Genomic DNA, 288,358 nt, shown 5'->3' with positions numbered 1-288,358 from the left:
AAAAAGTGGCTATCTTAATAGTGCAATACTTCTTCCTCCCAGTTGCTCACAGAGTTTACTACTTTTTTGTGTAGTTTTTGTCTGCCAGAAACTATAATTCACTAGTTTTGTATCATAAAAGAGTCATCGTTTCTCCTCCTAGGGGTTATTCGAGACCTCTTAATCCAAACCGCAAGTAACGAGGCATTGGCTACCTTAAGAGAGTCATAGTTACTCGTCCCAATTGCTCACCCAGTCTGCCACTTTTTCTTACTGCGGCCAGTCTGCCAGAAGCGATATGTCACTCGTTGTGTATCTTAAGAGATTCATCGTTACTCCTTCCATAGGTTACTGGTATTCTCTGAGTCAACACCTCTCGTGACGAAAAAGTGGCTATCTTAATAGTGCAATACTTCTTCCTCCGAGTTGCTCACACAGTTTACTACTTTTTGTGTAGTTTTTGTCTGCCAGAAACTATAATTCACTAGTTGTGTATCATAAAAGAGTCATCGTTTCTCCTCCTAGGGGTTTTCGAGATTTCTTAATCCAAACCGCAAGTAACGAGGCATTGGCTACCTTAAGAGAGTCATAGTTACTCGTCCCCATTGCTCACCCAGTCTGTTACTTTTTCTTACTGTGGCCAGTCTGTCAGAAGCGATATGTCACTCGTTGTGTATCTTAAGAGATTCATCGTTACTCCTTCCATAGGTTACTGGTATTCTCTGAGTCAATACCTCTCTTGACGAAAAAGTGGCTATCTTAATAGTGCAATACTTCTTCCTCCGAGTTGCTCACACAGTTTACTACTTTTTGTGTAGTTTTTGTCTGCCAGAAACTATAATTCACTAGTTGTGTATCATAAAAGAGTCATCGTTTCTCCTCCTAGGGGTTATTCTAGATATCTTAATCCAAACTGCAAGTAACGAGGCATTGGCTACCTTAAGAGAGTCATAGTTACTCGTCCCAATTGCTCACCCAGTCTGCCACTTTTCCTTACTGCGGCCAGTCTGAAAGAAGCGATATGTCACTCGTTGTGTATCTTAAGAGATTCATCGTTACTCTTTCCTTAGGTTACTGGTATTCTCTGATTCAATGCCTCTCGTAACGAAAAAGTGTCTATCTTAATAGTGCAATACTTCTTCCTCCCAGTTGCTCACACAGTTTACTACTTTTTTGTGTAGTTTTTGTCTGCCAGAAACTATAATTCACTAGTTTTGTATCATAAAAGAGTCATCGTTTCTCCTCCTAGGGGTTATTCGAGACCTCTTAATCCAAACCGCAAGTAACGAGGCATTGGCTACCTTAAGAGAGTCATAGTTACTCGTCCCAATTGCTCACCCAGTCTGCCACTTTTTCTTACTGCGGCCAGTCTGCCAGAAGCGATATGTCACTCGTTGTGTATCTTAAGAGATTCATCGTTACTCTTTCCATAGGTTACTGGTATTCTCTGATTCAATGCCTCTCGTAACGAAAAAGTGGCTATCTTAATAGTGCAATACTTCTTCCTCCGAGTTGCTCACACAGTTTACTACTTTTTGTGTAGTTTTTGTCTGCCAGAAACTATAATTCACTAGTTGTGTATCATAAAAGAGTCATCGTTTCTCCTCCTAGGGGTTTTCGAGATTTCTTAATCCAAACCGCAAGTAACGAGGCATTGGCTACCTTAAGAGAGTCATAGTTACTCGTCCCCATTGCTCACCCAGTCTGTTACTTTTTCTTACTGTGGCCAGTCTGTCAGAAGCGATATGTCACTCGTTGTGTATCTTAAGAGATTCATCGTTACTCCTTCCATAGGTTACTGGTATTCTCTGAGTCAATACCTCTCTTGACGAAAAAGTGGCTATCTTAATAGTGCAATACTTCTTCCTCCGAGTTGCTCACACAGTTTACTACTTTTTGTGTAGTTTTTGTCTGCCAGAAACTATAATTCACTAGTTGTGTATCATAAAAGAGTCATCGTTTCTCCTCCTAGAGGTTATTCTAGATATCTTAATCCAAACTGCAAGTAACGAGGCATTGGCTACCTTAAGAGAGTCATAGTTACTCGTCCCAATTGCTCACCCAGTCTGCCACTTTTCCTTACTGCGGCCAGTCTGAAAGAAGCGATATGTCACTCGTTGTGTATCTTAAGAGATTCATCGTTACTCTTTCCTTAGGTTACTGGTATTCTCTGATTCAATGCCTCTCGTAACGAAAAAGTGGCTATCTTAATAGTGCAATACTTCTTCCTCCCAGTTGCTCACACAGTTTACTACTTTTTTGTGTAGTTTTTGTCTGCCAGAAACTATAATTCACTAGTTTTGTATCATAAAAGAGTCATCGTTTCTCCTCCTAGGGGTTATTCGAGACCTCTTAATCCAAACCGCAAGTAACGAGGCATTGGCTACCTTAAGAGAGTCATAGTTACTCGTCCCAATTGCTCACCCAGTCTGCCACTTTCTCTTACTGCGGCCAGTCTGCCAGAAGCGATATGTCACTCGTTGTGTATCTTAAGAGATTCATCGTTACTCCTTCCATAGGTTACTGGTATTCTCTGAGTCAATACCTCTCGTGACGAAAAAGTGGCTATCTTAATAGTGCAATACTTCTTCCTCCGAGTTGCTCACACAGTTTACTACTTTTTGTGTAGTTTTTGTCTGCCAGAAACTATAATTCACTAGTTGTGTATCATAAAAGAGTCATCGTTTCTCCACCTAGGGGTTTTCGAGATTTCTTAACCCAAACCGCAAGTAACGAGGCATTGGCTACCTTAAGAGAGTCATAGATACTCGTCCCCATTGCTCACCCAGTCTGCCACTTTTCCTTACTGCGGCCAGTCTGAAAGAAGCGATATGTCACTCGTTGTGTATCTTAAGAGATTCATCGTTACTCTTTCCTTAGGTTACTGGTATTCTCTGATTCAATGCCTCTCGTAACGAAAAAGTGGCTATCTTAATAGTGCAATACTTCTTCCTCCCAGTTGCTCACACAGTTTACTACTTTTTTGTGTAGTTTTTGTCTGCCAGAAACTATAATTCACTAGTTTTGTATCATAAAAGAGTCATCGTTTCTCCTCCTAGGGGTTATTCGAGACCTCTTAATCCAAACCGCAAGTAACGAGGCATTGGCTACCTTAAGAGAGTCATAGTTACTCGTCCCCATTGCTCACCCAGTCTGCCACTTTTTCTTACTGTGGCCAGTCTGCCAGAAGCGATATGTCACTCGTTGTGTATCTTAAGAGATTCATCGTTACTCCTTCCATAGGTTACATGTATTCTGTGAGTCAATACCTGTCTTGACGAAAAAGTGGCTATCTTAATAGTGCAATACTTCTTCCTCCGAGTTGCTCATACAGTTTACTGCTTTTTGTGTAGTTTTTGTCTGCCAGAAACTATAATTCACTAGTTGTGTATCATAAAAGAGTCATCGTTTCTCCTCCTAGGGGTTATTCGAGATATCTTAATCCAAACCGCAAGTAACGAGGCATTGGCTACCTTAAGAGCGTCATAGTTACTCGTCCCAATTGCTCACCCAGTCTGCCACTTTTCCTTACTGCGGCCAGTCTGCCAGAAGCGACATGTCACTCGTTGTGTATCTTAAGAGATTCATCGTTACTCTTTCCATAGGTTACTGGTATTCTCTGATTCAATGCCTCTCGTAACGAAAAAGTGGCTATCTTAATAGTGCAATACTTCTTCCTCCCAGTTGCTCACACAGTTTACTACTTTTTTGTGTAGTTTTTGTCTGCCAGAAACTATAATTCACTAGTTTTGTATCATAAAAGAGTCATCGTTTCTCCTCCTAGGGGTTATTCGAGACATCTTAATCCAAACCGCAAGTAACGAGGCATTGGCTACCTTAAGAGAGTCATAGTTACTCGTCCCAATTGCTCACCCAGTCTGCCACTTTTTCTTACTGCGGCCAGTCTGCCAGAAGCGATATGTCACTCGTTGTGTATCTTAAGAGATTCATCGTTACTCCTTCCATAGGTTACTGGTATTCTCTGAGTCAATACCTCTCGTGACGAAAAAGTGGCTATCTTAATAGTGCAATACTTCTTCCTCCGAGTTGCTCACACAGTTTACTACTTTTTGTGTAGTTTTTGTCTGCCAGAAACTATAATTCACTAGTTGTGTATCATAAAAGAGTCATCGTTTCTCCACCTAGGGGTTTTCGAGATTTCTTAACCCAAACCGCAAGTAACGAGGCATTGGCTACCTTAAGAGAGTCATAGATACTCGTCCCCATTGCTCACCCAGCCTGCCACTTTTCCTTACTGCGGCCAGTCTGAAAGAAGCGATATGTCACTCGTTGTGTATCTTAAGAGATTCATCGTTACTCTTTCCTTAGGTTACTGGTATTCTCTGATTCAATGCCTCTCGTAACGAAAAAGTGGCTATCTTAATAGTGCAATACTTCTTCCTCCCAGTTGCTCACACAGTTTACTACTTTTTTGGGTAGTTTTTGTCTGCCAGAAACTATAATTCACTAGTTTTGTATCATAAAAGAGTCATCGTTTCTCCTCCTAGGGGTTATTCGAGACCTCTTAATCCAAACCGCAAGTAACGAGGCATCGGCTACCTTAAGAGAGTCATAGTTACTCGTCCCAATTGCTCACCCAGTCTGCCACTTATTCTTACTGCGGCCAGTCTGCCGGAAGCGATATGTCACTCGTTGTGTATCTTAAGAGATTCATCGTTACTCCTTCCATAGGTTACTGGTATTCTCTGAGTCAATACCTCTAGTGACGAAAAAGTGGCTATCTTAATAGTACAATACTTCTTCCTCCGAGTTGCTCACACAGTTTACTACTTTTTGTGTAGTTTTTGTCTGCCAGAAACTATAATTCACTAGTTGTGTATCATAAAAGAGTCATCGTTTCTCCTCCTAGGGGTTATTCGAGATTTCTTAATCCAAACCGCAAGTAACGAGGCATTGGCTACCTTAAGAGAGTCATAGTTACTCGTCCCCATTGCTCACCCAGTCTGCCACTTTTTCTTACTGCGGCCAGTCTGAGAAAAGCGATATGTCACTCGTTGTGTATCTTAAGAGATTCATCGTTACTCTTTCCTTAGGTTACTGGTATTCTCTGATTCAATGCCTCTCGTAACGAAAAAGTGGCTATCTTAATAGTGCAATACTTCTTCCTCCCAGTTGCTCACACAGTTTACTACTTTTTTGTGTAGTTTTTGTCTGCCAGAAACTATAATTCACTAGTTTTGTATCATAAAAGAGTCATCGTTTCTCCTCCTAGGGGTTATTCGAGACCTCTTAATCCAAACCGCAAGTAACGAGGCATTGGCTACCTTAAGAGAGTCATAGTTACTCGTCCCCATTGCTCACCCAGTCTGCCACTTTTTCTTACTGTGGCCAGTCTGCCAGAAGCGATATGTCACTCGTTGTGTATCTTAAGAGATTCATCGTTACTCCTTCCATAGGTTACATGTATTCTGTGAGTCAATACCTGTCTTGACGAAAAAGTGGCTATCTTAATAGTGCAATACTTCTTCCTCCGAGTTGCTCATACAGTTTACTGCTTTTTGTGTAGTTTTTGTCTGCCAGAAACTATAATTCACTAGTTGTGTATCATAAAAGAGTCATCGTTTCTCCTCCTAGGGGTTATTCGAGATATCTTAATCCAAACCGCAAGTAACGAGGCATTGGCTACCTTAAGAGCGTCATAGTTACTCGTCCCAATTGCTCACCCAGTCTGCCACTTTTCCTTACTGCGGCCAGTCTGCCAGAAGCGACATGTCACTCGTTGTGTATCTTAAGAGATTCATCGTTACTCTTTCCATAGGTTACTGGTATTCTCTGATTCAATGCCTCTCGTAACGAAAAAGTGGCTATCTTAATAGTGCAATACTTCTTCCTCCCAGTTGCTCACACAGTTTACTACTTTTTTGTGTAGTTTTTGTCTGCCAGAAACTATAATTCACTAGTTTTGTATCATAAAAGAGTCATCGTTTCTCCTCCTAGGGGTTATTCGAGACATCTTAATCCAAACCGCAAGTAACGAGGCATTGGCTACCTTAAGAGAGTCATAGTTACTCGTCCCAATTGCTCACCCAGTCTGCCACTTTTTCTTACTGCGGCCAGTCTGCCAGAAGCGATATGTCACTCGTTGTGTATCTTAAGAGATTCATCGTTACTCCTTCCATAGGTTACTGGTATTCTCTGAGTCAATACCTCTCGTGACGAAAAAGTGGCTATCTTAATAGTGCAATACTTCTTCCTCCGAGTTGCTCACACAGTTTACTACTTTTTGTGTAGTTTTTGTCTGCCAGAAACTATAATTCACTAGTTGTGTATCATAAAAGAGTCATCGTTTCTCCACCTAGGGGTTTTCGAGATTTCTTAACCCAAACCGCAAGTAACGAGGCATTGGCTACCTTAAGAGAGTCATAGATACTCGTCCCCATTGCTCACCCAGCCTGCCACTTTTCCTTACTGCGGCCAGTCTGAAAGAAGCGATATGTCACTCGTTGTGTATCTTAAGAGATTCATCGTTACTCTTTCCTTAGGTTACTGGTATTCTCTGATTCAATGCCTCTCGTAACGAAAAAGTGGCTATCTTAATAGTGCAATACTTCTTCCTCCCAGTTGCTCACACAGTTTACTACTTTTTTGGGTAGTTTTTGTCTGCCAGAAACTATAATTCACTAGTTTTGTATCATAAAAGAGTCATCGTTTCTCCTCCTAGGGGTTATTCGAGACCTCTTAATCCAAACCGCAAGTAACGAGGCATCGGCTACCTTAAGAGAGTCATAGTTACTCGTCCCAATTGCTCACCCAGTCTGCCACTTATTCTTACTGCGGCCAGTCTGCCGGAAGCGATATGTCACTCGTTGTGTATCTTAAGAGATTCATCGTTACTCCTTCCATAGGTTACTGGTATTCTCTGAGTCAATACCTCTCGTGACGAAAAAGTGGCTATCTTAATAGTACAATACTTCTTCCTCCGAGTTGCTCACACAGTTTACTACTTTTTGTGTAGTTTTTGTCTGCCAGAAACTATAATTCACTAGTTGTGTATCATAAAAGAGTCATCGTTTCTCCTCCTAAGGGTTATTCGAGATTTCTTAATCCAAACCGCAAGTAACGAGGCATTGGCTACCTTAAGAGAGTCATAGTTACTCGTCCCCATTGCTCACCCAGTCTGCCACTTTTTCTTACTGCGGCCAGTCTGAGAAAAGCGATATGTCACTCGTTGTGTATCTTAAGAGATTCATCGTTACTCTTTCCTTAGGTTACTGGTATTCTCTGATTCAATGCCTCTCGTAACGAAAAAGTGGCTATCTTAATAGTGCAATACTTCTTCCTCCCAGTTGCTCACACAGTTTACTACTTTTTTGTGTAGTTTTTGTCTGCCAGAAACTATAATTCACTAGTTTTGTATCATAAAAGAGTCATCGTTTCTCCTCCTAGGGGTTATTCGAGACCTCTTAATCCAAACCGCAAGTAACGAGGCATTGGCTACCTTAAGAGAGTCATAGTTACTCGTCCCAATTGCTCACCCAGTCTGCCACTTTTTCTTACTGCGGCCAGTCTGCCAGAAGCGATATGTCACTCGTTGTGTATCTTAAGAGATTCATCGTTACTCCTTCCATAGGTTACTGGTATTCTCTGAGTCAATACCTCTCGTGACGAAAAAGTGGCTATCTTAATAGTGCAATACTTCTTCCTCCGAGTTGCTCACACAGTTTACTACTTTTTGTGTAGTTTTTGTCTGCCAGAAACTATAATTCACTAGTTGTGTATCATAAAAGAGTCATCGTTTCTCCTCCTAGGGGTTATTCGAGATATCTTAATCCAAACCGCAAGTAACGAGGCATTGGCTACCTTAAGAGAGTCATAGTTACTCGTCCCCATTGCTCACCCAGTCTGCCACTTTTTCTTACTGTGGCCAGTCTGCCAGAAGCGATATGTCACTCGTTGTGTATCTTAAGAGATTCATCGTTACTCCTTCCATAGGTTACTGGTATTCTCTGAGTAAATACCTCTCTTGACGAAAAAGTGGCTATCTTAATAGTGCAATACTTCTTCCTCCGAGTTGCTCACACAGTTTACTGCTTTTTGTGTAGTTTTTGTCTGCCAGAAACTATAATTCACTAGTTGTGTATCATAAAAGAGTCATCGTTTCTCCTCCTAGGGGTTATTCGAGATATCTTAATCCAAACCGCAAGTAACGAGGCATTGGCTACCTTAAGAGCGTCATAGTTACTCGTCCCAATTGCTCACCCAGTCTGCCACTTTTCCTTACTGCGGCCAGTCTGCCAGAAGCGATATGTCACTCGTTGAGTATCTTAAGAGATTCATCGTTACTCTTTCCATAGGTTACTGGTATTCTCTGATTCAATGCCTCTCGTAACGAAAAAGTGGCTATCTTAATAGTGCAATACTTCTTCCTCCCAGTTGCTCACACAGTTTACTACTTCTTTGTGTAGTTTTTGTCTGCCAGAAACTATAATTCACTAGTTGTGTATCATAAAAGAGTCATCGTTTCTCCTTCTAGGGGTTATTCGAGACCTCTTAATCCAAACCGCAAGTAACGAGGCATTGGCTACCTTAAGAGAGTCATAGTTACTCGTCCCAATTGCTCACCCAGTCTGCCACTTTTTCTTACTGCGGCCAGTCTGCCAGAAGCGATATGTCACTCGTTGTGTATCTTAAGAGATTCATCGTTACTCCTTCCATAGGTTACTGGTATTCTCTGAGTCAATACCTCTCGTGACGAAAAAGTGGCTACCTTAATAGTGCAATACTTCTTCCTCCGAGTTGCTCACACAGTTTACTACTTTTTGTGTAGTTTTTGTCTGCCAGAAACTATAATTCACTAGTTGTGTATCATAATAGAGTCATCGTTTCTCCTCCTAGGGGTTTTCGAGATTTCTTAACCCAAACCGCAAGTAACGAGGCATTGGCTACCTTAAGAGAGTCATAGTTACTCGTCCCCATTGCTCACCCAGTCTGCCACTTTTCCTTACTGCGGCCAGTCTGAAAGAAGCGATATGTCACTCGTTGTGTATCTTAAGAGATTCATCGTTACTCTTTCCTTAGGTTACTGGTATTCTCTGATTCAATGCCTCTCGTAACGAAAAAGAGGCTATCTTAATAGTGCAATACTTCTTCCTCCCAGTTGCTCACACAGTTTAATACTTTTTTGTGTAGTTTTTGTCTGCCAGAAACTATAATTCACTAGTTTTGTATCATAAAAGAGTCATCGTTTCTCCTCCTAGGGGTTATTCGAGAGCTCTTAATCCAAACCGCAAGTAACGAGGCATTGGCTACCTTAAGAGAGTCATAGTTACTCGTCCCAATTGCTCACCCAGTCTGCCACTTTTTCTTACTGCGGCCAGTCTGCCAGAAGCGATATGTCACTCGTTGTGTATCTTAAGAGATTCATCGTTACTCCTTCCGTAGGTTACATGTATTCTCTGAGGCAATACCTCTCGTGACGAAAAAGTGGCTATCTTAATAGTGCAATACTTCTTCCTCCGAGTTGCTCACACAGTTTACTACTTTTTGTGTAGTTTTTGTCTGCCAGAAACTATAATTCACTAGTTGTGTATCATAAAAGAGTCATCGTTTCTCCACCTAGGGGTTTTCGAGATTTCTTAACCCAAACCGCAAGTAACGAGGCATTGGCTACCTTAAGAAAGTCATAGATACTCGTCCCCATTGCTCACCCAGTCTGCCACTTTTCCTTACTGCGGCCAGTCTGAAAGAAGCGATATGTCACTCGTTGTGTATCTTAAGAGATTCATCGTTACTCTTTCCTTAGGTTACTGGTATTCTCTGATTCAATGCCTCTCGTAACGAAAAAGTGGCTATCTTAATAGTGCAATACTTCTTCCTCCCAGTTGCTCACACAGTTTACTACTTTTTTGTGTAGTTTTTGTCTGCCAGAAACTATAATTCACTAGTTTTGTACCATAAAAGAGTCATCGTTTCTCCTCCTAGGGGTTATTCGAGACCTCTTAATCCAAACCGCAAGTAACGAGGCATTGGCTACCTTAAGAGAGTCATAGTTACTCGTCCCCATTGCTCACCCAGTCTGCCACTTTTTCTTACTGTGGCCAGTCTGCCAGAAGCGATATGTCACTCGTTGTGTATCTTAAGAGATTCATCGTTACTCCTTCCATAGGTTACATGTATTCTGTGAGTCAATACCTGTCTTGACGAAAAAGTGGCTATCTTAATAGTGCAATACTTCTTCCTCCGAGTTGCTCATACAGTTTACTGCTTTTTGTGTAGTTTTTGTCTGCCAGAAACTATAATTCACTAGTTGTGTATCATAAAAGAGTCATCGTTTCTCCTCCTAGGGGTTATTCGAGATATCTTAATCCAAACCGCAAGTAACGAGGCATTGGCTACCTTAAGAGCGTCATAGTTACTCGTCCCAATTGCTCACCCAGTCTGCCACTTTTCCTTACTGCGGCCAGTCTGCCAGAAGCGACATGTCACTCGTTGTGTATCTTAAGAGATTCATCGTTACTCTTTCCATAGGTTACTGGTATTCTCTGATTCAATGCCTCTCGTAACGAAAAAGTGGCTATCTTAATAGTGCAATACTTCTTCCTCCCAGTTGCTCACACAGTTTACTACTTTTTTGGGTAGTTTTTGTCTGCCAGAAACTATAATTCACTAGTTTTGTATCATAAAAGAGTCATCGTTTCTCCTCCTAGGGGTTATTCGAGACCTCTTAATCCAAACCGCAAGTAACGAGGCATTGGCTACCTTAAGAGAGTCATAGTTACTCGTCCCCATTGCTCACCCAGTCTGCCACTTTTTCTTACTGTGGCCAGTCTGCCAGAAGCGATATGTCACTCGTTGTGTATCTTAAGAGATTCATCGTTACTCCTTCCATAGGTTACATGTATTCTGTGAGTCAATACCTGTCTTGACGAAAAAGTGGCTATCTTAATAGTGCAATACTTCTTCCTCCGAGTTGCTCATACAGTTTACTGCTTTTTGTGTAGTTTTTGTCTGCCAGAAACTATAATTCACTAGTTGTGTATCATAAAAGAGTCATCGTTTCTCCTCCTAGGGGTTATTCGAGATATCTTAATCCAAACCGCAAGTAACGAGGCATTGGCTACCTTAAGAGCGTCATAGTTACTCGTCCCAATTGCTCACCCAGTCTGCCACTTTTCCTTACTGCGGCCAGTCTGCCAGAAGCGACATGTCACTCGTTGTGTATCTTAAGAGATTCATCGTTACTCTTTCCATAGGTTACTGGTATTCTCTGATTCAATGCCTCTCGTAACGAAAAAGTGGCTATCTTAATAGTGCAATACTTCTTCCTCCGAGTTGCTCATACAGTTTACTACTTTTTTGTGTAGTTTTTGTCTGCCAGAAACTATAATTCACTAGTTTTGTATCATAAAAGAGTCATCGTTTCTCCTCCTAGGGGTTATTCGAGACATCTTAATCCAAACCGCAAGTAACGAGGCATTGGCTACCTTAAGAGCGTCATAGTTACTCGTCCCAATTGCTCACCCAGTCTGCCACTTTTCCTTACTGCGGCCAGTCTGCCAGAAGCGACATGTCACTCGTTGTGTATCTTAAGAGATTCATCGTTACTCTTTCCATAGGTTACTGGTATTCTCTGATTCAATGCCTCTCATAACGAAAAAGTGGCTATCTTAATAGTGCAATACTTCTTCCTCCGAGTTGCTCACACAGTTTACTACTTTTTGTGTAGTTTTTGTCTGCCAGAAACTATAATTCACTAGTTGTGTATCATAAAAGAGTCATCGTTTCTCCACCTAGGGGTTTTCGAGATTTCTTAACCCAAACCGCAAGTAACGAGGCATTGGCTACCTTAAGAAAGTCATAGATACTCGTCCCCATTGCTCACCCAGTCTGCCACTTTTCCTTACTGCGGCCAGTCTGAAAGAAGCGATATGTCACTCGTTGTGTATCTTAAGAGATTCATCGTTACTCTTTCCTTAGGTTACTGGTATTCTCTGATTCAATGCCTCTCGTAACGAAAAAGTGGCTATCTTAATAGTGCAATACTTCTTCCTCCCAGTTGCTCACACAGTTTACTACTTTTTTGTGTAGTTTTTGTCTGCCAGAAACTATAATTCACTAGTTTTGTACCATAAAAGAGTCATCGTTTCTCCTCCTAGGGGTTATTCGAGACCTCTTAATCCAAACCGCAAGTAACGAGGCATTGGCTACCTTAAGAGAGTCATAGTTACTCGTCCCCATTGCTCACCCAGTCTGCCACTTTTTCTTACTGTGGCCAGTCTGCCAGAAGCGATATGTCACTCGTTGTGTATCTTAAGAGATTCATCGTTACTCCTTCCATAGGTTACATGTATTCTGTGAGTCAATACCTGTCTTGACGAAAAAGTGGCTATCTTAATAGTGCAATACTTCTTCCTCCGAGTTGCTCATACAGTTTACTGCTTTTTGTGTAGTTTTTGTCTGCCAGAAACTATAATTCACTAGTTGTGTATCATAAAAGAGTCATCGTTTCTCCTCCTAGGGGTTATTCGAGATATCTTAATCCAAACCGCAAGTAACGAGGCATTGGCTACCTTAAGAGCGTCATAGTTACTCGTCCCAATTGCTCACCCAGTCTGCCACTTTTCCTTACTGCGGCCAGTCTGCCAGAAGCGACATGTCACTCGTTGTGTATCTTAAGAGATTCATCGTTACTCTTTCCATAGGTTACTGGTATTCTCTGATTCAATGCCTCTCGTAACGAAAAAGTGGCTATCTTAATAGTGCAATACTTCTTCCTCCCAGTTGCTCACACAGTTTACTACTTTTTTGTGTAGTTTTTGTCTGCCAGAAACTATAATTCACTAGTTTTGTATCATAAAAGAGTCATCGTTTCTCCTCCTAGGGGTTATTCGAGACATCTTAATCCAAACCGCAAGTAACGAGGCATTGGCTACCTTAAGAGAGTCATAGTTACTCGTCCCAATTGCTCACCCAGTCTGCCACTTTTTCTTACTGCGGCCAGTCTGCCAGAAGCGATATGTCACTCGTTGTGTATCTTAAGAGATTCATCGTTACTCCTTCCATAGGTTACTGGTATTCTCTGAGTCAATACCTCTCGTGACGAAAAAGTGGCTATCTTAATAGTGCAATACTTCTTCCTCCGAGTTGCTCACACAGTTTACTACTTTTTGTGTAGTTTTTGTCTGCCAGAAACTATAATTCACTAGTTGTGTATCATAAAAGAGTCATCGTTTCTCCACCTAGGGGTTTTCGAGATTTCTTAACCCAAACCGCAAGTAACGAGGCATTGGCTACCTTAAGAGAGTCATAGATACTCGTCCCCATTGCTCACCCAGCCTGCCACTTTTCCTTACTGCGGCCAGTCTGAAAGAAGCGATATGTCACTCGTTGTGTATCTTAAGAGATTCATCGTTACTCTTTCCTTAGGTTACTGGTATTCTCTGATTCAATGCCTCTCGTAACGAAAAAGTGGCTATCTTAATAGTGCAATACTTCTTCCTCCCAGTTGCTCACACAGTTTACTACTTTTTTGGGTAGTTTTTGTCTGCCAGAAACTATAATTCACTAGTTTTGTATCATAAAAGAGTCATCGTTTCTCCTCCTAGGGGTTATTCGAGACCTCTTAATCCAAACCGCAAGTAACGAGGCATCGGCTACCTTAAGAGAGTCATAGTTACTCGTCCCAATTGCTCACCCAGTCTGCCACTTATTCTTACTGCGGCCAGTCTGCCGGAAGCGATATGTCACTCGTTGTGTATCTTAAGAGATTCATCGTTACTCCTTCCATAGGTTACTGGTATTCTCTGAGTCAATACCTCTCGTGACGAAAAAGTGGCTATCTTAATAGTACAATACTTCTTCCTCCGAGTTGCTCACACAGTTTACTACTTTTTGTGTAGTTTTTGTCTGCCAGAAACTATAATTCACTAGTTGTGTATCATAAAAGAGTCATCGTTTCTCCTCCTAGGGGTTATTCGAGATTTCTTAATCCAAACCGCAAGTAACGAGGCATTGGCTACCTTAAGAGAGTCATAGTTACTCGTCCCCATTGCTCACCCAGTCTGCCACTTTTTCTTACTGCGGCCAGTCTGAGAAAAGCGATATGTCACTCGTTGTGTATCTTAAGAGATTCATCGTTACTCTTTCCTTAGGTTACTGGTATTCTCTGATTCAATGCCTCTCGTAACGAAAAAGTGGCTATCTTAATAGTGCAATACTTCTTCCTCCCAGTTGCTCACACAGTTTACTACTTTTTTGTGTAGTTTTTGTCTGCCAGAAACTATAATTCACTAGTTTTGTATCATAAAAGAGTCATCGTTTCTCCTCCTAGGGGTTATTCGAGACCTCTTAATCCAAACCGCAAGTAACGAGGCATTGGCTACCTTAAGAGAGTCATAGTTACTCGTCCTAATTGCTCACCCAGTCTGCCACTTTTTCTTACTGCGGCCAGTCTGCCAGAAGCGATATGTCACTCGTTGTGTATCTTAAGAGATTCATCGTTACTCCTTCCATAGGTTACTGGTATTCTCTGAGTCAATACCTCTCGTGACGAAAAAGTGGCTATCTTAATAGTGCAATACTTCTTCCTCCGAGTTGCTCACACAGTTTACTACTTTTTGTGTAGTTTTTGTCTGCCAGAAACTATAATTCACTAGTTGTGTATCATAAAAGAGTCATCGTTTCTCCTCCTAGGGGTTATTCGAGATATCTTAATCCAAACCGCAAGTAACGAGGCATTGGCTACCTTAAGAGAGTCATAGTTACTCGTCCCCATTGCTCACCCAGTCTGCCACTTTTTCTTACTGTGGCCAGTCTGCCAGAAGCGATATGTCACTCGTTGTGTATCTTAAGAGATTCATCGTTACTCCTTCCATAGGTTACTGGTATTCTCTGAGTAAATACCTCTCTTGACGAAAAAGTGGCTATCTTAATAGTGCAATACTTCTTCCTCCGAGTTGCTCACACAGTTTACTGCTTTTTGTGTAGTTTTTGTCTGCCAGAAACTATAATTCACTAGTTGTGTATCATAAAAGAGTCATCGTTTCTCCTCCTAGGGGTTATTCGAGATATCTTAATCCAAACCGCAAGTAACGAGGCATTGGCTACCTTAAGAGCGTCATAGTTACTCGTCCCAATTGCTCACCCAGTCTGCCACTTTTCCTTACTGCGGCCAGTCTGCCAGAAGCGATATGTCACTCGTTGAGTATCTTAAGAGATTCATCGTTACTCTTTCCATAGGTTACTGGTATTCTCTGATTCAATGCCTCTCGTAACGAAAAAGTGGCTATCTTAATAGTGTAATACTTCTTCCTCCCAGTTGCTCACACAGTTTACTACTTCTTTGTGTAGTTTTTGTCTGCCAGAAACTATAATTCACTAGTTGTGTATCATAAAAGAGTCATCGTTTCTCCTCCTAGGGGTTATTCGAGACCTCTTAATCCAAACCGCAAGTAACGAGGCATTGGCTACCTTAAGAGAGTCATAGTTACTCGTCCCAATTGCTCACCCAGTCTGCCACTTTTTCTTACTGCGGCCAGTCTGCCAGAAGCGATATGTCACTCGTTGTGTATCTTAAGAGATTCATCGTTACTCCTTCCATAGGTTACTGGTATTCTCTGAGTCAATACCTCTCGTGACGAAAAAGTGGCTACCTTAATAGTGCAATACTTCTTCCTCCGAGTTGCTCACACAGTTTACTACTTTTTGTGTAGTTTTTGTCTGCCAGAAACTATAATTCACTAGTTGTGTATCATAATAGAGTCATCGTTTCTCCTCCTAGGGGTTTTCGAGATTTCTTAACCCAAACCGCAAGTAACGAGGCATTGGCTACCTTAAGAGAGTCATAGTTACTCGTCCCCATTGCTCACCCAGTCTGCCACTTTTCCTTACTGCGGCCAGTCTGAAAGAAGCGATATGTCACTCGTTGTGTATCTTAAGAGATTCATCGTTACTCTTTCCTTAGGTTACTGGTATTCTCTGATTCAATGCCTCTCGTAACGAAAAAGTGGCTATCTTAATAGTGCAATACTTCTTCCTCCGTTGCTCACACAGTTTAATACTTTTTTGTGTAGTTTTTGTCTGCCAGAAACTATAATTCACTAGTTTTGTATCATAAAAGAGTCATCGTTTCTCCTCCTAGGGGTTATTCGAGAGCTCTTAATCCAAACCGCAAGTAACGAGGCATTGGCTACCTTAAGAGAGTCATAGTTACTCGTCCCAATTGCTCACCCAGTCTGCCACTTTTTCTTACTGCGGCCAGTCTGCCAGAAGCGATATGTCACTCGTTGTGTATCTTAAGAGATTCATCGTTACTCCTTCCATAGGTTACATGTATTCTCTGAGTCAATACCTCTCGTGACGAAAAAGTGGCTATCTTAATAGTGCAATACTTCTTCCTCCGAGTTGCTCACACAGTTTACTACTTTTTGTGTAGTTTTTGTCTGCCAGAAACTATAATTCACTAGTTGTGTATCATAAAAGGGTCATCGTTTCTCCTCCTAGGGGTTATTCGAGATTTCTTAATCCAAACCGCAAGTAACGAGGCATTGGCTACCTTAAGAGAGTCATAGTTACTCGTCCCATTTGCTCACCCAGTCTGCCACTTTTCCTTACTGCGGCCAGTCTTCCAGAAGCGATATGTCACTCGTTGTGCATCTTAAGAGATTCATCGTTACTCCTTCCATAGGTTACTGGTATTCTCTGAGTCAATACCTCTCTTGACGAAAAAGTGGCTATCTTAATAGTGCAATACTTCTTCCTCCGAGTTGCTCACACAGTTTACTACTTTTTGTGTAGTTTTTGTCTGCCAGAAACTATAATTCACTAGTTGTGTATCATAAAAACATCATCGTTTCTCCTCCTAGGGGTTATTCGAGATATCTTAATCCAAACCGCAAGTAACGAGGCATTGGCTACCTTAACAGAGTCATAGTTACTCGTCCCAATTGCTCACCCAGTCTGCCACTTTTCCTTACTGCGGCCAGTCTGCCAGAAGCGATATGTCACTCGTTGTGTATCTTAAGAGATTCATCGTTACTCCTTCCATAGGTTACTGGTATTCTCTGAGTCAATACCTCTCGTGACGAAAAAGTGGCTATCTTAATAGTGCAATACTTCTTCCTCCGAGTTGCTCACACAGTTTACTACTTTTTGTGTAGTTTTTGTCTGCCAGAAACTATAATTCACTAGTTGTGTATCATAAAAGAGTCATCGTTTCTCCTCCTAGGGGTTATTCGAGATATCTTAATCCAAACCGCAAGTAACGAGGCATTGGCTACCTTAAGAGAGTCATAGTTACTCGTCCCCATTGCTCACCCAGTCTGCCACTTTTTCTTACTGTGGCCAGTCTGCCAGAAGCGATATGTCACTCGTTGTGTATCTTAAGAGATTCATCGTTACTCCTTCCATAGGTTACTGGTATTCTCTGAGTAAATACCTCTCTTGACGAAAAAGTGGCTATCTTAATAGTGCAATACTTCTTCCTCCGAGTTGCTCACACAGTTTACTGCTTTTTGTGTAGTTTTTGTCTGCCAGAAACTATAATTCACTAGTTGTGTATCATAAATGAGTCATCGTTTCTCCTCCTAGGGGTTATTCGAGATATCTTAATCCAAACCGCAAGTAACGAGGCATTGGCTACCTTAAGAGCGTCATAGTTACTCGTCCCAATTGCTCACCCAGTCTGCCACTTTTCCTTACTGCGGCCAGTCTGCCAGAAGCGATATGTCACTCGTTGAGTATCTTAAGAGATTCATCGTTACTCTTTCCATAGGTTACTGGTATTCTCTGATTCAATGCCTCTCGTAACGAAAAAGTGGCTATCTTAATAGTGCAATACTTCTTCCTCCCAGTTGCTCACACAGTTTACTACTTCTTTGTGTAGTTTTTGTCTGCCAGAAACTATAATTCACTAGTTGTGTATCATAAAAGAGTCATCGTTTCTCCTCCTAGGGGTTATTCGAGACCTCTTAATCCAAACCGCAAGTAACGAGGCATTAGCTACCTTAAGAGAGTCATAGTTACTCGTCCCAATTGCTCACCCAGTCTGCCACTTTTTCTTACTGCGGCCAGTCTGCCAGAAGCGATATGTCACTCGTTGTGTATCTTAAGAGATTCATCGTTACTCCTTCCATAGGTTACTGGTATTCTCTGAGTCAATACCTCTCGTGACGAAAAAGTGGCTATCTTAATAGTGCAATACTTCTTCCTCCGAGTTGCTCACACAGTTTACTACTTTTTGTGTAGTTTTTGTCTGCCAGAAACTATAATTCACTAGTTGTGTATCATAAAAGGGTCATCGTTTCTCCTCCTAGGGGTTATTCGAGATTTCTTAATCCAAACCGCAAGTAACGAGGCATTGTCTACCTTAAGAGAGTCATAGTTACTCGTCCCATTTGCTCACCCAGTCTGCCACTTTTCCTTACTGCGGCCAGTCTTCCAGAAGCGATATGTCACTCGTTGTGCATCTTAAGAGATTCATCGTTACTCCTTCCATAGGTTACTGGTATTCTCTGAGTCAATACCTGTCTTGACGAAAAAGTGGCTATCTTAATAGTGCAATACTTCTTCCTCCGAGTTGCTCACACAGTTTACTACTTTTTGTGTAGTTTTTGTCTGCCAGAAACTATAATTCACTAGTTGTGTATCATAAAAACATCATCGTTTCTCCTCCTAGGGGTTATTCGAGATATCTTAATCCAAACCGCAAGTAACGAGGCATTGGCTACCTTAACAGAGTCATAGTTACTCGTCCCAATTGCTCACCCAGTCTGCCACTTTTCCTTACTGCGGCCAGTCTGAAAGAAGCGATATGTCACTCGTTGTGTATCTTAAGAGATTCATCGTTACTCTTTCCTTAGGTTACTGGTATTCTCTGATTCAATGCCTCTCGTAACGAAAAAGTGGCTATCTTAATAGTGCAATACTTCTTCCTCCCAGTTGCTCACACAGTTTACTACTTTTTTGTGTAGTTTTTGTCTGCCAGAAACTATAATTCACTAGTTTTGTATCATAAAAGAGTCATCGCTTCTCCTCCTAGGGGTTATTCGAGACCTCTTAATCCAAACCGCAAGTAACGAGGCATTGGCTACCTTAAGAGAGTCATAGTTACTCGTCCCAATTGCTCACCCAGTCTGCCACTTTTTCTTACTGCGGCCAGTCTGACAGAAGCGATATGTCACTCGTTGTGTATCTTAAGAGATTCATCGTTACTCCTTCCATAGGTTACTGGTATTCTCTGAGTCAATACCTCTCTTGACGAAAAAGTGGCTATCTTAATAGTGCAATACTTCTTCCTCCGAGTTGCTCACACAGTTTACTGCTTTTTGTGTAGTTTTTGTCTGCCAGAAACTATAATTCACTAGTTGTGTATCATAAAAGAGTCATCGTTTCTCCTCCTAGGGGTTATTCGAGATATCTTAATCCAAACCGCAAGTAACGAGGCATTGGCTACCTTAAGAGAGTCATAGTTACTCGTCCCCATTGCTCACCCAGTCTGCCACTTTTTCTTACTGTGGCCAGTCTGCCAGAAGCGATATGTCACTCGTTGTGTATCTTAAGAGATTCATCGTTACTCCTTCCATAGGTTACATGTATTCACTGAGTCAATACCTCTCTTGACGAAAAAGTGGCTATCTTAATAGTGCAATACTTCTTCCTCCGAGTTGCTCATACAGTTTACTGCTTTTTGTGTAGTTTTTGTCTGCCAGAAACTATAATTCACTAGTTGTGTATCATAAAAGGGTCATCGTTTCTCCTCCTAGGGGTTATTCGAGATATCTTAATCCAAACCGCAAGTAACGAGGCATTGGCTACCTTAAGAGAGTCATAGTTACTCGTCCCAATTGCTCACCCAGTCTGCCACTTTTCCTTACTGCGGCCAGTCTGCCAGAAGCGATATGTCACTCGTTGTGTATCTTAAGAGATTCATCGTTACTCTTTCCATAGGTTACTGGTATTCTCTGATTCAATGCCTCTCGTAACGAAAAAGTGGCTATCTTAATAGTGCAATACTTCTTCCTCCCAGTTGCTCACACAGTTTACTACTTCTTTGTGTAGTTTTTGTCTGCCAGAAACTATAATTCACTAGTTTTGTATCATAAAAGAGTCATCGTTTCTCCTCCTAGGGGTTATTCGAGACCTCTTAATCCAAACCGCAAGTAACGAGGCATTGGCTACCTTAAGAGAGTCATAGTTACTCGTCCCAATTGCTCACCCAGTCTGCCACTTTTTCTTACTGCGGCCAGTCTGCCAGAAGCGATATGTCACTCGTTGTGTATCTTAAGAGATTCATCGTTACTCCTTCCATAGGTTACTGGTATTCTCTGAGTCAATACCTCTCGTGACGAAAAAGTGGCTATCTTAATAGTGCAATACTTCTTCCTCCGAGTTGCTCACACAGTTTACTACTTTTTGTGTAGTTTTTGTCTGCCAGAAACTATAATTCACTAGTTGTGTATCATAAAAGAGTCATCGTTTCTCCTCCTAGGGGTTTTCGAGTTTTCTTAACCCAAACCGCAAGTAACGATCATTGGCTACCTTAAGAGAGTCATAGTTACTCGTCCCCATTGCTCACCCAGTCTGCCACTTTTCCTTACTGCGGCCAGTCTGAAAGAAGCGATATGTCACTCGTTGTGTAGCTTAAGAGATTCATCGTTACTCTTTCCTTAGGTTACTGGTATTCTCTGATTCAATGCCTCTCGTAACGAAAAAGTGGCTATCTTAATAGTGCAATACTTCTTCCTCCCAGTTGCTCACACAGTTTACTACTTTTTTGTGTAGTTTTTGTCTGCCAGAAACTATAATTCACTAGTTTTGTATCATAAAAGAGTCATCGTTTCTCCTCCTAGGGGTTATTCGAGACCTCTTAATCCAAACCGCAAGTAACGAGGCATTGGCTACCTTAAGAGAGTCATAGTTATTCGTCCCAATTGCTCACCCAGTCTGCCACTTTTTCTTACTGCGGCCAGTCTGCCAGAAGCGATATGTCACTCGTTGTGTATCTTAAGAGATTCATCGTTACTCCTTCCATAGGTTACATGTATTCACTGAGTCAATACCTCTCTTGACGAAAAAGTGGCTATCTTAATAGTGCAATACTTCTTCCTCCGAGTTGCTCACACAGTTTACTACTTTTTGTGTAGTTTTTATCTGCCAGAAACTATAATTCACTAGTTGTGTATCATAAAAGAGTCATCGTTTCTCCTCCTAGGGGTTATTCGAGATTTCTTAATCCAAACCGCAAGTAACGAGGCATTGGCTACCTTAAGAGAGTCATAGTTACTCGTACCCATTGCTCACCCAGTCTGTTACTTTTTCTTACTGTGGCCAGTCTGTCAGAAGCGATATGTCACTCGTTGTGTATCTTAAGAGATTCATCGTTACTCCTTCCATAGGTTACTGGTATTCTCTGAGTCAATACCTCTCTTGACGAAAAAGTGGCTATCTTAATAGTGCAATACTTCTTCCTCCGAGTTGCTCACACAGTTTACTACTTTTTGTGTAGTTTTTGTCTGCCAGAAACTATAATTCACTAGTTGTGTATCATAAAAACATCATCGTTTCTCCTCCTAGGGGTTATTCGAGATATCTTAATCCAAACCGCAAGTAACGAGGCATTGGCTACCTTAAGAGAGTCATAGTTATTCGTCCCAATTGCTCACCCAGTCTGCCACTTTTTCTTACTGCGGCCAGTCTGCCAGAAGCGATATGTCACTCGTTGTGTATCTTAAGAGATTCATCGTTACTCCTTCCATAGGTTACTGGTATTCTCTGAGTCAATACCTCTCGTGACGAAAAAGTGGCTATCTTAATAGTGCAATACTTCTTCCTCCGAGTTGCTCACACAGTTTACTACTTTTTGTGTAGTTTTTGTCTGCCAGAAACTATAATTCACTAGTTGTGTATCATAAAAGAGTCATCGTTTCTCCTCCTAGGGGTTATTCGAGATTTCTTAATCCAAACCGCAAGTAACGAGGCATTGGCTACCTTAAGAGAGTCATAGTTACTCGTACCCATTGCTCACCCAGTCTGTTACTTTTTCTTACTGTGGCCAGTCTGTTAGAAGCGATATGTCACTCGTTGTGTATCTTAAGAGATTCATCGTTACTCCTTCCATAGGTTACTGGTATTCTCTGAGTCAATACCTCTCTTGACGAAAAAGTGGCTATCTTAATAGTGCAATACTTCTTCCTCCGAGTTGCTCACACAGTTTACTACTTTTTGTGTAGTTTTTGTCTGCCAGAAACTATAATTCACTAGTTGTGTATCATAAAAGAGTCATCGTTTCTTCTCCTAGGGGTTATTCGAGATATCTTAATCCAAACCGCAAGTAACGAGGCATTGGCTACCTTAACAGAGTCATAGTTACTCGTCCCAATTGCTCACCCAGTCTGCCACTTTTTCTTACTGCGGCCAGTCTGCCAGAAGCGATATGTCACTCGTTGTGTATCTTAAGAGATTCATCGTTACTCCTTCCATAGGTTACTGGTATTCTCTGAGTCAATACCTCTCGTGACGAAAAAGTGGCTATCTTAATAGTGCAATACTTCTTCCTCCGAGTTGCTCACACAGTTTACTACTTTTTGTGTAGTTTTTGTCTGCCAGAAACTATAATTCACTAGTTGTGTATCATAAAAGAGTCATCGTTTCTCCTCCTAGGGGTTATTCGAGATATCTTAATCCAAACCGCAAGTAACGAGGCATTGGCTACCTTAAGAGAGTCATAGTTACTCGTCCCAATTGCTCACCCAGTCTGCCACTTTTCCTTACTGCGGCCAGTCTGCCAGAAGCGATATGTCACTCGTTGTGTATCTTAAGAGATTCATCGTTACTCTTTCCATAGGTTACTGGTATTCTCTGATTCAATGCCTCTCGTAACGAAAAAGTGGCTATCTTAATAGTGCAATACTTCTTCCTCCCAGTTGCTCACACAGTTTACTACTTCTTTGTGTAGTTTTTGTCTGCCAGAAACTATAATTCACTAGTTTTGTATCATAAAAGAGTCATCGTTTCTCCTCCTAGGGGTTATTCGAGACCTCTTAATCCAAACCGCAAGTAACGAGGCATTGGCTACCTTAAGAGAGTCATAGTTACTCGTCCCAATTGCTCACCCAGTCTGCCACTTTTTCTTACTGCGGCCAGTCTGCCAGAAGCGATATGTCACTCGTTGTGTATCTTAAGAGATTCATCGTTACTCCTTCCATAGGTTACTGGTATTCTCTGAGTCAATACCTCTCGTGACGAAAAAGTGGCTATCTTAATAGTGCAATACTTCTTCCTCCGAGTTGCTCACACAGTTTACTACTTTTTGTGTAGTTTTTGTCTGCCAGAAACTATAATTCACTAGTTGTGTATCATAAAAGAGTCATCGTTTCTCCTCCTAGGGGTTTTCGAGTTTTCTTAACCCAAACCGCAAGTAACGATCATTGGCTACCTTAAGAGAGTCATAGTTACTCGTCCCCATTGCTCACCCAGTCTGCCACTTTTCCTTACTGCGGCCAGTCTGAAAGAAGCGATATGTCACTCGTTGTGTAGCTTAAGAGATTCATCGTTACTCTTTCCTTAGGTTACTGGTATTCTCTGATTCAATGCCTCTCGTAACGAAAAAGTGGCTATCTTAATAGTGCAATACTTCTTCCTCCCAGTTGCTCACACAGTTTACTACTTTTTTGTGTAGTTTTTGTCTGCCAGAAACTATAATTCACTAGTTTTGTATCATAAAAGAGTCATCGTTTCTCCTCCTAGGGGTTATTCGAGACCTCTTAATCCAAACCGCAAGTAACGAGGCATTGGCTACCTTAAGAGAGTCATAGTTATTCGTCCCAATTGCTCACCCAGTCTGCCACTTTTTCTTACTGCGGCCAGTCTGCCAGAAGCGATATGTCACTCGTTGTGTATCTTAAGAGATTCATCGTTACTCCTTCCATAGGTTACATGTATTCACTGAGTCAATACCTCTCTTGACGAAAAAGTGGCTATCTTAATAGTGCAATACTTCTTCCTCCGAGTTGCTCACACAGTTTACTACTTTTTGTGTAGTTTTTATCTGCCAGAAACTATAATTCACTAGTTGTGTATCATAAAAGAGTCATCGTTTCTCCTCCTAGGGGTTATTCGAGATTTCTTAATCCAAACCGCAAGTAACGAGGCATTGGCTACCTTAAGAGAGTCATAGTTACTCGTACCCATTGCTCACCCAGTCTGTTACTTTTTCTTACTGTGGCCAGTCTGTCAGAAGCGATATGTCACTCGTTGTGTATCTTAAGAGATTCATCGTTACTCCTTCCATAGGTTACTGGTATTCTCTGAGTCAATACCTCTCTTGACGAAAAAGTGGCTATCTTAATAGTGCAATACTTCTTCCTCCGAGTTGCTCACACAGTTTACTACTTTTTGTGTAGTTTTTGTCTGCCAGAAACTATAATTCACTAGTTGTGTATCATAAAAACATCATCGTTTCTCCTCCTAGGGGTTATTCGAGATATCTTAATCCAAACCGCAAGTAACGAGGCATTGGCTACCTTAAGAGAGTCATAGTTATTCGTCCCAATTGCTCACCCAGTCTGCCACTTTTTCTTACTGCGGCCAGTCTGCCAGAAGCGATATGTCACTCGTTGTGTATCTTAAGAGATTCATCGTTACTCCTTCCATAGGTTACTGGTATTCTCTGAGTCAATACCTCTCGTGACGAAAAAGTGGCTATCTTAATAGTGCAATACTTCTTCCTCCGAGTTGCTCACACAGTTTACTACTTTTTGTGTAGTTTTTGTCTGCCAGAAACTATAATTCACTAGTTGTGTATCATAAAAGAGTCATCGTTTCTCCTCCTAGGGGTTATTCGAGATTTCTTAATCCAAACCGCAAGTAACGAGGCATTGGCTACCTTAAGAGAGTCATAGTTACTCGTACCCATTGCTCACCCAGTCTGTTACTTTTTCTTACTGTGGCCAGTCTGTTAGAAGCGATATGTCACTCGTTGTGTATCTTAAGAGATTCATCGTTACTCCTTCCATAGGTTACTGGTATTCTCTGAGTCAATACCTCTCTTGACGAAAAAGTGGCTATCTTAATAGTGCAATACTTCTTCCTCCGAGTTGCTCACACAGTTTACTACTTTTTGTGTAGTTTTTGTCTGCCAGAAACTATAATTCACTAGTTGTGTATCATAAAAGAGTCATCGTTTCTTCTCCTAGGGGTTATTCGAGATATCTTAATCCAAACCGCAAGTAACGAGGCATTGGCTACCTTAACAGAGTCATAGTTACTCGTCCCAATTGCTCACCCAGTCTGCCACTTTTTCTTACTGCGGCCAGTCTGCCAGAAGCGATATGTCACTCGTTGTGTATCTTAAGAGATTCATCGTTACTCCTTCCATAGGTTACTGGTATTCTCTGAGTCAATACCTCTCGTGACGAAAAAGTGGCTATCTTAATAGTGCAATACTTCTTCCTCCGAGTTGCTCACACAGTTTACTACTTTTTGTGTAGTTTTTGTCTGCCAGAAACTATAATTCACTAGTTGTGTATCATAAAAGAGTCATCGTTTCTCCTCCTAGGGGTTATTCGAGATATCTTAATCCAAACCGCAAGTAACGAGGCATTGGCTACCTTAAGAGAGTCATAGTTACTCGTCCCCATTGCTCACCCAGTCTGCCACTTTTTCTTACTGTGGCCAGTCTGCCAGAAGCGATATGTCACTCGTTGTGTATCTTAAGAGATTCATCGTTACTCCTTCCATAGGTTACTGGTATTCTCTGAGTAAATACCTCTCTTGACGAAAAAGTGGCTATCTTAATAGTGCAATACTTCTTCCTCCGAGTTGCTCACACAGTTTACTGCTTTTTGTGTAGTTTTTGTCTGCCAGAAACTATAATTCACTAGTTGTGTATCATAAATGAGTCATCGTTTCTCCTCCTAGGGGTTATTCGAGATATCTTAATCCAAACCGCAAGTAACGAGGCATTGGCTACCTTAAGAGCGTCATAGTTACTCGTCCCAATTGCTCACCCAGTCTGCCACTTTTCCTTACTGCGGCCAGTCTGCCAGAAGCGATATGTCACTCGTTGAGTATCTTAAGAGATTCATCGTTACTCTTTCCATAGGTTACTGGTATTCTCTGATTCAATGCCTCTCGTAACGAAAAAGTGGCTATCTTAATAGTGCAATACTTCTTCCTCCCAGTTGCTCACACAGTTTACTACTTCTTTGTGTAGTTTTTGTCTGCCAGAAACTATAATTCACTAGTTGTGTATCATAAAAGAGTCATCGTTTCTCCTCCTAGGGGTTATTCGAGACCTCTTAATCCAAACCGCAAGTAACGAGGCATTAGCTACCTTAAGAGAGTCATAGTTACTCGTCCCAATTGCTCACCCAGTCTGCCACTTTTTCTTACTGCGGCCAGTCTGCCAGAAGCGATATGTCACTCGTTGTGTATCTTAAGAGATTCATCGTTACTCCTTCCATAGGTTACTGGTATTCTCTGAGTCAATACCTCTCGTGACGAAAAAGTGGCTATCTTAATAGTGCAATACTTCTTCCTCCGAGTTGCTCACACAGTTTACTACTTTTTGTGTAGTTTTTGTCTGCCAGAAACTATAATTCACTAGTTGTGTATCATAAAAGGGTCATCGTTTCTCCTCCTAGGGGTTATTCGAGATTTCTTAATCCAAACCGCAAGTAACGAGGCATTGTCTACCTTAAGAGAGTCATAGTTACTCGTCCCATTTGCTCACCCAGTCTGCCACTTTTCCTTACTGCGGCCAGTCTTCCAGAAGCGATATGTCACTCGTTGTGCATCTTAAGAGATTCATCGTTACTCCTTCCATAGGTTACTGGTATTCTCTGAGTCAATACCTGTCTTGACGAAAAAGTGGCTATCTTAATAGTGCAATACTTCTTCCTCCGAGTTGCTCACACAGTTTACTACTTTTTGTGTAGTTTTTGTCTGCCAGAAACTATAATTCACTAGTTGTGTATCATAAAAACATCATCGTTTCTCCTCCTAGGGGTTATTCGAGATATCTTAATCCAAACCGCAAGTAACGAGGCATTGGCTACCTTAACAGAGTCATAGTTACTCGTCCCAATTGCTCACCCAGTCTGCCACTTTTCCTTACTGCGGCCAGTCTGAAAGAAGCGATATGTCACTCGTTGTGTATCTTAAGAGATTCATCGTTACTCTTTCCTTAGGTTACTGGTATTCTCTGATTCAATGCCTCTCGTAACGAAAAAGTGGCTATCTTAATAGTGCAATACTTCTTCCTCCCAGTTGCTCACACAGTTTACTACTTTTTTGTGTAGTTTTTGTCTGCCAGAAACTATAATTCACTAGTTTTGTATCATAAAAGAGTCATCGCTTCTCCTCCTAGGGGTTATTCGAGACCTCTTAATCCAAACCGCAAGTAACGAGGCATTGGCTACCTTAAGAGAGTCATAGTTACTCGTCCCAATTGCTCACCCAGTCTGCCACTTTTTCTTACTGCGGCCAGTCTGACAGAAGCGATATGTCACTCGTTGTGTATCTTAAGAGATTCATCGTTACTCCTTCCATAGGTTACTGGTATTCTCTGAGTCAATACCTCTCTTGACGAAAAAGTGGCTATCTTAATAGTGCAATACTTCTTCCTCCGAGTTGCTCACACAGTTTACTGCTTTTTGTGTAGTTTTTGTCTGCCAGAAACTATAATTCACTAGTTGTGTATCATAAAAGAGTCATCGTTTCTCCTCCTAGGGGTTATTCGAGATATCTTAATCCAAACCGCAAGTAACGAGGCATTGGCTACCTTAAGAGAGTCATAGTTACTCGTCCCCATTGCTCACCCAGTCTGCCACTTTTTCTTACTGTGGCCAGTCTGCCAGAAGCGATATGTCACTCGTTGTGTATCTTAAGAGATTCATCGTTACTCCTTCCATAGGTTACATGTATTCACTGAGTCAATACCTCTCTTGACGAAAAAGTGGCTATCTTAATAGTGCAATACTTCTTCCTCCGAGTTGCTCATACAGTTTACTGCTTTTTGTGTAGTTTTTGTCTGCCAGAAACTATAATTCACTAGTTGTGTATCATAAAAGGGTCATCGTTTCTCCTCCTAGGGGTTATTCGAGATATCTTAATCCAAACCGCAAGTAACGAGGCATTGGCTACCTTAAGAGAGTCATAGTTACTCGTCCCAATTGCTCACCCAGTCTGCCACTTTTCCTTACTGCGGCCAGTCTGCCAGAAGCGATATGTCACTCGTTGTGTATCTTAAGAGATTCATCGTTACTCTTTCCATAGGTTACTGGTATTCTCTGATTCAATGCCTCTCGTAACGAAAAAGTGGCTATCTTAATAGTGCAATACTTCTTCCTCCCAGTTGCTCACACAGTTTACTACTTCTTTGTGTAGTTTTTGTCTGCCAGAAACTATAATTCACTAGTTTTGTATCATAAAAGGGTCATCGTTTCTCCTCCTAGGGGTTATTCGAGACCTCTTAATCCAAACCGCAAGTAACGAGGCATTGGCTACCTTAAGAGAGTCATAGTTACTCGTCCCAATTGCTCACCCAGTCTGCCACTTTTTCTTACTGCGGCCAGTCTGTCAGAAGCGATATGTCACTCGTTGTGTATCTTAAGAGATTCATCGTTACTCCTTCCATAGGTTACTGGTATTCTCTGAGTCAATACCTCTCGTGACGAAAAAGTGGCTATCTTAATAGTGCAATACTTCTTCCTCCGAGTTGCTCACACAGTTTACTACTTTTTGTGTAGTTTTTGTCTGCCAGAAACTATAATTCACTAGTTGTGTATCATAAAAGAGTCATCGTTTCTCCTCCTAGGGGTTTTCGAGTTTTCTTAACCCAAACCGCAAGTAACGATCATTGGCTACCTTAAGAGAGTCATAGTTACTCGTCCCCATTGCTCACCCAGTCTGCCACTTTTCCTTACTGCGGCCAGTCTGAAAGAAGCGATATGTCACTCGTTGTGTAGCTTAAGAGATTCATCGTTACTCTTTCCTTAGGTTACTGGTATTCTCTGATTCAATGCCTCTCGTAACGAAAAAGTGGCTATCTTAATAGTGCAATACTTCTTCCTCCCAGTTGCTCACACAGTTTACTACTTTTTTGTGTAGTTTTTGTCTGCCAGAAACTATAATTCACTAGTTTTGTATCATAAAAGAGTCATCGTTTCTCCTCCTAGGGGTTATTCGAGACCTCTTAATCCAAACCGCAAGTAACGAGGCATTGGCTACCTTAAGAGAGTCATAGTTATTCGTCCCAATTGCTCACCCAGTCTGCCACTTTTTCTTACTGCGGCCAGTCTGCCAGAAGCGATATGTCACTCGTTGTGTATCTTAAGAGATTCATCGTTACTCCTTCCATAGGTTACATGTATTCACTGAGTCAATACCTCTCTTGACGAAAAAGTGGCTATCTTAATAGTGCAATACTTCTTCCTCCGAGTTGCTCACACAGTTTACTACTTTTTGTGTAGTTTTTATCTGCCAGAAACTATAATTCACTAGTTGTGTATCATAAAAGAGTCATCGTTTCTCCTCCTAGGGGTTATTCGAGATTTCTTAATCCAAACCGCAAGTAACGAGGCATTGGCTACCTTAAGAGAGTCATAGTTACTCGTACCCATTGCTCACCCAGTCTGTTACTTTTTCTTACTGTGGCCAGTCTGTCAGAAGCGATATGTCACTCGTTGTGTATCTTAAGAGATTCATCGTTACTCCTTCCATAGGTTACTGGTATTCTCTGAGTCAATACCTCTCTTGACGAAAAAGTGGCTATCTTAATAGTGCAATACTTCTTCCTCCGAGTTGCTCACACAGTTTACTACTTTTTGTGTAGTTTTTGTCTGCCAGAAACTATAATTCACTAGTTGTGTATCATAAAAACATCATCGTTTCTCCTCCTAGGGGTTATTCGAGATATCTTAATCCAAACCGCAAGTAACGAGGCATTGGCTACCTTAAGAGAGTCATAGTTATTCGTCCCAATTGCTCACCCAGTCTGCCACTTTTTCTTACTGCGGCCAGTCTGCCAGAAGCGATATGTCACTCGTTGTGTATCTTAAGAGATTCATCGTTACTCCTTCCATAGGTTACTGGTATTCTCTGAGTCAATACCTCTCGTGACGAAAAAGTGGCTATCTTAATAGTGCAATACTTCTTCCTCCGAGTTGCTCACACAGTTTACTACTTTTTGTGTAGTTTTTGTCTGCCAGAAACTATAATTCACTAGTTGTGTATCATAAAAGAGTCATCGTTTCTCCTCCTAGGGGTTATTCGAGATTTCTTAATCCAAACCGCAAGTAACGAGGCATTGGCTACCTTAAGAGAGTCATAGTTACTCGTACCCATTGCTCACCCAGTCTGTTACTTTTTCTTACTGTGGCCAGTCTGTCAGAAGCGATATGTCACTCGTTGTGTATCTTAAGAGATTCATCGTTACTCCTTCCATAGGTTACTGGTATTCTCTGAGTCAATACCTCTCTTGACGAAAAAGTGGCTATCTTAATAGTGCAATACTTCTTCCTCCGAGTTGCTCACACAGTTTACTACTTTTTGTGTAGTTTTTGTCTGCCAGAAACTATAATTCACTAGTTTTGTATCATAAAAGAGTCATCGTTTCTTCTCCTAGGGGTTATTCGAGATATCTTAATCCAAACCGCAAGTAACGAGGCATTGGCTACCTTAACAGAGTCATAGTTACTCGTCCCAATTGCTCACCCAGTCTGCCACTTTTCCTTACTGCGGCCAGTCTGAAAGAAGCGATATGTCACTCGTTGTGTATCTTAAGAGATTCATCGTTACTCTTTCCTTAGGTTACTGGTATTCTCTGATTCAATGCCTCTCGTAACGAAAAAGTGGCTATCTTAATAGTGCAATACTTCTTCCACCCAGTTGCTCACACAGTTTACTACTTTTTTGTGTAGTTTTTGTCTGCCAGAAACTATAATTCACTAGTTTTGTATCATAAAAGAGTCATCGTTTCTCCTCCTAGGGGTTAATCGAGACCTCTTAATCCAAACCGCAAGTAACGAGGCATTGGCTACCTTAAGAGAGTCATAGTTACTCGTCCCAATTGCTCACCCAGTCTGCGACTTTTTTTTACTGCGGCCAGTCTGCCAGAAGCGATATGTCACTCGTTGTGTATCTTAAGAGATTCATCGTTACTCCTTCCATAGGTTACTGGTATTCTCTGAGTCAATACCTCTCGTGACGAAAAAGTGGCTACCTTAATAGTGCAATACTTCTTCCTCCGAGTTGCTCACACAGTTTACTACTTTTTGTGTAGTTTTTGTCTGCCAGAAACTATAATTCACTAGTTGTGTATCATAAAAGAGTCATCGTTTCCCCTCCTAGGGGTTATTCGAGATTTCTTAATCCAAACCGCAAGTAACGAGGCATTGGCTACCTTAAGAGAGTCATAGTTACTCGTCCCCATTGCTCACCCAGTCTGCCACTTTTTCTTACTGTGGCCAGTCTGCCAGAAGCGATATGTCACTCGTTGTGTATCTTAAGAGATTCATCGTTACTCCTTCCATAGGTTACATGTATTCTCTGAGTCAATACCTCTCTTGACGAAAAAGTGGCTATCTTAATAGTGCAATACTTCTTCCTCCGAGTTGCTCACACAGTTTACTGCTTTTTGTGTAGTTTTTGTCTGCCAGATACTATAATTCACTAGTTGTGTATCATAAAAGAGTCATCGTTTCTCCTCCTAGGGGTTATTCGAGATATCTTAATCCAAACCGCAAGTAACGAGGCATTGGCTACCTTAAGAGCGTCATAGTTACTCGTCCCAATTGCTCACCCAGTCTGCCTTTTTTCCTTACTGCGGCCAGTCTGCCAGAAGCGAAATGTCACTCGTTGTGTATCTTAAGAGATTCATCGTTACTCTTTCCATAGGTTACTGGTATTCTCTGATTCAATGCCTCTCGTAACGAAAAAGTGGCTATCTTAATAGTGCAATACTTCTTCCTCCCAGTTGCTCACACAGTTTACTACTTTTTTGTGTAGTTTTTGTCTGCCAGAAACTATAATTCACTAGTTTTGTATCATAAAAGAGTCATCGTTTCTCCTCCTAGGGGATATTCGAGATATCTTAATCCAAACCGCAAGTAACGAGGCATTGGCTACCTTAAGAGAGTCATAGTTACTCGTCCCCATTGCTCACCCAGTCTGCCACTTTTTCTTACTGTGGCCAGTCTGCCAGAAGCGATATGTCACTCGTTGTGTATCTTAAGAGATTCATCGTTACTCCTTCCATAGGTTACATGTATTCTCTGAGTCAATACCTCTCTTGACGAAAAAGTGGCTATCTTAATAGTGCAATACTTCTTCCTCCGAGTTGCTCACACAGTTTACTGCTTTTTGTGTAGTATTTGTCTGCCAGAAACTATAATTCACTAGTTGTGTATCATAAAAGAGTCATCGTTTCTCCTCCTAGGGGTTATTCGAGATATCTTAATCCAAACCGCAAGTAACGAGGCATTGGCTACCTTAAGAGCGTCATAGTTACTTGTCCCAATAGCTCACCCAGTCTGCCACTTTTCCTTACTGCGGCCAGTCTGCCAGAAGCGATATGTCACTCGTTGTGTATCTTAAGAGATTCATCGTTACTCTTTCCATAGGTTACTGGTATTCTCTGATTCAATGCCTCTCATAACGAAAAAGTGGCTATCTTAATAGTGCAATACTTCTTCCTCCCAGTTGCTCACACAGTTTACTACTTTTTTGTGTAGTTTTTGTCTGCCAGAAACTATAATTCACTAGTTTTGTATCATAAAAGAGTCATCGTTTCTCCTCCTAGGGGTTATTCGAGATATCTTAATCCAAACCGCAAGTAACGAGGCATTGGCTACCTTAAGAGAGTCATAGTTACTCGTCCCCATTGCTCACCCAGTCTGCCACTTTTTCTTACTGTGGCCAGTCTGCCAGAAGCGATATGTCACTCGTTGTGTATCTTAAGAGATTCATCGTTACTCCTTCCATAGGTTACATGTATTCTCTGAGTCAATACCTCTCTTGACGAAAAAGTGGCTATCTTAATAGTGCAATACTTCTTCCTCCGAGTTGCTCACACAGTTTACTGCTTTTTGTGTAGTTTTTGTCTGCCAGAAACTATAATTCACTAGTTGTGTATCATAAAAGAGTCATCGTTTCTCCTCCTAGGGGTTATTCGAGATATCTTAATCCAAACCGCAAGTAACGAGGCATTGGCTACCTTAAGAGCGTCATAGTTACTCGTCCCAATTGCTCACCCAGTCTGCCACTTTTCCTTACTGCGGCCAGTCTGCCAGAAGCGATATGTCACTCGTTGTGTATCTTAAGAGATTCATCGTTACTCTTTCCATAGGTTACTGGTATTCTCTGATTCAATGCCTCTCGTAACGAAAAAGTGGCTATCTTTATAGTGCAATACTTCTTCCTCCTAGTTGCTCACACAGTTTACTACTTTTTTGTGTAGTTTTTGTCTGCCAGAAACTATAATTCACTAGTTTTGTATCATAAAAGAGTCATCGTTTCTCCTCCTACGGGTTATTCCAGACCTCTTAATCCAAACCGCAAGTAACGAGGCATTGGCTACCTTAAGAGAGTCATAGTTACTCGTACCCATTGCTCACCCAGTCTGTTACTTTTTCTTACTGTGGCCAGTCTGTCAGAAGCGATATGTCACTCGTTGTGTATCTTAAGAGATTCATCGTTACTCCTTCCATAGGTTACTGGTATTCTCTGAGTCAATACCTCTCTTGACGAAAAAGTGGCTATCTTAATAGTGCAATACTTCTTCCTCCGAGTTGCTCACACAGTTTACTACTTTTTGTGTAGTTTTTGTCTGCCAGAAACTATAATTCACTAGTTGTGTATCATAAAAACATCATCGTTTCTCCTCCTAGGGGTTATTCGAGATATCTTAATCCAAACCGCAAGTAACGAGGCATTGGCTACCTTAAGAGAGTCATAGTTATTCGTCCCAATAGCTCACCCAGTCTGCCACTTTTTCTTACTGCGGCCAGTCTGCCAGAAGCGATATGTCACTCGTTGTGTATCTTAAGAGTTTCATCGTTACTCCTTCCATAGGTTACTGGTATTCTCTGAGTCAATACCTCTCGTGACGAAAAAGTGGCTATCTTAATAGTGCAATACTTCTTCCTCCGAGTTGCTCACACAGTTTACTACTTTTTGTGTAGTTTTTGTCTGCCAGAAACTATAATTCACTAGTTGTGTATCATAAAAACATCATCGTTTCTTCTCCTAGGGGTTATTCGAGATATCTTAATCCAAACCGCAAGTAACGAGGCATTGGCTACCTTAACAGAGTCATAGTTACTCGTCCCAATTGCTCACCCAGTCTGCCACTTTTCCTTACTGCGGCCAGTCTGAAAGAAGCGATATGTCACTCGTTGTGTATCTTAAGAGATTCATCGTTACTCTTTCCTTAGGTTACTGGTATTCTCTGATTCAATGCCTCTCGTAACGAAAAAGTGGCTATCTTAATAGTGCAATACTTCTTCCTCCCAGTTGCTCACACAGTTTACTACTTTTTTGTGTAGTTTTTGTCTGCCAGAAACTATAATTCACTAGTTTTGTATCATAAAAGAGTCATCGTTTCTCCTCCTAGGGGTTAATCGAGACCTCTTAATCCAAACCGCAAGTAACGAGGCATTGGCTACCTTAAGAGAGTCATAGTTACTCGTCCCAATTGCTCACCCAGTCTGCGACTTTTTCTTACTGCGGCCAGTCTGCCAGAAGCGATATGTCACTCGTTGTGTATCTTAAGAGATTCATCGTTACTCCTTCCATAGGTTACTGGTATTCTCTGAGTCAATACCTCTCGTGACGAAAAAGTGGCTACCTTAATAGTGCAATACTTCTTCCTCCGAGTTGCTCACACAGTTTACTACTTTTTGTGTAGTTTTTGTCTGCCAGAAACTATAATTCACTAGTTGTGTATCATAAAAGAGTCATCGTTTCTCCTCCTAGGGGTTATTCGAGATTTCTTAATCCAAACCGCAAGTAACGAGGCATTGGCTACCTTAAGAGAGTCATAGTTACTCGTCCCCATTGCTCACCCAGTCTGCCACTTTTTCTTACTGTGGCCAGTCTGCCAGAAGCGATATGTCACTCGTTGTGTATCTTAAGAGATTCATCGTTACTCTTTCCATAGGTTACTGGTATTCTCTGATTCAATGCCTCTCGTAACGAAAAAGTGGCTATCTTAATAGTGCAATACTTCTTCCTCCCAGTTGCTCACACAGTTTACTACTTTTTTGTGTAGTTTTTGTCTGCCAGAAACTATAATTCACTAGTTTTGTATCATAAAAGAGTCATCGTTTCTCCTCCTAGGGGTTATTCGAGATATCTTAATCCAAACCGCAAGTAACGAGGCATTGGCTACCTTAAGAGAGTCATAGTTACTAGTCCCCATTGCTCACCCAGTCTGCCACTTTTTCTTACTGTGGCCAGTCTGCCAGAAGCGATATGTCACTCGTTGTGTATCTTAAGAGATTCATCGTTACTCCTTCCATAGGTTACATGTATTCTCTGAGTCAATACCTCTCTTGACGAAAAAGTGGCTATCTTAATAGTGCAATACTTCTTCCTCCGAGTTGCTCACACAGTTTACTGCTTTTTGTGTAGTTTTTGTCTGCCAGAAACTATAATTCACTAGTTGTGTATCATAAAAGAGTCATCGTTTCTCCTCCTAGGGGTTATTCGAGATATCTTAATCCAAACCGCAAGTAACGAGGCATTGGCTACCTTAAGAGCGTCATAGTTACTCGTCCCAATTGCTCACCCAGTCTGCCACTTTTCCTTACTGCGGCCAGTCTGCCAGAAGCGATATGTCACTCGTTGTGTATCTTAAGAGATTCATCGTTACTCTTTCCATAGGTTACTGGTATTCTCTGATTCAATGCCTCTCGTAACGAAAAAGTGGCTATCTTAATAGTGCAATACTTCTTCCTCCTAGTTGCTCACACAGTTTACTACTTTTTTGTGTAGTTTGTGTCTGCCAGAAACTATAATTCACTAGTTTTGTATCATAAAAGAGTCATCGTTTCTCCTCCTACGGGTTATTCCAGACCTCTTAATCCAAACCGCAAGTAACGAGGCATTGGCTACCTTAAGAGAGTCATAGTTACTCGTCCCAATTGCTCACCCAGTCTGCCACTTTTTCTTACTGCGGCCAGTCTGCCAGAAGCGATATGTCACTCGTTGTGTATCTTAAGAGATTCATCGTTACTCCTTCCATAGGTTACTGGCATTCTCTGAGTCAATACCTCTCGTGACGAAAAAGTGGCTATCTTAATAGTGCAATACTTCTTCCTCCGAGTTGCTCACACAGTTTACTACTTTTTGTGTAGTTTTTGTCTGCCAGAAACTATAATTCACTAGTTGTGTATCATAAAAGAGTCATCGTTTCTCCTGCTAGGGGTTTTCGAGATTTCTTAATCCAAACCGCAAGTAACGTGGCATTGGCTACCTTAAGAGAGTCATAGTTACTCGTCCCCATTGCTCACCCAGTCTGTTACTTTTTCTTACTGTGGCCAGTCTGTCAGAAGCGATATGTCACTCGTTGTGTATCTTAAGAGATTCATCGTTACTCCTTCCATAGGTTACTGGTATTCTCTTAGTCAATACCTCTCTTGACGAAAAAGTGGCTATCTTAATAGTGCAATACTTCTTCCTCCGAGTTGCTCACACAGTTTACTACTTTTTGTGTAGTTTTTGTCTGCCAGAAACTATAATTCACTAGTTGTGTATCATAAAAGAGTCATCGTTTCTCCTCCTAGGGGTTATTCGAGATATCTTAATCCAAACCGCAAGTAACGAATCATTGGCTACCTTAAGAGAGTCATAGTTACTCGTCCCAATTGCTCACCCAGTCTGCCACTTTTCCTTACTGCGGCCAGTCTGCCAGAAGCGATATGTCACTCGTTGTGTATCTTAAGAGATTCATCGTTACTCCTTCCATAGGTTACTGGTATTCTCTGAGTCAATACCTCTCTTGACGAAAAAGTGGCTATCTTAATAGTGCAATACTTCTTCCTCCGAGTTGCTCACACAGTTTCCTACTTTTTTGTGTAGTTTTTGTCTGCCAGAAACTATAATTCACTAGTTTTGTATCATAAAAGAGTCATCGTTTCTCCTCCTAGGGGTTATTCGAGACCTCTTAATCCAAACTGCAAGTAACGAGGCATTGGCTACCTTAAGAGAGTCATAGTTACTCGTCCCAATTGCTCACCCAGTCTGCCACTTTTCCTTACTGCGGCGCGTCTGCCAGAAGCGATATGTCACTCGTTGTCTATCTTAAGAGATTCATCGTTACTCCATCCATAGGTTACTGGTATTCTCTGAGTCAATACCTCTCGTGACGAAAAAGTGGCTATCTTAATAGTGCAATACTTCTTCCTCCGAGTTGCTCACACAGTTTACTACTTTTTGTGTAGTTTTTGTCTGCCAGAAACTATAATTCACTAGTTGTGTATCATAAAAGAGTCATCGTTTCTCCTCCTAGGGGTTTTCGAGATTTCTTAATCCAAACCTCAAGTAACGAGGCATTGGCTACCTTAAGAGAGTCATAGTTACTCGTCCCCATTGCTCACCCAGTCTGCCACTTTTTCTTACTGTGGCCAGTCTGCCAGAAGCGATATGTCACTCGTTGTGTATCTTAAGAGATTCATCGTTACTCCTTCCATAGGTTACATGTATTCTCTGAGTCAATACCTCTCTTGACAAAAAAGTGGCTATCTTAATAGTGCAATACTTCTTCCTCCGAGTTGCTCACACAGTTTACTGCTTTTTGTGTAGTTTTTGTCTGCCAGAAACTAAAATTCACTAGTCGTGTATCATAAAAGAGTCATCGTTTCTGCTCCTAGGGGTTATTCGAGATATCTTAATCCAAACCGCAAGTAACGAGGCATTGGCTACCTTAAGAGAGTAATAGTTACTCGTCCCAATTGCTCACCCAGTCTGCCACTTTTCCTTACTGCGGCCAGTCTGCCAGAAGCGATATGTCACTCGTTGTGTATCTTAAGAGATTCATCGTTACTCTTTCCATAGGTTACTGGTATTCTCTGATTCAATGCCTCTCGTAACGAAAAAGTGGCTATCTTAATAGTGCAATACTTCTTCCTCCGAGTTGCTCACACAGTTTACTACTTTTTGTGTAGTTTTTGTCTGCCAGACACTATAATTCACTAGTTTTGTATAATAAAAGAGTCATCGATTCTCCTCCTAGGGGTTATTTGAGACCTCTTAATCCAAACCGCAAGTAACGAGGCATTGGCTACCTTAAGAGAGTCATAGTTACTCGTCCCCATTGCTCACCCAGTCTGCCACTTTTTCTTACTGTGGCCAGTCTGCCAGAAGCGATATGTCACTCGTTGTGTATCTTAAGAGATTCATCGTTACTCCTTCCACAGGTTACATGTATTCTCTGAGTCAATACCTCTCTTGACGAAAAAGTGGCTATCTTAATAGTGCAATACTTCTTCCTCCCAGTTGCTCACACAGTTTACTGCTTTTGGTGTAGTTTTTGTCTGCCAGAAACTATAATTCACTAGTTGTGTATCATAAAAGAGTCATCGTTTCTCCTCCTAGGGGTTATTCGAGATATCTTAATCCAATCGCAAGTAACGAGGCATTGGCTACCTTAAGAGCGTCATAGTTACTCGTCCCAATTGCTCACCCAGTCTGCCACTTTTCCTTACTGCGGCCAGTCTGCCAGAAGCGATATGTCACTCGTTGTGTATCTTAAGAGATTCATCGTTACTCTTTCCATAGGTTACTGGTATTCTCTGATTCAATGCCTCTCGTAACGAAAAAGTGGCTATCTTAATAGTGCAATACTTCTTCCTCCTAGTTGCTCACACAGTTTACTACTTTTTTGTGTAGTTTTTGTCTGCCAGAAACTATAATTCACTAGTTTTGTATCATAAAAGAGTCATCGTTTCTCCTCCTACGGGTTATTCCAGACCTCTTAATCCAAACCGCAAGTAACGAGGCATTGGCTACCTTAAGAGAGTCATAGTTACTCGTCCCAATTGCTCACCCAGTCTGCCACTTTTTCTTACTGCGGCCAGTCTGCCAGAAGCGATATGTCACTCGTTGTGTATCTTAAGAGATTCATCGTTACTCCTTCCATAGGTTACTGGCATTCTCTGAGTCAATACCTCTCGTGACGAAAAAGTGGCTATCTTAATAGTGCAATACTTCTTCCTCCGAGTTGCTCACACAGTTTACTACTTTTTGTGTAGTTTTTGTCTGCCAGAAACTATAATTCACTAGTTGTGTATCATAAAAGAGTCATCGTTTCTCCTCCTAGGGGTTTTCGAGATTTCTTAATCCAAACCGCAAGTAACGTGGCATTGGCTACCTTAAGAGAGTCATAGTTACTCGTCCCCATTGCTCACCCAGTCTGTTACTTTTTCTTACTGTGGCCAGTCTGTCAGAAGCGATATGTCACTCGTTGTGTATCTTAAGAGATTCATCGTTACTCCTTCCATAGGTTACTGGTATTCTCTTAGTCAATACCTCTCTTGACGAAAAAGTGGCTATCTTAATAGTGCAATACTTCTTCCTCCGAGTTGCTCACACAGTTTACTACTTTTTGTGTAGTTTTTGTCTGCCAGAAACTATAATTCACTAGTTGTGTATCATAAAAGAGTCATCGTTTCTCCTCCTAGGGGTTATTCGAGATATCTTAATCCAAACCGCAAGTAACGAATCATTGGCTACCTTAAGAGAGTCATAGTTACTCGTCCCAATTGCTCACCCAGTCTGCCACTTTTCCTTACTGCGGCCAGTCTGCCAGAAGCGATATGTCACTCGTTGTGTATCTTAAGAGATTCATCGTTACTCCTTCCATAGGTTACTGGTATTCTCTGAGTCAATACCTCTCTTGACGAAAAAGTGGCTATCTTAATAGTGCAATACTTCTTCCTCCCAGTTGCTCACACAGTTTCCTACTTTTTTGTGTAGTTTTTGTCTGCCAGAAACTATAATTCACTAGTTTTGTATCATAAAAGAGTCATCGTTTCTCCTCCTAGGGGTTATTCGAGACCTCTTAATCCAAACTGCAAGTAACGAGGCATTGGCTACCTTAAGAGAGTCATAGTTACTCGTCCCAATTGCTCACCCAGTCTGCCACTTTTCCTTACTGCGGCGCGTCTGCCAGAAGCGAAATGTCACTCGTTGTCTATCTTAAGAGATTCATCGTTACTCCTTCCATAGGTTACTGGTATTCTCTGAGTCAATACCTCTCGTGACGAAAAAGTGGCTATCTTAATAGTGCAATACTTCTTCCTCCGAGTTGCTCACACAGTTTACTACTTTTTGTGTAGTTTTTGTCTGCCAGAAACTATAATTCACTAGTTGTGTATCATAAAAGAGTCATCGTTTCTCCTCCTAGGGGTTTTCGAGATTTCTTAATCCAAACCTCAAGTAACGAGGCATTGGCTACCTTAAGAGAGTCATAGTTACTCGTCCCCATTGCTCACCCAGTCTGCCACTTTTTCTTACTGTGGCCAGTCTGCCAGAAGCGATATGTCACTCGTTGTGTATCTTAAGAGATTCATCGTTACTCCTTCCATAGGTTACATGTATTCTCTGAGTCAATACCTCTCTTGACAAAAAAGTGGCTATCTTAATAGTGCAATACTTCTTCCTCCGAGTTGCTCACACAGTTTACTGCTTTTTGTGTAGTTTTTGTCTGCCAGAAACTAAAATTCACTAGTCGTGTATCATAAAAGAGTCATCGTTTCTGCTCCTAGGGGTTATTCGAGATATCTTAATCCAAACCGCAAGTAACGAGGCATTGGCTACCTTAAGAGAGTAATAGTTACTCGTCCCAATTGCTCACCCAGTCTGCCACTTTTCCTTACTGCGGCCAGTCTGCCAGAAGCGATATGTCACTCGTTGTGTATCTTAAGAGATTCATCGTTACTCTTTCCATAGGTTACTGGTATTCTCTGATTCAATGCCTCTCGTAACGAAAAAGTGGCTATCTTAATAGTGCAATACTTCTTCCTCCGAGTTGCTCACACAGTTTACTACTTTTTGTGTAGTTTTTGTCTGCCAGACACTATAATTCACTAGTTTTGTATAATAAAAGAGTCATCGATTCTCCTCCTAGGGGTTATTTGAGACCTCTTAATCCAAACCGCAAGTAACGAGGCATTGGCTACCTTAAGAGAGTCATAGTTACTCGTCCCCATTGCTCACCCAGTCTGCCACTTTTTCTTACTGTGGCCAGTCTGCCAGAAGCGATATGTCACTCGTTGTGTATCTTAAGAGATTCATCGTTACTCCTTCCACAGGTTACATGTATTCTCTGAGTCAATACCTCTCTTGACGAAAAAGTGGCTATCTTAATAGTGCAATACTTCTTCCTCCCAGTTGCTCACACAGTTTACTGCTTTTGGTGTAGTTTTTGTCTGCCAGAAACTATAATTCACTAGTTGTGTATCATAAAAGAGTCATCGTTTCTCCTCCTAGGGGTTATTCGAGATATCTTAATCCAAACCGCAAGTTACGAGGCATTGGCTACCTTAAGAGAGTCATAGTTACTCGTCCCAATTGCTCACCCAGTCTGCCACTTTTCCTTAGTGCGGCCAGTCTGCCAGAAGCGATATGTCACTCGTTGTGTATCTTAAGAGATTCATCGTTACTCTTTCCATAGGTTACTGGTATTCTCTGATTCAATGCCTCTCGTGACGAAAAAGTGGCTATCTTAATAGTGCAATACTTCTTCCTCCTAGTTGCTCACACAGTTTACTCCTTTTTTGTGTAGTTTTTGTCTGCCAGAAACTATAATTCACTAGTTTTGTATCATAAAAGAGTCATCGTTTCTCCTCCTAGGGGTTATTCGAGACCTCTTAATCCAAACCGCAAGTAACGAGGCATTGGCTACCTTAAGAGAGTCATAGTTACTCGTCCCAATTGCTCACCCAGTCTGCCACTTTTCCTTACTGCGGCGAGTCTGCCAGAAGCGAAATGTCACTCGTTGTGTATCTTAAGAGATTCATCGTTACTCCTTCCATAGGTTACTGGTATTCTCTGAGTCAATACCTCTCTTGACGAAAAAGTGGCTATCTTAATAGTGCAATACTTCTTCCTCCCAGTTGCTCACACAGTTTACTACTTTTTGTGTAGTTTTTGTCTGCCAGAAACTATAATTCACTAGTTGTGTATCATAAAAGAGTCATCGTTTCTCCTCCTAGGGGTTATTCGAGATATCTTAATCCAAACCGCAAGTTACGAGGCATTGGCTACCTTAAGAGAGTCATAGTTACTCGTCCCAATTGCTCACCCAGTCTGCCACTTTTCCTTACTGCGGCCAGTCTGCCAGAAGCGATATGTCACTCGTTGTGTATCTTAAGAGATTCATCGTTACTCTTTCCATAGGTTACTGGTATTCTCTGATTCAATGCCTCTCGTAACGAAAAAGTGGCTATCTTAATAGTGCAATACTTCTTCCTCCGAGTTGCTCACACAGTTTACTACTTTTTGTGTAGTTTTTGTCTGCCAGAAACTATAATTCACTAGTTGTGTATCATAAAAGAGACATCGTTTCTCCTCCTAGGGGTTTTCGAGATTTCTTAATCCAAACCGCAAGTAACGAGGCATTGGCTACCTTAAGAGAGTCATAGTTACTCGTCCCCATTGCTCACCCAGTCTGCCACTTTTTCTTACTGTGGCCAGTCTGCCAGAAGCGATATGTCACTCGTTGTGTATCTTAAGAGATTCATCGTTACTCCTTCCATAGGTTACATGTATTCTCTGAGTCAATACCTCTCTTGACGAAAAAGTTGCTATCTTAATAGTGCAATACTTCTTCCTCCGAGTTGCTCACACAGTTTACTACTTTTTGTGTACTTGCCAGTCTGCCAGAAGCGATATGTCACTAGTTGTGTATCATAAAAGAGTCATCGTTTCTCCTCCTAGGGGTTATTCGAGATTTCTTAATCCAAACCGCAAGTAACGAGGCGTTGGCTACCTTAAGAGAGTCATAGTTACTCGTCCCCATTGCTCACCCAGTCTGCCACTTTTTCTTACTGTGGCCAGTCTGCCAGAAGCGATATGTCACTCGTTGTGTATCTTAAGAGATTCATCATTACTCCTTCCATAGGTTACTGGTATTCTCTGAGTCAATACCTCTCTTGACGAAAAAGTGGCTATCTTAATAGTGCAATACTTCTTCCTCCGAGTTGCTCACACAGTTTACTACTTTTTGTGTACTTGCCAGTCTGGCAGAAGCGATATGTCACTAGTTGTGTATCATAAAAGAGTCATCGTTTCTCCTCCTAGGGGTTATTCGAGATTTCTTAATCCAAACCGCAAGTAACGAGGCGTTGGCTACCTTAAGAGAGTCATAGTTACTCGTCCCCATTGCTCACCCAGTCTGCCACTTTTTCTTACTGTGGCCAGTCTGCCAGAAGCGATATGTCACTCGTTGTGTATCTTAAGAGATTCATCGTTACTCCTTCCATAGGTTACATGTATTCTCTGAATCAATATCTCTCTTGACGAAAAAGTGGCTGTCTTAATAGTGCAATACTTCTTCCTCCGAGTTGCTCACACAGTTTACTGCTTTTTGTGTAGTTTTTGTCTGCCAGAAACTATAATTCACTAGTTGTGTATCATAAAAGAGTCATCGTTTCTCCTCCTAGGGGTTATTCGAGACTTCTTAATCCAAACCGCAAGTAACGAGGCATTGGCTACCTTAAGAGAGTAATAGTTACTCGTCCCAATTGCTCACCCAGTCTGCCACTTTTCCTTACTGCGGCCAGTCTGCCAGAAGCGATATGTCACACGTTGTGTATCTTAAGAGATTCATCGTTACTCTTTCCATAGGATACTGGTATTCTCTGATTCAATGCCTCTCGTAACGAAAAAGTGGCCATCTTAATAGTGCAATACTTCTTCCTCTCTGTTGCTCACACACTTTACTACTTTTTTGTGTAGTTTTTGTCTGCCAGAAACTATAATTCACTAGTTGTGTATCATAAAAGAGTCATCGTTTCTCCTCCTAGTGGTTATTCGAGACCTCTTAATCCAAACCCGCAAGTAACGAGGCATTGGCTACCTTAAGAGAGTCATAGTTACTCGTCCCAATTGCTCACCCAGTCTGCCACTTTTTCTTACTGCGGCCAGTCTGCCAGAAGCGATATGTCACTCGTTGTGTATCTTAAGAGATTCTTCGTTACTCCTTCCATAGGTTACTGGTATTTTCTGAGTCTATACCTCTCGTGACGAAAAAGTGGCTATCTTAATAGTGCAATACTTCTTCCTCCGAGTTGCTCACACAGTTTACTACTTTTTGTGTAGTTTTTGTCTGCCAGAAACTATAATTCACTAGTTGTGTATCATAAAAGAGTCATCGTTTCTCCTCCTAGGGGTTTTCGAGATTTCTTAATCCAAACCGCAAGTAACGAGGCATTGGCTACCTTAAGAGAGTCATAGTTACTCGTCCCCATTGCTCACCCAGTCTGCCACTTTTTCTTACTGTGGCCAGTCTGCCAGAAGCGATATGTCACTCGTTGTGTATCTTAAGAGATTCATCGTTACTCCTTCCATAGGTTACATGTATTCTCTGAGTCAATACCTCTCTTGACGAAAAAGTTGCTATCTTAATAGTGCAATACTTCTTCCTCCGAGTTGCTCACACAGTTTACTACTTTTTGTGTACTTGCCAGTCTTCCAGAAGCGATATGTCACTAGTTGTGTATCATAAAAGAGTCATCGTTTCTCCTCCTAGGGGTTATTCGAGATTTCTTAATCCAAACCGCAAGTAACGAGGCGTTGGCTACCTTAAGAGAGTCATAGTTACTCGTCCCCATTGCTCACCCAGTCTGCCACTTTTTCTTACTGTGGCCAGTCTGCCAGAAGCGATATGTCACTCGTTGTGTATCTTAAGAGATTCATCATTACTCCTTCCATAGGTTACTGGTATTCTCTGAGTCAATACCTCTCTTGACGAAAAAGTGGCTATCTTAATAGTGCAATACTTCTTCCTCCGAGTTGCTCACACAGTTTACTACTTTTTGTGTACTTGCCAGTCTGGCAGAAGCGATATGTCACTAGTTGTGTATCATAAAAGAGTCATCGTTTCTCCTCCTAGGGGTTATTCGAGATTTCTTAATCCAAACCGCAAGTAACGAGGCGTTGGCTACCTTAAGAGAGTCATAGTTACTCGTCCCCATTGCTCACCCAGTCTGCCACTTTTTCTTACTGTGGCCAGTCTGCCAGAAGCGATATGTCACTCGTTGTGTATCTTAAGAGATTCATCGTTACTCCTTCCATAGGTTACATGTATTCTCTGAATCAATATCTCTCTTGACGAAAAAGTGGCTGTCTTAATAGTGCAATACTTCTTCCTCCGAGTTGCTCACACAGTTTACTGCTTTTTGTGTAGTTTTTGTCTGCCAGAAACTATAATTCACTAGTTGTGTATCATAAAAGAGTCATCGTTTCTCCTCCTAGGGGTTATTCGAGACTTCTTAATCCAAACCGCAAGTAACGAGGCATTGGCTACCTTAAGAGAGTCATAGTTACTCGTCCCAATTGCTCACACAGTCTGCCACTTTTTCTTACTGCGCAAAGTCTGCCAGAAGCGATATGTCACTCGTTGTGTATCTTAAGAGATTCATCGTTACTCCTTCCATAGTTTACTGGTATTCTCAGAGTCAATACATCTCTTGACGAAAAAGTGGCTATCTTAATAGTGCAATACTTCTTCCTCCGAGTTGCTCACACAGTTTACTACTTTTTGTGTACTTGCCAGTCTGCCAGAAGCGATATGTCACTAGTTGTGTATCATAAAAGAGTCATCGTTTCTCCTCCTAGGGTTTATTCGAGATTTCTTAATCCAAACCGCAAGTAACGAGGCATTGGCTACCTTAAGAGAGTCATAGTTACTCGTCCCAATTGCTCACCCAGTCTGCCACTTTTTCTTACTGCGGCCAGTCTGCCAGAAGCGATATGTCACTCGTTGTGTATCTTAAGAGATTCATCGTTACTCCTTCCATAGGTTACTGGTATTTTCTGAGCCAATACCTCTCTTGACGAAAAAGTGGCTATCTTAATAGTGCAATACTTCTTCCTCCGAGTTGCTCACACAGTTTACTACTTTTTGTGTAGTTTTTGTCTGCCAGAAACTATAATTCACTAGTTGTGTATCATAAAAGAGTCATCGTTTCTCCTCCTAGGGGTTATTCGAGATATCTTAATCCAAACCGCAAGTAACGAGGCATTGGCTACCTTAAGAGAGTAATAGTTACTCGTCCCAATTGCTCACCCAGTCTGCCACTTTTCCTTACTGCGGCCAGTCTGCCAGAAGCAATATGTCACTCGTTGTGTATCTTAAGAGATTCATCGTTACTCTTTCCATAGGATACTGGTATTCTCTGATTCAATGCCTCTCGTAACGAAAAAGTGGCCATCTTAATAGTGCAATACTTCTTCCTCTCTGTTGCTCACACACTTTACTACTTTTTTGTGTAGTTTTTGTCTGCCAGAAACTATAATTCACTAGTTGTGTATCATAAAAGAGTCATCGTTTCTCCTCCTAGTGGTTATTCGAGACCTCTTAATCCAAACCCGCAAGTAACGAGGCATTGGCTACCTTAAGAGAGTCATAGTTACTCGTCCCAATTGCTCACCCAGTCTGCCACTTTTTCTTACTGCGGCCAGTCTGCCAGAAGCGATATGTCACTCGTTGTGTATCTTAAGAGATTCATCGTTACTCCTTCCATAGGTTACTGGTATTTTCTGAGTCAATACCTCTCGTGACGAAAAAGTGGCTATCTTAATAGTGCAATACTTCTTCCTCCGAGTTGCTCACACAGTTTACTACTTTTTGTGTAGTTTTTGTCTGCCAGAAACTATAATTCACTAGTTGTGTATCATAAAAGAGTCATCGTTTCTCCTCCTAGGGGTTTTCGAGATTTCTTAATCCAAACCGCAAGTAACGAGGCATTGGCTACCTTAAGAGAGTCATAGTTACTCGTCCCCATATCTCACCCAGTCTGCCACTTTTTCTTACTGTGGCCAGTCTGCCAGAAGCGATATGTCACTCGTTGTGTATCTTAAGAGATTCATCGTTACTCCTTCCATAGGTTACATGTATTCTCTGAGTCAATACCTCTCTTGACGAGAAAGTGGCTATCTTAATAGTGCAATACTTCTTCCTCCGAGTTGCTCACACAGTTTACTGCTTTTTGTGTAGTTTTTGTCTGCCAGAAACTATAATTCACTAGTTGTGTGTCATAAAAGAGTCATCGTTTCTCCTCCTAGGGGTTATTCGAGATATCTTAATCCAAACCGCAAGTAACGAGGCATTGCCTACCTTAAGAGAGTCATAGTTACTCGTCCCCATTGCTCACCCAGTCTGCCACTTTTTGTTACTGTGGCCACTCTGCCAGAAGCGATATGTCACTCGTTGTGTATCTTAAGAGATTCATCGTTACTCCTTCCATAGGTTACATGTATTCTCTGAGTCAATACCTCTCTTGACGAAAAAGTTGCTATCTTAATAGTGCAATACTTCTTCCTCCGAGTTGCTCACACAGTTTACTACTTTTTGTGTACTTGCCAGTCTGCCAGAAGCGATATGTCACTAGTTGTGTATCATAAAAGAGTCATCGTTTCTCCTCCTAGGGGTTATTCGAGATTTCTTAATCCAAACCGCAAGTAACGAGGCGTTGGCTACCTTAAGAGAGTCATAGTTACTCGTCCCCATTGCTCACCCAGTCTGCCACTTTTTCTTACTGTGGCCAGTCTGCCAGAAGCGATATGTCACTCGTTGTGTATCTTAAGAGATTCATCGTTACTCCTTCCATAGGTTACTGGTATTCTCTGAGTCAATACCTCTCTTGACGAAAAAGTGGCTATCTTAATAGTGCAATACTTCTTCCTCCGAGTTGCTCACACAGTTTACTACCTTTTGTGTACTTGCCAGTCTGGCAGAAGCGATATGTCACTAGTTGTGTATCATAAAGGAGTCATCGTTTCTCCTCCTAGGGGTTATTCGAGATTTCTTAATCCAAACCGCAAGTAACGAGGCGTTGGCTACCTTAAGAGAGTCATAGTTACTCGTCCCCATTGCTCACCCAGTCTGCCACTTTTTCTTACTGTGGCCAGTCTGCCAGAAGCGATATGTCACTCGTTGTGTATCTTAAGAGATTCATCGTTACTCCTTCCATAGGTTACTGGTATTTTCTGAGTCAATACCTCTCTTGACGAAAAAGTGGCTATCTTAATAGTGCAATACTTCTTCCTCCGAGTTGCTCACACAGTTTACTATTTTTTGTGTAGTTTTTGTCTGCCAGAAACTATAATTCACTAGTTGTGTATCATAAAAGAGTCATCGTTTCTGCTCCTAGGGGTTATTCGAGATATCTTAATCCAAACCGCAAGTAACGAGGCATTGGCTACCTTAAGAGAGTAATAGTTACTCGTCCCAATTGCTCACCCAGTCTGCCACTTTTCCTTACTGCGGCCAGTCTGCCAGAAGCAATATGTCACTCGTTGTGTATCTTAAGAGATTCATCGTTACTCTTTCCATAGGATACTGGTATTCTCTGATTCAATGCCTCTCGTAACGAAAAAGTGGCCATCTTAATAGTGCAATACTTCTTCCTCTCTGTTGCTCACACACTTTACTACTTTTTTGTGTAGTTTTTGTCTGCCAGAAACTATAATTCACTAGTTGTGTATCATAAAAGAGTCATCGTTTCTCCTCCTAGTGGTTATTCGAGACCTCTTAATCCAAACCCGCAAGTAACGAGGCATTGGCTACCTTAAGAGAGTCATAGTTACTCGTCCCAATTGCTCACCCAGTCTGCCACTTTTTCTTACTGCGGCCAGTCTGCCAGAAGCGATATGTCACTCGTTGTGTATCTTAAGAGATTCATCGTTACTCCTTCCATAGGTTACTGGTATTTTCTGAGTCAATACCTCTCGTGACGAAAAAGTGGCTATCTTAATAATGCAATACTTCTTCCTCCGAGTTGCTCACACAGTTTACTACTTTTTGTGTAGTTTTTGTCTGCCAGAAACTATAATTCACTAGTTGTGTATCATAAAAGAGTCATCGTTTCTCCTCCTAGGGGTTTTCGAGATTTCTTAATCCAAACCGCAAGTAACGAGGCATTGGCTACCTTAAGAGAGTCATAGTTACTCGTCCCCATATCTCACCCAGTCTGCCACTTTTTCTTACTGTGGCCAGTCTGCCAGAAGCGATATGTCACTCGTTGTGTATCTTAAGAGATTCATCGTTACTCCTTCCATAGGTTACATGTATTCTCTGAGTCAATACCTCTCTTGACGAGAAAGTGGCTATCTTAATAGTGCAATACTTCTTCCTCCGAGTTGCTCACACAGTTTACTGCTTTTTGTGTAGTTTTTGTCTGCCAGAAACTATAATTCACTAGTTGTGTGTCATAAAAGAGTCATCGTTTCTCCTCCTAGGGGTTATTCGAGATATCTTAATCCAAACCGCAAGTAACGAGGCATTGCCTACCTTAAGAGAGTCATAGTTACTCGTCCCCATTGCTCACCCAGTCTGCCACTTTTTGTTACTGTGGCCACTCTGCCAGAAGCGATATGTCACTCGTTGTGTATCTTAAGAGATTCATCGTTACTCCTTCCATAGGTTACATGTATTCTCTGAGTCAATACCTCTCTTGACGAAAAAGTTGCTATCTTAATAGTGCAATACTTCTTCCTCCGAGTTGCTCACACAGTTTACTACTTTTTGTGTACTTGCCAGTCTGCCAGAAGCGATATGTCACTAGTTGTGTATCATAAAAGAGTCATCGTTTCTCCTCCTAGGGGTTATTCGAGATTTCCTTATCCAAACCGCAAGTAACGAGGCGTTGGCTACCTTAAGAGAGTCATAGTTACTCGTCCCCATTGCTCACCCAGTCTGCCACTTTTTCTTACTGTGGCCAGTCTGCCAGAAGCGATATGTCACTCGTTGTGTATCTTAAGAGATTCATCGTTACTCCTTCCATAGGTTACTGGTATTCTCTGAGTCAATACCTCTCTTGACGAAAAAGTGGCTATCTTAATAGTGCAATACTTCTTCCTCCGAGTTGCTCACACAGTTTACTACCTTTTGTGTACTTGCCAGTCTGGCAGAAGCGATATGTCACTAGTTGTGTATCATAAAGGAGTCATCGTTTCTCCTCCTAGGGGTTATTCGAGATTTCTTAATCCAAACCGCAAGTAACGAGGCGTTGGCTACCTTAAGAGAGTCATAGTTACTCGTCCCCATTGCTCACCCAGTCTGCCACTTTTTCTTACTGTGGCCAGTCTGCCAGAAGCGATATGTCACTCGTTGTGTATCTTAAGAGATTCATCGTTACTCCTTCCATAGGTTACTGGTATTTTCTGAGTCAATACCTCTCTTGACGAAAAAGTGGCTATCTTAATAGTGCAATACTTCTTCCTCCGAGTTGCTCACACAGTTTACTACTTTTTGTGTAGTTTTTGTCTGCCAGAAACTATAATTCACTAGTTGTGTATCATAAAAGAGTCATCGTTTCTGCTCCTAGGGGTTATTCGAGATATCTTAATCCAAACCGCAAGTAACGAGGCATTGGCTACCTTAAGAGAGTAATAGTTACTCGTCCCAATTGCTCACCCAGTCTGCCACTTTTCCTTACTGCGGCCAGTCTGCCAGAAGCAATATGTCACTCGTTGTGTATCTTAAGAGATTCATCGTTACTCTTTCCATAGGATACTGGTATTCTCTGATTCAATGCCTCTCGTAACGAAAAAGTGGCCATCTTAATAGTGCAATACTTCTTCCTCTCTGTTGCTCACACACTTTACTACTTTTTTGTGTAGTTTTTGTCTGCCAGAAACTATAATTCACTAGTTGTGTATCATAAAAGAGTCATCGTTTCTCCTCCTAGTGGTTATTCGAGACCTCTTAATCCAAACCCGCAAGTAACGAGGCATTGGCTAGCTTAAGAGAGTCATAGTTACTCGTCCCAATTGCTCACCCAGTCTGCCACTTTTTCTTACTGCGGCCAGTCTGCCAGAAGCGATATGTCACTCGTTGTGTATCTTAAGAGATTCATCGTTACTCCTTCCATAGGTTACTGGTATTTTCTGAGTCAATACCTCTCGTGACGAAAAAGTGGCTATCTTAATAATGCAATACTTCTTCCTCCGAGTTGCTCACACAGTTTACTACTTTTTGTGTAGTTTTTGTCTGCCAGAAACTATAATTCACTAGTTGTGTATCATAAAAGAGTCATCGTTTCTCCTCCTAGGGGTTTTCGAGATTTCTTAATCCAAACCGCAAGTAACGAGGCATTGGCTACCTTAAGAGAGTCATAGTTACTCGTCCCCATATCTCACCCAGTCTGCCACTTTTTCTTACTGTGGCCAGTCTGCCAGAAGCGATATGTCACTCGTTGTGTATCTTAAGAGATTCATCGTTACTCCTTCCATAGGTTACACGTATTCTCTGAGTCAATACCTCTCTTGACGAGAAAGTGGCTATCTTAATAGTGCAATACTTCTTCCTCCGAGTTGCTCACACAGTTTACTGCTTTTTGTGTAGTTTTTGTCTGCCAGAAACTATAATTCACTAGTTGTGTATCATAAAAGAGTCATCGTTTCTCCTCCTAGGGGTTATTCGAGATATCTTAATCCAAACCGCAAGTAACGAGGCATTGCCTACCTTAAGAGAGTCATAGTTACTCGTCCCCATTGCTCACCCAGTCTGCCACTTTTTGTTACTGTGGCCACTCTGCCAGAAGCGATATGTCACTCGTTGTGTATCTTAAGAGATTCATCGTTACTCCTTCCATAGGTTACATGTATTCTCTGAGTCAATACCTCTCTTGACGAAAAAGTTGCTATCTTAATAGTGCAATACTTCTTCCTCCGAGTTGCTCACACAGTTTACTACTTTTTGTGTACTTGCCAGTCTGCCAGAAGCGATATGTCACTAGTTGTGTATCATAAAAGAGTCATCGTTTCTCCTCCTAGGGGTTATTCGAGATTTCTTAATCCAAACCGCAAGTAACGAGGCGTTGGCTACCTTAAGAGAGTCATAGTTACTCGTCCCCATTGCTCACCCAGTCTGCCACTTTTTCTTACTGTGGCCAGTCTGCCAGAAGCGATATGTCACTCGTTGTGTATCTTAAGAGATTCATCGTTACTCCTTCCATAGGTTACTGGTATTCTCTGAGTCAATACCTCTCTTGACGAAAAAGTGGCTATCTTAATAGTGCAATACTTCTTCCTCCGAGTTGCTCACACAGTTTACTACCTTTTGTGTACTTGCCAGTCTGGCAGAAGCGATATGTCACTAGTTGTGTATCATAAAGGAGTCATCGTTTCTCCTCCTAGGGGTTATTCGAGATTTCTTAATCCAAACCGCAAGTAACGAGGCGTTGGCTACCTTAAGAGAGTCATAGTTACTCGTCCCCATTGCTCACCCAGTCTGCCACTTTTTCTTACTGTGGCCAGTCTGCCAGAAGCGATATGTCACTCGTTGTGTATCTTAAGAGATTCATCGTTACTCCTTCCATAGGTTACTGGTATTTTCTGAGTCAATACCTCTCTTGACGAAAAAGTGGCCATCTTAATAGTGCAATACTTCTTCCTCTCTGTTGCTCACACACTTTACTACTTTTTTGTGTAGTTTTTGTCTGCCAGAAACTATAATTCACTAGTTGTGTATCATAAAAGAGTCATCGTTTCTCCTCCTAGTGGTTATTCGAGACCTCTTAATCCAAACCCGCAAGTAACGAGGCATTGGCTACCTTAAGAGAGTCATAGTTACTCGTCCCAATTGCTCACCCAGTCTGCCACTTTTTCTTACTGCGGCCAGTCTGCCAGAAGCGATATGTCACTCGTTGTGTATCTTAAGAGATTCATCGTTACTCCTTCCATAGGTTACTGGTATTTTCTGAGTCAATACCTCTCGTGACGAAAAAGTGGCTATCTTAATAATGCAATACTTCTTCCTCCGAGTTGCTCACACAGTTTACTACTTTTTGTGTAGTTTTTGTCTGCCAGAAACTATAATTCACTAGTTGTGTATCATAAAAGAGTCATCGTTTCTCCTCCTAGGGGTTTTCGAGATTTCTTAATCCAAACCGCAAGTAACGAGGCATTGGCTACCTTAAGAGAGTCATAGTTACTCGTCCCCATATCTCACCCAGTCTGCCACTTTTTCTTACTGTGGCCAGTCTGCCAGAAGCGATATGTCACTCGTTGTGTATCTTAAGAGATTCATCGTTACTCCTTCCATAGGTTACATGTATTCTCTGAGTCAATACCTCTCTTGACGAGAAAGTGGCTATCTTAATAGTGCAATACTTCTTCCTCCGAGTTGCTCACACAGTTTACTGCTTTTTGTGTAGTTTTTGTCTGCCAGAAACTATAATTCACTAGTTGTGTATCATAAAAGAGTCATCGTTTCTCCTCCTAGGGGTTATTCGAGATATCTTAATCCAAACCGCAAGTAACGAGGCATTGCCTACCTTAAGAGAGTCATAGTTACTCGTCCCCATTGCTCACCCAGTCTGCCACTTTTTGTTACTGTGGCCACTCTGCCAGAAGCGATATGTCACTCGTTGTGTATCTTAAGAGATTCATCGTTACTCCTTCCATAGGTTACATGTATTCTCTGAGTCAATACCTCTCTTGACGAAAAAGTTGCTATCTTAATAGTGCAATACTTCTTCCTCCGAGTTGCTCACACAGTTTACTACTTTTTGTGTACTTGCCAGTCTGCCAGAAGCGATATGTCACTAGTTGTGTATCATAAAAGAGTCATCGTTTCTCCTCCTAGGGGTTATTCGAGATTTCTTAATCCAAACCGCAAGTAACGAGGCGTTGGCTACCTTAAGAGAGTCATAGTTACTCGTCCCCATTGCTCACCCAGTCTGCCACTTTTTCTTACTGTGGCCAGTCTGCCAGAAGCGATATGTCACTCGTTGTGTATCTTAAGAGATTCATCGTTACTCCTTCCATAGGTTACTGGTATTCTCTGAGTCAATACCTCTCTTGACGAAAAAGTGGCTATCTTAATAGTGCAATACTTCTTCCTCCGAGTTGCTCACACAGTTTACTACATTTTGTGTACTTGCCAGTCTGGCAGAAGCGATATGTCACTAGTTGTGTATCATAAAGGAGTCATCGTTTCTCCTCCTAGGGGTTATTCGAGATTTCTTAATACAAACCGCAAGTAACGAGGCGTTGGCTACCTTAAGAGAGTCATAGTTACTCGTCCCCATTGCTCACCCAGTCTGCCACTTTTTCTTACTGTGGCCAGTCTGCCAGAAACGATATGTCACTCGTTGTGTATCTTAAGAGATTCATCGTTACTCCTTCCATAGGTTACATGTATTCTCTGAATCAATACCTCTCTTGACGAAAAAGTGGCTGTCTTAATAGTGCAATACTTCTTCCTCCGAGTTGCTCACACAGTTTACTGCTTTTTGTGTAGTTTTTGTCTGCCAGAAACTATAATTCACTAGTTGTGTATCATAAAAGAGTCATCGTTTCTCCTCCTAGGGGTTATTCGAGATATCTTAATCCAAACCGCAAGTAACGAGGCATTGGCTACCCTAAGAGAGTAATAGTTACTCGTCCCAATTGCTCACCCAGTCTGCCACTTTTCCTTACTGCGGCCCGTCTGCCAGAAGCGATATGTCACTCGTTGTGTATCTTAAGAGATTCATCGTTACTCCTTCCATAGGTTACATGTATTCTCTGAGTCAATACCTCTCTTGACGAAAAAGTGGCTATCTTAATAGTGCAATACTTCTTCCTCCGAGTTGCTCACACAGTTTACTACTTTTTGTGTAGTTTTTGTCTGCCAGAAACTATAATTCACTAGTTGTGTATCATAAAAGAGTCATCGTTTCTCCTCCTAGGGGTTATTCGAGATATCTTAATCCAAACCGCAAGTAACGAGGCATTGGCTACCTTAAGAGAGTAATAGTTACTCGTCCCAATTGCTCACCCAGTCTGCCACTTTTCCTTACTGCGGCCAGTCTGCCAGAAGCAATATGTCACTCGTTGTGTATCTTAAGAGATTCATCGTTACTGTTTCCATAGGATACTGGTATTCTCTGATTCAATGCCTCTCGTAACGAAAAAGTGGCCATCTTAATAGTGCAATACTTCTTCCTCTCTGTTGCTCAGACAGTTTACTACCTTTTTGTGTAGTTTTTGTCTGCCAGAAACTATAATTCACTAGTTTTGTATCATAAAAGAGTCATCGTTTCTCCTCCTAGTGGTTATTCGAGACCTCTTAATCCAAACCCGCAAGTAACGAGGCATTGGCTACCTTAAGAGAGTCATAGTTACTCGTCCCAATTGCTCACCCAGTCTGCCACTTTTTCTTACTGCGGCCAGTCTGCCAGAAGCGATATGTCACTCGTTGTGTATCTTAAGAGATTCATCGTTACTCCTTCCATAGGTTACATGTATTCTCTGAGTCAATACCTCTCTTGAAGAGAAAGTGGCTATCTTAATAGTGCAATACTTCTTCCTCCGAGTTGCTCACACAGTTTACTGCTTTTTGTGTAGTTTTTGTCTGCCAGAAACTATAATTCACTAGTTGTGTATCATAAAAGAGTCATCGTTTCTCCTCCTAGGGGTTATTCGAGATATCTTAATCCAAACCGCAAGTATCGAGGCATTGCCTACCTTAAGAGAGTCATAGTTACTCGTCCCCATTGCTCACCCAGTCTGCCACTTTTTGTTACTGTGGCCACTCTGCCAGAAGCGATATGTCACTCGTTGTGTATCTTAAGAGATTCATCGTTACTCCTTCCATAGGTTACATGTATTCTCTGAGTCAATACCTCTCTTGACGAAAAAGTTGCTATCTTAATAGTGCAATACTTCTTCCTCCGAGTTGCTCACACAGTTTACTACTTTTTGTGTACTTGCCAGTCTGCCAGAAGCGATATGTCACTAGTTGTGTATCATAAAAGAGTCATCGTTTCTCCTCCTAGGGGTTATTCGAGATTTCTTAATCCAAACCGCAAGTAACGAGGCGTTGGCTACCTTAAGAGAGTCATAGTTACTCGTCCCCATTGCTCACCCAGTCTGCCACTTTTTATTACTGTGGCCAGTCTGCCAGAAGCGATATGTCACTCGTTGTGTATCTTAAGAGATTCATCGTTACTCCTTCCATAGGTTACTGGTATTCTCTGAGTCAATACCTCTCTTGACGAAAAAGTGGCTATCTTAATAGTGCAATACTTCTTCCTCCGAGTTGCTCACACAGTTTACTACTTTTTGTGTACTTGCCAGTCTGGCAGAAGCGATATGTCACTAGTTGTGTATCATAAAGGAGTCATCGTTTCTCCTCCTAGGGGTTATTCGAGATTTCTTAATCCAAACCGCAAGTAACGAGGCGTTGGCTACCTTAAGAGAGTCATAGTTACTCGTCCCCATTGCTCACCCAGTCTGCCACTTTTTCTTACTGTGGCCAGTCTGCCAGAAGCGATATGTCACTCGTTGTGTATCTTAAGAGATTCATCGTTACTCCTTCCATAGGTTACATGTATTCTCTGAATCAATACCTCTCTTGACGAAAAAGTGGCTGTCTTAATAGTGCAATACTTCTTCCTCCGAGTTGCTCACACAGTTTACTGCTTTTTGTGTAGTTTTTGTCTGCCAGAAACTATAATTCACTAGTTGTGTATCATAAAAGAGTCATCGTTTCTCCTCCTAGGGGTTATTCGTGACTTCTTAATCCAAACCGCAAGTAACGAGGCATTGGCTACCTTAAGAGAGTCATAGTTACTCGTCCCAATTGCTCACCCAGTCTGCCACTTTTTCTTACTGCGGCCAGTCTGCCAGAAGCGATATGTCACTCGTTGTGTATCTTAAGAGATTCATCGTTACTCCTTCCATAGTTTACTGGTATTCTCTGAGTCAATACATCTCTTGACGAAAAAGTGGCTATCTTAATAGTGCAATACTTCTTCCTCCGAGTTACTCACACAGTTTACTACTTTTTGTGTACTTGCCAGTCTGCCAGAAGCGATATGTCACTAGTTGTGTATCATAAAAGAGTCATCGTTTCTCCTCCTAGGGTTTATTCGATATTTCTTAATCCAAACCGCAAGTAACGAGGCATTGGCTACCTTAAGAGAGTCATAGTTACTCGTCCCCATATCTCACCCAGTCTGCCACTTTTTCTTACTGTGGCCAGTCTGCCAGAAGCGATATGTCACTCGTTGTGTATCTTAAGAGATTCATCGTTACTCCTTCCATAGGTTACATGTATTCTCTGAGTCAATACCTCTCTTGACGAAAAAGTGGCTATCTTAATAGTGCAATACTTCTTCCTCCGAGTTGCTCACACAGTTTACTGCTTTTTGTGTAGTTTTTGTCTGCCAGAAACTATAATTCACTAGTTGTGTATCATAAAAGAGTCATCGTTTCTCCTCCTAGGGGTTATTCGAGATATCTTAATCCAAACCGCAAGTAACGAGGCATTGGCTACCTTAAGAGCGTCATAGTTACTCGTCCCAATTGCTCACCCAGTCTGCCACTTTTCCTTACTGCGGCCAGTCTGCCAGAAGCGATATGTCACTCGTTGTGTATCTTAAGAGATTCATCGTTACTCCTTCCATAGTTTACTGGTATTCTCTGAGTCAATACATCTCTTGACGAAAAAGTGGCTATCTTAATAGTGCAATACTTCTTCCTCCGAGTTACTCACACAGTTTACTACTTTTTGTGTACTTGCCAGTCTGCCAGAAGCGATATGTCACTAGTTGTGTATCATAAAAGAGTCATCGTTTCTCCTCCTAGGGTTTATTCGATATTTCTTAATCCAAACCGCAAGTAACGAGGCATTGGCTACCTTAAGAGAGTCATAGTTACTCGTCCCAATTGCTCACCCAGTCTGCCACTTTTTCTTACTGCGGCCAGTCTGCCAGAAGCGATATGTCACTCGTTGTGTATCTTAAGAGATTCATCGTTACTCCTTCCATAGGTTACTGGTATTTTCTGAGTCAATACCTCTCTTGACGAAAAAGTGGCTATCTTAATAGTGCAATACTTCTTCCTCCGAGTTGCTCACACAGTTTACTACTTTTTGTGTACTTGCCAGTCTGGCAGAAGCGATATGTCACTAGTTGTGTATCATAAAGGAGTCATCGTTTCTCCTCCTAGGGGTTATTCGAGATTTCTTAATCCAAACCGCAAGTAACGAGGCGTTGGCTACCTTAAGAGAGTCATAGTTACTCGTCCCCATTGCTCACCCAGTCTGCCACTTTTTCTTACTGTGGCCAGTCTGCCAGAAGCGATATGTCACTCGTTGTGTATCTTAAGAGATTCATCGTTACTCCTTCCATAGGTTACATGTATTCTCTGAATCAATACCTCTCTTGACGAAAAAGTGGCTGTCTTAATAGTGCAATACTTCTTCCTCCGAGTTGCTCACACAGTTTACTGCTTTTTGTGTAGTTTTTGTCTGCCAGAAACTATAATTCACTAGTTGTGTATCATAAAAGAGTCATCGTTTCTCCTCCTAGGGGTTATTCGTGACTTCTTAATCCAAACCGCAAGTAACGAGGCATTGGCTACCTTAAGAGAGTCATAGTTACTCGTCCCAATTGCTCACCCAGTCTGCCACTTTTTCTTACTGCGGCCAGTCTGCCAGAAGCGATATGTCACTCGTTGTGTATCTTAAGAGATTCATCGTTACTCCTTCCATAGTTTACTGGTATTCTCTGAGTCAATACATCTCTTGACGAAAAAGTGGCTATCTTAATAGTGCAATACTTCTTCCTCCGAGTTACTCACACAGTTTACTACTTTTTGTGTACTTGCCAGTCTGCCAGAAGCGATATGTCACTAGTTGTGTATCATAAAAGAGTCATCGTTTCTCCTCCTAGGGTTTATTCGATATTTCTTAATCCAAACCGCAAGTAACGAGGCATTGGCTACCTTAAGAGAGTCATAGTTACTCGTCCCCATATCTCACCCAGTCTGCCACTTTTTCTTACTGTGGCCAGTCTGCCAGAAGCGATATGTCACTCGTTGTGTATCTTAAGAGATTCATCGTTACTCCTTCCATAGGTTACATGTATTCTCTGAGTCAATACCTCTCTTGACGAAAAAGTGGCTATCTTAATAGTGCAATACTTCTTCCTCCGAGTTGCTCACACAGTTTACTGCTTTTTGTGTAGTTTTTGTCTGCCAGAAACTATAATTCACTAGTTGTGTATCATAAAAGAGTCATCGTTTCTCCTCCTAGGGGTTATTCGAGATATCTTAATCCAAACCGCAAGTAACGAGGCATTGGCTACCTTAAGAGCGTCATAGTTACTCGTCCCAATTGCTCACCCAGTCTGCCACTTTTCCTTACTGCGGCCAGTCTGCCAGAAGCGATATGTCACTCGTTGTGTATCTTAAGAGATTCATCGTTACTCCTTCCATAGTTTACTGGTATTCTCTGAGTCAATACATCTCTTGACGAAAAAGTGGCTATCTTAATAGTGCAATACTTCTTCCTCCGAGTTACTCACACAGTTTACTACTTTTTGTGTACTTGCCAGTCTGCCAGAAGCGATATGTCACTAGTTGTGTATCATAAAAGAGTCATCGTTTCTCCTCCTAGGGTTTATTCGATATTTCTTAATCCAAACCGCAAGTAACGAGGCATTGGCTACCTTAAGAGAGTCATAGTTACTCGTCCCAATTGCTCACCCAGTCTGCCACTTTTTCTTACTGCGGCCAGTCTGCCAGAAGCGATATGTCACTCGTTGTGTATCTTAAGAGATTCATCGTTACTCCTTCCATAGGTTACTGGTATTTTCTGAGTCAATACCTCTCTTGACGAAAAAGTGGCTATCTTAATAGTGCAATACTTCTTCCTCCGAGTTGCTCACACAGTTTACTACTTTTTGTGTACTTGCCAGTCTGGCAGAAGCGATATGTCACTAGTTGTGTATCATAAAGGAGTCATCGTTTCTCCTCCTAGGGGTTATTCGAGATTTCTTAATCCAAACCGCAAGTAACGAGGCGTTGGCTACCTTAAGAGAGTCATAGTTACTCGTCCCCATTGCTCACCCAGTCTGCCACTTTTTCTTACTGTGGCCAGTCTGCCAGAAGCGATATGTCACTCGTTGTGTATCTTAAGAGATTCATCGTTACTCCTTCCATAGGTTACATGTATTCTCTGAATCAATACCTCTCTTGACGAAAAAGTGGCTGTCTTAATAGTGCAATACTTCTTCCTCCGAGTTGCTCACACAGTTTACTGCTTTTTGTGTAGTTTTTGTCTGCCAGAAACTATAATTCACTAGTTGTGTATCATAAAAGAGTCATCGTTTCTCCTCCTAGGGGTTATTCGTGACTTCTTAATCCAAACCGCAAGTAACGAGGCATTGGCTACCTTAAGAGAGTCATAGTTACTCGTCCCAATTGCTCACCCAGTCTGCCACTTTTTCTTACTGCGGCCAGTCTGCCAGAAGCGATATGTCACTCGTTGTGTATCTTAAGAGATTCATCTTTACTCCTTCCATAGTTTACTGGTATTCTCTGAGTCAATACATCTCTTGACGAAAAAGTGGCTATCTTAATAGTGCAATACTTCTTCCTCCGAGTTACTCACACAGTTTACTACTTTTTGTGTACTTGCCAGTCTGCCAGAAGCGATATGTCACTAGTTGTGTATCATAAAAGAGTCATCGTTTCTCCTCCTAGGGTTTATTCGATATTTCTTAATCCAAACCGCAAGTAACGAGGCATTGGCTACCTTAAGAGAGTCATAGTTACTCGTCCCCATATCTCACCCAGTCTGCCACTTTTTCTTACTGTGGCCAGTCTGCCAGAAGCGATATGTCACTCGTTGTGTATCTTAAGAGATTCATCGTTACTCCTTCCATAGGTTACATGTATTCTCTGAGTCAATACCTCTCTTGACGAAAAAGTGGCTATCTTAATAGTGCAATACTTCTTCCTCCGAGTTGCTCACACAGTTTACTGCTTTTTGTGTAGTTTTTGTCTGCCAGAAACTATAATTCACTAGTTGTGTATCATAAAAGAGTCATCGTTTCTCCTCCTAGGGGTTATTCGAGATATCTTAATCCAAACCGCAAGTAACGAGGCATTGGCTACCTTAAGACCGTCATAGTTACTCGTCCCAATTGCTCACCCAGTCTGCCACTTTTCCTTACTGCGGCCAGTCTGCCAGAAGCGATATGTCACTCGTTGTGTATCTTAAGAGATTCATCGTTACTCCTTCCATAGTTTACTGGTATTCTCTGAGTCAATACATCTCTTGACGAAAAAGTGGCTATCTTAATAGTGCAATACTTCTTCCTCCGAGTTACTCACACAGTTTACTACTTTTTGTGTACTTGCCAGTCTGCCAGAAGCGATATGTCACTAGTTGTGTATCATAAAAGAGTCATCGTTTCTCCTCCTAGGGTTTATTCGATATTTCTTAATCCAAACCGCAAGTAACGAGGCATTGGCTACCTTAAGAGAGTCATAGTTACTCGTCCCAATTGCTCACCCAGTCTGCCACTTTTTCTTACTGCGGCCAGTCTGCCAGAAGCGATATGTCACTCGTTGTGTATCTTAAGAGATTCATCGTTACTCCTTCCATAGGTTACTGGTATTTTCTGAGTCAATACCTCTCGTGACGAAAAAGTGGCTATCTTAATAGTGCAATACTTCTTCCTCCGAGTTGCTCACACAGTTTACTACTTTTTGCGTAGTTTTTGTCTGCCAGAAACTATAATTCACTAGTTGTGTATCATAAAAGAGTCATCGTTTCTCCTCCTAGGGGTTTTCGAGATTTCTTAATCCAAACCGCAAGTAACGAGGCATTGGCTACCTTAAGAGAGTCATAGTTACTCGTCCCCATATCTCACCCAGTCTGCCACTTTTTCTTACTGTGGCCAGTCTGCCAGAAGCGATATGTCACTCGTTGTGTATCTTAAGAGATTCATCGTTACTCCTTCCATAGGTTACATGTGTTCTCTGAGTCAATACCTCTCTTGACGAAAAAGTGGCTATCTTAATAGTGCAATACTTCTTCCTCCGAGTTGCTCACACATTTTACTGCTTTTTGTGTAGTTTTTGTCTGCCAGAAACTATAATTCACTAGTTGTGTATCATAAAAGAGTCATCGTTTCTCCTCCTAGGGGTTATTCGAGATATCTTAATCCAAACCGCAAGTAACGAGGCATTGGCTACCTTAAGAGCGTCATAGTTACTCGTCCCAATTGCTCACCCAGTCTGCCACTTTTCCTTACTGCGGCCAGTCTGCCAGAAGCGATATGTCACTCGTTGTGTATCTTAAGAGATTCATCGTTACTCTTTCCATAGGTTACTGGTATTCTCTGATTCAATGCCTCTCGTGACGAAAAAGTGGCTATCTAAATAGTGCAATACTTCTTCCTCCCAGTTGCTCACAGAGTTTACAACTTTTTTGTGTAGTTTTTGTCTGCCAGAAACTATAATTCACTAGTTGTGTATCATAAAAGAGTCATCGTTTCTCCTCCTAGGGGTTTTCGAGATTTCTTAATCCAAACCGAGAGTAACGAGGCATTGGCTACCTTAAGAGAGTCATAGTTACTCGTCCGAATTGCTCACCCAGTCTGCCACTTTTTCTTACTGTGGCCAGTCTGCCAGAAGCGATATGTCACTCGTTGTGTATCTTAAGAGATTCATCGTTACTCCTTCCATAGGTTACATGTATTCTCTGAGTCAATACCTCTCTTGACGAAAAAGTGGCTATCTTAATAGTGCAATACTTCTTCCTCCGAGTTGCTCACACAGTTTACTGCTTTTTGTGTAGTTTTTGTCTGCCAGAAACTATAATTCACTAGCTGTGTATCATAAAAGAGTCATCGTTTCTCCTCCTAGGGTTTATTCGAGATATCTTAATCCAAACCGCAAGTAACGAGGCATTGGCTACCTTAAGAGCGTCATAGTTACTCGTCCCAATTGCTCACCCAGTCTGCCACTTTTCCTTACTGCGGCCAGTCTGCCAGAAGCGATATGTCACTCGTTGTGTATCTTAAGAGATTCATCGTTACTCTTTCCATAGGTTACTGGTATTCTCTGATTCAATGCCTCTCGTAACGAAAAAGTGGCTATCTTAATAGTGCAATACTTCTTCCTCCCAGTTGCTCACAGAGTTTACTACTTTTTTGTGTAGTTTTTGTCTGCCAGAAACTATAATTCACTAGTTTTGTATCATAAAAGAGTCATCGTTTCTCCTCCTAGGGGTTATTCGAGACCTCTTAATCCAAACCGCAAGTAACGAGGCATTGGCTACCTTAAGAGAGTCATAGTTACTCGTCCGAATTGCTCACCCAGTCTGCCACTTTTTCTTACTGCGGCCAGTCTGCCAGAAGCGATATGTCACTCGTTGTGTATCTTAAGAGATTCATCGTTACTCCTTCCATAGGTTACATGTATTCTCTGAGTCAATACCTCTCTTGACGAAAAAGTTGCTATCTTAATAGTGCAATACTTCTTCCTCCGAGTTGCTCACACAGTTTACTACTTTTTGTGTACTTGCCAGTCTGCCAGAAGCGATATGTCACTAGTTGTGTATCATAAAAGAGTCATCGTTTCTCCTCCTAGGGGTTATTCGAGATTTCTTAATCCGAACCGCAAGTAACGAGGCGTTGGCTACCTTAAGAGAGTCATAGTTACTCGTCCCCATTGCTCACCCAGTCTGCCACTTTTTCTTACTGTGGCCAGTCTGCCAGAAGCGATATGTCACTCGTTGTGTATCTTAAGAGATTCATCGTTACTCCTTCCATAGGTTACATGTATTCTCTGAGTCAATACCTCTCTTGACGAAAAAGTGGCTATCTTAATAGTGCAATACTTCTTCCTCCGAGTTGCTCACACATTTTACTGCTTTTTGTGTAGTTTTTGTCTGCCAGAAACTATAATTCACTAGTTGTGTATCATAAAAGAGTCATCGTTTCTCCTCCTAGGGGTTATTCGAGATATCTTAATCCAAACCGCAAGTAACGAGGCATTGGCTACCTTAAGAGCGTCATAGTTACTCGTCCCAATTGCTCACCCAGTCTGCCACTTTTCCTTACTGCGGCCAGTCTGCCAGAAGCGATATGTCACTCGTTGTGTATCTTAAGAGATTCATCGTTACTCTTTCCATAGGTTACTGGTATTCTCTGATTCAATGCCTCTCGTGACGAAAAAGTGGCTATCTTAATAGTGCAATACTTCTTCCTCCCAGTTGCTCACAGAGTTTACAACTTTTTTGTGTAGTTTTTGTCTGCCAGAAACTATAATTCACTAGTTGTGTATCATAAAAGAGTCATCGTTTCTCCTCCTAGGGGTTTTCGAGATTTCTTAATCCAAACCGCAAGTAACGAGGCATTGGCTACCTTAAGAGCGTCATAGTTACTCGTCCCAATTGCTCACCCAGTCTGCCACTTTTCCTTACTGCGGCCAGTCTGCCAGAAGCGATATGTCACTCGTTGTGTATCTTAAGAGATTCATCGTTACTCTTTCCATAGGTTACTGGTATTCTCTGATTCAATGCCTCTCGTAACGAAAAAGTGGCTATCTTAATAGTGCAATACTTCTTCCTCCCAGTTGCTCACAGAGTTTACTACTTTTTTGTGTAGTTTTTGTCTGCCAGAAACTATAATTCACTAGTTTTGTATCATAAAAGAGTCATCGTTTCTCCTCCTAGGGGTTATTCGAGACCTCTTAATCCAAACCGCAAGTAACGAGGCATTGGCTACCTTAAGAGAGTCATAGTTACTCGTCCGAATTGCTCACCCAGTCTGCCACTTTTTCTTACTGCGGCCAGTCTGCCAGAAGCGATATGTCACTCGTTGTGTATCTTAAGAGATTCATCGTTACTCCTTCCATAGGTTACATGTATTCTCTGAGTCAATACCTCTCTTGACGAAAAAGTTGCTATCTTAATAGTGCAATACTTCTTCCTCCGAGTTGCTCACACAGTTTACTACTTTTTGTGTACTTGCCAGTCTGCCAGAAGCGATATGTCACTAGTTGTGTATCATAAAAGAGTCATCGTTTCTCCTCCTAGGGGTTATTCGAGATTTCTTAATCCGAACCGCAAGTAACGAATCGTTGGCTACCTTAAGAGAGTCATAGTTACTCGTCCCCATTGCTCACCCAGTCTGCCACTTTTTCTTACTGTGGCCAGTCTGCCAGAAGCGATATGTCACTCGTTGTGTATCTTAAGAAATTCATCGTTACTCCTTCCATAGGTTACTGGTATTCTCTGAGTCAATACCTCTCTTGACGAAAAAGCGGCTGTCTTAATAGTGCAATACTTCTTCCTCCGAGTTGCTCACACAGTTTACTGCTTTTTGTGTTGTTTTTGTCTGCCAGAAACTATAATTCACTAGTTGTGTATCATAAAAGAGTCATCGTTTCTCCTCCTAGGGGTTATTCGAGATATCTTAATCCAAACCGCAAGTAACGAGGCATTGGCTACCGTAAGAGAGTAATAGTTACTCGTCCCAATTGCTCACCCAGTCTGCCACTTTTCCTTACTGCGGCCAGTCTGCCAGAAGCGATATGTCACTCGTTGTGTATCTTAAGAGATTCATCGTTACTCTTTCCATAGGTTACTGGTATTCTCTGATTCAATGCCTCTCGTAACGAAAAAGTGGCTATCTTAATAGTGCAATACTTCTTCCTCCCAGATGCTCACAGAGTTTACAACTTTTTTGTGTAGTTTTTGTCTGCCAGAAACTATAATTAACTAGTTTTGTATCATAAAAGAGTCATCGTTTCTCCTCCTAGGGTTTATTCGAGATATCTTAATCCAAACCGCAAGTAACGAGGCATTGGCTACCTTAAGAGCGTCATAGTTACTCGTCCCAATTGCTCACCCAGTCTGCCACTTTTCCTTACTGCGGCCAGTCTGCCAGAAGCGATATGTCACTCGTTGTGTATCTTAAGAGATTCATCGTTACTCTTTCCATAGGTTACTGGTATTCTCTGATTCAATGCCTCTCGTAACGAAAAAGTGGCTATCTTAATAGTGCAATACTTCTTCCTCCCAGTTGCTCACAGAGTTTACTACTTTTTTGTGTAGTTTTTGTCTGCCAGAAACTATAATTCACTAGTTTTGTATCATAAAAGAGTCATCGTTTCTCCTCCTAGGGGTTATTCGAGACCTCTTAATCCAAACCGCAAGTAACGAGGCATTGGCTACCTTAAGAGAGTCATAGTTACTCGTCCGAATTGCTCACCCAGTCTGCCACTTTTTCTTACTGCGGCCAGTCTGCCAGAAGCGATATGTCACTCGTTGTGTATCTTAAGAGATTCATCGTTACTCCTTCCATAGGTTACTGGTATTTTCTGAGTCAATACCTCTCGTGACGAAAAAGTGGCTATCTTAATAGTGCAATACTTCTTCCTCCGAGTTGCTCACACAGTTTACTACTTTTTGCGTAGTTTTTGTCTGCCAGAAACTATAATTCACTAGTTGTGTATCATAAAAGAGTCATCGTTTCTCCTCCTTGGGGTTTTCGAGATTTCTTAATCCAAACCGCAAGTAACGAGGCATTGGCTACCTTAAGAGAGTCATAGTTACTCGTCCCCATATCTCACCCAGTCTGCCACTTTTTCTTACTGTGGCCAGTCTGCCAGAAGCGATATGTCACTCGTTGTGTATCTTAAGAGATTCATCGTTACTCCTTCCATAGGTTACATGTATTCTCTGAGTCAATACCTCTCTTGACGAAAAAGTGGCTATCTTAATAGTGCAATACTTCTTCCTCCGAGTTGCTCACACATTTTACTGCTTTTTGTGTAGTTTTTGTCTGCCAGAAACTATAATTCACTAGTTGTGTATCATAAAAGAGTCATCGTTTCTCCTCCTAGGGGTTATTCGAGATATCTTAATCCAAACCGCAAGTAACGAGGCATTGGCTACCTTAAGAGCGTCATAGTTACTCGTCCCAATTGCTCACCCAGTCTGCCACTTTTCCTTACTGCGGCCAGTCTGCCAGAAGCGATATGTCACTCGTTGTGTATCTTAAGAGATTCATCGTTACTCTTTCCATAGGTTACTGGTATTCTCTGATTCAATGCCTCTCGTGACGAAAAAGTGGCTATCTTAATAGTGCAATACTTCTTCCTCCCAGTTGCTCACAGAGTTTACAACTTTTTTGTGTAGTTTTTGTCTGCCAGAAACTATAATTCACTAGTTGTGTATCATAAAAGAGTCATCGTTTCTCCTCCTAGGGGTTTTCGAGATTTCTTAATCCAAACCGCAAGTAACGAGGCATTGGCTACCTTAAGAGCGTCATAGTTACTCGTCCCAATTGCTCACCCAGTCTGCCACTTTTCCTTACTGCGGCCAGTCTGCCAGAAGCGATATGTCACTCGTTGTGTATCTTAAGAGATTCATCGTTACTCTTTCCATAGGTTACTGGTATTCTCTGATTCAATGCCTCTCGTAACGAAAAAGTGGCTATCTTAATAGTGCAATACTTCTTCCTCCCAGTTGCTCACAGAGTTTACTACTTTTTTGTGTAGTTTTTGTCTGCCAGAAACTATAATTCACTAGTTTTGTATCATAAAAGAGTCATCGTTTCTCCTCCTAGGGGTTATTCGAGACCTCTTAATCCAAACCGCAAGTAACGAGGCATTGGCTACCTTAAGAGAGTCATAGTTACTCGTCCGAATTGCTCACCCAGTCTGCCACTTTTTCTTACTGCGGCCAGTCTGCCAGAAGCGATATGTCACTCGTTGTGTATCTTAAGAGATTCATCGTTACTCCTTCCATAGGTTACATGTATTCTCTGAGTCAATACCTCTCTTGACGAAAAAGTTGCTATCTTAATAGTGCAATACTTCTTCCTCCGAGTTGCTCACACAGTTTACTACTTTTTGTGTACTTGCCAGTCTGCCAGAAGCGATATGTCACTAGTTGTGTATCATAAAAGAGTCATCGTTTCTCCTCCTAGGGGTTATTCGAGATTTCTTAATCCGAACCGCAAGTAACGAGGCGTTGGCTACCTTAAGAGAGTCATAGTTACTCGTCCCCATTGCTCACCCAGTCTGCCACTTTTTCTTACTGTGGCCAGTCTGCCAGAAGCGATATGTCACTCGTTGTGTATCTTAAGAAATTCATCGTTACTCCTTCCATAGGTTACTGGTATTCTCTGAGTCAATACCTCTCTTGACGAAAAAGCGGCTGTCTTAATAGTGCAATACTTCTTCCTCCGAGTTGCTCACACAGTTTACTGCTTATGTGTTGTTTTTGTCTGCCAGAAACTATAATTCACTAGTTGTGTATCATAAAAGAGTCATCGTTTCTCCTCCTAGGGGTTATTCGAGATATCTTAATCCAAACCGCAAGTAACGAGGCATTGGCTACCTTAAGAGAGTAATAGTTACTCGTCCCAATTGCTCACCCAGTCTGCCACTTTTCCTTACTGCGGCCAGTCTGCCAGAAGCGATATGTCACTCGTTGTGTATCTTAAGAGATTCATCGTTACTCTTTCCATAGGTTACTGGTATTCTCTGATTCAATGCCTCTCGTAACGGAAAAGTGGCTATCTTAATAGTGCAATACTTCTTCCTCCCAGTTGCTCACAGAGTTTACAACTTTTTTGTGTAGTTTTTGTCTGCCAGAAACTATAATTAACTAGTTTTGTATCATAAAAGAGTCATCGTTTCTCCTCCTAGGGTTTATTCGAGATATCTTAATCCAAACCGCAAGTAACGAGGCATTGGCTACCTTAAGAGCGTCATAGTTACTCGTCCCAATTGCTCACCCAGTCTGCCACTTTTCCTTACTGCGGCCAGTCTGCCAGAAGCGATATGTCACTCGTTGTGTATCTTAAGAGATTCATCGTTACTCTTTCCATAGGTTACTGGTATTCTCTGATTCAATGCCTCTCGTAACGAAAAAGTGGCTATCTTAATAGTGCAATACTTCTTCCTCCCAGTTGCTCACAGAGTTTACTACTTTTTTGTGTAGTTTTTGTCTGCCAGAAACTATAATTCACTAGTTTTGTATCATAAAAGAGTCATCGTTTCTCCTCCTAGGGGTTATTCGAGACCTCTTAATCCAAACCGCAAGTAACGAGGCATTGGCTACCTTAAGAGAGTCATAGTTACTCGTCCGAATTGCTCACCCAGTCTGCCACTTTTTCTTACTGCGGCCAGTCTGCCAGAAGCGATATGTCACTCGTTGTGTATCTTAAGAGATTCATCGTTACTCCTTCCATAGGTTACATGTATTCTCTGAGTCAATACCTCTCTTGGCGAAAAAGTTGCTATCTTAATAGTGCAATACTTCTTCCTCCGAGTTGCTCACACAGTTTACTACTTTTTGTGTACTTGCCAGTCTGCCAGAAGCGATATGTCACTAGTTGTGTATCATAAAAGAGTCATCGTTTCTCCTCCTAGGGGTTATTCGACATTTCTTAATCCAAACCGCAAGTAACGAGGCGTTGGCTACCTTAAGAGAGTCATAGTTACTCGTCCCCATTGCTCACCCAGTCTGCCACTTTTTCTTACTGTGGCCAGTCTGCCAGAAGCGATATGTCACTCGTTGTGTATCTTAAGAGATTCATCGTTACTCCTTCCATAGGTTACATGTATTCTCTGAGTCAATACCTCTCTTGACGAAAAAGCGGCTGTCTTAATAGTGCAATACTTCTTCCTCCGAGTTGCTCACACAGTTTACTGCTTTTTGTGTAGTTTTTGTCTGCCAGAAACTATAATTCACTAGTTGTGTATCATAAAAGAGTCATCGTTTCTCCTCCTAGGGGTTATTCGAGATATCTTAATCCAAACCGCAAGTAACGAGGCATTGGCTACCTTAAGAGAGTAATAGTTACTCGTCCCAATTGCTCACCCAGTCTGCCACTTTTCCTTACTGCGGCCAGTCTGCCAGAAGCGATATGTCACTCGTTGTGTATCTTAAGAGATTCATCGTTACTCTTTCCATAGGTTACTGGTATTCTCTGATTCAATGCCTCTCGTAACGAAAAAGTGGCTATCTTAATAGTGCAATACTTCTTCCTCTCAGTTGCTCACACAGTTTACTACTTTTTTGTGTAGTTTTTGTCTGCCAGAAACTATAATTCACTAGTTTTGTATCATAAAAGAGTCATCGTTTCTCCTCCTAGTGGTTATTCGAGACCTCTTAATCCAAACCGCAAGTAACGAGGCATTGGCTACCTTAAGAGAGTCATAGTTACTCGTCCCAATTGCTCACCAAGTCTGCCACTTTTTCTTACTGCGGCCAGTCTGCCAGAAGCGATATGTCACTCGTTGTGTATCTTAAGAGATTCATCGTTACTCCTTCCATAGGTTACTGGTATTCTCTGAGTCAATACCTCTCGTGACGAAAAAGTGGCTATCTTAATAGTGCAATACTTCTTCCTCCGAGTTGCTCACACAGTTTACTACTTTTTGTGTAGTTTTTGTCTGCCAGAAACTATAATTCACTAGTTGTGTATCATAAAAGAGTCATCGTTTCTCCTCCTAGGGGTTTCCGAGATTTCTTAATCCAAACCGCAAGTAACGAGGCATTGGCTACCTTAAGAGAGTCATAGTTACTCGTCCCCATTGCTCACCCAGTCTGCCACTTTTTCTTACTGTGGCCAGTCTGCCAGAAGCGATATGTCACTCGTTGTGTATCTTAAGAGATTCATCGTTACTCCTTCCATAGGTTACATGTATTCTCTGAGTCAATACCTCTCTTGACGAAAAAGTGGCTATCTTAATAGTGCAATACTTCTTCCTCCGAGTTGCTCACACAGTTTACTGCTTTTTGTGTAGTTTTTGTCTGCCAGAAACTATAATTCACTAGTTGTGTATCATAAAAGAGTCATCGTTTCTCCTCCTAGGGGTTATTCGAGATATCTTAATCCAAACCGCAAGTAACGAGGCATTGGCTACCTTAAGAGAGTCATAGTTACACGTCCCAATTGCTCACCCAGTCTGCCACTTTTCCTTACTGCGGCCAGTCTGCCAGAAGCGATATGTCACTCGTTGTGTATCTTAAGAGATTCATCGTTACTCTTTCCATAGGTTACTGGTATTCTCTGATTCAATGCCTCTCGTAACGAAAAAGTGGCTATCTTAATAGTGCAATACTTCTTCCTCCCAGTTGCTCACAGAGTTTACAACTTTTTTGTGTAGTTTTTGTCTGCCAGAAACTATAATTCACTAGTTTTGTATCATAAAAGAGTCATCGTTTCTCCTCCTAGGGGTTTTCGAGATTTCTTAATCCAAACCGCAAGTAACGAGGCATTGGCTACCTTAAGAGAGTCATAGTTACTCGTCCCCATTGCTCACCCAGTCTGCCACTTTTTCTTACTGTGGCCAGTCTGCGAGAAGCGATATGTCACTCGTTGTGTATCTTAAGCGATTCATCGTTACTCCTTCCATAGGTTACATGTATTCTCTGAGTCAATACCTCTCTTGACGAAAAAGTGGCTATCTTAATAGTGCAATACTTCTTCCTCCGAGTTGCTCACACAGTTTACTACTTTTTGTGTACTTGCCAGTCTGCCAGAAGCGATATGTCACTAGTTGTGTATCATAAAAGAGTCATCGTTTCTCCTCCTAGGGGTTATTCGAGATTTCTTAATCCAAACCGCAAGTAACGAGGCGTTGGCTACCTTAAGAGAGTCATAGTTACTCGTCCCCATTGCTCACCCAGTCTGCCACTTTTCTTACTGTGGCCAGTCTGCCAGAAGCGATATGTCACTCGTTGTGTATCTTAAGAGATTCATCGTTACTCCTTCCATAGGTTACTGGTATTCTCTGAGTCAATACCTCTCTTGACGAAAAAGCGGCTGTCTTAATAGTGCAATACTTCTTCCTCCGAGTTGCTCACACAGTTTACTGCTTTTTGTGTTGTTTTTGTCTGCCAGAAACTATAATTCACTAGTTGTGTATCATAAAAGAGTCATCGTTTCTCCTCCTAGGGGTTATTCGAGATATCTTAATCCAAACCGCAAGTAACGAGGCATTGGCTACCTTAAGAGAGTAATAGTTACTCGTCCCAATTGCTCACCCAGTCTGCCACTTTTCCTTACTGCGGCCAGTCTGCCAGAAGCGATATGTCACTCGTTGTGTATCTTAAGAGATTCATCGTTACTCTTTCCATAGGTTACTGGTATTCTCTGATTCAATGCCTCTCGTAACGAAAAAGTGGCTATCTTAATAGTGCAATACTTCTTCCTCCCAGTTGCTCACAGAGTTTACAACTTTTTTGTGTAGTTTTTGTCTGCCAGAAACTATAATTAACTAGTTTTGTATCATAAAAGAGTCATCGTTTCTCCTCCTAGGGTTTATTCGAGATATCTTAATCCAAACCGCAAGTAACGAGGCATTGGCTACCTTAAGAGCGTCATAGTTACTCGTCCCAATTGCTCACCCAGTCTGCCACTTTTCCTTACTGCGGCCAGTCTGCCAGAAGCGATATGTCACTCGTTGTGTATCTTAAGAGATTCATCGTTACTCTTTCCATAGGTTACTGGTATTCTCTGATTCAATGCCTCTCGTAACGAAAAAGTGGCTATCTTAATAGTGCAATACTTCTTCCTCCCAGTTGCTTACAGAGTTTACTACTTTTTTGTGTAGTTTTTGTCTGCCAGAAACTATAATTCACTAGTTTTGTATCATAAAAGAGTCATCGTTTCTCCTCCTAGGGGTTATTCGAGACCTCTTAATCCAAACCGCAAGTAACGAGGCATTGGCTACCTTAAGAGAGTCATAGTTACTCGTCCGAATTGCTCACCCAGTCTGCCACTTTTTCTTACTGCGGCCAGTCTGCCAGAAGCGATATGTCACTCGTTGTGTATCTTAAGAGATTCATCGTTACTCCTTCCATAGGTTACATGTATTCTCTGAGTCAATACCTCTCTTGACGAAAAAGTTGCTATCTTAATAGTGCAATACTTCTTCCTCCGAGTTGCTCACACAGTTTACTACTTTTTGTGTACTTGCCAGTCTGCCAGAAGCGATATGTCACTAGTTGTGTATCATAAAAGAGTCATCGTTTCTCCTCCTAGGGGTTATTCGACATTTCTTAATCCAAACCGCAAGTAACGAGGCGTTGGCTACCTTAAGAGAGTCATAGTTACTCGTCCCCATTGCTCACCCAGTCTGCCACTTTTTCTTACTGTGGCCAGTCTGCCAGAAGCGATATGTCACTCGTTGTGTATCTTAAGAGATTCATCGTTACTCCTTCCATAGGTTACTGGTATTCTCTGAGTCAATACCTCTCTTGACGAAAAAGCGGCTGTCTTAATAGTGCAATACTTCTTCCTCCGAGTTGCTCACACAGTTTACTGCTTTTTGTGTAGTTTTTGTCTGCCAGAAACTATAATTCACTAGTTGTGTATCATAAAAGAGTCATCGTTTCTCCTCCTAGGGGTTATTCGAGATATCTTAATCCAAACCGCAAGTAACGAGGCATTGGCTACCTTAAGAGAGTAATAGTTACTCGTCCCAATTGCTCACCCAGTCTGCCACTTTTCCTTACTGCGGCCAGTCTGCCAGAAGCGATATGTCACTCGTTGTGTATCTTAAGAGATTCATCGTTACTCTTTCCATAGGTTACTGGTATTCTCTGATTCAATGCCTCTCGTAACGAAAAAGTGGCTATCTTAATAGTGCAATACTTCTTCCTCTCAGTTGCTCACACAGTTTACTACTTTTTTGTGTAGTTTTTGTCTGCCAGAAACTATAATTCACTAGTTTTGTATCATAAAAGAGTCATCGTTTCTCCTCCTAGTGGTTATTCGAGACCTCTTAATCCAAACCGCAAGTAATGAGGCATTGGCTACCTTAAGAGAGTCATAGTTACTCGTCCCAATTGCTCACCAAGTCTGCCACTTTTTCTTACTGTGGCCAGTCTGCCAGAAGCGATATGTCACTCGTTGTGTATCTTAAGAGATTCATCGTTACTCCTTCCATAGGTTACTGGTATTCTCTGAGTCAATACCTCTCGTGACGAAAAAGTGGCTATCTTAATAGTGCAATACTTCTTCCTCCGAGTTGCTCACACAGTTTACTACTTTTTGTGTAGTTTTTGTCTGCCAGAAACTATAATTCACTAGTTGTGTATCATAAAAGAGTCATCGTTTCTCCTCCTAGGGGTTTTCGAGATTTCTTAATCCAAACCGCAAGTAACGAGGCATTGGCTACCTTAAGAGAGTCATAGTTACTCGTCCCCATTGCTCACCCAGTCTGCCACTTTTTCTTACTGTGGCCAGTCTGCCAGAAGCGATGTGTCACTCATTGTGTATCTTAAGAGATTCATCGTTACTCCTTCCATAGGTTACATGTATTCTCTGAGTCAATACCTCTCTTGACGAAAAAGTGGCTATCTTAATAGTGCAATACTTCTTCCTCCGAGTTGCTCACACAGTTTACTGCTTTTTGTGTAGTTTTTGTCTGCCAGAAACTATAATTCACTAGTTGTGTATCATAAAAGAGTCATCGTTTCTCCTCCTAGGGGTTATTCGAGATATCTTAATCCAAACCGCAAGTAACGAGGCATTGGCTACCTTAAGAGGGTCATAGTTACTCGTCCCAATTGCTCACCCAGTCTGCCACTTTTCCTTACTGCGGCCAGTCTGCCAGAAGCGATATGTCACTCGTTGTGTATCTTAAGAGATTCATCGTTACTCTTTCCATAGGTTACTGGTATTCTCTGATTCAATGCCTCTCGTAACGAAAAAGTGGCTATCTTAATAGTGCAATACTTCTTCCTCCCAGTTGCTCACAGAGTTTACAACTTTTTTGTGTAGTTTTTGTCTGCCAGAAACTATAATTCACTAGTTTTGTATCATAAAAGAGTCATCGTTTCTCCTCCTAGGGGTTTTCGAGATTTCTTAATCCAAACCGCAAGTAACGAGGCATTGGCTACCTTAAGAGAGTCATAGTTACTCGTCCCCATTGCTCACCCAGTCTGCCACTTTTTCTTACTGTGGCCAGTCTGCGAGAAGCGATATGTCACTCGTTGTGTATCTTAAGCGATTCATCGTTACTCCTTCCATAGGTTACATGTATTCTCTGAGTCAATACCTCTCTTGACGAAAAAGTGGCTATCTTAATAGTGCAATACTTCTTCCTCCGAGTTGCTCACACAGTTTACTACTTTTTGTGTACTTGCCAGTCTGCCAGAAGCGATATGTCACTAGTTGTGTATCATAAAAGAGTCATCGTTTCTCCTCCTAGGGGTTATTCGAGATTTCTTAATCCAAACCGCAAGTAACGAGGCGTTGGCTACCTTAAGAGAGTCATAGTTACTCGTCCCCATTGCTCACCCAGTCTGCCACTTTTCTTACTGTGGCCAGTCTGCCAGAAGCGATATGTCACTCGTTGTGTATCTTAAGAGATTCATCGTTACTCCTTCCATAGGTTACTGGTATTCTCTGAGTCAATACCTCTCTTGACGAAAAAGCGGCTGTCTTAATAGTGCAATACTTCTTCCTCCGAGTTGCTCACACAGTTTACTGCTTTTTGTGTAGTTTTTGTCTGCCAGAAACTATAATTCACTAGTTGTGTATCATAAAAGAGTCATCGTTTCTCCTCCTAGGGGTTAATCGAGATATCTTAATCCAAACCGCAAGTAACGAGGCATTGGCTACCTTAAGAGAGTAATAGTTACTCGTCCCAATTGCTCACCCAGTCTGCCACTTTTCCTTACTGCGGCCAGTCTGCCAGAAGCGATATGTCACTCGTTGTGTATCTTAAGAGATTCATCGTTACTCTTTCCATAGGTTACTGGTATTCTCTGATTCAATGCCTCTCGTAACGAAAAAGTGGCTATCTTAATAGTGCAATACTTCTTCCTCTCAGTTGCTCACACAGTTTACTACTTTTTTGTGTAGTTTTTGTCTGCCAGAAACTATAATTCACTAGTTTTGTATCATAAAAGAGTCATCGTTTCTCCTCCTAGTGGTTATTCGAGACCTCTTAATCCAAACCGCAAGTAACGAGGCATTGGCTACCTTAAGAGAGTCATAGTTACTCGTCCCAATTGCTCACCAAGTCTGCCACTTTTTCTTACTGCGGCCAGTCTGCCAGAAGCGATATGTCACTCGTTGTGTATCTTAAGAGATTCATCGTTACTCCTTCCATAGGTTACTGGTATTCTCTGAGTCAATACCTCTCGTGACGAAAAAGTTGCTATCTTAATAGTGCAATACTTCTTCCTCCGAGTTGCTCACACAGTTTACTACTTTTTGTGTACTTGCCAGTCTGCCAGAAGCGATATGTCACTAGTTGTGTATCATAAAAGAGTCATCGTTTCTCCTCCTAGGGGTTATTCGACATTTCTTAATCCAAACCGCAAGTAACGAGGCGTTGGCTACCTTAAGAGAGTCATAGTTACTCGTCCCCATTGCTCACCCAGTCTGCCACTTTTTCTTACTGTGGCCAGTCTGCCAGAAGCGATATGTCACTCGTTGTGTATCTTAAGAGATTCATCGTTACTCCTTCCATAGGTTACTGGTATTCTCTGAGTCAATACCTCTCTTGACGAAAAAGCGGCTGTCTTAATAGTGCAATACTTCTTCCTCCGAGTTGCTCACACAGTTTACTGCTTTTTGTGTAGTTTTTGTCTGCCAGAAACTATAATTCACTAGTTGTGTATCATAAAAGAGTCATCGTTTCTCCTCCTAGGGGTTATTCGAGATATCTTAATCCAAACCGCAAGTAACGAGGCATTGGCTACCTTAAGAGAGTAATAGTTACTCGTCCCAATTGCTCACCCAGTCTGCCACTTTTCCTTACTGCGGCCAGTCTGCCAGAAGCGATATGTCACTCGTTGTGTATCTTAAGAGATTCATCGTTACTCTTTCCATAGGTTACTGGTATTCTCTGATTCAATGCCTCTCGTAACGAAAAAGTGGCTATCTTAATAGTGCAATACTTCTTCCTCTCAGTTGCTCACACAGTTTACTACTTTTTTGTGTAGTTTTTGTCTGCCAGAAACTATAATTCACTAGTTTTGTATCATAAAAGAGTCATCGTTTCTCCTCCTAGTGGTTATTCGAGACCTCTTAATCCAAACCGCAAGTAACGAGGCATTGGCTACCTTAAGAGAGTCATAGTTACTCGTCCCAATTGCTCACCAAGTCTGCCACTTTTTCTTACTGCGGCCAGTCTGCCAGAAGCGATATGTCACTCGTTGTGTATCTTAAGAGATTCATCGTTACTCCTTCCATAGGTTACTGGTATTCTCTGAGTCAATACCTCTCGTGACGAAAAAGTGGCTATCTTAATAGTGCAATACTTCTTCCTCCGAGTTGCTCACACAGTTTACTACTTTTTGTGTAGTTTTTGTCTGCCAGAAACTATAATTCACTAGTTGTGTATCATAAAAGAGTCATCGTTTCTCCTCCTAGGGGTTTTCGAGATTTCTTAATCCAAACCGCAAGTAACGAGGCATTGGCTACCTTAAGAGAGTCATAGTTACTCGTCCCCATTGCTCACCCAGTCTGCCACTTTTTCTTACTGTGGCCAGTCTGCCAGAAGCGATATGTCACTCGTTGTGTATCTTAAGAGATTCATCGTTACTCCTTCCATAGGTTACATGTATTCTCTGAGTCAATACCTCTCTTGACGAAAAAGTGGCTATCTTAATAGTGCAATACTTCTTCCTCCGAGTTGCTCACACAGTTTACTGCTTTTTGTGTAGTTTTTGTCTGCCAGAAACTATAATTCACTAGTTGTGTATCATAAAAGAGTCATCGTTTCTCCTCCTAGGGGTTATTCGAGATATCTTAATCCAAACCGCAAGTAACGAGGCATTGGCTACCTTAAGAGAGTAATAGTTACTCGTCCCAATTGCTCACCCAGTCTGCCACTTTTCCTTACTGCGGCCAGTCTGCCAGAAGCGATATGTCACTCGTTGTGTATCTTAAGAGATTCATCGTTACTCTTTCCATAGGTTACTGGTATTCTCTGATTCAATGCCTCTCGTAACGAAAAAGTGGCTATCTTAATAGTGCAATACTTCTTCCTCCCAGTTGCTCACAGAGTTTACAACTTTTTTGTGTAGTTTTTGTCTGCCAGAAACTATAATTCACTAGTTTTGTATCATAAAAGAGTCATCGTTTCTCCTCCTAGGGGTTTTCGAGATTTCTTAATCCAAACCGCAAGTAACGAGGCATTGGCTACCTTAAGAGAGTCATAGTTACTCGTCCCCATTGCTCACCCAGTCTGCCACTTTTTCTTACTGTGGCCAGTCTGCGAGAAGCGATATGTCACTCGTTGTGTATCTTAAGCGATTCATCGTTACTCCTTCCATAGGTTACATGTATTCTCTGAGTCAATACCTCTCTTGACGAAAAAGTGGCTATCTTAATAGTGCAATACTTCTTCCTCCGAGTTGCTCACACAGTTTACTACTTTTTGTGTACTTGCCAGTCTGCCAGAAGCGATATGTCACTAGTTGTGTATCATAAAAGAGTCATCGTTTCTCCTCCTAGGGGTTATTCGAGATTTCTTAATCCAAACCGCAAGTAACGAGGCGTTGGCTACCTTAAGAGAGTCATAGTTACTCGTCCCCATTGCTCACCCAGTCTGCCACTTTTCTTACTGTGGCCAGTCTGCCAGAAGCGATATGTCACTCGTTGTGTATCTTAAGAGATTCATCGTTACTCCTTCCATAGGTTACTGGTATTCTCTGAGTCAATACCTCTCTTGACGAAAAAGCGGCTGTCTTAATAGTGCAATACTTCTTCCTCCGAGTTGCTCACACAGTTTACTGCTTTTTGTGTAGTTTTTGTCTGCCAGAAACTATAATTCACTAGTTGTGTATCATAAAAGAGTCATCGTTTCTCCTCCTAGGGGTTATTCGAGATATCTTAATCCAAACCGCAAGTAACGAGGCATTGGCTACCTTAAGAGAGTAATAGTTACTCGTCCCAATTGCTCACCCAGTCTGCCACTTTTCCTTACTGCGGCCAGTCTGCCAGAAGCGATATGTCACTCGTTGTGTATCTTAAGAGATTCATCGTTACTCTTTCCATAGGTTACTGGTATTCTTTGATTCAATGCCTCTCGTAACGAAAAAGTGGCTATCTTAATAGTGCAATACTTCTTCCTCTCAGTTGCTCACACAGTTTACTACTTTTTTGTGTAGTTTTTGTCTGCCAGAAACTATAATTCACTAGTTTTGTATCATAAAAGAGTCATCGTTTCTCCTCCTAGTGGTTATTCGAGACCTCTTAATCCAAACCGCAAGTAACGAGGCATTGGCTACCTTAAGAGAGTCATAGTTACTCGTCCCAATTGCTCACCAAGTCTGCCACTTTTTCTTACTGCGGCCAGTCTGCCAGAAGCGATATGTCACTCGTTGTGTATCTTAAGAGATTCATCGTTACTCCTTCCATAGGTTACTGGTATTCTCTGAGTCAATACCTCTCGTGACGAAAAAGTGGCTATCTTAATAGTGCAATACTTCTTCCTCCGAGTTGCTCACACAGTTTACTACTTTTTGCGTAGTTTTTGTCTGCCAGAAACTATAATTCACTAGTTGTGTATCATAAAAGAATCATCGTTTCTCCTCCTAGGGGTTTTCGAGATTTCTTAATCCAAACCGCAAGTAACGAGGCATTGGCTACCTTAAGAGAGTCATAGTTACTCGTCCCCATTGCTCACCCAGTCTGCCACTTTTTCTTACTGTGGCCAGTCTGCCAGAAGCGATATGTCACTCGTTGTGTATCTTAAGAGATTCATCGTTACTCCTTCCATAGGTTACATGTATTCTCTGAGTCAATACCTCTCTTGACGAAAAAGTGGCTATCTTAATAGTGCAATACTTCTTCCTCCGAGTTGCTCACACAGTTTACTGCTTTTTGTGTAGTTTTTGTCTGCCAGAAACTATAATTCATTAGTTGTGTATCATAAAAGAGTCATCGTTTCTCCTCCTAGGGGTTATTCGAGATATCTTAATCCAAACCGCAAGTAACGAGGCATTGGCTACCTTAAGAGCGTCATAGTTACTCGTCCCAATTGCTCACCCAGTCTGCCACTTTTCCTTACTGCGGCCAGTCTGCCAGAAGCGATATGTCACTCGTTGTGTATCTTAAGAGATTCATCGTTACTCTTTCCATAGGTTACTGGTATTCTCTGATTCAATGCCTCTCGTAACGAAAAAGTGGCTATCTTAATAGTGCAATACTTCTTCCTCCCAGTTGCTCACAGAGTTTACAACTTTTTTGTGTAGTTTTTGTCTGCCAGAAACTATAATTCACTAGTTTTGTATCATAAAAGAGTCATCGTTTCTCCTCCTAGGGGTTTTCGAGATTTCTTAATCCAAACCGCAAGTAACGAGGCATTGGCTACCTTAAGAGAGTCATAGTTACTCGTCCCCATTGCTCACCCAGTCTGCCACTTTTTCTAACTGTGGCCAGTCTGCGAGAAGCGATATGTCACTCGTTGTGTATCTTAAGAGATTCATCGTTACTCCTTCCATAGGTTACATGTATTCTCTGAGTCAATACCTCTCTTGACGAAAAAGCGGCTGTCTTAATAGTGCAATACTTCTTCCTCCGAGTTGCTCACACAGTTTACTGCTTTTTGTGTAGTTTTTGTCTGCCAGAAACTATAATTCACTAGTTGTGTATCATAAAAGAGTCATCGTTTCTCCTCCTAGGGGTTATTCGAGATATCTTAATCCAAACCGCAAGTAACGAGGCATTGGCTACCTTAAGAGAGTAATAGTTACTCGTCCCAATTGCTCACCCAGTCTGCCACTTTTCCTTACTGCGGCCAGTCTGCCAGAAGCGATATGTCACTCGTTGTGTATCTTAAGAGATTCATCGTTACTCTTTCCATAGGTTACTGGTATTCTCTGATTCAATGCCTCTCGTAACGAAAAAGTGGCTATCTTAATAGTGCAATACTTCTTCCTCTCAGTTGCTCACACAGTTTACTACTTTTTTGTGTAGTTTTTGTCTGCCAGAAACTATAATTCACTAGTTTTGTATCATAAAAGAGTCATCGTTTCTCCTCCTAGTGGTTATTCGAGACCTCTTAATCCAAACCGCAAGTAACGAGGCATTGGCTACCTTAAGAGAGTCATAGTTACTCGTCCCCATTGCTCACCCAGTCTGCCACTTTTTCTTACTGTGGCCAGTCTGCCAGAAGCGATATGTCACTCGTTGTGTATCTTAAGAGATTCATCGTTACTCCTTCCATAGGTTACATGTATTCTCTGAGTCAATACCTCTCTTGACGAAAAAGTGGCTATCTTAATAGTGCAATACTTCTTCCTCCGAGTTGCTCACACAGTTTACTGCTTTTTGTGTAGTTTTTGTCTGCCAGAAACTATAATTCACTAGTTGTGTATCATAAAAGAGTCATCGTTTCTCCTCCTAGGGGTTATTCGAGATATCTTAATCCAAACCGCAAGTAACGAGGCATTGGCTACCTTAAGAGCGTCATAGTTACTCGTCCCAATTGCTCACCCAGTCTGCCACTTTTCCTTACTGCGGCCAGTCTGCCAGAAGCGATATGTCACTCGTTGTGTATCTTAAGAGATTCATCGTTACTCTTTCCATAGGTTACTGGTATTCTCTGATTCAATGCCTCTCGTAACGAAAAAGTGGCTATCTTGATAGTGCAATACTTCTTCCTCTCAGTTGCTCACACAGTTTACTACTTTTTTGTGTAGTTTTTGTCTGCCAGAAACTATAATTCACTAGTTTTGTATCATAAAAGAGTCATCGTTTCTCCTCCTAGTGGTTATTCGAGACCTCTTAATCCAAACCGCAAGTAACGAGGCATTGGCTACCTTAAGAGAGTCATAGTTACTCGTCCCAATTGCTCACCAAGTCTGCCACTTTTTCTTACTGCGGCCAGTCTGCCAGAAGCGATATGTCACTCGTTGTGTATCTTAAGAGATTCATCGTTACTCCTTCCATAGGTTACTGGTATTCTCTGAGTCAATACCTCTCGTGACGAAAAGGTGGCTATCTTAATAATGCAATACTTCTTCCTCCGAGTTGCTCACACAGTTTACTACTTTTTGTGTAGTTTTTGTCTGCCAGAAACTATAATTCACTAGTTGTGTATCATAAAAGAATCATCGTTTCTCCTCCTAGGGGTTTTCGAGATTTCTTAATCCAAACCGCAAGTAACGAGGCATTGGCTACCTTAAGAGAGTCATAGTTACTCGTCCCCATTGCTCACCCAGTCTGCCACTTTTTCTTACTGTGGCCAGTCTGCCAGAAGCGATATGTCACTCGTTGTGTATCTTAAGAGATTCATCGTTACTCCTTCCATAGGTTACATGTATTCTCTGAGTCAATACCTCTCTTGACGAAAAAGTGGCTATCTTAATAGTGCAATACTTCTTCCTCCGAGTTGCTCACACAGTTTACTGCTTTTTGTGTAGTTTTTGTCTGCCAGAAACTATAATTCACTAGTTGTGTATCATAAAAGAGTCATCGTTTCTCCTCCTAGGGGTTATTCGAGATATCTTAATCCAAACCGCAAGTAACGAGGCATTGGCTACCTTAATAGCGTCATAGTTACTCGTCCCAATTGCTCACCCAGTCTGCCACTTTTCCTTACTGCGGCGAGTCTGCCAGAAGCGAAATGTCACTCGTTGTGTATCTTAAGAGATTCATCGTTACTCCTTCCATAGGTTACTGGTATTCTCTGAGTCAATACCTCTCTTGACGAAAAAGTGGCTATCTTAATAGTGCAATACTTCTTCCTCCGAGTTGCTCACACAGTTTACTACTTTTTGTGTACTTGCCAGTCTGCCAGAAGCGATATGTCACTAGTTGTGTATCATAAAAGAGTCATCGTTTCTCCTCCTAGGGGTTATTCGAGATTTCTTAATCCAAACCGCAAGTAACGAGGCGTTGGCTACCTTAAGAGAGTCATAGTTACTCATCCCCTATTGCTCACCCAGTCTGCCACTTTTTCTTACTGTGGCCAGTCTGCCAGAAGCGATATGTCACTCGTTGTGTATCTTAAGAGATTCATCGTTACTCCTTCCATAGGTTACATGTATTCTCTGAGTCAATACCTCTCTTGACGAAAAAGTGGCTATCTTAATAGTGCAATACTTCTTCCTCCCAGTTGCTCACACAGTTTACTGCTTTTTGTGTAGTTTTTGTCTGCCAGAAACTATAATTCACTAGTTGTGTATCATAAAAGAGTCATCGTTTCTCCTCCTAGGGGTTATTCGAGATATCTTAATCCAAACCGTAGGTTACGAGGCATTGACTACCTTAAGAGCGTCATAGTTACTCGTCCCAATTGCTCACCCAGTCTGCCACTTTTCCTTACTGCGGCCAGTCTGCCAGAAGCGATATGTCACTCGTTGTGTATCTTAAGAGATTCATCGTTACTCTTTCCATAGGTTACTGGTATTCTCTGATTCAATGCCTCTCGTAACGAAAAAGTGGCTATCTTAATAGTGCAATACTTCTTCCTCCCAGTTGCTCACAGAGTTTACAACTTTTTTGTGTAGTTTTTGTCTGCCAGAAACTATAATTCACTAGTTTTGTATCATAAAAGAGTCATCGTTTCTCCTCCTAGGGGTTTTCGAGATTTCTTAATCCAAACCGCAAGTAACGAGGCATTGGCTACCTTAAGAGAGTCATAGTTACTCGTCCCCATTGCTCACCCAGTCTGCCACTTTTTCTAACTGTGGCCAGTCTGCGAGAAGCGATATGTCACTCGTTGTGTATCTTAAGAGATTCATCGTTACTCCTTCCATAGGTTACATGTATTCTCTGAGTCAATACCTCTCTTGACGAAAAAGCGGCTGTCTTAATAGTGCAATACTTCTTCCTCCGAGTTGCTCACACAGTTTACTGCTTTTTGTGTAGTTTTTGTCTGCCAGAAACTATAATTCACTAGTTGTGTATCATAAAAGAGTCATCGTTTCTCCTCCTAGGGGTTATTCGAGATATCTTAATCCAAACCGCAAGTAACGAGGCATTGGCTACCTTAAGAGAGTAATAGTTACTCGTCCCAATTGCTCACCCAGTCTGCCACTTTTCCTTACTGCGGCCAGTCTGCCAGAAGCGATATGTCACTCGTTGTGTATCTTAAGAGATTCATCGTTACTCTTTCCATAGGTTACTGGTATTCTCTGATTCAATGCCTCTCGTAACGAAAAAGTGGCTATCTTAATAGTGCAATACTTCTTCCTCTCAGTTGCTCACACAGTTTACTACTTTTTTGTGTAGTTTTTGTCTGCCAGAAACTATAATTCACTAGTTTTGTATCATAAAAGAGTCATCGTTTCTCCTCCTAGTGGTTATTCGAGACCTCTTAATCCAAACCGCAAGTAACGAGGCATTGGCTACCTTAAGAGAGTCATAGTTACTCGTCCCCATTGCTCACCCAGTCTGCCACTTTTTCTTACTGTGGCCAGTCTGCCAGAAGCGATATGTCACTCGTTGTGTATCTTAAGAGATTCATCGTTACTCCTTCCATAGGTTACATGTATTCTCTGAGTCAATACCTCTCTTGACGAAAAAGTGGCTATCTTAATAGTGCAATACTTCTTCCTCCGAGTTGCTCACACAGTTTACTGCTTTTTGTGTAGTTTTTGTCTGCCAGAAACTATAATTCACTAGTTGTGTATCATAAAAGAGTCATCGTTTCTCCTCCTAGGGGTTATTCGAGATATCTTAATCCAAACCGCAAGTAACGAGGCATTGGCTACCTTAAGAGCGTCATAGTTACTCGTCCCAATTGCTCACCCAGTCTGCCACTTTTCCTTACTGCGGCCAGTCTGCCAGAGGCGATATGTCACTCGTTGTGTATCTTAAGAGATTCATCGTTACTCTTTCCATAGGTTACTGGTATTCTCTGATTCAATGCCTCTCGTAACGAAAAAGTGGCTATCTTGATAGTGCAATACTTCTTCCTCTCAGTTGCTCACACAGTTTACTACTTTTTTGTGTAGTTTTTGTCTGCCAGAAACTATAATTCACTAGTTTTGTATCATAAAAGAGTCATCGTTTCTCCTCCTAGTGGTTATTCGAGACCTCTTAATCCAAACCGCAAGTAACGAGGCATTGGCTACCTTAAGAGAGTCATAGTTACTCGTCCCAATTGCTCACCAAGTCTGCCACTTTTTCTTACTGCGGCCAGTCTGCCAGAAGCGATATGTCACTCGTTGTGTATCTTAAGAGATTCATCGTTACTCCTTCCATAGGTTACTGGTATTCTCTGAGTCAATACCTCTCGTGACGAAAAGGTGGCTATCTTAATAATGCAATACTTCTTCCTCCGAGTTGCTCACACAGTTTACTACTTTTTGTGTAGTTTTTGTCTGCCAGAAACTATAATTCACTAGTTGTGTATCATAAAAGAATCATCGTTTCTCCTCCTAGGGGTTTTCGAGATTTCTTAATCCAAACCGCAAGTAACGAGGCATTGGCTACCTTAAGAGAGTCATAGTTACTCGTCCCCATTGCTCACCCAGTCTGCCACTTTTTCTTACTGTGGCCAGTCTGCCAGAAGCGATATGTCACTCGTTGTGTATCTTAAGAGATTCATCGTTACTCCTTCCATAGGTTACATGTATTCTCTGAGTCAATACCTCTCTTGACGAAAAAGTGGCTATCTTAATAGTGCAATACTTCTTCCTCCGAGTTGCTCACACAGTTTACTGCTTTTTGTGTAGTTTTTGTCTGCCAGAAACTATAATTCACTAGTTGTGTATCATAAAAGAGTCATCGTTTCTCCTCCTAGGGGTTATTCGAGATATCTTAATCCAAACCGCAAGTAACGAGGCATTGGCTACCTTAATAGCGTCATAGTTACTCGTCCCAATTGCTCACCCAGTCTGCCACTTTTCCTTACTGCGGCGAGTCTGCCAGAAGCGAAATGTCACTCGTTGTGTATCTTAAGAGATTCATCGTTACTCCTTCCATAGGTTACTGGTATTCTCTGAGTCAATACCTCTCTTGACGAAAAAGTGGCTATCTTAATAGTGCAATACTTCTTCCTCCGAGTTGCTCACACAGTTTACTACTTTTTGTGTACTTGCCAGTCTGCCAGAAGCGATATGTCACTAGTTGTGTATCATAAAAGAGTCATCGTTTCTCCTCCTAGGGGTTATTCGAGATTTCTTAATCCAAACCGCAAGTAACGAGGCGTTGGCTACCTTAAGAGAGTCATAGTTACTCGTCCCCTATTGCTCACCCAGTCTGCCACTTTTTCTTACTGTGGCCAGTCTGCCAGAAGCGATATGTCACTCGTTGTGTATCTTAAGAGATTCATCGTTACTCCTTCCATAGGTTACATGTATTCTCTGAGTCAATACCTCTCTTGACGAAAAAGTGGCTATCTTAATAGTGCAATACTTCTTCCTCCCAGTTGCTCACACAGTTTACTGCTTTTTGTGTAGTTTTTGTCTGCCAGAAACTATAATTCACTAGTTGTGTATCATAAAAGAGTCATCGTTTCTCCTCCTAGGGGTTATTCGAGATATCTTAATCCAAACCGTAGGTTACGAGGCATTGACTACCTTAAGAGAGTCATAGTTACTCGTCCCAATTGCTCACCCAGTCTGCCACTTTTCCTTACTGCGGCCAGTCTGCCAGAAGCGATATGTCACTCGTTGTGTATCTTAAGAGATTCATCGTTACTCTTTCCATAGGTTACTGGTATTCTCTGATTCAATGCCTCTCGTGACGAAAAAGTGGCTATCTTAATAGTGCAATACTTCTTCCTCCCAGTTGCTCACACAGTTTACTACTTTTTTGTGTAGTTTTTGTCTGCCAGAAACTATAATTCACTAGTTTTGTATCATAAAAGAGTCATCGTTTCTCCTCCTAGGGGTTATTCGAGATTTCTTAATCCAAACCGCAAGTAACGAGGCATTGGCTACCTTAAGAGAGTCATAGTTACTCGTCCCAATTGCTCACCCAGTCTGCCACTTTTTCTTACTGCGGCCAGTCTGCCAGAAGCGATATGTCACTCGTTGTGTATCTTAAGAGATTCATCGTTACTCTTTCCATAGGTTACTGGTATTCTCTGATTCAATGCCTCTCGTAACGAAAAAGTGGCTATCTTAATAGTGCAATACTTCTTCCTCCCAGTTGCTCACAGAGTTTACAACTTTTTTGTGTAGTTTTTGTCTGCCAGAAACTATAATTCACTAGTTTTGTATCATAAAAGAGTCATCGTTTCTCCTCCTAGGGGTTTTCGAGATTTCTTAATCCAAACCGCAAGTAACGAAGCATTGGCTACCTTAAGAGAGTCATAGTTACTCGTCCCCATTGCTCACCCAGTCTGCCACTTTTTCTTACTGTGGCCAGTCTGCGAGAAGCGATATGTCACTCGTTGTGTATCTTAAGAGATTCATCGTTACTCCTTCCATAGGTTACATGTATTCTCTGAGTCAATACCTCTCTTGACGAAAAAGTGGCTATCTTAATAGTGCAATACTTCTTCCTCAGAGTTGCTCACACAGTTTACTGCTTTTTGTGTAGTTTTTGTCTGCCAGAAACTATAATTCACTAGTTGTGTATCATAAAAGAATCATCGTGTCTCCTCCTAGGGGTTATTCGAGATATCTTAATCCAAACCGCAAGTAACGAGGCATTGGCTACCTTAAGAGCGTCATAGTTACTCGTCCCAATTGCTCACCCAGTCTGCCACTTTTCCTTACTGCGGCGAGTCTGCCAGAAGCGAAATGTCACTCGTTGTGTATCTTAAGAGATTCATCGTTACTCCTTCCATAGGTTACTGGTATTCTCTGAGTCAATACCTCTCTTGACGAAAAAGTGGCTATCTTAATAGTGCAATACTTCTTCCTCCGAGTTGCTCTCACAGTTTACTACTTTTTTGTGTAGTTTTTGTCTGCCAGAAGCGATATGTCACTAGTTGTGTATCATAAAAGAGTCATCGTTTCTCCTCCTAGGGGTTATTCGAGACCTCTTAATCCAAACCGCAAGTAACGAGGCATTGGCTACCTTAAGAGAGTCATAGTTACTCGTCCCAATTGCTCACCCAGTCTGCCACTTTTCCTTACTGCGGCGAGTCTGCCAGAAGCGAAATGTCACTCGTTGTGTATCTTAAGAGATTCATCGTTACTCCTTCCATAGGTTACTGGTATTCTCTGAGTCAATACCTCTCTTGACGAAAAAGTGGCTATCTTAATAGTGCAATACTTCTTCCTCCGAGTTGCTCACACAGTTTACTACTTTTTGTGTACTTGCTAGTCTGCCAGAAGCGATATGTCACTAGTTGTGTATCATAAAAGAGTCATCGTTTCTCCTCCTAGGGGTTATTCGAGATTTCTTAATCCAAACCGCAAGTAACGAGGCGTTGGCTACCTTAAGAGAGTCATAGTTACTCGTCCCCATTGCTCACCCAGTCTGCCACTTTTTCTTACTGTGGCCAGTCTGCCAGAAGCGATATGTCACTCGTTGTGTATCTTAAGAGATTCATCGTTACTCCTTCCATAGGTTACATGTATTATCTGAGTCAATACCTCTCTTGACGAAAAAGTGGCTATCTTAATAGTGCAATACTTCTTCCTCCGAGTTGCTCACACAGTTTACTGCTTTTTGTGTAGTTTTTGTCTGCCAGAAACTATAATTCACTAGTTGTGTATCATAAAAGAGTCATCGTTTCTCCTCCTAGGGGTTATTCGAGATATCTTAATCCAAACCGCAAGTAACGAGGCATTGGCTACCTTAAGAGAGTAATAGTTACTCGTCCCAATTGCTCACCCAGTCTGCCACTTTTCCTTACTGCGGCCAGTCTGCCAGAAGCGATATGTCACTCGTTGTGTATCTTAAGAGATTCATCGTTACTCTTTCCATAGGTTACTGGTATTCTCTGATTCAATGCCTCTCGTAACGAAAAAGTTGCTATCTTAATAGTGCAATACTTCTTCCTCCGAGTTGCTCACACAGTTTACTACTTTTTGTGTACTTGCCAGTCTGCCAGAAGCGATATGTCACTAGTTGTGTATCATAAAAGAGTCATCGTTTCTCCTCCTAGGGGTTATTCGAGATTTCTTAATCCAAACAGCAAGTAACGAGGCGTTGGCTACCTTAAGAGAGTCATAGTTACTCGTCCCCATTGCTCACCCAGTCTGCCACTTTTTCTTACTGTGGCCAGTCTGCCAGAAGCGATATGTCACTCGTTGTGTATCTTAAGAGATTCATCGTTACTCCTTCCATAGGTTACTGGTATTCTCTGAGTCAATACCTCTCTTGACGAAAAAGTGGCTATCTTAATAGTGCAATACTTCTTCCTCCGAGTTGCTCACACAGTTTACTGCTTTTTGTGTAGTTTTTGTCTGCCAGAAACTATAATTCACTAGTTGTGTATCATAAAAGAGTCATCGTTTCTCCTCCTAGGGGTTATTCGAGATATCTTAATCCAAACCGCAAGTAACGAGGCATTGGCTACCTTAAGAGCGTCATAGTTACTCGTCCCAATTACTCACCCAGTCTGCCACTTTTCCTTACTGCGGCCAGTCTGCCAGAAGCGATATGTCACTCGTTGTGTATCTTAAGAGATTCATCGTTACTCTTTCCATAGGTTACTGGTATTCTCTGATTCAATGCCTCTCGTAACGAAAAAGTGGCTATCTTAATAGTGCAATACTTCTTCCTCCCAGTTGCTCACAGAGTTTACAACTTTTTTGTGTAGTTTTTGTCTGCCAGAAACTATAATTCACTAGTTTTGTATCATAAAAGAGTCATCGTTTCTCCTCCTAGGGGTTTTCGAGATTTCTTAATCCAAACCGCAAGTAACGAGGCATTGGCTACCTTAAGAGAGTCATAGTTACTCGTCCCCATTGCTCACCCAGTCTGCCACTTTTTCTTACTGTGGCCAGTCTGCGAGAAGCGATATGTCACTCGTTGTGTATCTTAAGAGATTCATCGTTACTCCTTCCATAGGTTACATGTATTCTCTGAGTCAATACCTCTCTTGACGAAAAAGTGGCTATCTTAATAGTGCAATACTTCTTCCTCCGAGTTGCTCACACAGTTTACTGCTTTTTGTGTAGTTTTTGTCTGCCAGAAACTATAATTCACTAGTTGTGTATCATAAAAGAGTCATCGTTTCTCCTCCTAGGGGTTATTCGAGATATCTTAATCAAAACCGCAAGTAACGAGGCATTGGCTACCTTAAGAGCGTCATAGTTACTCGTCCCAATTGCTCACCCAGTCTGCCACTTTTCCTTACTGCGGCGAGTCTGCCAGAAGCGAAATGTCACTCGTTGTGTATCTTAAGAGATTCATCGTTACTCCTTCCATAGGTTACTGGTATTCTCTGAGTCAATACCTCTCTTGACGAAAAAGTGGCTATCTTAATAGTGCAATACTTCTTCCTCCGAGTTGCTCACACAGTTTACTACTTTTTGTGTACTTGCCAGTCTGCCAAAAGCGATATGTCACTAGTTGTGTATCATAAAAGAGTCATCGTTTCTCCTCCTAGGGGTTATTCGAGATTTCTTAATCCAAACCGCAAGTAACGAGGCGTTGGCTACCTTAAGAGAGTCATAGTTACTCGTCCCCATTGCTCACCCAGTCTGCCACTTTTTCTTACTGTGGCCAGTCTGCCAGAAGCGATATGTCACTCGTTGTGTATCTTAAGAGATTCATCGTTACTCCTTCCATAGGTTACATGTATTCTCTGAGTCAATACCTCTCTTGACGAAAAAGTGGCTATCTTAATAGTGCAATACTTCTTCCTCCCAGTTGCTCACACAGTTTACTGCTTTTTGTGTAGTTTTTGTCTGCCAGAAACTATAATTCACTAGTTGTGTATCATAAAAGAGTCATCGTTTCTCCTCCTAGGGGTTATTCGAGATATCTTAATCCAAACCGCAAGTTACGAAGCATTGGCTACCTTAAGAGAGTCATAGTTACTCGTCCCAATTGCTCACCCAGTCTGCCACTTTTCCTTACTGCGGCCAGTCTGCCAGAAGCGATATGTCACTCGTTGTGTATCTTAAGAGATTCATCGTTACTCTTTCCATAGGTTACTGGTATTCTCTGATTCAATGCCTCTCGTGACGAAAAAGTGGCTATCTTAATAGTGCAATACTTCTTCCTCCCAGTTGCTCGCACAGTTTACTACTTTTTTGTGTAGTTTTTGTCTGCCAGAAGCGATATGTCACTAGTTGTGTATCATAAAAGAGTCATCGTTTCTCCTCCTAGTGGTTATTCGAGACCTCTTAATCCAAACCGCAAGTAACGAGGCATTGGCTACCTTAAGAGAGTCATAGTTACTCGTCCCAATTGCTCACCCAGTCTGCCACTTTTCCTTACTGCGGCGAGTCTGCCAGAAGCGAAATGTCACTCGTTGTGTATCTTAAGAGATTCATCGTTACTCCTTCCATAGGTTACTGGTATTCTCTGAGTCAATACCTCTCGTGACGAAAAAGTGGCTATCTTAATAGTGCAATACTTCTTCCTCCGAGTTGCTCACACAGTTTACTACTTTTTGTGTACTTGCCAGTCTGCCAGAGGCGATATGTCACTAGTTGTGTATCATAAAAGAGTCATCGTTTCTCCTCCTAGGGGTTATTCGAGATTTCTTAATCCAAACCGCAAGTAACGAGGCATTGGCTACCTTAAGAGAGTCGTAGTTACTCGTCCCAATTGCTCACCCAGTCTGCCACTTTTTCTTACTGCGGCCAGTCTGCCAGAAGCGATATGTCACTCGTTGTGTATCTTAAGAGATTCATCGTTACTCCTTCCATAGGTTACATGTATTCTCTGAGTCAATACCTCTCTTGACGAAAAAGTGGCTATCTTAATAGTGCAATACTTCTTCCTCCCAGTTGCTCACACAGTTTACTGCTTTTTGTGTAGTTTTTGTCTGCCAGAAACTATAATTCACTAGTTGTGTATCATAAAAGAGTCATCGTTTCTCCTCCTAGGGGTTATTCGAGATATCTTAATCCAAACCGCAAGTTACGAGGCATTGGCTACCTTAAGAGAGTCATAGTTACTCGTCCCAATTGCTCACCCAGTCTGCCACTTTTCCTTACTGCGGCCAGTCTGCCAGAAGCGATATGTCACTCGTTGTGTATCTTAAGAGATTCATCGTTACTCTTTCCATAGGTTACTGGTATTCTCTGATTCAATGCCTCTCGTGACGAAAAAGTGGCTATCTTAATAGTGCAATACTTCTTCCTCCCAGTTGCTCGCACAGTTTACTACTTTTTTGTGTAGTTTTTGTCTGCCAGAAGCGATATGTCACTAGTTGTGTATCATAAAAGAGTCATCGTTTCTCCTCCTAGTGGTTATTCGAGACCTCTTAATCCAAACCGCAAGTAACGAGGCATTGGCTACCTTAAGAGAGTCATAGTTACTCGTCCCAATTGCTCACCCAGTCTGCCACTTTTCCTTACTGCGGCGAGTCTGCCAGAAGCGAAATGTCACTCGTTGTGTATCTTAAGAGATTCATCGTTACTCCTTCCATAGGTTACTGGTATTCTCTGAGTCAATACCTCTCGTGACGAAAAAGTGGCTATCTTAATAGTGCAATACTTCTTCCTCCGAGTTGCTCACACAGTTTACTACTTTTTGTGTACTTGCCAGTCTGCCAGAGGCGATATGTCACTAGTTGTGTATCATAAAAGAGTCATCGTTTCTCCTCCTAGGGGTTATTCGAGATTTCTTAATCCAAACCGCAAGTAACGAGGCATTGGCTACGTTAAGAGAGTCGTAGTTACTCGTCCCAATTGCTCACCCAGTCTGCCACTTTTTCTTACTGCGGCCAGTCTGCCAGAAGCGATATGTCACTCGTTGTGTATCTTAAGAGATTCATCGTTACTCCTTCCATAGGTTACTGGTATTCTCTGAGTCAATACCTCTCGTGACGAAAAAGTGGCTATCTTAATAGTGCAATACTTCTTCCTCCGAGTTGCTCACACAGTTTACTACTTTTTGTGTAGTTTTTGTCTGCCAGAAACTATAATTCACTAGTTGTGTATCATAAAAGAGTCATCGTTTCTCCTCCTAGGGGTTTTCGAGATTTCTTAATCCAAACCGCAAGTAACGAGGCATTGGCTACCTTAAGAGAGTCATAGTTACTCGTCCCCATTGCTCACCCAGTCTGCCACTTTTTCTTACTGTGGACAGTCTGCCAGAAGCGATATGCCACTCGTTGTGTATCTTAGGAGATTCATCGTTACTCCTTCCATAGGTTACATGTATTCTCTGAGTCAATACCTCTCTTGACGAAAAAGTGGCTATCTTAATAGTGCAATACTTCTTCCTCCGAGTTGCTCACACAGTTTACTGCTTTTTGTGTAGTTTTTGTCTGCCAGAAACTATAATTCACTAGTTGTGTATCATAAAAGAGTCATCGTTTCTCCTCCTAGGTGTTATTCGAGATATCTTAATCCAAACCGCAAGTAACGAGGCATTGGCTACCTTAAGAGCGTCATAGTTACTCGTCCCAATTGCTCACCCAGTCTGCCACTTTTCCTTACTGCTGCCAGTCTGCCAGAAGCGATATGTCACTCGTTGTGTATCTTAAGAGATTCATCGTTACTCTTTCCATAGGTTACTGGTATTCTCTGATTCAATGCCTCTCGTAACGAAAAAGTGGCTATCTTAATAGTGCAATACTTCTTCCTCCCAGTTGCTCACAGAGTTTACAACTTTTTTGTGTAGTTTTTGTCTGCCAGAAACTATAATTCACTAGTTTTGTATCATAAAAGAGTCATCGTTTCTCCTCCTAGGGGTTTTCGAGATTTCTTAATCCAAACCGCAAGTAACGAGGCATTGGCTACCTTAAGAGAGTCATAGTTACTCGTCCCCATTGCTCACCCAGTCTGCCACTTTTTCTTACTGTGGCCAGTCTGCGAGAAGCGATATGTCACTCGTTGTGTATCTTAAGAGATTCATCTTTACTCCTTCCATAGGTTACTGGTATTCTCTGAGTCAATACCTCTCTTGACGAAAAAGTGGCTATCTTAATAGTGCAATACTTCTTCCTCAGAGTTGCTCACACAGTTTACTGCTTTTTGTGTAGTTTTTGTCTGCCAGAAACTATAATTCACTAGTTGTGTATCATAAAAGAGTCATCGTTTCTCCTCCTAGGGGTTATTCGAGATATCTTAATCCAAACCGCAAGTAACGAGGCATTGGCTACCTTAAGAGCGTCATAGTTACTCGTCCCAATTGCTCACCCAGTCTGCCACTTTTCCTTACTGCGGCGAGTCTGCCAGAAGCGAAATGTCACTCGTTGTGTATCTTAAGAGATTCATCGTTACTCCTTCCATAGGTTACTGGTATTCTCTGAGTCAATACCTCTCTTGACGAAAAAGTGGCTATCTTAATAGTGCAATACTTCTTCCTCCGAGTTGCTCACACAGTTTACTACTTTTTGTGTACTTGCCAGTCTGCCAGAAGCGATATGTCACTAGTTGTGTATCATAAAAGAGTCATCGTTTCTCCTCCTAGGGGTTATTCGAGATTTCTTAATCCAAACCGCAAGTAACGAGGCGTTGGCTACCTTAAGAGAGTCATAGTTACTCGTCCCCATTGCTCACCCAGTCTGCCACTTTTTCTTACTGTGGCCAGTCTGCCAGAAGCGATATGTCACTCGTTGTGTATCTTAAGAGATTCATCGTTACTCCTTCCATAGGTTACATGTATTCTCTGAGTCAATACCTCTCTTGACGAAAAAGTGTCTATCTTAATAGTGCAATACTTCTTCCTCCGAGTTGCTCACACAGTTTACTGCTTTTTGTGTAGTTTTTGTCTGCCAGAAACTATAATTCACTAGTTGTGTATCATAAAAGAGTCATCGTTTCTCCTCCTAGGGGTTATTCGAGATATCTTAATCCAAACCGCAAGTAACGAGGCATTGGCTACCTTAAGAGAGTAATAGTTACTCGTCCCAATTGCTCACCCAGTCTGCCACTTTTCCTTACTGCGGCCAGTCTGCCAGAAGCGATATGTCACTCGTTGTGTATCTTAAGAGATTCATCGTTACTCTTTCCATAGGTTACTGGTATTCTCTGATTCAATGCCTCTCGTAACGAAAAAGTTGCTATCTTAATAGTGCAATACTTCTTCCTCCGAGTTGCTCACACAGTTTACTACTTTTTGTGTACTTGCCAGTCTGCCAGAAGCGATATGTCACTAGTTGTGTATCATAAAAGAGTCATCGTTTCTCCTCCTAGGGGTTATTCGAGATTTCTTAATCCAAACCGCAAGTAACGAGGCGTTGGCTACCTTAAGAGAGTCATAGTTACTCGTCCCCATTGCTCACCCAGTCTGCCACTTTTTCTTACTGTGGCCAGTCTGCCAGAAGCGATATGTCACTCGTTGTGTATCTTAAGAGATTCATCGTTACTCCTTCCATAGGTTACTGGTATTCTCTGAGTCAATACCTCTCTTGACGAAAAAGTGGCTATCTTAATAGTGCAATACTTCTTCCTCCGAGTTGCTCACACAGTTTACTACTTTTTGTGTACTTGCCAGTCTGGCAGAAGCGATATGTCACTAGTTGTGTATCATAAAAGAGTCATCATTTCTCCTCCTAGGGGTTATTCGAGATTTCTTAATCCAAACCGCAAGTAACGAGGCGCTGGCTACCTTAAGAGAGTCATAGTTACTCGTCCCCATTGCTCACCCAGTCTGCCACTTTTTCTTACTGTGGCCAGTCTGCCAGAAGCGATATGTCACTCGTTGTGTATCTTAAGAGATTCATCGTTACTCCTTCCATAGGTTACATGTATTCTCTGAGTCAATACCTCTCTTGACGAAAAAGTGGCTATCTTAATAGTGCAATACTTCTTCCTCCGAGTTGCTCACACAGTTTACTGCTTTTTGTGTAGTTTTTGTCTGCCAGAAACTATAATTCACTAGTTGTGTATCATAAAAGAGTCATCGTTTCTCCTCCTAGGGGTTATTCGAGATATCTTAATCCAAACCGCAAGTAACGAGGCATTGGCTACCTTAAGAGAGTAATAGTTACTCGTCCCAATTGCTCACCCAGTCTGCCACTTTTCCTTACTGCGGCCAGTCTGCCAGAAGCGATATGTCACTCGTTGTGTATCTTAAGAGATTCATCGTTACTCTTTCCATAGGTTACTGGTATTCTCTGATTCAATGCCTCTCGTAACGAAAAAGTTGCTATCTTAATAGTGCAATACTTCTTCCTCCGAGTTGCTCACACAGTTTACTACTTTTTGTGTACTTGCCAGTCTGCCAGAAGCGATATGTCACTAGTTGTGTATCATAAAAGAGTCATCGTTTCTCCTCCTAGGGGTTATTCGAGATTTCTTAATCCAAACCGCAAGTAACGAGGCGTTGGCTACCTTAAGAGAGTCATAGTTACTCGTCCCCATTGCTCACCCAGTCTTCCACTTTTTCTTACTGTGGCCAGTCTGCCAGAAGCGATATGTCACTCTTTGTGTATCTTAAGAGATTCATCGTTACTCCTTCCATAGGTTACATGTATTCTCTGAGTCAATACCTCTCTTGACGAAAAAGTGGCTATCTTAATAGTGCAATACTTCTTCCTCCGAGTTGCTCACACAGTTTACTGCTTTTTGTGTAGTTTTTGTCTGCCAGAAACTATAATTCACTAGTTGTGTATCATAAAAGAGTCATCGTTTCTCCTCCTAGGGGTTATTCGAGATATCTTAATCCAAACCGCAAGTAACGAGGCATTGGCTACCTTAAGAGAGTAATAGTTACTCGTCCCAATTGCTCACCCAGTCTGCCACTTTTCCTTACTGCGGCCAGTCTGCCAGAAGCGATATGTCACTCGTTGTGTATCTTAAGAGATTCATCGTTACTCTTTCCATAGGTTACTGGTATTCTCTGATTCAATGCCTCTCGTAACGAAAAAGTTGCTATCTTAATAGTGCAATACTTCTTCCTCCGAGTTGCTCACACAGTTTACTACTTTTTGTGTACTTGCCAGTCTGCCAGAAGCGATATGTCACTAGTTGTGTATCATAAAAGAGTCATCGTTTCTCCTCCTAGGGGTTATTCGAGATTTCTTAATCCAAACCGCAAGTAACGAGGCGTTGGCTACCTTAAGAGAGTCATAGTTACTCGTCCCCATTGCTCACCCAGTCTTCCACTTTTTCTTACTGTGGCCAGTCTGCCAGAAGCGATATGTCACTCTTTGTGTATCTTAAGAGATTCATCGTTACTCCTTCCATAGGTTACATGTATTCTCTGAGTCAATACCTCTCTTGACGAAAAAGTGGCTATCTTAATAGTGCAATACTTCTTCCTCCGAGTTGCTCACACAGTTTACTGCTTTTTGTGTAGTTTTTGTCTGCCAGAAACTATAATTCACTAGTTGTGTATCATAAAAGAGTCATCGTTTCTCCTCCTAGGGGTTATTCGAGATATCTTAATCCAAACCGCAAGTAACGAGGCATTGGCTACCTTAAGAGAGTAATAGTTACTCGTCCCAATTGCTCACCCAGTCTGCCACTTTTCCTTACTGCGGCCAGTCTGCCAGAAGCGATATGTCACTCGTTGTGTATCTTAAGAGATTCATCGTTACTCTTTCCATAGGTAAGTGGTATTCTCTGATTCAATGCCTCTCGTAACGAAAAAGTGGCCATCTTAATAGTGCAATACTTCTTCCTCTCAGTTGCTCACACAGTTTACTACTTTTTTGTGTAGTTTTTGTCTGCCAGAAACTATAATTCACTAGTTTTGTATCATAAAAGAGTCATCGTTTCTCCTCCTAGGGGTTATTCGAGACCTCTTAATCCAAACCGCAAGTAACGAGGCATTGGCTACCTTAAGAGAGTCATAGTTACTCGTCCCAATTGCTCACCCAGTCTGCCACTTTTCCTTACTGCGGCGAGTCTGCCAGAAGCGAAATGTCACTCGTTGTGTATCTTAAGAGATTCATCGTTACTCCTTCCATAGGTTACTGGTATTCTCTGAGTCAATACCTCTCTTGACGAAAAAGTGGCTATCTTAATAGTGCAATACTACTTCCTCCGAGTTGCTCACACAGTTTACTACTTTTTGTGTACTTGCCAGTCTGCCAGAAGCGATATGTCACTAGTTGTGTATCATAAAAGAGTCATCGTTTCTCCTCCTAGGGGTTATTCGAGATTTCTTAATCCAAACCGCAAGTAACGAGGCGTTGGCTACCTTAAGAGAGTCATAGTTACTCGTCCCCATTGCTCACCCAGTCTGCCACTTTTTCTTACTGTGGCCAGTCTGCCAGAAGCGATATGTCACTCGTTGTGTATCTTAAGAGATTCATCGTTACTCCTTCCATAGGTTACATGTATTCTCTGAGTCAATACCTCTCTTGACGAAAAAGTGTCTATCTTAATAGTGCAATACTTCTTCCTCCGAGTTGCTCACACAGTTTACTGCTTTTTGTGTAGTTTTTGTCTGCCAGAAACTATAATTCACTAGTTGTGTATCATAAAAGAGTCATCGTTTCTCCTCCTAGGGGTTATTCGAGATATCTTAATCCAAACCGCAAGTAACGAGGCATTGGCTACCTTAAGAGAGTAATAGTTACTCGTCCCAATTGCTCACCCAGTCTGCCACTTTTCCTTACTGCGGCCAGTCTGCCAGAAGCGATATGTCACTCGTTGTGTATCTTAAGAGATTCATCGTTACTCTTTCCATAGGTTACTGGTATTCTCTGATTCAATGCCTCTCGTAACGAAAAAGTTGCTATCTTAATAGTGCAATACTTCTTCCTCCGAGTTGCTCACACAGTTTACTACTTTTTGTGTACTTGCCAGTCTGCCAGAAGCGATATGTCACTAGTTGTGTATCATAAAAGAGTCATCGTTTCTCCTCCTAGGGGTTATTCGAGATTTCTTAATCCAAACCGCAAGTAACGAGGCGTTGGCTACCTTAAGAGAGTCATAGTTACTCGTCCCAATTGCTCACCCAGTCTGCCACTTTTTCTTACTGTGGCCAGTCTGCCAGAAGCGATATGTCACTCGTTGTGTATCTTAAGAGATTCATCGTTACTCCTTCCATAGGTTACTGGTATTCTCTGAGTCAATGCCTCTCGTAACGAAAAAGTTGCTATCTTAATAGTGCAATACTTCTTCCTCCGAGTTGCTCACACAGTTTACTACTTTTTGTGTACTTGCCAGTCTGCCAGAAGCGATATGTCACTAGTTGTGTATCATAAAAGAGTCATCGTTTCTCCTCCTAGGGGTTATTCGAGATTTCTTAATCCAAACCGCAAGTAACGAGGCGTTGGCTACCTTAAGAGAGTCATAGTTACTCGTCCCCATTGCTCACCCAGTCTTCCACTTTTTCTTACTGTGGCCAGTCTGCCAGAAGCGATATGTCACTCTTTGTGTATCTTAAGAGATTCATCGGTACTCCTTCCATAGGTTACATGTATTCTCTGAGTCAATACCTCTCTTGACGAAAAAGTGGCTATCTTAATAGTGCAATACTTCTTCCTCCGAGTTGCTCACACAGTTTACTGCTTTTTGTGTAGTTTTTGTCTGCCAGAAACTATAATTCACTAGTTGTGTATCATAAAAGAGTCATCGTTTCTCCTCCTAGGGGTTATTCGAGATATCTTAATCCAAACCGCAAGTAACGAGGCATTGGCTACCTTAAGAGAGTAATAGTTACTCGTCCCAATTGCTCACCCAGTCTGCCACTTTTCCTTACTGCGGCCAGTCTGCCAGAAGCGATATGTCACTCGTTGTGTATCTTAAGAGATTCATCGTTACTCTTTCCATAGGTAAGTGGTATTCTCTGATTCAATGCCTCTCGTAACGAAAAAGTGGCCATCTTAATAGTGCAATACTTCTTCCTCTCAGTTGCTCACACAGTTTACTACTTTTTTGTGTAGTTTTTGTCTGCCAGAAACTATAATTCACTAGTTTTGTATCATAAAAGAGTCATCGTTTCTCCTCCTAGGGGTTATTCGAGACCTCTTAATCCAAACCGCAAGTAACGAGGCATTGGCTACCTTAAGAGAGTCATAGTTACTCGTCCCAATTGCTCACCCAGTCTGCCACTTTTCCTTACTGCGGCGAGTCTGCCAGAAGCGAAATGTCACTCGTTGTGTATCTTAAGAGATTCATCGTTACTCCTTCCATAGGTTACTGGTATTCTGTGAGTCAATACCTCTCTTGACGAAAAAGTGGCTATCTTAATAGTGCAATACTACTTCCTCCGAGTTGCTCACACAGTTTACTACTTTTTGTGTACTTGCCAGTCTGCCAGAAGCGATATGTCACTAGTTGTGTATCATAAAAGAGTCATCGTTTCTCCTCCTAGGGGTTATTCGAGATTTCTTAATCGAAACCGCAAGTAACGAGGCGTTGGCTACCTTAAGAGAGTCATAGTTACTCGTCCCCATTGCTCACCCAGTCTGCCACTTTTTCTTACTGTGGCCAGTCTGCCAGAAGCGATATGTCACTCGTTGTGTATCTTAAGAGATTTATCGTTACTCCTTCCATAGGTTACATGTATTCTCTGAGTCAATACCTCTCTTGACGAAAAAGTGTCTATCTTAATAGTGCAATACTTCTTCCTCCGAGTTGCTCACACAGTTTACTGCTTTTTGTGTAGTTTTTGTCTGCCAGAAACTATAATTCACTAGTTGTGTATCATAAAAGAGTCATCGTTTCTCCTCCTAGGGGTTATTCGAGATATCTTAATCCAAACCGCAAGTAACGAGGCATTGGCTACCTTAAGAGAGTAATAGTTACTCGTCCCAATTGCTCACCCAGTCTGCCACTTTTCCTTACTGCGGCCAGTCTGCCAGAAGCGATATGTCACTCGTTGTGTATCTTAAGAGATTCATCGTTACTCTTTCCATAGGTTACTGGTATTCTCTGATTCAATGCCTCTCGTAACGAAAAAGTTGCTATCTTAATAGTGCAATACTTCTTCCTCCGAGTTGCTCACACAGTTTACTACTTTTTGTGTACTTGCCAGTCTGCCAGAAGCGATATGTCACTAGTTGTGTATCATAAAAGAGTCATCGTTTCTCCTCCTAGGGGTTATTCGAGATTTCTTAATCCAAACCGCAAGTAACGAGGCGTTGGCTACCTTAAGAGAGTCATAGTTACTCGTCCCCATTGCTCACCCAGTCTGCCACTTTTTCTTACTGTGGCCAGTCTGCCAGAAGCGATATGTCACTCGTTGTGTATCTTAAGAGATTCATCGTTACTCCTTCCATAGGTTACTGGTATTCTCTGAGTCAATACCTCTCTTGACGAAAAAGTGGCTATCTTAATAGTGCAATACTTCTTCCTCCGAGTTGCTCACACAGTTTACTACTTTTTGAGTACTTGCCAGTCTGGCAGAAGCGATATGTCACTAGTTGCGTATCATAAAAGAGTCATCATTTCTCCTCCTAGGGGTTATTCGAGATTTCTTAATCCAAACCGCAAGTAACGAGGCGTTGGCTACCTTAAGAGAGTCATAGTTACTCGTCCCCATTGCTCACCCAGTCTGCCACTTTTTCTTACTGTGGCCAGTCTGCCAGAAGCGATATGTCACTCGTTGTGTATCTTAAGAGATTCATCGTTACTCCTTCCATAGGTTACATGTATTCTCTGAGTCAATACCTCTCTTGACGAAAAAGTTGCTATCTTAATAGTGCAATACTTCTTCCTCCGAGTTGCTCACACAGTTTACTGCTTTTTGTGTAGTTTTTGTCTGCCAGAAACTATAATTCACTAGTTGTGTATCATAAAAGAGTCATCGTTTCTCCTCCTAGGGGTTATTCGAGATATCTTAATCCAAACCGCAAGTAACGAGGCATTGGCTACCTTAAGAGAGTAATAGTTACTCGTCCCAATTGCTCACCCAGTCTGCCACTTTTCCTTACTGCGGCCAGTCTGCCAGAAGCGATATGTCACTCGTTGTGTATCTTAAGAGATTCATCGTTACTCTTTCCATAGGTAACTGGTATTCTCTGATTCAATGCCTCTCGTAACGAAAAAGTGGCCATCTTAATAGTGCAATACTTCTTCCTCTCAGTTGCTCACACAGTTTACTACTTTTTTGTGTAGTTTTTGTCTGCCAGAAACTATAATTCACTAGTTTTGTATCATAAAAGAGTCATCGTTTCTCCTCCTAGTGGTTATTCGAGACCTCTTAATCCAAACCGCAAGTAACGAGGCATTGGCTACCTTAAGAGAGTCATAGTTACTCGTCCCAATTGCTCACCCAGTCTGCCACTTTTTCTTACTGCGGCCAGTCTGCCAGAAGCGATATGTCACTCGTTGTGTATCTTAAGAAATTCATCGTTACTCCTTTCATAGGTTACTGGTATTTTCTGAGTCAATACCTCTCTTGACGAAAAAGTGGCTATCTTAATAGTGCAATACTTCTTCCTCCGAGTTGCTCACACAGTTTACTACTTTTTGTGTACTTGCCAGTCTGGCAGAAGCGATATGTCACTAGTTGTGTATCATAAAAGAGTTATCATTTCTCCTCCTAGGGGTTATTCGAGATTTCTTAATCCAAACCGCAAGTAACGAGGCGTTGGCTACCTTAAGAGTCATAGTTACTCGTCCCCATTGCTCACCCAGTCTGCCACTTTTTCTTACTGTGGCCAGTCTGCGAGAAGCGATATGTCACTCGTTGTGTATCTTAAGAGATTCATCGTTACTCCTTCCATAGGTTACATGTATTCTCTGAGTCAATACCTCTCTTGACGAAAAAGTGGCTATCTTAATAGTTCAATACTTCTTCCTCCGAGTTGCTCACACAGTTTACTGCTTTTTGTGTAGTTTTTGTCTGCCAGAAACTATAATTCACTAGTTGTGTATCATAAAAGAGTCATCGTTTCTCCTCCTAGGGGTTATTCGAGATATCTTAATCCAAACCGCAAGTAACGAGGCATTGGCTACCTTAAGAGCGTCATAGTTACTCGTCCCAATTGCTCACCCAGTCTGCCACTTTTCCTTTCTGCGGCCAGTCTGCCAGAAGCAATATGTCACTCGTTGTGTATCTTAAGAGATTCACCGTTACTCTTTCCATAGGTTACTGGTATTCTCTGATTCAATGCCTCTCGTAACGAAAAAGTGGCTATCTTAATAGTGCAATACTTCTTCCTCCCAGTTGCTCACAGAGTTTACTACTTTTTTGTGTAGTTTTTGTCTGCCAGAAACTATAATTCACTAGTTGTGTATCATAAAAGAGTCATCGTTTCTCCTCCTAGGGGTTATTCGAGACCTCTTAATCCAAACCGCAAGTAACGAGGCATTGGCTACCTTAAGAGAGTCATAGTTACTCGTCCGAATTGCTCACCCAGTCTGCCACTTTTTCTAACTGTGGCCAGTCTGCGAGAAGCGATATGACACTCGTTGTGTATCTTAAGAAATTCATCGTTACTCCTTCTATAGGTTACATGTATTCTCTGAGTCAATACCTCTCTTGACGAAAAAGTGGCTATCTTAATAGTGCAATACTTCTTCCTCCGAGTTGCTCACACAGTTTACTACTTTTTGTGTACTTGCCAGTCTGCCAGAAGCGATATGTCACTAGTTGTGTATCATAAAAGAGTCATCGTTTCTCCTCCTAGGGGTTATTCGAGATTTCTTAATCCAAACCGCAAGTAACGAGGCGTTGGCTACCTTAAGAGAGTCATAGTTACTCGTCCCCATTGCTCACCCAGTCTGCCACTTTTTCTTACTGTGGCCAGTCTGCCAGAAGCGATATGTCACTCGTTGTGTATCTTAAGAGATTCATCGTTACTCTTTCCATAGGTAACTGGTATTCTCTGATTCAATGCCTCTCGTAACGAAAAAGTGGCCATCTTAATAGTGCAATACTTCTTCCTCTCAGTTGCTCACACAGTTTACTACTTTTTTGTGTAGTTTTTGTCTGCCAGAAACTATAATTCACTAGTTTTGTATCATAAAAGAGTCATCGTTTCTCCTCCTAGTGGTTATTCGAGACCTCTTAATCCAAACCGCAAGTAACGAGGCATTGGCTACCTTAAGAGAGTCATAGTTACTCGTCCCAATTGCTCACCCAGTCTGCCACTTTTTCTTACTGCGGCCAGTCTGCCAGAAGCGATATGTCACTCGTTGTGTATCTTAAGAAATTCATCGTTACTCCTTTCATAGGTTACTGGTATTTTCTGAGTCAATACCTCTCTTGACGAAAAAGTGGCTATCTTAATAGTGCAATACTTCTTCCTCCGAGTTGCTCACACAGTTTACTACTTTTTGTGTACTTGCCAGTCTGGCAGAAGCGATATGTCACTAGTTGTGTATCATAAAAGAGTTATCATTTCTCCTCCTAGGGGTTATTCGAGATTTCTTAATCCAAACCGCAAGTAACGAGGCGTTGGCTACCTTAAGAGAGTCATAGTTACTCGTCCCCATTGCTCACCCAGTCTGCCACTTTTTCTTACTGTGGCCAGTCTGCGAGAAGCGATATGTCACTCGTTGTGTATCTTAAGAGATTCATCGTTACTCCTTCCATAGGTTACATGTATTCTCTGAGTCAATACCTCTCTTGACGAAAAAGTGGCTATCTTAATAGTTCAATACTTCTTCCTCCGAGTTGCTCACACAGTTTACTGCTTTTTGTGTAGTTTTTGTCTGCCAGAAACTATAATTCACTAGTTGTGTATCATAAAAGAGTCATCGTTTCTCCTCCTAGGGGTTATTCGAGATATCTTAATCCAAACCGCAAGTAACGAGGCATTGGCTACCTTAAGAGCGTCATAGTTACTCGTCCCAATTGCTCACCCAGTCTGCCACTTTTCCTTTCTGCGGCCAGTCTGCCAGAAGCGATATGTCACTCGTTGTGTATCTTAAGAGATTCACCGTTACTCTTTCCATAGGTTACTGGTATTCTCTGATTCAATGCCTCTCGTAACGAAAAAGTGGCTATCTTAATAGTGCAATACTTCTTCCTCCCAGTTGCTCACAGAGTTTACTACTTTTTTGTGTAGTTTTTGTCTGCCAGAAACTATAATTCACTAGTTGTGTATCATAAAAGAGTCATCGTTTCTCCTCCTAGGGGTTATTCGAGACCTCTTAATCCAAACCGCAAGTAACGAGGCATTGGCTACCTTAAGAGAGTCATAGTTACTCGTCCGAATTGCTCACCCAGTCTGCCACTTTTTCTAACTGTGGCCAGTCTGCGAGAAGCGATATGACACTCGTTGTGTATCTTAAGAAATTCATCGTTACTCCTTCTATAGGTTACATGTATTCTCTGAGTCAATACCTCTCTTGACGAAAAAGTGGCTATCTTAATAGTGCAATACTTCTTCCTCCGAGTTGCTCACACAGTTTACTACTTTTTGTGTACTTGCCAGTCTGCCAGAAGCGATATGTCACTAGTTGTGTATCATAAAAGAGTCATCGTTTCTCCTCCTAGGGGTTATTCGAGATTTCTTAATCCAAACCGCAAGTAACGAGGCGTTGGCTACCTTAAGAGAGTCATAGTTACTCGTCCCCATTGCTCACCCAGTCTGCCACTTTTTCTTACTGTGGCCAGTCTGCCAGAAGCGATATGTAACTCGTTGTGTATCTTAAGAGATTCATCGTTACTCCTTCCATAGGTTACATGTATTCTCTGAGTCAATACCTCTCTTGACGAAAAAGTGGCTATCTTAATAGTGCAATACTTCTTCCTCCGAGTTGCTCACACAGTTTACTGCTTTTTGTGTAGTTTTTGTCTGCCAGAAACTATAATTCACTAGTTGTGTATCATAAAAGAGTCATCGTTTCTCCTCCTAGGGGTTATTCGAGATATCTTAATCCAAACCGCAAGTAACAAGGCATTGGCTACCTTAAGAGAGTAATAGTTACTCGTCCCAATTGCTCACCCAGTCTGCCACTTTTCCTTACTGCGGCCAGTCTGCCAGAAGCGATATGTCACTCGTTGTGTATCTTAAGAGATTCATCGTTACTCCTTCCATAGGTTACTGGTATTCTCTGAGTCAATACCTCTCTTGACGAAAAAGTGGCTATCTTAATAGTGCAATACTTCTTCCTCCGAGTTGCTCACACAGTTTACTACTTTTTGTGTACTTGCCAGTCTGGCAGAAGCGATATGTCACTAGTTGTGTATCATAAAAGAGTCATCATTTCTCCTCCTAGGGGTTATTCGAGATTTCTTAATCCAAACCGCAAGTAACGAGGCGTTGGCTACCTTAAGAGAGTCATAGTTACTCGTCCCCATTGCTCACCCAGTCTGCCACTTTTTCTTACTGTGGCCAGTCTGCGAGAAGCGATATGTCACTCGTTGTGTATCTTAAGAGATTCATCGTTACTCCTTCCATAGGTTACATGTATTCTCTGAGTCAATACCTCTCTTGACGAAAAAGTGGCTATCTTAATCGTTCAATACTTCTTCCTCCGAGTTGCTCACACAGTTTACTGCTTTTTGTGTAGTTTTTGTCTGCCAGAAACTATAATTCACTAGTTGTGTATCATAAAAGAGTCATCGTTTCTCCTCCTAGGGGTTATTCGAGATATCTTAATCCAAACCGCAAGTAACGAGGCATTGGCTACCTTAAGAGCGTCATAGTTACTCGTCCCAATTGCTCACCCAGTCTGCCACTTTTCCTTACTGCGGCCAGTCTGCCAGAAGCGATATGTCACTCGTTGTGTATCTTAAGAGATTCATCGTTACTCTTTCCATAGGTTACTGGTATTCTCTGATTCAATGCCTCTCGTAACGAAAAAGTGGCTATCTTAATAGTGCAATACTTCTTCCTCCCAGTTGCTCACAGAGTTTACTACTTTTTTGTGTAGTTTTTGTCTGCCAGAAACTATAATTCACTAGTTGTGTATCATAAAAGAGTCATCGTTTCTCCTCCTAGGGGTTATTCGAGACCTCTTAATCCAAACCGCAAGTAACGAGGCATTGGCTACCTTAAGAGAGTCATAGTTACTCGTCCGAATTGCTCACCCAGTCTGCCACTTTTTCTAACTGTGGCCAGTCTGCCAGACGCGATATGTCACTCGTTGTGTATCTTAAGAGATTCATCGTTACTCCTTCCATAGTGTACTGGTATTCTCTGAGTCAATACCTCTCTTGACGAAAAAGTGGCTATCTTAATAGTGCAATACTTCTTCCTCCGAGTTGCTCACACAGTTTACTACTTTTTGTGTACTTGCAAGTCTGGCAGAAGCGATATGTCACTAGTTGTGTATCATAAAAGAGTCATCATTTCTCCTCCTAGGGGTTATTCGAGATTTCTTAATCCAAACCGCAAGTAACGAGGCGTTGGCTACCTTAAGAGAGTCATAGTTACTCGTCCCCATTGCTCACCCAGTCTGCCACTTTTTCTTACTGTGGCCAGTCTGCCAGAAGCGATATGTCACTCGTTGTGTATCTTAAGAGATTCATCGTTACTCCTTCCATAGGTTACATGTATTCTCTGAGTCAATACCTCTCTTGACGAAAAAGTGGCTATCTTAATAGTGCAATACTTCTTCCTCCGAGTTGCTCACACAGTTTACTGCTTTTTGTGTAGTTTTTGTCTGCCAGAAACTATAATTCACTAGTTGTGTATCATAAAAGAGTCATCGTTTCTCCTCCTAGGGGTTAATCGAGATATCTTAATCCAAACCGCAAGTAACGAGGCATTGGCTACCTTAAGAGAGTAATAGTTACTCGTCCCAATTGCTCACCCAGTCTGCCACTTTTCCTTACTGCGGCCAGTCTGCCAGAAGCGATATGTCACTCGTTGTGTATCTTAAGAGATTCATCGTTACTCTTTCCATAGGTTACTGGTATTCTCTGATTCAATGCCTCTCGTAACGAAAAAGTGGCCATCTTAATAGTGCAATACTTCTTCCTCTCAGTTGCTCACACAGTTTACTACTTTTTTGTGTAGTTTTTGTCTGCCAGAAACTATAATTCACTAGTTTTGTATCATAAAAGAGTCATCGTTTCTCCTCCTAGTGGTTATTCGAGACCTCTTAATCCAAACCGCAAGTAACGAGGCATTGGCTACCTTAAGAGAGTCATAGTTACTCGTCCCAATTGCTCACCCAGTCTGCCACTTTTTCTTACTGCGGCCAGTCTGCCAGAAGCGATATGTCACTCGTTGTGTATCTTAAGAGATTCATCGTTACTCCTTCCATAGGTTACTGGTATTCTCTGAGTTAATACCTCTCTTGACGAAAAAGTGGCTATCTTAATAGTGCAATACTTCTTCCTCCGAGTTGCTCACACAGTTTACTACTTTTTGTGTACTTGCCAGTCTGGCAGAAGCGATATGTCACTAGTTGTGTATCATAAAAGAGTCATCATTTCTCCTCCTAGGGGTTATTCGAGATTTCTTAATCCAAACCGCAAGTAACGAGGCGTTGGCTACCTTAAGAGAGTCATAGTTACTCGTCCCCATTGCTCACCCAGTCTGCCACTTTTTCTTACTGTGGCCAGTCTGCGAGAAGCGATATGTCACTCGTTGTGTATCTTAAGAGATTCATCGTTACTCCTTCCATAGGTTACATGTATTCTCTGAGTCAATACCTCTCTTGACGAAAAAGTGGCTATCTTAATAGTTCAATACTTCTTCCTCCGAGTTGCTCACACAGTTTACTGCTTTTTGTGTAGTTTTTGTCTGCCAGAAACTATAATTCACTAGTTGTGTATCATAAAAGAGTCATCGTTTCTCCTCCTAGGGGTTATTCGAGATATCTTAATCCAAACCGCAAGTAACGAGGCATTGGCTACCTTAAGAGCGTCATAGTTACTCGTCCCAATTGCTCACCCAGTCTGCCACTTTTCCTTTCTGCGGCCAGTCTGCCAGAAGCGATATGTCACTCGTTGTGTATCTTAAGAGATTCATCGTTACTCTTTCCATAGGTTACTGGTATTCTCTGATTCAATGCCTCTCGTAACGAAAAAGTGGCTATCTTAATAGTGCAATACTTCTTCCTCCGAGTTGCTCACACAGTTTCCTACTTTTTGTGTACTTGCCAGTCTGCCAGAAGCGATATGTCACTAGTTGTGTATCATAAAAGAGTCATCGTTTCTCCTCCTAGGGGTTATTCGAGATTTCTTAATCCAAACCGCAAGTATCGAGGCGTTGGCTACCTTAAGAGAGTCATAGTTACTCGTCCCCATTGCTCACCCAGTCTGCCACTTTTTCTTACTGCGGCCAGTCTGCCAGAAGCGATATGTCACTCGTTGTGTATCTTAAGAGATTCATCGTTACTCCTTCCATAGTGTACTGGTATTCTCTGAGTCAATACCTCTCTTGACGAAAAAGTGGCTATCTTAATAGTGCAATACTTCTTCCTCCGAGTTGCTCACACAGTTTACTACTTTTTGTGTACTTGCCAGTCTGGCAGAAGCGATATGTCACTAGTTGTGTATCATAAAAGAGTCATCATTTCTCCTCCTAGGGGTTATTCGAGATTTCTTAATCCAAACCGCAAGTAACGAGGCGTTGGCTACCTTAAGAGAGTCATAGTTACTCGTCCCCATTGCTCACCCAGTCTGCCACTTTTTCTTACTGTGGCCAGTCTGCCAGAAGCGATATGTCACTCGTTGTGTATCTTAAGAGATTCATCGTTACTCCTTCCATAGGTTACTGGTATTTTCTGAGTCAATACCTCTCGTGACGAAAAAGTGGCTATTTTAATAGTGCAATACTTCTTCCTCCGAGTTGCTCACACAGTTTACTACTTTTTGTGTAGTTTTTGTCTGCCAGAAACTATAATTCACTAGTTGTGTATCATAAAAGAGTCATCGTTTCTCCTCCTAGGGGTTTTCGAGATTTCTTAATCCAAACCGCAAGTAACGAGGCATTGGCTACCTTAAGAGAGTCATAGTTACTCGTCCCAATTGCTCACCCAGTCTGCCACTTTTTCTTACTGCGGCCAGTCTGCCAGAAGCGATATGTCACTCGTTGTGTATCTTAAGAGATTCATCGTTACTCCTTCCATAGGTTACTGGTATTCTCTGATTCAATGCCTCTCGTAACGAAAAAGTGGCCATCTTAATAGTGCAATACTTCTTCCTCTCAGTTGCTCACACAGTTTACTACTTTTTTGTGTAGTTTTTGTCTGCCAGAAACTATAATTCACTAGTTTTGTATCATAAAAGAGTCATCGTTTCTCCTCCTAGTGGTTATTCGAGACCTCTTAATCCAAACCGCAAGTAACGAGGCATTGGCTACCTTAAGAGAGTCACAGTTACTCGTCCCAATTGCTCACCCAGTCTGCCACTTTTTCTTACTGCGGCCAGTCTGCCAGAAGCGATATGTCACTCGTTGTGTATCTTAAGAGATTCATCGTTACTCCTTCCATAGGTTACTGGTATTCTCTGAGTCAATACCTCTCTTGACGAAAAAGTGGCTATCTTAATAGTGCAATACTTCTTCCTCCGAGTTGCTCACACAGTTTACTACTTTTTGTGTACTTGCCAGTCTGGCAGAAGCGATATGTCACTAGTTGTGTATCATAAAAGAGTCATCATTTCTCCTCCTAGGGGTTATTCGAGATTTCTTAATCCAAACCGCAAGTAACGAGGCGTTGGCTACCCTAAGAGAGTCATAGTTACTCGTCCCCATTGCTCACCCAGTCTGCCACTTTTTCTGACTGTGGCCAGTCTGCGAGAAGCGATATGTCACTCGTTGTGTATCTTAAGAGATTCATCGTTACTCCTTCCATAGGTTACATGTATTCTCTGAGTCAATACCTCTCTTGACGAAAAAGTGGCTATCTTAATAGTTCAATACTTCTTCCTCCGAGTTGCTCACACAGTTTACTGCTTTTTGTGTAGTTTTTGTCTGCCAGAAACTATAATTCACTAGTTGTGTATCATAAAAGAGTCATCGTTTCTCCTCCTAGGGGTTATTCGAGATATCTTAATCCAAACCGCAAGTAACGAGGCATTGGCTACCTTAAGAGCGTCATAGTTACTCGTCCCAATTGCTCACCCAGTCTGCCTCTTTTCCTTTCTGCGGCCAGTCTGAAAGAAGCGATATGTCACTCGTTGTGTATCTTAAGAGATTCATCGTTACTCTTTCCATAGGTTACTGGTATTCTCTGATTCAATGCCTCTCGTAACGAAAAAGTGGCTATCTTAATAGTGCAATACTTCTTCCTCCCAGTTGCTCACAGAGTTTACTACTTTTTTGTGTAGTTTTTGTCTGCCAGAAACTATAATTCTCTAGTTGTGTATCATAAAAGAGTCATCGTTTCTCCTCCTAGGGGTTATTCGAGACCTCTTAATCCAAACCGCAAGTAACGAGGCATTGGCTACCTTAAGAGAGTCATAGTTACTCGTCCGAATTGCTCACCCAGTCTGCCACTTTTTCTAACTGTGGCCAGTCTGCGAGAAGCGATATGTCACTCGTTGTGTATCTTAAGAAATTCATCGTTACTCCTTCTATAGGTTACATGTATTCTCTGAGTTAATACCTCTCTTGACGAAAAAGTGGCTATCTTAATAGTGCAATACTTCTTCCTCCCAGTTGCTCACACAGTTTACTGCTTTTTTTGTAGTTTTTGTCTGCCAGAAACTATAATTCACTAGTTGTGTATCATAAAAGAGTCATCGTTTCTCCTCCTAGGGGTTATTCGAGATATCTTAATCCAAACCGCAAGTTACGAGGCATTGGCTACCTTAAGAGAGTCATAGTTACTCGTCCCAATTGCTCACCCAGTCTGCCACTTTTCCTTACTGCGGCCAGTCTGCCAGAAGCGATATGTCACTCGTTGTGTATCTTAAGAGATTCATCGTTACTCTTTCCATAGGTTACTGGTATTCTCTGATTCAATGCCTCTCGTGACGAAAAAGTGGCTATCTTAATAGTGCAATACTTCTTCCTCCCAGTTGCTCACACAGTTTACTACTTTTTTGTGTAGCTTTTGTCTGCCAGAAACTATAATTCACTAGTTTTGTATCATAAAAGAGTCATCGTTTCTCCTCCTAGGGGTTATTCGAGACCTCTTAATCCAAACCGCAAGTAACGAGGCATTGGCTACCTTAAGAGAGTCATAGTTACTCGTCCCAATTGCTCACCCAGTCTGCCACTTTTCCTTACTGCGGCGAGTCTGCCAGAAGCGAAATGTCACTCGTTGTGTATCTTAAGAGATTCATCGTTACTCCTTCCATAGTGTACTGGTATTCTCTGAGTCAATACCTCTCTTGACGAAAAAGTGGCTATCTTAATAGTGCAATACTTCTTCCTCCGAGTTGCTCACACAGTTTACTACTTTTTGTGTACTTGCCAGTCTGCCAGAAGCGATATGTCACTAGTTGTGTATCATAAAAGAGTCATCGTTTCTCCTCCTAGGGGTTATTCGAGATTTCTTAATCCAAACCGCAAGTAACGAGGCGTTGGCTACCTTAAGAGAGTCATAGTTACTCGTCCCCATTGCTCACCCAGTCTGCCACTTTTTCTTACTGTGGCCAGTCTGCCAGAAGCGATATGTCACTCGTTGTGTATCTTAAGAGATTCATCGTTACTCCTTCCATAGGTTACATGTATTCTCTGAGTCAATACCTCTCTTGACGAAAAAGTGGCTATCTTAATAGTGCAATACTTCTTCCTCCGAGTTGCTCACACAGTTTACTGCTTTTTGTGTAGTTTTTGTCTGCCAGAAACTATAATTCACTAGTTGTGTATCATAAAAGAGTCATCGTTTCTCCTCCTAGGGGTTATTCGAGATATCTTAATCCAAACCGCAAGTAACAAGGCATTGGCTACCTTAAGAGAGTAATAGTTACTCGTCCCAATTGCTCACCCAGTCTGCCACTTTTCCTTACTGCGGCCAGTCTGCCAGAAGCGATATGTCACTCGTTGTGTATCTTAAGAGATTCATCGTTACTCTTTCCATAGGTTACTGGTATTCTCTGATTCAATGCCTCTCGTAACGAAAAAGTTGCTATCTTAATAGTGCAATACTTCTTCCTCCGAGTTGCTCACACAGTTTACTACTTTTTGTGTACTTGCCAGTCTGCCAGAAGCGATATGTCACTAGTTGTGTATCATAAAAGAGTCATCGTTTCTCCTCCTAGGGGTTATTCGAGATTTCTTAATCCAAACCGCAAGTATCGAGGCGTTGGCTACCTTAAGAGAGTCATAGTTACTCGTCCCCATTGCTCACCCAGTCTGCCACTTTTTCTTACTGTGGCCAGTCTGCCAGACGCGATATGTCACTCGTTGTGTATCTTAAGAGATTCATCGTTACTCCTTCCATAGTGTACTGGTATTCTCTGAGTCAATACCTCTCTTGACGAAAAAGTGGCTATCTTAATAGTGCAATACTTCTTCCTCCGAGTTGCTCACACAGTTTACTACTTTTTGTGTACTTGCCAGTCTGGCAGAAGCGATATGTCACTAGTTGTGTATCATAAAAGAGTCATCATTTCTCCTCCTAGGGGTTATTCGAGATTTCTTAATCCAAACCGCAAGTAACGAGGCGTTGGCTACCTTAAGAGAGTCATAGTTACTCGTCCCCATTGCTCACCCAGTCTGCCACTTTTTCTTACTGTGGCCAGTCTGCCAGACGCGATATGTCACTCGTTGTGTATCTTAAGAGATTCATCGTTACTCCTTCCATAGGTTACATGTATTCTCTGAGTCAATACCTCTCTTGACGAAAAAGTGGCTATCTTAATAGTGCAATACTTCTTCCTCCGAGTTGCTCACACAGTTTACTGCTTTTTGTGTAGTTTTTGTCTGCCAGAAACTATAATTCACTAGTTTTGTATCATAAAAGAGTCATCGTTTCTCCTCCTAGGGGTTAATCGAGATATCTTAATCCAAACCGCAAGTAACGAGGCATTGGCTACCTTAAGAGAGTAATAGTTACTCGTCCCAATTGCTCACCCAGGCTGCCACTTTTCCTTACTGCGGCCAGTCTGCCAGAAGCGATATGTCACTCGTTGTGTATCTTAAGAGATTCATCGTTACTCTTTCCATAGGTTACTGGTATTCTCTGATTCAATGCCTCTCGTAACGAAAAAGTGGCCATCTTAATAGTGCAATACTTCTTCCTCTCAGTTGCTCACACAGTTTACTACTTTTTTGTGTAGTTTTTGTCTGCCAGATACTATAATTCACTAGTTTTGTATCATAAAAGAGTCATCGTTTCTCCTCCTAGTGGTTATTCGAGACCTCTTAATCCAAACCGCAAGTAGCGAGGCATTGGCTACCTTAAGAGAGTCATAGTTACTCGTCCCAATTGCTCACCCAGTCTGCCACTTTTTCTTACTGCGGCCAGTCTGACAGAAGCGATATGTCACTCGTTGTGTATCTTAAGAGATTCATCGTTACTCCTTCCATAGGTTACTGGTATTTTCTGAGTCAATACCTCTCGTGACGAAAAAGTGGCTATCTTAATAGTGCAATACTTCTTCCTCCGAGTTGCTCACACAGTTTACTACTTTTTGTGTAGTTTTTGTCTGCCAGAAACTATAATTCACTAGTTGTGTATCATAAAAGTGTCATCGTTTCTCCTCCTAGGGGTTTTCGAGATTTCTTAATCCAAACCGCAAGTAACGAGGCATTGGCTACCTTAAGAGAGTCATAGTTACTCGTCCCCATTGCTCACCCAGTCTGCCACTTTTTCTTACTGTGGCCAGTCTGCCAGAAGCGATATGTCACTCGTTGTGTATCTTAAGAGATTCATCGTTACTCCTTCCATAGGTTACATGTATTCTCTGAGTCAATACCTCTCTTGACGAAAAAGTGGCTATCTTAATAGTGCAATACTTCTTCCTCCGAGTTGCTCACACAGTTTACTGCTTTTTGTGTAGTTTTTGTCTGCCAGAAACTATAATTCACTAGTTGTGTATCATAAAAGAGTCATCGTTTCTCCTCCTAGGGGTTATTCGAGATATCTTAATCCAAACCGCAAGTAACGAGGCATTGGCTACCTTAAGAGCGTCATAGTTACTCGTCTCAATTGCTCACCCAGTCTGCCACTTTTCCTTACTGCGGCCAGTCTGCCAGAAGCGATATGTCACTCGTTGTGTATCTTAAGAGATTCATCGTTACTCTTTCCATAGGTTACTGGTATTCTCTGATTCAATGCCTCTCGTAACGAAAAAGTGGCTATCTTAATAGTGCAATACTTCTTCCTCCCAGTTGCTCACAGAGTTTACTACTTTTTTGTGTAGTTTTTGTCTGCCAGAAACTATAATTCACTAGTTTTGTATCATAAAAGAGTCATCGTTTCTCCTCCTAGGGGTTATTCGAGACCTCTTAATCCAAACCGCAAGTAACGAGGCATTGGCTACCTTAAGAGAGTCATAGTTACTCGTCCGAATTGCTCACCCAGTCTGCCACTTTTTCTAACTGTGGCCAGTCTGCGAGAAGCGATATGTCACTCGTTGTGTATCTTAAGAGATTCATCGTTACTCCTTCCATAGGTTACATGTATTCTCTGAGTCAATACCTCTCTTGACGAAAAAGTGGCTATCTTAATAGTGCAATACTTCTTCCTCCGAGTTGCTCACACAGTTTGCTGCTTTTTGTGTAGTTTTTGTCTGCCAGAAACTATAATTCACTAGTTGTGTATCATAAAAGAGTCATCGTTTCTCCTCCTAGGGGTATTCGAGATATCTTAATCCAAACCGCAAGTAACGAGGCATTGGCTACCTTAAGAGCGTCATAGTTACTCGTCCCAATTGCTCACCCAGTCTGCCACTTTTCCTTACTGCGGCCAGTCTGCCAGAAGCGATATGTCAGTCGTTGTGTATCTTAAGAGATTCATCGTTACTCTTTCCATAGGTTACTGGTATTCTCTGCTTCAATGCCTCTCGTAACGAAAAAGTGGCTATCTTAATAGTGCAATACTTCTTCCTCCCAGTTGCTCACACAGTTTACTACTTTTTTGTGTAGTTTTTGTCTGCCAGAAACTATAATTCACTAGTTTTGTATCATAAAAGAGTCATCGTTTCTCCTCCTAGGGGTTATTCGAGACCTCTTAATCCAAACCGCAAGTAACGAGGCATTGGCTACCTTAAGAGAGTCATAGTTACTCGTCCGAATTGCTCACCCAGTCTGCCACTTTTTCTTACTGCGGCCAGTCTGCCAGAAGCGATATGTCACTCGTTGTGTATCTTAAGAGATTCATCGTTACTCCTTCCATAGGTTACATGTATTCTCTGAGTCAATACCTCTCTTGACGAAAAAGTTGCTATCTTAATAGTGCAATACTTCTTCCTCCGAGTTGCTCACACAGTTTACTACTTTTTGTGTACTTGCCAGTCTGCCAGAAGCGATATGTCACTAGTTGTGTATCATAAAAGAGTCATCGTTTCTCCTCCTAGGGGTTATTCGAGATTTCTTAATCCAAACCGCAAGTAACGAGGCGTTGGCTACCTTAAGAGAGTCATAGTTACTCGTCCGAATTGCTCACCCAGTCTGCCACTTTTTCTTACTGTGGCCAGTCTGCCAGAAGCGATATGTCACTCGTTGTGTATCTTAAGAGATTCATCGTTACTCCTTCCATAGGTTACTGGTATTCTCTGAGTCAATACCTCTCTTGACGAAAAAGTGGCTGTCTTAATAGTGCATTACTTCTTCCTCCGAGTTGCTCACACAGTTTACTGCTTTTTGTGTAGTTTTTGTCTGCCAGATACTATAATTCACTAGTTGTGTATCATAAAAGAGTCATCGTTTCTCCTCCTAGGGGTTATTCGAGATATCTTAATCCAAACCGCAAGTAACGAGGCATTGGCTACCTTAAGAGAGTAATAGTTACTCGTCCCAATTGCCCACCCAGTCTGCCACTCTTCCTTACTGCGGCCAGTCTGCCAGAAGCGTTATGTCACTCGTTGTGTATCTCAAGAGATTCATCGTTACTCTTTCCATAGGTTACTGGTATTCTCTGATTCAATGCCTCTCGTAACGAAAAAGTGGCTATCTTAATAGTGCAATACTTCTTCCTCCCAGTTGCTCACAGAGTTTACTACTTTTTTGTGTAGTTTTTGTCTGCCAGAAACTATAATTCACTAGTTTTGTATCATAAAAGAGTCATCGTTTCTCCTCCTAGGGGTTATTCGAGACCTCTTAATCCAAACCGCAAGTAACGAGGCATTGGCTACCTTAAGAGAGTCATAGTTACTCGTCCGAATTGCTCACCCAGTCTGCCACTTTTTCTTACTGCGGCCAGTCTGCCAGAAGCGATATGTCACTCGTTGTCTATCTTAAGAGATTCATCGTTACTCCTTCCATAGGTTACATGTATTCTCTGAGTCAATACCTCTCTTGACGAAAAAGTTGCTATCTTAATAGTGCAATACTTCTTCCTCCGAGTTGCTCACACAGTTTACTACTTTTTGTGTACTTGCCAGTCTGCCAGAAGCGATATGTCACTAGTTGTGTATCATAAAAGAGTCATCGTTTCTCCTCCTAGGGGTTATTCGAGATTTCTTAATCCAAACCGCAAGTAACGAGGCGTTGGCTACCTTAAGAGAGTCATAGTTACTCGTCCCCATTGCTCACCCAGTCTGCCACTTTTTCTTACTGTGGCCAGTCTGCCAGAAGCGATATGTCACTCGTTGTGTATCTTAAGAGATTCATCGTTACTCCTTCCATAGGTTACTGGTATTCTCTGAGTCAATACCTCTCTTGACGAAAAAGTGGCTGTCTTAATGGTGCATTACTTCTTCCTCCGAGTTGCTCACACAGTTTACTGCTTTTTGTGTAGTTTTTGTCTGCCAGATACTATAATTCACTAGTTGTGTATCATAAAAGAGTCATCGTTTCTCCTCCTAGGGATTATTCGAGATATCTTAATCCAAACTGCAAGTAACGAGGCATTGGCTACCTTATGAGCGTCATAGTTACTCGTCCCAATTGCTCACCCAGTCTGCCACTTTTCCTTACTGCGGCCAGTCTGCCAGAAGCGATAAGTCACTCGTTGTGTATCTTAAGAGATTCATCGTTACTCCTTCCATAGGTTACTGGTATTCTCTGAGTCAATACCTCTCGTGACGAAAAAGTGGCTATCTTAATAGTGCAATAATTCTTCCTCCGAGTTGCTCACACAGTTTACTACTTTTTGTGTAGTTTTTGTCTGCCAGAAACTATAATTCACTAGTTGTGTATCATAAAAGAGTCATCGTTTCTCCTCCTAGGGGTTTTCGAGATTTCTTAATCCAAACCGCAAGTAACGAGGCATTGGCTACCTTAAGAGAGTCATAGTTACTCGTCCCCATTGCTTACCCAGTCTGTTACTTTTTCTTACTGTGGCCAGTCTGTCAGAAGCGATATGTCACTCGTTGTGTATCTTAAGAGATTCATCGTTACTCCTTCCATAGGTTACTGGTATTCTCTGTGTCAATACCTCTCTTGACGAAAAAGTGGCTATCTTAATAGTGCAATACTTCTTCCTCCGAGTTTCTCACACAGTTTACTGCTTTTTGTGTAGTTTTTGTCTGCCAGAAACTATAATTCACTAGTTGTGTATCATAAAAGAGTCATCGTTTCTCCTCCTAGGGGTTATTCGAGATATCTTAATCCAAACCGCAAGTAACGAGGCATTGGCTACCTTAAGAGAGTCATAGTTACTCGTCCCAATTGCTCACCCAGTCTGCCACTTTTCCTTACTGCGGCCAGTCTGCCAGAAGCGATATGTCACTCGTTGTGTATCTTAAGAGATTCATCGTTTCTCTTTCCATAGGTTACTGGTATTCTCTGATTCAATTTCTCTCGTAACGAAAAAGTGGCTATCTTAATAGTGCAATACTTCTTCCTCCGAGTTGCTCACACAGTTTACTACTTTTTGTGCAGTTTTTGTCTGCCAGAAACTATAATTCACTAGTTGTGTATCATAAAAGAGTCATCGTTTCTCCTCCTAGGGGTTTTCGAGATTTCTTAATCCAAACCGCAAGTAACGAGGCATTGGCTACCTTAAGAGAGTCATAGTTACTCGTCCCCATTGCTCACCCAGTCTGCCACTTTTTCTTACTGTGGCCAGTCTGCCAGAAGCGATATGTCACTCGTTGTGTATCTTAAGAGATTCATCGTTACTCCTTCCATAGGTTACATGTATTCTCTGAGTCAATACCTCTCTTGACGAAAAAGTTGCTATCTTAATAGTGCAATACTTCTTCCTCCGAGTTGCTCACACAGTTTACTGCTTTTTGTGTAGTTTTTGTCTGCCAGAAACTATAATTCACTAGTTGTGTATCATAAAAGAGTCATCGTTTCTCCTCCTAGGGGTTATTCGAGATATCTTAATCCAAACCGCAAGTAACGAGGCATTGGCTACCTTAAGAGAGTCATAGTTACTCGTCCCAATTGCTCACCCAGTCTGCCACTTTTCCTTACTGCGGCCAGTCTGCCAGAAGCGATATGTCACTCGTTGTGTATCTTAAGAGATTCATCGTTTCTCTTTCCATAGGTTACTGGTATTCTCTGATTCAATGTCTCTCGTAACGAAAAAGTGGCTATCTTAATAGTGCAATACTTCTTCCTCCGAGTTGCTCACACAGTTTACTACTTTTTGTGCAGTTTTTGTCTGCCAGAAACTATAATTCACTAGTTGTGTATCATAAAAGAGTCATCGTTTCTCCTCCTAGGGGTTTTCGAGATTTCTTAATCCAAACCGCAAGTAACGAGGCATTGGCTACCTTAAGAGAGTCATAGTTACTCGTCCCCATTGCTCACCCAGTCTGCCACTTTTTCTTACTGTGGCCAGTCTGCCAGAAGCGATATGTCACTCGTTGTGTATCTTAAGAGATTCATCGTTACTCCTTCCATAGGTTACATGTATTCTCTGAGTCAATACCTCTCTTGACGAAAAAGTGGCTATCTTAATAGTGCAATACTTCTTCCTCCGAGTTGCTCACACAGTTTGCTGCTTTTTGTGTAGTTTTTGTCAGCCAGAAACTATAATTCACTAGTTGTGTATCATAAAAGAGTCATCGTTTCTCCTCCTAGGGGTTATTCGAGATATCTTAATCCAAACCGCTAGTAACGAGGCATTGGCTACCTTAAGAGCGTCATAGTTACTCGTCCCAATTGCTCACCCAGTCTGCCACTTTTCCTTACTGCGGCCAGTCTGCCAGAAGCGATATGTCACTCGTTGTGTATCTTAAGAGATTCATCGTTACTCTTTCCATAGGTTACTGGTATTCTCTGATTCAATGCCTCTCGTAACGAAAAAGTGGCTATCTTAATAGTGCAATACTTCTTCCTCCCAGTTGCTCACACAGTTTACTACTTTTTTGTGTAGTTTTTGTCTGCCAGAAACTATAATTCACTAGTTTTGTATCATAAAAGAGTCATCGTTTCTCCTCCTAGGGGTTATTCGAGACCTCTTAATCCAAACCGCAAGTAACGAGGCATTGGCTACCTTAAGAGAGTCATAGTTACTCGTCCGAATTGCTCACCCAGTCTGCCACTTTTTCTTACTGCGGCCAGTCTGCCAGAAGCGATATGTCACTCGTTGTGTATCTTAAGAGATTCATCGTTACTCCTTCCATAGGTTACATGTATTCTCTGAGTCAATACCTCTCTTGACGAAAAAGTTGCTATCTTAATAGTGCAATACTTCTTCCTCCGAGTTGCTCACACAGTTTACTACTTTTTGTGTACTTGCCAGTCTGCCAGAAGCGATATGTCACTAGTTGTGTATCATAAAAGAGTCATCGTTTCTCCTCCTAGGGGTTATTCGAGATTTCTTAATCCAAACCGCAAGTAACGAGGCGTTGGCTACCTTAAGAGAGTCATAGTTACTCGTCCCCATTGCTCACCCAGTCTGCCACTTTTTCTTACTGTGGCCAGTCTGCCAGAAGCGATATGTCACTCGTTGTGTATCTTAAGAGATTCATCGTTACTCCTTCCATAGGTTACTGGTATTCTCTGAGTCAATACCTCTCTTGACGAAAAAGTGGCTGTCTTAATGGTGCATTACTTCTTCCTCCGAGTTGCTCACACAGTTTACTGCTTTTTGTGTAGTTTTTGTCTGCCAGATACTATAATTCACTAGTTGTGTATCATAAAAGAGTCATCGTTTCTCCTCCTAGGGGTTATTCGAGATATCTTAATCCAAACCGCAAGTAACGAGGCATTGGCTACCTTAAGAGCGTCATAGTTACTCGTCCCAATTGCTCACCCAGTCTGCCACTTTTCCTTACTGCGGCCAGTCTGCCAGAAGCGATAAGTCACTCGTTGTGTATCTTAAGAGATTCATCGTTACTCCTTCCATAGGTTACTGGTATTCTCTGAGTCAATACCTCTCGTGACGAAAAAGTGGCTATCTTAATAGTGCAATACTTCTTCCTCCGAGTTGCTCACACAGTTTACTACTTTTTGTGTAGTTTTTGTCTGCCAGAAACTATAATTCACTAGTTGTGTATCATAAAAGAGTCATCGTTTCTCCTCCTAGGGGTTTTCGAGATTTCTTAATCCAAACCGCAAGTAACGAGGCATTGGCTACCTTAAGAGAGTCATAGTTACTCGTCCCCATTGCTTACCCAGTCTGTTACTTTTTCTTACTGTGGCCAGTCTGTCAGAAGCGATATGTCACTCGTTGTGTATCTTAAGAGATTCATCGTTACTCCTTCCATAGGTTACTGGTATTCTCTGTGTCAATACCTCTCTTGACGAAAAAGTTGCTATCTTAATAGTGCAATACTTCTTCCTCCGAGTTGCTCACACAGTTTACTACTTTTTGTGTACTTGCCAGTCTGCCAGAAGCGATATGTCACTAGTTGTGTATCATAAAAGAGTCATCGTTTCTCCTCCTAGGGGTTATTCGAGATTTCTTAATCCAAACCGCAAGTAACGAGGCGTTGGCTACCTTAAGAGAGTCATAGTTACTCGTCCCCATTGCTCACCCAGTCTGCCACTTTTTCTTACTGTGGCCAGTCTGCCAGAAGCGATATGTCACTCGTTGTGTATCTTAAGAGATTCATCGTTACTCCTTAAATAGGTTACTGGTATTCTCTGAGTCAATACCTCTCTTGACGAAAAAGTGGCTGTCTTAATGGTGCATTACTTCTTCCTCCGAGTTGCTCACACAGTTTACTGCTTTTTGTGTAGTTTTTGTCTGCCAGATACTATAATTCACTAGTTGTGTATCATAAAAGAGTCATCGTTTCTCCTCCTAGGGGTTATTCGAGATATCTTAATCCAAACCGCAAGTAACGAGGCATTGGCTACCTTAAGAGCGTCATAGTTACTCGTCCCAATTGCTCACCCAGTCTGCCACTTTTCCTTACTGCGGCCAGTCTGCCAGAAGCGATAAGTCACTCGTTGTGTATCTTAAGAGATTCATCGTTACTCCTTCCATAGGTTACTGGTATTCTCTGAGTCAATACCTCTCGTGACGAAAAAGTGGCTATCTTAATAGTGCAATACATCTTCCTCCGAGTTGCTCACACAGTTTACTACTTTTTGTGTAGTTTTTGTCTGCCAGAAACTATAATTCACTAGTTGTGTATCATAAAAGAGTCATCGTTTCTCCTCCTAGGGGTTTTCGAGATTTCTTAATCCAAACCGCAAGTAACGAGGCATTGGCTACCTTAAGAGAGTCATAGTTACTCGTCCCCATTGCTCACCCAGTCTGCCACTTTTTCTTACTGTGGCCAGTCTGCCAGAAGCGATATGTCACTCGTTGTGTATCTTAAGAGATTCATCGTTACTCCTTCCATAGGTTACTGGTATTCTCTGTGTCAATACCTCTCTTGACGAAAAAGTGGCTATCTTAATAGTGCAATACTTCTTCCTCCGAGTTGCTCACACAGTTTACTGCTTTTTGTGTAGTTTTTGTCTGCCAGAAACTATAATTCACTAGTTGTGTATCATAAAAGAGTCATCGTTTCTCCTCCTAGGGGTTATTCGAGATATCGTAATCCAAACCGCAAGTAACGAGGCATTGGCTACCTTAAGAGAGTCATAGTTACTCGTCCCAATTGCTCACCCAGTCTGCCACTTTTCCTTACTGCGGCCAGTCTGCCAGAAGCGATATGTCACTCGTTGTGTATCTTAAGAGATTCATCGTTTCTCTTTCCATAGGTTACTGGTATTCTCTGATTCAATGCCTCTCGTAACGAAAAAGTGGCTATCTTAATAGTGCAATACTTCTTCCTCCGAGTTGCTCACACAGTTTGCTGCTTTTTGTGTAGTTTTTGTCAGCCAGAAACTATAATTCACTAGTTGTGTATCATAAAAGAGTCATCGTTTCTCCTCCTAGGGGTTATTCGAGATATCTTAATCCAAACCGCTAGTAACGAGGCATTGGCTACCTTAAGAGCGTCATAGTTACTCGTCCCAATTGCTCACCCAGTCTGCCACTTTTCCTTACTGCGGCCAGTCTGCCAGAAGCGATATGTCACTCGTTGTGTATCTTAAGAGATTCATCGTTACTCTTTCCATAGGTTACTGGTATTCTCTGATTCAATGCCTCTCGTAACGAAAAAGTGGCTATCTTAATAGTGCAATACTTCTTCCTCCCAGTTGCTCACACAGTTTACTACTTTTTTGTGTAGTTTTTGTCTGCCAGAAACTATAATTCACTAGTTTTGTATCATAAAAGAGTCATCGTTTCTCCTCCTAGGGGTTATTCGAGACCTCTTAATCCAAACCGCAAGTAACGAGGCATTGGCTACCTTAAGAGAGTCATAGTTACTCGTCCGAATTGCTCACCCAGTCTGCCACTTTTTCTTACTGCGGCCAGTCTGCCAGAAGCGATATGTCACTCGTTGTGTATCTTAAGAGATTCATCGTTACTCCTTCCATAGGTTACATGTATTCTCTGAGTCAATACCTCTCTTGACGAAAAAGTTGCTATCTTAATAGTGCAATACTTCTTCCTCCGAGTTGCTCACACAGTTTACTACTTTTTGTGTACTTGCCAGTCTGCCAGAAGCGATATGTCACTAGTTGTGTATCATAAAAGAGTCATCGTTTCTCCTCCTAGGGGTTATTCGAGATTTCTTAATCCAAACCGCAAGTAACGAGGCGTTGGCTACCTTAAGAGAGTCATAGTTACTCGTCCCCATTGCTCACCCAGTCTGCCACTTTTTCTTACTGTGGCCAGTCTGCCAGAAGCGATATGTCACTCGTTGTGTATCTTAAGAGATTCATCGTTACTCCTTCCATAGGTTACTGGTATTCTCTGAGTCAATACCTCTCTTGACGAAAAAGTGGCTGTCTTAATGGTGCATTACTTCTTCCTCCGAGTTGCTCACACAGTTTACTGCTTTTTGTGTAGTTTTTGTCTGCCAGATACTATAATTCACTAGTTGTGTATCATAAAAGAGTCATCGTTTCTCCTCCTAGGGGTTATTCGAGATATCTTAATCCAAACCGCAAGTAACGAGGCATTGGCTACCTTAAGAGCGTCATAGTTACTCGTCCCAATTGCTCACCCAGTCTGCCACTTTTCCTTACTGCGGCCAGTCTGCCAGAAGCGATAAGTCACTCGTTGTGTATCTTAAGAGATTCATCGTTACTCCTTCCATAGGTTACTGGTATTCTCTGAGTCAATACCTCTCGTGACGAAAAAGTGGCTATCTTAATAGTGCAATACTTCTTCCTCCGAGTTGCTCACACAGTTTACTACTTTTTGTGTAGTTTTTGTCTGCCAGAAACTATAATTCACTAGTTGTGTATCATAAAAGAGTCATCGTTTCTCCTCCTAGGGGTTTTCGAGATTTCTTAATCCAAACCGCAAGTAACGAGGCATTGGCTACCTTAAGAGAGTCATAGTTACTCGTCCCCATTGCTTACCCAGTCTGTTACTTTTTCTTACTGTGGCCAGTCTGTCAGAAGCGATATGTCACTCGTTGTGTATCTTAAGAGATTCATCGTTACTCCTTCCATAGGTTACTGGTATTCTCTGTGTCAATACCTCTCTTGACGAAAAAGTTGCTATCTTAATAGTGCAATACTTCTTCCTCCGAGTTGCTCACACAGTTTACTACTTTTTGTGTACTTGCCAGTCTGCCAGAAGCGATATGTCACTAGTTGTGTATCATAAAAGAGTCATCGTTTCTCCTCCTAGGGGTTATTCGAGATTTCTTAATCCAAACCGCAAGTAACGAGGCGTTGGCTACCTTAAGAGAGTCATAGTTACTCGTCCCCATTGCTCACCCAGTCTGCCACTTTTTCTTACTGTGGCCAGTCTGCCAGAAGCGATATGTCACTCGTTGTGTATCTTAAGAGATTCATCGTTACTCCTTAAATAGGTTACTGGTATTCTCTGAGTCAATACCTCTCTTGACGAAAAAGTGGCTGTCTTAATGGTGCATTACTTCTTCCTCCGAGTTGCTCACACAGTTTACTGCTTTTTGTGTAGTTTTTGTCTGCCAGATACTATAATTCACTAGTTGTGTATCATAAAAGAGTCATCGTTTCTCCTCCTAGGGGTTATTCGAGATATCTTAATCCAAACCGCAAGTAACGAGGCATTGGCTACCTTAAGAGCGTCATAGTTACTCGTCCCAATTGCTCACCCAGTCTGCCACTTTTCCTTACTGCGGCCAGTCTGCCAGAAGCGATAAGTCACTCGTTGTGTATCTTAAGAGATTCATCGTTACTCCTTCCATAGGTTACTGGTATTCTCTGAGTCAATACCTCTCGTGACGAAAAAGTGGCTATCTTAATAGTGCAATACATCTTCCTCCGAGTTGCTCACACAGTTTACTACTTTTTGTGTAGTTTTTGTCTGCCAGAAACTATAATTCACTAGTTGTGTATCATAAAAGAGTCATCGTTTCTCCTCCTAGGGGTTTTCGAGATTTCTTAATCCAAACCGCAAGTAACGAGGCGTTGGCTACCTTAAGAGAGTCATAGTTACTCGTCCCCATTGCTCACCCAGTCTGCCACTTTTTCTTACTGTGGCCAGTCTGCCAGAAGCGATATGTCACTCGTTGTGTATCTTAAGAGATTCATCGTTACTCCTTCCATAGGTTACTGGTATTCTCTGAGTCAATACCTCTCTTGACGAAAAAGTGGCTGTCTTAATGGTGCATTACTTCTTCCTCCGAGTTGCTCACACAGTTTACTGCTTTTTGTGTAGTTTTTGTCTGCCAGATACTATAATTCACTAGTTGTGTATCATAAAAGAGTCATCGTTTCTCCTCCTAGGGGTTATTCGAGATATCTTAATCCAAACCGCAAGTAACGAGGCATTGGCTACCTTAAGAGCGTCATAGTTACTCGTCCCAATTGCTCACCCAGTCTGCCACTTTTCCTTACTGCGGCCAGTCTGCCAGAAGCGATAAGTCACTCGTTGTGTATCTTAAGAGATTCATCGTTACTCCTTCCATAGGTTACTGGTATTCTCTGAGTCAATACCTCTCGTGACGAAAAAGTGGCTATCTTAATAGTGCAATACTTCTTCCTCCGAGTTGCTCACACAGTTTACTACTTTTTGTGTAGTTTTTGTCTGCCAGAAACTATAATTCACTAGTTGTGTATCATAAAAGAGTCATCGTTTCTCCTCCTAGGGGTTTTCGAGATTTCTTAATCCAAACCGCAAGTAACGAGGCATTGGCTACCTTAAGAGAGTCATAGTTACTCGTCCCCATTGCTTACCCAGTCTGTTACTTTTTCTTACTGTGGCCAGTCTGTCAGAAGCGATATGTCACTCGTTGTGTATCTTAAGAGATTCATCGTTACTCCTTCCATAGGTTACTGGTATTCTCTGTGTCAATACCTCTCTTGACGAAAAAGTTGCTATCTTAATAGTGCAATACTTCTTCCTCCGAGTTGCTCACACAGTTTACTACTTTTTGTGTACTTGCCAGTCTGCCAGAAGCGATATGTCACTAGTTGTGTATCATAAAAGAGTCATCGTTTCTCCTCCTAGGGGTTATTCGAGATTTCTTAATCCAAACCGCAAGTAACGAGGCGTTGGCTACCTTAAGAGAGTCATAGTTACTCGTCCCCATTGCTCACCCAGTCTGCCACTTTTTCTTACTGTGGCCAGTCTGCCAGAAGCGATATGTCACTCGTTGTGTATCTTAAGAGATTCATCGTTACTCCTTAAATAGGTTACTGGTATTCTCTGAGTCAATACCTCTCTTGACGAAAAAGTGGCTGTCTTAATGGTGCATTACTTCTTCCTCCGAGTTGCTCACACAGTTTACTGCTTTTTGTGTAGTTTTTGTCTGCCAGATACTATAATTCACTAGTTGTGTATCATAAAAGAGTCATCGTTTCTCCTCCTAGGGGTTATTCGAGATATCTTAATCCAAACCGCAAGTAACGAGGCATTGGCTACCTTAAGAGCGTCATAGTTACTCGTCCCAATTGCTCACCCAGTCTGCCACTTTTCCTTACTGCGGCCAGTCTGCCAGAAGCGATAAGTCACTCGTTGTGTATCTTAAGAGATTCATCGTTACTCCTTCCATAGGTTACTGGTATTCTCTGAGTCAATACCTCTCGTGACGAAAAAGTGGCTATCTTAATAGTGCAATACATCTTCCTCCGAGTTGCTCACACAGTTTACTACTTTTTGTGTAGTTTTTGTCTGCCAGAAACTATAATTCACTAGTTGTGTATCATAAAAGAGTCATCGTTTCTCCTCCTAGGGGTTTTCGAGATTTCTTAATCCAAACCGCAAGTAACGAGGCATTGGCTACCTTAAGAGAGTCATAGTTACTCGTCCCCATTGCTTACCCAGTCTGTTACTTTTTCTTACTGTGGCCAGTCTGTCAGAAGCGATATGTCACTCGTTGTGTATCTTAAGAGATTCATCGTTACTCCTTCCATAGGTTACTGGTATTCTCTGTGTCAATACCTCTCTTGACGAAAAAGTGGCTATCTTAATAGTGCAATACTTCTTCCTCCGAGTTGCTCACACAGTTTACTGCTTTTTGTGTAGTTTTTGTCTGCCAGAAACTATAATTCACTAGTTGTGTATCATAAAAGAGTCATCGTTTCTCCTCCTAGGGGTTATTCGAGATATCGTAATCCAAACCGCAAGTAACGAGGCATTGGCTACCTTAAGAGAGTCATAGTTACTCGTCCCAATTGCTCACCCAGTCTGCCACTTTTCCTTACTGCGGCCAGTCTGCCAGAAGCGATATGTCACTCGTTGTGTATCTTAAGAGATTCATCGTTTCTCTTTCCATAGGTTACTGGTATTCTCTGATTCAATGCCTCTCGTAACGAAAAAGTGGCTATCTTAATAGTGCAATACTTCTTCCTCCGAGTTGCTCACACAGTTTACTACTTTTTGTGCAGTTTTTGTCTGCCAGAAACTATAATTCACTAGTTGTGTATCATAAAAGAGTCATCGTTTCTCCTCCCAGGGGTTTTCGAGATTTCTTAATCCAAACCGCAAGTAACGAGGCATTGGCTACCTTAAGAGAGTCATAGTTACTCGTCCCCATTGCTCACCCAGTCTGCCACTTTTTCTTACTGTGGCCAGTCTGCCAGAAGCGATATGTCACTCGTTGTGTATCTTAAGAGATTCATCGTTACTCCTTCCATAGGTTACTGGTATTCTCTGAGTCAATACCTCTCTTGACGAAAAAGTTGCTATCTTAATAGTGCAATACTTCTTCCTCCGAGTTGCTCACACAGTTTACTACTTTTTGTGTACTTGCCAGTCTGCCAGAAGCGATATGTCACTAGTTGTGTATCATAAAAGAGTCATCGTTTCTCCTCCTAGGGGTTATTCGAGATTTCTTAATCCAAACCGCAAGTAACGAGGCGTTGGCTACCTTAAGAGAGTCATAGTTACTCGTCCCCATTGCTCACCCAGTCTGCCACTTTTTCTTACTGCGGCCAGTCTGCCAGAAGCGATATGTCACTCGTTGTGTATCTTAAGAGATTCATCGTTACTCCTTCCATAGGTTACTGGTATTCTCTGAGTCAATACCTCTCGTGACGAAAAAGTGGCTATCTTAATAGTGCAATACTTCTTCCTCCGAGTTGCTCACACAGTTTACTACTTTTGGGGTAGTTTTTGTCTGCCAGAAACTATAATTCACTAGTTGTGTATCATAAAAGAGTCATCGTTTCTCCTCCTAGGGGTTATTCGAGATATCTTAATCCAAACCGCAAGTAACGAGGCATTGGCTACCTTAAGAGAGTAATAGTTACTCGTCCCAATTGCTCACCCAGTCTGCCACTTTTCCTTACTGCGGCCAGTCTGCCAGAAGCGATATGTCACTCGTTGTGTATCTTAAGAGATTCATCGTTACTCTTTCCATAGGTTACTGGTATTCTCTGATTCAATGCCTCTCGTAACGAAAAAGTGGCTATCTTAATAGTGCAATACTTCTTCCTCTCAGTTGCTCACACAGTTTACTACTTTTTTGTGTAGTTTTTGTCTGCGAGAAACTATAATTCACTAGTTGTGTATCATAAAAGAGTCATCGTTTCTCCTCCTAGTGGTTATTCGAGACCTCTTAATCCAAACCGCAAGTAACGAGGCATTGGCTACCTTAAGAGAGTCATAGTTACTCGTCCCAATTGCTCACCCAGTCTGCCACTTTTTCTTACTGCGGCCAGTCTGCCAGAAGCGATATGTCACTCGTTGTGTATCTTAAGAGATTCATCGTTACTCCTTCCATAGGTTACTGGTATTCTCTGAGTCAATACCTCTCGTGACGAAAAAGTGGCTATCTTAATAGTGCAATACTTCTTCCTCCGAGTTGCTCACACAGTTTACTACTTTTTGTGTAGTTTTTGTCTGCCAGAAACTATAATTCACTAGTTGTGTATCATAAAAGAGTCATCGTTTCTCCTCCTAGGGGTTATTCGAGATATCTTAATCCAAACCGCAAGTAACGAGGCATTGGCTACCTTAAGAGAGTAATAGTTACTCGTCCCAATTGCTCAGCCAGTCTGCCACTTTTCCTTACTGCGGCCAGTCTGCCAGAAGCGATATGTCACTCGTTGTGTATCTTAAGAGATTCATCGTTACTCTTTCCATAGGTTACTGGTATTCTCTGATTCAATGCCTCTCGTAACGAAAAAGTGGCTATCTTAATAGTGCAATACTTCTTCCTCTCAGTTGCTCACACAGTTTACTACTTTTTTGTGTAGTTTTTGTCTGCCAGAAACTATAATTCACTAGTTTTGTATCATAAAAGAGTCATCGTTTCTCCTCCTAGTGGTTATTCGAGACCTCTTAATCCAAACCGCAAGTAACGAGGCATTGGCTACCTTAAGAGAGTCATAGTTACTCGTCCCAATTGCTCACCCAGTCTGCCACTTTTTCTTACTGCGGCCAGTCTGCCAGAAGCGATATGTCACTCGTTGTGTATCTTAAGAGATTCATCGTTACTCCTTCCATAGGTTACATGTATTCTCTGAGTCAATACCTCTCGTGACGAAAAAGTGGCTATCTTAATAGTGCAATACTTCTTCCTCCGAGTTGCTCACACAGTTTACTACTTTTTGTGTAGTTTTTGTCTGCCAGAAACTATAATTCACTAGTTGTGTATCATAAAAGAGTCATCGTTTCTCCTCCTAGGTGTTTTCGAGATTTCTTAATCCAAACCGCAAGTAACGAGGCATTGGCTACCTTAAGAGAGTCATAGTTACTCGTCCCCATTGCTCACCCAGTCTGCCACTTTTTCTTACTGCGGCCAGTCTGCCAGAAGCGATATGTCACTCGTTGTGTATCTTAAGAGATTCATCGTTACTCTTTCCATAGGTTACTGGTATTCTCTGATTCAATGCCTCTCGTAACAAAAAGTGGCTATCTTAATAGTGCAATACTTCTTCCTCCCAGTTGCTCACAGAGTTTACTACTTTTTTGTGTAGTTTTTGTCTGCGAGAAACTATAATTTACTAGTTTTGTATCATAAAAGAGTCATCGTTTCTCCTCCTAGGGGTTATTCGAGACCTCTTAATCCAAACCGCAAGTAACGAGGCATTGGCTACCTTAAGAGAGTCATAGTTACTCGTCCCAATTGCTCACCCAGTCTGTCACTTTTTCTTACTGCGGCCAGTCTGCCAGAAGCGATATGTCACTCGTTGTGTATCTTAAGAGATTCATCGTTACTCCTTCCATAGGTTACTGGTATTCTCTGAGTCAATACCTCTCGTGACGAAAAAGTGGCTATCTTAATAGTGCAATACTTCTTCCTCCGAGTTGCTCACACAGTTTACTACTTTTTGTGTAGTTTTTGTCTGCCAGAAACTATAATTCACTAGTTGTGTATCATAAAAGAGTCATCGTTTCTCCTCCTAGGGGTTTTCGACATTTCTTAATCCAAAACCGCAAGTAAAAAGGCATTGGCTACCTTAAGAGAGTCATAGTTACTCGTCCCCATTGCTCACCCAGTCTGTTACTTTTTCTTACTGTGGCCAGTCTGTCAGAAGCGATATGTCACTCGTTGTGTATCTTAAGAGATTCATCGTTATTCCTTCCATAGGTTACTGGTATTCTCTGAGTCAATACCTCTCTTGACGAAAAAGTGGCTATCTTAATAGTGCAATACTTCTTCCTCCGAGTTGCTCACACAGTTTACTGCTTTTTGTGTAGTTTTTGTCTGCCAGAAACTATAATTCACTAGTTGTGTATCATAAAAGAGTCATCGTTTCTCCTCCTAGGGGTTATTCGAGATATCTTAATCCAAACCGCAAGTAACGAGGCATTGGCTACCTTAAGAGAGTCATAGTTACTCGTCCCAATTGCTCACCCAGTCTGCCACTTTTCCTTACTGCGGCCTGTCTGCCAGAAGCGATATGTCACTCGTTGTGTATCTTAAGAGATTCATCGTTACTCCTTCCATAGGTTACTGTTATTCTCTGAGTCAATACCTCTCTTGAAGAAAAAGTGGCTATCTTAATAGTGCAATACTTCTTCCTCCGAGTTGCTCACACAGTTTACTGCTTTTTGTGTAGTATTTGTCTGCCAGAAACTATAATTCACTAGTTGTGTATCATTAAAGAGTCATCGTTTCCCCTCCTAGGGGTTATTCGAGACCTCTTAATCCAAACCGCAAGTAACGAGGCATTGGCTACCTTAAGAGAGTCATAGTTACTCGTCCCCATTGCTCACCCAGTCTGCCACTTTTTCTTACTGTGGCCAGTCTGCCAGAAGCGATATGTCACTCGTTGTGTATCTTAAGAGATTCATCGTTACTCCTTCCATAGGTTACTGGTATTCTCTGAGTCAATTTCTCTCTTGACGAAAAAGTGGCTATCTTAATAGTGCAATACTTCTTCCTCCGAGTTGCTCACACAGTTTACTACTTTTTGTGTAGTTTTTGTCTGCCAGAAACTATAATTCACTAGTTGTGTATCATAAAAGAGTCATCGTTTCTCCTCCTAGGGGTTATTCGAGATATCTTATTCCAAACCGCAAGTAACGAGGCATTGGCTACCTTAAGAGAGTAATAGTTACTCGTCCCAATTGCTCACCCAGTCTGCCACGTTTCCTTACTGCGGCCAGTCTGCCAGAAGCGATATGTCACTCGTTGTGTATCTTAAGAGATTCATCGTTACTCTTTCCATAGGTTACTGGTATTCTCTGATTCAATGCCTCTCGTAACGAAAAAGTGGCTATCTTAATAGTGCAATACTTCTTCCTCTCAGTTGCTCACACAGTTTACTACTTTTTTGTGTCGTTTTTGTCTGCCAGAAACTATAATTCACTAGTTTTGTATCATAAAAGAGTCATCGTTTCTCCTCCTAGTGGTTATTCGAGACCTCTTAATCCAAACCGCAAGTAACGAGGCATTGGCTACCTTAAGAGAGTCATAGTTACTCGTCCCAATTGCTCACCCAGTCTGCCACTTTTTCTTACTGCGGCCAGTCTGCCAGAAGCGATATGTCACTCGTTGTGTATCTTAAGAGATTCATCGTTACTCCTTCCATAGGTTACATGTATTCTCTGAGTCAATACCTCTCGTGACGAAAAAGTGGCTATCTTAATAGTGCAATACTTCTTCCTCCGAGTTGCTCACACAGTTTACTACTTTTTGTGTAGTTTTTGTCTGCCAGAAACTATAATTCACTAGTTGTGTATCATAAAAGAGTCATCGTTTCTCCTCCTAGGTGTTTTCGAGATTTCTTAATCCAAACCGCAAGTAACGAGGCATTGGCTACCTTAAGAGAGTCATAGTTACTCGTCCCCATTGCTCACCCAGTCTGCCACTTTTTCTTACTGCGGCCAGTCTGCCAGAAGCGATATGTCACTCGTTGTGTATCTTAAGAGATTCATCGTTACTCTTTCCATAGGTTACTGGTATTCTCTGATTCAATGCCTCTCGTAACGAAAAAGTGGCTATCTTAATAGTGCAATACTTCTTCCTCCCAGTTGCTCACAGAGTTTACTACTTTTTTGTGTAGTTTTTGTCTGCGAGAAACTATAATTTACTAGTTTTGTATCATAAAAGAGTCATCGTTTCTCCTCCTAGGGGTTATTCGAGACCTCTTAATCCAAACCGCAAGTAACGAGGCATTGGCTACCTTAAGAGAGTCATAGTTACTCGTCCCAATTGCTCACCCAGTCTGCCACTTTTTCTTACTGCGGCCAGTCTGCCAGAAGCGATATGTCACTCGTTGTGTATCTTAAGAGATTCATCGTTACTCCTTCCATAGGTTACTGGTATTCTCTGAGTCAATACCTCTCGTGACGAAAAAGTGGCTATCTTAATAGTGCAATACTTCTTCCTCCGAGTTGCTCACACAGTTTACTACTTTTGGGGTAGTTTTTGTCTGCCAGAAACTATAATTCACTAGTTGTGTATCATAAAAGAGTCATCGTTTCTCCTCCTAGGGGTTATTCGAGATATCTTAATCCAAACCGCAAGTAACGAGGCATTGGCTACCTTAAGAGAGTAATAGTTACTCGTCCCAATTGCTCACCCAGTCTGCCACTTTTCCTTACTGCGGCCAGTCTGCCAGAAGCGATATGTCACTCGTTGTGTATCTTAAGAGATTCATCGTTACTCTTTCCATAGGTTACTGGTATTCTCTGATTCAATGCCTCTCGTAACGAAAAAGTGGCTATCTTAATAGTGCAATACTTCTTCCTCTCAGTTGCTCACACAGTTTACTACTTTTTTGTGTAGTTTTTGTCTGCCAGAAACTATAATTCACTAGTTTTGTATCATAAAAGAGTCATCGTTTCTCCTCCTAGTGGTTATTCGAGACCTCTTAATCCAAACCGCAAGTAACGAGGCATTGGCTACCTTAAGAGAGTCATAGTTACTCGTCCCAATTGCTCACCCAGTCTGCCACTTTTCCTTACTGCGGCCAGTCTGCCAGAAGCGATATGTCACTCGTTGTGTATCTTAAGAGATTCATCGTTACTCTTTCCATAGGTTACTGGTATTCTCTGATTCAATGCCTCTCGTAACGAAAAAGTGGCTATCTTAATAGTGCAATACTTCTTCCTCCCAGTTGCTCACAGAGTTTACTACTTTTTTGTGTAGTTTTTGTCTGCGAGAAACTATAATTTACTAGTTTTGTATCATAAAAGAGTCATCGTTTCTCCTCCTAGTGGTTATTCGAGACCTCTTAATCCAAACCGCAAGTAACGAGGCATTGGCTACCTTAAGAGAGTCATAGTTACTCGTCCCAATTGCTCACCCAGTCTGCCACTTTTTCTTACTGCGGCCAGTCTGCCAGAAGCGATATGTCACTCGTTGTGTATCTTAAGAGATTCATCGTTGCTCCTTCCATAGGTTACTGGTATTCTCTGAGTCAATACCTCTCGTGACGAAAAAGTGGCTATCTTAATAGTGCAATACTTCTTCCTCCGAGTTGCTCACACAGTTTACTACTTTTTGTGTAGTTTTTGTCTGCCAGAAACTATAATTCACTAGTTGTGTATCATAAAAGAGTCATCGTTTCTCCTCCTAGGGGTTATTCGAGACCTCTTAATCCAAACCGCAAGTAACGAGGCATTGGCTACCTTAAGAGAGTCATAGTTACTCGTCCCAATTGCTCACCCAGTCTGCCACTTTTTCTTACTGCGGCCAGTCTGCCAGAAGCGATATGTCACTCGTTGTGTATCTTAAGAGATTCATCGTTACTCCTTCCATAGGTTACTGGTATTCTCTGAGTCAATACCTCTCGTGACGAAAAAGTGGCTATCTTAATAGTGCAATACTTCTTCCTCCGAGTTGCTCACACAGTTTACTACTTTTGGGGTAGTTTTTGTCTGCCAGAAACTATAATTCACTAGTTGTGTATCATAAAAGAGTCATCGTTTCTCCTCCTAGGGGTTATTCGAGATATCTTAATCCAAACCGCAAGTAACGAGGCATTGGCTACCTTAAGAGAGTAATAGTTACTCGTCCCAATTGCTCACCCAGTCTGCCACTTTTCCTTACTGCGGCCAGTCTGCCAGAAGCGATATGTCACTCGTTGTGTATCTTAAGAGATTCATCGTTACTCTTTCCATAGGTTACTGGTATTCTCTGATTCAATGCCTCTCGTAACGAAAAAGTGGCTATCTTAATAGTGCAATACTTCTTCCTCTCAGTTGCTCACACAGTTTACTACTTTTTTGTGTAGTTTTTGTCTGCCAGAAACTATAATTCACTAGTTGTGTATCATAAAAGAGTCATCGTTTCTCCTCCTAGGGGTTTTCGAGATTTCTTAATCCAAAACCGCAAGTAACAAGGCATTGGCTACCTTAAGAGAGTCATAGTTACTCGTCCCCATTGCTCACACAGTCTGTTACTTTTTCTTACTGTGGCCAGTCTGTCAGAAGCGATATGTCACTCGTTGTGTATCTTAAGAGATTCATCGTTACTCCTTCCATAGGTTACTGGTATTCTCTGAGTCAATACCTCTCTTGACGAAAAAGTGGCTATCTTAATAGTGCAATACTTCTTCCTCCGAGTTGCTCACACAGTTTACTGCTTTTTGTGTAGTTTTTGTCTGCCAGAAACTATAATTCACTAGTTGTGTATCATAAAAGAGTCATCGTTTCTCCTCCTAGGGGTTATTCGAGATATCTTAATCCAAACCGCAAGTAACGAGGCATTGGCTACCTTAAGAGAGTCATAGTTACTCGTCCCAATTGCTCACCCAGTCTGCCACTTTTCCTTACTGCGGCCTGTCTGCCAGAAGCGATATGTCACTCGTTGTGTATCTTAAGAGATTCATCGTTACTCCTTCCATAGGTTACTGTTATTCTCTGAGTCAATACCTCTCTTGAAGAAAAAGTGGCTATCTTAATAGTGCAATACTTCTTCCTCCGAGTTGCTCACACAGTTTACTGCTTTTTGTGTAGTATTTGTCTGCCAGAAACTATAATTCACTAGTTGTGTATCATTAAAGAGTCATCGTTTCCCCTCCTAGGGGTTATTCGAGACCTCTTAATCCAAACCGCAAGTAACGAGGCATTGGCTACCTTAAGAGAGTCATAGTTACTCGTCCCCATTGCTCACCCAGTCTGCCACTTTTTCTTACTGTGGCCAGTCTGCCAGAAGCGATATGTCACTCGTTGTGTATCTTAAGAGATTCATCGTTACTCCTTCCATAGGTTACTGGTATTCTCTGAGTCAATTTCTCTCTTGACGAAAAAGTGGCTATCTTAATAGTGCAATACTTCTTCCTCCGAGTTGCTCACACAGTTTACTACTTTTTGTGTAGTTTTTGTCTGCCAGAAACTATAATTCACTAGTTGTGTATCATAAAAGAGTCATCGTTTCTCCTCCTAGGGGTTATTCGAGATATCTTAATCCAAACCGCAAGTAACGAGGCATTGGCTACCTTAAGAGAGTAATAATTACTCGTCCCAATTGCTCACCCAGTCTGCCACGTTTCCTTACTGCGGCCAGTCTGCCAGAAGCGATATGTCACTCGTTGTGTATCTTAAGAGATTCATCGTTACTCTTTCCATAGGTTACTGGTATTCTCTGATTCAATGCCTCTCGTAACGAAAAAGTGGCTATCTTAATAGTGCAATACTTCTTCCTCTCAGTTGCTCACACAGTTTACTACTTTTTTGTGTAGTTTTTGTCTGCCAGAAACTATAATTCACTAGTTTTGTATCATAAAAGAGTCATCGTTTCTCCTCCTAGTGGTTATTCGAGACCTCTTAATCCAAACCGCAAGTAACGAGGCATTGGCTACCTTAAGAGAGTCATAGTTACTCGTCCCAATTGCTCACCCAGTCTGCCACTTTTTCTTACTGCGGCCAGTCTGCCAGAAGCGATATGTCACTCGTTGTGTATCTTAAGAGATTCATCGTTACTCCTTCCATAGGTTACATGTATTCTCTGAGTCAATACCTCTCGTGACGAAAAAGTGGCTATCTTAATAGTGCAATACTTCTTCCTCCGAGTTGCTCACACAGTTTACTACTTTTTGTGTAGTTTTTGTCTGCCAGAAACTATAATTCACTAGTTGTGTATCATAAAAGAGTCATCGTTTCTCCTCCTAGGTGTTTTCGAGATTTCTTAATCCAAACCGCAAGTAACGAGGCATTGGCTACCTTAAGAGAGTCATAGTTACTCGTCCCCATTGCTCACCCAGTCTGCCACTTTTTCTTACTGCGGCCAGTGTGCCAGAAGCGATATGTCACTCGTTGTGTATCTTAAGAGATTCATCGTTACTCTTTCCATAGGTTACTGGTATTCTCTGATTCAATGCCTCTCGTAACGAAAAAGTGGCTATCTTAATAGTGCAATACTTCTTCCTCCCAGTTGCTCACAGAGTTTACTACTTTTTTGTGTAGTTTTTGTCTGCGAGAAACTATAATTTACTAGTTTTGTATCATAAAAGAGTCATCGTTTCTCCTCCTAGGGGTTATTCGAGACCTCTTAATCCAAACCGCAAGTAACGAGGCATTGGCTACCTTAAGAGAGTCATAGTTACTCGTCCCAATTGCTCACCCAGTCTGCCACTTTTTCTTACTGCGGCCAGTCTGCCAGAAGCGATATGTCACTCGTTGTGTATCTTAAGAGATTCATCGTTACTCCTTCCATAGGTTACTGGTATTCTCTGAGTCAATACCTCTCGTGACGAAAAAGTGGCTATCTTAATAGTGCAATACTTCTTCCTCCGAGTTGCTCACACAGTTTACTACTTTTGGGGTAGTTTTTGTCTGCCAGAAACTATAATTCACTAGTTGTGTATCATAAAAGAGTCATCGTTTCTCCTCCTAGGGGTTATTCGAGATATCTTAATCCAAACCGCAAGTAACGAGGCATTGGCTACCTTAAGAGAGTATTAGTTACTCGTCCCAATTGCTCACCCAGTCTGCCACTTTTCCTTACTGCGGCCAGTCTGCCAGAAGCGATATGTCACTCGTTGTGTATCTTAAGAGATTCATCGTTACTCTTTCCATAGGTTACTGGTATTCTCTGATTCAATGCCTCTCGTAACGAAAAAGTGGCTATCTTAATAGTGCAATACTTCTTCCTCTCAGTTGCTCACACAGTTTACTACTTTTTTGTGTAGTTTTTGTCTGCCAGAAACTATAATTCACTAGTTTTGTATCATAAAAGAGTCATCGTTTCTCCTCCTAGTGGTTATTCGAGACCTCTTAATCCAAACCGCAAGTAACGAGGCATTGGCTACCTTAAGAGAGTCATAGTTACTCGTCCCAATTGCTCACCCAGTCTGCCACTTTTCCTTACTGCGGCCAGTCTGCCAGAAGCGATATGTCACTCGTTGTGTATCTTAAGAGATTCATCGTTACTCTTTCCATAGGTTACTGGTATTCTCTGATTCAATGCCTCTCGTAACGAAAAAGTGGCTATCTTAATAGTGCAATACTTCTTCCTCCCAGTTGCTCACAGAGTTTACTACTTTTTTGTGTAGTTTTTGTCTGCGAGAAACTATAATTTACTAGTTTTGTATCATAAAAGAGTCATCGTTTCTCCTCCTAGGGGTTATTCGAGACCTCTTAATCCAAACCGCAAGTAACGAGGCATTGGCTACCTTAAGAGAGTCATAGTTACTCGTCCCCATTGCTCACCCAGTCTGTTACTTTTTCTTACTGTGGCCAGTCTGTCAGAAGCGATATGTCACTCGTTGTGTATCTTAAGAGATTCATCGTTACTCCTTCCATAGGTTACTGGTATTCTCTGAGTCAATACCTCTCTTGACGAAAAAGTGGCTATCTTAATAGTGCAATACTTCTTCCTCCGAGTTGCTCACACAGTTTACTGCTTTTTGTGTAGTTTTTGTCTGCCAGAAACTATAATTCACTAGTTGTGTATCATAAAAGAGTCATCGTTTCTTCTCCTAGGGGTTATTCGAGATATCTTAATCCAAACCGCAAGTAACGAGGCATTGGCTACCTTAAGAGAGTCATAGTTACTCGTCCCCATTGCTCACCCAGTCTGCCACTTTTTCTTACTGTGGCCAGTCTGCCAGAAGCGATATGTCACTCGTTGTGTATCTTAAGAGATTCATCGTTACTCTTTCCATAGGTTACTGGTATTCTCTGATTCAATGCCTCTCGTGACGAAAAAGTGGCTATCTTAATAGTGCAATACTTCTTCCTCCCAGTTGCTCACAGAGTTAACTACTTTTTTGTGTAGTTTTTGTCTGCCAGAAACTATAATTCACAAGTTTTGTATCATAAAGGAGTCATCGTGTCTCCTCCTAGTGGTTATTCGAGACCTCTTAATCCAAACCGCAAGTAACGAGGCATTGGCTACCTTTAGAGAGTCATAGTTACTCGTCCCAATTGCTCACCTAGTCTGCCACTTTTTCTTACTGCGGCCAGTCTGCCAGAAGCGATATGTCACTCGTTGTGTATCTTAAGAGATTCATCGTTACTCCTTCCATAGGTTACTGGTATTCTCTGAGTCAATACCTCTCGTGACGAAAAAGTGGCTATCTTATAGTGCAATACTTCTTCCTCCGAGTTGCTCACACAGTTTACTACTTTTTTGTGTAGTTTTTGTCTGCCAGAAACTATAATTCACTAGTTGTGTATCATAAAATAGTCATCGTTTCTCCTCCTAGGGGTTATTCGAGATATCTTAATCCAAACCGCAAGTAACGAGGCATTGGCTACCTTAAGAGAGTCATAGTTACTCGTCCCAATTGCTCACCCAGTCCGCCACTTTTTCTTACTGCGGCCAGTCTGCCAGAAGCGATATGTCACTCGTTGTGTATCTTAAGAGATTCATCGTTACTCCTTCCATAGGTTACTGGTATTCTCTGAGTCATACCTCTCTTGACGAAAAAGTGGCTATCTTAATAGTGCAATACTTCTTCCTCCGAGTTGCTCACACAGTTTACTAGTTTTTGTGTACTTGCCAGTCTGCCAGAAGCGATATGTCACTAGTTGTTTATCATAAAAGAGTCATCGTTTCTCCTCCTAGGGGTTATTCGAGATTTCTTAATCCAAACCGCAAGTAACGAGGCGTTGGCTACCTTAAGAGAGTCATAGTTACTCGTCCCCATTGCTCACCCAGTCTGTTACTTTTTCTTACTGTGGCCAGTCTGTCAGAAGCGATATGTCACTCGTTGTGTATCTTAAGAGATTCATCGTTACTCCTTCCATAGGTTACTGGTATTCTCTGAGTCAATACCTCTCTTGACGAAAAAGTGGCTATCTTAATAGTGCAATACTTCTTCCTCCGAGTTGCTCACACAGTTTACTGCTTTTTGTGTAGTTTTTGTCTGCCAGAAACTATAATTCACTAGTTGTGTATCATAAAAGAGTCATCGTTTCTCCTCCTAGGGGTTATTCGAGATATCTTAATCCAAACCGCAAGTAACGAGGCATTGGCTACCTTAAGAGAGTCATAGTTACTCGTCCCAATTGCTCACCCAGTCTGCCACTTTTCCTTACTGCGGCCAGTCTGCCAGAAGCGATATGTCACTCGTTGTGTATCTTAAGAGATTCATCGTTACTCCTTCCATAGGTTACTGTTATTCTCTGAGTCAATACCTCTCTTGAAGAAAAAGTGGCTATCTTAATAGTGCAATACTTCTTCCTCCGAGTTGCTCACACAGTTTACTGCTTTTTGTGTAGTATTTGTCTGCCAGAAACTATAATTCACTAGTTGTGTATCATTAAAGAGTCATCGTTTCCCCTCCTAGGGGTTATTCGAGACCTCTTAATCCAAACTGCAAGTAACGAGGCATTGGCTACCTTAAGAGAGTCATAGTTACTCGTCCCAATTGCTCACCCAGTCTGCCACTTTTCCTTACTGCGGCCTGTCTGCCAGAAGCGATATGTCACTCGTTGTGTATCTTAAGAGATTCATCGTTACTCTTTCCATAGGTTACTGGTATTCTCTGATTCAATGCCTCTCGTGACGAAAAAGTGGCTATCTTAATAGTGCAATACTTCTTCCTCCCAGTTGCTCACAGAGTTTACTACTTTTTTGTGTAGTTTTTGTCTGCCAGAAACTATAATTCACAAGTTTTGTATCATAAAAGAGTCATCGTTTCTCCTCCTAGTGGTTATTCGAGACCTCTTAATCCAAACCGCAAGTAACGAGGCATTGGCTACCTTAAGAGAGTCATAGTTACTCGTCCCAATTGCTCACCTAGTCTGCCACTTTTTCTTACTGCGGCCAGTCTGCCAGAAGCGATATGTCACTCGTTGTGTATCTTAAGAGATTCATCGTTACTCCTTCCATAGGTTACTGGTATTCTCTGAGTCAATACCTCTCGTGACGAAAAAGTGGCTATCTTATAGTGCAATACTTCTTCCTCCGAGTTGCTCACACAGTTTACTACTTTTTTGTGTAGTTTTTGTCTGCCAGAAACTATAATTCACTAGTTGTGTATCATAAAATAGTCATCGTTTCTCCTCCTAGGGGTTATTCGAGATATCTTAATCCAAACCGCAAGTAACGAGGCATTGGCTACCTTAAGAGAGTCATAGTTACTCGTCCCAATTGCTCACCCAGTCCGCCACTTTTTCTTACTGCGGCCAGTCTGCCAGAAGCGATATGTCACTTGTTGTGTATCTTAAGAGATTCATCGTTACTCCTTCCATAGGTTACTGGTATTCTCTGAGTCATACCTCTCTTGACGAAAAAGTGGCTATCTTAATAGTGCAATACTCCTTCCTCCGAGTTGCTCACACAGTTTACTACTTTTTGTGTACTTGCCAGTCTGCCAGAAGCGATATGTCACTAGTTGTGTATCATAAAAGAGTCATCGTTTCTCCTCCTAGGGGCTATTCGAGATATCTTAATCCAAACCGCAAGTAACGAGGCATTGGCTACCTTAAGAGCGTCATAGTTACTCGTCCCAATTGCTCACCCAGTCTGCCACTTTTTCTTACTGCGGCCAGTCTGCCAGAAGCGATATGTCACTCGTTGTGTATCTTAAGAGATTCATCGTTACTCCTTCCATAGGTTACTGTTATTCTCTGAGTCAATACCTCTCTTGAAGAAAAAGTGGCTATCTTAATAGTGCAATACTTCTTCCTCCGAGTTGCTCACACAGTTTACTGCTTTTTGTGTAGTATTTGTCTGCCAGAAACTATAATTCACTAGTTGTGTATCATTAAAAAGTCATCGTTTCCCCTCCTAGGGGTTATTCGAGACCTCTTAATCCAAACCGCAAGTAACGAGGCATTGGCTACCTTAAGAGAGTCATAGTTACTCGTCCCCATTGCTCACCCAGTCTGCCACTTTTTCTTACTGTGGCCAGTCTGCCAGAAGCGATATGTCACTCGTTGTGTATCTTAAGAGATTCATCGTTACTCTTTCCATAGGTTACTGGTATTCTCTGATTTAATGCCTCTCGTGACGAAAAAGTGGCTATCTTAATAGTGCAATACTTCTTCCTCCCAGTTGCTCACAGAGTTTACTACTTTTTTGTGTAGTTTTTGTCTGCCAGAAACTATAATTCACAAGTTTTGTATCATAAAAGAGTCATCGTTTCTCCTCCTAGTGGTTATTCGAGACCTCTTAATCCAAACCGCAAGTAACGAGGCATTGGCTACCTTAAGAGAGTCATAGTTACTCGTCCCAATTGCTCACCTAGTCTGCCACTTTTTCTTACTGCGGCCAGTCTGCCAGAAGCGATATGTCACTCGTTGTGTATCTTAAGAGATTCATCGTTACTCCTTCCATAGGTTACTGGTATTCTCTGAGTCAATACCTCTCGTGACGAAAAAGTGGCTATCTTATAGTGCAATACTTCTTCCTCCGAGTTGCTCACACAGTTTACTACTTTTTTGTGTAGTTTTTGTCTGCCAGAAACTATAATTCACTAGTTGTGTATCATAAAATAGTCATCGTTTCTCCTCCTAGGGGTTATTCGAGATATCTTAATCCAAACCGCAAGTAACGAGGCATTGGCTACCTTAAGAGAGTCATAGTTACTCGTCCCAATTGCTCACCCAGTCCGCCACTTTTTCTTACTGCGGCCAGTCTGCCAGAAGCGATATGTCACTCGTTGTGTATCTTAAGAGATTCATCGTTACTCCTTCCATAGGTTACTGGTATTCTCTGAGTCATACCTCTCTTGACGAAAAAGTGGCTATCTTAATAGTGCAATACTCCTTCCTCCGAGTTGCTCACACAGTTTACTACTTTTTGTGTACTTGCCAGTCTGCCAGAAGCGATATGTCACTAGTTGTGTATCATAAAAGAGTCATCGTTTCTCCTTCTAGGGGTTATTCGAGACCTCTTAAACCAAACCGCAAGTAACGAGGCATTGGCTACCTTAAAAGAGTCATAGTTACTCGTCCCAATTGCTCACCCAGTCTGCCACTTTTTCTTACTGCGGCCAGTCTGCCAGAAGCGATATGTCACTCGTTGTGTATCTTAAGAGATTCATCGTTACTCCTTCCATAGGTTACTGTTATTCTCTGAGTCAATACCTCTCTTGATGAAAAAGTGGCTATCTTAATAGTGCAATACTTCTTCCTCCGAGTTGCTCACACAGTTTACTGCTTTTTGTGTAGTATTTGTCTGCCAGAAACTATAATTCACTAGTTGTGTATCATTAAAGAGTCATCGTTTCCCCTCCTAGGGGTTATTCGAGACCTCTTAATCCAAACCGCAAGTAACGAGGCATTGGCTACCTTAAGAGAGTCATAGTTACTCGTCCCCATTGCTCACCCAGTCTGCCACTTTTTCTTACTGTGGCCAGTCTGCCAGAAGCGATATGTCACTCGTTGTGTATCTTAAGAGATTCATCGTTACTCTTTCCATAGGTTACTGGTATTCTCTGATTCAATGCCTCTCGTGACGAAAAAGTGGCTATCTTAATAGTGCAATACTTCTTCCTCCCAGTTGCTCACAGAGTTTACTACTTTTTTGTGTAGTTTTTGTCTGCCAGAAACTATAATTCACAAGTTTTGTATCATAAAAGAGTCATCGTTTCTCCTCCTAGTGGTTATTCGAGACCTCTTAATCCAAACCGCAAGTAACGAGGCATTGGCTACCTTAAGAGAGTCATAGTTACTCGTCCCAATTGCTCACCCAGTCTGCCACTTTTTCTTACTGCGGCCAGTCTGCCAGAAGCGATATGTCACTCGTTGTGTATCTTAAGAGATTCATCGTTACTCTTTCCATAGGTTACTGGTATTCTCTGAGTCAATACCTCTCGTGACGAAAAAGTGGCTATCTTATAGTGCAATACTTCTTCCTCCGAGTTGCTCACACAGTTTACTACTTTTTTGTGTAGTTTTTCTCTGCCAGAAACTATAATTCACTAGTTGTGTATCATAAAATAGTCATCGTTTCTCCTCCTAGGGGTTATTCGAGATATCTTAATCCAAACCGCAAGTAACGAGGCATTGGCTACCTTAAGAGAGTCATAGTTACTCGTCCCAATTGCTCACCCTGTCTGCCACTTTTTCTTACTGCGGCCAGTCTGCCAGAAGCGATATGTCACTCGTTGTGTATCTTAAGAGATTCATCGTTACTCCTTCCATAGGTTACTGGTATTCTCTGAGTCATACCTCTCTTGACGAAAAAGTGGCTATCTTAATAGTGCAATACTTCTTCCTCCGAGTTGCTCACACAGTTTACTGCTTTTTGTGTAGTTTTTGTCTGCCAGAAACTATAATTCACTAGTTGTGTATCATAAAAGAGTCATCGTTTCTCCTCCTAGGGGTTATTCGAGATATCTTAATCCAAACCGCAAGTAACGAGGCATTGGCTACCTTAAGAGAGTCATAGTTACTCGTCCCAATTGCTCACCCAGTCTGCCACTTTTCCTTACTGCGGCCAGTCTGCCAGAAGCGATATGTCACTCGTTGTGTATCTTAAGAGATTCATCGTTACTCCTTCCATAGGTTACTGGTATTCTCTGAGTCAATACCTCTCTTGACGAAAAAGTGGCTATCTTAATAGTGCAATACTTCTTCCTCCGAGTTGCTCACACAGTTGACTGCTGTTTGTGTAGTATTTGTCTGCCAGAAACTATAATTCACTAGTTGTGTATCATAAAAGAGTCATCGTTTCTCCTTCTAGGGGTTATTCGAGACCTCTTAATCCAAACCGCAAGTAACGAGGCATTGGCTACCTTAAGAGAGTCATAGTTACTCGTCCCAATTGCTCACCCAGTCTGCCACTTTTTCTTACTGCGGCCAGTCTGCCAGAAGCGATATGTCACTCGTTGTGTATCTTAAGAGATTCATCGTTACTCCTTCCATAGGTTACTGTTATTCTCTGAGTCAATACCTCTCTTGAAGAAAAAGTGGCTATCTTAATAGTGCAATACTTCTTCCTCCGAGTTGCTCACACAGTTTACTGCTTTTTGTGTAGTATTTGTCTGCCAGAAACTATAATTCACTAGTTGTGTATCATTAAAGAGTCATCGTTTCCCCTCCTAGGGGTTATTCGAGACCTCTTAATCCAAACCGCAAGTAACGAGGCATTGGCTACCTTAAGAGAGTCATAGTTACTCGTCCCCATTGCTCACCCAGTCTGCCACTTTTTCTTACTGTGGCCAGTCTGCCAGAAGCGATATGTCACTCGTTGTGTATCTTAAGAGATTCATCGTTACTCTTTCCATAGGTTACTGGTATTCTCTGATTCAATGCCTCTCGTGACGAAAAAGTGGCTATCTTAATAGTGCAATACTTCTTCCTCCCAGTTGCTCACAGAGTTTACTACTTTTTTGTGTAGTTTTTGTCTGCCAGAAACTATAATTCACAAGTTTTGTATCATAAAAGAGTCATCGTTTCTCCTCCTAGTGGTTATTCGAGACCTCTTAATCCAAACCGCAAGTAACGAGGCATTGGCTACCTTAAGAGAGTCATAGTTACTCGTCCCAATTGCTCACCCAGTCTGCCACTTTTTCTTACTGCGGCCAGTCTGCCAGAAGCGATATGTCACTCGTTGTGTATCTTAAGAGATTCATCGTTACTCTTTCCATAGGTTACTGGTATTCTCTGAGTCAATACCTCTCGTGACGAAAAAGTGGCTATCTTATAGTGCAATACTTCTTCCTCCGAGTTGCTCACACAGTTTACTACTTTTTTGTGTAGTTTTTCTCTGCCAGAAACTATAATTCACTAGTTGTGTATCATAAAATAGTCATCGTTTCTCCTCCTAGGGGTTATTCGAGATATCTTAATCCAAACCGCAAGTAACGAGGCATTGGCTACCTTAAGAGAGTCATAGTTACTCGTCCCAATTGCTCACCCAGTCCGCCACTTTTTCTTACTGCGGCCAGTCTGCCAGAAGCGATATGTCACTCGTTGTGTATCTTAAGAGATTCATCGTTACTCCTTCCATAGGTTACTGGTATTCTCTGAGTCATACCTCTCTTGACGAAAAAGTGGCTATCTTAATAGTGCAATACTTCTTCCTCCGAGTTGCTCACACAGTTTACTGCTTTTTGTGTAGTTTTTGTCTGCCAGAAACTATAATTCACTAGTTGTGTATCATAAAAGAGTCATCGTTTCTCCTCCTAGGGGTTATTCGAGATATCTTAATCCAAACCGCAAGTAACGAGGCATTGGCTACCTTAAGAGAGTCATAGTTACTCGTCCCAATTGCTCACCCAGTCTGCCACTTTTCCTTACTGCGGCCAGTCTGCCAGAAGCGATATGTCACTCGTTGTGTATCTTAAGAGATTCATCGTTACTCCTTCCATAGGTTACTGGTATTCTCTGAGTCAATACCTCTCTTGACGAAAAAGTGGCTATCTTAATAGTGCAATACTTCTTCCTCCGAGTTGCTCACACAGTTTACTGCTGTTTGTGTAGTATTTGTCTGCCAGAAACTATAATTCACTAGTTGTGTATCATAAAAGAGTCATCGTTTCTCCTCCTAGGGGTTATTCGAGACCTCTTAATCCAAACCGCAAGTAACGAGGCATTGGCTACCTTAAGAGAGTCATAGTTACTCGTCCCAATTGCTCACCCAGTCTGCCACTTTTTCTTACTGCGGCCAGTCTGCCAGAAGCGATATGTCACTCGTTGTGTATCTTAAGAGATTCATCGTTACTCCTTCCATAGGTTACTGGTATTCTCTGAGTCAATACCTCTCGTGACGAAAAAGTGGCTATCTTAATAGTGCAATACTTCTTCCTCCGAGTTGCTCACACAGTTTACTGCTTTTTGTGTAGTTTTTGTCTGCCAGAAACTATAATTCACTAGTTGTGTATCATAAAAGAGTCATCATTTCTCCTCCTAGGGGTTATTCGAGACCTCTTAATCCAAACCGCAAGTAACGAGGCATTGGCTACCTTAAGAGAGTCATAGTTACTCGTCCCCATTGCTCACCCAGTCTGCCACTTTTTCTTACTGTGGCCAGTCTGCCAGAAGCGATATGTCACTCGTTGTGTATCTTAAGAGATTCATCGTTACTCTTTACATAGGTTACTGGAATTCTCTGATTCAATGCCTCTCGTGACGAAAAAGTGGCTATCTTAATAGTGCAATACTTCTTCCTCCCAGTTGCTCGCACAGTTTACTACTTTTTTGTGTAGTTTTTGTCTGTCAGAAACTACAATTCACTAGTTTTGTATCATAAAAGAGTCATCGTTTCTCCTCCTAGGGGTTATTCGAGATATCTTAATCCAAACCGCAAGTAACGAGGCATTGGCTACCTTAAGAGAGTAATAGTTACTCGTCCCAATTGCTCACCCAGTCTGCCACTTTTCCTTACTGCGGCCAGTCTGCCAGAAGCGATATGTCACTCGTTGTGTATCTTAAGAGATTCATCGTTACTCCTTCCATAGGTTACTGGTATTCTCTGAGTCAATACCTCTCTTGACGAAAAAGTGGCTATCTTAATAGTGCAATACTTCTTCCTCCGAGTTGCTCACACAGTTTGCTACTTTTTGTGTACTTGCCAGTCTGCCAGAAGCGATATGTCACTAGTTGTGTATCATAAAAGAGTCATCGTTTCTCCTCCTAGTGGTTATTCGAGACCTCTTAATCCAAACCGCAAGTAACGAGGCATTGGCTACCTTAAGAGAGTCATAGTTACTCGTCCCAATTGCTCACCCAGTCTGCCACTTTTTCTTACTGCGGCCATTCTGCCAGAAGCGATATGTCACTCGTTGTGTATCTTAAGAGATTCATCGTTACTCCTTCCATAGGTTACTGGTATTCTCTGAGTCAATACCTCTCGTGACGAAAAAGTGGCTATCTTAATAGTGCAATACTTCTTCCTCCGAGTTGCTCACACAGTTTACTGCTTTTTGTGTAGTTTTTGTCTGCCAGAAACTATAATTCACTAGTTGTGTATCATAAAAGAGTCATCGTTTCTCCTCCTAGGGGTTATTCGAGATATCTTAATCCAAACCGCAAGTAACGAGGCATTGGCTACCTTAAGAGCGTCATAGTTACTCGTCCCCATTGCTCACCCAGTCTGCCACTTTTTCTTACTGTGGCCAGTCTGCCAGAAGCGATATGTCACTCGTTGTGTATCTTAAGAGATTCATCGTTACTCCTTCCATAGGTTACATGTATTCTCTGAGTCAATACCTCTCTTGACGAAAAAGTGGCTATCTTAATAGTGCAATACTTCTTCCTCCGAGTTGCTCACACAGTTTACTACTTTTTGTGTAGTTTTTGTCTGCCAGAAACTATAATTCACTAGTTGTGTATCATAAAAGAGTCATCCTTTCTCCCCCTAGGGGTTTTCGAGATTTCTAAATCCAAACCGCAAGTAACGAGGCATTGGCTACCTTAAGAGAGTCATAGTTACTCGTCCCCATTGCTCACCCAGTCTGTTACTTTTTCTTACTGTGGCCAGTCTGTCAGAAGCGATATTTCACTCGTTGTGTATCTTAAGAGATTCATCGTTACTCCTTCCATAGGTTACTGGTATTCTCTGAGTCAATACCTCTCTTGACGAAAAAGTTGCTATCTTAATAGTGCAATACTTCTTCCTCCGAGTTGCTCACACAGTTTACTGCTTTTTGTGTAGTTTTTGTCTGCCAGAAACTATAATTCACTAGTTGTGTATCATAAAAGAGTCATCGTTTCTCCTCCTAGGGGTTATTCGAGACCTCTTAATCCAAACCGCAAGTAACGAGGCATTGGCTACCTTAAGAGAGTCATAGTTACTCGTCCCAATTGCTCACCCAGTCTGCCACTTTTTCTTACTGCGGCGTCTGCCAGAAGCGATATGTCACTCGTTGTGTATCTTAAGAGATTCATCGTTACTCCTTCCATAGGTTACTGGTATTCTCTGAGTCAATACCTCTCGTGACGAAAAAGTGGCTATCTTAATAGTGCAATACTTCTTCCTCCGAGTTGCTCACACAGTTTACTGCTTTTTGTGTAGTTTTTGTCTGCCAGAAACTATAATTCACTAGTTTTGTATAATAAAAGAGTCATCGTTTCTCCTCCTAGGGGTTATTCGAGACCTCTTAATCCAAACCGCAAGTAACGAGGCATTGGCTACCTTAAGGGAGTCATAGTTAGTCGTCCCCATTGCTCACCCAGTCTGCCACTTTTTCTTACTGTGGCCAGTCTGCCAGAAGCGATATGTCACTCGTTGTGTATCTTAAGAGATTCATCGTTACTCTTTCCATAGGTTACTGGTATTCTCTGATTCAATGCCTCTCGTAACGAAAAAGTGGCTATCTTAATAGTGCAATACTTCTTCCTCTCAGTTGCTCACACAGTTTACTACTTTTTTGTGTAGTTTTTGTCTGCCAGAAACTATAATTCACTAGTTTTGTATCATAAAAGAGTCATCGTTTCTCCTCCTATTGGTTATTCGAGACCTCTTAATCCAAACCGCAAGTAACGAGGCATTGGCTACCTTAAGAGAGTCATAGTTACTCGTCCCAATTGCTCACCCAGACTGCCACTTTTTCTTACTGCGGCCAGTCTGCCAGAAGCGATATGTCACTCGTTGTGTATCTTAAGAGATTCATCGTTACTCCTTCCATAGGTTACTGGTATTCTCTGAGTCAATACCTCTCGTGACGAAAAAGTGGCTATCTTAATAGTGCAATACTTCTTCCTCCGAGTTGCTCACACAGTTTACTGCTTTTTGTGTAGTTTTTGTCTGCCAGAAACTATAATTCACTAGTTGTGTATCATAAAAGAGTCATCGTTTCTCCTCCTAGGGGTTATTCGTAATATCTTAATCCAAACCGCAAGTAACGAGGCATTGGCTACCTTAAGAGCGTCATAGTTACTCGTCCCAATTGCTCACCCAGTCTGCCACTTTTCCTTACTGCGGCCAGTCTGCCAGAAGCAATATGTCACTCGTTGTGTATCTTAAGAGATTCATCGTTACTCTTTCCATAGGTTACTGGTATTCTCTGAGTCAATACCTCTCTTGACGAAAAAGTGGCTATCTTAATAGTGCAATACTTCTTCCTCCGAGTTGCTCACACAGTTTACTGCTTTTTGTGTAGTTTTTGTCTGCCAGAAACTATAATTCACTAGTTGTGTATCATAAAAGAGTCATCGTTTCTCCTCCTAGGGGTTATTCGAGATATCTTAATCCAAACCGCAAGTAACGAGGCATTGGCTACCTTAAGAGAGTAATAGTTACTCGTCCCAATTGCTCTCCCAGTCTGCCACTTTTCCTTACTGCGGCAAGTCTGCCAGAAGCGATATGTCACTCGTTGTGTATCTTAAGAGATTCATCGTTACTCTTTCCATAGGTTACTGGTATTCTCTGATTCAATGCCTCTCGTAACGAAAAAGTGGCTATCTTAATAGTGCAATACTTCTTCCTCCGAGTTGCTCACACCGTTTACTACTTTTTGTGTAGTTTTTGTCTGCCAGAAACTATAATTCACTAGTTGTGTATCATAAAAGAGTCATCGTTTCTCCTCCTAGGGGTTTTCGAGATTTCTTAATCCAAACCGCAAGTAACGAGGCATTGGCTACCTTAAGAGAGTCATAGTTACTCGTCCCCATTGCTCACCCAGTCTGCCACTTTTTCTTACTGTGGCCAGTCTGCCAGAAGCGATATGTCACTCGTTGTGTATCTTAAGAGATTCATCGTTACTCCTTCCATAGGTTACATGTATTCTCTGAGTCAATACCTCTCTTGACGAAAAAGTGGCTATCTTAATAGTGCAATACTTCTTCCTCCGAGTTGCTCACACAGTTTACTGCTTTTTGTGTAGTTGTTGTCTGCCAGAAACTATAATTCACTAGTTGTGTATCATAAAAGACTCATCGTTTCTCCTCCTAGGGGTTATTCGAGATATCTTAATCCAAACCGCAAGTAACGAGGCATTGGCTACCTTAAGAGCGTCATAGATACTCGTCCCAATTGCTCACCCAGTCTGCCACTTTTCCTTACTGCGGCCAGTCTGCCAGAAGCGATATGTCACTCGTTGTGTATCTTAAGAGATTCATCGTTACTCTTTCCATAGGTTACTGGTATTCTCTGATTCAATGCCTCTCGTAACGAAAAAGTGGCTATCTTAATAGTGCAATACTTCTTCCTCCCAGTTGCTCACAGAGTTTACTACTTTTTTGTGTAGTTTTTGTCTGCCAGAAACTATAATTCACTAGTTTTGTATCATAAAAGAGTCATCGTTTCTCCTCCTAGGGGTTATTCGAGACCTCTTAATCCAAACCGCAAGTAACGAGGCATTGGCTACCTTAAGAGAGTCATAGTTACTCGTCCCAATTGCTCACCCAGTCTGCCACTTTTTCTTACTGCGGCCAGTCTGCCAGAAGCGATATGTCACTCGTTGTGTATCTTAAGAGATTCATCGTTACTCCTTCCATAGGTTACTGCTATTCTCTGAGTCAATACCTCTCTTGACGAAAAAGTTGCTATCTTAATAGTGCAATACTTCTTCCTCCGAGTTGCTCACACAGTTTACTGCTTTTTGTGTAGTTTTTGTCTGCCAGAAACTATAATTCAATAGTTGTGTATCATAAAAGAGTCATCGTTTCTCCTCCTAGGGGTTATTCGAGACCTCTTAATCCAAACCGCAAGTAACGAGGCATTGGCTACCTTAAGAGAGTCATAGTTACTCGTCCCAATTGCTCACCCAGTCTGCCACTTTTTCTTACTGCGGCCAGTCCGCCAGAAGCGATATGTCACTCGTTGTGTATCTTAAGAGATTCATCGTTACTCCTTCCATAGGTTACTGGTATTCCCTGAGTCAATACCTCTCCTGACGAAAAAGTGGCTATCTTAATAGTGCAATACTTCTTCCTCCGAGTTGCTCACACAGTTTACTGCTTTTTGTGTAGTTTTTGTCTGCCAGAAACTATAATTCACTAGTTTTGTATAATAAAAGAGTCATCGTTTCTCCTCCTAGGGGTTATTCGAGACCTCTTAATCCAAACCGCAAGTAACGAGGCATTGGCTACCTTAAGAGAGTCATAGTTACTCGTCCCCATTGCTCACCCAGTCTGCCACTTTTTCTTACTGTGGCCAGTCTGCCAGAAGCGATATGTCACTCGTTGTGTATCTTAAGAGGTTCATCGTTACTCTTTCCATAGGTTACTGGTATTCTCTGATTCAATGCCTCTCGTGACGAAAAAGTGGCTATCTTAATAGTGCAATACTTCTTCCTCCCAGTTGCTCACAGAGTTTACTGCTTTTTGTGTAGTTTTTGTCTGCCAGAAACTATAATTCACTAGTTGTGTATCATAAAAGAGTCATCGTTTCTCCTCCTAGGGGTTATTCGAGATATCTTAATCCAAACCGCAAGTAACGAGGCATTGGCTACCTTAAGAGAGTCATAGTTACTCGTCCCAATTGCTCACCCAGTCTGCCACTTTTTCTTATTGCGGCCAGTCTGCCAGAAGCGATATGTCACTCGTTGTGTACCTTAAGAGATTCATCGTTACTCTTTCCATAGGTTACTGGTATTCTCTGATTCAATGCCTCTCGTAACGAAAAAGTGGCTATCTTAATAGTGCAATACTTCTTCCTCCCAGTTGCTCACAGAGTTTACTACTTTTTTGTGTAGTTTTTGTCTTCCAGAAACTATAATTCACTAGTTTTGTATCATAAAAGAGTCATCGTTTCTCCTCCTAGGGGTTATTCGAGACCTCTTAATCCAAACCGCAAGTAACGAGGCATTGGCTACCTTAAGAGAGTCATAGTTACTCGTCCCAATTGCTCACCCAGTCTGCCACTTTTTCTTACTGCGGCCAGTCTGCCAGAAGCGATATGTCACTCGTTGTGTATCTTAAGAGATTCATCGTTACTCTTTCCATAGGTTACTGGTATACTCTGATTCAATGCCTCTCGTAACGAAAAAGTGGCTATCTTAATAGTGCAATACTTCTTCCTCCGATTTGCTCACACCGTTTACTACTTTTTGTGCAGTTTTTGTCTGCCAGAAACTATAATTCACTAGTTGTGTATCATAAAAGAGTCATCGTTTCTCCTCCTAGGGGTTTTCGAGATTTCTTAATCCAAACCGCAAGTAACGAGGCATTGGCTACCTTAAGAGAGTCATAGTTACTCGTCCCCATTGCTCACCCAGTCTGCCACTTTTTCTTACTGTGGCCAGTCTGCCAGAAGCGATATGTCACTCGTTGTGTATCTTAAGAGATTCATCGTTACTCCTTCCATAGGTTACATGTATTCTCTGAGTCAATACCTCTCTTGACGAAAAAGTGGCTACCTTAATAGTGCAATACTTCTTCCTCCGAGTTGCTCACACAGTTTACTGCTTTTTGTGTAGTTTTTGTCTGCCAGAAACTATAATTCACTAGTTGTGTATCATAAAAGAGTCATCGTTTCTCCTCCTAGGGGTTATTCGAGACCTCTTAATCCAAACCGCAAGTAACGAGGCATTGGCTACCTTAAGAGAGTCATAGTTACTCGTCCCCATTGCTCACCCAGTCTGCCACTTTTTCTTACTGTGGCCAGTCTGCCAGAAGCGATATGTCACTCGTTGTGTATCTTAAGAGATTCATCGTTACTCTTTACATAGGTTACTGGAATTCTCTGATTCAATGCCTCTCGTGACGAAAAAGTGGCTATCTTAATAGTGCAATACTTCTTCCTCCCAGTTGCTCGCACAGTTTACTACTTTTTTGTGTAGTTTTTGTCTGTCAGAAACTACAATTCACTAGTTTTGTATCATAAAAGAGTCATCGTTTCTCCTCCTAGGGGTTATTCGAGATATCTTAATCCAAACCGCAAGTAACGAGGCATTGGCTACCTTAAGAGAGTAATAGTTACTCGTCCCAATTGCTCACCCAGTCTGCCACTTTTCCTTACTGCGGCCAGTCTGCCAGAAGCGATATGTCACTCGTTGTGTATCTTAAGAGATTCATCGTTACTCCTTCCATAGGTTACTGGTATTCTCTGAGTCAATACCTCTCTTGACGAAAAAGTGGCTATCTTAATAGTGCAATACTTCTTCCTCCGAGTTGCTCACACAGTTTGCTACTTTTTGTGTACTTGCCAGTCTGCCAGAAGCGATATGTCACTAGTTGTGTATCATAAAAGAGTCATCGTTTCTCCTCCTAGTGGTTATTCGAGACCTCTTAATCCAAACCGCAAGTAACGAGGCATTGGCTACCTTAAGAGAGTCATAGTTACTCGTCCCAATTGCTCACCCAGTCTGCCACTTTTTCTTACTGCGGCCATTCTGCCAGAAGCGATATGTCACTCGTTGTGTATCTTAAGAGATTCATCGTTACTCCTTCCATAGGTTACTGGTATTCTCTGAGTCAATACCTCTCGTGACGAAAAAGTGGCTATCTTAATAGTGCAATACTTCTTCCTCCGAGTTGCTCACACAGTTTACTGCTTTTTGTGTAGTTTTTGTCTGCCAGAAACTATAATTCACTAGTTGTGTATCATAAAAGAGTCATCGTTTCTCCTCCTAGGGGTTATTCGAGATATCTTAATCCAAACCGCAAGTAACGAGGCATTGGCTACCTTAAGAGCGTCATAGTTACTCGTCCCCATTGCTCACCCAGTCTGCCACTTTTTCTTACTGTGGCCAGTCTGCCAGAAGCGATATGTCACTCGTTGTGTATCTTAAGAGATTCATCGTTACTCCTTCCATAGGTTACATGTATTCTCTGAGTCAATACCTCTCTTGACGAAAAAGTGGCTATCTTAATAGTGCAATACTTCTTCCTCCGAGTTGCTCACACAGTTTACTACTTTTTGTGTAGTTTTTGTCTGCCAGAAACTATAATTCACTAGTTGTGTATCATAAAAGAGTCATCCTTTCTCCCCCTAGGGGTTTTCGAGATTTCTAAATCCAAACCGCAAGTAACGAGGCATTGGCTACCTTAAGAGAGTCATAGTTACTCGTCCCCATTGCTCACCCAGTCTGTTACTTTTTCTTACTGTGGCCAGTCTGTCAGAAGCGATATTTCACTCGTTGTGTATCTTAAGAGATTCATCGTTACTCCTTCCATAGGTTACTGGTATTCTCTGAGTCAATACCTCTCTTGACGAAAAAGTTGCTATCTTAATAGTGCAATACTTCTTCCTCCGAGTTGCTCACACAGTTTACTGCTTTTTGTGTAGTTTTTGTCTGCCAGAAACTATAATTCACTAGTTGTGTATCATAAAAGAGTCATCGTTTCTCCTCCTAGGGGTTATTCGAGACCTCTTAATCCAAACCGCAAGTAACGAGGCATTGGCTACCTTAAGAGAGTCATAGTTACTCGTCCCAATTGCTCACCCAGTCTGCCACTTTTTCTTACTGCGGCGTCTGCCAGAAGCGATATGTCACTCGTTGTGTATCTTAAGAGATTCATCGTTACTCCTTCCATAGGTTACTGGTATTCTCTGAGTCAATACCTCTCGTGACGAAAAAGTGGCTATCTTAATAGTGCAATACTTCTTCCTCCGAGTTGCTCACACAGTTTACTGCTTTTTGTGTAGTTTTTGTCTGCCAGAAACTATAATTCACTAGTTTTGTATAATAAAAGAGTCATCGTTTCTCCTCCTAGGGGTTATTCGAGACCTCTTAATCCAAACCGCAAGTAACGAGGCATTGGCTACCTTAAGGGAGTCATAGTTAGTCGTCCCCATTGCTCACCCAGTCTGCCACTTTTTCTTACTGTGGCCAGTCTGCCAGAAGCGATATGTCACTCGTTGTGTATCTTAAGAGATTCATCGTTACTCTTTCCATAGGTTACTGGTATTCTCTGATTCAATGCCTCTCGTAACGAAAAAGTGGCTATCTTAATAGTGCAATACTTCTTCCTCTCAGTTGCTCACACAGTTTACTACTTTTTTGTGTAGTTTTTGTCTGCCAGAAACTATAATTCACTAGTTTTGTATCATAAAAGAGTCATCGTTTCTCCTCCTATTGGTTATTCGAGACCTCTTAATCCAAACCGCAAGTAACGAGGCATTGGCTACCTTAAGAGAGTCATAGTTACTCGTCCCAATTGCTCACCCAGTCTGCCACTTTTTCTTACTGCGGCCAGTCTGCCAGAAGCGATATGTCACTCGTTGTGTATCTTAAGAGATTCATCGTTACTCCTTCCATAGGTTACTGGTATTCTCTGAGTCAATACCTCTCGTGACGAAAAAGTGGCTATCTTAATAGTGCAATACTTCTTCCTCCGAGTTGCTCACACAGTTTACTGCTTTTTGTGTAGTTTTTGTCTGCCAGAAACTATAATTCACTAGTTGTGTATCATAAAAGAGTCATCGTTTCTCCTCCTAGGGGTTATTCGTAATATCTTAATCCAAACCGCAAGTAACGAGGCATTGGCTACCTTAAGAGCGTCATAGTTACTCGTCCCAATTGCTCACCCAGTCTGCCACTTTTCCTTACTGCGGCCAGTCTGCCAGAAGCAATATGTCACTCGTTGTGTATCTTAAGAGATTCATCGTTACTCTTTCCATAGGTTACTGGTATTCTCTGAGTCAATACCTCTCTTGACGAAAAAGTGGCTATCTTAATAGTGCAATACTTCTTCCTCCGAGTTGCTCACACAGTTTACTGCTTTTTGTGTAGTTTTTGTCTGCCAGAAACTATAATTCACTAGTTGTGTATCATAAAAGAGTCATCGTTTCTCCTCCTAGGGGTTATTCGAGATATCTTAATCCAAACCGCAAGTAACGAGGCATTGGCTACCTTAAGAGAGTAATAGTTACTCGTCCCAATTGCTCTCCCAGTCTGCCACTTTTCCTTACTGCGGCAAGTCTGCCAGAAGCGATATGTCACTCGTTGTGTATCTTAAGAGATTCATCGTTACTCTTTCCATAGGTTACTGGTATTCTCTGATTCAATGCCTCTCGTAACGAAAAAGTGGCTATCTTAATAGTGCAATACTTCTTCCTCCGAGTTGCTCACACCGTTTACTACTTTTTGTGTAGTTTTTGTCTGCCAGAAACTATAATTCACTAGTTGTGTATCATAAAAGAGTCATCGTTTCTCCTCCTAGGGGTTTTCGAGATTTCTTAATCCAAACCGCAAGTAACGAGGCATTGGCTACCTTAAGAGAGTCATAGTTACTCGTCCCCATTGCTCACCCAGTCTGCCACTTTTTCTTACTGTGGCCAGTCTGCCAGAAGCGATATGTCACTCGTTGTGTATCTTAAGAGATTCATCGTTACTCCTTCCATAGGTTACATGTATTCTCTGAGTCAATACCTCTCTTGACGAAAAAGTGGCTATCTTAATAGTGCAATACTTCTTCCTCCGAGTTGCTCACACAGTTTACTGCTTTTTGTGTAGTTGTTGTCTGCCAGAAACTATAATTCACTAGTTGTGTATCATAAAAGACTCATCGTTTCTCCTCCTAGGGGTTATTCGAGATATCTTAATCCAAACCGCAAGTAACGAGGCATTGGCTACCTTAAGAGCGTCATAGATACTCGTCCCAATTGCTCACCCAGTCTGCCACTTTTCCTTACTGCGGCCAGTCTGCCAGAAGCGATATGTCACTCGTTGTGTATCTTAAGAGATTCATCGTTACTCTTTCCATAGGTTACTGGTATTCTCTGATTCAATGCCTCTCGTAACGAAAAAGTGGCTATCTTAATAGTGCAATACTTCTTCCTCCCAGTTGCTCACAGAGTTTACTACTTTTTTGTGTAGTTTTTGTCTGCCAGAAACTATAATTCACTAGTTTTGTATCATAAAAGAGTCATCGTTTCTCCTCCTAGGGGTTATTCGAGACCTCTTAATCCAAACCGCAAGTAACGAGGCATTGGCTACCTTAAGAGAGTCATAGTTACTCGTCCCAATTGCTCACCCAGTCTGCCACTTTTTCTTACTGCGGCCAGTCTGCCAGAAGCGATATGTCACTCGTTGTGTATCTTAAGAGATTCATCGTTACTCCTTCCATAGGTTACTGCTATTCTCTGAGTCAATACCTCTCTTGACGAAAAAGTTGCTATCTTAATAGTGCAATACTTCTTCCTCCGAGTTGCTCACACAGTTTACTGCTTTTTGTGTAGTTTTTGTCTGCCAGAAACTATAATTCAATAGTTGTGTATCATAAAAGAGTCATCGTTTCTCCTCCTAGGGGTTATTCGAGACCTCTTAATCCAAACCGCAAGTAACGAGGCATTGGCTACTTTAAGAGAGTCATAGTTACTCGTCCCAATTGCTCACCCAGTCTGCCACTTTTTCTTACTGCGGCCAGTCCGCCAGAAGCGATATGTCACTCGTTGTGTATCTTAAGAGATTCATCGTTACTCCTTCCATAGGTTACTGGTATTCCCTGAGTCAATACCTCTCCTGACGAAAAAGTGGCTATCTTAATAGTGCAATACTTCTTCCTCCGAGTTGCTCACACAGTTTACTGCTTTTTGTGTAGTTTTTGTCTGCCAGAAACTATAATTCACTAGTTTTGTATAATAAAAGAGTCATCGTTTCTCCTCCTAGGGGTTATTCGAGACCTCTTAATCCAAACCGCAAGTAACGAGGCATTGGCTACCTTAAGAGAGTCATAGTTACTCGTCCCCATTGCTCACCCAGTCTGCCACTTTTTCTTACTGTGGCCAGTCTGCCAGAAGCGATATGTCACTCGTTGTGTATCTTAAGAGGTTCATCGTTACTCTTTCCATAGGTTACTGGTATTCTCTGATTCAATGCCTCTCGTGACGAAAAAGTGGCTATCTTAATAGTGCAATACTTCTTCCTCCCAGTTGCTCACAGAGTTTACTGCTTTTTGTGTAGTTTTTGTCTGCCAGAAACTATAATTCACTAGTTGTGTATCATAAAAGAGTCATCGTTTCTCCTCCTAGGGGTTATTCGAGATATCTTAATCCAAACCGCAAGTAACGAGGCATTGGCTACCTTAAGAGAGTCATAGTTACTCGTCCCAATTGCTCACCCAGTCTGCCACTTTTTCTTATTGCGGCCAGTCTGCCAGAAGCGATATGTCACTCGTTGTGTACCTTAAGAGATTCATCGTTACTCTTTCCATAGGTTACTGGTATTCTCTGATTCAATGCCTCTCGTAACGAAAAAGTGGCTATCTTAATAGTGCAATACTTCTTCCTCCCAGTTGCTCACAGAGTTTACTACTTTTTTGTGTAGTTTTTGTCTTCCAGAAACTATAATTCACTAGTTTTGTATCATAAAAGAGTCATCGTTTCTCCTCCTAGGGGTTATTCGAGACCTCTTAATCCAAACCGCAAGTAACGAGGCATTGGCTACCTTAAGAGAGTCATAGTTACTCGTCCCAATTGCTCACCCAGTCTGCCACTTTTTCTTACTGCGGCCAGTCTGCCAGAAGCGATATGTCACTCGTTGTGTATCTTAAGAGATTCATCGTTACTCTTTCCATAGGTTACTGGTATACTCTGATTCAATGCCTCTCGTAACGAAAAAGTGGCTATCTTAATAGTGCAATACTTCTTCCTCCGATTTGCTCACACCGTTTACTACTTTTTGTGCAGTTTTTGTCTGCCAGAAACTATAATTCACTAGTTGTGTATCATAAAAGAGTCATCGTTTCTCCTCCTAGGGGTTTTCGAGATTTCTTAATCCAAACCGCAAGTAACGAGGCATTGGCTACCTTAAGAGAGTCATAGTTACTCGTCCCCATTGCTCACCCAGTCTGCCACTTTTTCTTACTGTGGCCAGTCTGCCAGAAGCGATATGTCACTCGTTGTGTATCTTAAGAGATTCATCGTTACTCCTTCCATAGGTTACATGTATTCTCTGAGTCAATACCTCTCTTGACGAAAAAGTGGCTACCTTAATAGTGCAATACTTCTTCCTCCGAGTTGCTCACACAGTTTACTGCTTTTTGTGTAGTTTTTGTCTGCCAGAAACTATAATTCACTAGTTGTGTATCATAAAAGAGTCATCGTTTCTCCTCCTAGGGGTTATTCGAGATATCTTAATCCAAACCGCAAGTAACGAGGCATTGGCTACCTTAAGAGCGTCATAGTTACTCGTCCCAATTGCTCACCCAGTCTGCCACTTTTCCTTACTGCGGCCAGTCTGCCAGAAGCGATATGTCACTCGTTGTGTATCTTAAGAGATTCATCGTTACTCTTTCCATAGGTTACTGGTATTCTCTGATTCAATGCCTCTCGTAACGAAAAAGTGGCTATCTTAATAGTGCAATACTTCTTCCTCCCAGTTGCTCACAGAGTTTACTACTTTTTTGTGTAGTTTTTGTCTGCCAGAAACTATAATTCACTAGTTTTGTATCATAAAAGAGTCATCGTTTCTCCTCCTAGGGGTTATTCGAGACCTCTTAATCCAAACCGCAAGTAACGAGGCATTGGCTACCTTAAGAGAGTCATAGTTACTCGTCCCAATTGCTCACCCAGTCTGCCACTTTTTCTTACTGCGGCCAGTCTGCCAGAAGCGATATGTCACTCGTCGTGTATCTTAAGAGATTCATCGTTACTCCTTCCATAGGTTACTGGTATTCTCTGAGTCAATACCTCTCGTGACGAAAAAGTGGCTATCTTAATAGTGCAATACTTCTTCCTCCGAGTTGCTCACACAGTTTACTACTTTTTGTGTAGTTTTTGTCTGCCAGAAACTATAATTCACTAGTTGTGTATCATAAAAGAGTCATCGTTTCTCCTCCTAGGGGTTTTCGAGATTTCTAAATCCAAACCGCAAGTAACGAGGCATTGGCTACCTTAAGAGAGTCATAGTTACTCGTCCCCATTGCTCACCCAGTCTGTTACTTTTTCTTACTGTGGCCAGTCTGTCAGAAGCGATATTTCACTCGTTGTGTATCTTAAGAGATTCATCGTTACTCCTTCCATAGGTTACTGGTATTCTCTGATTCAATGCCTCTCGTAACGAAAAAGTGGCTATCTTAATAGTGCAATACTTCTTCCTCCGAGTTGCTCACACAGTTTACTGCTTTTTGTGTAGTTTTTGTCTGCCAGAAACTATAATTCACTAGTTGTGTATCATAAAAGAGTCATCGTTTCTCCTCCTAGGGGTTATTCGAGACCTCTTAATCCAAACCATAAGTAACGAGGCATTGGCTACCTTAAGAGAGTCATAGTTACTCGTCCCAATTGCTCACCCAGTCTGCCACTTTTTCTTACTGCGGCCAGTCTGCCAGAAGCGATATGTCACTCGTTGTGTACCTTAAGAGATTCATCGTTACTCTTTCCATAGGTTACTGGTATTCTCTGATTCAATGCCTCTCGTAACGAAAAAGTGGCTATCTTAATAGTGCAATACTTCTTCCTCCCAGTTGCTCACAGAGTTTACTACTTTTTTGTGTAGTTTTTGTCTTCCAGAAACTATAATTCACTAGTTTTGTATCATAAAAGAGTCATCGTTTCTCCTCCTAGGGGTTATTCGAGACCTCTTAATCCAAACCGCAAGTAACGAGGCATTGGCTACCCTAAGAGAGTAATAGTTACTCGTCCCAATTGCTCACCCAGTCTGCCACTTTTCCTTACTGCGGCCAGTCTGCCAGAAGCGATATGTCACTCGTTGTGTATCTTAAGAGATTCATCGTTACTCCTTCCATAGGTTACTGGTATTCTCTGAGTCAATACCTCTCTTGACGAAAAAGTGGCTATCTTAATAGTGCAATACTTCTTCCTCCCAGTTGCTCACACAGTTTACTACATTTTGTGTAGTTTTTGTCTGCCAGAAACTATAATTCACTAGTTTTGTATCATAAAAGAGTCATCGTTTCTCCTCCTAGTTGTTATTCGAGACCTCTTAATCCAAACCGCAAGTAACGAGGCATTGGCTACCTTAAGAGAGTCATAGTTACTCGTCCCAATTGCTCACCCAGTCTGCCACTTTTTCTTACTGCGGCCAGTCTGCCAGAAGCGATATGTCACTCGTTGTGTATCTTAAGAGATTCATCGTTACTCCTTCCATAGGTTACTGGTATTCTCTGATTCAATGCCTCTCGTGACGAAAAAGTGGCTATCTTAATAGTGCAATACTTCTTCCTCCCAGTTGCTCACACAGTTTACTACTTTTTTGTGTAGTTTTTGTCTGCCAGAAACTATAATTCACTAGTTTTGTATCATAAAAGAGTCATCGTTTCTCCTCCTAGGGGTTATTCGAGATATCTTAATCCAAACCGCAAGTAACGAGGCATTGGCTACCCTAAGAGAGTAATAGTTACTCGTCCCAATTGCTCACCCAGTCTGCCACTTTTCCTTACTGCGGCCAGTCTGCCAGAAGCGATATGTCACTGGTTGTGTATCTTAAGAGATTCATCGTTACTCTTTCCATAGGTTACTGGTATTCTCTGATTAAATGCCTCTCGTAACGAAAAAGTGGTTATCTTAATAGTCCAATACTTCTTCCTCCCAGTTGCTCACAGAGTTTACTACTTTTTTGTGTAGGTTTTGTCTGCCAGAAACTATAATTCACTAGTTTTGTATCATAAAAGAGTCATCGTTTCTCCTCCTAGTGGTTATTCGAGACCTCTTAATCCAAACCGCAAGTAACGAGGCATTGGCTAACTTAAGAGAGTCATAGTTACTCGTCCCAATTGCTCACCCAGTCTGCCACTTTTTCTTACTGCGGCCAGTCTGCCAGAAGCGATATGTCACTCGTTGTGTATCTTAAGAGATTCATCGTTACTCCTTCCATAGGTTACTGGTATTCTCTGAGTCAATACCTCTCTTGACGAAAAAGTGGCTATCTTAATAGTGCAATACTTCTTCCTCCGAGTTGCTCACACAGTTTACTACTTTTTGTGTAGTTTTTGTCTGCCAGAAACTATAATTCACTAGTTGTGTATCATAAAAGTGTCATCGTTTCTCCTCCTAGGGGTTATTCGAGATATCTTAATCCAAACCGCAAGTAACGAGGCATTGGCTACCTTAAGAGAGTAATAGTAACTCGTCCCAATTGCTCACCCAGTCTGCCACTTTTCCTTACTGCGGCCAGTCTGCCAGAAGCGATATGTCACTCGTTGTGTATCTTAAGAGATTCATCGTTACTCCTTCCATAGGTTACTGGTATTCTCTGAGTCAATACCTCTCTTGACGAAAAAGTGGCTATCTTAATAGTGCAATACTTCTTCCTCCCAGTTGCTCACACAGTTTACTACTTTTTGTGTAGTTTTTGTCTGCCAGAAACTATAATTCACTAGTTGTGTATCATAAAAGAGTCATCGTTTCTCCTCCTAGGGGTTTTCGAGATTTCTTAATCCAAACCGCAAGTAACGAGGCATTGGCTACCTTAAGAGAGTCATAGTTACTCGTCCCCATTGCTCTCCAAGTCTGCCACTTTTTCTTACTGTGGCCAGTCTGCCAGAAGCGATATGTCACTCGTTGTGTATCTTAAGAGATTCATCGTTACTCCTTCCATAGGTTACATGTATTCTCTGAGTCAATACCTCTCTTGACGAAAAAGTGGCTATCTTAATAGTGCAATACTTCTCCCTCCGAGTTGCTCACACAGTTTACTGCTTTTTGTGTAGTATTTGTCTGCCAGAAACTATAATTCACTAGTTGTGTATCATAAAAGAGTCATCGTTTCTCCTCCTAGGGGTTATTCGAGACCTCTTAATCCAAACCGTAAGTAACGAGGCATTGGCTACCTTAAGAGAGTCATAGTTACTCGTCCCAATTGCTCACAAAGTCTGCCACTTTTCCTTACTGCGGCCAGTCTGCCAGAAGCGATATGTCACTCGTTGTGTATCTTAAGAGATTCATCGTTACTCCTTCCATAGGTTACTGGTATTCTCTGAGTCAATACCTCTCGTGACGAAAAAGTGGCTATCTTAATAGTGCAATACTTCTTCCTCCGAGTTGCTCACACAGTTTACTGCTTTTTGTGTAGTTTTTGTCTGCCAGAAACTATAATTCACTAGTTGTATCATAAAAGAGTCATCGTTTCTCCTCCTAGGGGTTTTCGAGATTTCTTAATCCAAACCGCAAGTAACGAGGCATTGGCTACATTAAGAGAGTCATAATTACTCGTCCCCATTGCTCACCCAGTCTGCCACTTTTTCTTACTATGGCCAGTCTGCCAGAAGCGATATGTCACTCGTTGTGTATCTTAAGAGATTCATCGTTACTCTTTCCATAGGTTACTGGTATTCTCTGATTCAATGCCTCTCGTGACGAAAAAGTGGCTATCTTAATAGTGCAATACTTCTTCCTCCCAGTTGCTCACAGAGTTTACTACTTTTTTGTGTAGTTTTTGTCTGCCAGAAACTATAATTCACTAGTTTTGTATCATAAAAGAGTCATCGTTTCCCCTCCTAGGGGTTATTCGAGATATCTTAATCCAAACCGCAAGTAACGAGGCATTGGCTACCTTAAGAGAGTCATAGTTACTCGTCCCAATTGCTCACCCAGTCTGCCACTTTTTCTTACTGCGGCCAGTCTGCCAGAAGCGATATGTCACTCGTTGTGTATCTTAAGAGATTCATCGTTACTCCTTCCATAGGTTACTGTTATTCTCTGAGTCAATACCTCTCGTGACGAAAAAGTGGCTATCTTAATAGTGCAATACTTCTTCCTCCGAGTTGCTCACACAGTTTACTACTTTTTGTGTAGTTTTTGTCTGCCAGAAACTATAATTCACTAGTTGTGTATCATAAAAGAGTCATCGTTTCTCCTCCTAGGGGTTTTCGAGATTTCTTAATCCAAACCGCAAGTAACGAGGCATTGGCTACCTTAAGAGAGTCATAGTTACTCGTCCCCATTGCTCACCCAGTCTGCCACTTTTTCTTACTGTGGCCAGTCTGCCAGAAGCGATATGTCACTCGTTGTGTATCTTAAGAGATTCATCGTTACTCCTTCCATAGGTTACATGTATTCTCTGAGTCAATACCTCTCTTGACGAAATAGTGGCTATCTTAATAGTGCAATACTTCTTCCTCCGAGTTGCTCACACAGTTTACTGCTTTTTGTGTAGTATTTGTCTGCCAGAAACTATAATTCACTAGTTTTGTATCATAAAAGAGTCATCGTTTCTCCTCCTAGGGGTTATTCGAGACCTCTTAATCCAAACCTCAAGTAACGAGGCATTGGCTACCTTAAGAGAGTCATAGTTACTCGTCCCAATTGCTCACCCAGTCTGCCACTTTTCCTTACTGCGGCCAGTCTGCCAGAAGCGATATGTCACTCGTTGTGTATCTTAAGAGATTCATCGTTACTCTTTCCATAGGTTACTGGTATTCTCTGATTAAATGCCTCTCGTAACGAAAAAGTGGCTATCTTAATAGTGCAATACTTCTTCCTCTCAGTTGCTCACACAGTTTACTACTTTTTTGTGTAGTTTTTGTCTGCCAGAAACTATAATTCACTAGTTTTGTATCATAAAAGAGTCATCGTTTCTCCTCCTAGTGGTTATTCGAGACCTCTTAATCCAAACCGCAAGTAACGAGGCATTGGCTACCTTAAGAGAGTCATAGTTACTCGTCCCAATTGCTCACCCAGTCTGCCACTTTTTCGTACTGCGGCCAGTCTGCCAGAAGCGATATGTCACTCGTTGTGTATCTTAAGAGATTCATCGTTACTCCTTCCATAGGTTACATGTATTCTCTGAGTCAATACCTCTCTTGACGAAAAAGTGGCTATCTTAATAGTGCAATACTTCTTCCTCCGAGTTGCTCACACAGTTTACTGCTTTTTGTGTAGTTTTTGTCTGCCAGTAACTATAATTCACTAGTTGTGTATCATAAAAGAGTCATCGTTTCTCCTCCTAGGGTTTATTCGAGATATCTTAATCCAAACCGCAAGTATCGAGGCATTGGCTACCTTAAGAGCGTCATAGTTACTCGTCCCAATTGCTCAACCAGTCTGCCACTTTTCCTTACTGCGGCCAGTCTGCCAGAAGCGATATGTCACTCGTTGTGTATCTTAATAGATTCATCGTTACTCTTTCCATAGGTTACTGGTATTCTCTGATTCAATGCCTCTCGTAACGAAAAAGTGGCTATCTTAATAGTGCAATACTTCTTCCTCCCAGTTGCTCACAGAGTTTACTACTTTTTTGTGTAGTTTTCGTCTGCCAGAAACTATAATTCACTAGTTTTGTATCATAAAAGAGTCATCGTTTCTCCTCCTAGGGGTTATTCGAGACCTCTTAATCCAAACCACAAGTAACGAGGCATTGGCTAACTTAAGAGAGTCATAGTTACTCGTCCGAATTGCTCACCCAGTCTGCCACTTTTTCTTACTGCGGCCAGTCTGCCAGAAGCGATATGTCACTCGTTGTGTATCTTAAGAGATTCATCGTTACTCCTTCCATAGGTTACATGTATTCTCTGAGTCAATACCTCTCTTGACGAAAAAGTGGCTATCTTAATAGTGCAATACTTCTTCCTCCGAGTTGCTCACACAGTTTACTACTTTTTGTGTAGTTTTTGTCTGCCAGAAACTATAATTCACTAGTTGTGTATCATAAAAGAGTCATCGTTTCTCCTCCTAGGGGTTTTCGAGACCTCTTAATCCAAACCGCAAGTAACGAGGCATTGGCTACCTTAAGAGAGTCATAGTTACTCGTCCCAATTGCTCACAAAGTCTGCCACTTTTCCTTACTGCGGCCAGTCTGCCAGAAGCGATATGTCACTCGTTGTGTATCTTAAGAGATTCATCGTTACTCCTTCCATAGGTTACTGGTATTCTCTGAGTCAATACCTCTCGTGACGAAAAAGTGGCTATCTTAATAGTGCAATACTTCTTCCTCCGAGTTGCTCACACAGTTTACTGCTTTTTGTGTAGTTTTTGTCTGCCAGAAACTATAATTCACTAGTTGTGTATCATAAAAGAGTCATCGTTTCTCCTCCTAGGGGTTTTCGAGATTTCTTAATCCAAACCGCAAGTAACGAGGCATTGGCTACCTTAAGAGAGTCATAATTACTCGTCCCCATTGCTCACCCAGTCTGCCACTTTTTCTTACTGTGGCCAGTCTGCCAGAAGCGATATGTCACTCGTTGTGTATCTTAAGAGATTCATCGTTACTCTTTCCATAGGTTACTGGTATTCTCTGATTCAATGCCTCTCGTGACGAAAAAGTGGCTATCTTAATAGTGCAATACTTCTTCCTCCCAGTTGCTCACACAGTTTACTACTTTTTTGTGTAGTTTTTGTCTGCCAGAAACTATAATTCACTAGTTTTGTATCATAAAAGAGTCATCGTTTCTCCTCCTAGGGGTTATTCGAGATATCTTAATCCAAACCGCAAGTAACGAGGCATTGGCTACCTTAAGAGAGTAATAGTTACTCGTCCCAATTGCTCACCCAGTCTGCCACTTTTCCTTACTGCGGCCAGTCTGCCAGAAGCGATATGTCACTCGTTGTGTACCTTAAGAGATTCATCGTTACTCTTTCCATAGGTTACTGGTATTCTCTGATTAAATGCCTCTCGTAACGAAAAAGTGGCTATCTTAGTAGTGCAATACTTCTTCCTCCCAGTTGCTCACAGAGTTTACTACTTTTTTGTGTAGTTTTTGTCTGCCAGAAACTATAATTCACTAGTTTTGTATCATAAAAGAGTCATCGTTTCTCCTCCTAGTGGTTATTCGAAACCTCTTAATCCAAACCGCAAGTAACGAGGCATTGGCTACCTTAAGAGAGTCATAGTTACTCGTCCCAATTGCTCACCCAGTCTGCCACTTTTTCTTACTGCGGCCAGTCTGCCAGAAGCGATATGTCACTCGTTGTGTATCTTAAGAGATTCATCGTTACTCCTTCCATAGGTTACTGTTATTCTCTGAGTCAATACCTCTCGTGACGAAAAAGTGGCTATCTTAATAGTGCAATACTTCTTCCTCCGAGTTGCTCACACAGTTTACTACTTTTTGTGTAGTTTTTGTCTGCCAGAAACTATAATTCACTAGTTGTGTATCATAAAAGAGTCATCGTTTCTCCTCCTAGGGGTTTTCGAGATTTCTTAATCCAAACCGCAAGTAACGAGGCATTGGCTACCTTAAGAGAGTCATAGTTACTCGTCCCCATTGCTCACCCAGTCTGCCACTTTTTCTTACTGTGGCCAGTCTGCCAGAAGCGATATGTCACTCGTTGTGTATCTTAAGAGATTCATCGTTACTCCTTCCATAGGTTACATGTATTCTCTGAGTCAATACCTCTCTTGACGAAAAAGTGGCTATCTTAATAGTGCATTCTTCTTCCTCCGAGTTGCACACACAGTTTACTGCTTTTTGTGTAGTATTTGTCTGCCAGAAACTATAATTCACTAGTTGTGTATCATAAAAGAGTCATCGTTTCTCCTCCTAGGGGTTATTCGAGACCTCTTAATCCAAACCGCAAGTAACGAGGCATTGGCTACCTTAAGAGAGTCATAGTTACTCGTCCCAATTGCTCACCCAGTCTGCCACTTTTTCTTACTGCGGCCAGTCTGCCAGAAGCGATATGTCACTCGTTGTGTATCTTAAGAGATTCATCGTTACTCCTTCCATAGGTTACTGGTATTCTCTGAGTCAATACCTCTCGTGACGAAAAAGTGGCTATCTTAATAGTGCAATACTTCTTCCTCCCAGTTGCTCACACAGTTTACTACTTTTTTGTGTAGTTTTTGTCTGCCAGAAACTATAATTCACTAGTTTTGTATCATAAAAGAATCATCGTTTCTCCTCCTAGGGGTTATTCGAGATATCTTAATCCAAACCGCAAGTAACGAGGCATTGGCTACCTTAAGAGAGTAATAGTTACTCGTCCCAATTGCTCACCCAGTCTGCCACTTTTCCTTACTGCGGCCAGTCTGCCAGAAGCGATATGTCACTCGTTGTGTATCTTAAGAGATTCATCGTTACTCTTTCCATAGGTTACTGGTATTCTCTGATTAAATGCCTCTCGTAACGAAAAAGTGGCTATCTTAATAGTGCAATACTTCTTCCTCCCAGTTGCTCACAGAGTTTACTACTTTTTTGTGTAGTTTTTGTCTGCCAGAAACTATAATTCACTAGTTTTGTATCATAAAAGAGTCATCGTTTCTCCTCCTAGGGGTTATTCGAGACCTCTTAATCCAAACCACAAGTAACGAGGCATTGGCTAACTTAAGAGAGTCATAGTTACTCGTCCGAATTGCTCACCCAGTCTGCCACTTTTTCTTACTGCGGCCAGTCTGCCAGAAGCGATATGTCACTCGTTGTGTATCTTAAGAGATTCATCGTTACTCCTTCCATAGGTTACTGGTATTCTCTGAGTCAATACCTCTCGTGACGAAAAAGTGGCTATCTTAATAGTGCAATACTTCTTCCTCCGAGTTGCTCACACAGTTTACTACTTTTTGTGTAGTTTTTGTCTGCCAGAAACTATAATTCACTAGTTGTGTATCATAAAAGAGTCATCGTTTCTCCTCCTAGGGGTTTTCGAGATTTCTTAATCCAAACCGCAAGTAACGAGGCATTGGCTACCTTAAGAGAGTCATAGTTACTCGTCCCCATTGCTCACCCAGTCTGTTACTTTTTCTTACTGTGGCCAGTCTGTCAGAAGCGATATGTCACTCGTTGTGTATCTTAAGAGATTCATCGTTACTCTTTCCATAGGTTACTGGTATTCTCTGATTCAATGCCTCTCGTGACGAAAAACTGACTATCTTAATAGTGCAATACTTCTTCCTCCGAGTTGCTCACACAGTTTACTACTTTTTTGTGTAGTTTTTGTCTGCCAGAAACTATAATTCACTAGTTTTGTATCATAAAAGAGTCATCGTTTCTCCTCCTAGGGGTTATTCGAGATATCTTAATCCAAACCGCAAGTAACGAGGCATTGGCTACCTTAAGAGAGTAATAGTTACTCGTCCCAATTGCTCACCCAGTCTGCCACTTTTTCTTACTGTGGCCAGTCTGCCAGAAGCGATATGTCACTCGTTGTGTATCTTAAGAGATTCATCGTTACTCCTTCCAAAGGTTACATGTATTCTCTGAGTCAATACCTCTCTTGACGAAAAAGTGGCTATCTTAATAGTGCATTCTTCTTCCTCCGAGTTGCTCACACAGTTTACTGCTTTTTGTGTAGTATTTGTCTGCCAGAAACTATAATTCACTAGTTGTGTATCATAAAAGAGTCATCGTTTCTCCTCCTAGGGGTTATTCGAGACCTCTTAATCCAAACCGCAAGTAACGAGGCATTGGCTACCTTAAGAGAGTCATAGTTACTCGTCCCAATTGCTCACCCAGTCTGCCACTTTTTCTTACTGCGGCCAGTCTGCCAGAAGCGATATGTCACTCGTTGTGTATCTTAAGAGATTCATCGTTACTCCTTCCATAGGTTACTGGTATTCTCTGAGTCAATACCTCTCGTGACGAAAAAGTGGCTATCTTAATAGTGCAATACTTCTTCCTCCCAGTTGCTCACAGAGTTTACTACTTTTTTGTGTAGTTTTTGTCTGCCAGAAACTATAATTCACTAGTTTTGTATCATAAAAGAGTCATCGTTTCTCCTCCTAGGGGTTATTCGAGACCTCTTAATCCAAACCACAAGTAACGAGGCATTGGCTAACTTAAGAGAGTCATAGTTACTCGTCCGAATTGCTCACCCAGTCTGCCACTTTTTCTTACTGCGGCCAGTCTGCCAGAAGCGATATGTCACTCGTTGTGTATCTTAAGAGATTCATCGTTACTCCTTCCATAGGTTACTGGTATTCTCTGAGTCAATACCTCTCGTGACGAAAAAGTGGCTATCTTAATAGTGCAATACTTCTTCCTCCGAGTTGCTCACACAGTTTACTACTTTTTGTGTAGTTTTTGTCTGCCAGAAACTATAATTCACTAGTTGTGTATCATAAAAGAGTCATCGTTTCTCCTCCTAGGGGTTTTCGAGATTTCTTAATCCAAACCGCAAGTAACGAGGCATTGGCTACCTTAAGAGAGTCATAGTTACTCGTCCCCATTGCTCACCCAGTCTGCCACTTTTTCTTACTGTGGCCAGTCTGCCAGAAGCGATATGTCACTCGTTGTGTATCTTAAGAGATTCATCGTTACTCCTTCCATAGGTTACATGTATTCTCTGAGTCAATACCTCTCTTGACGAAAAAGTGGCTATCTTAATAGTGCATTCTTCTTCCTCCGAGTTGCTCACACAGTTTACTGCTTTTTGTGTAGTATTTGTCTGCCAGAAACTATAATTTACTAGTTGTGTATCATAAAAGAGTCATCGTTTCTCCTCCTAGGGGTTATTCGAGACCTCTTAATCCAAACCGCAAGTAACGAGGCATTGGCTACCTTAAGAGAGTCATAGTTACTCGTCCCAATTGCTCACCCAGTCTGCCACTTTTTCTTACTGCGGCCAGTCTGCCAGAAGCGATATGTCACTCGTTGTGTATCTTAAGAGATTCATCGTTACTCCTTCCATAGGTTACTGGTATTCTCTGAGTCAATACCTCTCGTGACGAAAAAGTGGCTATCTTAATAGTGCAATACTTCTTCCTCCCAGTTGCTCACACAGTTTACTACTTTTTTGTGTAGTTTTTGTCTGCCAGAAACTATAATTCACTAGTTTTGTATCATAAAAGAATCATCGTTTCTCCTCCTAGGGGTTATTCGAGATATCTTAATCCAAACCGCAAGTAACGAGGCATTGGCTACCTTAAGAGAGTAATAGTTACTCGTCCCAATTGCTCACCCAGTCTGCCACTTTTCCTTACTGCGGCCAGTCTGCCAGAAGCGATATGTCACTCGTTGTGTATCTTAAGAGATTCATCGTTACTCTTTCCATAGGTTACTGGTATTCTCTGATTAAATGCCTCTCGTAACGAAAAATTGGCTATCTTAATAGTGCAATACTTCTTCCTCCCAGTTGCTCACAGAGTTTACTACTTTTTTGTGTAGTTTTTGTCTGCCAGAAACTATAATTCACTAGTTTTGTATCATAAAAGAGTCATCGTTTCTCCTCCTAGGGGTTATTCGAGACCTCTTAATCCAAACCACAAGTAACGAGGCATTGGCTAACTTAAGAGAGTCATAGTTACTCGTCCGAATTGCTCACCCAGTCTGCCACTTTTTCTTACTGCGGCCAGTCTGCCAGAAGCGATATGTCACTCGTTGTGTATCTTAAGAGATTCATCGTTACTCCTTCCATAGGTTACTGGTATTCTCTGAGTCAATACCTCTCGTGACGAAAAAGTGGCTATCTTAATAGTGCAATACTTCTTCCTCCGAGTTGCTCACACAGTTTACTACTTTTTGTGTAGTTTTTGTCTGCCAGAAACTATAATTCACTAGTTGTGTATCATAAAAGAGTCATCGTTTCTCCTCCTAGGGGTTTTCGAGATTTCTTAATCCAAACCGCAAGTAACGAGGCATTGGCTACCTTAAGAGAGTCATAGTTACTCGTCCCCATTGCTCACCCAGTCTGTTACTTTTTCTTACTGTGGCCAGTCTGTCAGAAGCGATATGTCACTCGTTGTGTATCTTAAGAGATTCATCGTTACTCTTTCCATAGGTTACTGGTATTCTCTGATTCAATGCCTCTCGTGACGAAAAACTGACTATCTTAATAGTGCAATACTTCTTCCTCCGAGTTGCTCACACAGTTTACTACTTTTTTGTGTAGTTTTTGTCTGCCAGAAACTATAATTCACTAGTTTTGTATCATAAAAGAGTCATCGTTTCTCCTCCTAGGGGTTATTCGAGATATCTTAATCCAAACCGCAAGTAACGAGGCATTGGCTACCTTAAGAGAGTAATAGTTACTCGTCCCAATTGCTCACCCAGTCTGCCACTTTTCCTTACTGCGGCCAGTCTGCCAGAAGCGATATGTCACTCGTTGTGTATCTTAAGAGATTCATCGTTACTCTTTCCATAGGTTACTGGTATTCTCTGATTAAATGCCTCTCGTAACGAAAAAGTGGCTATCTTAATAGTGCAATACTTCTTCCTCCCAGTTGCTCACAGAGTTTACTACTTTTTTGTGTAGTTTTTGTCTGCCATAAACTATAATTCACTAGTTTTGTATCATAAAAGAGTCATCGTTTCTCCTCCTAGTGGTTATTCGAGACCTCTTAATCCAAACCGCAAATAACGAGGCATTGGCTACATTAAGAGAGTCATAGTTACTCGTCCCAATTGCTCACCCAGTCTGCCACTTTTTCTTACTGCGGCCAGTCTGCCAGAAGCGATATGTCACTCGTTGTGTATCTTAAGAGATTCATCGTTACTCCTTCCATAGGTTACATGTATTCTCTGAGTCAATACCTCTCTTGACGAAAAAGTGGCTATCTTAATAGTGCAATACTTCTTCCTCCCAGTTGCTCACACAGTTTACTGCTTTTTGTGTAGTTTTTGTCTGCCAGAAACTATAATTCACTAGTTGTGTATCATAAAAGAGTCATCGTTTCTCCTCCTAGGGGTTATTCGAGATATCTTAATCCAAACCGCAAGTAACGAGGCATTGTCTACCTTAAGAGAGTAATAGTTACTCGTCCCAATTGCTCACCCAGTCTGCCACTTTTCCTTACTGCGGCCAGTCTGCCAGAAGCGATATGTCACTCGTTGTGTATCTTAAGAGATTCATCGTCACTCTTTCCATAGGTTACTGGTATTCTCTGATTCAATGCCTCTCGTAACGAAAAAGTGGCTATCTTAATAGTGCAATACTTCTTCCTCCCAGTTGCTCACAGAGTTTACTACTTTTTTGTGTAGTTTTTGTCTGCCAGAAACTATAATTCACTAGTTTTGTATCATAAAAGAGTCATCGTTTCTCCTCCTAGGGGTTATTCGAGACCTCTTAATCCAAACCACAAGTAACGAGGCATTGGCTACCTTAAGAGAGTCATAGTTACTCGTCCGAATTGCTCACCCAGTCTGCCACTTTTTCTTACTTCGGCCAGTCTGCCAGAAGCGATATGTCACTCGTTGTGTATCTTAAGAGATTCATCGTTACTCCTTCCATAGGTTACTGGTATTCTCTGAGTCAATACCTCTCGTGACGAAAAAGTGGCTATCTTAATAGTGCAATACTTCTTCCTCCGAGTTGCTCACACAGTTTACTACTTTTTGTGTAGTTTTTGTCTGCCAGAAACTATAATTCACTAGTTGTGTATCATAAAAGAGTCATCGTTTCTCCTCCTAGGGGTTTTCGAGATTTCTTAATCCAAACCGCAAGTAACGAGGCATTGGCTACCTTAAGAGAGTCATAGTTACTCGTCCCCATTGCTCACCCAGTCTGTTACATTTTCTTACTGTGGCCAGTCTGTCAGAAGCGATATGTCACTCGTTGTGTATCTTAAGAGATTCATCGTTACTCCTTCCATAGGTTACTGGTATTCTCTGAGTCAATACCTCTCTTGACGAAAAAGTGGCTATCTTAATAGTGCAATACTTCTTCCTCCGAGTTGCTCACACAGTTTACTGCTTTTTGTGTAGTTTTTGTTTGCCAGAAACTATAATTCACTAGTTGTGTATCATAAAAGAGTCATCGTTTCTCCTCCTAGGGGTTATTCGAGATATCTTAATCCAAACCGCAAGTAACGAGGCATTGGCTACCTTAAGAGAGTCATAGTTACTCGTCCCAATTGCTCACCCAGTCTTCCACTTTTCCTTACTGCGCCCAGTCTGCCAGAAGCGATATGTCACTCGTTGTGTATCCTAAGAGATTCATCGTTACTCCTTCCATAGGTTACTGGTATTCTCTGAGTCAATACCTCTCTTGACGAAAAAGTGGCTTTCTTAATAGTGCAATACTTCTCCCTCCGAGTTGCTCACACAGTTTACTGCTTTTTGTGTAGTATTTGTCTGCCAGAAACTATAATTCACTAGTTGTGTATCATAAAAGAGTCATCGTTTCTCCTCCTAGGGGTTATTCGAGACCTCTTAATCCAAACCGCAAGTAACGAGGCATTGGCTACCTTAAGAGAGTAATAGTTACTCGTCCCAATTGCTCACCCAGTCTGCCACTTTTCCTTACTGCTGCCATTCTGCCAGAAGCGATATGTCACTCGTTGTGTACCTTAAGAGATTCATCGTTACTCTTTCCATAGGTTACTGGTATTCTCTGATTAAATGCATCTCGTAACGAAAAAGTGGCTATCTTAGTAGTGCAATACTTCTTCCTCCCAGTTGTTCACAGAGTTTACTACTTTTTTGTGTAGTTTTTGTCTGCCAGAAACTATAATTCACTAGTTTTGTATCATAAAAGAGTCATCGTTTCTCCTCCTAGTGGTTATTCGAGACCTCTTAATCCAAACCGCAAGTAACGAGGCATTCTCTATCTTAAGAGAGTCATAGTTACTCGTCTCAATTGCTCACCCAGTCTGCCACTTTTTCTTACTGCGGCCAGTCTGCCAGAAGCGATATGTCACTCGTTGTGTATCTTAAGAGATTCATCGTTACTCCTTCCATAGGTTACTGGTATTCTCTGATTCAATACCTCTCTTGACGAAAAAGTGGCTATCTTAATAGTGCAATACTTCTTCCTCCGAGTTGCTCACACAGTTTACTGCTTTTTGTGTAGTTTTTGTCTGCCAGAAACTATAATTCACTAGTTGTGTATCATAAAAGAGTCATCGTTTCTCCTCCTAGGGGTTATTCGAGATATCTTAATCCAAACCGCAAGTAACGAGGCATTGGCTACCTTAAGAGATCATAGTTACTCGTCCCAATTGCTCACCCAGTCTTCCACTTTTCCTTACTGCGGCCAGTCTGCCAGAAGCGATATGTCACTCGTTGTGTATACTAAGAGATTCATCGTTACTCCTTCCATAGGTTACTGGTATTCTCTGAGTCAATACCTCTCTTGACGAAAAAGTGGCTTTCTTAATAGTGCAATACTTCTTCCTCCGAGTTGCTCACACAGTTTACTGCTTTTTGTGTAGTATTTGTCTGCCAGAAACTATAATTCACTAGTTGTGTATCATAAAAGAGTCATCGTTTCTCCTCCTAGGGGTTATTCGAGACCTCTTAATCCAAACCGCAAGTAACGAGGCATTGGCTACCTTAAGATAGTAATAGTTACTCGTCCCAATTGCTCACCCAGTCTGCCACTTTTCCTTACTGCGGCCATTCTGCCAGAAGCGATATGTCACTCGTTGTGTACCTTAAGAGATTCATCGTTACTCTTTCCATAGGTTACTGGTATTCTCTGATTAAATGCATCTCGTAACGAAAAAGTGGCTATCTTAGTAGTGCAATACTTCTTCCTCCCAGTTGCTCACAGAGTTTACTACTTTTTTGTGTAGTTTTTGTCTGCCAGAAACTATAATTCACTAGTTTTGTATCATAAAAGAGTCATCGTTTCTCCTCCTAGTGGTTATTCGAGACCTCTTAATCCAAACCGCAAGTAACGAGGCATTCTCTACCTTAAGAGAGTCATAGTTACTCGTCCCAATTGCTCACCCAGTCTGCCACTTTTTTTTACTGCGGCCAGTCTGCCAGAAGCGATATGTCACTCGTTGTGTATCTTAAGAGATTCATCGTTACTCCTTCCATAGGTTACTGGTATTCTCTGAGTCAATACCTCTCTTGACGAAAAAGTGGCTTTCTTAATAGTGCAATACTTCTTCCTCCGAGTTGCTCACACAGTTTACTGCTTTTTGTGTAGTATTTGTCTGCCAGAAACTATAATTCACTAGTTTTGTATAATAAAAGCAGTCATCGTTTCTCCTCCTAGGGGTTATTCGAGACCTCTTAATCCAAACCGCAAGTAACGAGGCATTGGCTACCTTAAGAGAGTAATAGTTACTCGTCCCAATTGCTCACCCAGTCTGCCACATTTCCTTACTGCGGCCATTCTGCCAGAAGCGATATGTCACTCGTTGTGTACCTTAAGAGATTCATCGTTACTCTTTCCATAGGTTACTGGTATTCTCTGATTAAATGCATCTCGTAACGAAAAAGTGGCTATCTTAGTAGTGCAATACTTCTTCCTCCCAGTTGCTCACAGAGTTTACTACTTTTTTGTGTAGTTTTTTTCTGCCAGAATCTATAATTCACTAGTTTTGTATCATAAAAGAGTCATCGTTTCTCCTCCTAGTGGTTATTCGAGACCTCTTAATCCAAACCGCAAGTAACGAGGCATTCTCTACCTTAAGAGAGTCATAGTTACTCGTCCCAATTGCTCACCCAGTCTGCCACTTTTTCTTACTGCGGCCAGTCTGCCAGAAGCGATATGTCACTCGTTGTGTATCTTAAGAGATTCATCGTTACTCCTTCCATAGGTTACATGTATTCTCTGAGTCAATACCTCTCTTGACGAAAAGTGGCTATCTTAATAGTGCAATACTTCTTCCTCCGAGTTGCTCACACAGTTTACTGCTTTTTGTGTAGTTTTTGTCTGCCAGAAACTATAATTCACTAGTTGTGTATCATAAAAGAGTCATCGTTTCTCCTCCTAGGGGTTATTCGAGATATCTTAATCCAAACCGCAAGTAACGAGGCATTGGCTACCTTAAGAGAGTAATATTTACTCGTCCCAATTGCTCACCCAGTCTGCCACTTTTCCTTACTGCGGCCAGTCTGCCAGAGGCGATATGTCACTCGTTGTTTATCTTAAGAGATTCATCGTTAGTCCTTCCATAGGTTACTGGTATTCTCTGAGTCAATACCTCTCGTGACGAAAAAGTGGCTATCTTAATAGTGCAATACTTCTTCCTCCGAGTTGCTCACACAGTTTACTACTTTTTGTGTAGTTTTTGTCTGCCAGAAACTATAATTCACTAGTTGTGTATCATAAAAGAGTCATCGTTTCTCCTCCTAGGGGTTTTCGAGATTTCTTAATCCAAACCTCAAGTAACGAGGCATTGGCTACCTTAAGAGAGTCATAGTTACTCGTCCCCATTGCTCACCCAGTATGCCACTTTTTCTTACTGTGGCCAGTCTGCTAGAAGCGATATGTCACTCGTTGTGTATCTTAAGAGATTCATCGTTACTCCTTCCATAGGTTACTAACTATAATTCACTAGTTGTGTATCATAAAAGAGTCATCGTTTCTCCTCCTAGGGGTTATTCGAGATATCTTAATCCAAACCGCAAGTAACGAGGCATTGGCTACCTTAAGAGCGTCATAGTTACTCGTCCCAATTGCTCACCCAGTCTGCCACTTTTCCTTACTGCGGCCAGTCTGCCAGAAGCGATATGTCACTCGTTGTGTATCTTAAGAGATTCATCGTTACTCTTTCCATAGGTTACTGGTATTCTCTGATTCAATGCCTCTCGTAACGAAAAAGTGGCTATCTTAATAGTGCAATACTTCTTCCTCCCAGTTGCTCACAGAGTTTACTACTTTTTTGTGTAGTTTTTGTCTGCCAGAAACTATAATTCACTAGTTTTGTATCATAAAAGAGTCATCGTTTCTCCTCCTAGGGGTTATTCGAGACCTCTTAATCCAAACCACAAGTAACGAGGCATTGGCTAACTTAAGAGAGTCATAGTTACTCGTCCGAATTGCTCACCCAGTCTGCCACTTTTTCTTACTGCGGCCAGTCTGCCAGAAGCGATATGTCACTCGTTGTGTATCTTAAGAGATTCATCGTTACTCCTTCCATAGGTTACTGGTATTCTCTGAGTCAATACCTCTCGTGACGAAAAAGTGGCTATCTTAATAGTGCAATACTTCTTCCTCCGAGTTGCTCACACAGTTTACTACTTTTTGTGTAGTTTTTGTCTGCCAGAAACTATAATTCACTAGTTTTGTATCATAAAAGAGTCATCGTTTCTCCTCCTAGGGGTTATTCGAGATATCTTAATCCAAACCGCAAGTAACGAGGCATTGGCTACCTTAAGAGAGTAATAGTTACTCGTCCCAATTGCTCACCCAGTCTGCCACGTTTCCTTACTGCGGCCAGTCTGCCAGAAGCGATATGTCACTCGTTGTGTATCTTAAGAGATTCATCGTTACTCTTTCCATAGGTTACTGGTATTCTCTGATTAAATGCCTCTCGTAACGAAAAAGTGGCTATCTTATTAGTGCAATACTTCTTCCTCCCAGTTGCTCACAGAGTTTACTACTTTTTTGTGTAGTTTTTGTCTGCCATAAACTATAATTCACTAGTTTTGTATCATAAAAGAGTCATCGTTTCTCCTCCTAGTGGTTATTCGAGACCTCTTAATCCAAACCGCAAATAACGAGGCATTGGCTACCTTAAGAGAGTCATAGTTACTCGTCCCAATTGCTCACCCAGTCTGCCACTTTTTCTTACTGCGGCCAGTCTGCCAGAAGCGATATGTCACTCGTTCTGTATCTTAAGAGATTCATCGTTACTCCTTCCATAGGTTACATGTATTCTCTGAGTCAATACCTCTCTTGACGAAAAAGTGGCTATCTTAATAGTGCAATACTTCTTCCTCCGAGTTGCTCACACAGTTTACTGCTTTTTGTGTAGTTTTTGTCTGCCAGAAACTATAATTCACTAGTTGTGTATCATAAAAGAGTCATCGTTTCTCCTCCTAGGGGTTATTCGAGATATCTTAATCCAAACCGCAAGTAACGAGGCATTGTCTACCTTAAGAGAGTAATAGTTACTCGTCCCAATTGCTCACCCAGTCTGCCACTTTTCCTTACTGCGGCCAGTCTGCCAGAAGCGATATGTCACTCGTTGTGTATCTTAAGAGATTCATCGTTACTCTTTCCATAGGTTACTGGTATTCTCTGATTCAATGCCTCTCGTAACGAAAAAGTGGCTATCTTAATAGTGCAATACTTCTTCCTCCCAGTTGCTCACAGAGTTTACTACTTTTTTGTGTAGTTTTTGTCTGCCAGAAACTATAATTCACTAGTTTTGTATCATAAAAGAGTCATCGTTTCTCCTCCTAGGGGTTATTCGAGACCTCTTAATCCAAACCACAAGTAACGAGGCATTGGCTACCTTAAGAGAGTCATAGTTACTCGTCCGAATTGCTCACCCAGTCTGCCACTTTTTCTTACTTCGGCCAGTCTGCCAGAAGCGATATGTCACTCGTTGTGTATCTTAAGAGATTCATCGTTACTCCTTCCGTAGGTTACTGGTATTCTCTGAGTCAATACCTCTCGTGACGAAAAAGTGGCTATCTTAATAGTGCAATACTTCTTCCTCCGAGTTGCTCACACAGTTTACTACTTTTTGTGTAGTTTTTGTCTGCCAGAAACTATAATTCACTAGTTGTGTATCATAAAAGAGTCATCGTTTCTCCTCCTAGGGGTTTTCGAGATTTCTTAATCCAAACCGCAAGTAACGAGGCATTGGCTACCTTAAGAGAGTCATAGTTACTCGTCCCCATTGCTCACCCAGTCTGTTACTTTTTCTTACTGTGGCCAGTCTGTCAGAAGCGATATGTCACTCGTTGTGTATCTTAAGAGATTCATCGTTACTCCTTCCATAGGTTACTGGTATTCTCTGAGTCAATACCTCTCTTGACGAAAAAGTGGCTATCTTAATAGTGCAATACTTCTTCCTCCGAGTTGCTCACACAGTTTACTGCTTTTTGTGTAGTTTTTGTCTGCCAGAAACTATAATTCACTAGTTGTGTATCATAAAAGAGTCATCGTTTCTCCTCCTAGGGGTTTTCGAGATTTCTTAATCCAAACCGCAAGTAACGAGGCATTGGCTACCTTAAGAGAGTCATAGTTACTCGTCCCAATTGCTCACCCAGTCTTCCACTTTTCCTTACTGCGGCCAGTCTGCCAGAAGCGATATGTCACTCGTTGTGTATCCTAAGAGATTCATCGTTACTCCTTCCATAGGTTACTGGTATTCTCTGAGTCAATACCTCTCTTGACGAAAAAGTGGCTATCTTAATAGTGCAATACTTCTTCCTCCGAGTTGCTCACACAGTTTACTGCTTTTTGTGTAGTTTTTGTCTGCCAGAAACTATAATTCACTAGTTGTGTATCATAAAAGAGTCATCGTTTCTCCTCCTAGGGGTTTTCGAGATTTCTTAATCCAAACCGCAAGTAACGAGGCATTGGCTACCTTAAGAGAGTCATAGTTACTCGTCCCAATTGCTCACCCAGTCTTCCACTTTTCCTTACTGCGGCCAGTCTGCCAGAAGCGATATGTCACTCGTTGTGTATCCTAAGAGATTCATCGTTACTCCTTCCATAGGTTACTGGTATTCTCTGAGTCAATACCTCTCTTGACGAAAAAGTGGCTTTCTTAATAGTGCAATACTTCTTCCTCCGAGTTGCTCACACAGTTTACTGCTTTTTGTGTAGTATTTGTCTGCCAGAAACTATAATTCACTAGTTGTGTATCATAAAAGAGTCATCGTTTCTCCTCCTAGGGGTTATTCGAGACCTCTTAATCCAAACCGCAAGTAACGAGGCATTGGCTACCTTAAGAGAGTAATAGTTACTCGTCCCAATTGCTCACCCAGTCTGCCACTTTTCCTTACTGCTGCCATTCTGCCAGAAGCGATATGTCACTCGTTGTGTACCTTAAGAGATTCATCGTTACTCTTTCCATAGGTTACTGGTATTCTCTGATTAAATGCATCTCGTAACGAAAAAGTGGCTATCTTAGTTGTGCAATACTTCTTCCTCCCAGTTGCTCACAGAGTTTACTACTTTTTTGTGTAGTTTTTGTCTGCCAGAAACTATAATTCACTAGTTTTGTATCATAAAAGAGTCATCGTTTCTCCTCCTAGTGGTTATTCCAGACCTCTTAATCCAAACCGCAAGTAACGAGGCATTCTCTACCTTAAGAGAGTCATAGTTACTCGTCTCAATTGCTCACCCAGTCTGCCACTTTTTCTTACTGCGGCCAGTCTGCCAGAAGCGATATGTCACTCGTTGTGTATCTTAAGAGATTCATCGTTACTCCTTCCATAGGTTACTGGTATTCTCTGAGTCAATACCTCTCGTGACGAAAAAGTGGCTATCTTAATAGTGCAATACTTCTTCCTCCGAGTTGCTCACACAGTTTACTACTTTTTGTGTAGTTTTTGTCTGCCAGAAACTATAATTCACTAGTTTTGTATCATAAAAGAGTCATCGTTTCTCCTCCTAGGGGTTATTCGAGATATCTTAATCCAAACCGCAAGTAACGAGGCATTGGCTACCTTAAGAGAGTAATAGTTACTCGTCCCAATTGCTCACCCAGTCTGCCACGTTTCCTTACTGCGGCCAGTCTGCCAGAAGCGATATGTCACTCGTTGTGTATCTTAAGAGATTCATCGTTACTCTTTCCATAGGTTACTGGTATTCTCTGATTAAATGCCTCTCGTAACGAAAAAGTGGCTATCTTAATAGTGCAATACTTCTTCCTCCCAGTTGCTCACAGAGTTTACTACTTTTTTGTGTAGTTTTTGTCTGCCATAAACTATAATTCACTAGTTTTGTATCATAAAAGAGTCATCGTTTCTCCTCCTAGTGGTTATTCGAGACCTCTTAATCCAAACCGCAAATAACGAGGCATTGGCTACCTTAAGAGAGTCATAGTTACTCGTCCCAATTGCTCACCCAGTCTGCCACTTTTTCTTACTGCGGCCAGTCTGCCAGAAGCGATATGTCACTCGTTCTGTATCTTAAGAGATTCATCGTTACTCCTTCCATAGGTTACATGTATTCTCTGAGTCAATACCTCTCTTGACGAAAAAGTGGCTATCTTAATAGTGCAATACTTCTTCCTCCGAGTTGCTCACACAGTTTACTGCTTTTTGTGTAGTTTTTGTCTGCCAGAAACTATAATTCACTAGTTGTGTATCATAAAAGAGTCATCGTTTCTCCTCCTAGGGGTTATTCGAGATATCTTAATCCAAACCGCAAGTAACGAGGCATTGTCTACCTTAAGAGAGTAATAGTTACTCGTCCCAATTGCTCACCCAGTCTGCCACTTTTCCTTACTGCGGCCAGTCTGCCAGAAGCGATATGTCACTCGTTGTGTATCTTAAGAGATTCATCGTTACTCTTTCCATAGGTTACTGGTATTCTCTGATTCAATGCCTCTCGTAACGAAAAAGTGGCTATCTTAATAGTGCAATACTTCTTCCTCCCAGTTGCTCACAGAGTTTACTACTTTTTTGTGTAGTTTTTGTCTGCCAGAAACTATAATTCACTAGTTTTGTATCATAAAAGAGTCATCGTTTCTCCTCCTAGGGGTTATTCGAGACCTCTTAATCCAAACCACAAGTAACGAGGCATTGGCTACCTTAAGAGAGTCATAGTTACTCGTCCGAATTGCTCACCCAGTCTGCCACTTTTTCTTACTTCGGCCAGTCTGCCAGAAGCGATATGTCACTCGTTGTGTATCTTAAGAGATTCATCGTTACTCCTTCCGTAGGTTACTGGTATTCTCTGAGTCAATACCTCTCGTGACGAAAAAGTGGCTATCTTAATAGTGCAATACTTCTTCCTCCGAGTTGCTCACACAGTTTACTACTTTTTGTGTAGTTTTTGTCTGCCAGAAACTATAATTCACTAGTTGTGTATCATAAAAGAGTCATCGTTTCTCCTCCTAGGGGTTTTCGAGATTTCTTAATCCAAACCGCAAGTAACGAGGCATTGGCTACCTTAAGAGAGTCATAGTTACTCGTCCCCATTGCTCACCCAGTCTGTTACTTTTTCTTACTGTGGCCAGTCTGTCAGAAGCGATATGTCACTCGTTGTGTATCTTAAGAGATTCATCGTTACTCCTTCCATAGGTTACTGGTATTCTCTGAGTCAATACCTCTCTTGACGAAAAAGTGGCTATCTTAATAGTGCAATACTTCTTCCTCCGAGTTGCTCACACAGTTTACTGCTTTTTGTGTAGTTTTTGTCTGCCAGAAACTATAATTCACTAGTTGTGTATCATAAAAGAGTCATCGTTTCTCCTCCTAGGGGTTTTCGAGATTTCTTAATCCAAACCGCAAGTAACGAGGCATTGGCTACCTTAAGAGAGTCATAGTTACTCGTCCCAATTGCTCACCCAGTCTTCCACTTTTCCTTACTGCGGCCAGTCTGCCAGAAGCGATATGTCACTCGTTGTGTATCCTAAGAGATTCATCGTTACTCCTTCCATAGGTTACTGGTATTCTCTGAGTCAATACCTCTCTTGACGAAAAAGTGGCTTTCTTAATAGTGCAATACTTCTTCCTCCGAGTTGCTCACACAGTTTACTGCTTTTTGTGTAGTATTTGTCTGCCAGAAACTATAATTCACTAGTTGTGTATCATAAAAGAGTCATCGTTTCTCCTCCTAGGGGTTATTCGAGACCTCTTAATCCAAACCGCAAGTAACGAGGCATTGGCTACCTTAAGAGAGTAATAGTTACTCGTCCCAATTGCTCACCCAGTCTGCCACTTTTCCTTACTGCTGCCATTCTGCCAGAAGCGATATGTCACTCGTTGTGTACCTTAAGAGATTCATCGTTACTCTTTCCATAGGTTACTGGTATTCTCTGATTAAATGCATCTCGTAACGAAAAAGTGGCTATCTTAGTTGTGCAATACTTCTTCCTCCCAGTTGCTCACAGAGTTTACTACTTTTTTGTGTAGTTTTTGTCTGCCAGAAACTATAATTCACTAGTTTTGTATCATAAAAGAGTCATCGTTTCTCCTCCTAGTGGTTATTCCAGACCTCTTAATCCAAACCGCAAGTAACGAGGCATTCTCTACCTTAAGAGAGTCATAGTTACTCGTCTCAATTGCTCACCCAGTCTGCCACTTTTTCTTACTGCGGCCAGTCTGCCAGAAGCGATATGTCACTCGTTGTGTATCTTAAGAGATTCATCGTTACTCCTTCCATAGGTTACTGGTATTCTCTGATTCAATACCTCTCTTGACGAAAAAGTGGCTATCTTAATAGTGCAATACTTCTTCCTCCGAGTTGCTCACACAGTTTACTGCTTTTTGTGTAGTTTTTGTCTGCCAGAAACTATAATTCACTAGTTGTGTATCATAAAAGAGTCATCGTTTCTCCTCCTAGGGGTTATTCGAGATATCTTAATCCAAACCGCAAGTAACGAGGCATTGGCTACCTTAAGAGAGTCATAGTTACTCGTCCCAATTGCTCACCCAGTCTTCCACTTTTCCTTACTGCGGCCAGTCTGCCAGAAGCGATATGTCACTCGTTGTGTATCCTAAGAGATTCATCGTTACTCCTTCCATAGGTTACTGGTATTCTCTGAGTCAATACCTCTCTTGACGAAAAAGTGGCTTTCTTAATAGTGCAATACTTCTTCCTCCGAGTTGCTCACACAGTTTACTGCTTTTTGTGTAGTATTTGTCTGCCAGAAACTATAATTCACTAGTTGTGTATCATAAAAGAGTCATCGTTTCTCCTCCTAGGGGTTATTCGAGACCTCTTAATCCAAACCGCAAGTAACGAGGCATTGGCTACCTTAAGAGAGTAATAGTTACTCGTCCCAATTGCTCACCCAGTCTGCCACTTTTCCTTACTGCGGCCATTCTGCCAGAAGCGATATGTCACTCGTTGTGTACCTTAAGAGATTCATCGTTACTCTTTCCATAGGTTACTGGTATTCTCTGATTAAATGCATCTCGTAACGAAAAAGTGGCTATCTTAGTAGTGCAATACTTCTTCCTCCCAGTTGCTCACAGAGTTTACTACTTTTTTGTGTAGTTTTTGTCTGCCAGAAACTATAATTCACTAGTTTTGTATCATAAAAGAGTCATCGTTTCTCCTCCTAGTGGTTATTCGAGACCTCTTAATCCAAACCGCAAGTAACGAGGCATTCTCTACCTTAAGAGAGTCATAGTTACTCGTCCCAATTGCTCACCCAGTCTGCCACTTTTTCTTACTGCGGCCAGTCTGCCAGAAGCGATATGTCACTCGTTGTGTATCTTAAGAGATTCATCGTTACTCCTTCCATAGGTTACTGGTATTCTCTGAGTCAATACCTCTCGTGACGAAAAAGTGGCTATCTTAATAGTGCAATACTTCTTCCTCCGAGTTGCTCACACAGTTTACTACTTTTTGTGTAGTTTTTGTCTGCCAGAAACTATAATTCACTAGTTGTGTATCATAAAAGAGTCATCGTTTCTCCTCCTAGGTGTTTTCGAGATTTCTTAATCCAAACCGCAAGTAACGAGGCATTGGCTACCTTAAGAGAGTCATAGTTACTCGTCCCAATTGCTCACCCAGTCTTCCACTTTTCAATACTGCGGCCAGTCTGCCAGAAGCGATATGTCACTCGTTGTGTATCCTAAGAGATTCATCGTTACTCCTTCCATAGGTTACTGGTATTCTCTGAGTCAATACCTCTCTTGACGAAAAAGTGGCTTTCTTAATAGTGCAATACTTCTTCCTCCGAGTTGCTCACACAGTTTACTGCTTTTTGTGTAGTATTTGTCTGCCAGAAACTATAATTCACTAGTTTTGTATAATAAAAGAGTCATCGTTTCTCCTCCTAGGGGTTATTCGAGACCTCTTAATCCAAACCGCAAGTAACGAGGCATTGGCTACCTTAAGAGAGTAATAGTTACTCGTCCCAATTGCTCACCCAGTCTGCCACTTTTCCTTACTGCGGCCATTCTGCCAGAAGCGATATGTCACTCGTTGTGTACCTTAAGAGATTCATCGTTACTCTTTCCATAGGTTACTGGTATTCTCTGATTAAATGCATCTCGTAACGAAAAAGTGGCTATCTTAGTAGTGCAATACTTCTTCCTCCCAGTTGCTCACAGAGTTTACTACTTTTTTGTGTAGTTTTTTTCTGCCAGAATCTATAATTCACTAGTTTTGTATCATAAAAGAGTCATCGTTTCTCCTCCTAGTGGTTATTCGAGACCTCTTAATCCAAACCGCAAGTAACGAGGCATTCTCTACCTTAAGAGAGTCATAGTTACTCGTCCCAATTGCTCACCCAGTCTGCCACTTTTTCTTACTGCGGCCAGTCTGCCAGAAGCGATATGTCACTCGTTGTGTATCTTAAGAGATTCATCGTTACTCCTTCCATAGGTTACATGTATTCTCTGGGTCAATACCTCTCTTGACGAAAAGTGGCTATCTTAATAGTGCAATACTTCTTCCTCCGAGTTGCTCACACAGTTTACTGCTTTTTGTGTAGTTTTTGTCTGCCAGAAACTATAATTCACTAGTTGTGTATCATAAAAGAGTCATCGTTTCTCCTCCTAGGGGTTATTCGAGATATCTTAATCCAAACCGCAAGTAACGAGGCATTGGCTACCTTAAGAGAGTAATATTTACTCGTCCCAATTGCTCACCCAGTCTGCCACTTTTCCTTACTGCGGCCAGTCTGCCAGAAGCGATATGTCACTCGTTGTGTATCTTAAGAGATTCATCGTTACTCTTTCCATAGGTTACTTGTATTCTCTGATTCAATGCCTCTCGTAACGAAAAAGTGGCTATCTCAATAGTGCAATACTTCTTCCTCTCAGTTGCTCACACAGTTTACTACTTTTTTGTGTAGTTTTTGTCTGCCAGAAACTATAATTCACTAGTTTTGTATCATAAAAGAGTCATCGTTTCTCCTCCTAGGGGTTATTCGAGACCTCTTAATCCAAACCGCAAGTAACGAGGCATTGGCTACCTTAAGAGAGTCATAGTTACTCGTCCCAATTGCTCACCCAGTCTGCCACTTTTTCTTACTGCGGTCAGTCTGCCAGAAGCGATATGTCACTCGTTGTTTATCTTAAGAGATTCATCGTTACTCCTTCCATAGTTTACTGGTATTCTCTGAGTCAATACCTCTCGTGACGAAAAAGTGGCTATCTTAATAGTGCAATACTTCTTCCTCCGAGTTGCTCACACAGTTTACTACTTTTTGTGTAGTTTTTGTCTGCCAGAAACTATAATTCACTAGTTGTGTATCATAAAAGAGTCATCGTTTCTCCTCCTAGGGGTTTTCGAGATTTCTTAATCCAAACCTCAAGTAACGAGGCATTGGCTACCTTAAGAGAGTCATAGTTACTCGTCCCCATTGCTCACCCAGTATGCCACTTTTTCTTACTGTGGCCAGTCTGCTAGAAGCGATATGTCACTCGTTGTGTATCTTAAGAGATTCATCGTTACTCCTTCCATAGGTTACTAACTATAATTCACTGGTTGTGTATCATAAAAGAGTCATCGTTTCTCCTCCTAGGGGTTATTCGAGATATCTTAATCCAAACCGCAAGTAACGAGGCATTGGCTACCTTAAGAGCGTCATAGTTACTCGTCCCAATTGCTCACCCAGTCTGCCACTTTTCCTTACTGCGGCCAGTCTGCCAGAAGCGATATGTCACTCGTTGTGTATCTTAAGAGATTCATCGTTACTCTTTCCATAGGTTACTGGTATTCTCTGATTCAATGCCTCTCGTAACGAAAAATTGGCTATCTTAATAGTGCAATACTTCTTCCTCCCAGTTGCTCACAGAGTTTACTACTTTTTTGTGTAGTTTTTGTCTGCCAGAAACTATACTTCACTAGTTTTGTATCATAAAAGAGTCATCGTTTCTCCTCCTAGGGGTTATTCGAGACCTCTTAATCCAAACCACAAGTAACGAGGCATTGGCTACCTTAAGAGAGTCATAGTTACTCGTCCGAATTGCTCACCCAGTCTGCCACTTTTTCTTACTGCGGCCAGTCTGCCAGAAGCGATATGTCACTCGTTGTGTATCTTAAGAGATTCATCGTTACTCCTTCCATAGGTTACTGGTATTCTCTAAGTCAATACCTCTCGTGACGAAAAAGTGGCTATCTTAATAGTGCAATACTTCTTCCTCCGAGTTGCTCACACAGTTTACTACTTTTTGTGTAGTTTTTGTCTGCCAGAAACTATAATTCACTAGTTGTGTATCATAAAAGAGTCATCGTTTCTCCTCCTAGGGGTTTTCGAGATTTCTTAATCCAAACCGCAAGTAACGAGGCATTGGCTACCTTAAGAGAGTCATAGTTACTCGTCCCCATTGCTCACCCAGTCTGTTACTTTTTCTTACTGTGGCCAGTCTGTCAGAAGCGATATGTCACTCGTTGTGTATCTTAAGAGATTCATCGTTACTCCTTCCATAGGTTACTGGTATTCTCTGAGTCAATACCTCTCTTGACGAAAAATTGGCTATCTTAATAGTGCAATACTTCTTCCTCCGAGTTGCTCACACAGTTTACTGCTTTTTGTGTAGTTTTTGTCTGCCAGAAACTATAATTCACTAGTTGTGTATCATAAAAGAGTCATCGTTTCTCCTCCTAGGGGTTATTCGAGATATCTTAATCCAAACCGCAAGTAACGAGGCATTGGCTACCTTAAGAGAGTCATAGTTACTCGTCCCAATTGCTCACCCAGTCTTCCACTTTTCCTTACTGCGCCCAGTCTGCCAGAAGCGATATGTCACTCGTTGTGTATCCTAAGAGATTCATCGTTACTCCTTCCATAGGTTACTGGTATTCTCTGAGTCAATACCTCTCTTGACGAAAAAGTGGCTTTCTTAATAGTGCAATACTTCTTCCTCCGAGTTGCTCACACAGTTTACTGCTTTTTGTGTAGTATTTGTCTGCCAGAAACTATAATTCACTAGTTGTGTATCATAAAAGAGTCATCGTTTCTCCTCCTAGGGGTTATTCGAGACCTCTTAATCCAAACCGCAAGTAACGAGGCATTGGCTACCTTAAGAGAGTAATAGTTACTCGTCCCAATTGCTCACCCAGTCTGCCACTTTTCCTTACTGCGGCCATTCTGCCAGAAGCGATATGTCACTCGTTGTGTACCTTAAGAGATTCATCGTTACTCTTTCCATAGGTTACTGGTATTCTCTGATTAAATGCATCTCGTAACGAAAAAGTGGCTATCTTAGTAGTGCAATACTTCTTCCTCCCAGTTGCTCACAGAGTTTACTACTTTTTTGTGTAGTTTTTGTCTGCCAGAAACTATAATTCACTAGTTTTGTATCATAAAAGAGTCATCGTTTCTCCTCCTAGTGGTTATTCGAGACCTCTTAATCCAAACCGCAAGTAACGAGGCATTCTCTACCTTAAGAGAGTCATAGTTACTCGTCCCCATTGCTCACCCAGTCTGCCACTTTTTCTTACTGCGGCCAGTCTGCCAGAAGCGATATGTCACTCGTTGTGTATCTTAAGAGATTCATCGTTACTCCTTCCATAGGTTACATGTATTCTCTGAGTCAATACCTCTCTTGACGAAAAAGTGGCTATCTTAATAGTGCAATACTTCTTCCTCCGAGTTGCTCACACAGTTTACTGCTTTTTGTGTAGTTTTTGTCTGCCAGAAACTATAATTCACTAGTTGTGTATCATAAAAGAGTCATCGTTTCTCCTCCTAGGGGTTATTCGAGATTGCTTAATCCAAACCGCAAGTAACGAGGCATTGTCTACCTTAAGAGAGTAATAGTTACTCGTCCCAATTGCTCACCCAGTCTGCCACTTTTCCTTACTGCGGCCAGTCTGCCAGAAGCGATATGTCACTCGTTGTGTATCTTAAGAGATTCATCGTTACTCTTTCCATAGGTTACTGGTATTCTCTGATTCAATGCCTCTCGTAACGAAAAAGTGGCTATCTCAATAGTGCAATACTTCTTCCTCTCAGTTGCTCACACAGTTTACTACTTTTTTGTGTAGTTTTTGTCTGCCAGAAACTATAATTCACTAGTTTTGTATCATAAAAGAGTCATCGTTCCTCCTCCTAGTGGTTATTCGAGACCTCTTAATCCAAACCGCAAGTAACGAGGCATTGGCTACCTTAAGAGAGTCATAGTTACTCGTCCCAATTGCTCACCCAGTCTGCCACTTTTTCTTACTGCGGTCAGTCTGCCAGAAGCGATATGTCACTCGTTGTGTATCTTAAGAGATTCATGGTTACTCCTTCCATAAGTTACTGGTATTCTCTGAGTCAATACCTCTCGTGACGAAAAAGTGGCTATCTTAATAGTGCAATACTTCTTCCTCCGAGTTGCTCACACAGTTTACTACTTTTTGTGTAGTTTTTGTCTGCCAGAAACTATAATTCACTAGTTGTGTATCATAAAAGAGTCATCGTTTCTCCTCCTAGGGGTTTTCAAGATTTCTTAATCCAAACCTCAAGTAACGAGGCATTGACTACCTTAAGAGAGTCATAGTTACTCGTCCCAATTCCTCACCCAGTCTGCCACTTTTTCTTACTGCGGTCAGTCTGCCAGAAGCGATATGTCACTCGTTGTGTATCTTAAGAGATTCATGGTTACTCCTTCCATAGGTTACTGGTATTCTCTGAGTCAATACCTCTCGTGACGAAAAAGTGGCTATCTTAATAGTGCAATACTTCTTCCTCCGAGTTGCTCACACAGTTTACTACTTTTTGTGTAGTTTTTGTCTGCCAGAAACTATAATTCACTAGTTGTGTATCATAAAAGAGTCATCGTTTCTCCTCCTAGGGGTTTTCAAGATTTCTTAATCCAAACCTCAAGTAACGAGGCATTGGCTACCTTAAGAGAGTCATAGTTACTCGTCCCAATTGCTCACCCAGTCTGCCACTTTTCCTTACTGCGGCCAGTCTGCCAGAAGCGATATGTCACTCGTTGTGTATCTTAAGAGATTCATCGTTACTCTTTCCATAGGTTACTGGTATTCTCTGATTCAATGCCTCTCGTAACGAAAAAGTGGCTATCTTAATAGTGCAATACTTCTTCCTCCCAGTTGCTCACAGAGTTTACTACTTTTTTGTGTAGTATTTGTCTGCCAGAAACTATAATTCACTAGTTTTGTGTCATAAAAGAGTCATCGTTTCTCCTCCTAGGGGTTATTCGAGACCTCTTAATCCAAACCACAAGTAACGAGGCATTGGCTACCTTAAGAGAGTCATAGTTACTCGTCCGAATTGCTCACCCAGTCTGCCACTTTTTCTTACTGCGGCCAGTCTGCCAGAAGCGATATGTCACTCGTTGTGTATCTTAAGAGATTCATCGTTACTCCTTCCATAGGTTACTGGTATTCTCTGAGTCAATACCTCTCGTGACGAAAAAGTGGCTATCTTAATAGTGCAATACTTCTTCCTCCGAGTTGCTCACACAGTTTACTACTTTTTGTGTAGTTTTTGTCTGCCAGAAACTATAATTCACTAGTTGTGTATCATAAAAGAGTCATCGTTTCTCCTCCTAGGGGTTTTCGAGATTTCTTAATCCAAACCGCAAGTAACGAGGCATTGGCTACCTTAAGAGAGTCATAGTTACTCGTCCCCATTGCTCACCCAGTCTGTTACTTTTTCTTACTGTGGCCAGTCTGTCAGAAGCGATATGTCACTCGTTGTGTATCTTAAGAGATTCATCGTTACTCCTTCCATAGGTTACTGGTATTCTCTGAGTCAATACCTCTCTTGACGAAAAAGTGGCTATCTTAATAGTGCAATACTTCTTCCTCCGAGTTGCTCACACAGTTTACTGCTTTTTGTGTAGTTTTTGTCTGCCAGAAACTATAATTCACTAGTTGTGTATCATAAAAGAGTCATCGTTTCTCCTCCTAGGGGTTATTCGAGATATCTTAATCCAAACCGCAAGTAACGAGGCATTGGCTACCTTAAGAGAGTAATAGTTACTCGTCCCAATTGCTCACCCAGTCTGCCACTTTTCCTTGCTGCGGCCATTCTGCCAGAAGCGATATGTCACTCGTTGTGTACCTTAAGAGTTTCATCGTTACTCTTTCCATAGGTTACTGGTATTCTCTGATTAAATGCATCTCGTAACGAAAAAGTGGCTATCTTAGTAGTGCAATACTTCTTCCTCCCAGTTGCTCACAGAGTTTACTACATTTTTGTGTAGTTTTTGTTTGCCAGAAACTATAATTCACTAGTTTTGTATCATTAAAGAGTCATCGTTTCTCCTCCTAGTGGTTATTCGAGACCTCTTAATCCAAACCGCAAGTAACGAGGCATTCTCTACCTTAAGAGAGTCATAGTTACTCGTCCCAATTGCTCACCCAGTCTGCCACTTTTTCTTACTGCGGCCAGTCTGCCAGAAGCGATATGTCACTCGTTGTGTATCTTAAGAGATTCATCGTTACTCCTTCCATAGGTTACTGGTATTCTCTGAGTCAATACCTCTCGTGACGAAAAAGTGGCTATCTTAATAGTGCAATACTTCTTCCTCCGAGTTGCTCACACAGTTTACTACTTTTTGTGTAGTTTTTGTCTGCCAGAAACTATAATTCACTAGTTGTGTATCATAAAAGAGTCATCGTTTCTCCTCCTAGGGGTTTTCGAGATATCTTAATCCAAACCGCAAGTAACGAGGCATTGGCTACCTTAAGAGAGTCATAGTTACTCGTCCCCATTGCTCACCCAGTCTGCCACTTTTTCTTACTGTGGCCAGTCTGCCAGAAGCGATATGTCACTCGTTGTGTATCTTAAGAGATTCATCGTAACTCCTTCCATAGGTTACATGTATTCTCTGAGTCAATACCTCTCTTGACGAAAAAGTGGCTATCTTAATAGTGCAATACTTCTTCCTCCGAGTTGCTCACACAGTTTACTGCTTTTTGTGTAGTATTTGTCTGCCAGAAACTATAATTCACTAGTTGTGTATCATAAAAGAGTCATCGTTTCTCCTCCTAGGGGTTATTCGAGACCTCTTAATCCAAACCGCAAGTAACGAGGCATTGGCTACCTTAAGAGAGTCATAGTTACTCGTCCCAATTGCTCACCCAGTCTGCCACTTTTTCTTACTGCGGCCAGTCTGCCAGAAGCGATATGTCACTCGTTGTGTATCTTAAGAGATTCATCGTTACTCCTTCCATAGGTTACTGGTATTCTCTGAGTCAATACCTCTCGTGACGAAAAAGTGGCTATCTTAATAGTGCAATACTTCTTCCTCCGAGTTGCTCACACAGTTTACTGCTTTTTGTGTAGTTTTTGTCTGCCAGAAACTATAATTCACTAGTTTTGTATAATAAAAGAGTCAACGTTTCTCCTCCTAGGGGTTATTCGAGACCTCTTAATCCAAACCGCAAGTAACGAGGCATTGGCTACCTTAAGAGAGTCATAGTTACTCGTCCCCATTGCTCACCCAGTCTGCCACTTTTCCTTGCTGCGGCCATTCTGCCAGAAGCGATATGTCACTCGTTGTGTACCTTAAGAGATTCATCGTTACTCTTTCCATAGGTTACTGGTATTCTCTGATTAAATGCATCTCGTAACGAAAAAGTGGCTATCTTAGTAGTGCAATACTTCTTCCTCCCAGTTGCTCACAGAGTTTACTACTTTTTTGTGTAGTTTTTGTTTGCCAGAAACTATAATTCACTAGTTTTGTATCATAAAAGAGTCATCGTTTCTCCTCCTAGTGGTTATTCGAGACCTCTTAATCCAAACCGCAAGTAACGAGGCATTCTCTACCTTAAGAGAGTCATAGTTACTCGTCCCAATTGCTCACCCAGTCTGCCACTTTTTCTTACTGCGGCCAGTCTGCCAGAAGCGATATGTCACTCGTTGTGTATCTTAAGAGATTCATCGTTACTCCTTCCATAGGTTACTGGTATTCTCTGAGTCAATACCTCTCGTGACGAATAAGTGGCTATCTTAATAGTGCAATACTTCTTCCTCCGAGTTGCTCACACAGTTTACTACTTTTTGTGTAGTTTTTGTCTGCCAGAAACTATAATTCACTAGTTGTGTATCATAAAAGAGTCATCGTTTCTCCTCCTAGGGGTTTTCGAGATTTCTTAATCCAAACCGCAAGTAACGAGGCATTGGCTACCTTAAGAGAGTCATAGTTACTCGTCCCCATTGCTCACCCAGTCTGCCACTTTTTCTTACTGTGGCCAGTCTGCCAGAAGCGATATGTCACTCGTTGTGTATCTTAAGAGATTCATCGTAACTCCTTCCATAGGTTACATGTATTCTCTGAGTCAATACCTCTCTTGACGAAAAAGTGGCTATCTTAATAGTGCAATACTTCTTCCTCCGAGTTGCTCACACAGTTTACTGCTTTTTGTGTAGTATTTGTCTGCCAGAAACTATAATTCACTAGTTGTGTATCATAAAAGAGTCATCGTTTCTCCTCCTAGGGGTTATTCGAGATATCTTAATCCAAACCGCAAGTATCGAGGCATTGTCGACCTTAAGAGAGTAATAGTTACTCGTCCCAATTGCTCACCCAGTCTGCCACTTTTCCTTACTGCAGCCAGTCTGCCAGAAGCGATATGTCACTCGTTGTGTATCTTAAGAGATTCATCGTTACTCTTTCCATAGGTTACTGGTATTCTCTGATTCAATGCCTCTCGTAACGAATAAGTGGCTATCTTAATAGTGCAATACTTCTTCCTCCGAGTTGCTCACACAGTTTACTGCTTTTTGTGTAGTTTTTGTCTGCCAGAAACTATAATTCACAAGTTGTGTATCATAAAAGAGTCATCGTTTCTCCTTCTAGGGGTTATTCGAGATATCTTAATCCAAACCGCAAGTAACGAGGCATTGGCTACCTTAAGAGAGTCATAGTTACTCGTCCCAATTGCTCACCCTGTCTGCCACTTTTCCTTACTGCGGCCAGTCTGCCAGAAGCGATATGTCACTCGTTGTGTGTCTTAAGAGATTCATAGTTACTCCTTCCATAGGTTACTGGTATTCTCTGAGTCAATACCTCTCTTGACGAAAAAGTGGCTATCTTAATAGTGCAATACTTCTTCCTCCGAGTTGCTCACACAGTTTACTGCTTTTTGTGTAGTATTTGTCTGCCAGAAACTATAATTCACTAGTTGTGTATCATAAAAGAGTCATCGTTTCTCCTCCTAGGGGTTATTCGAGACCTCTTAATCCAAACCGCAAGTAACGAGGCATTGGCTACCTTAGGAGAGTCATAGTTACTCGTCCCAATTGCTCACCCAGTCTGCCACTTTTTCTTACTGCGGCCAGTCTGCCAGAAGCGATATGTCACTCGTTGTGTATCTTAAGAGATTCATCGTTACTCTTTCCATAGGTTACTGGTATTCTCTGATTCAATGCCTCTCGTAACGAAAAAGTGGCTATCTTAATAGTGCAATACTTCTTCCTCCCAGTTGCTCACAGAGTTTACTACTTTTTTGTGTAGTTTTTGTCTGCCAGAAACTATAATTCACTAGTTTTGTATCATAAAAGAGTCATCGTTTCTCCTCCTAGGGGTTATTCGAGACCTCTTAATCCAAACCGCAAGTAACGAGGCATTGGCTACCTTAAGAGAGTCATAGTTACTCGTCCCAATTGCTCACCCAGTCTGCCACTTTTTCTTACTGCGGCCAGTCTGACAGAAGCGATATGTCACTCGTTGTGTATCTTAAGAGATTCATCGTTACTCCTTCCATAGGTTACTGGTATTCTCTGAGTCAATACCTCTCGTGACGAAAAAGTGGCTATCTTAATAGTGCAATACTTCTTCCTCCGAGTTGCTCACACAGTTTACTACTTTTTGTGTAGTTTTTGTCTGCCAGAAACTATAATTCACTAGTTGTGTATCATAAAAGAGTCATCGTTTCTGCTCCTAGGGGTTTTCGAGATTTCTTAATCCAAACCGCAAGTATCGAGGCATTGGCTACCTTAAGAGAGTCATAGTTACTCGTCCCCATTGCTCACCCAGTCTGCCACTTTTTCTTACTGTGGCCGGTCTGCCAGAAGCGATATGTCACTCGTTGTGTATCTTAAGAGATTCATGGTAACTCCTTCCATAGGTTACATGTATTCTCTGAGTCAATACCTCTCTTGACGAAAAAGTGGCTATCTTAATAGTGCAATACTTCTTCCTCCGAGTTGCTCACACAGTTTACTGCTTTTTGTGTAGTATTTGTCTGCCAGAAACTATAATTCACTAGTTGTGTATCATAAAAGAGTCATCGTTTCTCCTCCTAGGGGTTATTCGAGACCTCTTAATCCAAACCGCAAGTAACGAGGCATTGGCTACCTTAAGAGAGTCATAGTTACTCGTCCCAATTGCTCACCCAGTCTGCCACTTTTTCTTACTGCGGCCAGTCTGCCAGAAGCGATATGTCACTCGTTGTGTATCTTAAGAGATTCATCGTTACTCCTTCCATAGGTTACTGGTATTCTCTGAGTCAATACCTCTCGTGACAAAAAAGTGGCTATCTTTATAGTGCAATACTTCTTCCTCCGAGTTGCTCACACAGTTTACTGCTTTTTGTGTAGTTTTTGTCTGCCAGAAACTATAATTCACTAGTTTTGTATAATAAAAGAGTCATCGTTTCTCCTCCTAGGGGTTATTCGAGACCTCTTAATCCAAACCGCAAGTAACGAGGCATTGGCTACCTTAAGAGAGTCATAGTTACTCGTCCCAATTGCTCACCCAGTCTGCCACTTTTTCTTACTGCGGCCAGTCTGCCAGAAGCGATATGTCACTCGTTGTGTATCTTAAGAGATTCATCGTTACTCTTTCCATAGGTTACTGGTATTCTCTGAGTCAATACCTCTCGTGACGAAAAAGTGGCTATCTTAATAGTGCAATACTTCTTCCTCCCAGTTGCTCACAGAGTTTACTACTTTTTTGTGTAGTTTTTGTCTGCCATAAACTATAATTCACTAGTTTTGTATCATAAAAGAGTCATCGTTTCTCCTCCTAGTGGTTATTCGAGACCTCTTAATCCAAACCGCAAGTAACGAGGCATTGGCTACCTTAAGAGAGTCATAGTTACTCGTCCCAATTGCTCACCCAGTCTGCCACTTTTTCTTACTGCGGCCAGTCTGCCAGAAGCGATATGTCACTCATTGTGTATCTTAAGAGATTCATCGTTACTCCTTCCATAGGTTACATGAATTCTCTGAGTCAATACCTCTCTTGACGAAAAAGTGGCTATCTTAATAGTGCAATACTTCTTCCTCCGAGTTGCTCACACAGTTTACTGCTTTTTGTGTAGTTTTTGTCTGCCAGAAACTATAATTCACTAGTTGTGTATCATAAAAGAGTCATCGTTTCTCCTCCTAGGGGTTATTCGAGATATCTTAATCAGAACCGCAAGTAACGAGGCATTGTCTACCTTAAGAGAGTAATAGTTACTCGTCCCAATTGCTCACCCAGTCTCCCACTTTTCCTTACTGCGGCCAGTCTGCCAGAAGCGATATGTCACTCGTTGTGTATCTTAAGAGATTCATCGTTACTCTTTCCATAGGTTACTGGTATTCTCTGATTCAATGCCTCTCGTAACGAAAAAGTGGCTATCTCAATAGTGCAATACTTCTTCCTCTCAGTTGCTCACACAGTTTACTACTTTTTTGTGTAGTTTTTGTCTGCCAGAAACTATAATTCACTAGTTTCGTATCATAAAAGAGTCATCGTTTCTCCTCCTATTGGTTATTCGAGACCTCTTAATCCAAACCGCAAGTAACGAGGCATTGGCTACCTTAAGAGAGTCATAGTTACTCGTCCCAATTGCTCACCCAGTCTGCCACTTTTTCTTACTGCGGTCAGTCTGCCAGAAGCGATATGTCACTCGTTGTGTATCTTAAGAGATTCAGCGTTACTCCTTCCATAGGTTACTGGTATTCTCTGAGTCAATACCTCTCGTGACGAAAAAGTGGCTATCTTAATAGTGCAATACTTCTTCCTCCGAGTTGCTCACACAGTTTACTACTTTTTGTGTAGTTTTTGTCTGCCAGAAACTATAATTCACTAGTTGTGTATCATAAAGGAGTCATCGTTTCTCCTCCTAGGGGTTTTTGAGATTTCTTAATCCAAACATCAAGTAACGAGGCATTGGCTACCTTAAGAGAGTCATAGTTACTCGTCCCCATTGCTCACCCAGTCTGCCACTTTTTCTTACAGTGGCCAGTCTGCTAGAAGCGATATGTCACTCGTTGTGTATCTTAAGAGATTCATCGTTACTCCTTCCATAGGTTACATGTATTCTCTGAGTCAATACCTCTCTTGACGAAAAAGTGGCTATCTTAATAGTGCAATACTTCTTCCTCCGAGTTGCTCACACAGTTTACTGCTTTTTGTGTAGTTTTTGTCTGCCAGTAACTATAATTCACTAGTTGTGTATCATAAAAGAGTCATCGTTTCTCCTCCTAGGGGTTATTCGAGATATCTTAATCCAAACCGCAAGTAACGAGGCATTGGCTACCTTAAGAGCGTCATAGTTACTCGTCCCAATTGCTCACCCAGTCTGCCACTTTTCCTTACTGCGGCCAGTCTGCCAGAAGCGATATGTCACTCGTTGTGTATCTTTAGAGATTCATCGTTACTCTTTCCATAGGTTACTGGTATTCTCTGATTCAATGCCTCTCGTAACGAAAAAGTGGCTATCTTAATAGTGCAATACTTCTTCCTCCCAGTTGCTCACAGAGTTTACTACTTTTTGTGTAGTTTTTGTCTGCCAGAAACTATAATTCACTAGTTTTGTATCATAAAAGAGTCATCGTTTCTCCTCCTAGGGGTTATTCGAGACCTCTTAATCCAAACCACAAGTAACGAGGCATTGGCTACCTTAAGAGAGTCATAGTTACTCGTCCCCATTGCTCACCCAGTCTGCCACTTTTTCTTACTGCAGCCAGTCTGCCAGAAGCGATGTGTCACTCGTTGTGTATCTTAAGAGATTCATCGTTACTCCTTCCATAGGTTACTGGTTTTCTCTGAGTCAATACCTCTCGTGACGAAAAAGTGGCTATCTTAATAGTGCAATACTTCTTCCTCCGAGTTGCTCACACAGTTTACTACTTTTTGTGTAGTTTTTGTCTGCCAGAAACTATAATTCACTAGTTGTGTATCATAAAAGAGTCATCGTTTCTCCTCCTAGGGGTTTTCGAGATTTCTTAATCCAAACCGCAAGTAACGAGGCATTGGCTACCTTAAGAGAGTCATAGTTACTCGTCCCAATTGCTCACCCAGTCTGCCACTTTTTCTTACTGCGGCCAGTCTGCCAGAAGCGATATGTCACTCGTTGTGTATCTTAAGAGATTCATCGTTACTCTTTCCATAGGTTACTGGTATTCTCTGAGTCAATACCTCTCGTGACGAAAAAGTGGCTATCTTAATAGTGCAATACTTCTTCCTCCCAGTTGCTCACAGAGTTTACTACTTTTTTGTGTAGTTTTTGTCTGCCATAAACTATAATTCACTAGTTTTGTATCATAAAAGAGTCATCGTTTCTCCTCCTAGTGGTTATTCGAGACCTCTTAATCCAAACCGCAAGTAACGAGGCATTGGCTACCTTAAGAGAGTCATAGTTACTCGTCCCAATTGCTCACCCAGTCTGCCACTTTTTCTTACTGCGGCCAGTCTGCCAGAAGCGATATGTCACTCATTGTGTATCTTAAGAGATTCATCGTTACTCCTTCCATAGGTTACATGAATTCTCTGAGTCAATACCTCTCTTGACGAAAAAGTGGCTATCTTAATAGTGCAATACTTCTTCCTCCGAGTTGCTCACACAGTTTACTGCTTTTTGTGTAGTTTTTGTCTGCCAGAAACTATAATTCACTAGTTGTGTATCATAAAAGAGTCATCGTTTCTCCTCCTAGGGGTTATTCGAGATATCTTAATCAGAACCGCAAGTAACGAGGCATTGTCTACCTTAAGAGAGTAATAGTTACTCGTCCCAATTGCTCACCCAGTCTCCCACTTTTCCTTACTGCGGCCAGTCTGCCAGAAGCGATATGTCACTCGTTGTGTATCTTAAGAGATTCATCGTTACTCTTTCCATAGGTTACTGGTATTCTCTGATTCAATGCCTCTCGTAACGAAAAAGTGGCTATCTCAATAGTGCAATACTTCTTCCTCTCAGTTGCTCACACAGTTTACTACTTTTTTGTGTAGTTTTTGTCTGCCAGAAACTATAATTCACTAGTTTCGTATCATAAAAGAGTCATCGTTTCTCCTCCTATTGGTTATTCGAGACCTCTTAATCCAAACCGCAAGTAACGAGGCATTGGCTACCTTAAGAGAGTCATAGTTACTCGTCCCAATTGCTCACCCAGTCTGCCACTTTTTCTTACTGCGGTCAGTCTGCCAGAAGCGATATGTCACTCGTTGTGTATCTTAAGAGATTCAGCGTTACTCCTTCCATAGGTTACTGGTATTCTCTGAGTCAATACCTCTCGTGACGAAAAAGTGGCTATCTTAATAGTGCAATACTTCTTCCTCCGAGTTGCTCACACAGTTTACTACTTTTTGTGTAGTTTTTGTCTGCCAGAAACTATAATTCACTAGTTGTGTATCATAAAGGAGTCATCGTTTCTCCTCCTAGGGGTTTTTGAGATTTCTTAATCCAAACATCAAGTAACGAGGCATTGGCTACCTTAAGAGAGTCATAGTTACTCGTCCCCATTGCTCACCCAGTCTGCCACTTTTTCTTACAGTGGCCAGTCTGCTAGAAGCGATATGTCACTCGTTGTGTATCTTAAGAGATTCATCGTTACTCCTTCCATAGGTTACATGTATTCTCTGAGTCAATACCTCTCTTGACGAAAAAGTGGCTATCTTAATAGTGCAATACTTCTTCCTCCGAGTTGCTCACACAGTTTACTGCTTTTTGTGTAGTTTTTGTCTGCCAGTAACTATAATTCACTAGTTGTGTATCATAAAAGAGTCATCGTTTCTCCTCCTAGGGGTTATTCGAGATATCTTAATCCAAACCGCAAGTAACGAGGCATTGGCTACCTTAAGAGCGTCATAGTTACTCGTCCCAATTGCTCACCCAGTCTGCCACTTTTCCTTACTGCGGCCAGTCTGCCAGAAGCGATATGTCACTCGTTGTGTATCTTTAGAGATTCATCGTTACTCTTTCCATAGGTTACTGGTATTCTCTGATTCAATGCCTCTCGTAACGAAAAAGTGGCTATCTTAATAGTGCAATACTTCTTCCTCCCAGTTGCTCACAGAGTTTACTACTTTTTGTGTAGTTTTTGTCTGCCAGAAACTATAATTCACTAGTTTTGTATCATAAAAGAGTCATCGTTTCTCCTCCTAGGGGTTATTCGAGACCTCTTAATCCAAACCACAAGTAACGAGGCATTGGCTACCTTAAGAGAGTCATAGTTACTCGTCCCCATTGCTCACCCAGTCTGCCACTTTTTCTTACTGCAGCCAGTCTGCCAGAAGCGATGTGTCACTCGTTGTGTATCTTAAGAGATTCATCGTTACTCCTTCCATAGGTTACTGGTTTTCTCTGAGTCAATACCTCTCGTGACGAAAAAGTGGCTATCTTAATAGTGCAATACTTCTTCCTCCGAGTTGCTCACACAGTTTACTACTTTTTGTGTAGTTTTTGTCTGCCAGAAACTATAATTCACTAGTTGTGTATCATAAAAGAGTCATCGTTTCTCCTCCTAGGGGTTTTCGAGATTTCTTAATCCAAACCGCAAGTAACGAGGCATTGGCTACCTTAAGAGAGTCATAGTTACTCGTCCCCATTGCTCACCCAGTCTGTTACTTTTTCTTACTGTGGCCAGTCTGTCAGAAGCGATATGTCACTCGTTGTGTATCTTAAGAGATTCATCGTTACTCCTTCCATAGGTTACTGGTATTCTCTGAGTCAATACCTCTCTTGACGAAAAAGTGGCTATCTTAATAGTGCAATACTTCTTCCTCCGAGTTGCTCACACAGTTTACTGCTTTTTGTGTAGTTTTTGTCTGCCAGAAACTATAATTCACTAGTTGTGTATCATAAAAGAGTCATCGTTTCTCCTCCTAGGGGTTATTCGAGATATCTTAATCCAAACCGCAAGTAACGAGGCATTGGCTACCTTAAGAGAGTCATAGTTACTCGTCCCAATTGCTCACCCAGTCTTCCACTTTTCCTTACTGCGGCCAGTCTGCCAGAAACGATATGTCACTCGTTGTGTATCCTAAGAGATTCATCGTTACTCCTTCCATAGGTTACTGGTATTCTCTGAGTCAATACCTCTCTTGACGAAAAAGTGGCTTTCTTAATAGTGCAATACTTCTTCCTCCGAGTTGCTCACACAGTTTAATGCTTTTTGTGTAGTATTTGTCTGCCAGAAACTATAATTCACTAGTTGTGTATCATAAAAGAGTCATCGTTTCTCCTCCTAGGGGTTATTCGAGACCTCTTAATCCAAACCGCAAGTAACGAGGCATTGGCTACCTTAAGAGAGTAATAGTTACTCGTCCCAATTGCTCACCCAGTCTGCCACTTTTCCTTGCTGCGGCCATTCTGCCAGAAGCGATATGTCACTCGTTGTGTACCTTAAGAGATTCATCGTTACTCTTTCCATAGGTTACTGGTATTCTCTGATTAAATGCATCTCGTAACGAAAAAGTGGCTATCTTAGTAGTGCAATACTTCTTCCTCCCAGTTGCTCACAGAGTTTACTACTTTTTTGTGTAGTTTTTGTCTGCCAGAAACTATAATTCACTAGTTTTGTATCATAAAAGAGTCATCGTTTCTCCTCCTAGTGGTTATTCGAGACCTCTTAATCCAAACCGCAAGTAACGAAGCATTCTCTACCTTAAGAGTGTCATAGTTACTCGTCCCAATTGCTCACCCAGTCTGCCACTTTTTCTTACTGCGGCCAGTCTGCCAGAAGCGATATGTCACTCGTTGTGTATCTTAAGAGATTCATCGTTACTCCTTCCATAGGTTACTGGTATTCTCTGAGTCAATACCTCTCGTGACGAAAAAGTGGCTATCTTAATAGTGCATTACTTCTTCCTCCGAGTTGCTCACACAGTTTACTACTTTTTGTGTAGTTTTTGTCTGCCAGAAACTATAATTCACTAGTTGTGTATCATAAAAGAGTCATCGTTTCTCTTCCTAGGGGTTTTCGAGATTTCTTAATCCAAACCGCAAGTAACGAGGCATTGGCTACCTTAAGAGAGTCATAGTTACTCGTCCCCATTGCTCACCCAGTCTGCCACTTTTTCTTACTGTGGCCAGTCTGCCAGAAGCGATATGTCACTCGTTGTGTATCTTAAGAGATTCATCGTAACTCATTCCATAGGTTACATGTATTCTCTGAGTCAATACCTCTCGTGACGAAAAAGTGGCTATCTTAATAGTTCAATACTTCTTCCTCCGAGTTGCTCACACAGTTTACTGCTTTTTGTGTAGTTTTTGTCTGCCAGAGACTATAATTCACTAGTTTTGTATAATAAAAGAGTCATCGTTTCTCCTCCTAGGGGTTATTCGAGACCTCTTAATCCAAACCGCAAGTAACGAGGCATTGGCTACCTTAAGAGAGTCATAGTTACTCGTCCCCATTGCTCACCCAGTCTGCCACTTTTTCTTACTGTGGCCAGTCTGCCAGAAGCGATATGTCACTCGTTGTGTATCTTAAGAGATTCATCGTTACTCTTTCCATAGGTTACTGGTATTCTCTGATTCAATGCCTCTCGTGACGAAAAAGTGGCTATCTTAATAGTGCAATACTTCTTCCTCCCAGTTGCTCACACAGTTTACTACTTTTTTGTGTAGTTTTTGTCTGCCAGAAACTATAATTCACTAGTTTTGTATCATAAAAGAGTCATCGTTTCTCCTCCTAGGGGTTATTCGAGATATCTTAATCCAAACCGCAAGTAACGAGGCATTGGCTACCTTAAGAGAGTAATAGTTACTCGTCCCAATTGCTCACCCAGTCTGCCACTTTTCCTTACTGCGGCCAGTCTGCTAGAAGCGATATGTCACTCGTTGTGTATCTTAAGAGATTCATCGTTACTCCTTCCATAGGTTACATGTATTCTCTGAGTCAATACCTCTCTTGACGAAAAAGTGGCTATCTTAATAGTGCAATACTTCTTCCTCCGAGTTGCTCACACAGTTTACTGCTTTTTGTGTAGTTTTTGTCTGCCAGTAACTATAATTCACTAGTTGTGTATCATAAAAGAGTCATCGTTTCTCCTCCTAGGGGTTATTCGAGATATCTTAATCCAAACCGCAAGTAACGAGGCATTGGCTACCTTAAGAGAGTCATAGTTACTCGTCCCCATTGCTCACCCAGTCTGCCACTTTTCCTTACTGCGGCCAGTCTGCCAGAAGCGATATGTCACTCGTTGTGTATCTTAAGAGATTAATCGTTACTCTTTCCATAGGTTACTGGTATTCTCTGATTCAATGCCTCTCGTAACGAAAAAGTGGCTATCTTAATAGTGCAATACCTCTTCCTCCGAGTTGCTCACACAGTTTACTACTTTTTGTGTAGTTTTTGTCTGCCAGAAACTATAATTCACTAGTTGTGTATCATAAAAGAGTCATCGTTTCTCTTCCTAGGGGTTTTCGAGATTTCTTAATCCAAACCGCAAGTAACGAGGCATTGGCTACCTTAAGAGAGTCATAGTTACTCGTCCCCATTGCTCACCCAGTCTGCCACTTTTTCTTACAGTGGCCAGTCTGCCAGAAGCGATATGTCACTCGTTGTGTATCTTAAGAGATTCATCGTAACTCCTTCCATAGGTTACATGTATTCTCTGAGTCAATACCTCTCGTGACGAAAAAGTGGCTATCTTAATAGTGCAATACTTCTTCCTCCGAGTTGCTCACACAGTTTACTGCTTTTTGTGTAGTTTTTGTCTGCCAGAAACTATAATTCACTAGTTTTGTATAATAAAAGAGTCATCGTTTCTCCTCCTAGGGGTTATTCGAGACCTCTTAATCCAAACCGCAAGTAACGAGGCATTGGCTACCTTAAGAGAGTCATAGTTACTCGTCCCCATTGCTCACCCAGTCTGCCACTTTTTCTTACTGTGGCCAGTCTGCCAGAAGCGATATGTCACTCGTTGTGTATCTTAAGAGATTCATCGTTACTCTTTCCATAGGTTACTGGTATTCTCTGATTCAATGCCTCTCGTGACGAAAAAGTGGCTATCTTAATAGTGCAATACTTCTTCCTCCCAGTTGCTCACACAGTTTACTACTTTTTTGTGTAGTTTTTGTCTGCCAGAAACTATAATTCACTAGTTTTGTATCATAAAAGAGTCATCGTTTCTCCTCCTAGGGGTTATTCGAGATATCTTAATCCAAACCGCAAGTAACGAGGCATTGGCTACCTTAAGAGAGTAATAGTTACTCGTCCCAATTGCTCACCCAGTCTGCCACTTTTCCTTACTGCGGCCAGTCTGCTAGAAGCGATATGTCACTCGTTGTGTATCTTAAGAGATTCATCGTTACTCCTTCCATAGGTTACATGTATTCTCTGAGTCAATACCTCTCTTGACGAAAAAGTGGCTATCTTAATAGTGCAATACTTCTTCCTCCGAGTTGCTCACACAGTTTACTGCTTTTTGTGTAGTTTTTGTCTGCCAGTAACTATAATTCACTAGTTGTGTATCATAAAAGAGTCATCGTTTCTCCTCCTAGGGGTTATTCGAGATATCTTAATCCAAACCGCAAGTAACGAGGCATTGGCTACCTTAAGAGCGTCATAGTTACTCGTCCCAATTGCTCACCCAGTCTGCCACTTTTCCTTACTGCGGCCAGTCTGCCAGAAGCGATATGTCACTCGTTGTGTATCTTAAGAGATTCATCGTTACTCTTTCCATAGGTTACTGGTATTCTCTGATTCAATGCCTCTCGTAACGAAAAAGTGGCTATCTTAATAGTGCAATACTTCTTCCTCCCAGTTGCTCACAGAGTTTACTACTTTTTTGTGTAGTTTTTGTCTGCCAGAAACTATAATTCACTAGTTTTGTATCATAAAAGACTCATCGTTTCTCCTCCTAGGGGTTATTCGAGACCTCTTAATCCAAACCACAAGTAACGAGGCATTGGCTACCTTAAGAGAGTCATAGTTACTCGTCCCCATTGCTCACCCAGTCTGCCACTTTTTCTTACTGCAGCCAGTCTGCCAGAAGCGATATGTCACTCGTTGTGTATCTTAAGAGATTCATCGTTACTCCTTCCATAGGTTACTGGTATTCTCTGAGTCAATACCTCTCGTGACGAAAAAGTGGCTATCTTAATAGTGCAATACTTCTTCCTCCGAGTTGCTCACACAGTTTACTGCTTTTTGTGTAGTTTTTGTCTGCCAGAAACTATAATTCACTAGTTTTGTATAATAAAAGAGTCATCGTTTCTCCTCCTAGGGGTTATTCGAGACCTCTTAATCCAAACCGCAAGTAACGAGGCATTGGCTACCTTAAGAGAGTCATAGTTACTCGTCCCCATTGCTCACCCAGTCTGCCACTTTTTCTTACTGTGGCCAGTCTGCCAGAAGCGATATGTCACTCGTTGTGTATCTTAAGAGATTCATCGTTACTCTTTCCATAGGTTACTGGTATTCTCTGATTCAATGCCTCTCGTGACGAAAAAGTGGCTATCTTAATAGTGCAATACTTCTTCCTCCCAGTTGCTCACACAGTTTACTACTTTTTTGTGTAGTTTTTGTCTGCCAGAAACTATAATTCACTAGTTTTGTATCATAAAAGAGTCATCGTTTCTCCTCCTAGGGGTTATTCGAGATATCTTAATCCAAACCGCAAGTAACGAGGCATTGGCTACCTTAAGAGAGTAATAGTTACTCGTCCCAATTGCTCACCCAGTCTGCCACTTTTCCTTACTGCGGCCAGTCTGCTAGAAGCGATATGTCACTCGTTGTGTATCTTAAGAGATTCATCGTTACTCCTTCCATAGGTTACATGTATTCTCTGAGTCAATACCTCTCTTGACGAAAAAGTGGCTATCTTAATAGTGCAATACTTCTTCCTCCGAGTTGCTCACACAGTTTACTGCTTTTTGTGTAGTTTTTGTCTGCCAGTAACTATAATTCACTAGTTGTGTATCATAAAAGAGTCATCGTTTCTCCTCCTAGGGGTTATTCGAGATATCTTAATCCAAACCGCAAGTAACGAGGCATTGGCTACCTTAAGAGAGTCATAGTTACTCGTCCCAATTGCTCACCCAGTCTGCCACTTTTCCTTACTGCGGCCAGTCTGCCAGAAGCGATATGTCACTCGTTGTGTATCTTAAGAGATTAATCGTTACTCTTTCCATAGGTTACTGGTATTCTCTGATTCAATGCCTCTCGTAACGAAAAAGTGGCTATCTTAATAGTGCAATACTTCTTCCTCCGAGTTGCTCACACAGTTTACTACTTTTTGTGTAGTTTTTGTCTGCCAGAAACTATAATTCACTAGTTGTGTATCATAAAAGAGTCATCGTTTCTCTTCCTAGGGGTTTTCGAGATTTCTTAATCCAAACCGCAAGTAACGAGGCATTGGCTACCTTAAGAGAGTCATAGTTACTCGTCCCCATTGCTCACCCAGTCTGCCACTTTTTCTTACTGTGGCCAGTCTGCCAGAAGCGATATGTCACTCGTTGTGTATCTTAAGAGATTCATCGTAACTCCTTCCATAGGTTACATGTATTCTCTGAGTCAATACCTCTCGTGACGAAAAAGTGGCTATCTTAATAGTGCAATACTTCTTCCTCCGAGTTGCTCACACAGTTTACTGCTTTTTGTGTAGTTTTTGTCTGCCAGAAACTATAATTCACTAGTTTTGTATAATAAAAGAGTCATCGTTTCTCCTCCTAGGGGTTATTCGAGACCTCTTAATCCAAACCGCAAGTAACGAGGCATTGGCTACCTTAAGAGAGTCATAGTTACTCGTCCCCATTGCTCACCCAGTCTGCCACTTTTTCTTACTGTGGCCAGTCTGCCAGAAGCGATATGTCACTCGTTGTGTGTCTTAAGAGATTCATCGTTACTCTTTCCATAGGTTACTGGTATTCTCTGATTCAATGCCTCTCGTGACGAAAAAGTGGCTATCTTAATAGTGCAATACTTCTTCCTCCCAGTTGCTCACACAGTTTACTACTTTTTTGTGTAGTTTTTGTCTGCCAGAAACTATAATTCACTAGTTTTGTATCATAAAAGAGTCATCGTTTCTCCTCCTAGGGGTTATTCGAGATATCTTAATCCAAACCGCAAGTAACGAGGCATTGGCTACCTTAAGAGAGTAATAGTTACTCGTCCCAATTGCTCACCCAGTCTGCCACTTTTCCTTACTGCGGCCAGTCTGCTAGAAGCGATATGTCACTCGTTGTGTATCTTAAGAGATTCATCGTTACTCCTTCCATAGGTTACAAGTATTCTCTGAGTCAATACCTCTCTTGACGAAAAAGTGGCTATCTTAATAGTGCAATACTTCTTCCTCCGAGTTGCTCACACAGTTTACTGCTTTTTGTGTAGTTTTTGTCTGCCAGTAACTATAATTCACTAGTTGTGTATCATAAAAGAGTCATCGTTTCTCCTCCTAGGGGTTTTCGAGATTTCTTAATCCAAACCGCAAGTAACGAGGCATTGGCTACCTTAAGAGAGTCATAGTTACTCGTCCCCATTGCTCACCCAGTCTGTTACTTTTTCTTACTGTGGCCAGTCTGTCAGAAGCGATATGTCACTCGTTGTGTATCTTAAGAGATTCATCGTTACTCCTTCCATAGGTTACTGGTATTCTCTGAGTCAATACCTCTCTTGACGAAAAAGTGGCTATCTTAATAGTGCAATACTTCTTCCTCCGAGTTGCTCACACAGTTTACTGCTTTTTGTGTAGTTTTTGTCTGCCAGAAACTATAATTCACTAGTTGTGTATCATAAAAGAGTCATCGTTTCTCCTCCTAGGGGTTATTCGAGATATCTTAATCCAAACCGCAAGTAACGAGGCATTGGCTACCTTAAGAGAGTCATAGTTACTCGTCCCAATTGCTCACCCAGTCTTCCACTTTTCCTTACTGCGGCCAGTCTGCCAGAAGCGATATGTCACTCGTTGTGTATCCTAAGAGATTCATCGTTACTCCTTCCATAGGTTACTGGTATTCTCTGAGTCAATACCTCTCTTGACGAAAAAGTGGCTTTCTTAATAGTGCAATACTTCTTCCTCCGAGTTGCTCACACAGTTTACTGCTTTTTGTGTAGTATTTGTCTGCCAGAAACTATAATTCACTAGTTGTGTATCATAAAAGAGTCATCGTTTCTCCTCCTAGGGGTTATTCGAGACCTCTTAATCCAAACCGCAAGTAACGAGGCATTGGCTACCTTAAGAGAGTAATAGTTACTCGTCCCAATTGCTCACCCAGTCTGCCACTTTTCCTTGCTGCGGCCATTCTGCCAGAAGCGATATGTCACTCGTTGTGTACCTTAAGAGATTCATCGTTACTCTTTCCATAGGTTACTGGTATTCTCTGATTAAATGCATCTCGTAACGAAGAAGTGGCTATCTTAGTAGTGCAATACTTCTTCCTCCCAGTTGCTCACAGAGTTTACTACTTTTTTGTGTAGTTTTTGTCTGCCAGAAACTATAATTCACTAGTTTTGTATCATAAAAGAGTCATCGTTTCTCCTCCTAGTGGTTATTCGAGACCTCTTAATCCAAACCGCAAGTAACGAGGCATTGGCTACCTTAAGAGAGTAATAGTTACTCGTCCCAATTGCTCACCCAGTCTGCCACTTTTCCTTACTGCGGCCAGTCTGCTAGAAGCGATATGTCACTCGTTGTGTATCTTAAGAGATTCATCGTTACTCCTTCCATAGGTTACATGTATTCTCTGAGTCAATACCTCTCTTGACGAAAAAGTGGCTATCTTAATAGTGCAATACTTCTTCCTCCGAGTTGCTCACACAGTTTACTGCTTTTTGTGTAGTTTTTGTCTGCCAGTAACTATAATTCACTAGTTGTGTATCATAAAAGAGTCATCGTTTCTCCTCCTAGGGGTTATTCGAGATATCTTAATCCAAACCGCAAGTAACGAGGCATTGGCTACCTTAAGAGCGTCATAGTTACTCGTCCCAATTGCTCACCCAGTCTGCCACTTTTCCTTACTGCGGCCAGTCTGCCAGAAGCGATATGTCACTCGTTGTGTATCTTAAGAGATTCATCGTTACTCTTTCCATAGGTTACTGGTATTCTCTGATTCAATGCCTCTCGTAACGAAAAAGTGGCTATCTTAATAGTGCAATACTTCTTCCTCCCAGTTGCTCACAGAGTTTACTACTTTTTTGTGTAGTTTTTGTCTGCCAGAAACTATAATTCACTAGTTTTGTATCATAAAAGAGTCATCGTTTCTCCTCCTAGGGGTTATTCGAGACCTCTTAATCCAAACCACAAGTAACGAGGCATTGGCTACCTTAAGAGAGTCATAGTTACTCGTCCCCATTGCTCACCCAGTCTGCCACTTTTTCTTACTGCAGCCAGTCTGCCAGAAGCGATATGTCACTCGTTGTGTATCTTAAGAGATTCATCGTTACTCCTTCCATAGGTTACTGGTATTCTCTGAGTCAATACCTCTCGTGACGAAAAAGTGGCTATCTCAATAGTGCAATACTTCTTCCTCCGAGTTGCTCACACAGTTTACTGCTTTTTGTGTAGTTTTTGTCTGCCAGAAACTATAATTCACTAGTTTTGTATAATAAAAGAGTCATCGTTTCTCCTCCTAGGGGTTATTCGAGACCTCTTAATCCAAACCGCAAGTAACGAGGCATTGGCTACCTTAAGAGAGTCATAGTTACTCGTCCCCATTGCTCACCCAGTCTGCCACTTTTTCTTACTGTGGCCAGTCTGCCAGAAGCGATATGTCACTCGTTGTGTATCTTAAGAGATTCATCGTTACTCTTTCCATAGGTTACTGGTATTCTCTGATTCAATGCCTCTCGTGACGAAAAAGTGGCTATCTTAATAGTGCAATACTTCTTCCTCCCAGTTGCTCACACAGTTTACTACTTTTTTGTGTAGTTTTTGTCTGCCAGAAACTATAATTCACTAGTTTTGTATCATAAAAGAGTCATCGTTTCTCCTCCTAGGGGTTATTCGAGATATCTTAATCCAAACCGCAAGTAACGAGGCATTGGCTACCTTAAGAGAGTAATAGTTACTCGTCCCAATTGCTCACCCAGTCTGCCACTTTTCCTTACTGCGGCCAGTCTGCTAGAAGCGATATGTCACTCGTTGTGTATCTTAAGAGATTCATCGTTACTCCTTCCATAGGTTACATGTATTCTCTGAGTCAATACCTCTCTTGACGAAAAAGTGGCTATCTTAATAGTGCAATACTTCTTCCTCCGAGTTGCTCACACAGTTTACTGCTTTTTGTGTAGTTTTTGTCTGCCAGTAACTATAATTCACTAGTTGTGTATCATAAAAGAGTCATCGTTTCTCCTCCTAGGGGTTATTCGAGATATCTTAATCCAAACCGCAAGTAACGAGGCATTGGCTACCTTAAGAGAGTCATAGTTACTCGTCCCAATTGCTCACCCAGTCTGCCACTTTTCCTTACTGCGGCCAGTCTGCCAGAAGCGATATGTCACTCGTTGTGTATCTTAAGAGATTAATCGTTACTCTTTCCATAGGTTACTGGTATTCTCTGATTCAATGCCTCTCGTAACGAAAAAGTGGCTATCTTAATAGTGCAATACTTCTTCCTCCGAGTTGCTCACACAGTTTACTACTTTTTGTGTAGTTTTTGTCTGCCAGAAACTATAATTCACTAGTTGTGTATCATAAAAGAGTCATCGTTTCTCTTCCTAGGGGTTTTCGAGATTTCTTAATCCAAACCGCAAGTAACGAGGCATTGGCTACCTTAAGAGAGTCATAGTTACTCGTCCCCATTGCTCACCCAGTCTGCCACTTTTTCTTACTGTGGCCAGTCTGCCAGAAGCGATATGTCACTCGTTGTGTATCTTAAGAGATTCATCGTAACTCCTTCCATAGGTTACATGTATTCTCTGAGTCAATACCTCTCGTGACGAAAAAGTGGCTATCTTAATAGTGCAATACTTCTTCCTCCGAGTTGCTCACACAGTTTACTGCTTTTTGTGTAGTTTTTGTCTGCCAGAAACTATAATTCACTAGTTTTGTATAATAAAAGAGTCATCGTTTCTCCTCCTAGGGGTTATTCGAGACCTCTTAATCCAAACCGCAAGTAACGAGGCATTGGCTACCTTAAGAGAGTCATAGTTACTCGTCCCCATTGCTCACCCAGTCTGCCACTTTTTCTTACTGTGGCCAGTCTGCCAGAAGCGATATGTCACTCGTTGTGTATCTTAAGAGATTCATCGTTACTCTTTCCATAGGTTACTGGTATTCTCTGATTCAATGCCTCTCGTGACGAAAAAGTGGCTATCTTAATAGTGCAATACTTCTTCCTCCCAGTTGCTCACACAGTTTACTACTTTTTTGTGTAGTTTTTGTCTGCCAGAAACTATAATTCACTAGTTTTGTATCATAAAAGAGTCATCGTTTCTCCTCCTAGGGGTTATTCGAGATATCTTAATCCAAACCGCAAGTAACGAGGCATTGGCTACCTTAAGAGAGTAATAGTTACTCGTCCCAATTGCTCACCCAGTCTGCCACTTTTCCTTACTGCGGCCAGTCTGCTAGAAGCGATATGTCACTCGTTGTGTATCTTAAGAGATTCATCGTTACTCCTTCCATAGGTTACATGTATTCTCTGAGTCAATACCTCTCTTGACGAAAAAGTGGCTATCTTAATAGTGCAATACTTCTTCCTCCGAGTTGCTCACACAGTTTACTGCTTTTTGTGTAGTTTTTGTCTGCCAGTAACTATAATTCACTAGTTGTGTATCATAAAAGAGTCATCGTTTCTCCTCCTAGGGGTTATTCGAGATATCTTAATCCAAACCGCAAGTAACGAGGCATTGGCTACCTTAAGAGCGTCATAGTTACTCGTCCCAATTGCTCACCCAGTCTGCCACTTTTCCTTACTGCGGCCAGTCTGCCAGAAGCGATATGTCACTCGTTGTGTATCTTAAGAGATTCATCGTTACTCTTTCCATAGGTTACTGGTATTCTCTGATTCAATGCCCCTCGTAACGAAAAAGTGGCTATCTTAATAGTGCAATACTTCTTCCTCCCAGTTGCTCACAGAGTTTACTACTTTTTTGTGTAGTTTTTGTCTGCCAGAAACTATAATTCACTAGTTTTGTATCATAAAAGAGTCATCGTTTCTCCTCCTAGGGATTATTCGAGACCTCTTAATCCAAACCACAAGTAACGAGGCATTGGCTACCTTAAGAGAGTCATAGTTACTCGTCCCCATTGCTCACCCAGTCTGCCACTTTTTCTTACTGCAGCCAGTCTGCCAGAAGCGATATGTCACTCGTTGTGTATCTTAAGAGATTCATCGTTACTCCTTCCATAGGTTACTGGTATTCTCTGAGTCAATACCTCTCGTGACGAAAAAGTGGCTATCTTAATAGTGCAATACTTCTTCCTCCGAGTTGCTCACACAGTTTACTACTTTTTGTGTAGTTTTTGTCTGCCAGAAACTATAATTCACTAGTTGTGTATCATAAAAGAGTCATCGTTTCTCCTCCTAGGGGTTTTCGAGATTTCTTAATCCAAACCGCAAGTAACGAGGCATTGGCTACCTTAAGAGAGTCATAGTTACTCGTACCCATTGCTCACCCAGTCTGTTACTTTTTCTTACTGTGGCCAGTCTGTCAGAAGCGATATGTCACTCGTTGTGTATCTTAAGAGATTCATCGTTACTCCTTCCATAGGTTACTGGTATTCTCTGAGTCAATACCTCTCTTGACGAAAAAGTGGCTATCTTAATAGTGCAATACTTCTTCCTCCGAGTTGCTCACACAGTTTACTGCTTTTTGTGTAGTTTTTGTCTGCCAGAAACTATAATTCACTAGTTGTGTATCATAAAAGAGTCATCGTTTCTCCTCCTAGGGGTTATTCGAGATATCTTAATCCAAACCGCAAGTAACGAGGCATTGGCTACCTTAAGAGAGTCATAGTTACTCGTCCCAATTGCTCACCCAGTCTTCCACTTTTCCTTACTGCTGCCAGTCTGCCAGAAGCGATATGTCACTCGTTGTGTATCCTAAGAGATTCATCGTTACTCCTTCCATAGGTTACTGGTATTCTCTGAGTCAATACCTCTCTTGACGAAAAAGTGGCTTTCTTAATAGTGCAATACTTCTTCCTCCGAGTTGCTCACACAGTTTACTGCTTTTTGTGTAGTATTTGTCTGCCAGAAACTATAATTCACTAGTTGTGTATCATAAAAGAGTCATCGTTTCTCCTCCTAGGGGTTATTCGAGACCTCTTAATCCAAACCGCAAGTAACGAGGCATTGGCTACCTTAAGAGAGTAATAGTTACTCGTCCCAATTGCTCACCCAGTCTGCCACTTTTCCTTGCTGCGGCCATTCTGCCAGAAGCGATATGTCACTCGTTGTGTACCTTAAGAGATTCATCGTTACTCTTTCCATAGGTTACTGGTATTCTCTGATTAAATGCATCTCGTAACGAAGAAGTGGCTATCTTAGTAGTGCAATACTTCTTCCTCCCAGTTGCTCACAGAGTTTACTACTTTTTTGTGTAGTTTTTGTCTGCCAGAAACTATAATTCACTAGTTTTGTATCATAAAAGAGTCGTCGTTTCTCCTCCTAGTGGTTATTCGAGACCTCTTAATCCAAACCGCAAGTAACGAAGCATTCTCTACCTTAAGAGTGTCATAGTTACTCGTCCCAATTGCTCACCCAGTCTGCCACTTTTTCTTACTGCGGCCAGTCTGCCAGAAGCGATATGTCACTCGTTGTGTATCTTAAGAGATTCATCGTTACTCCTTCCATAGGTTACTGGTATCTCTGAGTCAATACCTCTCGTGACGAAAAAGTGGCTATCTTAATAGTGCAATACTTCTTCCTCCGAGTTGCTCACACAGTTTACTACTTTTTGTGTAGTTTTTGTCTGCCAGAAACTATAATTCACTAGTTGTGTATCATAAAAGAGTCATCGTTTCTCTTCCTAGGGGTTTTAGAGATTTCTTAATCCAAACCGCAAGTAACGAGGCATTGGCTACCTTAAGAGAGTCATAGTTACTCGTCCCCATTGCTCACCCAGTCTGCCACTTTTTCTTACTGTGGCCAGTCTGCCAGAAGCGATATGTCACTCGTTGTGTATCTTAAGAGATTCATCGTAACTCCTTCCATAGGTTACATGTATTCTCTGAGTCAATACCTCTCGTGACGAAAAAGTGGCTATCTTAATAGTGCAATACTTCTTCCTCCGAGTTGCTCACACAGTTTACTGCTTTTTGTGTAGTTTTTGTCTGCCAGAAACTATAATTCACTAGTTTTGTATAATAAAAGAGTCATCGTTTCTCCTCCTAGGGGTTATTCGAGACCTCTTAATCCAAACCGCAAGTAACGAGGCATTGGCTACCTTAAGAGAGTCATAGTTACTCGTCCCCATTGCTCACCCAGTCTGCCACTTTTTCTTACTGTGGCCAGTCTGCCAGAAGCGATATGTCACTCGTTGTGTATCTTAAGAGATTCATCGTTACTCTTTCCATAGGTTACTGGTATTCTCTGATTCAATGCCTCTCGTGACGAAAAAGTGGCTATCTTAATAGTGCAATACTTCTTCCTCCCAGTTGCTCACACAGTTTACTACTTTTTTGTGTAGTGTTTGTCTGCCAGAAACTATAATTCACTAGTTTTGTATCATAAAAGAGTCATCGTTTCTCCTCCTAGGGGTTATTCGAGATATCTTAATCCAAACCGCAAGTAACGAGGCATTGGCTACCTTAAGAGAGTAATAGTTACTCGTCCCAATTGCTCACCCAGTCTGCCACTTTTCCTTACTGCGGCCAGTCTGCCAGAAGCGATATGTCACTCGTTGTGTATCTTAAGAGATTCATCGTTACTCTTTCCATAGGTTACTGGTATTCTCTGAGTCAATACCTCTCGTGACGAAAAAGTGGCTATCTTAATAGTGCAATACTTCTTCCTCCCAGTTGCTCACAGAGTTTACTACTTTTTTGTGTAGTTTTTGTCTGCCATAAACTATAATTCACTAGTTTTGTATCATAAAAGAGTCATCGTTTCTCCTCCTAGTGGTTATTCGAGACCTTTTAATCCAAACCGCAAGTAACGAGGCATTGGCTACCTTAAGAGAGTCATAGTTACTCGTCCCAATTGCTCACCCAGTCTGCCACTTTTTCTTACTGCGGCCAGTCTGCCAGAAGCGATATGTCACTCGTTGTGTATCTTAAGAGATTCATCTTTTCTCCTTCCATAGGTTACATGTATTCTCTGAGTCAATACCTCTCTTGACGAAAAAGTGGCTATCTTAATAGTGCAATACTTCTTCCTCCGAGTTGCTCACACAGTTTACTGCTTTTTGTGTAGTTTTTGTCTGCCAGAAACTATAATTCACTAGTTGTGTATCATAAAAGAGTCATCGTTTCTCCTCCTAGGGGTTATTCGAGATATCTTAATCCAAACCGCAAGTAACGAGGCATTGTCTACCTTAAGAGAGTAATAGTTACTCGTCCCAATTGCTCACCCAGTCTGCCACTTTTCCTTACTGCGGCCAGTCTGCCAGAAGCGATATGTCACTCGTTGTGTATCTTGAGAGATTCATCGTTACTCTTTCCATAGGTTACTGGTATTCTCTGATTCAATGCCTCTCGTAACGAAAAAGTGGCTATCTTAATAGTGCAATACTTCTTCCTCTCAGTTGCTCACACAGTTTACTACTTTTTTGTGTAGTTTTTGTCTGCCAGAAACTATAATTCACTAGTTGTGTATCATAAAAGAGTCATCGTCTCTCCTCCTAGGGGTTTTCGAGATTTCTTAATCCAAACCTCAAGTAACGAGGCATTGGCTACCTTAAGAGAGTCATAGTTACTCGTCCCCATTGCTCACCCAGTCTGCCACTTTTTCTTACTGTGGCCAGTCTGCCAGAAGCGATATGTCACCCGTTGTGTATCTTAAGAGATTCAATGTTACTCCTTCCATAGGTTACATGTATTCTCTGAGTCAATACCTCTCTTGACGAAAAAGTGGCTATCTTAATAGTGCAATACTTCTTCCTCCGAGTTGCTCACACAGTTTACTGCTTTTTGTGTAGTTTTTGTCTGCCAGAAACTATAATTCACTAGTTGTGTATCATAAAAGAGTCATCGTTTCTCCTCCTAGGGGTTTTCGAGATTTCTTAATCCAAACCGCAAGTAACGAGGCATTGGCTACCTTAAGAGTGTCATAGTTACTCGTCCCCATTGCTCACCCAGTCTGTTACTTTTTTTTTACTGTGGCCAGTCTGTCAGAAGCGATATGTCACTCGTTGTGTATCTTAAGAGATTCATCGTTACTCCTTCCATAGGTTACTGGTATTCTCTGAGTCCATACCTCTCTTGACGAAAAAGCGGCTATCTTAATAGTGCAATACTTCTTCCTCCGAGTTGCTCACACAGTTTACTGCTTTTTGTGTAGTTTTTGTCTGCCAGAAACTATAATTCACTAGTTGTGTATCATAAAAGAGTCATCGTTTCTCCTCCTGGGGGTTATTCGAGATATCTTAATCCAAACCGCAAGTAACGAGGCAATGGCTACCTTAAGAGAGTCATAGTTACTCGTCCCAATTGCTCACCCAGTCTGCCACTTTTTCTTACTGCGGCCAGTCTGCCAGAAGCGATATGTCACTCGTTGTGTATCTTAAGAGATTCATCGTTACTCCTTCCATAGGTTACTGGTATTCTCTGAGTCAATACCTCTCTTGACGAAAAAGTGGCTATCTTAATAGTGCAATACTTCTTCCTCCGAGTTGCTCACACAGTTTACTGCTTATTGTGTAGTTTTTGTCTGCCAGTAACTATAATTCACTAGTTGTGTATCATAAAAGAGTCATCGTATCTCCTCCTAGGGGTTATTCGAGACCTCTTAATCCAAACCGCAAGTAACGAGGCATTGGCTACCTTAAGAGAGTCATAGTTACTTGTCCCAATTGCTCACCCAGTCTGCCACTTTTTCTTACTGCGGTCAGTCTGCCAGAAGCGATATGTCACTCATTGTGTATCTTAAGAGATTCATCGTTACTCCTTCCATAGGTTACTGGTATTCTCTGAGTCAATACCTCTCGTGACGAAAAAGTGGCTATCTTAATAGTGCAATACTTCTTCCTCCGAGTTGCTCACACAGTTTACTACTTTTTGTGTAGTTTTTGTCTGCCAGAAACTATAATCCACTAGTTGTGTATCATAAAAGAGTCATCGTTTCTCCTCCTAGGGGTTTTCGAGATTTCTTAATCCAAACCTCAAGTAACGAGGCATTGGCTACCTTAAGAGAGTCATAGTTACTCGTCCCCATTGCTCACCCAGTCTGCCACTTTTTCTTACTGTGGCCAGTCTGCCAGAAGCGATATGTCACCCGTTGTGTATCTTAAGAGATTCAATGTTACTCCTTCCATAGGTTACATGTATTCTCTGAGTCAATACCTCTCTTGACGAAAAAGTGGCTATCTTAATAGTGCAATACTTCTTCCTCCGAGTTGCTCACACAGTTTACTGCTTTTTGTGTAGTTTTTGTCTGCCAGAAACTATAATTCACTAGTTGTGTATCATAAAAGAGTCATCGTTTCTCCTCCTAGGGGTTATTCGAGATATCTTAATCCAAACCGCAAGTAACGAGGCATTGGCTACCTTAAGAGAGTCATAGTTACTCGTCCCCATTGCTCACCCAGTCTGCCACTTTTTCTTACTGTGGCCAGTCTGCCAGAAGCGATATGTCACTCGTTGTGTATCTTAAGAGATTCATCGTTACTCTTTCCATAGGTTACTGGTATTCTCTGATTCAATGCCTCTCGTAACGAAAAAGTGGCTATCTTAATAGTGCAATACTTCTTTCTCCCAGTTGCTCACAGAGTTTACTACTTTTTGTGTAGTTTTTGTCTGCCAGTAACTATAATTCACTAGTTGTGTATCATAAAAGAGTCATCGTTTCTCCTCCTAGGGGTTATTCGAGATATCTTAATCCAAACCGCAAGTAACGAGGCATTGGCTACCTTAAGAGCGTCATAGTTACTCGTCCCAATTGCTCACCCAGTCTGCCACTTTTTCTTACTGCGGCCAGTCTGCCAGAAGCGATATGTCACTCGTTGTGTATCTTAAGAGATTCATCGTTACTCTTTCCATAGGTTACTGGTATTCTCTGATTCAATGCCTCTCGTAACGAAAAAGTGGCTATCTTAATAGTGCAATACTTCTTCCTCCGAGTTGCTGACACAGTTTACTACTTTTTGTGTAGTTTTTGTCTGCCAGTAACTATAATTCACTAGTTGTGTATCATAAAAGAGTCATCGTTTCTCCTCCTAGGGGTTTTCGAGATTTCTTAATCCAAACCGCAAGTAACGAGGCATTGGCTACCTTAAGAGTGTCAAAGTTACTCGTCCCCATTGCTCACCCAGTCTGTTACTTTTTTTTACTGTGGCCAGTCTGTCAGAAGCGATATGTCACTCGTTGTGTATCTTAAGAGATTCATCGTTACTCCTTCCATAGGTTACTGGTATTCTCTGAGTCATTACCTCTCTTGACGAAAAAGTGGCTATCTTAATAGTGCAATACTTCTTCCTCCGAGTTGCTCACACAGTTTACTGCTTTTTGTGTAGTTTTTGTCTGCCAGAAACTATAATTCACTAGTTGTGTATCATAAAAGAGTCATCGTTTCTCCTCCTGGGGGTTATTCGAGATATCTTAATCCAAACCGCAAGTAACGAGGCAATGGCTACCTTAAGAGAGTCATAGTTACTCGTCCCAATTGCTCACCCAGTCTGCCACTTTTTCTTACTGCGGCCAGTCTGCCAGAAGCGATATGTCACTCGTTGTGTATCTTAAGAGATTCATCGTTACTCCTTCCATAGGTTACTGGTATTCTCTGAGTCAATACCTCTCTTGACGAAAAAGTGGCTATCTTAATAGTGCAATACTTCTTCCTCCGAGTTGCTCACACAGTTTACTGCTTATTGTGTAGTTTTTGTCTGCCAGTAACTATAATTCACTAGTTGTGTATCATAAAAGAGTCATCGTTTCTCCTCCTAGGGGTTATTCGAGACCTCTTAATCCAAACCGCAAGTAACGAGGCATTGGCTACCTTAAGAGAGTCATAGTTACTCGTCCCAATTGCTCACCCAGTCTGCCACTTTTTCTTACTGCGGTCAGTCTGCCAGAAGCGATATGTCACTCATTGTGTATCTTAAGAGATTCATCGTTACTCCTTCCATAGGTTACTGGTATTCTCTGAGTCAATACCTCTCTTGACGAAAAAGTGGCTATCTTAATAGTGCAATACTTCTTCCTCCGAGTTGCTGACACAGTTTACTACTTTTTGTGTAGTTTTTGTCTGCCAGAAACTATAATTCACTAGTTGTGTATCATAAAAGAGTCATCGTTTCTCCTCCTAGGGGTTTTCGAGATTTCTTAATCCAAACCTCAAGTAACGAGGCATTGGCTACCTTAAGAGAGTCATAGTTACTCGTCCCCATTGCTCACCCAGTCTGCCACTTTTTCTTACTGTGGCCAGTCTGCCAGAAGCGATATGTCACTCGTTGTGTATCTTAAGAGATTCATCGTTACTCCTTCCATAGGTTACTGGTATTCTCTGAGTCATTACCTCTCTTGACGAAAAAGTGGCTATCTTAATAGTGCAATACTTCTTCCTCCGAGTTGCTCACACAGTTTACTGCTTTTTGTGTAGTTTTTGTCTGCCAGAAACTATAATTCACTAGTTGTGTATCATAAAAGAGTCATCGTTTCTCCTCCTGGGGGTTATTCGAGATATCTTAATCCAAACCGCAAGTAACGAGGCAATGGCTACCTTAAGAGAGTCATAGTTACTCGTCCCAATTGCTCACCCAGTCTGCCACTTTTTCTTACTGCGGCCAGTCTGCCAGAAGCGATATGTCACCCGTTGTGTATCTTAAGAGATTCAATGTTACTCCTTCCATAGGTTACATGTATTCTCTGAGTCAATACCTCTCTTGACGAAAAAGTGGCTATCTTAATAGTGCAATACTTCTTCCTCCGAGTTGCTCACACAGTTTACTGCTTTTTGTGTAGTTTTTGTCTGCCAGAAACTATAATTCACTAGTTGTGTATCATAAAAGAGTCATCGTTTCTCCTCCTAGGGGTTATTCGAGATATCTTAATCCAAACCGCAAGTAACGAGGCATTGGCTACCTTAAGAGCGTCATAGTTACTCGTCCCAATTGCTCACCCAGTCTGCCACTTTTCCTTACTGCGGCCAGTCTGCCAGAAGCGATATGTCACTCGTTGTGTATCTTAAGAGATTCATCGTTACTCTTTCCATAGGTTACTGGTATTCTCTGATTCAATGCCTCTCGTAACGAAAAAGTGGCTATCTTAATAGTGCAATACTTCTTTCTCCCAGTTGCTCACAGAGTTTACTACTTTTTGTGTAGTTTTTGTCTGCCAGAAACTATAATTCACTAGTTTTGTATCATAAAAGAGTCATCGTTTCTCCTCCTAGGGGTTATTCGAGACCTCTTAATCCAAACCACAAGTAACGAGGCATTGGCTACCTTAAGAGAGTCACAGTTACTCGTCCCAATTGCTCACCCAGTCTGACACTTTTTCTTACTGCGGCCAGTCTGCCAGAAGCGATATATCACTGGTTGTGTATCTTAAGAGATTCATCGTTACTCCTTCCATAGGTTACTGGTATTCTCTGAGTCAATACCTCTCGTGACGAAAAAGTGGCTATCTTAATAGTGCAATACTTCTTCCTCCGAGTTGCTCACACAGTTTACTACTTTTTGTGTAGTTTTTGTCTGCCAGAAACTATAATTCACTAGTTGTGTATCATAAAAGAGTCATCGTTTCTCCTCCTAGGGGTTTTCGAGATTTCTTAATCCAAACCGCAAGTAACGAGGCATTGGCTACCTTAAGACTGTCATAGTTACTCGTCCCCATTGCTCACCCAGTCTGTTACTTTTTTTTACTGTGGCCAGTCTGTCAGAAGCGATATGTCACTCGTTGTGTATCTTAAGAGATTCATCGTTACTCCTTCCATAGGTTACTGGTATTCTCTGAGTCAATACCTCTCTTGACGAAAAAGTGGCTATCTTAATAGTGCAATACTTCTTCCTCCGAGTTGCTCACACAGTTTACTGCTTTTTGTGTAGTTTTTGTCTGCCAGAAACTATAATTCACTAGTTGTGTATCATAAAAGAGTCATCGTTACTCCTCCTGGGGGTTATTCGAGATATCTTAATCCAAACCGCAAGTAACGAGGCATTGGCTACCTTAAGAGAGTCATAGTTGCTCGTCCCAATTGCTCACCCAGTCTGCCACTTTTCCTTACTGCGGCCAGTCTGCCAGAAGCGATATGTCACTCGTTGTGTATCTTAAGAGATTCATCGTTACTCCTTCCATAGGTTACTGGTATTCTCTGAGTCAATACCTCTCTTGACGAAAACGTGGCTTTCTTAATAGTGCAATACTTCTTCCTCCGAGTTGCTCACACAGTTTACTGCTTTTTGTGTAGTATTTGTCTGCCAGAAACTATAATTCACTAGTTGTGTATCATAAAAGAGTCATCGTTTCTCCTCCTAGGGGTTATTCGAGACCTCTTAATCCAAACCGCAAGTAACGAGGCAATGGCTACCTTAAGAGAGTCATAGTTACTCGTCCCAATTGCTCACCCAGTCTGCCACTTTTTCTTACTGCGGCCAGTCTGCCAGAAGCGATATGTCACTCGTTGTGTATCTTAAGAGATTCATCGTTACTCCTTCCATAGGTTACTGGTATTCTCTGAGTCAATACCTCTCTTGACGAAAAAGTGGCTATCTTAATAGTGCAATACTTCTTCCTCCGAGTTGCTCACACAGTTTACTGCTTATTGTGTAGTTTTTGTCTGCCAGTAACTATAATTCACTAGTTGTGTATCATAAAAGAGTCATCGTTTCTCCTCCTAGGGGTTTTCGAGATTTCTTAATCCCAACCGCAAGTAACGAGGCATTGGCTACCTTAAGAGAGTCATAGTTACTCGTCCCCATTGCTCACCCAGTCTGTTACTTTTTCTTACTGTGGCCAGTCTGTCAGAAGCGATATGTCACTCGTTGTGTATCTTAAGAGATTCATCGTTACTCCTTCCATAGGTTACTGGTATTCTCTGAGTCAATACCTCTCTTGACGAAAAAGTGGCTATCTTAAAAGTGCAATACTTCTTCCTCCGAGTTGCTCACACAGTTTACTGCTTTTTGTGTAGTTTTTGTCTGCCAGAAACTATAATTCACTAGTTGTGTATCATAAAAGAGTCATCGTTTCTCCTCCTAGGGGTTATTCGAGATATCTTAATCCAAACCGCAAGTAACGAGGCATTGGCTACCTTAAGAGAGTCATAGTTACTCGTCCCAATTGCTCACCCAGTCTGCCACTTTTCCTTACTGCGGCCAGTCTGCCAGAAGCGATATGTCACTCGTTGTGTATCTTAAGAGATTCATCGTTACTCCTTCCATAGGTTATTGGTATTCTCTGAGTCAATATCTCTCTTGACGAAAAAGTGGCTATCTTAATAGTGCAATACTTCTTCCTCCGAGTTGCTCACACAGTTTACTGCTTTTTGTGTAGTATTTGTCTGCCAGAAACTATAAATAACTAGTTGTGTATCATAAAAGAGTCATCGTTTCTCCTCCTAGGGGTTATTCGAGACCTCTTAATCCAAACTGCAAGTAACGAGGCATTGGCTACCTTAAGAGAGTCATAGTTACTCGTCCCAATTGCTCACCCAGTCTGCCACTTTTTCTTACTGCGGCCAGTCTGCCAGAAGCGATATGTCACTCGTTGTGTATCTTAAGAGATTCATCGTTACTCTTTCCATAGGTTACTGGTATTCTCTGATTCAATGCCTCTCGTAACGAAAAAGTGGCTATCTTAATAGTGCAATACTTCTTCCTCCCAGTTGCTCACAGAGTTTACTACTTTTTTGTGTAGTTTTTGTCTGCCAGAAACTATAATTCACTAGTTTTGTATCATAAAAGAGTCATCGTTTCTCCTCCTAGGGGTTATTCGAGACCTCTTAATCCAAACCACAAGTAACGAGGCATTGGCTACCTTAAGAGAGTCATAGTTACTCGTCCCAATTGCTCACCCAGTCTGCCACTTTTTCTTACTGCGGCCAGTCTGCCAGAAGCGATATGTCACTCGTTGTGTATCTTAAGAGATTCATCGTTACTCCTTCCATAGGTTACTGGTATTCTCTGAGTCAATACCTCTCTTGACGAAAACGTGGCTTTCTTAATAGTGCAATACTTCTTCCTCCGAGTTGCTCACACAGTTTACTGCTTTTTGTGTAGTATTTGTCTGCCAGAAACTATAATTCACTAGTTGTGTATCATAAAAGAGTCATCGTTTCTCCTCCTAGGGGTTATTCGAGACCTCTTAATCCAAACCGCAAGTAACGAGGCAATGGCTACCTTAAGAGAGTCATAGTTACTCGTCCCAATTGCTCACCCAGTCTGCCACTTTTTCTTACTGCGGCCAGTCTGCCAGAAGCGATATGTCACTCGTTGTGTATCTTAAGAGATTCATCGTTACTCCTTCCATAGGTTACTGGTATTCTCTGAGTCAATACCTCTCTTGACGAAAAAGTGGCTATCTTAATAGTGCAATACTTCTTCCTCCGAGTTGCTCACACAGTTTACTGCTTATTGTGTAGTTTTTGTCTGCCAGTAACTATAATTCACTAGTTGTGTATCATAAAAGAGTCATCGTTTCTCCTCCTAGGGGTTTTCGAGATTTCTTAATCCCAACCGCAAGTAACGAGGCATTGGCTACCTTAAGAGAGTCATAGTTACTCGTCCCCATTGCTCACCCAGTCTGTTACTTTTTCTTACTGTGGCCAGTCTGTCAGAAGCGATATGTCACTCGTTGTGTATCTTAAGAGATTCATCGTTACTCCTTCCATAGGTTACTGGTATTCTCTGAGTCAATACCTCTCTTGACGAAAAAGTGCCTATCTTAATAGTGCAATACTTCTTCCTCCGAGTTGCTCACACAGTTTACTGCTTTTTGTGTAGTTTTTGTCTGCCAGAAACTATAATTCACTAGTTGTGTATCATAAAAGAGTCATCGTTTCTCCTCCTAGGTGTTATTCGAGATATCTTAATCCAAACCGCAAGTAACGAGGCATTGGCTACCTTAAGAGAGTCATAGTTACTCGTACCAATTGCTCACCCAGTCTGCCACTTTTCCTTACTGCGGCCAGTCTGCCAGAAGCGATATGTCACTCGTTGTGTATCTTAAGAGATTCATCGTTACTCCTTCCATAGGTTACTGGTATTCTCTGAGTCAATATCTCTCTTGACGAAAAAGTGGCTATCTTAATAGTGCAATACTTCTTCCTCCGAGTTGCTCACACAGTTTACTGCTTTTTGTGTAGTATTTGTCTGCCAGAAACTATAATTAACTAGTTGTGTATCATAAAAGAGTCATCGTTTCTCCTCCTAGGGGTTATTCGAGACCTCTTAATCCAAACTGCAAGTAACGAGGCATTGGCTACCTTAAGAGAGTCATAGTTACTCGTCCCAATTGCTCACCCAGTCTGCCACTTTTTCTTACTGCGGCCAGTCTGCCAGAAGCGATATGTCACTCGTTGTGTATCTTAAGAGATTCATCGTTACTCTTTCCATAGGTTACTGGTATTCTCTGATTCAATGCCTCTCGTAACGAAAAAGTGGCTATCTTAATAGTGCAATACTTCTTCCTCCCAGTTGCTCACAGAGTTTACTACTTTTTTGTGTAGTTTTTGTCTGCCAGAAACTACAATTCACTAGTTTTGTATCATAAAAGAGTCATCGTTTCTCCTCCTAGGGGTTATTCGAGACCTCTTAATCCAAACCACAAGTAACGAGGCATTGGCTACCTTAAGAGAGTCATAGTTACTCGTCCCAATTGCTCACGCAGTCTGCCACTTTTTCTTACTGCGGCCAGTCTGCCAGAAGCGATATGTCACTCGTTGTGTATCTTAAGAGATTCATCGTTACTCCTTCCATAGGTTACTGGTATTCTCTGAGTCAATACCTCTCTTGACGAAAACGTGGCTTTCTTAATAGTGCAATACTTCTTCCTCCGAGTTGCTCACACAGTTTACTGCTTTTTGTGTAGTATTTGTCTGCCAGAAACTATAATTCACTAGTTGTGTATCATAAAAGAGTCATCGTTTCTCCTCCTAGGGGTTATTCGAGACCTCTTAATCCAAACCACAAGTAACGAGGCATTGGCTACCTTAAGAGAGTCATAGTTACTCGTCCCAATTGCTCACGCAGTCTGCCACTTTTTCTTACTGCGGCCAGTCTGCCAGAAGCGATATGTCACTCGTTGTGTATCTTAAGAGATTCATCGTTACTCCTTCCATAGGTTACTGGTATTCTCTGAGTCAATACCTCTCTTGACGAAAACGTGGCTTTCTTAATAGTGCAATACTTCTTCCTCCGAGTTGCTCACACAGTTTACAGCTTTTTGTGTAGTATTTGTCTGCCAGAAACTATAATTCACTAGTTGTGTATCATAAAAGAGTCATCGTTTCTCCTCCTAGGGGTTATTCGAGACCTCTTAATCCAAATCGCAAGTAACGAGGCAATGGCTACCTTAAGAGAGTCATAGTTACTCGTCCCAATTGCTCACCCAGTCTGCCACTTTTTCTTACTGCGGCCAGTCTGCCAGAAGCGATATGTCACTCGTTGTGTATCTTAAGAGATTCATCGTTACTCCTTCCATAGGTTACTGGTATTCTCTGAGTCAATACCTCTCTTGACGAAAAAGTGCCTATCTTAATAGTGCAATACTTCTTCCTCCGAGTTGCTCACACAGTTTACTGCTTTTTGTGTAGTTTTTGTCTGCCAGAAACTATAATTCACTAGTTGTGTATCATAAAAGAGTCATCGTTTCTCCTCCTAGGGGTTATTCGAGATATCTTAATCCAAACCGCAAGTAACGAGGCATTGGCTACCTTAAGAGAGTCATAGTTACTCGTCCCAATTGCTCACCCAGTCTGCCACTTTTCCTTACTGCGGCCAGTCTGCCAGAAGCGATATGTCACTCGTTGTGTATCTTAAGAGATTCATCGTTACTCCTTCCATAGGTTACTGGTATTCTCTGAGTCAATATCTCTCTTGACGAAAAAGTGGCTATCTTAATAGTGCAATACTTCTTCCTCCGAGTTGCTCACACAGTTTACTGCTTTTTGTGTAGTATTTGTCTGCCAGAAACTATAATTAACTAGTTGTGTATCATAAAAGAGTCATCGTTTCTCCTCCTAGGGGTTATTCGAGACCTCTTAATCCAAACTGCAAGTAACGAGGCATTGGCTACCTTAAGAGAGTCATAGTTACTCGTCCCAATTGCTCACCCAGTCTGCCACTTTTTCTTACTGCGGCCAGTCTGCCAGAAGCGATATGTCACTCGTTGTGTATCTTAAGAGATTCATCGTTACTCTTTCCATAGGTTACTGGTATTCTCTGATTCAATGCCTCTCGTAACGAAAAAGTGGCTATCTTAATAGTGCAATACTTCTTCCTCCCAGTTGCTCACAGAGTTTACTACTTTTTTGTGTAGTTTTTGTCTGCCAGAAACTATAATTCACTAGTTTTGTATCATAAAAGAGTCATCGTTTCTCCTCCTAGGGGTTATTCGAGACCTCTTAATCCAAACCACAAGTAACGAGGCATTGGCTACCTTAAGAGAGTCATAGTTACTCGTCCCAATTGCTCACCCAGTCTGCCACTTTTTCTTACTGCGGCCAGTCTGCCAGAAGCGATATGTCACTCGTTGTGTATCTTAAGAGATTCATCGTTACTCCTTCCATAGGTTACTGGTATTCTCTGAGTCAATACCTCTCGTGACGAAAAAGTGGCTATCTTAATAGTGCAATACTTCTTCCTCCGAGTTGCTCACACAGTTTACTACTTTTTGTGTAGTTTTTGTCTGCCAGAAACTATAATTCACTAGTTGTGTATCATAAAAGAGTCATCGTTTCTCCTCCTAGGGGTTTTCGAGATTTCTTAATCCAAACCCCAAGTAACGAGGCATTGGCTACCTTAAGAGAGTCATAGTTACTCGTCCCCATTGCTCACCCAGTCTGTTACTTTTTCTTACTGTGGCCAGTCTGTCAGAAGCGATATGTCACTCGTTGTGTATCTTAAGAGATTCATCGTTACTCCTTCCATAGGTTACTGGTATTCTCTGAGTCAATACCTCTCTTGACGAAAAAGTGGCTATCTTAATAGTGCAATACTTCTTCCTCCGAGTTGCTCACACAGTTTACTGCTTTTTGTGTAGTTTTTGTCTGCCAGAAACTATAATTCACTAGTTGTGTATCATAAAAGAGTCATCGTTTCTCCTCCTGGGGGTTATTCGAGATATCTTAATCCAAACCGCAAGTAACGAGGCATTGGCTACCTTAAGAGAGTCATAGTTGCTCGTCCCAATTGCTCACCCAGTCTGCCACTTTTCCTTACTGCGGCCAGTCTGCCAGAAGCGATATGTCACTCGTTGTGTATCTTAAGAGATTCATCGTTACTCCTTCCATAGGTTACTGGTATTCTCTGAGTCAATACCTCTCTTGACGAAAACGTGGCTTTCTTAATAGTGCAATACTTCTTCCTCCTTGTTGCTCACACAGTTTACTGCTTTTTGTGTAGTATTTGTCTGCCAGAAACTATAATTCACTAGTTGTGTATCATAAAAGAGTCATCGTTTCTCCTCCTAGGGGTTATTCGAGACCTCTTAATCCAAACCGCAAGTAACGAGGCATTGGCTACCTTAAGAGAGTCATAGTTACTCGTCCCAATTGCTCACCCAGTCTGCCACTTTTTCTTACTGCGGCCAGTCTGCCAGAAGCGATATGTCACTCGTTGTGTATCTTAAGAGATTCATCGTTACTCCTTCCATAGGTTACTGGTATTCTCTGAGTCAATACCTCTCTTGACGAAAAAGTGCCTATCTTAATAGTGCAATACTTCTTCCTCCGAGTTGCTCACACAGTTTACTGCTTTTTGTGTAGTTTTTGTCTGCCAGAAACTATAATTCACTAGTTGTGTATCATAAAAGAGTCATCGTTTCTCCTCCTAGGGGTTATTCGAGATATCTTAATCCAAACCGCAAGTAACGAGGCATTGGCTACCTTAAGAGAGTCATAGTTACTCGTCCCAATTGCTCACCCAGTCTGCCACTTTTCCTTACTGCGGCCAGTCTGCCAGAAGCGATATGTCACTCGTTGTGTATCTTAAGAGATTCATCGTTACTCCTTCCATAGGTTACTGGTATTCTCTGAGTCAATATCTCTCTTGACGAAAAAGTGGCTATCTTAATAGTGCAATACTTCTTCCTCCGAGTTGCTCACACAGTTTACTGCTTTTTGTGTAGTATTTGTCTGCCAGAAACTATAATTAACTAGTTGTGTATCATAAAAGAGTCATCGTTTCTCCTCCTAGGGGTTATTCGAGACCTCTTAATCCAAACTGCAAGTAACGAGGCATTGGCTACCTTAAGAGAGTCATAGTTACTCGTCCCAATTGCTCACCCAGTCTGCCACTTTTTCTTACTGCGGCCAGTCTGCCAGAAGCGATATGTCACTCGTTGTGTATCTTAAGAGATTCATCGTTACTCTTTCCATAGGTTACTGGTATTCTCTGATTCAATGCCTCTCGTAACGAAAAAGTGGCTATCTTAATAGTGCAATACTTCTTCCTCCCAGTTGCTCACAGAGTTTACTACTTTTTTGTGTAGTTTTTGTCTGCCAGAAACTATAATTCACTAGTTTTGTATCATAAAAGAGTCATCGTTTCTCCTCCTAGGGGTTATTCGAGACCTCTTAATCCAAACCACAAGTAACGAGGCATTGGCTACCTTAAGAGAGTCATAGTTACTCGTCCCAATTGCTCACCCAGTCTGCCACTTTTTCTTACTGCGGCCAGTCTGCCAGAAGCGATATGTCACTCGTTGTGTATCTTAAGAGATTCATCGTTACTCCTTCCATAGGTTACTGGTATTCTCTGAGTCAATACCTCTCGTGACGAAAAAGTGGCTATCTTAATAGTGCAATACTTCTTCCTCCGAGTTGCTCACACAGTTTACTACTTTTTGTGTAGTTTTTGTCTGCCAGAAACTATAATTCACTAGTTGTGTATCATAAAAGAGTCATCGTTTCTCCTCCTAGGGGTTTTCGAGATTTCTTAATCCAAACCCCAAGTAACGAGGCATTGGCTACCTTAAGAGAGTCATAGTTACTCGTCCCCATTGCTCACCCAGTCTGTTACTTTTTCTTACTGTGGCCAGTCTGTCAGAAGCGATATGTCACTCGTTGTGTATCTTAAGAGATTCATCGTTACTCCTTCCATAGGTTACTGGTATTCTCTGAGTCAATACCTCTCTTGACGAAAAAGTGGCTATCTTAATAGTGCAATACTTCTTCCTCCGAGTTGCTCACACAGTTTACTGCTTTTTGTGTAGTTTTTGTCTGCCAGAAACTATAATTCACTAGTTGTGTATCATAAAAGAGTCATCGTTTCTCCTCCTGGGGGTTATTCGAGATATCTTAATCCAAACCGCAAGTAACGAGGCATTGGCTACCTTAAGAGAGTCATAGTTGCTCGTCCCAATTGCTCACCCAGTCTGCCACTTTTCCTTACTGCGGCCAGTCTGCCAGAAGCGATATGTCACTCGTTGTGTATCTTAAGAGATTCATCGTTACTCCTTCCATAGGTTACTGGTATTCTCTGAGTCAATACCTCTCTTGACGAAAACGTGGCTTTCTTAATAGTGCAATACTTCTTCCTCCTTGTTGCTCACACAGTTTACTGCTTTTTGTGTAGTATTTGTCTGCCAGAAACTATAATTCACTAGTTGTGTATCATAAAAGAGTCATCGTTTCTCCTCCTAGGGGTTATTCGAGACCTCTTAATCCAAACCGCAAGTAACGAGGCATTGGCTACCTTAAGAGAGTCATAGTTACTCGTCCCAATTGCTCACCCAGTCTGCCACTTTTTCTTACTGCGGCCAGTCTGCCAGAAGCGATATGTCACTCGTTGTGTATCTTAAGAGATTCATCGTTACTCCTTCCATAGGTTACTGGTATTCTCTGAGTCAATACCTCTCTTGACGAAAAAGTGGCTATCTTAATAGTGCAATACTTCTTCCTCCGAGTTGCTCACACAGTTTACTGCTTATTGTGTAGTTTTTGTCTGCCAGTAACTATAATTCACTAGTTGTGTATCATAAAAGAGTCATCGTTTCTCCTCCTAGGGGTTTTCGAGATTTCTTAATCCCAACCGCAAGTAACGAGGCATTGGCTACCTTAAGAGAGTCATAGTTACTCGTCCCCATTGCTCACCCAGTCTGTTACTTTTTCTTACTGTGGCCAGTCTGTCAGAAGCGATATGTCACTCGTTGTGTATCTTAAGAGATTCATCGTTACTCCTTCCATAGGTTACTGGTATTCTCTGAGTCAATACCTCTCTTGACGAAAAAGTGGCTATCTTAATAGTGCAATACTTCTTCCTCCGAGTTGCTCACACAGTTTACTGCTTTTTGTGTAGTTTTTGTCTGCCAGAAACTATAATTCACTAGTTGTGTATCATAAAAGAGTCATCGTTTCTCCTCCTAGGGGTTATTCGAGATATCTTAATCCAAACCGCAAGTAACGAGGCATTGGCTACCTTAAGAGAGTCATAGTTACTCGTCCCAATTGCTCACCCAGTCTGCCACTTTTCCTTACTGCGGCCAGTCTGCCAGAAGCGATATGTCACTCGTTGTGTATCTTAAGAGATTCATCGTTACTCCTTCCATAGGTTACTGGTATTCTCTGAGTCAATATCTCTCTTGACGAAAAAGTGGCTATCTTAATAGTGCAATACTTCTTCCTCCGAGTTGCTCACACAGTTTACTGCTTTTTGTGTAGTATTTGTCTGCCAGAAACTATAATTAACTAGTTGTGTATCATAAAAGAGTCATCGTTTCTCCTCCTAGGGGTTATTCGAGACCTCTTAATCCAAACTGCAAGTAACGAGGCATTGGCTACCTTAAGAGAGTCATAGTTACTCGTCCCAATTGCTCACCCAGTCTGCCACTTTTTCTTACTGCGGCCAGTCTGCCAGAAGCGATATGTCACTCGTTGTGTATCTTAAGAGATTCATCGTTACTCTTTCCATAGGTTACTGGTATTCTCTGATTCAATGCCTCTCGTAACGAAAAAGTGGCTATCTTAATAGTGCAATACTTCTTCCTCCCAGTTGCTCACAGAGTTTACTACTTTTTTGTGTAGTTTTTGTCTGCCAGAAACTATAATTCACTAGTTTTGTATCATAAAAGAGTCATCGTTTCTCCTCCTAGGGGTTATTCGAGACCTCTTAATCCAAACCACAAGTAACGAGGCATTGGCTACCTTAAGAGAGTCATAGTTACTCGTCCCAATTGCTCACCCAGTCTGCCACTTTTTCTTACTGCGGCCAGTCTGCCAGAAGCGATATGTCACTCGTTGTGTATCTTAAGAGATTCATCGTTACTCCTTCCATAGGTTACTGGTATTCTCTGAGTCAATACCTCTCTTGACGAAAAAGTGGCTATCTTAATAGTGCAATACTTCTTCCTCCGAGTTGCTCACACAGTTTACTGCTTATTGTGTAGTTTTTGTCTGCCAGTAACTATAATTCACTAGTTGTGTATCATAAAAGAGTCATCGTTTCTCCTCCTAGGGGTTTTCGAGATTTCTTAATCCAAACCGCAAGTAACGAGGCATTGGCTACCTTAAGAGAGTCATAGTTACTCGTCCCCATTGCTCACCCAGTCTGTTACTTTTTCTTACTGTGGCCAGTCTGTCAGAAGCGATATGTCACTCGTTGTGTATCTTAAGAGATTCATCGTTACTCCTTCCATAGGTTACTGGTATTCTCTGAGTCAATACCTCTCTTGACGAAAAAGTGGCTATCTTAATAGTGCAATACTTCTTCCTCCGAGTTGCTCACACAGTTTACTGCTTTTTGTGTAGTTTTTGTCTGCCAGAAACTATAATTCACTAGTTGTGTATCATAAAAGAGTCATCGTTTCTCCTCCTAGGGGTTATTCGAGATATCTTAATCCAAACCGCAAGTAACGAGGCATTGGCTACCTTAAGAGAGTCATAGTTACTCGTCCCAATTGCTCACCCAGTCTGCCACTTTTCCTTACTGCGGCCAGTCTGCCAGAAGCGATATGTCACTCGTTGTGTATCTTAAGAGATTCATCGTTACTCCTTCCATAGGCTACTGGTATTCTCTGAGTCAATATCTCTCTTGACGAAAAAGTGGCTATCTTAATAGTGCAATACTTCTTCCTCCGAGTTGCTCACACAGTTTACTGCTTTTTGTGTAGTATTTGTCTGCCAGAAACTATAATTAACTAGTTGTGTATCATAAAAGAGTCATCGTTTCTCCTCCTAGGGGTTATTCGAGACCTCTTAATCCAAACTGCAAGTAACGAGGCATTGGCTACCTTAAGAGAGTCATAGTTACTCGTCCCAATTGCTCACCCAGTCTGCCACTTTTTCTTACTGCGGCCAGTCTGCCAGAAGCGATATGTCACTCGTTGTGTATCTTAAGAGATTCATCGTTACTCTTTCCATAGGTTACTGGTATTCTCTGATTCAATGCCTCTCGTAACGAAAAAGTGGCTATCTTAATAGTGCAATACTTCTTCCTCCCAGTTGCTCACAGAGTTTACTACTTTTTTGTGTAGTTTTTGTCTGCCAGAAACTATAATTCACTAGTTTTGTATCATAAAAGAGTCATCGTTTCTCCTCCTAGGGGTTATTCGAGACCTCTTAATCCAAACCACAAGTAACGAGGCATTGGCTACCTTAAGAGAGTCATAGTTACTCGTCCCAATTGCTCACCCAGTCTGCCACTTTTTCTTACTGCGGCCAGTCTGCCAGAAGCGATATGTCACTCGTTGTGTATCTTAAGAGATTCATCGTTACTCCTTCCATAGGTTACTGGTATTCTCTGAGTCAATAGCTCTCGTGACGAAAATGTGGCTATCTTAATAGTGCAATACTTCTTCCTCCGAGTTGCTCACACAGTTTACTACTTTTTGTGTAGTTTTTGTCTGCCAGAAACTATAATTCACTAGTTGTGTATCATAAAAGAGTCATCGTTTCTCCTCCTAGGGGTTTTCGAGATTTCTTAATCCAAACCCCAAGTAACGAGGCATTGGCTACCTTAAGAGAGTCATAGTTACTCGTCCCCATTGCTCACCCAGTCTGTTACTTTTTCTTACTGTGGCCAGTCTGTCAGAAGCGATATGTCACTCGCTGTGTATCTTAAGAGATTCATCGTTACTCCTTCCATAGGTTACTGGTATTCTCTGAGTCAATACCTCTCTTGACGAAAAAGTGGCTATCTTAATAGTGCAATACTTCTTCCTCCGAGTTGCTCACACAGTTTACTGCTTTTTGTGTAGTTTTTGTCTGCCAGAAACTATAATTCACTAGTTGTGTATCATAAAAGAGTCATCGTTTCTCCTCCTAGGGGTTATTCGAGATATCTTAATCCAAACCGCAAGTAACGAGGCATTGGCTACCTTAAGAGAGTCATAGTTACTCGTCCCCATTGCTCTAGCAGTCTGTTACTTTTTCTTACTGTGGCCAGTCTGTCAGAAGCGATATGTCACTCGTTGTGTATCTTAAGAGATTCATCGTTACACCTTCCATAGGTTACTGGTATTCTCTGAGTCAATACCTCTCTTGACGAAAAAGTGGCTATCTTAATAGTGCAATACTTCTTCCTCCGAGTTGCTCACACAGTTTACTGCTTTTTGTGTAGTTTTTGTCTGCCAGAGACTCTAATTCACTAGTTGTGTATCATAAAAGAGTCATCGTTTCTCCTCCTAGGGGCTATTCGAGATATCTTAATCCAAACCGCAAGTAACGAGGCATTGGCTACCTTAAGAGAGTCATAGTTACTCGTCCCAATTGCTCACCCAGTCTGCCACTTTTCCTTACTGCGTCCAGTCTGCCAGAAGCGATATGTCACTCGTTGTGTATCTTAAGAGATTCATCGTTACTCCTTCCATAGGTTACTGGTATTCTCTGAGTCAATACTTCTCTTGACGATAAAGTGGCTTTCTTAATAGTGCAATACTTCTTCCTCCGAGTTGCTCACACAGTTTACTGCTTTTTGTGTAGTATTTGTCTGCCAGAAACTATAATTCACTAGTTGTGTATCATAAAAGAGTCATCATTTCTCCTCCTAGGGGTTATTCGAGACCTCTTAATCCAAACCGCAAGTAACGAGGCATTGGCTACCTTAAGAGAGTCATAGTTACTCGTCCCAATTGCTCACCCAGTCTGCCACTTTTTCTTACTGCGGCCAGTCTGCCAGAAGCGATATGTCACTCGTTGTGTATCTTAAGAGATTCATCGTTACTCCTTCCATAGGTTACTGGTATTCTCTGAGTCAATACCTCTCTTGACGAAAAAGTGGCTATCTTAATAGTGCAATACTTCTTCCTCCGAGTTGCTCACACAGTTTACTGCTTATTGTGTAGTTTTTGTCTGCCAGTAACTATAATTCACTAGTTGTGTATCATAAAAGAGTCATCGTTTCTCCTCCTAGGGGTTTTCGAGATTTATTAATCCCAACCGCAAGTAACGAGGCATTGGCTACCTTAAGAGAGTCATAGTTACTCGTCCCCATTGCTCACCCAGTCTGTTACTTTTTCTTACTGTGGCCAGTCTGTCAGAAGCGATATGTCACTCGTTGTGTATCTTAAGAGATTCATCGTTACTCCTTCCATAGGTTACTGGTATTCTCTGAGTCAATACCTCTCTTGACGAAAAAGTGGCTATCTTAATAGTGCAATACTTCTTCCTCCGAGTTGCTCACACAGTTTACTGCTTTTTGTGTAGTTTTTGTCTGCCAGAAACTATAATTCACTAGTTGTGTATCATAAAAGAGTCATCGTTTCTCCTCCTAGGGGTTATTCGAGATATCTTAATCCAAACCGCAAGTAACGAGGCATTGGCTACCTTAAGAGAGTCATAGTTACTCGTCCCAATTGCTCACCCAGTCTGCCACTTTTCCTTACTGCGTCCAGTCTGCCAGAAGCGATATGTCACTCGTTGTGTATCTTAAGAGATTCATCGTTACTCCTTCCATAGGTTACTGGTATTCTCTGAGTCAATATCTCTCTTGACGAAAAAGTGGCTATCTTAATAGTGCAATACTTCTTCCTCCGAGTTGCTCACACAGTTTACTGCTTTTTGTGTAGTATTTGTCTGCCAGAAACTATAATTAACTAGTTGTGTATCATAAAAGAGTCATCGTTTCTCCTCCTAGGGGTTATTCGAGACCTCTTAATCCAAACTGCAAGTAACGAGGCATTGGCTACCTTAAGAGAGTCATAGTTACTCGTCCCAATTGCTCACCCAGTCTGCCACTTTTTCTTACTGCGGCCAGTCTGCCAGAAGCGATATGTCACTCGTTGTGTATCTTAAGAGATTCATCGTTACTCTTTCCATAGGTTACTGGTATTCTCTGATTCAATGCCTCTCGTAACGAAAAAGTGGCTATCTTAATAGTGCAATACTTCTTCCTCCCAGTTGCTCACAGAGTTTACTACTTTTTTGTGTAGTTTTTGTCTGCCAGAAACTATAATTCACTAGTTTTGTATCATAAAAGAGTCATCGTTTCTCCTCCTAGGGGTTATTCGAGACCTCTTAATCCAAACCACAAGTAACGAGGCATTGGCTACCTTAAGAGAGTCATAGTTACTCGTCCCAATTGCTCACCCAGTCTGCCACTTTTTCTTACTGCGGCCAGTCTGCCAGAAGCGATATGTCACTCGTTGTGTATCTTAAGAGATTCATCGTTACTCCTTCCATAGGTTACTGGTATTCTCTGAGTCAATACCTCTCGTGACGAAAATGTGGCTATCTTAATAGTGCAATACTTCTTCCTCCGAGTTGCTCACACAGTTTACTACTTTTTGTGTAGTTTTTGTCTGCCAGAAACTATAATTCACTAGTTGTGTATCATAAAAGAGTCATCGTTTCTCCTCCTAGGGGTTTTCGAGATTTCTTAATCCAAACCCCAAGTAACGAGGCATTGGCTACCTTAAGAGAGTCATAGTTACTCGTCCCCATTGCTCACCCAGTCTGTTACTTTTTCTTACTGTGGCCAGTCTGTCAGAAGCGATATGTCACTCGCTGTGTATCTTAAGAGATTCATCGTTACTCCTTCCATAGGTTACTGGTATTCTCTGAGTCAATACCTCTCTTGACGAAAAAGTGGCTATCTTAATAGTGCAATACTTCTTCCTCCGAGTTGCTCACACAGTTTACTGCTTTTTGTGTAGTTTTTGTCTGCCAGAAACTATAATTCACTAGTTGTGTATCATAAAAGAGTCATCGTTTCTCCTCCTAGGGGTTATTCGAGATATCTTAATCCAAACCGCAAGTAACGAGGCATTGGCTACCTTAAGAGAGTCATAGTTACTCGTCCCCATTGCTCTAGCAGTCTGTTACTTTTTGTTACTGTGGCCAGTCTGTCAGAAGCGATATGTCACTCGTTGTGTATCTTAAGAGATTCATCGTTACACCTTCCATAGGTTACTGGTATTCTCTGAGTCAATACCTCTCTTGACGAAAAAGTGGCTATCTTAATAGTGCAATACTTCTTCCTCCGAGTTGCTCACACAGTTTACTGCTTTTTGTGTAGTTTTTGTCTGCCAGAGACTCTAATTCACTAGTTGTGTATCATAAAAGAGTCATCGTTTCTCCTCCTAGGGGCTATTCGAGATATCTTAATCCAAACCGCAAGTAACGAGGCATTGGCTACCTTAAGAGAGTCATAGTTACTCGTCCCAATTGCTCACCCAGTCTGCCACTTTTCCTTACTGCGTCCAGTCTGCCAGAAGCGATATGTCACTCGTTGTGTATCTTAAGAGATTCATCGTTACTCCTTCCATAGGTTACTGGTATTCTCTGAGTCAATACTTCTCTTGACGATAAAGTGGCTTTCTTAATAGTGCAATACTTCTTCCTCCGAGTTGCTCACACAGTTTACTGCTTTTTGTGTAGTATTTGTCTGCCAGAAACTATAATTCACTAGTTGTGTATCATAAAAGAGTCATCATTTCTCCTCCTAGGGGTTATTCGAGACCTCTTAATCCAAACCGCAAGTAACGAGGCATTGGCTACCTTAAGAGAGTCATAGTTACTCGTCCCAATTGCTCACCCAGTCTGCCACTTTTTCTTACTGCGGCCAGTCTGCCAGAAGCGATATGTCACTCGTTGTGTATCTTAAGAGATTCATCGTTACTCCTTCCATAGGTTACTGGTATTCTCTGAGTCAATACCTCTCTTGACGAAAAAGTGGCTATCTTAATAGTGCAATACTTCTTCCTCCGAGTTGCTCACACAGTTTACTGCTTATTGTGTAGTTTTTGTCTGCCAGTAACTATAATTCACTAGTTGTGTATCATAAAAGAGTCATCGTTTCTCCTCCTAGGGGTTTTCGAGATTTCTTAATCCCAACCGCAAGTAACGAGGCATTGGCTACCTTAAGAGAGTCATAGTTACTCGTCCCCATTGCTCACCCAGTCTGTTACTTTTTCTTACTGTGGCCAGTCTGTCAGAAGCGATATGTCACTCGTTGTGTATCTTAAGAGATTCATCGTTACTCCTTCCATAGGTTACTGGTATTCTCTGAGTCAATACCTCTCTTGACGAAAAAGTGGCTATCTTAATAGTGCAATACTTCTTCCTCCGAGTTGCTCACACAGTTTACTGCTTTTTGTGTAGTTTTTGTCTGCCAGAAACTATAATTCACTAGTTGTGTATCATAAAAGAGTCATCGTTTCTCCTCCTAGGGGTTATTCGAGATATCTTAATCCAAACCGCAAGTAACGAGGCATTGGCTACCTTAAGAGAGTCATAGTTACTCGTCCCAATTGCTCACCCAGTCTGCCACTTTTCCTTACTGCGTCCAGTCTGCCAGAAGCGATATGTCACTCGTTGTGTATCTTAAGAGATTCATCGTTACTCCTTCCATAGGTTACTGGTATTCTCTGAGTCAATATCTCTCTTGACGAAAAAGTGGCTATCTTAATAGTGCAATACTTCTTCCTCCGAGTTGCTCACACAGTTTACTGCTTTTTGTGTAGTATTTGTCTGCCAGAAACTATAATTAACTAGTTGTGTATCATAAAAGAGTCATCGTTTCTCCTCCTAGGGGTTATTCGAGACCTCTTAATCCAAACTGCAAGTAACGAGGCATTGGCTACCTTAAGAGAGTCATAGTTACTCGTCCCAATTGCTCACCCAGTCTGCCACTTTTTCTTACTGCGGCCAGTCTGCCAGAAGCGATATGTCACTCGTTGTGTATCTTAAGAGATTCATCGTTACTCTTTCCATAGGTTACTGGTATTCTCTGATTCAATGTCTCTCGTAACGAAAAAGTGGCTATCTTAATAGTGCAATACTTCTTCCTCCCAGTTGCTCACAGAGTTTACTACTTTTTTGTGTAGTTTTTGTCTGCCAGAAACTATAATTCACTAGTTTTGTATCATAAAAGAGTCATCGTTTCTCCTCCTAGGGGTTATTCGAGACCTCTTAATCCAAACCACAAGTAACGAGGCATTGGCTACCTTAAGAGAGTCATAGTTACTCGTCCCAATTGCTCACCCAGTCTGCCACTTTTTCTTACTGCGGCCAGTCTGCCAGAAGCGATATGTCACTCGTTGTGTATCTTAAGAGATTCATCGTTACTCCTTCCATAGGTTACTGGTATTCTCTGAGTCAATACCACTCGTGACGAAAAAGTGGCTATCTTAATAGTGCAATACTTCTTCCTCCGAGTTGCTCACACAGTTTACTACTTTTTGTGTAGTTTTTGTCTGCCAGAAACTATAATTCACTAGCTGTGTATCATAAAAGAGTCATCGTTTCTCCTCCTAGGGGTTTTCGAGATTTCTTAATCCAAACCCTAAGTAACGAGGCATTGGCTACCTTAAGAGAGTCATAGTTACTCGTCCCCATTGCTCACCCAGTCTGTTACTTTTTCTTACTGTGGCCAGTCTGTCAGAAGCGATATGTCACTCGTTGTGTATCTTAAGAGATTCATCGTTACTCCTTCCATAGGTTACTGGTATTCTCTGAGTCAATACTTCTCTTGACGAAAAAGTGGCTTTCTTAATAGTGCAATACTTCTTCCTCCGAGTTGCTCACACAGTTTACTGCTTTTTGTGTAGTATTTGTCTGCCAGAAACTATAATTCACTAGTTGTGTATCATAAAAGAGTCATCGTTTCTCCTCCTAGGGGTTATTCGAGACCTCTTCATCCAAACCGCAAGTAACGAGGCATTGGCTACCTTAAGAGAGTCATAGTTACTCGTCCCAATTGCTCACCCAGTCTGCCACTTTTTCTTACTGCGGCCAGTCTGCCAGAAGCGATATGTCACTCGTTGTGTATCTTAAGAGATTCATCGTTACTCCTTCCATAGGTTACTGGTATTCTCTGAGTCAATACCTCTCGTGACGAAAAAGTGGCTATCTTAATAGTGCAATACTTCTTCCTCCGAGTTGCTCACACAGTTTACTGCTTTTTGTGTAGTTTTTGTCTGCCAGAAACTATAATTCACTAGTTGTGTATCATAAAAGAGTCATCGTTTCTCCTCCTAGGGGTTATTCGAGATATCTTAATCCAAACCGCAAGTAACGAGGCATTGGCTACCTTAAGAGCGTCATAGTTACTCGTCCCAATTGCTCACCCAGTCTGCCACTTTTCCTTACTGCGGCCAGTCTGCCAGAAGCGATATGTCACTCGTTGTGTATCTTAAGAGATTCATCGTTACTCTTTGCATAGGTTACTGGTATTCTCTGATTCAATGCCTCTCGTAACGAAAAAGTGGCTATCTTAATAGTGCAATACTTCTTCCTCCCAGTTGCTCACAGAGTTTACTACTTTTTTGTGTAGTTTTTGTCTGCCAGAAACTATAATTCACTAGTTTTGTATCATAAAAGAGTCATCGTTTCTCCTCCTAGGGGTTATTAGAGACCTCTTAATCCAAACCACAAGTAACGAGGCATTTGCTACCTTAAGAGAGTCATAGTTACTCGTCCCAATTGCTCACCCAGTCTGCCACTTTTTCTTACTGCGGCCAGTCTGCCAGAAGCGATATGTCACTCGTTGTGTATCTTAAGAGATTCATCGTTACTCCTTCCATAGGTTACTGGTATTCTCTGAGTCAATACCTCTCGTGACGAAAAAGTGGCTATCTTAATAGTGCAATACTTCTTCCTCCGAGTTGCTCACACAGTTTACTACTTTTTGTGTAGTTTTTGTCTGCCAGAAACTATAATTCACTAGTTGTGTATCATAAAAGAGTCATCGTTTCTCCTCCTAGGGGTTTTCGAGATTTCTTAATCCAAACCGCAAGTAACGAGGCATTGGCTACCTTAAGAGAGTCATAGTTACTCGTCCCCATTGCTCACCCAGTCTGTTACTTTTTCTTACTGTGGCCAGTCTGTCAGAAGCGATATGTCACTCGTTGTGTATCTTAAGAGATTCATCGTTACTCCTTCCATAGGTTACTGGTATTCTCTGAGTCAATACCTCTCTTGACGAAAAAGTGGCTATCTTAATAGTGCAATACTTCTTCCTCCGAGTTGCTCACACAGTTTACTGCTTTTTGTGTAGTTTTTGTCTGCCAGAAACTATAATTCACTAGTTGTGTATCATAAAAGAGTCATCGTTTCTCCTCCTAGGGGTTATTCGAGATATCTTAATCCAAATCGCAAGTAACGAGGCATTGGCTACCTTAAGAGAGTCATAGTTACTCGTCCCCATTGCTCACCCAGTCTGTTACTTTTTCTTACTGTGGCCAGTCTGTCAGAAGCGATATGTCACTCGTTGTGTATCTTAAGAGATTCATCGTTACACCTTCCATAGGTTACTGGTATTCTCTGAGTCAATACCTCTCTTGACGAAAAAGTGGCTATCTTAATAGTGCAATACTTCTTCCTCCGAGTTGCTCACACAGTTTACTGCTTTTTGTGTAGTTTTTGTCTGCCAGAAACTCTAATTCACTAGTTGTGTATCATAAAAGAGTCATCGTTTCTCCTCCTAGGGGCTATTCGAGATATCTTAATCCAAACCGCAAGTAACGAGGCATTGGCTACCTTAAGAGAGTCATAGTTACTCGTCCCAATTGCTCACCCAGTCTGCCACTTTTCCTTACTGCGTCCAGTCTGCCAGAAGCGATATGTCACACGTTGTGTATCTTAAGAGATTCATCGTTACTCCTTCCATAGGTTACTGGAATTCTCTGAGTCAATACTTCTCTTGACGAAAAAGTGGCTTTCTTAATAGTGCAATACTTCTTCCTCCGAGTTGCTCACACAGTTTACTGTTTTTTGTGTAGTATTTGTCTGCCAGAAACTATAATTCACTAGTTGTGTATCATAAAAGAGTCATCGTTTCTCCTCCTAGGGGTTATTCGAGACCTCTTAATCCAAACCGCAAGTAACGAGGCATTGGCTACCTTAAGAGAGTCATAGTTACTCGTCCCAATTGCTCACCCAGTCTGCCACTTTTTCTTACTGCGGCCAGTCTGCCAGAAGCGATATGTCACTCGTTGTGTATCTTAAGAGATTCATCGTTACTCCTTCCATAGGTTACTGGTATTCTCTGAGTCAATACCTCTCTTGACGAAAAAGTGGCTATCTTAATAGTGCAATACTTCTTCCTCCGAGTTGCTCACACAGTTTACTGCTTTTTGTGTAGTTTTTGTCTGCCAGAAACTATAATTCACTAGTTGTGTATCATAAAAGAGTCATCGTTTCTCCTCCTAGGGGTTATTCGAGATATCTTAATCCAAACCGCAAGTAACGAGGCATTGGCTACCTTAAGAGCGTCATAGTTACTCGTCCCAATTGCTCACCCAGTCTGCCACTTTTCCTTACTGCGGCCAGTCTGCCAGAAGCGATATGTCACTCGTTGTGTATCTTAAGAGATTCATCGTTACTCTTTCCATAGGTTACTGGTATTCTCTGATTCAATGCCTCTCGTAACGAAAAAGTGGCTATCTTAATAGTGCAATACTTCTTCCTCCCAGTTGCTCACAGAGTTTGCTACTTTTTTGTGTAGTTTTTGTCTGCCAGAAACTATAATTCACTAGTTTTGTATCATAAAAGAGTCATCGTTTCTCCTCCTAGGGGTTATTCGAGACCTCTTAATCCAAAGCACAAGTAACGAGGCATTGGCTACCTTAAGAGAGTCATAGTTACTCGTCCCAATTGCTCACCCAGTCTGCCACTTTTTCTTACTGCGGCCAGTCTGCCAGAAGCGATATGTCACTCGTTGTGTATCTTAAGAGATTCATCGTTACTCCTTCCATAGGTTACTGGTATTCTCTGAGTCAATACCTCTCGTGACGAAAAAGTGGCTATCTTAATAGTGCAATACTTCTTCCTCCGAGTTGCTCACACAGTTTACTACTTTTTGTGTAGTTTTTGTCTGCCAGAAACTATAATTCACTAGTTGTGTATCATAAAAGAGTCATCGTTTCTCCTCCTAGGGGTTTTCGAGATTTCGTAATCCCAACCGCAAGTAACGAGGCATTGGCTACCTTAAGAGAGTCATAGTTACTCGTCCCCATTGATCACCCAGTCTGTTACTTTTTCTTACTTTGGCCAGTCTGTCAGAAGCGATATGTCACTCGTTTTGTATCTTAAGAGATTCATCGTTACTCCTTCCATAGGTTACTGGTATTCTCTGAGTCAATACCTCTCTTGACGAAAAAGTGGCTATCTTAATAGTGCAATACTTCTTCCTCCGAGTTGCTCACACAGTTTACTGCTTTTTGTGTAGTTTTTGTCTGCCAGAAACTATAATTCACTAGTTGTGTATCATAAAAGAGTCATCGTTTCTCCTCCTAGGGGTTTTCGAGATTTCTTAATCCAAACCCTAAGTAACGAGGCATTGGCTACCTTAAGAGAGTCATAGTTACTCGTCCCAATTGCTCACCCAGTCTGCCACTTTTCCTTACTGCGTCCAGTCTGCCAGAAGCGATATGTCACACGTTGTGTATCTTAAGAGATTCATCGTTACTCCTTCCATAGGTTACTGGAATTCTCTGAGTCAATACTTCTCTTGACGAAAAAGTGGCTTTCTTAATAGTGCAATACTTCTTCCTCCGAGTTGCTCACACAGTTTACTGTTTTTTGTGTAGTATTTGTCTGCCAGAAACTATAATTCACTAGTTGTGTATCATAAAAGAGTCATCGTTTCTCCTCCTAGGGGTTATTCGAGACCTCTTAATCCAAACCGCAAGTAACGAGGCATTGGCTACCTTAAGAGAGTCATAGTTACTCGTCCCAATTGCTCACCCAGTCTGCCACTTTTTCTTACTGCGGCCAGTCTGCCAGAAGCGATATGTCACTCGTTGTGTATCTTAAGAGATTCATCGTTACTCCTTCCATAGGTTACTGGTATTCTCTGAGTCAATACCTCTCTTGACGAAAAAGTGGCTATCTTAATAGTGCAATACTTCTTCCTCCGAGTTGCTCACACAGTTTACTGCTTTTTGTGTAGTTTTTGTCTGCCAGAAACTATAATTCACTAGTTGTGTATCATAAAAGAGTCATCGTTTCTCCTCCTAGGGGTTATTCGAGATATCTTAATCCAAACCGCAAGTAACGAGGCATTGGCTACCTTAAGAGCGTCATAGTTACTCGTCCCAATTGCTCACCCAGTCTGCCACTTTTCCTTACTGCGGCCAGTCTGCCAGAAGCGATATGTCACTCGTTGTGTATCTTAAGAGATTCATCGTTACTCTTTCCATAGGTTACTGGTATTCTCTGATTCAATGCCTCTCGTAACGAAAAAGTGGCTATCTTAATAGTGCAATACTTCTTCCTCCCAGTTGCTCACAGAGTTTGCTACTTTTTTGTGTAGTTTTTGTCTGCCAGAAACTATAATTCACTAGTTTTGTATCATAAAAGAGTCATCGTTTCTCCTCCTAGGGGTTATTCGAGACCTCTTAATCCAAACCACAAGTAACGAGGCATTGGCTACCTTAAGAGAGTCATAGTTACTCGTCCCAATTGCTCACCCAGTCTGCCACTTTTTCTTACTGCGGCCAGTCTGCCAGAAGCGATATGTCACTCGTTGTGTATCTTAAGAGATTCATCGTTACTCCTTCCATAGGTTTCTGGTATTCTCTGAGTCAATACCTCTCGTGACGAAAAAGTGGCTATCTTAATAGTGCAATACTTCTTCCTCCGAGTTGCTCACACAGTTTACTACTTTTTGTGTAGTTTTTGTCTGCCAGAAACTATAATTCACTAGTTGTGTATCATAAAAGAGTCATCGTTTCTCCTCCTAGGGGTTTTCGAGATTTCGTAATCCCAACCGCAAGTAACGAGGCATTGGCTACCTTAAGAGAGTCATAGTTACTCGTCCCCATTGCTCACCCAGTCTGTTACTTTTTCTTACTGTGGCCAGTCTGTCAGAAGCGATATGTCACTCGTTTTGTATCTTAAGAGATTCATCGTTACTCCTTCCATAGGTTACTGGTATTCTCTGAGTCAATACCTCTCTTGACGAAAAAGTGGCTATCTTAATAGTGCAATACTTCTTCCTCCGAGTTGCTCACACAGTTTACTGCTTTTTGTGTAGTTTTTGTCTGCCAGAAACTATAATTCACTAGTTGTGTATCATAAAAGAGTCATCGTTTCTCCTCCTAGGGGTTTTCGAGATTTCTTAATCCAAACCCTAAGTAACGAGGCATTGGCTACCTTAAGAGAGTCATAGTTACTCGTCCCCATTGCTCACCCAGTCTGTTACTTTTTCTTACTGTGGCCAGTCTGTCAGAAGCGATATGTCACTCGTTGTGTATCTTAAGAGATTCATCGTTACTCCTTCCATAGGTTACTGGTATTCTCTGAGTCAATACTTCTCTTGACGAAAAAGTGGCTTTCTTAATAGTGCAATACTTCTTCCTCCGAGTTGCTCACACAGTTTACTGCTTTTTGTGTAGTATTTGTCTGCCAGAAACTATAATTCACTAGTTGTGTATCATAAAAGAGTCATCGTTTCTCCTCCTAGGGGTTATTCGAGACCTCTTAATCCAAACCGCAAGTAACGAGGCATTGGCTACCTTAAGAGAGTCATAGTTACTCGTCCCAATTGCTCACCCAGTCTGCCACTTTTTCTTACTGCGGCCAGTCTGCCAGAAGCGATATGTCACTCGTTGTGTATCTTAAGAGATTCATCGTTACTCCTTCCATAGGTTACTGGTATTCTCTGAGTCAATACCTCTCTTGACGAAAAAGTGGCTATCTTAATAGTGCAATACTTCTTCCTCCGAGTTGCTCACACAGTTTACTGCTTTTTGTGTAGTTTTTGTCTGCCAGAAACTATAATTCACTAGTTGTGTATCATAAAAGAGTCATCGTTTCTCCTCCTAGGGGTTATTCGAGATATCTTAATCCAAACCGCAAGTAACGAGGCATTGGCTACCTTAAGAGCGTCATAGTTACTCGTCCCAATTGCTCACCCAGTCTGCCACTTTTCCTTACTGCGGCCAGTCTGCCAGAAGCGATATGTCACTCGTTGTGTATCTTAAGAGATTCATCGTTACTCTTTCCATAGGTTACTGGTATTCTCTGATTCAATGCCTCTCGTAACGAAAAAGTGGCTATCTTAATAGTGCAATACTTCTTCCTCCCAGTTGCTCACAGAGTTTACTACTTTTTTGTGTAGTTTTTGTCTGCCAGAAACTATAATTCACTAGTTTTGTATCATAAAAGAGTCATCGTTTCTCCTCCTAGGGGTTATTAGAGACCTCTTAATCCAAACCACAAGTAACGAGGCATTGGCTACCTTAAGAGAGTCATAGTTACTCGTCCCAATTGCTCACCCAGTCTGCCACTTTTTCTTACTGCGGCCAGTCTGCCAGAAGCGATATATCACTCGTTGTGTATCTTAAGAGATTCATCGTTACTCCTTCCATATGATACTGGTATTCTATGAGTCAATACCTCTCGTGACGAAAAAGTGGCTATCTTAATAGTGCAATACTTCTTCCTCCCAGTTGCTCACACAGTTTACTACTTTTTTGTGTAGTTTTTGTCTGCCAGAAACTATAATTCACTAGTTTTGTATCATAAAAGAGTCATCGTTTCTCCTCCTAGGGGTTATTCGAGACCTCTTAATCCAAACCGCAAGTAACGAGGCATTGGCTACCTTAAGAGAGTCATAGTTACTCGTCCCAATTGCTCACCCAGTCTGCCACTTTTTCTTACTGCGGCCAGTCTGCCAGAAGCGATATGTCACTCGTTGTGTATCTTAAGAGATTCATCGTTACTCCTTCCATATGATACTGGTATTCTATGAGTCAATACCTCTCGTGACGAAAAAGTGGCTATCTTAATAGTGCAATACTTCTTCCTCCCAGTTGCTCACACAGTTTACTACTTTTTTGTGTAGTTTTTGTCTGCCAGAAACTATAATTCACTAGTTTTGTATCATAAAAGAGTCATAGTTTCTCCTCCTAGGGGTTATTCGAGACCTCTTAATCCAAACCGCAAGTAACGAGGCATTGGCTACCTTAAGAGAGTCATAGTTACTCGTCCCAATTGCTCACCCAGTCTGCCACTTTTTCTTACTGCGGCCAGTCTGTCAGAAGCGATATGTCACTCGTTGTGTATCTTAAGAGATTCATCGTTACTCCTTCCATAGGTTACTGGTATTCTCTGAGTCAATACCTCTCGTGACGAAAAAGTGGCTATCTTAATAGTGCAATACTTCTTCCTCCGAGTTGCTCACACAGTTTACTACTTTTTGTGTAGTTTTTGTCTGCCAGAAACTATAATTCACTAGCTGTGTATCATAAAAGAGTCATCGTTTCTCCTCCTAGGGGTTTTCGAGATTTCTTAATCCAAACCGCAAGTAACGAGGCATTGGCTACCTTAAGAGAGTCATAGTTACTCGTCCCAATTGCTCACCCAGTCTGCCACTTTTCCTTACTGCGGCCAGTCTGCCAGAAGCGATATGTCACTCGTTGTGTATCTTAAGACATTCATCGTTACTCTTTCCATAGGTTACTGGTATTCTCTGATTCAATGCCTCTCGTGACGAAAAAGTGGCTATCTTAATAGTGCAATACTTCTTCCTCCCAGTTGCTCACACAGTTTACTACTTTTTTGTGTAGTTTTTGTCTGCCAGAAACTATAATTCACTAGTTTTGTATCATAAAAGAGTCATCGTTTCTCCTCCTAGGGGTTATTCGAGACCTCTTAATCCAAACCGCAAGTAACGAGGCATTGGCTACCTTAAGAGAGTCATAGTTACTCGTCCCAATTGCTCACCCAGTCTGCCACTTTTTCTTACTGCGGCCAGTCTGCAAGAAGCGATATGTCACTCGTTGTGTATCTTAAGAGATTCATCGTTACTCCTTCCATAGGCTACTGGTATTCTATGAGTCAATACCTCACGTGACGAAAAAGTGGCTATCTTAATAGTGCAATACTTCTTCCTCCGAGTTGCTCACACAGTTTACTACTTTTTGTGTAGTTTTTGTCTGCCAGAAACTATAATTCACTAGCTGTGTATCATAAAAGAGTCATCGTTTCTCCTCCTAGGGGTTTTCGAGATTTCTTAATCCAAACCGCAAGTAACGAGGCATTGGCTACCTTAAGAGAGTCATAGTTACTCGTCCCAATTGCTCACCCAGTCTGCCACTTTTCCTTACTGCGGCCAGTCTGCCAGAAGCGATATGTTACTCGTTGTGTATCTTAAGAGATTCATCGTTACTCTTTCCATAGGTTACTGGTATTCTCTGATTCAATGCCTCTCGTGACGAAAAAGTGGCTATCTTAATAGTGCAATACTTCTTCCTCCCAGTTGCTCACACAGTTTACTACTTTTTTGTGTACTTTTTGTCTGCCAGAAACTATAATTCACTAGTTTTGTATCATAAAAGAGTCATCGTTTCTCCTCCTAGGGGTTATTCGAGACCTCTTAATCCAAACCGCAAGTAACGAGGCATTGGCTACCTTAAGAGAGTCATAGTTACTCGTCCCAATTGCTCACCCAGTCTGCCACTTTTCCTTACTGCGGCCAGTCTGCCAGAAGCGATATGTCACTCGTTGTGTATCTTAAGAGACTCATCGTTACTCCTTCCATAGGTTACTGGTATTCTATGAGTCAATACCTCTCGTGACAAAAAAGTGGCTATCTTAATAGTGCAATACTTCTTCCTCCCAGTTGCTCACACAGTTTACTACTTTTTTGTGTAGTTTTTGTCTGCCAGAAACTATAATTCACTAGTTTTGTATCATAAAAGAGTCATCGTTTCTCCTCCTTGGGGTTATTCGAGACCTCTTAATCCAAACCGCAAGTAACGAGGCATTGGCTACCTTAAGAGAGTCATAGTTACTCGTCCCAATTGCTCACCCAGTCTGCCACTTTTTCTTACTGCGGCCAGTCTGCCAGAAGCGATATGTCACTCGTTGTGTATCTTAAGAGATTCATCGTTACTCCTTCCATATGATACTGGTATTCTATGAGTCAATACCTCTCGTGACGAAAAAGTGGCTATCTTAATAGTGCAATACTTCTTCCTCCGAGTTGCTCACACAGTTTACTACTTTTTTGTGTAGTTTTTGTCTGCCAGAAACTATAATTCACTAGTTTTGTATCATAAAAGAGTCATCGTTTCTCCTCCTAGGGGTTATTCGAGACCTCTTAATCCAAACCGCAAGTAACGAGGCATTGGCTACCTTAAGAGAGTCATAGTTACTCGTCCCAATTGCTCACCCAGTCTGCCACTTTCCCTTACTGCGGCCAGTCTGCTAGAAGCGATATGTCACTCGTTGTGTATCTTAAGAGATTCATCGTTACTCTTTCCATAGGTTACTGGTATTCTCTGATTCAATGCCTCTCGTGACGAAAAAGTGGCTATCTTAATAGTGCAATACTTCTTCCTCCCAGTTGCTCACACAGTTTACTACTTTTTTGTGTAGTTTTTGTCTGCCAGAAACTATAATTCACTAGTTTTGTATCATAAAAGAGTCATCGTTTCTCCTCCTAGGGGTTATTCGAGACCTCTTAATCCAAACCGCAAGTAACGAGGCATTGGCTACCTTAAGAGAGTCATAGTTACTCGTCCCAATTGCTCACCCAGTCTGCCACTTTTTCTTACTGCGGCCAGTCTGCCAGAAGCGATATGTCACTCGTTGTGTATCTTAAGAGATTCATCGTTACTCCTTCCATAGGTTACTGGTATTCTATGAGTCAATACCTCTCGTGAGGAAAAAGTGGCTATCTTAATAGTGCAATACTTCCTCCTCCCAGTTGCTCACACAGTTTACTACTTTTTTGTGTAGTTTTTGTCTGCCAGAAACTATAATTCACTAGTTTTGTATCATAAAAGAGCCATCGTTTCTCCTCCTAGGAGTTATTCGAGACCTCTTAATCCAAACCGCAAGTAACGAGGCATTGGCTACCTTAAGAGAGTCATAGTTACTCGTCCCAATTGCTCACCCAGTCTGCCACTTTTTCTTACTGCGGCCAGTCTGCCAGAAGCGATATGTCACTCGTTGTGTATCTTAAGAGATTCATCGTTACTCCTTCCATAGGTTACTGGTATTCTATGAGTCAATACCTCTCGTGACGAAAAAGTGGCTATCTTAATAGTGCAATACTTCTTCCTCCGAGTTGCTCACACAGTTTACTACTTTTTGTGTAGTTTTTGTCTGCCAGAAACTATAATTCACTAGCTGTGTATCATAAAAGAGTCATCGTTTCTCCTCCTAGGGGTTTTCGAGATTTCTTAATCCAAACCGCAAGTAACGAGGCATTGGCTACCTTAAGAGAGTCATAGTTACTCGTCCCAATTGCTCACCCAGTCTGCCACTTTTCCTTACTGCGGCCAGTCTGCCAGAAGCGATATGTCACTCGTTGTGTATCTTAAGAGATTCATCGTTACTCTTTCCATAGGTTACTGGTATTCTCTGATTCAATGCCTCTCGTGACGAAAAAGTGGCTATCTTAATAGTGCAATACTTCTTACTCCCAGTTGCTCACACAGTTTACTACTTTTTTGTGTAGTTTTTGTCTGCCAGAAACTATAATTCACTAGCTGTGTATCATAAAAGAGTCATCGTTTCTCCTCCTAGGGGTTATTCGAGACCTCTTAATGCAAACCGCAAGTTACGAGGCATTGGCTACCTTAAGAGAGTCATAGTTACTCGTCCCAATTGCTCACCCAGTCTGCCACTTTTCCTTACTGCGGCCAGTCTGCCAGAAGCGATATGTCACTCGTTGTGTATCTTAAGAGATTCATCGTTACTCCTTCCATAGGTTACTGGTATTCTCTGATTCAATGCCTCTCGTGACGAAAAAGTGGCTATCTTAATAGTGCAATACTTCTTCCTCCCAGTTGCTCACACAGTTTACTACTTTTTTGTGTAGTTTTTGTCTGCCAGAAACTATAATTCACTACTTTTGTATCATAAAAGAGTCATAGTTTCTCCTCCTAGGGGTTATTCGAGACCTCTTAATCCAAACCGCAAGTAACGAGGCATTGGCTACCTTAAGAGAGTCATAGTTACTCGTCCCAATTGCTCACCCAGTCTGCCACTTTTTCTTACTGCGGCCAGTCTGCCAGAAGCGATATGTCACTCGTTGTGTATCTTAAGAGATTCATCGTTACTCCTTCCATAGGTTACTGGTATTCTATGAGTCAATACCTCTCGTGACGAAAAAGTGGCTATCTTAATAGTGCAATACTTCTTCCTCCGAGTTGCTCACACAGTTTACTACTTTTTGTGTAGTTTTTGTCTGCCAGAAACTATAATTCACTAGCTGTGTATCATAAAAGAGTCATCGTTTCTCCTCCTAGGGGTTTTCGAGATTTCTTAATCCAAACCGCAAGTAACGAGGCATTGGCTACCTTAAGAGAGTCATAGTTACTCGTCCCAATTGCTCACCCAGTCTGCCTTTTTTCCTTACTGCGGCCAGTCTGCCAGAAGCGATATGTCACTCGTTGTGTATCTTAAGAGATTCATCGTTACTCTTTCCATAGGTTACTGGTATTCTCTGATTCAATGCCTCTCGTGTCGAAAAAGTGGCTATCTTAATAGTGCAATACTTCTTCCTCCCAGTTGCTCACACAGTTTACTACTTTTTTGTGTAGTTTTTGTCTGCCAGAAACTATAATTCACTAGTTTTGTATCATAAAAGAGTCATAGTTTCTCCTCCTAGGGGTTATTCGAGACCTCTTAATCCAAACCGCAAGTAACGAGGCATTGGCTACCTTAAGAGAGTCATAGTTACTCGTCCCAATTGCTCACCCAGTCTGCCACTTTTTCTTACTGCGGCCAGTCTGTCAGAAGCGATATGTCACTCGTTGTGTATCTTAAGAGATTCATCGTTACTCCTTCCATAGGTTACTGGTATTCTCTGAGTCAATACCTCTCGTGACGAAAAAGTGGCTATCTTAATAGTGCAATACTTCTTCCTCCGAGTTGCTCACACAGTTTACTACTTTTTGTGTAGTTTTTGTCTGCCAGAAACTATAATTCACTAGCTGTGTATCATAAAAGAGTCATCGTTTCTCCTCCTAGGGGTTTTCGAGATTTCTTAATCCAAACCGCAAGTAACGAGGCATTGGCTACCTTAAGAGAGTCATAGTTACTCGTCCCAATTGCTCACCCAGTCTGCCACTTTTCCTTACTGCGGCCAGTCTGCCAGAAGCGATATGTCACTCGTTGTGTATCTTAAGAGATTCATCGTTACTCTTTCCATAGGTTACTGGTATTCTCTGATTCAATGCCTCTCGTGACGAAAAAGTGGCTATCTTAATAGTGCAATACTTCTTCCTCCCAGTTGCTCACACAGTTTACTACTTTTTTGTGTAGTTTTTGTCTGCCAGAAACTATAATTCACTAGTTTTGTATCATAAAAGAGTCATCGTTTCTCCTCCTAGGGGTTATTCGAGACCTCTTAATCCAAACCGCAAGTAACGAGGCATTGGCTACCTTAAGAGAGTCATAGTTACTCGTCCCAATTGCTCACCCAGTCTGCCACTTTTTCTTACTGCGGCCAGTCTGCCAGAAGCGATATGTCACTCGTTGTGTATCTTAAGAGATTCATCGTTACTCCTTCCATATGATACTGGTATTCTATGAGTCAATACCTCTCGTGACGAAAAAGTGGCTATCTTAATAGTGCAATACTTCTTCCTCCGAGTTGCTCACACAGTTTACTACTTTTTTGTGTAGTTTTTGTCTGCCAGAAACTATAATTCACTAGTTTTGTATCATAAAAGAGTCATAGTTTCTCCTCCTAGGGGTTATTCGAGACCTCTTAATCCAAACCGCAAGTAACGAGGCATTGGCTACCTTAAGAGAGTCATAGTTACTCGTCCCAATTGCTCACCCAGTCTGCCACTTTTTCTTACTGCGGCCAGTCTGTCAGAAGCGATATGTCACTCGTTGTGTATCTTAAGAGATTCATCGTTACTCCTTCCATAGGTTACTGGTATTCTCTGAGTCAATACCTCTCGTGACGAAAAAGTGGCTATCTTAATAGTGCAATACTTCTTCCTCCGAGTTGCTCACACAGTTTACTACTTTTTGTGTAGTTTTTGTCTGCCAGAAACTATAATTCACTAGCTGTGTATCATAAAAGAGTCATCGTTTCTCCTCCTAGGGGTTTTCGAGATTTCTTAATCCAAACCGCAAGTAACGAGGCATTGGCTACCTTAAGAGAGTCATAGTTACTCGTCCCAATTGCTCACCCAGTCTGCCACTTTTCCTTACTGCGGCCAGTCTGCCAGAAGCGATATGTCACTCGTTGTGTATCTTAAGAGATTCATCGTTACTCTTTCCATAGGTTACTGGTATTCTCTGATTCAATGCCTCTCGTGACGAAAAAGTGGCTATCTTAATAGTGCAATACTTCTTCCTCCCAGTTGCTCACACAGTTTACTACTTTTTTGTGTAGTTTTTGTCTGCCAGAAACTATAATTCACTAGTTTTGTATCATAAAAGAGTCATCGTTTCTCCTCCTAGGGGTTATTCGAGACCTCTTAATCCAAACCGCAAGTAACGAGGCATTGGCTACCTTAAGAGAGTCATAGTTACTCGTCCCAATTGCTCACCCAGTCTGCCACTTTTTCTTACTGCGGCCAGTCTGCCAGAAGCGATATGTCACTCGTTGTGTATCTTAAGAGATTCATCGTTACTCCTTCCATAGGTTACTGGTATTCTATGAGTCAATACCTCTCGTGACGAAAAAGTGGCTATCTTAATAGTGCAATACTTCTTCCTCCGAGTTGCTCACACAGTTTACTACTTTTTGTGTAGTTTTTGTCTGCCAGAAACTATAATTCACTAGCTGTGTATCATAAAAGAGTCATCGTTTCTCCTCCTAGGGGTTTTCGAGATTTCTTAATCCAAACCGCAAGTAACGAGGCATTGGCTACCTTAAGAGAGTCATAGTTACTCGTCCCAATTGCTCACCCAGTCTGCCACTTTTCCTTACTGCGGCCAGTCTGCCAGAAGCGATATGTCACTCGTTGTGTATCTTAAGAGATTCATCGTTACTCTTTCCATAGGTTACTGGTATTCTCTGATTCAATGCCTCTCGTGACGAAAAAGTGGCTATCTTAATAGTGCAATACTTCTTCCTCCCAGTTGCTCACACAGTTTACTACTTTTTTGTGTAGTTTTTGTCTGCCAGAAACTATAATTCACTAGTTTTGTATCATAAAAGAGTCATCGTTTCTCCTCCTAGGGGTTATTCGAGACCTCTTAATCCAAACCGCAAGTAACGAGGCATTGGCTACCTTAAGAGAGTCATAGTTACTCGTCCCAATTGCTCACCCAGTCTGCCACTTTTTCTTACTGCGGCCAGTCTGCCAGAAGCGATATGTCACTCGTTGTGTATCTTAAGAGATTCATCGTTACTCCTTCCATAGGTTACTGGTATTCTATGAGTCAATACCTCTCGTGACGAAAAAGTGGCTATCTTAATAGTGCAATACTTCTTCCTCCGAGTTGCTCACACAGTTTACTACTTTTTGTGTAGTTTTTGTCTGCCAGAAACTATAATTCACTAGCTGTGTATCATAAAAGAGTCATCGTTTCTCCTCCTAGGGGTTTTCGAGATTTCTTAATCCAAACCGCAAGTAACGAGGCATTGGCTACCTTAAGAGAGTCATAGTTACTCGTCCCAATTGCTCACCCAGTCTGCCACTTTTCCTTACTGCGGCCAGTCTGCCAGAAGCGATATGTCACTCGTTGTGTATCTTAAGAGATTCATCGTTACTCTTTCCATAGGTTACTGGTATTCTCTGATTCAATGCCTCTCGTGACGAAAAAGTGGCTATCTTAATAGTGCAATACTTCTTCCTCCCAGTTGCTCACACAGTTTACTACTTTTTTGTGTAGTTTTTGTCTGCCAGAAACTATAATTCACTAGTTTTGTATCATAAAAGAGTCATCGTTTCTCCTCCTAGGGGTTATTCGAGACCTCTTAATGCAAACCGCAAGTAACGAGGCATTGGCTACCTTAAGAGAGTCATAGTTACTCGTCCCAATTGCTCACCCAGTCTGCCACGTTTTCTTACTGCGGCCAGTCTGCCAGAAGCGATATGTCACTCGTTGTGTATCTTAAGAGATTCATCGTTACTCCTTCCATAGGCTACTGGTATTCTATGAGTCAATACCTCTCGTGACGAAAAAGTGGCTATCTTAATAGTGCAATACTTCTTCCTCCGAGTTGCTCACACAGTTTACTACTTTTTGTGTAGTTTTTGTCTGCCAGAAACTATAATTCACTAGCTGTGTATCATAAAAGAGTCATCGTTTCTCCTCCTAGGGGTTTTCGAGATTTCTTAATCCAAACCGCAAGTAACGAGGCATTGGCTACCTTAAGAGAGTCATAGTTACTCGTCCCAATTGCTCACCCAGTCTGCCACTTTTCCTTACTGCGGCCAGTCTGCCAGAAGCGATATGTCACTCGTTGTGTATCTTAAGAGATTCATCGTTACTCTTTCCATAGGTTACTGGTATTCTCTGATTCAATGCCTCTCGTGACGAAAAAGTGGCTATCTTAATAGTGCAATACTTCTTCCTCCCAGTTGCTCACACAGTTTACTACTTTTTTGTGTAGTTTTTGTCTGCCAGAAACTATAATTCACTAGTTTTGTATCATAAAAGAGTCATCGTTTCTCCTCCTAGGGGTTATTCGAGACCTCTTAATCCAAACCGCAAGTAACGAGGCATTGGCTACCTTAAGAGAGTCATAGTTACTCGTCCCAATTGCTCACCCAGTCTGCCACTTTTTCTTACTGCGGCCAGTCTGCCAGAAGCGATATGTCACTCGTTGTGTATCTTAAGAGATTCATCGTTACTCCTTCCATAGGTTACTGGTATTCTATGAGTCAATACCTCTCGTGACGAAAAAGTGGCTATCTTAATAGTGCAATACTTCTTCCTCCGAGTTGCTCACACAGTTTACTACTTTTTGTGTAGTTTTTGTCTGCCAGAAACTATAATTCACTAGCTGTGTATCATAAAAGAGTCATCGTTTCTCCTCCTAGGGGTTTTCGAGATTTCTTAATCCAAACCGCAAGTAACGAGGCATTGGCTACCTTAAGAGAGTCATAGTTACTCGTCCCAATTGCTCACCCAGTCTGCCACTTTTCCTTACTGCTGCCAGTCTGCCAGAAGCGATATGTCACTCGTTGTGTATCTTAAGAGATTCATCGTTACTCTTTCCATAGGTTACTGGTATTCTCTGATTCAATGCCTCTCGTGACGAAAAAGTGGCTATCTTAATAGTGCAATACTTCTTCCTCCGAGTTGCTCACACAGTTTACTACTTTTTGTGTAGTTTTTGTCTGCCAGAAACTATAATTCACTAGCAGTGTATCATAAAAGAGTCATCGTTTCTCCTCCTAGAGGTTTTCGAGATATCTTAATCCAAACCGCAAGTAACGAGGCATTGGCTACCTTAAAAGAGTCATAGTTACTCGTCCCAATTGCTCACCCAGTCTGCCACTTTTCCTTACTGCGGCCAGTCTGCCAGAAGCGATATGTCACTCGTTGTGTATCTTAAGAGATTCATCGTTACTCTTTCCATAGGTTACTGGTATTCTCTGATTCAATGCCTCTCGTGACGAAAAAGTGGCTATCTTAATAGTGCAATACTTCTTCCTCCCAGTTGCTCACACAGTTTACTACTTTTTTGTGTACTTTTTGTCTGCCAGAAACTATAATTCACTAGTTTTGTATCATAAAAGAGTCATCGTTTCTCCTCCTAGGGGTTATTCGAGACCTCTTAATCCAAACCGCAAGTAACGAGGCATTGGCTACCTTAAGAGAGTCATAGTTACTCGTCCCAATTGCTCACCCAGTCTGCCACTTTTTCTTACTGCGGCCAGTCTGCCAGAAGCGATATGTCACTCGTTGTGTATCTTAAGAGACTCATCGTTACTCCTTCCATAGGTTACTGGTATTCTATGAGTCAATACCTCTCGTGACAAAAAAGTGGCTATCTTAATAGTGCAATACTTCTTCCTCCCAGTTGCTCACACAGTTTACTACTTTTTTGTGTAGTTTTTGTCTGCCAGAAACTATAATTCACTAGTTTTGTATCATAAAAGAGTCATCGTTTCTCCTCCTAGGGGTTATTCGAGACCTCTTAATGCAAACCGCAAGTAACGAGGCATTGGCTACCTTAAGAGAGTCATAGTTACTCGTCCCAATTGCTCACCCAGTCTGCCACTTTTTCTTACTGCGGCAAGTCTGCCAGAAGCGATATGTCACTCGTTGTGTATCTTAAGAGATTCATCGTTACTCCTTCCATAGGTTACTGGTATTCTCTGAGTCAATACCTCTCGTGACGAAAAAGTGGCTATCTTAATAGTGCAATACTTCTTCCTCCGAGTTGCTCACACAGTTTACTACTTTTTGTGTAGTTTTTGTCTGCCAGAAACTATAATTCACTAGCTGTGTATCATAAAAGAGTCATCGTTTCTCCTCCTAGGGGTTTTCGAGATTTCTTAATCCAAACCGCAAGTAACGAGGCATTGGCTACCTTAAGAGAGTCATAGTTACTCGTCCCAATTGCTCACCCAGTCTGCCACTTTTCCTTACTGCGGCCAGTCTGCCAGAAGCGATATGTCACTCGTTGTGTATCTTAAGAGATTCATCGTTACTCTTTCCATAGGTTACTGGTATTCTCTGATTCAATGCCTCTCGTGACGAAAAAGTGGCTATCTTAATAGTGCAATACTTCTTCCTCCCAGTTGCTCACACAGTTTACTACTTTTTTGTGTAGTTTTTGTCTGCCAGAAACTATAATTCACTAGTTTTGTATCATAAAAGAGTCATCGTTTCTCCTCCTAGGGGTTATTCGAGACCTCTTAATCCAAACCGCAAGTAACGAGGCATTGGCTACCTTAAGAGAGTCATAGTTACTCGTCCCAATTGCTCACCCAGTCTGCCACTTTTTCTTACTGCGGCCAGTCTGCCAGAAGCGATATGTCACTCGTTGTGTATCTTAAGAGATTCATCGTTACTCCTTCCATAGGATACTGGTATTCTATGAGTCAATACCTCTCGTGACGAAAAAGTGGCTATCTTAATAGTGCAATACTTCTTCCTCCGAGTTGCTCACACAGTTTACTACTTTTTTGTGTAGTTTTTGTCTGCCAGAAACTATAATTCACTAGTTTTGTATCATAAAAGAGTCATAGTTTCTCCTCCTAGGGGTTATTCGAGACCTCTTAATCCAAACCGCAAGTAACGAGGCATTGGCTACCTTAAGAGAGTCATAGTTACTCGTCCCAATTGCTCACCCAGTCTGCCACTTTTCCTTACTGCGGCCAGTCTGCCAGAAGCGATATGACACTCGTTGTGTATCTTAAGAGATTCATCGTTACTCTTTCCATAGGTTACTGGTATTCTCTGATTCAATGCCTCTCGTGACGAAAAAGTGGCAATCTTAATAGTGCAATACTTCTTCCTCCCAGTTGCTCACACAGTTTACTACTTTTTTGTGTAGTTTTTGTCTGCCAGAAACTATAATTCACTAGTTTTGTATCATAAAAGAGTCATCGTTTCTCCTCCTAGGGGTTATTCGAGACCTCTTAATCCAAACCGCAAGTAACGAGGCATTGGCTACCTTAAGAGAGTCATAGTTACTCGTCCCAATTGCTCACCCAGTCTGCCACTTTTTCTTACTGCGGCCAGTCTGCCAGAAGCGATATGTCACTCGTTGTGTATCTTAAGAGATTCATCGTTACTCCTTCCATAGGCTACTGGTATTCTATGAGTCAATACCTCACGTGACGAAAAAGTGGCTATCTTAATAGTGCAATACTTCTTCCTCCGAGTTGCTCACACAGTTTACTACTTTTTGTGTAGTTTTTGTCTGCCAGAAACTATAATTCACTAGCTGTGTATCATAAAAGAGTCATCGTTTCTCCTCCTAGGGGTTTTCGAGATTTCTTAATCCAAACCGCAAGTAACGAGGCATTGGCTACCTTAAGAGAGTCATAGTTACTCGTCCCAATTGCTCACCCAGTCTGCCACTTTTCCTTACTGCGGCCAGTCTGCCAGAAGCGATATGTCACTCGTTGTGTATCTTAAGAGATTCATCGTTACTCTTTCCATAGGTTACTGGTATTCTCTGATTCAATGCCTCTCGTGACGAAAAAGTGGCTATCTTAATAGTGCAATACTTCTTCCTCCCAGTTGCTCACACAGTTTACTACTTTTTGTGTAGTTTTTGTCTGCCAGAAACTATAATTCACTAGCAGTGTATCATAAAAGAGTCATCGTTTCTCCTCCTAGGGGTTTTCGAGATTTCTTAATCCAAACCGCAAGTAACGAGGCATTGGCTACCTTAAGAGAGTCATAGTTACTCGTCCCAATTGCTCACCCAGTCTGCCACTTTTCCTTACTGCGGTCAGTCTGCCAGAAGCGATATGTCACTCGTTGTGTATCTTAAGAGATTCATCGTTACTCTTTCCATAGGTTACTGGTATTCTCTGATTCAATGCCTCTCGTGACGAAAAAGTGGCTATCTTAATAGTGCAATACTTCTTCCTCCCAGTTGCTCACACAGTTTACTACTTTTTTGTGTACTTTTTGTCTGCCAGAAACTATAATTCACTAGTTTTGTATCATAAAAGAGTCATCGTTTCTCCTCCTAGGGGTTATTCGAGACCTCTTAATCCAAACCGCAAGTAACGAGGCATTGGCTACCTTAAGAGAGTCATAGTTACTCGTCCCAATTGCTCACCCAGTCTGCCACTTTTCCTTACTGCGGCCAGTCTGCCAGAAGCGATATGTCACTCGTTGTGTATCTTAAGAGATTCATCGTTACTCTTTCCATAGGTTACTGGTATTCTCTTATTCAATGCCTCTCGTGACGAAAAAGTGGCTATCTTAATAGTGCAATACATCTTCCTCCCAGTTGCTCACACAGTTTACTACTTTTTTGTGTAGTTTTTGTCTGCCAGAAACTATAATTCACTAGTTTTGTATCATAAAAGAGTCATCGTTTCTCCTCCTAGGGGTTTTCGAGATTTCTTAATCCAAACCGCAAGTAACGAGGCATTGGCTACCTTAAGAGAGTCATAGTTACTCGTCCCAATTGCTCACCCAGTCTGCCACTTTTCCTTACTGCGGCCAGTCTGCCAGAAGCGATATGTCACTCGTTGTGTATCTTAAGAGATTCATCGTTACTCTTTCCATAGGTTACTGGTATTCTCTGATTCAATGTCTCTCGTGACGAAAAAGTGGCTATCTTAATAGTGCAATACTTCTTCCTCCCAGTTGCTCACACAGTTTACTACTTTTTTGTGTAGTTTTTGTCTGCCAGAAACTATAATTCACTAGTTTTGTATCATAAAAGTGTCATCGTTTCTCCTCCTAGGGGTTATTCGAGACCTCTTAATGCAAACCGCAAATAACGAGGCATTGGCTACCTTAAGAGAGTCATAGTTACTCGTCCCAATTGCTCACCCAGTCTGCCACTTTTCCTTACTGCGGCCAGTCTGCCAGAAGCCATATGTCACTCGTTGTGTATCTTAAGAGATTCATCGTTACTCCTTCCATAGGTTACTGGTATTCTATGAGTCAATACCTCTCGTGACGAAAAAGTGGCTATCTTAATAGTGCAATACTTCTTCCTCCGAGTTGCTCACACAGTTTACTACTTTTTGTGTAGTTTTTGTCTGCCAGAAACTATAATTCACTAGCAGTGTATCATAAAAGAGTCATCGTTTCTCCTCCTAGGGGTTTTCGAGATTTCTTAATCCAAACCGCAAGTAACGAGGCATTGGCTACCTTAAGAGAGTCATAGTTACTCGTCCCAATTGCTCACCCAGTCTGCCACTTTTCCTTACTGCGGCCAGTCTGCCAGAAGCGATATGTCACTCGTTGTGTATCTTAAGAGATTCATCGTTACTCTTTCCATAGGTTACTGGTATTCTCTGATTCAATGCCTCTCGTGACGAAAAAGTGGCTATCTTAATAGTGCAATACTTCTTCCTCCCAGTTGCTCACACAGTTTACTACTTTTTTGTGTACTTTTTGTCTGCCAGAAACTATAATTCACTAGTTTTGTATCATAAAAGAGTCATCGTTTCTCCTCCTAGGGGTTATTCGAGACCTCTTAATCCAAACCGCAAGTAACGAGGCATTGGCTACCTTAAGAGAGTCATAGTTACTCGTCCCAATTGCTCACCCAGTCTGCCACTTTTTCTTACTGCGGCCAGTCTGCCAGAAGCGATATGTCACTCGTTGTGTATCTTAAGAGATTCATCGTTACTCTTTCCATAGGTTACTGGTATTCTCTGATTCAATGCCTCTCGTGACGAAAAAGTGGCTATCTTAATAGTGCAATACTTCTTCCTCCCAGTTGCTCACACAGTTTACTACATTTTGTGTAGTTTTTGTCTGCCAGAAACTATAATTCACTAGTTTTGTATCATAAAAGAGTCATCGTTTCTCCTCCTAGGGGTTATTCGAGACCTCTTAATGCAAACCGCAAGTAACGAGGCATTGGCTACCTTAAGAGAGTCATAGTTACTCGTCCCAATTGCTCACCCAGTCTGCCACTTTTCCTTACTGCGGCCAGTCTGCCAGAAGCGATATGTCACTCGTTGTGTATCTTAAGAGATTCATCGTTACTCTTTCCATAGGTTACTGGTATTCTCTGATTCAATGCCTCTCGTGACGAAAAAGTGGCTATCCTAATGGTGCAATACTTCTTCCTCCGAGTTGCTCACACAGTTTACTACTTTTTGTGTAGTTTTTGTCTGCCAGAAACTATAATTCACTAGCTGTGTATCATAAAAGAGTCACCGTTTCTCCTCCTAGGGGTTTTCGAGATTTCTTAATCCAAACCGCAAGTAACGAGGCATTGGCTACCTTAAGAGAGTCATAGTTACTCGTCCCAATTGCTCACCCAGTCTGCCACTTTTCCTTACTGCGGCCAGTCTGCCAGAAGCCATATGTCACTCGTTGTGTATCTTAAGAGATTCATCGTTACTCCTTCCATAGGTTACTGGTATTCTATGAGTCAATACCTCTCGTGACGAAAAAGTGGCTATCTTAATAGTGCAATACTTCTTCCTCCGAGTTGCTCACACAGTTTACTACTTTTTGTGTAGTTTTTGTCTGCCAGAAACTATAATTCACTAGCAGTGTATCATAAAAGAGTCATCGTTTCTCCTCCTAGGGGTTTTCGAGATTTCTTAATCCAAACCGCAAGTAACGAGGCATTGGCTACCTTAAGAGAGTCATAGTTACTCGTCCCAATTGCTCACCCAGTCTGCCACTTTTCCTTACTGCGGCCAGTCTGCCAGAAGCGATATGTCACTCGTTGTGTATCTTAAGAGATTCATCGTTACTCTTTCCATAGGTTACTGGTATTCTCTGATTCAATGCCTCTCGTGACGAAAAAGTGGCTATCTTAATAGTGCAATACTTCTTCCTCCCAGTTGCTCACACAGTTTACTACTTTTTTGTGTACTTTTTGTCTGCCAGAAACTATAATTCACTAGTTTTGTATCATAAAAGAGTCATCGTTTCTCCTCCTAGGGGTTATTCGAGACCTCTTAATCCAAACCGCAAGTAACGAGGCATTGGCTACCTTAAGAGAGTCATAGTTACTCGTCCCAATTGCTCACCCAGTCTGCCACTTTTTCTTACTGCGGCCAGTCTGCCAGAAGCGATATGTCACTCGTTGTGTATCTTAAGAGATTCATCGTTACTCTTTCCATAGGTTACTGGTATTCTCTGATTCAATGCCTCTCGTGACGAAAAAGTGGCTATCTTAATAGTGCAATACTTCTTCCTCCCAGTTGCTCACACAGTTTACTACTTTTTTGTGTAGTTTTTGTCTGCCAGAAACTATAATTCACTAGTTTTGTATCATAAAAGAGTCATCGTTTCTCCTCCTAGGGGTTATTCGAGACCTCTTAATGCAAACCGCAAGTAACGAGGCATTGGCTACCTTAAGAGAGTCATAGTTACTCGTCCCAATTGCTCACCCAGTCTGCCACTTTTCCTTACTGCGGCCAGTCTGCCAGAAGCGATATGTCACTCGTTGTGTATCTTAAGAGATTCATCGTTACTCTTTCCATAGGTTACTGGTATTCTCTGATTCAATGCCTCTCGTGACGAAAAAGTGGCTATCCTAATGGTGCAATACTTCTTCCTCCGAGTTGCTCACACAGTTTACTACTTTTTGTGTAGTTTTTGTCTGCCAGAAACTATAATTCACTAGCTGTGTATCATAAAAGAGTCACCGTTTCTCCTCCTAGGGGTTTTCGAGATTTCTTAATCCAAACCGCAAGTAACGAGGCATTGGCTACCTTAAGAGAGTCATAGTTACTCGTCCCAATTGCTCACCCAGTCTGCCACTTTTCCTTACTGCGGCCAGTCTGCCAGAAGCGATATGTCACTCGTTGTGTATCTTAAGAGATTCATCGTTACTCTTTCCATAGGTTACTGGTATTCTCTGATTCAATGCCTCTCGTGACGAAAAAGTGGCTATCCTAATGGTGCAATACTTCTTCCTCCGAGTTGCTCACACAGTTTACTACTTTTTGTGTAGTTTTTGTCTGCCAGAAACTATAATTCACTAGCTGTGTATCATAAAAGAGTCACCGTTTCTCCTCCTAGGGGTTTTCGAGATTTCTTAATCCAAACCGCAAGTAACGAGGCATTGGCTACCTTAAGAGAGTCATAGTTACTCGTCCCAATTGCTCACCCAGTCTGCCACTTTTCCTTACTGCGGCCAGTCTGCCAGAAGCGATATGTCACTCGTTGTGTATCTTAAGAGATTCATCGTTACTCTTTCCATAGGTTACTGGTATTCTCTGATTCAATGCCTCTCGTGACGAAAAAGTGGCTATCTTAATAGTGCAATACTTCTTCCTCCCAGTTGCTCACACAGTTTACTACTTTTTTGTGTAGTTTTTGTCTGCCAGAAACTATAATTCACTAGTTTTGTATCATAAAAGAGTCATCGTTTCTCCTCCTAGGGGTTTTCGAGATTTCTTAATCCAAACCGCAAGTAACGAGGCATTGGCTACCTTAAGAGAGTCATAGTTACTCGTCCCAATTGCTCACCCAGTCTGCCACTTTTCCTTACTGCGGCCAGTCTGCCAGAAGCGATATGTCACTCGTTGTGTATCTTAAGAGATTCATTGTTACTCTTTCCATAGGTTACTGGTATTCTCTGATTCAATGTCTCTCGTGACGAAAAAGTGGCTATCTTAATAGTGCAATACTTCTTCCTCCCAGTTGCTCACACAGTTTACTACTTTTTTGTGTAGTTTTTGTCTGCCAGAAACTATAATTCACTAGTTTTGTATCATAAAAGTGTCATCGTTTCTCCTCCTAGGGGTTATTCGAGACCTCTTAATGCAAACCGCAAGTAACGAGGCATTGGCTACCTTAAGAGAGTCATAGTTACTCGTCCCAATTGCTCACCCAGTCTGCCACTTTTCCTTACTGCGGCCAGTCTGCCAGAAGCCATATGTCACTCGTTGTGTATCTTAAGAGATTCATCGTTACTCCTTCCATAGGTTACTGGTATTCTATGAGTCAATACCTCTCGTGACGAAAAAGTGGCTATCTTAATAGTGCAATACTTCTTCCTCCGAGTTGCTCACACAGTTTACTACTTTTTGTGTAGTTTTTGTCTGCCAGAAACTATAATTCACTAGCAGTGTATCATAAAAGAGTCATCGTTTCTCCTCCTAGGGGTTTTCGAGATTTCTTAATCCAAACCGCAAGTAACGAGGCATTGGCTACCTTAAGAGAGTCATAGTTACTCGTCCCAATTGCTCACCCAGTCTGCCACTTTTCCTTACTGCGGCCAGTCTGCCAGAAGCGATATGTCACTCGTTGTGTATCTTAAGAGATTCATCGTTACTCTTTCCATAGGTTACTGGTATTCTCTGATTCAATGCCTCTCGTGACGAAAAAGTGGCTATCTTAATAGTGCAATACTTCTTCCTCCCAGTTGCTCACACAGTTTACTACTTTTTTGTGTAGTTTTTGTCTGCCAGAAACTATAATTCACTAGTTTTGTATCATAAAAGAGTCATCGTTTCTCCTCCTAGGGGTTTTCGAGATTTCTTAATCCAAACCGCAAGTAACGAGGCATTGGCTACCTTAAGAGAGTCATAGTTACTCGTCCCAATTGCTCACCCAGTCTGCCACTTTTCCTTACTGCGGCCAGTCTGCCAGAAGCGATATGTCACTCGTTGTGTATCTTAAGAGATTCATTGTTACTCTTTCCATAGGTTACTGGTATTCTCTGATTCAATGTCTCTCGTGACGAAAAAGTGGCTATCTTAATAGTGCCATACTTCTTCCTCCCAGTTGCTCACACAGTTTACTACTTTTTTGTGTAGTTTTTGTCTGCCAGAAACTATAATTCACTAGTTTTGTATCATAAAAGTGTCATCGTTTCTCCTCCTAGGGGTTATTCGAGACCTCTTAATGCAAACCGCAAGTAACGAGGCATTGGCTACCTTAAGAGAGTCATAGTTACTCGTCCCAATTGCTCACCCAGTCTGCCACTTTTCCTTACTGCGGCCAGTCTGCCAGAAGCCATATGTCACTCGTTGTGTATCTTAAGAGATTCATCGTTACTCCTTCCATAGGTTACTGGTATTCTATGAGTCAATACCTCTCGTGACGAAAAAGTGGCTATCTTAATAGTGCAATACTTCTTCCTCCGAGTTGCTCACACAGTTTACTACTTTTTGTGTAGTTTTTGTCTGCCAGAAACTATAATTCACTAGCAGTGTATCATAAAAGAGTCATCGTTTCTCCTCCTAGGGGTTTTCGAGATTTCTTAATCCAAACCGCAAGTAACGAGGCATTGGCTACCTTAAGAGAGTCATAGTTACTCGTCCCAATTGCTCACCCAGTCTGCCACTTTTACTTACTGCGGCCAGTCTGCCAGAAGCGATATGTCACTCGTTGTGTATCTTAAGAGATTCATCGTTACTCTTTCCATAGGTTACTGGTATTCTCTGATTCAATGCCTCTCGTGACGAAAAAGTGGCTATCTTAATAGTGCAATACTTCTTCCTCCCAGTTGCTCACACAGTTTACTACTTTTTTGTGTACTTTTTGTCTGCCAGAAACTATAATTCACTAGTTTTGTATCATAAAAGAGTCATCGTTTCTCCTCCTAGGGGTTATTCGAGACCTCTTAATCCAAACCGCAAGTAACGAGGCATTGGCTACCTTAAGAGAGTCATAGTTACTCGTCCCAATTGCTCACCCAGTCTGCCACTTTTTCTTACTGCGGCCAGTCTGCCAGAAGCGATATGTCACTCGTTGTGTATCTTAAGAGATTCATCGTTACTCTTTCCATAGGTTACTGGTATTCTCTGATTCAATGCCTCTCGTGACGAAAAAGTGGCTATCTTAATAGTGCAATACTTCTTCCTCCCAGTTGCTCACACAGTTTACTACTTTTTTGTGTAGTTTTTGTCTGCCAGAAACTATAATTCACTAGTTTTGTATCATAAAAGAGTCATCGTTTCTCCTCCTAGGGGTTATTCGAGACCTCTTAATGCAAACCGCAAGTAACGAGGCATTGGCTACCTTAAGAGAGTCATAGTTACTCGTCCCAATTGCTCACCCAGTCTGCCACTTTTCCTTACTGCGGCCAGTCTGCCAGAAGCGATATGTCACTCGTTGTGTATCTTAAGAGATTCATCGTTACTCTTTCCATAGGTTACTGGTATTCTCTGATTCAATGCCTCTCGTGACGAAAAAGTGGCTATCCTAATGGTGCAATACTTCTTCCTCCGAGTTGCTCACACAGTTTACTACTTTTTGTGTAGTTTTTGTCTGCCAGAAACTATAATTCACTAGCTGTGTATCATAAAAGAGTCACCGTTTCTCCTCCTAGGGGTTTTCGAGATTTCTTAATCCAAACCGCAAGTAACGAGGCATTGGCTACCTTAAGAGAGTCATAGTTACTCGTCCCAATTGCTCACCCAGTCTGCCACTTTTCCTTACTGCGGCCAGTCTGCCAGAAGCGATATGTCACTCGTTGTGTATCTTAAGAGATTCATCGTTACTCTTTCCATAGGTTACTGGTATTCTCTGATTCAATGCCTCTCGTGACGAAAAAGTGGCTATCTTAATAGTGCAATACTTCTTCCTCCCAGTTGCTCACACAGTTTACTACTTTTTTGTGTAGTTTTTGTCTGCCAGAAACTATAATTCACTAGTTTTGTATCATAAAAGAGTCATCGTTTCTCCTCCTAGGGGTTTTCGAGATTTCTTAATCCAAACCGCAAGTAACGAGGCATTGGCTACCTTAAGAGAGTCATAGTTACTCGTCCCAATTGCTCACCCAGTCTGCCACTTTTCCTTACTGCGGCCAGTCTGCCAGAAGCGATATGTCACTCGTTGTGTATCTTAAGAGATTCATTGTTACTCTTTCCATAGGTTACTGGTATTCTCTGATTCAATGTCTCTCGTGACGAAAAAGTGGCTATCTTAATAGTGCAATACTTCTTCCTCCCAGTTGCTCACACAGTTTACTACTTTTTTGTGTAGTTTTTGTCTGCCAGAAACTATAATTCACTAGTTTTGTATCATAAAAGTGTCATCGTTTCTCCTCCTAGGGGTTATTCGAGACCTCTTAATGCAAACCGCAAGTAACGAGGCATTGGCTACCTTAAGAGAGTCATAGTTACTCGTCCCAATTGCTCACCCAGTCTGCCACTTTTCCTTACTGCGGCCAGTCTGCCAGAAGCCATATGTCACTCGTTGTGTATCTTAAGAGATTCATCGTTACTCCTTCCATAGGTTACTGGTATTCTATGAGTCAATACCTCTCGTGACGAAAAAGTGGCTATCTTAATAGTGCAATACTTCTTCCTCCGAGTTGCTCACACAGTTTACTACTTTTTGTGTAGTTTTTGTCTGCCAGAAACTATAATTCACTAGCTGTGTATCATAAAAGAGTCATCGTTTCTCCTCCAAGGGGTTATCGAGATTTCTTAATCCAAACCGCAAGTAACGAGGCATTGGCTACCTTAAGAGAGTCATAGTTACTCGTCCCAATTGCTCACCCAGTCTGCCACTTTTCCTTACTGCGGCCAGTCTGCCAGAAGCGATATGTCACTCGTTGTGTATCTTAAGAGATTCATTGTTACTCTTTCCATAGGTTACTGGTATTCTCTGATTCAATGTCTCTCGTGACGAAAAAGTGGCTATCTTAATAGTGCAATACTTCTTCCTCCCAGTTGCTCACACAGTTTACTACTTTTTTGTGTAGTTTTTGTCTGCCAGAAACTATAATTCACTAGTTTTGTATCATAAAAGTGTCATCGTTTCTCCTCCTAGGGGTTATTCGAGACCTCTTAATGCAAACCGCAAGTAACGAGGCATTGGCTACCTTAAGAGAGTCATAGTTACTCGTCCCAATTGCTCACCCAGTCTGCCACTTTTCCTTACTGCGGCCAGTCTGCCAGAAGCGATATGTCACTCGTTGTGTATCTTAAGAGATTCATCGTTACTCTTTCCATAGGTTACTGGTATTCTCTGATTCAATGCCTCTCGTGACGAAAAAGTGGCTATCTTAATAGTGCAATACTTCTTCCTCCCAGTTGCTCACACAGTTTACTACTTTTTTGTGTAGTTTTTGTCTGCCAGAAACTATAATTCACTAGTTTTGTATCATAAAAGAGTCATCGTTTCTCCTCCTAGGGGTTATTCGAGACCTCTTAATGCAAACCGCAAGTAACGAGGCATTGGCTACCTTAAGAGAGTCATAGTTACTCGTCCCAATTGCTCACCCAGTCTGCCACTTTTACTTACTGCGGCCAGTCTGCCAGAAGCGATATGTCACTCGTTGTGTATCTTAAGAGATTCATCGTTACTCTTTCCATAGGTTACTGGTATTCTCTGATTCAATGCCTCTCGTGACGAAAAAGTGGCTATCTTAATAGTGCAATACTTCTTCCTCCCAGTTGCTCACACAGTTTACTACTTTTTTGTGTAGTTTTTGTCTGCCAGAAACTATAATTCACTAGTTTTGTATCATAAAAGAGTCATCGTTTCTCCTCCTAGGGGTTTTCGAGATTTCTTAATCCAAACCGCAAGTAACGAGGCATTGGCTACCTTAAGAGAGTCATAGTTACTCGTCCCAATTGCTCACCCAGTCTGCCACTTTTCCTTACTGCGGCCAGTCTGCCAGAAGCGATATGTCACTCGTTGTGTATCTTAAGAGATTCATTGTTACTCTTTCCATAGGTTACTGGTATTCTCTGATTCAATGTCTCTCGTGACGAAAAAGTGGCTATCTTAATAGTGCAATACTTCTTCCTCCCAGTTGCTCACACAGTTTACTACTTTTTTGTGTAGTTTTTGTCTGCCAGAAACTATAATTCACTAGTTTTGTATCATAAAAGTGCCATCGTTTCTCCTCCTAGGGGTTATTCGAGACCTCTTAATGCAAACCGCAAGTAACGAGGCATTGGCTACCTTAAGAGAGTCATAGTTACTCGTCCCAATTGCTCACACAGTCTGCCACATTTTCTTACTGCGGCCAGTCTGCCAGAAGCGATATGTCACTCGTTGTGTATCTTAAGAGATTCATCGTCACTCCTTCCATAGGTTACTGGTATTCTCTGAGTCAATACCTCTCGTGACGAAAAAGTGGCTATCTTAATAGTGCAATACTTCTTCCTCCGAGTTGATCACACAGTTTACTACTTTTTGTGTAGTTTTTGTCTGCCAGAAACTATAATTCACTAGCTGTGTATCATAAAAGAGTCATCGTTTCTCCTCCTAGGGGTTTTCGAGATTTCTTAATCCAAACCGCAAGTAACGAGGCATTGGCTACCTTAAGAGAGTCATAGTTACTCGTCCCCATTGCTCACCCAGTCTGCCACTTTTTCTTACTGTGGCCAGTCTGCCAGAAGCGATATGTCACTCGTTGTGTATCTTAAGAGATTCATCGTTACTCCTTCCATAGGTTACTGGTATTCTCTGAGTCAATACCTCTCTTGACGAAAAAGTGGCTATCTTAATAGTGCAATACTTCTTCCTCCGAGTTGCTCACACAGTTTACTACTTTTTGTGTAGTTTTTGTCTGCCAGAAACTATAATTCACTAGCTGTGTATCATAAAAGAGTCATCGTTTCTCCTCCTAGGGGTTTTCGAGATTTCTTAATCCAAACCGCAAGTTACGAGGCATTGGCTACCTTAAGAGAGTCATAGTTACTCGTCCCAATTGCTCACCCAGTCTGCCACTTTTTCTTACTGCGGCCAGTCTGCCAGAAGCGATATGTCACTCGTTGTGTATCTTAAGAGATTCATCGTTACTCTTTCCATAGGTTACTGGTATTCTCTGATTCAATGCCTCTCGTGACGAAAAAGTGGCTATCTTAATAGTGCAATACTTCTTCCTCCCAGTTGCTCACACAGTTTACTACTTTTTTGTGTTGTTTTTGTCTGCCAGAAACTATAATTCACTAGTTTTGTATCATAAAAGAGTCATCGTTTCTCCTCCTAGGGGTTATTCGAGACCTCTTAATGCAAACCGCAAGTAACGAGGCATTGGCTACCTTAAGAGAGTCATAGTTACTCGTCCCAATTGCTCACCCAGTGTGCCACTTTTTCTTACTGCGGCCAGTCTGCCAGAAGCGATATGTCACTCGTTGTGTATCTTAAGAGATTCATCGTTACTCTTTCCATAGGTTACTGGTATTCTATGAGTCAATACCTCACGTGACGAAAAAGTGGCTATCTTAATAGTGCAATACTTCTTCCTCCGAGTTGCTCACACAGTTTACTACTTTTTGTGTAGTTTTTGTCTGCCAGAAACTATAATTCACTAGCTGTGTATCATAAAAGAGTCATCGTTTCTCCTCCTAGGGGTTTTCGAGATTTCTTAATCCAAACCGCAAGTAACGAGGCATTGGCTACCTTAAGAGAGTCATAGTTACTCGTCCCAATTGCTCACCCAGTCTGCCACTTTTCCTTACTGCGGCCAGTCTGCCAGAAGCGATATGTCACTCGTTGTGTATCTTAAGAGATTCATCGTTACTCTTTCCATAGGTTACTGGTATTCTCTGATTCAATGCCTCTCGTGACGAAAAAGTGGCTATCTTAATAGTGCAATACTTCTTCCTCCCAGTTGCTCACACAGTTTACTACTTTTTTGTGTAGTTTTTGTCTGCCAGAAACTATAATTCACTAGTTTTGTATCATAAAAGAGTCATCGTTTCTCCTCCTAGGGGTTATTCGAGACCTCTTAATCCAAACCGCAAGTAACGAGGCATTGGCTACCTTAAGAGAGTCATAGTTACTCGTCCCTATTGCTCACCCAGTCTGCCACTTTTTCTTACTGCGGCCAGTCTGCCAGAAGCGATATGTCACTCGTTGTGTATCTTAAGAGATTCATCGTTACTCCTTCCATAGGTTACTGGTATTCTCTGAGTCAATACCTCTCGTGACGAAAAAGTGGCTATCTTAATAGTGCAATACTTCTTCCTCCGAGTTGATCACACAGTTTACTACTTTTTGTGTAGTTTTTGTCTGCCAGAATCTATAATTCACTAGCTGTGTATCATAAAAGAGTCATCGTTTCTCCTCCTAGGGGTTTTCGAGATTTCTTAATCCAAACCGCAAGTAACGAGGCATTGGCTACCTTAAGAGAGTCATAGTTACTCGTCCCCATTGCTCACCCAGTCTGCCACTTTTTCTTACTGTGGCCAGTCTGCCAGAAGCGATATGTCACTCGTTGTGTATCTTAAGAGATTCATCGTTACTCCTTCCATAGGTTACTGGTATTCTCTGAGTCAATACCTCTCTTGACGAAAAAGTGGCTATCTTAATAGTGCAATACTTCTTCCTCCGAGTTGCTCACACAGTTTACTACTTTTTGTGTAGTTTTTGTCTGCCAGAAACTATAATTCACTAGCTGTGTATCATAAAAGAGTCATCGTTTCTCCTCCTAGGGGTTTTCGAGATTTCTTAATCCAAACCGCAAGTTACGAGGCATTGGATACCTTAAGAGAGTCATAGTTACTCGTCCCAATTGCTCACCCAGTCTGCCACTTTTTCTTACTGCGGCCAGTCTGCCAGAAGCGATATGTCACTCGTTGTGTATCTTAAGAGATTCATCGTTACTCTTTCCATAGGTTACTGGTATTCTCTGATTCAATGCCTCTCGTGACGAAAAAGTGGCTATCTTAATAGTGCAATACTTCTTCCTCCCAGTTGCTCACACAGTTTACTACTTTTTTGTGTTGTTTTTGTCTGCCAGAAACTATAATTCACTAGTTTTGTATCATAAAAGAGTCATCGTTTCTCCTCCTAGGGGTTATTCGAGACCTCTTAATGCAAACCGCAAGTAACGAGGCATTGGCTACCTTAAGAGAGTCATAGTTACTCGTCCCAATTGCTCACCCAGTGTGCCACTTTTTCTTACTGCGGCCAGTCTGCCAGAAGCGATATGTCACTCGTTGTGTATCTTAAGAGATTCATCGTTACTCTTTCCATAGGTTACTGGTATTCTATGAGTCAATACCTCACGTGACGAAAAAGTGGCTATCTTAATAGTGCAATACTTCTTCCTCCGAGTTGCTCACACAGTTTACTACTTTTTGTGTAGTTTTTGTCTGCCAGAAACTATAATTCACTAGCTGTGTATCATAAAAGAGTCATCGTTTCTCCTCCTAGGGGTTTTCGAGATTTCTTAATCCAAACCGCAAGTAACGAGGCATTGGCTACCTTAAGAGAGTCATAGTTACTCGTCCCAATTGCTCACCCAGTCTGCCACTTTTCCTTACTGCGGCCAGTCTGCCAGAAGCGATATGTCACTCGTTGTGTATCTTAAGAGATTCATCGTTACTCTTTCCATAGGTTACTGGTATTCTCTGATTCAATGCCTCTCGTGACGAAAAAGTGGCTATCTTAATAGTGCAATACTTCTTCCTCCCAGTTGCTCACACAGTTTACTACTTTTTTGTGTAGTTTTTGTCTGCCAGAAACTATAATTCACTAGTTTTGTATCATAAAAGAGTCATCGTTTCTCCTCCTAGGGGTTATTCGAGACCTCTTAATCCAAACCGCAAGTAACGAGGCATTGGCTACCTTAAGAGCGTCATAGTTACTCGTCCCAATTGCTCACCCAGTCTGCCACTTTTTCTTACTGCGGCCAGTCTGCCAGAAGCGATATGTCACTCGTTGTGTATCTTAAGAGATTCATCGTTACTCCTTCCATAGGTTACTGGTATTCTATGAGTCAATACCTCACGTGACGAAAAAGTGGCTATCTTAATAGTGCAATACTTCTTCCTCCGAGTTGCTCACACAGTTTACTACTTTTTGTGTAGTTTTTGTCTGCCAGAAACTATAATTCACTAGCTGTGTATCATAAAAGAGTCATCGTTTCTCCTCCTAGGGGTTTTCGAGATTTCTTAATCCAAACCGCAAGTAACGAGGCATTGGCTACCTTAAGAGAGTCATAGTTACTCGTCCCAATTGCTTACCCAGTCTGCCACTTTTCCTTACTGCGGCCAGTCTGCCAGAAGCGATATGTCACTCGTTGTGTATCTTAAGAGATTCATCGTTACTCTTTCCATAGGTTACTGGTATTCTCTGATTCAATGCCTCTCGTGACGAAAAAGTGGCTATCTTAATAGTGCAATACTTCTTCCTCCGAGTTGCTCACACAGTTTACTACTTTTTGTGTAGTTTTTGTCTGCCAGAAACTATAATTCACTAGCTGTGTATCATAAAAGAGTCATCGTTTCTCCTCCTAGGGGTTTTCGAGATTTCTTAATCCAAACCGCAAGTAACGAGGCATTGGCTACCTTAAGAGAGTCATAGTTACTCGTCCCAATTGCTCACCCAGTCTGCCACTTTTCCTTACTGCGGCCAGTCTGCCAGAAGCGATATGTCACTCGTTGTGTATCTTAAGAGATTCATCGTTACTCTTTCCATAGGTTACTGGTATTCTCTGATTCAATGCCTCTCGTGACGAAAAAGTGGCTATCTTAATAGTGCAATACTTCTGCCTCCCAGTTGCTCACACAGTTTACTACTTTTTTGTGTAGTTTTTGTCTGCCAGAAACTATAATTCACTAGTTTTGTATCATAAAAGAGTCATCGTTTCTCCTCCTAGGGGTTATTCGAGACCTCTTAATCCAAACCGCAAGTAACGAGGCATTGGCTACCTTAAGAGAGTCATAGTTACTCGTCCCAATTGCTCACCCAGTCTGAAACTTTTACTTACTGCGGCCAGTCTGCCAGAAGCGATATGTCACTCGTTGTGTATCTTAAGAGACTCATCGTTACTCCTTCCATAGGTTACTGGTATTCTCTGAGTCAATACCTCTCGTGACGAAAAAGTGGCTATCTTAATAGTGCAATACTTCTTCCTCCCAGTTGCTCACACAGTTTACTACTTTTTTGTGTAGTTTTTGTCTGCCAGAAACTATAATTCACTAGTTTTGTATCATAAAAGAGTCATCGTTTCTCCTCCTAGGGGTTATTCGAGACCTCTTAATCCAAACCGCAAGTAACGAGGCATTGGCTACCTTAAGAGAGTCATAGTTACTCGTCCCAATTGCTCACCCAGTCTGCCACTTTTTCTTACTGCGGCCAGTCTGCCAGAAGCGATATGTCACTCGTTGTGTATCTTAAGAGATTCATCGTTACTCTTTCCATAGGTTACTGGTATTCTCTGATTCAATGCCTCTCGTGACGAAAAAGTGGCTATCTTAATAGTGCAATACTTCTTCCTCCGAGTTGCTCACACAGTTTACTACTTTTTGTGTAGTTTTTGTCTGCCAGAAACTATAATTCACTAGCTGTGTATCATAAAAGAGTCATCGTTTCTCCTCCTAGGGGTTTTCGAGATTTCTTAATCCAAACCGCAAGTAACGAGGCATTGGCTACCTTAAGAGAGTCATAGTTACTCGTCCCAATTGCTCACCCAGTCTGCCACTTTTCCTTACTGCGGCCAGTCTGCCAGAAGCGATATGTCACTCGTTGTGTATCTTAAGAGATTCATCGTTACTCTTTCCATAGGTTACTGGTATTCTCTGATTCAATGCCTCTCGTGACGAAAAAGTGGCTATCTTAATAGTGCAATACTTCTGCCTCCCAGTTGCTCACACAGTTTACTACTTTTTTGTGTAGTTTTTGTCTGCCAGAAACTATAATTCACTAGTTTTGTATCATAAAAGAGTCATCGTTTCTCCTCCTAGGGGTTATTCGAGACCTCTTAATCCAAACCGCAAGTAACGAGGCATTGGCTACCTTAAGAGAGTCATAGTTACTCGTCCCAATTGCTCACCCAGTCTGAAACTTTTACTTACTGCGGCCAGTCTGCCAGAAGCGATATGTCACTCGTTGTGTATCTTAAGAGACTCATCGTTACTCCTTCCATAGGTTACTGGTATTCTCTGAGTCAATACCTCTCGTGACGAAAAAGTGGCTATCTTAATAGTGCAATACTTCTTCCTCCCAGTTGCTCACACAGTTTACTACTTTTTTGTGTAGTTTTTGTCTGCCAGAAACTATAATTCACTAGTTTTGTATCATAAAAGAGTCATCGTTTCTCCTCCTAGGGGTTATTCGAGACCTCTTAATCCAAACCGCAAGTAACGAGGCATTGGCTACCTTAAGAGAGTCATAGTTACTCGTCCCAATTGCTCACCCAGTCTGCCACTTTTTCTTACTGCGGCCAGTCTGCCAGAAGCGATATGTCACTCGTTGTGTATCTTAAGAGATTCATCGTTACTCCTTCCATAGGACACTGGTATTCTATGAGTCAATACCTGTCGTGACGAAAAAGTGGCTATCTTAATAGTGCAATACTTCTTCCTCCGAGTTGCTCACACAGTTTACTACTTTTTGTGTAGTTTTTGTCTGCCAGAAACTATAATTCACTAGTTTTGTATCATAAAAGAGTCATCGTTTCTCCTCCTAGGGGTTTTCGAGATTTCTTAATCCAAACCGCAAGTAACGAGGCATTGGCTACCTTAAGAGAGTCATAGTTACTCGTCCCAATTGCTCACCCAGTCTGCCACTTTTCCTTACTGCGGCCAGTCTGCCAGAAGCGATATGTCACTCGTTGTGTATCTTAAGAGATTCATCGTTACTCTTTCCATAGGTTACTGGTATTCTCTGATTCAATGCCTCTCGTGACGAAAAAGTGGCTATCTTAATAGTGCAATACTTCTTCCTCCCAGTTGCTCACACAGTTTACTACTTTTTTGTGTAGTTTTTGTCTGCCAGAAACTATAATTCACTAGTTTTGTATCATAAAAGAGTCATCGTTTCTCCTCCTAGGGGTTATTCGAGACCTCTTAATGCAAACCGCAAGTAACGAGGCATTGGCTACCTTAAGAGAGTCATAGTTACTCGTCCCAATTGCTCACCCAGTCTGCCACTTTTTCTTACTGCGGCCAGTCTGCCAGAAGCGATATGTCACTCGTTGTGTATCTTAAGAGATTCATCGTTACTCCTTCCATAGGTTACTGGTATTCTATGAGTCAATACCTCTCGTGACGAAAAAGTGGCAATCTTAATAGTGCAATACTTCTTCCTCCGAGTTGCTCACACAGTTTACTACTTTTTGTGTAGTTTTTGTCTGCCAGAAACTATAATTCACTAGTTTTGTATCATAAAAGAGTCATCGTTTCTCCTCCAAGGGGTTTTCGAGATTTCTTAATCCAAACCGCAAGTAACGAGGCATTGGCTACCTTAAGAGAGTCATAGTTACTCGTCCCAATTGCTCACCCAGTCTGCCACTTTTCCTTACTGCGGCCAGTCTGCCAGAAGCGATATGTCACTCGTTGTGTATCTTAAGAGATTCATCGTTACTCTTTCCATAGGTTACTGGTATTCTCTGATTCAATGCCTCTCGTGACGAAAAATTGGCTATCTTAATAGTGCAATACTTCTTCCTCCCAGTTGCTCACACAGTTTACTACTTTTTTGTGTAGTTTTTGTCTGCCAGAAACTATAATTCACTAGTTTTGTATCATAAAAGGGTCATCGTTTCTCCTCCTAGGGGTTATTCGAGACCTCTTAATGCAAACCGCAAGTAACGAGGCATTGGCTACCTTAAGAGAGTCATAGTTACACGTCCCAATTGCTCACCCAGTCTGCCACTTTTCCTTACTGCGGCCAGTCTGCCAGAAGCGATATGTCACTCGTTGTGTATCTTAAGAGATTCATCGTTACTCTTTCCATAGGTTACTGGTATTCTCTGATTCAATGCCTCTCGTGACGAAACAGTGGCTATCTTAATAGTGCAATACTTCTTCCTCCCAGTTGCTCACACAGTTTACTACTTTTTTGTGTAGTTTTTGTCTGCCAGAAACTATAATTCACTAGTTTTGTATCATAAAAGAGTCATCGTTTCTCCTCCTAGGGGTTTTCGAGATTTCTTAATCCAAACCGCAAGTAACGAGGCATTGGCTACCTTAAGAGAGTCATAGTTACTCGTCCCAATTGCTCACCCAGTCTGCCACTTTTCCTTACTGCGGCCAGTCTGCCAGAAGCGATATGTCACTCGTTGTGTATCTTAAGAGATTCATCGTTACTCTTTCCATAGGTTACTGGTATTCTCTGATTCAATGCCTCTCGTGACGAAAAAGTGGCTATCTTAATAGTGCAATACTTCTTCCTCCCAGTTGCTCACACAGTTTACTACTTTTTTGTGTAGTTTTTGTCTGCCAGAAACTATAATTCACTAGTTTTGTATCATAAAAGAGTCATCGTTTCTCCTCCTAGGGGTTATTAGAGACCTCTTAATCCAAACCGCAAGTAACGAGGCATTGGCTACCTTAAGAGAGTCATAGTTACTCGTCCCAATTGCTCACCCAGTCTGCCACGTTTTCTTACTGCGGCCAGTCTGCCAGAAGCGATATGTCACTCGTTGTGTATCTTAAGAGATTCATCGTTACTCCTTCCATAGGTTACTGGTATTCTCTGAGTCAATACCTCTCGTGACGAAAAAGTGGCTATCTTAATAGTGCAATACTTCTTCCTCCGAGTTGATCACACAGTTTACTACTTTTTGTGTAGTTTTTGTCTGCCAGAAACTATAATTCACTAGCTGTGTATCATAAAAGAGTCATCGTTTCTCCTCCTAGGGGTTTTCGAGATTTCTTAATCCAAACCGCAAGTAACGAGGCATTGGCTACCTTAAGAGAGTCATAGTTACTCGTCCCCATTGCTCACCCAGTCTGCCACTTTTTCTTACTGTGGCCAGTCTGCCAGAAGCGATATGTCACTCGTTGTGTATCTTAAGAGATTCATCGTTACTCCTTCCATAGGTTACTGGTATTCTATGAGTCAATACCTCTCGTGACGAAAAAGTGGCTATCTTAATAGTGCAATACTTCTTCCTCCGAGTTGCTCACACAGTTTACTACTTTTTGTGTAGTTTTTGTCTGCCAGAAACTATAATTCACTAGTTTTGTATCATAAAAGAGTCATCGTTTCTCCTCCAAGGGGTTTTCGAGATTTCTTAATCCAAACCGCAAGTAACGAGGCATTGGCTACCTTAAGAGAGTCATAGTTACTCGTCCCAATTGCTCACCCAGTCTGCCACTTTTCCTTACTGCGGCCAGTCTGCCAGAAGCGATATGTCACTCGTTGTGTATCTTAAGAGATTCATCGTTACTCTTTCCATAGGTTACTGGTATTCTCTGATTCAATGCCTCTCGTGACGAAAAATTGGCTATCTTAATAGTGCAATACTTCTTGCTCCCAGTTGCTCACACAGTTTACTACTTTTTTGTGTAGTTTTTGTCTGCCAGAAACTATAATTCACTAGTTTTGTATCATAAAAGGGTCATCGTTTCTCCTCCTAGGGGTTATTCGAGACCTCTTAATGCAAACCGCAAGTAACGAGGCATTGGCTACCTTAAGAGAGTCATAGTTACTCGTCCCAATTGCTCACCCAGTCTGCCACTTTTCCTTACTGCGGCCAGTCTGCCAGAAGCGATATGTCACTCGTTGTGTATCTTAAGAGATTCATCGTTACTCTTTCCATAGGTTACTGGTATTCTCTGATTCAATGCCTCTCGTGACGAAACAGTGGCTATCTTAATAGTGCAATACTTCTTCCTCCCAGTTGCTCACACAGTTTACTACTTTTTTGTGTAGTTTTTGTCTGCCAGAAACTATAATTCACTAGTTTTGTATCATAAAAGAGTCATCGTTTCTCCTCCTAGGGGTTTTCGAGATTTCTTAATCCAAACCGCAAGTAACGAGGCATTGGCTACCTTAAGAGAGTCATAGTTACTCGTCCCAATTGCTCACCCAGTCTGCCACTTTTCCTTACTGCGGCCAGTCTGCCAGAAGCGATATGTCACTCGTTGTGTATCTTAAGAGATTCATCGTTACTCCTTCCATAGGTTACTGGTATTCTCTGATTCAATGTCTCTCGTGACGAAAAAGTGGCTATCTTAATAGTGCAATACTTCTTCCTCCCAGTTGCTCACACAGTTTACTACTTTTTTGTGTAGTTTTTGTCTGCCAGAAACTATAATTCACTAGTTTTGTATCATAAAAGTGTCATCGTTTCTCCTCCTAGGGGTTATTCGAGACCTCTTAATGCAAACCGCAAGTAACGAGGCATTGGCTACCTTAAGAGAGTCATAGTTACTCGTCCCAATTGCTCACCCAGTCTGCCACTTTTCCTTACTGCGGCCAGTCTGCCAGAAGCGATATGTCACTCGTTGTGTATCTTAAGAGATTCATCGTTACTCTTTCCATAGGTTACTGGTATTCTCTGATTCAATGCCTCTCGTGACGAAAAAGTGGCTATCTTAATAGTGCAATACTTCTTCCTCCCAGTTGCTCACACAGTTTACTACTTTTTTGTGTAGTTTTTGTCTGCCAGAAACTATAATTCACTAGTTTTGTATCATAAAAGAGTCATCGTTTCTCCTCCTAGGGGTTATTAGAGACCTCTTAATCCAAACCGCAAGTAACGAGGCATTGGCTACCTTAAGAGAGTCATAGTTACTCGTCCCAATTGCTCACCCAGTCTGCCACTTTTTCTTACTGCGGCCAGTCTGCCAGAAGCGATATGTCACTCGTTGTGTATCTTAAGAGATTCATCGTTACTCCTTCCATAGGTTACTGGTATTCTCTGAGTCAATACCTCTCGTGACGAAAAAGTGGCTATCTTAATAGTGCAATACTTCTTCCTCCGAGTTGATCACACAGTTTACTACTTTTTGTGTAGTTTTTGTCTCACTAGTTTTGTATCATAAAAGAGTCATCGTTTCTCCTCCTAGGGGTTATTCGAGACCTCTTAATGCAAACCGCAAGTAACGAGGCATTGGCTACCTTAAGAGAGTCATAGTTACTCGTCCCAATTGCTCACCCAGTCTGCCACTTTTCCTTACTGCGGCCAGTCTGCCAGAAGCGATATGTCACTCGTTGTGTATCTTAAGAGATTCATTGTTACTCTTTCCATAGGTTACTGGTATTCTCTGATTCAATGCCTCTCGTGACGAAAAAGTGGCTATCTTAATAGTGCAATACTTCTTCCTCCCAGTTGCTCACACAGTTTACTACTTTTTTGTGTAGTTTTTGTCTGCCAGAAACTATAATTCACTAGCTGTGTATCATAAAAGCGTCATCGTTTCTCCTCCTAGGGGTTATTCGAGACCTCTTAATGCAAACCGCAAGTAACGAGGCATTGGCTACCTTAAGAGAGTCATAGTTACTCGTCCCAATTGCTCACCCAGTCTGCCACTTTTCCTTACTGCGGCCAGTCTGCCAGAAGCGATATGTCACTCGTTGTGTATCTTAAGAGATTCATCGTTACTCTTTCCATAGGTTACTGGTATTCTCTGATTCAATGCCTCTCGTGACGAAAAAGTGGCTATCTTAATAGTGCAATACTTCTTCCTCCCAGTTGCTCACACAGTTTACTACTTTTTTGTGTAGTTTTTGTCTGCCAGAAACTATAATTCACTAGTTTTGTATCATAAAAGAGTCATCGTTTCTCCTCCTAGGGGTTATTCGAGACCTCTTAATGCAAACCGCAAGTAACGAGGCATTGGCTACCTTAAGAGAGTCATAGTTACTCGTCCCAATTGCTCACCCAGTCTGCCACTTTTCCTTACTGCGGCCAGTCTGCCAGAAGCGATATGTCACTCGTTGTGTATCTTAAGAGATTCATCGTTACTCTTTCCATAGGTTACTGGTATTCTCTGATTCAATGCCTCTCGTGACGAAAAAGTGGCTATCTTAATAGTGCAATACTTCTTCCTCCGAGTTGCTCACACAGTTTACTACTTTTTTGTGTAGTTTTTGTCTGCCAGAAACTATAATTCACTAGTTTTGTATCATAAAAGAGTCATCGTTTCTCCTCCTAGGGGTTATTCGAGACCTCTTAATGCAAACCGCAAGTTACGAGGCATTGGCTACCTTAAGAGAGTCATAGTTACTCGTCCCAATTGCTCACCCAGTCTGCCACTTTTCCTTACTGCGGCCAGTCTGCCAGAAGCGATATGTCACTCGTTGTGTATCTTAAGAGATTCATCGTTACTCTTTCCATAGGTTACTGGTATTCTCTGATTCAATGCCTCTCGTGACGAAAAAGTGGCTATCTTAATAGTGCAATACTTCTTCCTCCCAGTTGCTCACACAGTTTACTACTTTTTTGTGTAGTTTTTGTCTGCCAGAAACTATAATTCACTAGTTTTGTATCATAAAAGAGTCATCGTTTCTCCTCCTAGGGGTTATTCGAGACCTCTTAATCCAAACCGCAAGTAACGAGGCATTGGCTACCTTAAGAGAGTCATAGTTACTCGTCCCAATTGCTCACCCAGTCTGCCACTTTTTCTTACTGCGGCCAGTCTGCCAGAATCGATATGTCACTCGTTGTGTATCTTAAGAGATTCATCGTTACTCCTTCCATAGGTTACTGGTATTCTCTGAGTCAATACCTCTCGCGACGAAAAAGTGGCTATCTTAATAGTGCAATACTTCTTCCTCCGAGTTGCTCACACAGTTTACTACTTTTTTGTGTAGTTTTTGTCTGCCAGAAACTATAATTCACTAGCTGTGTATCATAAAAGAGTCATCGTTTCTCCTCCTAGGGGTTTTCGAGATTTCTTAATCCAAACCGCAAGTAACGAGGCATTGGCTACCTAAAGAGAGTCATAGTTACTCGTCCCAATTGCTCACCCAGTCTGCCACTTTTCCTTACTGCGGCCAGTCTGCCAGAAGCGATATGTCACTCGTTGTGTATCTTAAGAGATTCATCGTTACTCTTTCCATAGGTTACTGGTATTCTCTGATTCAATGCCTCTCGTGACGAAAAAGTGGCTATCTTAATAGTGCAATACTTCTTCCTCCCAGTTGCTCACACAGTTTACTACTTTTTTGTGTAGTTTTTGTCTGCCAGAAACTATAATTCACTAGTTTTGTATCATAAAAGAGTCATCGTTTCTCCTCCTAGGGGTTATTCGAGACCTCTTAATGCAAACCGCAAGTAACGAGGCATTGGCTACCTTAAGAGAGTCATAGTTACTCGTCCCAATTGCTCACCCAGTCTGCCACTTTTCCTTACTGCGGCCAGTCTGCCAGAAGCGATATGTCACTCGTTGTGTATCTTAAGAGATTCATCGTTACTCTTTCCATAGGTTACTGGTATTCTCTGATTCAATGCCTCTCGTGACGAAAAAGTGGCTATCTTAATAGTGCAATACTTCTTCCTCCCAGTTGCTCACACAGTTTACTACTTTTTTGTGTAGTTTTTGTCTGCCAGAAACTATAATTCACTAGTTTTGTATCATAAAAGAGTCATCGTTTCTCCTCCTAGGGGTTATTCGAGACCTCTTAATGCAAACCGCAAGTAACGAGGCATTGGCTACCTTAAGAGAGTCATAGTTACTCGTCCCAATTGCTCACCCAGTCTGCCACTTTTCCTTACTGCGGCCAGTCTGCCAGAAGCGATATGTCACTCGTTGTGTATCGTAAGAGATTCATCGTTACTCTTTCCATAGGTTACTGGTATTCTCTGATTCAATGCCTCTCGTGACGAAAAAGTGGCTATCTTAATAGTGCAATACTTCTTCCTCCCAGTTGCTCACACAGTTTACTACTTTTTTGTGTAGTTTTTGTCTGCCAGAAACTATAATTCACTAGTTTTGTATCATAAAAGAGTCATCGTTTCCCCTCCTAGGGGTTATTCGAGACCTCTTAATGCAAACCGCAAGTAACGAGGCATTGGCTACCTTAAGAGAGTCATAGTTACTCGTCCCAATTGCTCACCCAGTCTGCCACTTTTCCTTACTGCGGCCAGTCTGCCAGAAGCGATATGTCACTCGTTGTGTATCTTAAGAGATTCATCGTTACTCTTTCCATAGGTTACTGGTATTCTCTGATTCAATGCCTCTCGTGACGAAAAAGTGGCTATCTTAATAGTGCAATACTTCTTCCTCCCAGTTGCTCACACAGTTTACTACTTTTTTGTGTAGTTTTTGTCTGCCAGAAACTATAATTCACTAGTTTTGTATCATAAAAGAGTCATCGTTTCTCCTCCTAGGGGTTATTCGAGACCTCTTAATGCAAACCGCAAGTAACGAGGCATTGGCTACCTTAAGAGAGTCATAGTTACTCGTCCCAATTGCTCACCCAGTCTGCCACTTTTCCTTACTGCGACCAGTCTACCAGAAGCGATATGTCACTCGTTGTGTATCTTAAGAGATTCATCGTTACTCCTTCCATAGGTTACTGGTATTCTCTGAGTCAATACCTCTCGCGACGAAAAAGTGGCTATCTTAATAGTGCAATACTTCTTCCTCCGAGTTGCTCACACAGTTTACTACTTTTTGTGTAGTTTTTGTCTGCCAGAAACTATAATTCACTAGCTGTGTATCATAAAAGAGTCATCGTTTCTCCTCCTAGGGGTTATTCGAGACCTCTTAATCCAAACCGCAAGTAACGAGGCATTGGCTACCTTAAGAGAGTCATAGTTACTCGTCCCAATTGCTCACCCAGTCTGCCACTTTTTCTTACTGCGACCAGTCTGCCAGAAGCGATATGTCACTCGTTGTGTATCTTAAGAGATTCATCGTTACTCCTTCCATAGGTTACTGGTATTCTCTGAGTCAATACCTCTCGTGACGAAAAAGTGGCTATCTTAATAGTGCAATACTTCTTCCTCCGAGTTGCTCACTAAGTTTACTACTTTTTGTGTAGTTTTTGTGTGCCAGAAACTATAATTCACTAGCTGTGTATCATAAAAGAGTCATCGTTTCTCCTCCTAGGCGTTTTCGAGATTTCTTAATCCAAACCGCAAGTAACGAGGCATTGGCTACCTTAAGAGAGTCATAGTTACTCGTCCCAATTGCTCACCCAGTCTGCCACTTTTCCTTACTGCGGCCAGTCTGCCAGAAGCGATATGTCACTCGTTGTGTATCTTAAGAGATTCATCGTTACTCTTTCCATAGGTTACTGGTATTCTCTGATTCAATGCCTCTCGTGACGAAAAAGTGGCTATCTTAATAGTGCAATAATTCTTCCTCCCAGTTGCTCACACAGTTTACTACTTTTTTGTGTAGTTTTTGTCTGCCAGAAACTATAATTCACTTGTTTTGTATCATAAAAGAGTCATCGTTTCTCCTCCTAGGGGTTATTCGAGACCTCTTAATGCAAACCGCAAGTAACAAGGCATTGGCTACCTTAAGAGAGTCATAGTTACTCGTCCCAATTGCTCACCCAGTCTGCCACTTTTCCTTACTGCGGCCAGTCTGCCAGAAGCGATATGTCACTCGTTGTGTATCTTAAGAGATTCATCGTTACTCTTTCCATAGGTTACTGGTATTCTCTGATTCAATGCCTCTCGTGACGAAAAAGTGGCTATCTTAATAGTGCAATACTTCTTCCTCCCAGTTGCTCACACAGTTTACTACTTTTTTGTGTAGTTTTTGTCTGCCAGAAACTATAATTCACTAGTTTTGTATCATAAAAGAGTCATCGTTTCTCCTCCTAGGGGTTATTCGAGACCTCTTAATGCAAACCGCAAGTAACGAGGCATTGGCTACCTTAAGAGAGTCATAGTTACTCGTCCCAATTGCTCACCCAGTCTGCCACTTTTCCTTACTGCGGCCAGTCTGCCAGAAGCGATATGTCACTCGTTGTGTATCTTAAGAGATTCATCGTTACTCTTTCCATAGGTTACTGGTATTCTCTGATTCAATGCCTCTCGTGACGAAAAAGTGGCTATCTTAATAGTGCAATACTTCTTCCTCCCAGTTGCTCACACAGTTTACTACTTTTTTGTGTAGTTTTTGTCTGCCAGAAACTATAATTCACTAGCTGTGTATCATAAAAGAGTCATCGTTTCTCCTCCTAGGGGTTATTCGAGACCTCTTAATCCAAACCGCAAGTAACGAGGCATTGGCTACCTTAAGAGAGTCATAGTTACTCGTCCCAATTGCTCACCCAGTCTGCCACTTTTCCTTACTGCGGCCAGTCTGCCAGAAGCGATATGTCACTCGTTGTGTATCTTAAGAGATTCATCGTTACTCTTTCCATAGGTTACTGGTATTCTCTGATTCAATGCCTCTCGTGACGAAAAAGTGGCTATCTTAATAGTGCAATACTTCTTCCTCCCAGTTGCTCACACAGTTTACTACTTTTTTGTGTAGTTTTTGTCTGCCAGAAACTATAATTCACTAGTTTTGTATCATAAAAGAGTCATCGTTTCTCCTCCTAGGGGTTATTCGAGACCTCTTAATGCAAACCGCAAGTAACGAGGCATTGGCTACCTTAAGAGAGTCATAGTTACTCGTCCCAATTGCTCACCCAGTCTGCCACTTTTCCTTACTGCGGCCAGTCTGCCAGAAGCGATATGTCACTCGTTGTGTATCTTAAGAGATTCATCGTTACTCTTTCCATAGGTTACTGGTATTCTCTGATTCAATGCCTCTCGTGACGAAAAAGTGGCTATCTTAATAGTGCAATACTTCTTCCTCCCAGTTGCTCACACAGTTTACTACTTTTTTGTGTAGTTTTTGTCTGCCAGAAACTATAATTCACTAGTTTTGTATCATAAAAGAGTCATCGTTTCTCCTCCTAGGGGTTATTCGAGACCTCTTAATGCAAACCGCAAGTTACGAGGCATTGGCTACCTTAAGAGAGTCATAGTTACTCGTCCCAATTGCTCACCCAGTCTGCCACTTTTCCTTACTGCGGCCAGTCTGCCAGAAGCGATATGTCACTCGTTGTGTATCTTAAGAGATTCATCGTTACTCTTTCCATAGGTTACTGGTATTCTCTGATTCAATGCCTCTCGTGACGAAAAAGTGGCTATCTTAATAGTGCAATACTTCTTCCTCCCAGTTGCTCACACAGTTTACTACTTTTTTGTGTAGTTTTTGTCTGCCAGAAACTATAATTCACTAGTTTTGTATCATAAAAGAGTCATCGTTTCTCCTCCTAGGGGTTATTCGAGACCTCTTAATCCAAACCGCAAGTAACGAGGCATTGGCTACCTTAAGAGAGTCATAGTTACTCGTCCCAATTGCTCACCCAGTCTGCCACTTTTTCTTACTGCGGCCAGTCTGCCAGAATCGATATGTCACTCGTTGTGTATCTTAAGAGATTCATCGTTACTCCTTCCATAGGTTACTGGTATTCTCTGAGTCAATACCTCTCGCGACGAAAAAGTGGCTATCTTAATAGTGCAATACTTCTTCCTCCGAGTTGCTCACACAGTTTACTACTTTTTTGTGTAGTTTTTGTCTGCCAGAAACTATAATTCACTAGCTGTGTATCATAAAAGAGTCATCGTTTCTCCTCCTAGGGGTTTTCGAGATTTCTTAATCCAAACCGCAAGTAACGAGGCATTGGCTACCTAAAGAGAGTCATAGTTACTCGTCCCAATTGCTCACCCAGTCTGCCACTTTTCCTTACTGCGGCCAGTCTGCCAGAAGCGATATGTCACTCGTTGTGTATCTTAAGAGATTCATCGT

The sequence above is a fragment of the Schistocerca gregaria genome, chromosome 1, assembly GCF_023897955.1.
Source record: "Schistocerca gregaria isolate iqSchGreg1 chromosome 1, iqSchGreg1.2, whole genome shotgun sequence".
NCBI lineage: Eukaryota > Metazoa > Arthropoda > Insecta > Orthoptera > Acrididae > Schistocerca > Schistocerca gregaria.
Note: the sequence above shows the minus strand (reverse complement) of the source record.